This window comes from Saccopteryx leptura, chromosome 2 (assembly GCF_036850995.1).
Source record: "Saccopteryx leptura isolate mSacLep1 chromosome 2, mSacLep1_pri_phased_curated, whole genome shotgun sequence".
NCBI lineage: Eukaryota > Metazoa > Chordata > Mammalia > Chiroptera > Emballonuridae > Saccopteryx > Saccopteryx leptura.
The window spans coordinates 368,557,366-368,831,880 of NC_089504.1; the positions used below are offsets into that span (position 1 = coordinate 368,557,366).

Sequence of the window (274,515 nt, forward strand, 5' to 3'; positions counted from 1 at the left end):
AGCTGTAACAAGTGATATGACGTGCTTCTGGAGCCATGACGAGAGTATCCTGCATCACCGGAAGTAGTACTGTATGTGAGCGATGCGCGCTTTGCGGCGCCGCCATAACAGGATGAGGATGCATCCTGTGCTCCTCTCACTGACCACCAATGAAAGAGGTGCCCTTTCTGGAAGTGTGGTGGGGGCCGGATAAATGGCCTCAGGGGGCCACATGTGGCCCACGGGCCGTAGTTTGGGAACCCCTGCTCAATACTGTAGTCTTGAAAGCTCCCTACTTCTAAATGGCTCTGCTCTAAGTACCACGGGAGAGCTTGTTTGGCTGGTGTCCTGCTTCCCTTTGCTGGTATTGCTGTTTCCAGGGGAAATATTCACTTCAGATTTAAGGAGTGACTCAGCCCAGGGGTTAGGGTGGCTGTCCCTCAAAGTGTTTCACCCTGTGCCTCCTAGATTACACTATCTTCCTGCTACTCTGGTCCTCTCCCCGTCCCTCAGAACCCCAGGTGAGTGATTGTGAGAGAGGTTTTCTGCGCGGTCCCTTTAAGAAGAATCCTGGGTCTGAGATATCAGTCTCTTTCTCACAAACAGTATCCTGACTTGTTTCCAGCTAAATACTGTCCATATGCCTCTTCTAGGCTCTGGGGCTGCAAGCTGGGGCTTTGTTTCTGGGACTCAGGACCCTCCCCTCTCTGCTAAACTCACTTCCTGCCACGTGAGTCTCTCCAGGCTGCTGTTTGCTCCGGGGAACTGGGCAGCCCTCTCCACATTTCCGGTTTTCCTACCAGTCTCAATGTGGCTTCTTCAGTGTTCCTCGGTTGAAGAGTCCTCTTAGTTTAGTCCAAAGTTGGTTTGTCCAGATCAGGGGTCCCCAAACTTTTTACACAGGGGACCAGTTCACTGTCCCTCAGACCATTGGAGGGCCAGACTATAAAAAAAACCCAACTATGAACTAATCCCTATGCACACTGCTCATATCTTATTTTAAAGTAAAAAAAGAAAACGGGAACAAATACAATATTTAAAATAAAGAACAAGTAAATTTAAATCAACAAACTGACCAGTATTTCAATGGGAACTATGGGACCGCTTTTGGCTAATGAGATGGTCAATGTCCAGTTCCATATTTGTCACTGCTAGCTGTAACAAGTGATATGACGTGCTTCCGGAGCCGTGATGCATGCGGCCCACATCACCAGAGGAAGTAGTACTGTATGTGAGCAATGCCATGCTTTGCGGTGCCGCCACATACAGTACTCCAGGAGCACGGGATGTGGATGCACATCAGTGAGTCATCCTCTCACTGATCACCAATGAAAGAGGTGCCCCTTCTGGAAGTGTGGCGGGGGCCAGATGAATGGCTTCAGGGGCCGCATGCAGCCCGTGGGCTGTAGTTTGGGGACCCTTGGTCCAGATGATGGTTCTTAAAATTAAGTTGTAATCCACTTTGGTTCTGGGAGGTGGAAGTTGGTACGTCCGCCTACTTCATCACCATCTTGTCCTCAATTGGTTATTATTTTAAACCACTGAGTTTTGCAGTGATTTTTTACTCAATAAAAATTAATGAGCCTGACCAGGAGGTTGCGCAGTGGATAGAACATTGGACTGGAACATGGAGTACACAGGTTTGAAACCCCGAGGTCGCTGGCTTGAGCATGGGCTTATCTGATTTGAGCAAGTCTCACCAGCTTGAGCCCAAGGTTGATGGTTTGAGCAAGGGTCACTCAGTCTGCTGTAGCCCCCCAGTCAAGGCACATATGAGAAAGCAATCAATGAACAACTAAGGTGCCGCAACGAAGAATTGATGCTTCTCACCTCTCTCCCTTCCTGTCTGTTCCTATCTGTACCGCTCTCTGTCTTTGTCTCTGTCACACACACACACACACACACACACACACACACACACACACACGTGTGCACTCATGCACACACACACACAAAAGATTCATCTGCTTCATCTGCTATTGAAATCTGTTTACAGCCCTGGCCGGTTGGCTCAGCAGTAGAGCATCGGCCTGGTGTGCAGGAGTCCCAGGCTCGATTCCCAGCCAGGGCACACAGGAGAAGCACCCATGTGCTTCTCCACCCCTCCCCCTCTCCTTCCTCTCTGTCTCTCTCTTCCCCTCCCGCAGCCGAGGCTCCATTGGAGCAAAGATGGCCCGGGCGCTGAGGATGGCTCTGTGGCCTCTGCCTCAGGCACTAGAATGGCTCTGGATGCAACAGAGTGACGCCCCAGAGGGGCAGAACATCGCCCCCTAGTGGGCATGCCGGGTGGATCCCGGTCAGGCGCATGCGGGAGTCTGTCTGACTGCCTCCCCGTTTCCAGCTAAGGAAAAATGAAAAAAAAAAAAAAAGAAATCTGTTTACTGATATTTTTTTTTTAATAATTTTATTTTTTTAATGGGGCGACATCAATAAATCAGGATACATATATTCAAAGATAACAAGTCCAGGTTATCTTGTCATTCAATTATGTTGCATACCCATCACCCAAAGTCAGATTGTATTCTGTCACCTTCTATCTAGTTTTCTTTGTGCCCCTCCCCTCCCCCTTTCCCCCCTCCCCCCCGTAACCACCACACTCTTATCAATGTCTCTTAGTTTCACTTTTATGTCCCACCTACGTATGGAATAATGCAGTTCTTGGTTTTTTCTGATTTACTTATTTCGCTTCATATCATGTTATCAAGATCCCACCATTTTGCTGTAAATGATCCGATGTCATCATTTCTTATGGCTGAGTAGTATTCCATAGTGTATATGTGCCACATCTTCTTTATCCAGTCATCTATTGACGGGCTTTTTGGTTGTTTCCATGTCCTGGCCACTGTGAACAATGCTGCAATAAACATGGGGCTGCATGTGTCTTTACGTATCAATGTTTCTGAGTTTTGGGGGTATATACCCAGTAGAGGGATTGCTGGGTCATAAGGTAGTTCTATTTTCTGTTTACTGATATTTTGTTAAAGAATGTTAAATTGATGTTTATAAGTGATAGATTATGCCTCACGGCCAGGAGACAGGTGCCCATCCTGCTGTACATGGCTTTGGCCATGAAAGAAAGATAAAATTATCAAAAACATGGTGACCAAGCATTTGTGGACAGGAGTAGGAGTGATTGGAAGAGTTTCTTAAAATAGTGGCTGACACTAAGCCTCTCGTGTTTGGTATATTAACTATTGCTTCCATAGAAGTTAGAGTTTTCTAATTTCCCATTGACTTTCTCAAGCCCCTGCTTAATACAAGCCCTTGCCACTCTCACCAAATACCTCTTTTACTGTCCTCTCAGATATTTCTAAAAACTCCTGTGATTTCTTGTACTAATTTCTATCCAGTTTGCTTTCTCCTGGCCTTCCCTCAGAAGCTCTGCCAGAATACTTTGTTCCCTTTGCCAGAAATTTTAGAACTCTGACTTTAACCCAAGTATAACGTTAGAATTTAAGGGCAAGTAAAGATTGTCAGGGGGTGTCAGGTGGTAAAGATGACAGGTTCTAACAGAAAGCAGAAATGGGAGTTCTTGTGCCCAGTGTTTTACACTTTTCTGTTAGTAGAAACATTGACATGGGAGAATGCTTCTGTAGGTAGATCTACTGAGTTAAAGAAGTGAATGGGGTCTGAGTTTTGAGAAAATGTAAGATAATGTTGCCATTGGGTAGGGTAAAGGACAAAGTTTATTGAGACACGTGATTTAAAAACTTAGTTATTTTACTTCTTTTCAGGGTATTCTGTCCTGGTCCAATGATACATAAGGTTTTACAGTATCTATTAAATCATCAGGGTCATTACACCTGTCATTATTAGTGCAGCAAAACGTTTCCCTCAGGAGGTCATGGAATACCTGGAACATTCCTTCTTCACAACTTTCACAAGATACTGTTGTATAACGATATAAATATCTCCCTAAAGAGAAAGCAAATGTGATTACCTTGCTTCGTCTCACCATCTTCCTAATAGGCTTTTCTCCAACACCTTATCAGTTTTCTATGGTCTGGAATGAACTCAAGTCTGTGTCCGCATCTCATTTATGTCCCTTTAGACAAGATCAGGCAAAAGACATCTGCCTTGCACAGTTTCCACCTCTGTGTGTGGAGAATTTCACTTTTGCCATCTACTCCCAGGGTTTCTGTCTCTATCCACACCTTGACTCCAGGAATTGTAGGCAGCATCAATAATACTTTGTGTCTCTTTCTAAACCTCACTTACCTTTGTAACGATCACTAAAATAAAAGTGATCTGTGCGACAACTCCTATTACGTCTCATTGCATTGATCTTCCAGCAATTTTTCATTTTAGTGAGGCAGTTGGTTCCATTATAGACATCACATTTATTGCAAATTCGAATCCCTAAAGAAAGATAGTAAAGCTTTAAAGCAGATCTCCAGGGAAAGTGATTCTGCTTCAGAATCTCCCCCACCTGTAAACATTTATATTGAGGTGGTGCAAACCTCACAAAAATAAGTTGACACCCTTCCCAGATCTGCCAAGGGAATATAGGGAATATATATTCCTTTGATGGGGAACAGTTATAACCCTTCAAGGAGTCAAGGACACCCCCTACCCAAGGCTGAGGGCAGAAAGAAGACACTAGAGCAATGATTTAGGAGAGTGGAGTGGAGGCAGAGAGGGGAGAAAGACAATGTAGAAAGAACTCAAGAAGGTCCCCTCTCATCACAATATGACTTATCCAAGAATGGCAACCATACATTTTGTGGTCAGCACTCTGTCTCCTGTGAAAAGAAGAACAAACAATTCTCCATGAACAATTTTACAGCAACTCCAAGAATCAACTTTAGAAACCCCTTCCTCTCTCTCCATAATTCTCTCCCCACCCCTCACTGCCCCCTCCACAGGCCTTACCATCATCCATAAAGAGTACTGTGAATATGCCCAGCAGAAGCAACTGCAACATCCTGGGACCCATTTCTGAGAAGGTCTCAGTGGGAGGTTCCAACTTTATTTATTCCCATCATCTGCCCTCAGGCATCCCATCAGAATCACAAAATCATAAATTTCAGACCAAACCACCTGAATCCTCTCTATAACGTTCCCAGGAGAGGGTACGTACTGTCTGGGTTTGCATTCCTCTACTTGCTTAGAACTTAGGCTGCCCAGACACATTTCATTTTATTAGATCTATCATAAGGTAGTAATTAATGTTGGTGTAGAATCTCTCTGCCTGGTACTTCTTCACTTTGGTTATATGTCTATTTTTTGGTCTATGCACAGCATGACTCACTTCACATCCATGTGATATCCTTTCAGATATAACGAAGCTGAGGTCACCGAGCATCTGCGGGTTGCTCAGTCCCTTTCAGGTACCATAACCTTCAGCAATACTACCTCCTTTACAAACAAGGTCAGCAGATCAGAGGCCAGTTCTCTAGTTGTGGCTTCCCAGTGTAACACCATCTCTGAGGATGGATGAGATAGCCCCAGAAAGACAGGTGAGGGGCAGGGGGATGCTCTCAGCTTCAAGTTTCTTCATTACTTTCTTCAGAGGAGACAATGACCATAAATGATTACAGTAGGAGAGACTTATACTGAGTGTTATGGGAAGAAAGAGAAATATTTTGATTAGTCACTATAAAAAGGGTATAGAAGGGAAGGAGGGAGGGCTGGAAATGAGTTTATCCATCAGTTCCCTGCCTTCACCTCACTTCTTCCAAATGGTGCCATATATTTGTGCTGTCCATCTTTCATCTATTAAGTGATGGCTCACCAGGGAAGCTTTTCTCATATATATGTATAATGTATACAAAACTTCTTTGCTACACTTTCTATGTCCCTTTCCTGTTTTATTTTTCTCCAGAGTATTTAACCCAATTTTCATTCTATAGCTTTTCCTTATTGGTGTTTATTTTGTCTCTCAGCCCTCATAAGAACAAAATCCCCCATGAATGAGAGAGTTTCCCATATTGTGTTCACTGTTTTTTCCTCGGCACCTGGAATAACACCTTGCACATATCAAAAATAATCCAAAACACTTGATGAGAAAATGAGTAACATGGTTGCTATGAGAGACACCAAAGAACAATTCCACTATACTGGCAGCCCCTAATTGCAAGTTTGCAGGATGATATTTCTAGCCTTAACCTTGCAGTTAGTAGTCACTATGGGTGAGACGGGCAGTGGTGATGGCAGTTTCCCCTTTCATGGGGAGAGAGTGAGTGTGAAGCCATTTATCTGAATGGTTTCATTTCAGAGCCAGACACGTTACACCCAAGTGTGATTCCTCACGTAATCTTCACTTTGAGTGTACCCCCAGCACACCTGGCGTTGAAGCCCCAGTGTGCTACCTATCTGCTGTGGCTGCAGACAAGTTACTGGACTTCTCTAGATAAGCACAGGACTATCAGAGGTCTATCTCAGTGTTTTTCAATTGCCAGCCCACAGAATGGTCCATCAGAAATTTCATGCCAGTCCATGAGTTAACCACTTTGACATAGTGTGAATATAATAGATCCAATGATCCTAGTCAAATTCACTCATGCGAATTTCTGCCTTAGGAGTCCCTGAAATAATTCCTTAATTTTCACTGATGCCCAAGTGTGGAAAGGTTGAAAACCACTGGTCTATTTGATATAGCTGTCAGGACTTCATTAACTCACACCTGGTTTATGGTGAAGGGAACAAACATTAAGGCCCTACTTGGCATAAAACATCTTTGGGCATGTTATGCACTTGTTCTCTGAATTTTCTGAACTACCTCAGAGGTAAAAATAATAACTGACCTTGTCTTGTAGTTGAAGACCAGGGGTGCTTAGAATAAAAGTGTTTTTCCCTGGGGAACAAGGCATGCATCTGTCTGACTCAGTGGGTCACTATCTTTGCCCTATATATACCTTGCTGTTTCCTTCTCTTTACAACCAGGAGAAAGGTTCCAGGGCTGGAGCTATAGGACAGCTCTACCCTGAATCATCAGATAACAATGGGAGGAGAGGGAGAACAAAGAAGGAAAAGGCCATCTCTATTAAAAAGAAAAAAATCTCCCTCTGCCTGGCAAAGGCCACATTCATGAACAAGCTCGCACTAAAACTAGTGGGTCCTGCAGCCCGGCTACCTGGAAGGTATTCCCATAGGGACCACCTTTGGGAGTCTTACCTTTGGGGTGTGCGAGACATAGGCAGCAATCATGAATATTAGTCTCAGAGGGTTTGAGCTGAGAGCATCAGCTTATACCTCCAAGAAAAGAGCCCTTGCTGTGCCTGGGAAGATGCTGCTGTACCTTGCCCTGGGCAACCAGTGATGGAAATCTGGGTGTGAATCCCAAACTTTATGCAACCAGGGTCTTTCTCCTGTGTTTGTCCTGGTAGTTTTGAACAACATTATTCTCTGAATGAAAGTAACAGAAATTTTGGAAATATACCAAACTTATTAAGAAATAAATAAAATTCCCTTAATGCCCTCAAATCTGAGAAAAACAATGTGAATATTTTACCATACCTTCCCATTTATTATTTATTAATATTATTTCTATACACATATCAGATGTTTATGTTAATAAATGCTATCATAGTTGATATCATATAGGTTGGGGCAAAAGTAGGTTTACAGTGGTTCACATGAAAAATAATACAATTAATTAATAATAATACAAAAATAAACTCTGTGTTTCATATACTCACAACTGTAAATCTACGTTTGTCCACCCTGTGTATGTGATATTGTGATTTTTCATTGTGGAATGTGTGTCCTTAACACTGTACCTTTCTGTCCCTCCTAGAATTTGAAGTTCTTAATTGAGAGAACATTCAGGAGCTGCTCACCAGGTAACCCCTTTAAAAAGGCAAATACCTGAGTCTACCTTCCAGACTCAGCCAGAATCCTAAGCTAGCTTCTTAGTTCTCATTGGAAACAGGATCTTAGTGTGGGCCACAGGCAGACCTTGGACACCTGCGGCCATATCTCCCTCCCACAGGTAGAGGAGGATGTGTTGGCCACCTGCTCTTTCTTCCCACCTTTGTACCCGCACCTTCAAAACTAGGTTTCTAGCCCTCCCCTGAGGCCTTTTCTGGGGCCCAGAGTCTACATTTCCTGCCCACCAGCCCTGGTTCTTTCTTAAGGCCCATTCATTACTGCTGCTCTTTCCTAGATGGGGGTGATAGTACGTGCTGTCCTACTCTCATCCTGCCAGTGGCACAACTTGTACCCATCCCCTCTTGTTACAGAAAGAAGGGAAGGTAATGGATTTGAGGCCAAATTAGGCTCCTTTGTAGTAGCCCAAAGTTGGCTTTATGTTTCTTCTGAAGGAGGACAGTGAAAGGGCATGTGATACAGGGAAACATAAAATAAAAACAAAAATTTCCCCAAAGAAAGTTTCCTTTATTCAAAGATAGCCTCTTCAACCACTTCTGCCAACCCCAAACATAAGCCCAGGCCTTGCTGAGCAGGGAGGAGACCTGAGAGGGGTCATGTGGTCCCAGGCGAGAGGCGGGAGGAGACGGAGACTGGCTATTACAGGGCTCTGTCAGAGCCCCTCCAGGCAGGAGGAGGGAAGGTGTGGTGCAAGGACAGTCACATTTCTTCCCCATAACAGTTTCTCTTGCCTTGCTCCCTCGCCTGCAGGAGAAAGGGGGTCTGGCCATCAAGTTCTCCTGACACTTAACCTGTCTTGGTCCTAACCTCGCTCTAGCAGCCTGGATCAACCCCAGAACGTTACTCTGTGTCTGGGTCTAACCCCAGAAATCCTGACCCACCATTTCCCCTTCATATCCAACCTGAATCAGTCTCTTGACCTAGCCCCATGTACCCACCTTTAACTGTGCTCCCAACATTCTAGCCTTGGACAGTCTTGAAGGCACCATGTTACTAAATGTGTAAAATACAGGAGTTGAGCAAAGGAGCAACATAATCCATTGTCTTTTACTTTGTGTATAAGAATCAAGATAGAATTAAATTTCAGCACAATGTAAAGATGAAGGGACATTCTAATCCTATCTTCTCGGTGATCAGGTCAGGGATCATGTCCAACAGATGAGAAGAGCATGGAGTATGCATTCTGGGTCAGATATGGGTTCCAAGTCACCAGTTTTCATTAGTTCACCTCCTACCACATGCCCTGCTTGGAGCTTAGCTAATTTAACATGGTCAAAGGGGGATCAACTGTGAGAAGCCCAAGACTAACAGCAATTAACTTCTTCCCAAGGACTTCTCCAAAAGGTTTCTCCATGAACCCATCTCCCTGTGCTTTTCCCAGACTGAGTCTCAATCTCCGGGGAGAGGGCTCTGCCTTGAAGCCACTTTCTCATGCCTCGGTCCATCACTCCAGCTCTGGCCTTATAGTCTGTCCCTTTGATACAAACCCACCACACTTCAGAGTGATGAATACAGGGTGGAAGGCTCCTGCACGTCCTCCCCAAACAGCAGTTCCCGACCAATTCCCATGACTGCAGTCACAGCAAATGTTTGTCACATGCCCTTCCTATTACAGGCTGCTGGGACATGGGCCAGTACACAGGAGAAGACACCTGGAGATTATACTGTTCTCTAGTTGTAGCTTCTGTCTATTCTCGCCCACACACGAAAACCCATGAACAATGCCCACAAGATTTTACATTGACCTTAAGTTTACATAAATTTGCTTTTAAAGTACAACAGGAAGAATGTAGGCTGGCACCCCAAATATGGAGTTCTGTGCCAAGGTTGAACTAGGTGGGTGCTCAACTCCGGCTACCCAGTTAAACAGCTGTGTGACGGGGCTGAGTTAAGAACATGAAACACTGTTTCTCTAGCTTTCTGTGTGTTCAGAGCTCCTAGCCAGAATAGATGTCAAAGACTTCAGCCATCGGGAGCCACTCTCTGAGAAGGTCATGTGTGCAGAGAGGACAGCGGGCCGGGGCCTGCAGCTGAAGCTCCACTCAGGATGAGGAAGAACTTGGCAGTGGGGGTGGCTGTAAGAATGTTCTGATAAAGGTTAAAGGTTAACTGTCACCAGGGTTTAGATTTGGCTTGTGTGGTGGAGTGGGCAGGAAGATCAAGAACGGTTTCTTCCAGAATGATCTTTGAAGATGGAGGCTCAGGTTCCAAACAGGTTGGTTTCTCTCAGATGAGTGAGCAGCAAACAAATTAAGTGAGCTCTGATTCATTGAAAGAGGGTTAGGTCTGTTGCTCTACAAACCAGAGTAACAAAAGACTGAGCAATATTCAAAGGATTGTAGCCCTGGCCGGTTGGCTCAGTGGTAGAGCGTCAGCCTGGCGTGCGGGGGACCCGGGTTCGATTTCCGGCCAGGGCACATAGGAGAAGTGCCCACTTGCTTCTCCACCCCCCACCTTCCTCTCTGTCTCTCTCTTCCCCTCCCGCAGCCAAGGCTCCACTGGAGCAAAGATGGCCCGGGCGCTGGGGATGGCTCCTTGGCCCCTGCCCCAGAGTGGCTCTGGTCGGGGCAGAGCGACGCCCCGGAGGGGCAGAGCATCGCCCCCTGGTGGGCAGAGCGTGCCGGGTGGATCCCGGTCGGGCGCATGCGGGAGTCTGTCTGACTGTCTCTCCCCATTTCCAGCTTCAGAAAAATAAAAAAAAAAAAAAAAAAAAAAAAAAAAAGGATTGTATATATTCCTAAAAGTAACCCTACCAAATGTTATGAGTATGTTCTCCTTAATCTCCTTACCCATCTCCAGATTTCCCTTCTCTTCAGACTTTCTGGAAACCTCTGAATGCCTTTCTGGATGCTAAACTCCTAGACATGAGTAGTTTTCTTCTAGGAGAAGGCATAAAGGGGCTGGTTCAGAATTATTAGAAAAGACTATTCCTAGACCAAGCCTGAATGCTGAGTCAATTCTACCACCCCATCCCCAACCCCCGACACCACCTACCCTGCCACTTGACACCTTTGCTTCCTCAAACGCCTAACCCTGAGTTCTCTCATATCTTCCTATCTTGGGGAGAACAAAAATTCAACTCTTCAACTCTCTCCACAATGACTGAAAAAGACAAATCAAAGTCAAAGAATGACTGTTTACAAAGGGGCCTGCCTCTGGAGTGTTGTGATCATGGCATTTGTAGTCATGCCGTGTGCCACACACCGTCCTGGGCCTCGCTTAGGGATGCTGCTGTAGCCTCTGTGCTGTCTCCCTCTCTGTAGTTTCCTAACCTTTCCTTCTTGATTAAATATTTTCTAATTAATAACATGCCTCTTCCCCACTGAAACCAAGGTGCAGCAAGGGTGAGTAAGGTTAATGAGTTTCTTCTCTGCAGTTAAAAGAAAAAACTTCTGGACTACAAATTGTTTTTGTTATTACAAACAAACACATCCTTCCTTAAATGACAGAGGACTTTTCAGACTCACAACTGGGCCTATGTTGGACATGGAAAACTGCTAATGACCTGTTTTGAAGACCATACACAGAAGCATATCCCTCTCAGCAACATGACTGATCACCGCCAAAGCAAGCTGGTTTCTGACGTTGGAAGAAAAAGGCTGAACCAACTACAGTGTTGAATTTGCTGATAGCTCTGGATTGTTCAAATGATTCAAAAATCATTATCCATTTCATAATGTGAGTGGTAAGTTTGCAATTGTGATGTGAAAGCCCATGAAGAATTTTTGGAAAATCTAGGTAAGTTTGATAATAGAAAGAAATTGCTTGCCAGAGAAAATATTCAATATGGATGAAACCTCCCTAATCTGGAAATGAATGGCCTGAAAGGACTTTCATCCAAATGGAGCCCAAGTAAATGCCAGGATTTAAGGCTTTTCAGGACAGAATAACAGTCTTGAGGACAATGCCACAGGCTACAAGTTGAAAACCTGTGGACGCAGGGCCTTCAAGTATATCAATAAGCACACGCAGTCAGTGTCCTGCAAGAGCAGTGAGAAGTCATGGTCACTCAGCTCCTCTCCCAGATGTCCCCTGAATTGGTATGCCAGTGAAGTGAAGTACTATTTGGAGAATAATATATCTTTCAAGATTTTGCTTATTGTTGATAATGCTTCCAAACATCTGGAGATAAAAGCCCTCTTAACTTTCTGTCTGCTATTTTCTTGGGATGGGAACGTTAAATGGGGTGAAAATGACTAGAACAGAAATGATCAAATGGGCTTTAGGAGTTATGACATGTTTCTGCATATATTACTTGGAAATATGACTTGCCTTTTATTTAGTTTATACTTGGAGAAAATGTTAAAGGTAATAATTGCTCACATTACCAACTTGTCAAAGATCTCCAGTGAGATTAGAATAGTTACTGAAATGAGGTATTGTATTTTTTTTTTTTTTTGGAATTTTTCCGAAGTTGGAAATGGGGAGGCAGTCAGACAGACTCCCGCATGCGCCCGACCGGGATCCACCTGGCATGCCCACCAGGAGGCGATGCTCTGCCCATCTGGGTCATTGCTATGTTGCGACCAGAGCCATTCTAGTGCCTGAGGCAGAGGCCATAGAGCCATCCTCAGCGCCCAGGGCCAACTTTGCTCCAATGGAGCCTCAGTTGCGGGAGGGGAAGAGAGAGACAGAGAGGAAGGAGAGGGGGAGGGGTGGAGAAGCAGATGGGTGCTTCTCCTGTGTGCCCTGGCTGGGAATCGAACCCGGGACCCCTGCACGCCAGGCCAATGCTTTACCACTGAGCCAACTGGCCAGGGCCACATCTTCTTTATTTAATCCTCTATTGAAGGACACTTTGGTTGTTTCCATGTCTTGGCCACTGTGAATAATACTGAGATAAACATGGGTGCATGTGTCTTAGCATACCAATGTTTTTTAGTTTTTTGGGTAGATATCCAGTAGAGGGATTGCCGGGTCATATGGTAGCCCCATCTTAATTTTTTGAGGAACCACCATACTTTCTTCCATGATGGCTGTACTACTTTACATTCCCACCAGCAGTGAATGAGGATTCCTTTTTCTCCACAGCCTCTCCAACACCTATTATCTGACTTTGTTGGTAATAGCCAATCTAACAGGTGTGAGGTGGTATCTCATTGTAGTTTTGACTTGCATTTCTCTAATAGCTAGCAAAGATGAGCATCTTTTCATATATCTGTTGGCAATTTATGTCTTCTTGGGAGAAGTATCTGTTCAGGTCCTTGCTTGCTCCTTTTTTAATTGGATTGCTTGCTTGTTTGTTGCTGAGCTTTGTGAGTTCTTTATATATTTGGATATTAACCCCTTATCAGAGCTGTTGTTTGCAAATATCTCCCTTTGGTTGGCTGCCTTTTTGTTTGTCGTCGGTTTCTTTTACTGTGCAGAAGATTTTTAGTTTTACCTAGTCCCACTCATTTATTGTTGCCTTTACTCCCCTTGCCTTTGGGTCAAATTTATAAAATGTTCTCTCCAGCCAGAGTCCATAAGTTTTCTTCAACGTAATTTATGGTTTCTGTTACATGACAAATCTTAACGACTTTAGAGAGCTGCATTAAAAGTAATAGTAATAGTGATAATATTATAATCATTATTATTCTAATAGCTAACATTTACTCAGCACTTACCATATACCAGGCCTTAGTCTCATCACTTTACATATATAAATTAATTTACTGCTCATTATACCCTAGGGGGGAAGGTAGTACCTTTATTTCATTTAACTATTTCACTTACTGCAGCATCTTTGTTTTAATTTAAAAGGAATGCATACTCTTTGGAGCAAATCAAACAGTACAGCAGTGTAACAAGAACAAGGTCATGGTCTCCCCATGTCTGCTGCTGTGTCCTTCTCCATCTTTGCTCCATTTCCATACTCCTGGCATGACCAAAGTGGACAGTTTCATGCATACTCTGTCCTTTGCCAACACATGCAAGCATACATGGAAAAACTCTCTTAGAATTATCATCCACATTTTGTGTATAAGGAAAATGCAGCTCAAAGAGATTAAGTGGCTTCCCCAAGGTCACACAGCAGGCAAGTGGAGGAGCTGACTTTCAAGTTTAATTGCAAAGGCTGTGACCTTCTCCACTAGCCTATACTTCATTTACAAGTTTGTCAACTTTGAACAAAAAAAGTAATCATAATTATAACATTAAAAAATCAGTGCACAGAGAGATCCAAGATGGTGGTGGAGTAGGTAGAAGCTACTCCACTCACTACCTCTCTGGACCAAACTAAAATTACAACTAAAATATAGAACAATCAACTTGAATAACTAACCAAAGACTAGCTGAACAGACATCTTATAACCAAAGATTTACAGAAGCCACATCAAGACTGGTAAGAAGAGTGGAGACATGAAAAGGGATGACCCCACTCCCATGGGCTATGGCTGAGATTCTGGAGGGAGGGATACCTCAGCTGCAAATGTTCCCCCTGGGGAACATGAGGGTCTCAACCCCAAGCCGCTACCCAGAGCACCAGAGTCAGGAAGAGGAGCCCACATATCTGGTTGTGAAGATCCGTGGAGATTCTGCTAGAGATACAGGCATCCTCTTTTTTTTTTTTTTTTTTTTTTTGTATTTTTCTGAAGCTGGAAATGGGGAGAGACAGTCAGACAGACTCCCGCATGCGCCTGACCGGGATCCACACGGCACGCCCACCAGGGGCGAAGCTCTGCCCACCAGGGGGCGATGCTCTGCCCCTCCAGGGCGTCGCTCTGCCTCGACCAGAGCCACTCTAGCGCCTGGGGCAGAGGCCAAGGAGCCATCCCCAGCGCCCGGGCCATCTTTGCTCCAATGGAGCCTTGGCTGCGGGAGGGGAAGAGACAGAGAGGAAGGAGGGGGGGGGGTGGAGAAGCAAATGGGCGCTTCTCCTATGTGCCCTGGCCGGGAATCGTACCCAGGTCCCCCGCATGCCAGGCCGACGCTCTACCACTGAGCCAACTGGCCAGGACACACGCACCCTCTTAAAGGGCCAATACACATCACAGCCACTCACCCTAGGAGCAGACTAGACTTGCATAAGGAGAGACTGGGGTTTATGGTTCTGGGGAGAGAGGTCAAGGGACAGCTGCCTGGATCTCTGTGCTGAGTCCCTCTCCCACACCACAGACACTATCTTTCTTGGGTGGAGCACTCCCCTCCTTACAAGTATCAGTCTGGGGGAAGTCAAAAGCTCCAACCTCTGGACTCCCTGTTGCCCCTCCCCCTGCACAGCTCACACTGTGAAGTCAGCTGCCTGGAAGGAAGTATAGAGGTCCAGGCCAACTCAGGGCAGTGTCAGTGACTGAGTTGTGTGGCAATGAGATGGGGGTCACTCCTTCCTCCTTCCCTCAAGCCTGACAGGCAGTCCCACTTGGGAGACACCACTGGCTCCACCCTACTGAGCTCAGTCTCCCAGCAGAAGCTGGGTTAGATTGAGTTGTGTGGCTCTAGGACAGAGGACATTTTTCCCTCACATGCCCAATCAGCACTGAGCTCTTTCTTGACACAGCCAAATCTTAGTATGTTTAGGCCTGATTATTTCTGCTGGTCCTTACACTGATGATTTCCTAAGACCCCACCCCACCACAAAGGTCTGCAGGTACCTGGTGGGTGGCAGATAGACTTGGCATACACTGGAACTTATGCTGAGTGGCCTCAGACCCAGCAGCTAAGATAGATTTAAAAACTCAGGAGAGGGCCCTGGCTGGTTGGCTCAGTGGTAGAGCATCAGCCCAGCATATGGATGTCCTGGGTTCAATTCCCGGTCAGGGCACACAGAAGAAGCAACCATCTACTTCTCTACCCCTCCCCCTCTTGCTTTTCTCTCTCTCTCTCTCTCTTCCCACCCTGCAGCCATGGCTTGATTGGAGCAAGTTGGCCCAGGTGCTGAGGATGGCTCCATAGCCAGGCTCTAAGAAGAGCTCAGCTGCTGAGCAATGGAGCAACGCCCCAGATGGGCAGTGCATCACCCCCTAGTGGGCTCCCAGTTGGGGCACATGCAGGAGTCTGTCTCTGTCTCCGCGCCTCTCACTGAATAATAATAATAATAACAATAATAATAATAAAACAACTCAGGAGAGAAGAAAGAATCTGAAATATAGATTTTGAAATTATCTCACTTAAAATGTATGTTGAAAGGAATAAAAGTATTAGCCTCTCTATGGTGAAAAAGAAAAGGACCAATCCTTGGAGATCAGCAACAGATCAGCAGCAGAAGAGGTAGGATGAGAACCAGGACAGGGTAGTAGCATACCGTACAACAGTAGGCTGTCTTCTTTTCTCATTCTATACTTTCTACAGCAGCGGTTCTATAGGAATACCAACCACACTCTCACCCATTACTTAAAGTACCATCCACCCAATTTCCAAACTTGCATCTGACCTCCATGCTCAGATTTACAACTGCCTAATTTTATCTCTACTTGGATTTCTCAAGGGCATCTCAAAGTCAACACATCCAAAATCTAAATCTGCCACTCAAAATGTGGTATTCTTCTAGTATTCCCTATCCTAGAAAATGGTATTCAAATACAGAAACAAGAAAACTATGAGTAATCCATGACCTGTCTTTCTCTTACACATCAACCCCAGTTAATCCATTAATCCATATTCAAGTCATTATGGGTTTTATCCACTAAATGTCTATCTGTTCCTTTCTTGCTATGTCTTGCTATTTAGTATCCTAGTGTAAGCCACCAACATCTTCTACCTGCAATACTGCAACTGCCTCCCATTTGGACTTCACATATAATCTTGCCCTCCTCAAATCCATTCTGCTCAATGCTGTCAAAATAAAATTTTAAATGCAAACCTGAGTGGACAGGTTTCCAGTTTTCACCTGAGTTTTCAGTTCTTAGGATAAAATACCAAATATTTTGCCTGAGCCTACATGACCTACATGATTTGGCCCTTGCTTACCTTTCCAGTCTCATCTCTATCCTCTGTCTCCTTACTGGTCTTATTTCAATTTCTTGAATCTTCAAGCTTCTATCCCCATAGTATAGACCTTTGCATATACTTTTCTCTCTGCCTAGAAAACTACTCTAACCTTCATCTCTCCATTTCACATCCACCCCCTACTTACCCTTTAACTCTTGGTTCAGTGACATTATGTCAAATCTCCCCATTAGTAAATGTTTTCATTGAACCATTTGCCTCTCCTTAGTACTAAACACAGCTGTAATTTTACAGTAATTTGTGTTTGATCAATGTCAGTATCTCCTATTAGACTGGAAGCTTCAAAAGAGCAAGGATTGCATCTTTTTAGTCACTATCAAATCACCAAGGCACAGTATCTAACATAGGTAGTCAATACATATTTGCTGAATAAATTATCAAATACCTTCAAAGAAAAAAATGAAAAAAGAATGACGACTGAGCAAAACAATTGAAGTGGTCTACTAAGATGATGGGTGACCCCTGGGAGTACAATTTGAATATACTGATAAAGGCAGAATCCAGAACTCAGGGACTTAAGGAAATGAGCAGTGACAGGGAAGAGATTGGACAAAAAGGCTGACAGGAGGGCACAGCAGTGTCAGGGGAGAGTTGTTTTTATTTTGCTTTTCTTTATGCTTTTGTTGTTCCCCAGTTTTAGAAAAACATAAAGAGGGAAAAATTGAAAATCTCAGAGACAGGATTAATCAGCTAAGAGAGGACAACAGTTGAAGAGGTTTCAAAATGTCAACAAAGGGGTGAGGTAAGCAGACATATCATAAAAGAGTGATTAACTGAAGCATGGCATAACCAGTGGAAAGTAATATTTGAATGCATAAATAAAGATGTTGACGGGTTAATAAACCAGCTAGACCTAATCAGGGCAAGCATCTGGAAGTGAACTATGTTACAAAAAAATATATATATACTATATATATATTCCTTATATATAGTAAGGAAGCTGTTAAACCACATTACTTAGATACAATCAGCAAAATTCAAATTATGGGAAACTCCATAGGACCAACAATATGGTTCCTTCAACAAATAAGTTGCAAGGAAAAAAACAGAAGAAGAACTTACAGAATAAAAGAAAATTAAAAGATATACCAGCCAGTCACATGAGGATCCTGGTTAAAGATGCAAAGAAAAAAAAAAGGAGACAAGTGATATTAAGGAAATACATTAATATATTAGGTGTGATGATTGTACTGTGGATATACTTTTAAAAGGTCCTTTTTAATATCAGTTGAAATATCTATGATTCCAGATGCCTGATATTTACTTGAAAATAACACAAGAGGAAGTACATGAATAGTGATATTAAAGCAACAATGAGCTGATCATTGTTGGAGCTGGGCATTGACTTCATGCGGCTTCATTACATACAATTCTTTATATGTATGAAATTTTCCTCAATAAATTTTTTTAAAGAAGCAATTTGGTTTGCAAGAATAGGGTTTTCTTCCACATATAATTCTTTATATGTATGAAATTTTCCTCAAAAAAAATTTTTAAAGAAGCAATTTGGTTTGCAAGAATAGGGTTTTCTTCCATATATTGTATTTTAGATGGCTTTGGTTAAGGTTTCATGACCTGGGTCAGTGGACTTTGGGGAACCATGAAGATTATTAAGTCAGATCTAGGTAAAGTTGGAGGATGAAGTAATCTGCCAAAGATAAGGATTGAGCTGAACACAAGATACCACTTGAAATATAAGTTGTTATTAATTAAAGGTCTTCAAGGATCAAATTTTAACATAAAGCCTAACAAGAAACTAATGGGGAAAGTGGTAAGGAGTATGTTGAATAATAAAAGCAATAGGTAAGAAAACTGACTCTACTCTTGTTTCTAAAACAGACTAACTGGAGATTCAGTGCCAAAGAAAAAGTCCTAGGTATAAGATGACCCAACCGGAACCTGGGACAGTTCATGAGAAAAGAAAAGACTGTGTGCACTGAAGTAGTGTTGTTACTGGAGAGCGGAGATTTAGGGGCAAGGTCATTCAAATCCTCCTTAACTACTTTTGTCATTTTCCCCAACAAATCCAAAGTGCCTTAGAGGTACTGCAAAGGCTTTGGAACAAAGGAGAAAGAATAAGAGGCAATATGACGTAATTGGAGGGAAAGGGGCAAACATTATTTTCTCCTTATTAAATCCTGGATTTAAGAAAAAGCATGTATTAGCCAGCATCCGCCTATTTACCTGACGGCTTGGAGGACAAGTTGTTCAGGGCAGCACTTGGCTTTCAAGTTGTCGGGGGAGCTCTACTCTTCTTCTTTTCTATGTCTCATCCTCAGCAATCCCAAAGCATTACTAGATCTTTTTTCTCAGGTATATATAAATATTTTTAAAGAGTACGACTAAGTGTAGGGGAGCGTCCCGCAGAAACGCCGTAGTTAGCGGTCGTTCTACCAGGACCTGTTGGAGAGGAATGTTGGTGGGGCTGGAGACACAGCACTCGGTACGATCGGAGCGCCTGTTGGCCTTGGAAAGGCTTTCACGCGCGTCCCGCACAGAACCTGCGTGTCAGGCTCGGATGGACCGGCTGAAGTGCAGAGGCGGGATACGGGTTACGCCTAGAACCCTCCGGAGGTCCCCGACACACAGACGCACCAAGTCGGGAAGGGTGCAGACTGATTCCACGCGGTGGACAGAATGCTAAGGCCGCTTCTCCAAAGCCCAGCTACCTCGCCGTTAACAGAGGCTTGAGAGTTGTACCCCCTGCGTCGGGCCTGCCTGGAGACAAAACAACGGTTCCGAGTTCGCGCGCCGACACCGCGGGACTCGAACGTTCCCCAGTCCACGCCCTAAATCCGAACTTGTTCCTGTCCGAAAGGAAGCTCAAGATGAAATACAAGCCAATCAGAATGTAGATATGAAAGACGTCAACCCTCAGGACCAATAGGAGGGATGGAGGGCGGGGCTGAAGGTTTAAACCTCAGCGGCCAGGGCAGGGAGATCTCCGCGCGTGGGCGGGCAGTGCGCCTGCGCAAGTTGCGGGACCCCAACCGACACCTGAGGGACTGCAGGACCCGTGGCGAGTGGACCTCGGCGAGGCGGGTAAGCAAGAGAGGACCGGAGAGGTGGGGCGGGGCCGTGAAGGCTGCCCCACTGCTGGGAGAGGTTGAGACACGATACGCGGAGTTGATCTCTTTGCCCGGCGCCTGGGTAAGCAGCTTCCTCTGGTACGCGTTGCGGCGACGCGCCGGCTGGCCGGAGCCCCCGAAGTCCCCCTTGGCGGGGGCTTAACGAGGTGGAGCAGACAGAGGCCCTGGTCCGGGCGCGGGCGCAGCGAGGGAGCCGGCCTCCAGTGAGGCCGCGAGCATCACAGAGGGGCGACGCCCATCATGAACCAGGTCAGGGGTCGGGGACCTATGGCTCACGAGCCGGATGTGGCTTTTTTTTTTTTTTTTTGTATTTTTCTGAAGTTGGAAACGGGGAGGCAGTGAGACGGACTCCCGCATGCCCACCAGGGGGCGATGCTCTGTTGCAACCAGAGCCATTCTAGGGCCTGAGGCAGAGGCCACAGCGCCATCCTCAGCGCCCAGGCCAACTTTGCTCCAATGGAGCCTCGGCTGCGGGAAGGGAAGAGAGAGACAGAGAGGAAGGAGGGGGGGAGGGGTGGAGAAGCAGATGGGTGCTTCTCCTGTGTGCCCTGGCCGGAATCGAACCTGGGACTCCTGCACACTAAGCCGATGCTCTACCACTGAGCCAACCTGCCAGGGCCAAGATGTGGCTCTTTTGATGGCTGCATCTGGCTCGCAGACAAATCTTTAATTAAAAAGTAATGTTAAAAATATAAAACATTCTCATGTATTACAATCCATTCATTTCCTACTGCTCATGTTCATGGTTGTGGGTGGCTGGAGCCAATCACTGCTGTCCTCCGGGACAACACCAAATTTTTATTGGATAATGTGTAACGTACACGGGTCGTTGTATGGCTCTCACAGAATTACATTTTAAAATATGTGGTGTTCATGGCTCTCTCAGCCAAAAAGGTTCCCGACCCCTGAACCAGGTGCTGCCTGCTGTGGTCTTTGTGTAAAGGGACTAGAGGCTTCTCACCCCTTAGTCACACCATTTGTGAACTACTGGGTGTAACTTTGCGAGTTCTGATCCTGATGTATTAGGATGGAGTGTGAAATTCAACCCTACAGTCCTATCCTGGAATGAAAATAAGACTTTTTTGTCCTGATTATAAATATTACACAATCTCATTGTTTTTATAAGTAAATCAGGCAATATTAAGTACATATAAAGAAGAATGGAAGAAAATACTCGGAATTACATCAAATATAATGACAAAACAAAAAAAGAAACTTCACATGTGGTTTACCGCAGGTGTATTCATTATGAATATATATTTACATGATTATACTTATGTGTTTACTTTTTTATAATTGTATATTTTGAATGTAGTAAAATATATTTACTTAAAAAGAAGATTGTACCTTTGTTGGGCAAACAAGTGTGTTAACTTGCTTGCTTGTACTTTGCCTGATTGGTGCGAGCAAGGGGCAGCACCACATGTGTATAGGCTCTGTAAGGCTGCAGGTGCTTGCCCTCAAGGCGGCAGGTTGTCAATTGCAGAGGGCCTTTGGAGGGGGCGTTGTTTGCCAGAAAAGCCCCCCTCCTCCCGTGCCTGTTTTGCTTCTGAGTCCTGATAGAGAAGTGGTCTTCCCTGCCTGCTTGCTGGTCTGCCCTTTACAGACTGTAATAAACCAGAATGGCCCACCATGCCCTGCCTCCACAGTTCCTTGACCCTCTGCCTGAATCCAGTGTGAACCTGCATGGCCACAGCACCGGCCTTACAGCCTTAGTAATATTTAGAAACACATCTGTCAAGTATAGACATACATTATCATTTTTTTTTATTATTTATCTTTTACAGAGACAGAGAGTGAGTCAGAGAGAGGGACAGACAGGGACAGACAGACAGGAATGGAGAGAGATGAGAAGCATCAATCATTAGTTTTTCCATTGCGCGTTACAACACCTTAGTTGTTCATTGATTGCTTTCTCATATGTGCCTTGACCGTGGGCCTTCAGCAGACCGAGTAACCTCTTGCTTGAGCCAGCGACCTTGGGTCCAAGCTGATGAGCTTTGCTCAAACCAGGTGAGTCTGCACTCAAGCTGGCGACCTCGGGGTCTCGAACCTGGGTCCTTCCGCATCCCAGTCCGACGCTCTATCCACTGCGCCACCTCCTGGTCAGGCTACATTATCATTTTTAATGCAGCATGGTATTTCTTGCTATGGCTGTACCCTACCATGTATTATCTAACCAATTTCTTCATCATCATAGAATGGCATGGTAGTGGTTATCCGTAAGTCAGTTTGTTTGCATCCTAATCCAGTTTTTCTCCTTAGAATAATTCCTGGGGGCCTGACCAGGCGGTGACACAGTGGATAGAGCCTCGGACTGGGACACAGAGGACCCAGGTTTGAAACCCCGAGGCTGCTGGCTAGAGCGTGGGATCATAGATGTGACCCCATGGTCGCTGGCTTCTGCAAGGGGTCACTCGCTCTGCTGTAGCCCCCCGACCGCCAATAATGCACATATGAGAAACCTATCAATGAACAATTAAGGAGACACAATGAAAAATTGATGCTTTTCACCTCTCTCCCTTCCTGTCTTCCTCTGTCTCTGTCACAAAAAAAAAAAAATTCCTGGGAATGGATGATGGTTTAGAAATTATGGTACAATTTAAATTCTGATTCATGTCAAATTGCCCTCTAGAAAAACTGTATCACCCTACCCACATACAGAGTGTGAGGTTGCTCATTTCTCCACACACTGACCAGCACTGGGTATTGAAATATTTTACCAATCTAGAAAGCTATATTAATGCTTTTATTTACATTATTAATGAGATTAAACACCTTTTTCTGTTATTTCTTTGATAAATCATCTCTTTTCCTTATTTTGCTGGTTTGTGTGCACCTTTTTATTTATCATCTTTCTAAGAAGAATTTGAATTAGTGATTTTTTTAAGTGAGAGGAGGGGAGATAGACTCACACATGTGCCCCGATTGGGATCCACCCTACAAACCCCCGTTGCTCGAACCAACTGAGCTATCCTCATCACCCAGGGCCCACCCACGTTCGAACCACTGGCAATGAGAGGGGAAGAGAAACAGGGTGAGGGGAGAGGAAGAGAAGCAGATGGTTGCTTCTTATATGTATCCTGACCAGGGATCAAACCCAGGATGTCTGCACACTGGGCTGAGGCTCTATCCAGTGAGCCAACTGGCCAGGGTTGAATTAGTGATTTCAAACCTCTTACTAATATTTCCCCCAGTTTGTTGTCCTTTCCATTAGGGTTCTTTTTTTTGGGGGGGGGGGATTTTCTTTTGTTCTAATATTGTGGTTCTTGAAGGTGCATGTTTACATCCCTAGAAGCAGAGGAGTTTTAAATCTGCAGTCACCTCCCTGTAATGGTTAGAATTTAAGTACTGACTCAGCCTCCTCCTGACCCTCAAAATCCTCAACCTGGGACACCGAATCACTTAAGATTTTTGAAGAGAAGATACTGTTGGATATTTTGGTTAACACTGTTTGTAATTATTTAACAAAATATAAGGTGTTATAATCTCTATATAAAAGTTTCCTCCTAAGAGGATTATCAGGTTCTGTTTAATATAACTGAGTTACCTGTGGACCTTGCCTATATTGTAGGTTTTATTATTTGCAAACACCTAGCCTCTTATGTTAAAAAAAAAGAATGGGAATGTGTTTTAATTTATATGAAAATAACGTTAATCACTGTATAGCAGCAATTTTCAATGGTGTGGGGGGGGTGCGGACACGGCAACAGACACACTCCCGGGATCCACCCGGCATGTCCACTAGGGGGCGATGCTCCATTGCAACCAGAGCCATCCTCAGTGCTGAGGCCAACCTTGCTCCAGTGGAGCCTTGGCTGCAGGAGGGGAGAAGAGAGATAGAAAGGAGAGGGGGAAGGGTGGAGAAGCAGATGGGCGCTTCTCCTGTGTGCCCTGGCTGGAAATCAAACCCAGAACTTTCACATGCGAGGCTGATGCTCTACTGCTGAGCTAACTGGCCAGGGCCCACAAGAATTTTTAAAACAAGCAATACCTGACTGTTTAGTCAGAGGCGCAAACCTCTTTTCCCTTAGATTGTCTTTAAAAAAAAAAAAGACAACAGCTAACACAATAGCTGTCCGGTGTGAATAAAGCAAAATTATAACTTTTGTCAGATCAGCAAAAAATGTATTTTTTGGTGTGCCACAAAATTTTAGTGATTAGTTTATGTGTGCCATAAGATGAAAAAGGTTGAAAATCACTGCTGTATAGTATAGTATAGTATAGTATAGTATAGTATAGTATAGTATAGTATAGTATAGTATAGTATAGTATAGTAATCTCTGGCTTTAAAACTCCTCCTCGCCCAGAATCCTATTCCATTTTTGTCCCAACTTTATTCTCTGCTCTTTTTAGTAGGTATGTTTGCATGAACATTGAAATAGTGTGATACTTCTTATAAAGATCCATTTTGTTTATATATATTTATTGATATATAAAATATTTAAAGTGTAAAACCTATAAAATAATTTGTTCCATTCTGCAGTGAGGAAAGTAAAATCTAAGCCCTACTTTACTTCTAACATTTGTTTAGTCCCTACCATGGGTCAGATAATGCAGTTTTTACAAACATTATCTCACATAACTGAAGTAATTCTGCAAAGTTACATTTTGGGACTTCTCCCTTGCTTTTTCTGATTCTCCATTTTTTTCTATGCTAACTACCAAAAATAATGTCACTAAAAGCTTATTGTAGATTTAACAGTATAACCTAGTTAAACTTGAAAGCATTTACTTAAGACCTAAGACCCTGATCTTCTACTCTTTGTTTCTATAGACTCCAAAGGATGACTTTTTAGTTAGTGCTTTTTGTCCCATGTATCATGTCTTTAGAGTTGATATTTTAAAATGAGTGATTTTTATTTTTCAATAACAGTTGACATTCAATGTTATTTTATATTTCTTTCAGGTGTACAGCATAGAAGTTAGATAGTTAAATGATTTACAAAGTGATCCTCCTGATAATTCTAGTACGTACCTGGTACCATACATTGTTGTTATTATATATATATTATGTTATTATATATATATATAATAATATATATATAATATATAATTGACTATACTCCCTGTACACACCATCACTCTTGTAACAAATTTTTTAATCCCTTCACCTTTTTCACACATTTGCCCCACACCCTTCCCATCTTTCAACCCTTAGTTCTCTGCATCTAGGAGCCTGTTTCTGGTTTTTTTTCTTTAGTCTACATATAAGTGAAACCATGTAGTACTTGTCTCTCTTTGACTTACTCACTTAGCAGAATATCCTCCAGGTCTATCCATGCTGTCGCAAATAATATTTCATTCTTTTTTATGGCCTTAGACACATTTAAGATCTGCATCTCCATCTCCATTTCAGCTAGTTCCCATTTGTCCTACAATATTTAGCTTGGAAAGCTCTATAAAAGCTTTCCATAAACCACTAGGCCAGGGCTAGGTAAACTGTGCTTGTTTCTGTATGGCTTATGGGATAACAATACTTTTTACGTGTAAAAGGGTTGGGAGGGGAAAGAATGTGCAGCAGGGACCATGTGTAGCTCACACAGCACTAAACTGGTAAGCTTTGTGAGAGATGGTGTGCCTCATTCAGTTTGGTCACTGTCAGGTAGTACTGTGCCTGGTATTACACCACTTTATCAAATATTTGACTACATTTTAGTTTTTTAATTTGTCTTAGAAAATAAGACATCAGGCAGTGATCCTTCTGTGAATTCAGATGGGTAGTGAGCATCTCATTTGCTTTTTGAAAGGATTGCACAACAAATTAGATACTTGCAGGATTGGGCTTTAATAACATGAGGCACAGGTCTCCAGGTGTATGTAAATATATTTACATTTTACATTTGCTTTTTGCTTCTTCCTTCTCTTAATCCTTTTGGACAGGAATGAGAGAATGTTTGATCTCTTCAAGCATGAACTTCCTTAAATAGAGCCTATGATCTTTTTGGTCTTCTATATTTTTAAGAACTGATCATCTGAATTCTAAGACTTACTGCAGTAAATACTGTATTTCCTTTTTACCCACCTACCATTTACTAGTTGTTGCTCCCTAGATCTTGGTGAGTTTTCTGTGGTTAAATGATGTTTTTAATGTCTGTATCAACACAGACTCTCTTTGTTGGTTTCTCCAAAATAGGGGTTTCTTCCTGTACTGTGTCATTACATTCCCTTTTGGCTTTTGTTTCTGTCTCACTGAATAAACGTGGGTACTCGATGCGTCCCCTACGTACACAATGCTGGATCCGGGATTCCAATCCTTGGCACTTAGGACGATCCATTAGGGGCTTATATGTGCGCATTTTCACTCCTTCTACAAAGGCACTGGTCTGCTTTATAACAGAGGGCTTAACATTTCTCCATTCTATCTCTCCATCCGTCTTTGTTCCTATAACATGTACAATCAGTCATTACATGGATTATTTACCACAGTAGAATCACCTTAAACTTTTTATTTAATTCCCCCATAACCCTGTATCCCTTTGGTTCTGGCAAATAATTTTACCCATGGGTTTCCTTGTCATACCTGTCCCGTAGGGTACTGCAACAGAGTCGAGTCCTTGCAGCATACTATACAATACATGAGTCTTAACGGCTTGATTAGCCCATTGTTGTTGTAGGTGGGTAATATTGAACTCCTGAACCTCCTGGTCATATAGCCACTTGATATTTTCAAACTTACAGTCATACAAGACTAGAGGAAATTCTACAGCCATACTAGAGAGAGAGAAAACAGAGTATGAGAATACATAGCATCCATCCAACAGTTCTTGAAAATTAGGGTTTGTTGGATTAAAAGGAGGGAAAAAACTTTATGTCAATATTAAGTATGTAATAGCTAAGAAAATATAACACTATCCCTAACCTTGCACAACATTATGACTGAAAACAAACCAACCAACCCTAGGTCACCTGGTTAGGCTTGATCTCTCTTAGGGTAATACTCAATGGTAAAAGTAAAAAGGTCACCTAGAAGGGAGTTGACTTAGCTCCACCATATGGCTATAAAGTTAAAAACAGCTGGTGGTGCTTTTCCAAACTTGTTAATTTTGTGTAGTTTGAAGTAAAAACTTCCTTATAGATTTCATGGCTTGTTTTCAAAAGGAAAGTCAACTAACTATTCTTCCTACCTTTCCTACTTACTGTTTCAGAAACTGAAAATTAGGAAAAATTCCAAAGTACAGTATAGTATGACTATTCCATAATACAAAGCAAGCAAGATATAACATGAATAGTCTGAATGCCCATTTTTTAACTTTAGCGGAACCTAATTCCTCTCAACATAAATTCAAAGGGAAAAAAATGTAGAAATGAATGTGCTCTTCTTCACAGGGCCTGTTCCAAACACCTGCTTTGAACTACTGAGACAGAGAAGTGTGACAGGAAAATTCAGATACCAATCCCTCTTACATGTTCATAACATTCTACAACTTAGACTAACAGCTTCATGAAGATTCAGTGACTCAGTTATTCAGACAACTGTGGAGAAAGATATGTTAGAATATATTTTTAAATAATCTAAGAGCAATAGTGGTTTTTGTTTGTTTTAATTTACCTGTATTGAGGTTTCTGGGGATTTTTCTCTATGTTTAGCAGCTCATCGATAATCTCTGGCTTCTCCATTCCTTGGCCAACTAGAAAGAGGATAGCCATCATACAGCGGACTTGATGATAAAGAAACGCCTGGCCAGTCACTTCAAACTGACATAACTGGAAAGGTTCTTGCCATCTCTCTTCAGCCAGGCTCTGGCCCACTAGCTCTACTTGAGCAGACAGAATAGTCCTCTGAAAATTAATCACTCCATTGGCTACATCCATTTTACATAAATTCCTAAAATCATGTGTGCCAACATATTTCTGAGCTGCACAGTTCATGGTTACAATGTCTAAATCAGCACGAGGGAAAAAATAGCGGTAAGTCCGCTCAAGACAGCTGAACCTGGCACTGAAGCTAGGTTCCACAGGGGCCCAGGCTAGCACACGGATGTCTGGAGGGAGCACCCGATTGAGAATATGAGTATAACGGATCTCTCTAGCAGCATCAGTGGTTTCATCTTTTAAATTAAAATCCTCTGAATCCCTGCCCTTTGGAAAGTGAGAACGAAGGTCAAGAGAAATCACCTGTAGAATTAGAGAAAAATATTGTTAAGAGATACAAATAATCTGAATCCTCAGTATATACATCTAGACTATATTGATATTGCTGGCTTTGAGAAACAGTGTAGTGGCCCTTACCTGTCCAAAGGCACTAACTCCTTTGTCTGTCCGCCCACACCGGTGATAGTTGGATGTCTGTCTGCTTTCTACTAGTCGAGTCTTGGTTAGAGCCTCAAACAGTTTCTCTTCAATTGTATTGTTTGTGTTTTCCTGGCTGGCAAAGCCCTGGTATCCCCAGCCCAGATAGGCTATCTTTAGGGCTACATGTCTTCGACCATGAGCACTGAAATCAAATGCACGCTTAGCTTTTCCTGCTCCTGAAGAATTCTCTCTAACATTTGAGTCTTTAGTGTTGGCTTGTTCTTTTTTTAGTCTTTGTATCTCCTGCTCCAGTTCTTGTACTCTTCTTAGGAGTTTGTTAGTCTGGATTCTGTCTGTGTCATTTTCAGCCATGATAAGGCAACCCAGGAATAAATAAATCATATGTGTCCACACCTGAAAACAGACTGAAAACATACAACAACTTAAGTGCTGGTTACTTTGGTCATGTCAGTAGCTTTCAATTATGTTCAAATAATAGCTAAGATTTAATTTAATGCCTTAAGCAAACTTTTGCTTATGCCCAGGGATACAGGGATTATCTTAATTGTTACAGGTTGACCATCCAGATATTCTTTTCCATCCTATGTGGCCAATTCACAGGGGAAAAGGAAAGCAGCATCAAAAATACTCAGCTAGCATTGTTAAGGTTTAAATATTGAATAGTAAGAATTTAAGGCAAACAAGTGTAGATTTCATATCCCTACTGGTCATTAGCTAAGATGATTTAAGGACTGATATTAATGATTCTTTTCCCGTTAAAACATTTCCTTTTGACTTCTCATTACATTCAATTTTTCTAGTCAAGATCTGTTGATATGGTATATATACATCTATGTCTAGTGCTTCTCAGTGTCTCAAATACAATTAGTGGCTTGTATGTTCTATCATCTAATACTCAATTTTGTCTTAAAGGTGGTACAGTAGAAGCTACCCTGACTGAAGAAATTTGTCAATGATTATACTTTATATTGGAAGTAAATCCGAGTCAAGATTTTCCCACTTTAAGCAGTTCTGATGGCAGAAAGAAGGTAAGCAAGCATCATGATCCCATTTTTAAAGTCAAATTTAATGCATGTTCTGAAAGATCTCTGTACCTCTATCAGTTAGAAAGTTTAGTTGGGTAATGTAATTCAGATGTCAGTGTTGAAAGTTCTGGCATATTTCAGTTATCTGAGGATACCTGTACCACATCCTTAATCTTGGATTGGGAAAGCCATTTGTAAGTAAAACACTACAGAAACCTAGAAAACACAGAAAACCAAAAATGTAACTACCTAAAACTAAGTTTCTTCCAGCAAAAAATAAAGAAAAAATTAATGATGGTAAAAGGCTAACAACTTCCTTAATATTTTAAGTATTTCATAAATATATAAATCAGTTTTAATATAAAAACCAATAAGAGGCCCTGGCTGGTTGGCTCAGTGGTAGAGCGTCGGCCTGGTGTGCAGAAGTCCCGGGTTCGATTCCCCAGCCAGGGCACACAGGAGAAGCGCCCATCTGCTTCTCCACCCCTCCCCCTCTCCTTTCTCTCTGTCTCTCTCTTCCCCTCCCGCAGCTGAGGCTCCATTGGAGCAAAGATGGCCCGGGCGCTGGGGATGGCTCCTTGGCCTCTGCCCCAGGTGCTAGAGTGGCTCTGGTCGCGGCAGAGCGATGCGCTGGAGGGGCAGAGCGTCGCCCCCTGGTGGGCGTGCCAGGTGGATCCTGGTTGGGCGCATGCAGGAGTCTATCTGACTGTCGCTCCCGTTTCTAGCTTCGGAAAAATACAAAAAAAAAAAAAAACCCAATAAGAAAAAGTCCAACAACCTGTCAGGTTAGTGGGAAAGAATAAGCACTGCATAGAAAGAGGGGGGGAGAAAAGCTTATAATGTATGAAAAGGTGCTCAATTTTATTCCACTTAAATGCCAATTTATGAAAACCTTATTTATTTTTTACCAAGCCAACTGCAAAGATAGGAAGTTTGATCGTACACCACTTTGGAAGTGGGAGGGCGAAACAAGCTCTATAATTCACTATTAATACAACTTCTTTAGGGCCTGACCTGTGGTGGCGCAGTGGGTAAAGCGTCGACCTGGAAATGCTGAGGTCGCCGGTTCGAAACCCTGGGCTTGCCTGGTCAAGGCACATATGGGAGTTGATGCTTCCAGCTCCTCCCCCCGTCTCTCTCTCCTCTGTCTCTCTCTCTCCTCTCTAAAATGAATAAAAAAAAAAAAAATACAACCTCTTTAGAGGGCATGTGGTAACAGCCATCAAAATTGAGCACACACATTACCTTATGACCCACCTATTCCATTTTAGATATTTAACATACACATATGCTTGCACAAGTATGTAAAAATTTATAAGATACTCATAACATTATTTTTTAGTAACAAAAGTTTGTAAGCCTAAAATCAATCAATCATGGACTGGCTGAAAAATTATAGTACACATATACATTGGAATTCTATGCAACTTACTAACAGTGTAACCTTGTGCTAAATTATTTCATCTCTGTATGCTTAATCTTACTCATCTGTGAAAAGGAGATAATCAGAGTAACTATCCCACAGTTGTGAAGGTTACATGAATTAATGAGTATAAACCATATAGAATAATGCTGGATACATGAAGTGTCCCTCTAAGCACAAGTTACAAAATGTACATTAAACATTATGCCTCAAATCATGTAGCCTCAAGCTTTTCTTATGCCAGAACTCATTTATCCTGTCCTAGGAACTAATCAAAGTGGTACTAGGCAGTAGACAGTGAGAATGAGTAAGAAGTGTGGAAATGAAAGCAGGTAATAAATTCTCCAGAACTGAGTTAATGCCCCTCCAAATTTTTCCCAGACTATTTTATACTAATCTATTTTATTAATTATAGTAATGATTGCCTTAGCTATTCTTTCATTTCACTGCTATAAAATAATAGGAAGGGAATGAACAATGTATGAGCTGGGAATGTATTACTAGAAAACTGATCATTGTTTTCTCTTACAGAAGGTCCTACAATGTAGAGGAAGCAGTAAAGGAACTCATGGGACCTAGTGGACAAAAATGGGCCAATATGGATCCAGAAGAACGAATGTTAGCAGCTGCTATAGCTTTCACCCATATATATGCAGGGCAGGATGAGGGAGATAAAAGGAGAGAAGCCCAGTCTACCCAGTATGATCCCTACAGCAAAGCTTCAGTAACCCCAGGAAATCGACCTGCTCTTCCTGTGCACCTGCAGTACCCACATGCAAAAAATAGTGTCATTTCAGAAACAGTCTCTGAGGCCTCTCAAAGATTGCAAAAGCCAGTGATGAAGAGAAAGGTGCTGCGTAGGAAGCCAGATGGGGAAGTGTTAGTGACAGATGAGTCAATTATCAGTGAACCAGAGTCTAATACAGAAAATGACATGAATCTCTGGGATTCAAGACAAAGGTTGATGACCCTGCATTTCCAGAAAGACAAGGAATCCCCTGATGATATTTCAAAAAAATTAAATCTACCACATGAATACCACGGAACTTCTCAAGATCAGCTTATTTGCCATCTACAAATAGAAGGAATGGGCTTTCCAGCTTATGAACAAGACCTGATTGTTGCCTGCCGACCCAGGTCTTTTATTCTCCCAAGGTTGGACCAATTAAGCCGAAACCGAAGCAAGATAGACCGGGTAGCCCGCTATTTTGAGTACAAACGAGAATGGGACTCATTGAGATTACCCGGTGAAGATCATAGGAAGGAATTACGCTGGGGTGTCCGAGAGCAGATGCTTTGTCGAGCAGAACCCCAACCCAAGCCTCAGCACATATATGTTCCAAACAATTACCTAGTACCAACTGAGAAGAAAAGATCTGCCCTTCGTTGGGATATTCGTTGTGACCTTGCAAACGGTGTCATGCCCAAGAAGTTTCCCTTTCCTCCTCCTTCTTCTTAAGTCTTTTTGTTTAACCTGTCTCCTTTCAAGGGATTGTTTGGGATAACCTGGTACTTTATCTCTTTCCTTTTGTTTAAATAAAACAACTAACTTGAAAGCCTATTGTACATTATAGAGTAAGGACTTCACCCATCAGTGGTCTTTCCTAGGTATGTTATCACACTGGTATCAGATACCACTTAACTGCCTGTTTACCACTCAAATCCAGCAATGCAAGATAAGTCATGCCATAGAAAGAAAGGGAAAAAAAATCTTTCTTTCTACTTGTCAAATTAGTAAGCAAAGTCAGCTAGCACTATTTCTGTCCTATACTCATTACCTTTGGCTAATGCGAGTTGCTGTTTTTATTAGTGTGTTTTTAAAGTTGCTGGGCATTAAGCTTATCCATGAAAGAATTTTGGAAACTTGTGGACTTCCCTAATTTTTACTTAAGTACTTCCCAAAGTAAGGTGACTTCAAACCTGAGTTATGATTCTGCTTCCAATTGTACTCATCATTATACTCTCACAGCCTAAATGACGGCCAACCGGAAGCACCAAAACCTGTCCTTGACACACAGCCCTAAAGAAGAAAGGTAACAGCGTAGCTATCCTTCATTAGCAAGTCCATGTTAAATACTTTTTTTTTTATTTACTTTTTTTAGATTTTATTTATTCATTTTTATGAGAGAGAGAGGGAGAGATAGAGAACAGGGGGAGGAGCAGGAAGCATCAACTCCCATATGTGCCTTGACCAGGCAAGCCCAGAGATTTGAACCGGTGACCTCAGCATTCCAGGTCAACGCTTTATCCACTGCGCCACCACAGGTCAGGCCATGTTAAATACTTTTTAATAGATGCTCAACAAAAGCACTATATGACATAGGATTCTAGCCCAAGTTTACTTTCAAAATTATTTCAATATATTGTCCTCCAATTGTTACTTCTAGAATACCATGTGTTTTATAATTTGCCACTGAGGTTGCCTTAGAAATTATGCCTGTCACATGAAGGCTAGTCCCACCGCAACAGCACTTCAAACTGTTAACATCTGGAACCAGATGCAAACATAAATACCAAATGAATCTGGCCTATTTGGGTACAGACCAAAACAATTATGCTCACCTGAAATTGGATCTCCCTGTTCTTGATTCTAATCCAATGAGGAACATCAACAAACAAGGCTGTCGGTTTTAACATCTGAAGACGGAAGAGTGATAGCAGAGATGGTTTGCTCGTTCAAACTAAAACAGCTGTGACAAAATTGAATAAATTTGACCTATCTGCTAAAATACATTTCCTCTATATTTAAGCTACATCATTCATTCACCCAGTTCCACTGCTAAGTATTTATCAGGGAAATAATCAGTAACTCAACGATATAGGATATATCAACTACAAATTATAAAACAGTGAAGTGGTTAAATAGAACATTAGTCAGTGGGAAGCTAATGGAAAAATGCATATTAAATGAAACTAATAGGTTGGAAACTATGCAGTATGATCTCGGTCCTACACCCTTGCCCACACACAAAACATGGAAAGATCAAACAGTAGTAGGATTAAAGGTAGTTTTTATTTTCTTAATAACTACCTAGTTATTGTATTTTTTTAGTTGTATTTTTTAAATTTAAAAGCTACATGGCATTTTTACATGCAAATTACAGCAAAACACTCCAGTGTTTTACCTTCTTTATATCTCAAAGCCCATTATTACACATCAGAAAGTTTCCAAAGTGATTATCTATTGTAGTAACCCTTTTTAAACCAAAGAACCAGTCCAAAGGATTTAAGCGTGGTTAATAAGATTTATGGCAAAAAGTGGACGAGCCCAAGACTCCTGCGTCAGTGCAGTGCATTCTCCAGGACACCATACCCTTTTCAGGAAGGTTCCCAGGCTGACCGCGGACCCCTGGAAGGGGCCGCCAAATGACCACAAAGAGGGTATTCGTGCGTGTGCCGAGCATCGCCTGTTAACGCCGAAACAGCCGTCCTTAGTTTCATTTTTTTTTAAGTTAAAATTTAGTCTGGAAAATATTAGTAAGTAGTGGAGTAGTAAAAAAAAGTATTCTATAATAAAGTTTATTTTAAACAAATGAGGGAAGGAGGGGTAATACCCACAGGATCAGAAAACGAACCTATGATCACTAGCACTGGAAAACAATCCCCCAAACGATCTGAAAAATGTCGCCGGTTCCTCCCACCCCACAACTTACTGAGATCCCAACCCCTGGCATTTTTCACCGAGGCAACAGAGGTTTCACTCCACAGTCCAAGGGCCATCTAAATCGAATAAAAGCAACTCCTTTGGCTGCGAATTTTCGCCAGGAGCTCCAAGAAGCACTAAACACAAGCACGTGGTCTTAAGCAAGGTTCCACTCCGGAAACGGTCCGAGTACGAAATGGGGCACGGAGGAGAAACAGGTTCAAATATTTGTTCATTCGTCCGTTCCTCTTTGTAGAAACCATAAAACAGCCAATCACCAAACCCCACCCTTACCTTCTGGTGTTTGGCGGAGCGGCTATTCGCGAGACAGGAAGCTGTCACTTTGCGCCTCCGGGGCGCGCTCGGGGGACTCATGGGAGTTGTAGTCCAGCTTTGTAGGAAATGTAGTTCTAAGATAGGAATGTAGGCTTAACGTGTAAATCAGCCTAGTATTTTCCAGTCTGGCCACCGTTTCTCCACCTAAGGCCTGGCCTAGTAACAGAAATAAACATAAATTTCACTGCGCAAAAAATAATAGATAAGTAACTTTTCGAAGGTCTGCCACTCTTATACGAAAACTAAGATGAAAGAACCTGGCTTGATTTTATACCTGTTTAAGTTCATATAAAGTTACCTGTAATGCTGGTGGTTGAGGCCAGGCAGGTTCCCATTGAATTCCCGCAGACCGTAGAGGAACTGCGGGGCGGAAAGCGTCGGGCTATACCCATTCATTGGAGGCTGGCAAAGACAGGCGAACAAATATTAGAGCAAGGGAGCAGGGAAAAGCGCACCTTACCGTGTGGCGGAAGAATGATCTGGAAGAATCGCGTTGGAGGGAAAGCACCTGCAGCCTTACCTAGACCACTTACTTACACGTGGCGCTGCCATGCGCCCACGCACCAATCAGGCAAAGTGCTTGCAGCCGGTAAACCCGGAGCAAGCCTAACACAGCCATTTTCCCCACATTACCATTGTGAGACAAATAATAATAATTTACTACTAGAACCCGCATGTAAGAGCTGAAAAGGATTTTGATAATTTCAAAATAAATTGAGGAGCCTGCGGGTGGCTAACTGGCTTCAGCACCACGGAGAGAGCATAACTAGATTTTTGTAGAGTTTATTTTTTTCCAGAGACTGATCCAAATCTCAAAATTCCTGTTAGAAAAAGTGGAAAAGATCTGTTTCTGGACCTGGCCGGTTGGCTCCGCGGTAGAGCGTCGGCCTGGCGTGCGGGGGACCCGGGTTCGATTCCCGGCCAGGGCACATAGGAGAAGCGCCCATTTGCTTCTCCACCCCCGCCCTCCCTCCTTCCTCTCTGTCTCTCTCTTCCCCTCCCGCAGCCAAGGCTCCATTGGAGCAAAAGATGGCCTGGGCGCTGGGGATGGCTCCTTGGCCTCTGCCCCAGGCGCTAGAGTGGCTCTGGTCGCGGCAGAGTGACGCCCCGGAGGGGCAGAGCATCGCCCCCTGGTGGGCAGAGCGTCGCCCCTGGTGGGCGTGCCGGGTGGATCCCGGTCGGGCGCATGCGGAAGTCTGTCTGACTGTCTCCCCGTTTCCAGCTTCAGAAAAATACAAAAAAAAAAAAATCTGTTTCTTTTGTCCAAGTTCAGCAGTCAGTAGTAGAAGGAATCTATCCTATATTGTGCAGTCCAGGTAAGAGGTGGAGATTTTACTAAAAGAAACAGTTTTCTCAGTATTGCTTTAGCAAGGGACACTCATCAGAATTGGAATGAAAATAAGCCAGTCTGGGGGCATCACCGGCATTTAGAAATAGGGTCGAAAGTTAGAACCTGAACTTGACTGCCTCTTCGTATCTTTCGCGTCCGAATTCATTTGTCAGGTGAAACGTACCCATTTTGACTCTCCACTTTCTTAGCAATTCACAGCCTTTTTTATTTCTTGTCACGAAGAAGTGGAAATGTTGGGGGAAACGTGGGCTTGACAGCTTGAAGCGGGGCGGGGATCTAGCCTGACCCAGAGAACTACCTGGAGAGTGAGGGAGTAAGGGAGTAGAACTCAGGTCATTGAGAAGGTTGTTGCTGCGCAGAGCCCCGAGCCGCCGTTGCCGTATCATAAGTCAGCAGCGGGCAAATGGGCACTGCGACCACTTCCCCCGACCCCCAACAACCCTCCCGCTCCGCGGACAACCCCGCCTCCTCCCCCTCCTCCCCGGAGCTAGGCGCCTGCGCGCGGCGGCGGAGGTCCGGCTCGTGACCCCGCCCGCTGAGGAAGCCCATTGGCCGCCGCTACCCCACCTGCCTCGCAGAGCCGAACGCACGTGCTGGGGTCCGAGCAGCGAACACAGCCATGGCGTCGTTACTTTGGGAAAGTGACCCGGGGGCTGCAGAGAGCGATCACCTGGACAGCCACGTAATGGCCACCAACCTGGAGGGCAGAGGGCCAGGGGCTAGGACAGCACTCCCGGGGGGAAATTTGCGGGGCGGGGTGGTGAACGCAGGGGGGGGGGCGTTGGGCGGGGGGTTGGGGGAGTAGGGTGGCCAGTAGTGGAGGGGAGATGCCAAGGGGCAAGGACTTGAAAGAAGGCCCGGAAAAAGGAGACCTAGAGAGACAAGGCCTTTGGTTTATTTTATTTTATTTTTTGCATTTTTCTGAAGCTGGAAACAGGGAGGGACAGTCAGACAGACTCCCGCATGCGCCCAACCGGGATCCACCCGGCACGCCCACCAGGGGGCGATGCTTTGCCCATCCTGGGCGTCGCCATGTTGCGACCAGAGCCACTCTAGCGCCTGAGGCAGAGGCCACAGAGCCATCCCCAGCGCCCAGGCCATCTTTGCTCCAATGGAGCCTTGGCTGCGGGAGGGGAAGAGAGAGACAGAGAGGAAGGCGCCGAGGAGGAGTGGAGAAACAAATGGGCGCTTCTCCTGTGTGCCCTGGCCTGGAATCGATCCTTGGTCCTCTGCACGCTAGGCCGACGCTCTACCGCTGAGCCAACCGGCCAGGGCAAGACCTTTGGTTTAAATGGGCAAAATAAAGATATCTGGAAGTCCTGGAAGGGAAAGCAGCTGGTAGTCCCAATCAGACCCTGAGTTTTCTGCTTTGCCAATTTGACTATTAAGCCTCAGCTATCTTCCTTCCGTCTGTCTGTCCACCATTCTTTGATCATGTGTGATCCCAGCCCTCAGGGTACTGCCACATTTAGACTAGAGGCCTGTGAAGAGGAACTGCACATACAGGGGAACAGAAAGTCTTTTCCAGTTTTAGGATAATTTCATACAGGAACACTGTTCCTGAAAAGAATCTATTTATACCTAACATTGTAAAGAAAACAGTATTTGGGCGGTCTTTCCTGCATCTCTTCCAGCCCCTGTTAGGGGTAGCACTGGACTTCTTGACATTTTGCTTCCTAATGTTGGTTGAAATTTGTGTCTTTCAATAGTTTTCAAATCTCATCCATCCCCGGAAGAACCTTCCGGGCATTAAGAAGACTCCAGTTCCCAACCTAGGTAAGTGCTCTAGGTTAATGCAGATTGGCCTCAGATAAAGAACATTGTTTTCCTCATGTCTCCAGCGACTGAAATATATGTGGCTCTCTTCATTTAACATTCAGGGCCCTCCACTTCCCCAGTCTTTTTACCCGTTCCTCGGATGACCCTTCCTGTCAGTGCACGCTGTCAAGACAGCAAGAGAAACTGGGATAATACACTTTATATTTCTACTTAGCACTTATCTTTACGTTTATTGTTTCTCTTCCATCCTTTTAGGTAATTTTATTAACACAGAAGAAGATGATGAAGATGTAGGTAGGAGATGATTCACTTGCATGTATCTACTAGCATTATTTCAGTTAATCATGACTTTCATAATATGAATAATGTAATGTCAATTGGAGAACTGCCTTTGCTTCCTTTTTTTTATAAATAGTGAATATCAGGAGAAATAGTAAGTTAGGACTGGGGCATATTTATTTAGAAGAAGTTGAAATGGAATATGTAGGAATGGGTTTAGAATTTTCAGCTGGTGAGGGAAACATTAGGCCTGGTGATAGTGGATGTAGACTTGCTTGAAGCTAGATGTTGGTGTGAACAGCAGAGCATTAGAAACTGGGTCCATGCCTGACCTGTGGTGGCGCGGTGGATAAAGCATCGACCTGGAAATGCTGAGGTTGCTGGTTCAAAACCCTGGGCTTGCCTGGTCAAGGCACATATGGGAGTTGAAGCTTCCTGCTCCTCCCCCCCTTCTCTCTCTCTCTCTCTCTCTCTCTCCCTCCCCCCCCCTAAAAAATGAATAAATAAAAATAATTTAAAAAAAAAAAAAAGAAAGAAACTGGGTCCTCATGAAAAAGAGGAATTCTCAGTGCTATGTCATTCTTTCTGGAAACTTACATAGCAGAAAGATGAGAGTAGGAGCATTTGCTTGACATATACCACTGGATGGGAGGGAGCAACTTACTGTCATTTAGAAAGCTTGAATTTCTCCCTGCAATAATATCCCCTTTTATTCTTGCTTTTCTAGTGGATTTGGCAGCTAATTCACTCTTGAACAAGTTAATCCAACAGTCTTTAGTAGAATCCAGTCACCAAGTTGAAGTCTTACAAAAGGATCCCAGCTCTCCACTATACTCAGTGAAAACATTTGAAGAGCTGCGGCTGTGAGTGTTTTTACTCTTTTAGTGGGAGAAATGCTGGGAAGCATAGCACAGAACAAAGTGATCTGCTAATAATGAAACCATGAGAATCTCCTTTATGTTCTTATATTCAATATTAAAGTGAAATGTGTATGTTTTGCATGCAATTAAAATACAGCTCAAAGAGGAACACTCAGCTACCTGAATTGTTCAGCAAATTTAGAACATTTTTGATGGTGAAGTATTTAAATCTTTCTGTGCTAAGGGAAACAGCTACACCAGACACAGGCATATATTACTACTTTCCATACCAGAATACAGAGATGGGGACACTGATGACCCGTTTCCTGCCCCACACCCTTTAGATAAGTTACAAGCTTTTAACCTTTCTAATTATATTTAGTTTCAAATAGTATTAAAATGAATTCCTTTCTCAAATGGGTTTGCATTTCCTAGGGACTTATCAATTGGTATTAAAGAAGTGTATTTTACTGATGTGGACTTACATAAAGAGGAAAGGTCCAAAATTTCAATGTCCAGACATTTTCTAAATGGAAGGAGAAGCCTACCGATGATTAAAAGTTGGGGCTGCCAGTAATCTACCAATTAACCTGCCGATTAAGCACATCCAAAATATGCGTGTTATTGAAGGTGGAAATGTTCCAGCCCACTTCACTATCCTCTTTCTAACATCCATCATGAGACCCCAGGGAAGAAGTGTTTAAAAATACTGGCTCAGAAGGATGAGGTAATAGTGTCTTCTGCTCCTAGACCAGTGGTTCTCAACCTGTGGATCGCGACCCCAACGGGGTCGCCTAAAGCCATCAGAAAATACATAATGCATATCAGGTATTTACATTCCGAATCATAACTGTAGCAAAATTACAGTTATGAAGTAGCCACCAAAATTATTTTTTGGTTTGGGGTCACCGCAACATGAGGAACTGTATTGTGGGGTCACGGCATTAGAAAGGTTGAGAACCACTGTCCTAGACAGAATAAAATTTTTGTCTGCTCTGAAAATAGCTGTTAAACACCAGAGTTTTTCATTCATTAAGAAGAATTAAATAATAAGTCTCATGTAGTTTTCTGCTTATATGGAAAACTCTCCCTAGCAAATTGATATATCAGATGAGTTTTTCCTTTTTTCCTTGGTTCAACAGAAAGTTCAATGTTAGCTTTTATTACTGTTCTTATCCTAGGCTCATAGCATAGTTTATTATGTTAGGGGTACAATTTTACAGACATGATTGCGCATTAAAGTATAAATTATATATTTCTAAATATTACTTTTAAAGCTCAGTACAGAGTGGCTTAATTTAGAAGTGTACCTTTCAAGTTTGTATTTCTGAGGTTACTGAACAATCATGGGCTTTAAGTATTATTTTATATTTAGAAAATTAAATTTATTGGAGTGATATTGATCAATATGAGTATATAAGATTCAGGTAAACATTTCTATAACATTTGAACTGTTGATTGCGTTGTGTGCCCATCACCCAAGTCAAATCATTTTCCATCACAGTTTATTTGTCCCTCTTTACTCCCCTTTTCCCCACCTCCCTCCCCCTGGTAACCACTTCACTTTTATCTATTTCCATGAGTCTCATTTTTATATTCCACCTGTATGTGCAATCATGTAGTTCTTAGCTTTTTCTGATTTACTTATTTCACTCAGTATAAAGTTCTCAAGGTCCACCCATTTTGTCGTAAATGGCAATGTGTCATCATTTCTTATGGCTGAGTAGTATTCACATATATATGTACCATATCTTCTTTATGCAATACTCTATTGAAGGGCACTTTGGTTATTTCCATGTCTTGGCTACTGTGAATAATGCTGCGATGAACATGGGTGCATGTGTCTTTGTGTACCAATGTTTTTGAGGTTTTTGGGTATATACCCAGTAGAGGGATTGCTGGGTCATATAGTGGTTCTGGATTTAATTTTTGAGGAACCACCATACTGTTTTAAAAAGTGGCTGTACCAGTTTATATTCCCACCAGCAGTAAGTGAGGGTTCCTTTTCTCCACAGCCTCTCTAATACTTATTACCTGTCTTGTTGATAATAGCCAATCTAACAGGTGTGAAGTAGTATCTCATTGTAGTTTTGATTTCCATTTCTCTGACAGGTAGCAAAATGAGCGTCTTTTCATATATCTGTTGGCTGTTTGTATGCCTTCTTGGATAATTGTTTAATCTTCTTTTTTTTTTTTTTCTTTTTTTTTCTGACAGAAAGGAGGAGTTGCTAAAAGGGATCTATGCAATGGGATTTAACAGACCATCCAAAATCCAGGAGATGGCTCTCCCTATGATGCTGGCACATCCGTGAGTTTCCAGGGTAGTGGTGTTCCAACTTGGTGATTCTTAGTCTCTAATATTTAGTTTATGCCCAGTGGTCTCCTCTTTTCTCCAGGCCCCAGAACCTCATAGCCCAGAGCCAGTCTGGAACAGGAAAAACAGCTGCTTTTGTCTTGGCAATGCTAAGCAGAGTTAACGCCTCAGAACTGTTCCCACAGGTAAAGAAAGGCTGAGAGAGGGATGGGATAGCTTTCAATGCCATGATATTTTAATAACAAGTAATATTGCTACAATGATATGATATTTACAATAGCCATTCTTCTATAAAATTATGGGAAAAGTGTTGGGCAGAAATGTGGGACAGTGATTGAAAGCACAGGCTTTGTTGTTTGACTGGGTCCAATCCCAGCCTCGCTTCTTACTAGCAGAATGTCTTAGGCGAGGTAGTCAATCTCTGAATCTGCTTCCTTGTCTGTAAAGATAACGTAAAGGCATGGACTGTACTTGTTCTGTTCACCCTGAATCCTAACACCACGCACGGTGCCTGGCTTGTAGAATACTCATTAAACACTGAATAAGTGAATCAATGAATACTTGCTTCATAGGATTGTCATGCAGATGAAATGAAATAGTGTACATTTTTAGCACTGTGCTTGGTATGAAGTGAGCGTACATCTTAAAAAGCTGTAGAACTAGGCCCTGGCTGGTTGGCTCAGTGGTAGAGCATCGGCCTGGTGTGCAGGAGTCCCGGGTTCGATTCCCAGCCAGGTCACACAGGAGAAGTGCCCACCTGCTTCTCCACCCCTCCCCCTCTCCTTTCTCTCTGTCTCTCTCTTCCCCTCCCGCAGCCAAGGCTCCATTGGAGCAAAGTTGGCCCGGGTGCTGAGGATGGCTCCATGGCCTCTACCTCAGGTGCTAGAATGGCTCTGGTTGCAACATAGCAATGCCCCAGATGGGCAGAGCATCGCCCCCTAGTGGGCATGCCGGGTGGATCCCGGTCGAGCGCATGCGGGAGTCTGACTGCCGCCCTGTTTCCAACTTCAGAAAAATACAAAAAAAAAAAAAAAGGCTGTAGAACTAGAAGATCCTCCAACCTCACTCTTAACAGAGGAGGAAACTGAGGCTTGAAGATGGAAATGTCTCACAGAAGGTCACAGGTGTCAGAGAGTGACTGAGCAGGGATGGGATTGTCCTTGCCATGCTCCTATTGTAACTTCCACTCGCGGAAAACATTTGGCAATCACTCCTTTTCTCCAAACTAGACTCATTCATTCATTTGACAAGCTGAGTACCTAAGTATGCAGTGCACTCAGTGCAGTAGGGAAAACAAGGATTCTCTCAGGAAGCTTACACTCTGATCAACAAGACAAGCTGGGGATGTGAATAACTAAAGCAGGGGTCCCCAAACTACGGCCCGCAGGCCGCATGCGGCCCCCTGAGGCCATTTATCTGGCCCCCGCCACACTTCCGGAAGGGGCACCTCTTTCATTGGTGGTCAGTGAGCACAGCATTGCTCACGTACAGTACTACTTCCAGTGACACGGGACTTACGCTTCAAGGCTCCAGAAGTGCATCATATCACTTGTTACGACTAGCAGTGACAAATATGGATCCGGACATTGACTATCTCATTAGCCAAAAGCAGGCCTAGGCCCTGGCCGGTTGGCTCAGTGGTAGAGCGTCGGCCTGGCGTGCAGGAGTTCCGGGTTCGATTTCCAGCCAGGGCACACAGGAGAAGTGCCCATCTGCTTCTCCACCCCTCCCCCCTCCTTCCTTTCTGTCTCTCTCTTCCCCTCCTGCAGCCAAGGCTCCATTGGAGCAAAGTTTGCCCAGGCGCTGAGGATGGCTCTGTGGCCTCTGCCTCAGGCACTAGAATGGCTCTGGTTGTAACAGAGCAACGGCCCAGATGGGCAGAGCATTGCCCCCTGGTGGGCATGCCGGGTGGATCCCGGTCGGGCACATGCAGGAGTCTGTCTGACTGCCTCCCCGTTTCCAACTTCAGAAAAATACAAAAAAAAAAAAAAAAAAAAAGGCAGGCCCATAGTTCCCATTGAAATATTGGTCAGTTTGTTGATTTAAATTTACTTTTTCTTTATTTTAAATATTGTATTTGTTCCCATTTTGTTTTTTTACTTTAAAATAAGATATGTGCAGTGTGCATACCTAAGTATGCAGTGCACTCAGTGCAGTAGGGAAAACAAGGATTTGTTCATAGTTTTTTTTATAGTCCGGCCCTCCAACGGTCTGGGGGACAATGAACTGGCCCCCTGTGTAAAAAGTTTGAAGACCCCTGAACTAAAGCCAGACATAGAATGTTACCTGATTTATTAGACAAGTTCAGGGAAATTTCTATTTGGGGTTTGATATTATGAATTAAAATTTTTTATGAAAAGCTGCATTTGAGAAATGTGTGTGGAAACTATTTTTAACACTTTGGCTATGTTTGCCTTTCTTCTCTATCACTGAAGTATATATTAAATATCACCAGTTTCTTTCATCAACATCTTCATTCATCAGCAAGCACCATTTATAAACGGGGTGACAATAACAAGTGGAAGAGCTGGAGGGAATATCCTGCCCGGGATGGATCAGATCAACAGGGAGTGTTCTGGAAAGGCAGACTTCATAGCTGGCAGGAGGTGATGAGGGTCACACTCTGGCTGAAATTTGTCTTGTATTTCCCCGTTTTTGATTACCAACCTCTTTACATCCCATTCTTCCCCCACCAACAAAAGGGTGACCAGTCACCTGTGTGTCTTCATAACCCCTCTGAGAGGAGTATGCAAAGGGTATCAATTTTTCCTCCTTTAGCTCTCTTTCCCCTGCCAGGCTCAGCATTCACCAGGTCTATTAACTGCTAAGTTGTATTCAGTTTAAAATATTTTATTCAACTAGTCTCTCCAAGTTTACTTCTGTATTTCTCCCTGTACAAATTTTAATTGTATGTCAAATTTGCATAATAGTTTATACAAACCTTTCTCCTCCCCCTTCTTGCTATCTCACAGTGCCTCTGCCTGGCTCCAACATATGAATTGGCTCTGCAAACCGGCCGTGTGGTTGAACAGATGGGAGAATTCTGTGTGGATGTGCAAGTGATGTATGCCATTCGAGGGAATCCAAGTATGTGCCAGTAAGCCAGTCTTGGCTGATTTTTTAAATACTGACTCCACCTCTAACAAGCATATTATATAACTTCTCTGCTTTCTTATAATAAGAAACCTTAATAATAAGGACCCTTATTTCTACAATTCCCACATCGGGCAAGAGGATAGTCTTATATATCCTTTTCTCTGAAGCTCAGTAGTTGGTACAGAAAGCTTTTACTGTTTTTTTTTTATTAAAGTATTACATATATATAGCAGGGAAAAAATCTTTAAAACACAGATTAGGAGGTAAAAAGTGAAAGTTGTTCTTCCTTGCCCTCCAAAACTCTCCCTTCAAAGATAGTTACAGCTTTGTTATCAATCATTTGTTTTTTACTTTGTTTTCTTTTGTTTTGGAATTCATATGCTTACCAATGTACGTGTATGTATTTGTTTCCTTAGAGAGTTTACAAAAACGGGGGTATTTTTTCCTTAATATTCAGAAACATACATGTTTTGAGCATCTTTCCATGTTAGTACATAGAGCCCCACTTCATTCTTTTGACCAGCCGCATAATATGCCATCATTCATTTCATGTAACCCGTTGATAGACATTTTGGTGGTTTTCCATTGGGGAGGGTTTGGAGGGGTTTCACAGCTGTGCCAATATTTCTATAGGACAGTGGGATTGCTGCAGGGTGGCTATTAAAATGAATCAAATATGCAGATTATCATTACCATAAAACTAGAAACTCAGAAACTAATTTAAAATTAAAAACCATAGTGACCTTGGGGTTTGCACTTGGAGAGTCATCAGGACATGTTCTTGAGCTTAAGAGTGCTGTGTTGCATTGCCCTGCATGGTGGGTTGTTTGTGTCTGAAGGAGCCCTTCAAACCCTTTTCTCCCTAGTTCCCAGAAGCACTGACATCACCAAACAAATTATAATTGGCACTCCTGGGACTGTCCTGGATTGGTGTTTAAGGAAAAAACTAATTGATTTGACTAAGATTCGTGTGTTTGTCCTGGATGAGGCAGACGTGATGATCGACACACAAGGGTTCTCAGATCAAAGCATTCGGATTCAAAGGTAATCTTCACATATCATCCTTTCTTCCGGATCTTTGGATAAGAAATTTCATTTGCTGCTCCTACCTGTCTTTACTGCCAAATTCGCCACTTCTTTCACCTTTAAAACAATTTGGGTTTTCATTGTTTTCACAGGCTCACAGGCCTTTGGACTGCAGTAATTTTCACCTTCTTACCTGATAGCTTTCCTCTTTGCCCCACAGGCTTACAGATGAATCCATATAGTGGATTTTGCTCCAAAATTTGCCAATAATTTTTCTATTTTTGAAGCAAGATTCTAAAGAGAATTCTTGAAATCTGCTAGGGCTACTGTAAGGTTACAAAGGCTAGATAAGTGGTATAAAGAAGACAGTCACCTGGGATCAGGAGCCTACTAGTCTAGTCTCAAGTTTGCCTGTAATTTGTTAAATAAATTATGTTACTGTCCTAGGCCTCTCTCTTGGGATCACCTGAGAGGCTGAAAATTACTGATTACCAGCCTGAGATTTACTGAACCAGAACTTCTCGGAGTGCTTGACCAGTGGTGGTGCAGTAGATAGAGCATCCACCCAGAATGCTGAGGTCACTTGCTCAAAACCCCAAGATCACCAACTTGCCAGCTTGAGCATGGGGTCTGATTCCTGGTCAAGCCGTGTATGAGAAGCAATCAATGAGCAACTAAAGCAAAGCAACTGTGAGTTGATGCTTCTCTCTCGTGCGCGCTCTCTTTCAAAAAAAAAAAAAGCATTTATAAAAAAAGAATTTCTGGGAGTGAGCTTTAGAAATCTGTATCACTTTTTTATTGAATTTATTGTGGTGACATTGGTTAACATAATTATTAATATTACAGGTTTTAGGGGCCCAATTCTACAACACATCTCTGTACACCATATTGTGTGTTCACCCCCCCAAGTCAAGTCTTTGTTCATTACCTTTTATCCCCCCATCCCCTCCTCCACTTCCCTTACCCCCTCTGCAATCACCACAGTATTGTCCATTATTTTTAAAAGTATTTATATGCTTAGTGTTATAGTCAAATATTGAAAGATTGCAGTGAAAAACAGTAATCACCCTGTGCCCCATGCCCTAGAGAATACCTCTGTTGTGATATTACCATATTCCCCATGTATAAGACGATCCCATGTATAAGATGCATCTTAATTTGGGGGCCTGAAATTTAAAAAAATTGTATCACATAAAGTTATTGAACTCAAGTTTTATTTATCACAGAATTCATACTCATCATTGTCAAAACTCCCATTAGCTTGTCCTCATCTGTGTCTGATGACGAATCACTGTCTTCAACAATGAGCACAAAAACAAGCACAGAAAAGCAGGAAATGCAAGTAAAAAAACCTACAACCACTGTATAAGACACACCCAGTTTTTAGACCCCAAATTTTTTTTTAAAAAGTACATCATATACATGGGGAAATATGGTAACCTTCATGTCTTTAAATATGTTCATACTGCTATTTCTAGATGCATAGTCATTGTCTGCTTACTTCCCATTAGTGGAAGTAGGACTTTTCCTGTACCTTCTAACACTTCTCTATGATTATACTGGGAGTATGGTTCATTAACAGTAAGTATTGGTCTCATAATGACATTATATATACTGTTTCCTGCTGAGCAGTCTATTATTAAAATTATGTTTTTCTTGTACAGCTTTTCCCCCTAGAAATAGTAATTGCCTATTTTCACTTGTTTAGTTAGTATCACTGTGTAGGGATCTTTAATTTTTCTCTACCTATTTCATTATGTGTGTCATGTATCAATTATACTTCCAAATAGTCAAATACTATTTTTATTTTTTTTTATCTTTTAAATTTTAATTTTTGTGTTTACATAGATTCTAGTATCCCTCCAAATGCATGTGTTACCCTCCACATCTGCCTTCCCCGCTCCCTGCAACGTGTTACCCTCCACATCTCCCTTCCCCCCTCCCTGCAACGTTACCCTCCACATCTCCCTTCCCCCCTCCCTGCAATGTGTTACCCTTCACATCTCCCTTCCCCTCTCCCTGCAACGTGTTACCCTCCACATCTCCCTTCCCCCCTCCCTGCAACGTGTTACCCTCCACATCTCCCTTTCCCCCTCCCTGCAACGTGTTACCCTCCACATCTCCCTTCCCCCCCCTGCAACGTGTTACCCTCCACATCTCCCTTTCCCCCTCCCTGCAACGTGTTACCCTCCACATCTCCCTTTCCCCCTCCCTGCAACGTGTTACCCTCCACATCTCCCTTCCCCCCTCCCTGCAACGTGTTACCCTCCACATCTCCCTTCCCCCCTCCCTGCAATGCCCTCCCCCTTTCCCTCCAGTATTTGCTGTCCTGCTCTCCATAACATTGTGTTATGTGTGTATAATTTCACCAATCTCTTTCCCTTCTCTGATCCGATCCTATCATCCCCTTTGCCTCTGTCTGCTTTCCCTCTGGACCCTTTGATCCTGTCTCTGTCTCTATTCTGTTCCTCAGTTCACATTGTTCATTAGATTCCTCAAATGAGTGAGGTCATATGATATTTTTCTTTCTCTGCCTGGCTTATTTCACTTAACATAATAGTTTCCAGGTCCATCCATGTCGTCACAATAGGTAAGGTTTCCTTCTTTTTCAGGGCCCCATAGTGTACTATTGTGTATATGTATCACTGCTTTTTAATCCACTCATCCACTGATGGACACTTTGGCTGTTTCCAGATCTTAGCTATTGTGAACAATGCTGCCATAACATGAGGGTACATTTCTCCTTTTGAATCAGTGGTGTTCTTGGGATATATTCCTAAAAGGGGGATGGCTGAGTAAAAAGGCAGTTGGATTTTTAATTTTTTGAGGAATCTCCATACTGTTTCCACAGTGGTTGTACCAGTCTGCGTTCCCACCAGCATTGCAGAAGGGTTTCCTTTTTTTTTAACATGAAATTTATTTTAATTTATTGTGTTTACATAGATTCTAGTGTACCCCCGAATATATCCTCCCCTCCCCATGTTCCCCAGTACATTCCCCCTGTCCCCCTCCCTGCAGCACCCTCCCCCCTTCCCTCCAGGTTTTGCTTTTCTGCTCTTGTCCCATCCTATCATCCTATCATCCCCTTTCCATCTGTCCACTTTCCCTCTGGTCCCTTTTTTTTTTATATATATATTTTTCTGAAGCTGGAAACGGGGAGAGACAGTTAGACAGACTCCCACATGCGCCCGACCGGGATCTACCCGGCACGCCCACCAGGGGCAACGCTCTGCCCACCAGGGGCGACGCTGCCCACCAGGGGGCGATGCTCTGCCCCTCCAGGGCGTCGCTCTGTTGCAACCAGAGCCACTCTAGTGCCTGGGGCAGAGGCCAAGGAGCCATCCCCAGCGCCCGGGCCATCTTTGCTCCAATGGAGCCTCGCTGCGGGAGGGGAAGAGAGAGACAGAGAGGAAGGAGGGGGGGTGGAGAAGCAGATGGGCGCTTCTCCTGTGTGCCCTGGCCGGGAATCGAACCCGGGACTTCTGCATGCCAGGCCGACGCTCCACTGCTGAGCCAACCGGCCAGGGCCTTCCTCTGGTCCCTTTGATCCCACCTCTGTCTCTATTCCGCTCCTCAGTTCATATTGTTCGTCAGATTCCTCAAATGAGTGAGGTCATATGATATTTTTCTTTCTCTGCCTGGCTTATTTCACTTAACATAATAGTTTCCAGGTCCATCCATGTTGTCGCAAAAGGTAAGATTTCCTTCTTTTTCATGGCCCCATAGTATTCCATTCTGTATATATGTACCAAAGCTTTTTAATTCACTTGTCCACTGATGGACACTTGGGCTGTTTATAGATCTTTGCTATTGTAAACAATGCTGCCATAAACATGGGGGGTGCATTTCTTCTTTTGAATCATTGATGTATTGATGTGGTGTTCTTGGGATATATTTCTAAAAGTGGAATGGCTGGGTCAAAAGGCAGTTCCATTTTTAATTTTTTGAGGAATCTCCATACTGTTTTCCACAGTGGCTGTACCAGTCTGCATTCCCACTAGCAGTGCAGGAGGGTTCCCTTTTCTCCATATCCTCGCCAGCACTTATTATGTGTTGTTTTGTTGATGAGCGCCATTCTGACTGGTGTGAGGTGATAATCTCATGGTGGTTTTAATTTGCATTTCTCTAATGATTAGTGATGTTGAGCATTTTTTCATCTGCCTATTGGCCATCTGTATGCCCTCTTTGGAGAATTGTCTATTCATTTCTTTTACCCATTTTTTGATTTGATTATTTATCTTCCTGGTGTTGAGTTTTATAAGTTTTTTATGAATTTTGGTTATTAACCCCTTATCAGACGTATTGTCGAATATGTTCTGCCATTGTGTGGTTTGCCTTTTTATTTGGTTCATATTGTCTTTAGCTGTGCAAAAGCTTTTTAGTTTGATATAGTCCCATTTGTTTATTTTGTCCTTTATTTCCCTTGTGCGTGGAGATAAATCAGCAAATATATTTCTGTGAGAGATGTCGGAGAGCTTATTGCCTGTGTTTTCCTCTAGGATGCTAATGGTTTCATGACTTACATTTAAGTCTTTTATCCATTTTGAGTTTATTTTTGTGAATGGTGTAAATTGGTAGTCTAGTTTTATTTCTTTGCAGGTAGCTGTCCAATTTTCCCAACACCATTTGTTGAAGAGGCTGTCTTTACTCCATTGTATGCCCTTACCTCCTTTGTCAAATATCAATTGTCCATAAGGGTACGGGTTTATTTCTAGGTTCTCTGTTCTGTTCCATTGATCTATGTGCCTGTTCTTATGCCAGTACCAAGTTGTTTTGAGTACAATGGCTTTGTAGTATAACTTGACATCCTGAAGTGTGATACCACCCATTTTATTCTTCTTTTTCAAGATTACTGAGGCTATTCATTTTCTTTTTTGGTTCCATATGGATTTTTGGAATATTTGTTGTATATTTTTAAAGTATGTCATTGATATTTTAATAGGAATTGGATTGAATTTATAAATTGCTTTGGATAATGTGGACATTTTGATGATGTTTATTCTTCCTAACCATGAACACAGTATATGCTTCCACTTGTTTGTATCTTTCTTGATTTCTTTTATCAATGTTTTATAATTTTCTGAGTACAAATCTTTTACCTCCTTGGTTAAATTTACTCCTAGGTACTTTATTTTCTTTGTTACAATAGTGAATGGGATTGTTTTCTTAATTTCTCTTTCAGACAGATCATTGTTGGTTTATAAAAATGCCTCTGATTTCTGAATATTAATTTTATATCCTGACACCTTGCTAAATTCATTTATCAGGTCCAGTAGTTTTTTGACTGCGACTTTAGGGTTTCATATGTACTGTATCATATCATCAGCAAATAATGATAGTTTTACTTCTTCTTTTCCAATTTGGATGCCTTTTATTTCTTCTTGTCTGATTGCTGTGGCTAGGACTTCCAGAACTATATTGAATAAGAGTGTTGAAAGGGAGCACCCCTGCCTTGATCCTCATCTTAAGGGGATTGCTTTTAATTTTTGCCCATTGAGTATGATGTTGGCTGTGGGTTTCTCATAGATGGCTTTTATCATGTTGAGGTATGCTCCCTGTATTCCCACTTTGCTCAGAGTTTTGATCATAAATGGGTGCTGGATTTTATCAAATGCCTTTTCTGTATCTATTGATATTATCATATGGTTTTTGTCCTTTCTTTTGTTTATGTGATGAATCACATTGATTGATTTGTGAATATTGTATCAGCCTTGCCTCCCCAAAATAAATCCCACTTGATCATGATGTATGATTTTTTTTTTTTTATGTATTGCTGGACTGGTTTGCTAATATTTTATTGAGAACTTTAGCATCTAAATTCATCAGGGATATTGGCCTATAATTTTCTTTCTTTGTGTTATCTTTGCCTGGTTTTAGAATCAGAATTATGCTCACCTCATAAAAGGGGCTTGAAAGTCTTCCCTCCTCTTGAACTTTTTGAAATAGCTTGAGAAGGTTAGGAGATAGTTCTTCTTTGAATGGTTGGTAGAATTCGCCTGTGAAGCCATTTGGCCCAGGGCTTTTGTTTGTTGGGAGTTTTTTTAATAACTATTTCTATCTCATTTGTTGTAATTGGTCTGTTTAGGTTTTCTGATTCTTCCAGATTGATTTTTTGGAAGATTGTATGTTTCAAGGAATTTGTCCATTTCATCTAGATTGTCTATTTTTTTGGCATACAGTTCTTCATAGTATTTTCTTACAATCCTTTGTATTTCTGCTGTGTCAGTTATTACTTCTCCACTCTCACTTCTATTTTTATTTATTTGAGTCCTCTCTCTTTTTTTCTTGGTGAATCTGGTTAAAAATTCATTGATCTTGTTTACTTTTTCAAAGAACAAGCTCTTGGTTTCATTGGTCCTCTATATTGTTTTATTAGCCTCTATGTCATTTATTTCCGCTGATCTTTATTATTTCCTTTCTTCTACTTCCTCTGGGCTTTACTTGCTGTTCTTTTGCTAGTTCTTGTAGTTGCAGGATTAAGTTGTTTATTTGAGCTTTTTCTAGCTTCTTTTTTTTTTTTTTTTGTTCAAAAAGGTAAAGCCATTTTATTAAAAGACTGGGAGGGTGACAAACTTTTAGCAACATTGTATAAACACGTGTGAAATGCAGTTTGATTTCAGTAGTTTATTTTGGGGACAAAGCAGTGCGAGAGGCCAGTCACACTCCCCTACTCCCCGGGGCTCAGGCTGACCAAGGGGAGGCAACGTACAGACAGTATAATCGGAGTTCAACACTCAGGTCGTGTAAACGTGGTGAGTCAGCAGTAGCCCTCAGTGTCCGGGGCACCCACCCCTCACCCCAGGCCCCGGAGGCGGGCACCGCCCCCACCCCGCTGGTCCAGGCCCGGTGCCTCCATTTATGCAGCTCAACAGCCCCTCTCAGGCCACCTTTTCTAGCTTCTTGAGGTATGCCTGTAGTGCTATGAACTTTCCTCTCAGGACTGCTTTTGCTGTGTCCCGTAAATTTTGAGTTGTTGTATGCTCATTTTCATTTGTTTCAAGGAAATTTTTATTTCTTTCTTGATCTCATTGTTGACCCATTCGTTATTTAATAACATGCTGTTTAGTTTCCAAGTGTTTGAATGTTTTTCAGTGTTTCTATTGTAGTTGACTTCTAGTTTCATGCCATTGTGGTCAGAGAAGATGCTTGATATGATTTCAATCTTCTTTAGTTTGTTGAGGCTCGTTTTGTGCCCTAACATGTGGTCTATCCTAGAGAATGTACCATGAACACTTGAAAAGAATGTATATTCTGCTGCTTTAGGGTGAGAGGTTCTGAAGATATCTATTAAATCCAGTTGATCCGTGTCCCTTAATTTTGCAGTTTCTTTGTTAATTTCCTTTCTTTAGTATCGAATGATGTTAGTGGGGTATTGAAATCCCCTACTATTATAGTATTGTTGTTGATATCGCCCTTTATGTCCATCAAAGTCTGCTTTATCTATTTAGGTGCTCCTATATTAGATGCATAGATATTTATAATGGTTATATCTTCCTGTTGGATTGCTCCCTTTATCATTATGTAGTGTCCTTCTTTATCCCTTACTATAGTCTATGTTTTAAAGTCTATTTTGTCATATATAAGTATAGCTACCCCAGCTTTTTTTTTCATTTCCATCTACATGAAATATTTGTTTTCATCCTTTTACTTTCAGTCTGTGTATCTTTTTTTCTGAGGTGGCTCTCTGTTAACAGCATATGTATGAGTCCTGTTTTCTTAACCATGTAGCTACCCTATGTCTTTTGATTGGAGCATTTAATCCTTTTACATTTAAGGTTATTATTGATATGTAGTTGTTTATTGCCATTTTTTTCCTTTAAATCTACATTCCTCTTTTACTAGATTTTTTTCCTGCTTTGTTTTGTCTACAGCAGGCCCCTTATCATTTCTTGCAGCATTGATTTGGTTGTGATGAATTCCTTGAGTTTGTTTTGTTTTGTTTTGTCTGGAAAGTTTTGTATTTCTCCTTAAATTTTAAACGATAGCCCTGCTGGATAAAGAGCCTTGGTTGTAGGCTCTTGTTCTGCATTACTTTGAATATTTCTTGCCATTCCCTTCTGGCCTCAAGTGTGTCTGTTGAAAAGTTGGCTGTCATCCTTATGGGGGCTCCTTTGTAGGTGATTGACTGCTTTTCTCATGCTGCTTTTAGTATTCTTTCTTTATCTCTTAGCTTTGGTATTTTGATTATGATGTGTCTTGGTGTAGGTCTCTGGGTTCTTTTTTAATGGGGTTCTTTCTGCTTCTTGATCCTGTATGACTCTTTCCTGCACCAATTCAGGGAAATTTTTAGCTATATTGTCTTCAAACAGGTTCTTTCTCTTTTCCTTCAGGAACCTCTATTATACAGATGTTGTTTCTCTTCATGTTGTCTCAGAGCTCTCTTAGAGTTTCCTCAGACTTTTTGATCCTCTTTTCTTTTTGCTGTTCTGCTTCTGTGCTTTCACTTATCTTGTCCTCTAAGTCACTGATTCAATCCTCTGCTTCATCCAGCCTGCTTTTAATTCTTTCTAGTGTAGTCTTCATTTCTGGTACTGTGTTTGTCATTTCTGTCTGTTGTTTTTTTTATAATTTCAGTGTCCTTTTTGATGCTTACAATTTCTTTATTTAGGTGTTCATTAAGTCCATCCATTGTAGCTTTGAGATTCTTAAGCATCCTAACAATCATTATTTTAAACTCTGCATCTGGAATTTGATTACTTCCATTTCATCCAGATCTTTTTCTGGGGATTATTCTTGTTGATCCATATGGCTTATGTTCCTCTGTCTTCCCATTGTTTCTGTTTGTGGTTTGCAGGCTTGTTTGAGTTTGATATCCTTAACTAGTAGAGCCACTTTTCCATTTTCTATATTTTAACTGGGTCAAGTGTGAGTAGCCCTTCCTTAAGATGTCACTCTAACAAGGGTTGTTAGGTCCTGAACTGATGCCATCCATATCCGGCCTCTTAATGTGCCCTCCCTGGAACTTCTTGACCAGTGGGGGTCGCTGCCTGTAACTGGCCCTTATTATCTTTTTGAAGCAACAGGTGATCCAGATCCTGTGGCTGCCTCTGCTGAGCCCAGGTGCTGTTGTTAACATCTACTTAGGCTGGCTTTTATCTACTTTTGGCCTAGAGGATGTTAATTTAAGTGTTGCTTTCTGCTGCCACTTATTGGTGGCTACTTGTTGGGCTCGTACAGTAAAGCACGGATTAGGTAAGGTATTGGATGTGGCTTGCCTCTTACCCTCAGGTATTGTTCTATCTAACCTTATTTTTTATTTTATTTTATTTTATATTTTTCTTTCTTTTCAGCCCTAAGAAGGATGTGGCCACAGTAGTCCAATGGATGTGGCCTTTGTGTTCCTGAGGTTCAGTCTGTCCCCAAGCTCACCCCCACCATCGCTGCCTCCTCAGGCATTCAGGCACGGTGGTTGCTGGTGCTGGCCTGCTGCTGTGGTCACTGAGGCACCTTGCCTTTGTGGGTGGGACTGTGCACACCTGCCCAGTCTGCAAGCCTTCGCTGTCCCCAGCCTCTACCCCACCCCTGTGGGTGGGACTGCTTTCACAGGCCGGTATGCAAGCCTGGGTTGGTTCTCCAGCCTCCACCTCACTCCTGCAGGCGGAATTGCATTGACGCACTTGGGCCGCAGCCATGGCTGTCTCCTGGCTTCTGCCCCCACAGATGGGACCACACTTCAGCTTTCTGCCACCCACCCTCCAGCAAGTACTCAGCAGGGTGGGGATGGGGTGGTAGCTCAGAGCTCAGCACCCAATACTGTATCCCTGACAGGCTTCCTGCTTCTAAGTGACTCTGCTCTGAGTGTAGCAGAAGAGCTTCCATTTGGCTGGTGACCTGCTTCCCTTTGCTGGTATTGCTAGTTCCAGGAAAATTATTCACTTTAGATTTGGGTAGTGACTCAGCCCAGGGGTTAGGGTGACTGACCCTCACAGTACTTCTCCCTGTGACTCCAAGATTACACTCTCCTCCTGCCACTCCGGTCCTCTCAGCTATCCCCATCCCCTGGAGCCCTGGGAGAGTGGTTGTGAAAGAGGTTTTCTGAGTGATCCCTTTAAGATGAACCCTGGGTCTGAGAAGTCTGTCTCTTTCTCACAAACAGTATCCTGACTTGTTTCATAGCTAAATACTGACCATACGCCCCTTCTAGGCTCCAGAGCTGCAGGCTGGGCTTCGGTCCTGGCGCCCAGGACCCCCCCTCCAGTGAAACCCCACCACCATGCGAGTCCCTCCTGACCACTGCTCACTCACGGGAGCTGGGCAGCCCTCTTCATATTCCCATTCCTTCTACCAGTCTCAGTGTGGCTTCTTCGGTGTTCTTTGGTTATAGATTCCTCTTGGTTTAGCCAAAAGTCGGTTTTTCCAGATGATTGTTCTTAAAATTAAATTGTAATCCACTTTGGTTTTGGGAAGTGGTAATTGGAACGTCCACCTACTCCATCGCCATCTTGCTGCCTCCAAATACTATTTTTAAATCCATTGATTTCTTTTTTTCCTAAAGCTCTTCCAAACTCCCTCTCTGCGGTTTTAGTCTGGATTGGTTTCCCTCCAGACCTTCAGTACCTCTGTCCTTACAGGTCTTCCTGTCCTCACTGACCGTTTTGAATCTGCTGTTTTCTGGGTCCTTTTTCTTGGCTTCCTGTTGGTTCATGCAGTATGCTAAAGTATATTCTCTAATTGCTTCTTAATAAAGAATGTATAGGAAGTTCATTTTCTAGCTTCTGCCTATCTGAAAATGTCTTCGTTATTTCTGTAAATTTGATCTTTAGATTGATGATTTGACTGGATGCGATCTTCCATGTTGAAATGCATTCCCCTGTAAATTCAGAGACAATATTGAAAACATAAAAGGTTTCTTTAAATACTGTAATAAATACTCTAAATTTTCAGCGTTGTAGCTGAAAAGTTCAGTGCCATCCTGATCCTGAGGCTTCTGTGTGTGAGCTGGTTTCAGAGCCTTCCTTCTCCCTGGTATTCTGAAACTTGCTAGTGATGTGCTTTGTTGGAGGTCTGTTTTTATTCATTGTACTCAACACATAGTGCACTCTTTTCATTCCCAAAACTTGTGCCTGCCAGATATGGGAAAACTTATGTTGTTTCTTCCCTTACAGTGACCAGCTTTTTAGAGAGCCAATCTGGTACAGACGTAGCATACTCGATAGATGATAGATAGATAGATAGATAGATAGATAGATAGATGATAGATAGCTATAATAGAGGTAATCATAATTCTCACTTTAACATAAAAATATGAAAAATGTTTATTCAGAATTATATATTTGTTTTTCTGAAACATTACTGATACTATGTAAACAAAACAGTAAAACTAGTTAACAGTAGCAGTTATAGTAATCACTAATAGTAGAACTAACTAAATAAATATAACAATATTTTATAATGTTTCATCTCTGATAGAACAATTTATTTTAATCTTTAATCTTTTTAAACTTATTAGATGCCTAAATTTTGTAGGCTATGCTTCAGGTCTACCAGAAAGTTCTGTCCGTTTCTATCACAACAAGTTTTGACATGTAAGCACGTTTATTGGCGCATAAGTGCCTCTCTATTTTTATCACTTAATGTATACATACTGACATAGCAAATTAACTAAAACAAAGTTGATTCATGTTAGTCTTATGTGTGAAGCGATAGTGTACCCATGGCTACTGATAAAGTTCATTTATGCCACTGTATTTGATACAAATTTCAACAAGGAAGAAATGCTACAGAAGCATGTAGAAATTTATTGAAAGTGTTTGGTGAAGGTATAGTTTCTGATAGGACATGCAGAAGATGGTTTGAAAAATTCCAAACAGGTGATTTCGACCTTTCTGATAAGCCACGTTCTGGGTGACCATCTTTGATCGATGACGATGTTGTTAAGACCATGGTGGAGCAAGATCCTTTTCTGACAACATCAGAGATCGCAGAAAGGCTTAATTCAGCTCAGCAAACCATTTTGGACCATATTCGGAAGATAGGATTGGTGTGGAAATATTCAAGATAGGTGCCACATGAATTAAGTCAGAAGAATTTGGATGATCAAGTCGTCATATGCACATCTCTGCTTGCTCGGAACAAAATCGAGCCCTTCTTGAATTGGATGATAACTGTGGATGAAAAGTGGATTACCTACGAAAACATCGTAAGGAGAAGGGCATATTGTGAACCCGGAAAACCTAGCCCTTCCACCTCTAAACCAAATTTGACTCTGAATAAGAGAACATTGTTTATATGGTGGGACGTTCGAGGACGAATACATTATGAGCTTTTAAAACCGAACGAAAAGCTCAGTTCGGCGAAGTATTGTCAGCAACTGGATAATTTAAAGACAGCAGTCCAGGAAAAGAGGCCGGTGATGTTCAATAGGAAGAACATCATACTGCATCATGATAATGCCAGGCCACATGCTGCTTTGGGGACTCGTCAAAAAATTGCAGAACTAGGCTGGGAAATTCTGTCTCATTCACCATATTCCCCGGACTTAGCACCCTCCAACTATCATTTGTTTTTGTCCTTGCAAAATTTTTTGAAGGGCAAAAAATTCAAAAATGAAGAAGATATCAAACAAGCACTGGTTCAATTTTTTACATCAAAAGATAAAACATTTTTCAAAAATGGGATATACAAATTGCCCTCACGCTGGCAAGAAATCATTAATAATAATGGCAATTATATTATTTAATAAAGTTTATTGACAGTAAGAAAAATTTGTATTTTGTTTTATTCCAAAAACGGACAGAACTTTCCGGTAGATCCCGGAAATATATATATATTTTTTATTTATTTTTTTTGCGAGAGAGAAAGAGAAGGAAAGATAGGGAGAGAGACGAGAAGCATCAACTCATAGCTGCAGCACCTTAGTTGTTTATTTATTGATTTCTCATATGTGCCTTAACGAGGGGCTCCAGCTGAGCCAGTGACCCCTTGCTCAAGCCAATGACCTTGGGATCAAGCCAGCAACCTTGGGATTATTTCAGTGGTCCCATGCTCAAGCTGGTGACCCCATAACCAGTTGAGCCAGCTTTCAAGCTGGAAACCTGGGGTTTCAATCCTGAGACCTCAGCATCCCAAGTCGACGCGGCTATCCACTGCACCACCACCAAGCAGGCTCTATATTCTTAAGATGCCTAAATATAAAACTTTTTACAAGGAGAATGTAAATACAGTAGCACTAATTAAGCAAATACTACCTATATTCAGAAGTCATCAAACAGTTGTGGAGGAACAACATATAATATCGATTTTACTACATTCCTTTTCTCCATTCTCATCCTCAGTGTATTTCCAGATTGGGGAAAAAACATTATTTTTGTATTCCACTTTAAAGATAAAATTTTATGATAGGCTAACATTTTAAATCTTTCCAATAACCAGGAACAATAATAGTTATAGGCAGATGTCTAAGGAGGCCAACTTCTTCCATTTCTATACAGTTAAAACTTTTATTAAGTGCTTCTACAAGTTTTAATAGAAAAGTGACCAAAAACTTTGATAATGAATAGCTTGCCTGATCTGTGGTGGCGCAGCAGATAGAGCGTCAACCTCAGACGCTGAGGTTGCCGATTCAAAACCCTGGGCTTGCCTGGTCAAGGCACATACAGGAAGCAACTACTATGAGTTGATGGATTTCTCCCCCTTGTTCTCTCTCTCTTTCCTCTCTAAAAATCAATAAATAAAATTTTAGAAAGAAAAGCTCAATATCACAGGTAAGCAAATGATATACCTTTTTAGAAGTGTGTACAAAGTATGCAGAACATTAGCTGGTCATTTCTTTTTACTTTCTTTGATGAGAAGTTTATTAGATGGTGTGGAATCTGCCAGAATGTACATTTGCACTGCTGAACATACAGATGGTCAAAGACTAATTTATAGTTGCATACGATATCAATAGCCTTTTATATTGTCTGTTTTACTGAAACTTCACAGAAGTCCAGAAAATGTTTTGAACTCCCATTTTTCAAATCCACTTATCTAAAAGATACAGGAGGTATATATTTTTTGTTGCTGTGATTTGACATATCACTTGATACGACAGTTTACTTGCAACCTCTGAACCAGGTAATGTAACTTTACTCAGTTTCATGGAGATATCAATGGAAAGATGCGATAACACCTGTCCTCTTGTGTGGTGTGGCCCAACTAATTCAGCATCCCTTGTTTCCAGCTGAGCACTGGTGTGTTTAGAGGAGGCAAAAAGGACTTCTAATTTAGAAGTTTTGCCTATCTCATCCTATGCTTTTTATATCTTCTTCTTCACAAGCCTCATCCCAAATTGTTTTCTTCGTCTGGTGCAGACAGCTCTTTATTTGTTATTATTTCTTTCTTTTCTTTTCTTTTCTTTTTTTCTTTTTTTTTTTTTTGACAGAGAGAGGGATAGACAGACAGGAAGGGAGAGAGATGAGAAGCATCAATTCTTTTTCAACTAAGCACCTTAGTTGTTCATTGACTGCTTTCTCATAATGTGTGCCTTGATGGGGGAGGGGGAGGGGGGCTCCAGCAGAGGAGTGACCCCTTGCTCAAGCCATCAACCTTTGGGCTCAAGCCAGCGACCATGGGGTCATGTCTATGATCCCACGCTCAAGCCAGCAAACCCACGCTCAAGCCAGTGAGCCTGCGCTCAAGCCGGCGACCTTGGAGTTTTAAACCTGGGTCTGCTGCATCCCAGTTCGACGCTCCATCCACTGTGCCACTGCCTGGTCAGGCTTGTTATTATTATTTCTTTAACCCATTTGTATGTGTCCTTCCATCTGTCATTAGCCTTCTTTTTTTGTCCTGTCTGGATCATACTGGTGTTAGTCTCTTTCTTTTTCATGGCTTCCTATTCTTGCATTATGGATACAATGTGCTACTGTTGTCCCTCTGAGGATATCAGTTACAGTATTCAGAAATTCTTTATCTTCTCAACATTATCTCTAAATTCTCTAAGTTTACTCTTTGCTACGGTCTCGAGACCTTTTCTCCTCACATCTAGTGATGCATGCCAGCCTTGCGTGCTCCAAGAGGAGGAACTAAAGAGCTTGTGGATGGCTCTGCCTGTGTAGCAGGGCTTGTCACTTGGGAAGCTGCACTTTAGGATGATTGTCACCTAAAGCTGTTTAGGCCTATACTGTCCCTAATCCCCTTCCTGGGAGACAGACACTTTCTGTCTGGCATGCTGAGAGCCAGGCAGGGAACTGGGCAAGGACGGGCCCCTCCATTCAGCGTGTGTGTTTCACTTGACCCTACATTTTCACTGTGTGCTTCACTTCACCTTCTGCCGAGGCTGTTTTTCCCAGGTCTGGAACCTGCTCAGGGGGAATGTCTAGTCCTTGGCTTGCACATGCCCAGCTGCCTAACCTAAGGTAGTGTCCACCTGCTGCTCACACATATTTTCAGCCTATTTAAAACAATTGTGGACAAAGACCAGTCAAGACTCCCTTCTTGCTGTCCCTACTGATAAATTGGTATGTTTTTATATAATAGCAAATAAAAGATTCAGAACTCCAAGAAAAATTCAAGTCAGAAAGAGTTTTCTGTCCAAGAGAATAGTAAGTAATAATTAGAGCATTTATGTTGGTTGGTTATCCCTCGATTGGTCAGCTTTTTTGTTTGTTTGTTTAAAAAAGGTGAAATCATAGTACTGTGCGATAGAAATATATTGCAAGCCCCACATGTAATTTAAAATTTTCTATTAGACACATTAAAAAAGAAACAGGTAAAATTATGTTAGAATATATTTTATTTAACTCAATATATCAAAAATAGCATTTCAACAAGCAATCAATATTAAAATCATTCATGAAATAGTGAATAGTGTACATCCTTTTTTCATACTAAGAGTTCAAAATCCATTGTGTTCTGCAGAATGGCCCATGTTTCCTTTCCTTGTATAATTTGCATAAATGTTCGTTCTTAAATGAAATGGCATGGGCCCTGGGATATCTGTCCCATTGTCGTCTTTTTCCAAATGAAGGATTATGATACAGCAGGTGGCCAGAGGCCGCGCCATGCTCCTTCAGACTCTCCCTAGTGCCTTCCGCCAAGCCGCCGCCATTGGTGGTTCTTTCCCCGATACTCTGGTCTCTGGTGCCTGCAGCTCCCAGACCTCTCAGTGGCCCTTTCCAGCTTCAGTGCATTTTTCATGACCGTTTACAGCTGTAGCACTCATATAGTGGCTCCACCACTTTGTCATTTATTACATTTTCCCTCTTTCAAAAATATCTTGAAATGTCTTATCAACCAGTTTCGTCTATTCTGCATGTTTTTATGGATTCATATCTCTTCATCTCTTTAGAGTCATATTGGTGGGATGTGGGAAGCTGAGGGGGGTGCACATGTAGACTTGATCTGAAGTCTGTCAGATTATTATTTGAAAAGCTCCCAGATGACTCAGGCCCCAGGCTTAAAATAGTGTTTGGGAATCCCTAGACTATATAATCTCTCCCATTCCCTTTTAGTACTAACAGCTTATTTTCCTAAGTGCTCTGTCTTCTCAAGTGGTGGTTTCTCTCTAGTCCCTCTTTTGTTTTTAAAAATTAACTTTTTATTGATGTATAAAATATATACAGGCCCTGGCCAGGTAGCTCAGTGGGTTAGAGCATCGTCCAGATATGCCAAGGTTGTGAAGCTGATTCCTGGTCAGGACACATACAAGAAGCAACTGCTGAATGCATAAATAAGTGGAACAAGACATCAGCATTCTCTCTCTTTCATTCCCCCATCTCTCTCTCAAGTTAATAAGTAAAAACTTAAAAATATATATGAACAAAGAAACATATGAGTCATAGAAGTATAGCTGAGTGGCCCAGATCAAGAAATGGCACTTTGCCAGCACTCCAGAAGTTTCCATAGCCCTTTTCTGTCACTAGCACCTCTCTCCTTCCTAGGGTTAACCTGTGTTCTGACTGCTAACTCCATAGATGCATTTTGCCTGTTTGGGGCTTTCTATAAGATGAAGCCTGTATTCATTATGGGTTCACTTTACATTTTACATGCAGTAGCATTTGCCTTTTGCCCTCCTTTTTATTTATATGTGGGCTCTTCCCACGGCAGAGGAAGTCAGTTGAGGCTGCTCCTTCCCCTCCCAAGAGCTAGAACGCCCACCGTGGGAGGAGCAGCCTCCGCTTCTTCATCGCCATGGACCTGTGTGTGAGACCACTGCCGCAGGCAGCAAACAGACTCTCACTCTTGGCTCCATGATTCTGCTTCTAAAGAGAAAATTGGTATGGAAACATGAAACCCTCCTGTAAACGTGAACACACCTATAAATTGTGCTCCAGAGCCCCACATTCAGTGTACATATTTTTCTGAATTCTGGGTGGCACAGAGGAACAGGACATGTTACTCTGTGTGGAGGTGCCGTGGGTGGCAGGCACACCTGTGTGCTGACTGCTGGAGCAGGTGTGTGTGGAGCAGATGGCAGCAGGCGCAGAGCCTGGGAGCTGCCCCCACCACCGGCGAGTGGCACAGTTGACAGGAAGTAACAGCCTTCTTCCCATCCCTCTCACAGAGGTTTATCCCCCGAGTGCCAGATGCTCCTCTTCTCAGCGACCTTTGGGGATTCTGTGTGGCAGTTTGCGGAGCGAATCATCCCTGACTCCAATGTTATCAAGTTACGAAAAGAGGAGCTGACCCTGAACAACATCCGACAGTACTACGTGCTGTGTGGGAACAGACACGACAAGTACCAGGCTCTGTGCAACATTTATGGCGGCATCAGCATTGGCCAGGCCATCATCTTCTGCCAGGTAACTGCTGAGACGGTCCCTGCCTCGCCCGCCCCCGCTAGGACGGCAGCCTGCCGTGTGGCCAGGCACCACACTCAGCTCTTTCTGTACGTTAGGTAGTTTAATCTTCAGAGCAACTCTGAGTAGAAATGCTTTGTATTTTATGGATGAAACTTAGAACAATTAAGGGAATGGGACTTAGATATTTATGGTAGGTTTTTACAGGTAACCCTTTCATCAGGTTAAGAATGTTCTTGTCTATTCCTAACTTCCTGTGAGTAATGTAGCCACTTGGTTACTGTTAACATCACACTTATTTTATTTTCATGTTTATTTTTTGCTATCTGACATTTTTAGTGTTCATGTATCTGTTTTATTTCCTCTCTGCCACACGGGCACTCTGAGCGCCCTCACAGCAGGGCCCCCTCTGGCTCCCGTTCGCTCCCCTGCGCTCGGATGGCGCCCACCGAGCATGTGCGCAGCACTGAAAACACATTTGTAGAGTAAAGGAAAACTCTGCTCTGCCATGGACTAACCTTGGGCAAGTTGCTCATGCTTTTAAGCTTTGTTTTCTTTCAATTTTTAAAATGAAATTAGATAACTTCTCCATCTAAGTGTTGTGTGTAAAGATTTTAGCAACATGCCTAGCATGCATGGAGCACTGTTAAAGAGTGATGTTACTGTTATGTGCTCTCATTGTGTCAACACAGCACCAAGTGAGGTAAGTAGAGCACATTTTTTATCTGTTTCGTGGCCGAGAAGCCACAGCTCTGACAGGTGGAAAGGAGGTGGCCTTAGAGGTGCAGAATTCCACACCACTCTAGGGTCCTCTCATGCTTCCTTCTCAGCTCCCAACCTTGTGCTGGGTTTTGCTTTTTTCATGTAGACTCGTCAAAATGCCAAGTGGTTGACCGTGGAAATGATGCAGGATGGTCACCAAGTATCTTTGTTAAGCGGAGAGCTGACCGTGGATCAACGAGCTTCCATCATTCAGCGGTTTCGGGATGGGAAAGAGAAAGTTCTTATAACAACCAATGTCTGTGCTCGAGGTATGTGTGTGTGTGTGCGCGCGTGCATGTGTGTATTTAAAGTCAAGTTTGGGCACTGGCTGGTTTGCTCAGTGGATAGAGCGTTGGCCTGGTGTATGAACGTCCCAGGTTCAATTCCTGGTCAGGGCACACAGGAGAGGCGACCTTCTGCTTCTCTTCTCTTCCCTCTTCCCCTTCTCTCTGTCTTCCCCTCCTGCAGCCAGTGGCTCTAATGGTTCAAATGTTGGCCTGGGCACTGAAGATAGTTCGTTCGGTGTCAGCCTCAGGAGCTAAAAGTAGCTCATTTGATTTAAGCATCAGCCCCAGATGGGGGTTACCAAGTGGATCCCAGTCAGGGCACATGTGGGAGTCTGTCTCACGGTCTCCCCTCCTCTCACTTAAAAAAAAGTCAAGTTTGTTGAGGTATAATTTATATATGATAAAATTCATTCTTTTAAGTATGCAGTTCAATTTAGTATACAATGTAAAGTAGATAGTATACAATGAATTTTGACAAACATTTGTAGTCCTGTAACCATTACTATAATCAAGACATTGCCATCTCCCCTCAAACTGTGCTTCTTTGTAGTCAGTCTCTGCAACTACTGGCCCCTGGCAACTATAGATGAGATTTCTATCTCTATATTTTGTCTCTTTCAGATACCTTATAAATTTTGTGTGTGTGACAGGGAGAGAAATGGAGAGAGATGAGAAGCATCATCTTGTAGTTGCTTCACTTTAGGTGTTCGTTGATTGCTTCTCCTATGTGCCTTGATGGGGGGGGGGGTTCAAACCAAGCCAGTGACCCCTTGCACAAGCCAGTGACCTTGGGCTTCAAGCCAGCAACCTTTGGTCTCAAGCAGCAACCACTGGATCATTTCAATGATCCCACACTCAAACCTATGACACCGTGCTCAAGCTGGTGAGCCTGTGCTCAAGCCAGATGAATCCACCCCAAAGCCAGTGACCTCAGGGTTTTGAACCTGGGACCTCAGCATCCCAGGTCAATGCCCTAGTCACTGTGTCACCACCAGTCAGGCGATACCATATAAATTAAATCATATAATTTATGGTGTTTGTGTCTGACTTATTCCACTTGACATAATGCTTTTGAATTGATCAGTGCCATTACATTTATCAGTGGTTCATTCCTTGTTATTGCTGAGTAGTGGTCCATTGAATGGATGTACCACAAGTAATGCATCCATTTACCAGCTGGTGGTCATTTGGATGGTTTCCGCTTTGAAGCCACTTCTCATAAAGTTATAACATTCATATGTAGGTCTTGTGTAGACCTACATTTTCATTTCCCTTGGGTAAATACCTAGGACTAGGGTTTCTGGGTCCTGTGGTAAGTATTTGTATAGCTTTATAAGAAAATGCAAAAGTTGGGGTTTTTTCCAAAGTACCTGCACCATTTTTCATTTCCACATACGGTGAAGACAAGTTCCAGTTGCTCTGCACTCTTGTCAGCACTTGATGTCATCACCCTTTTTCATTTTAACCTTTCTAGTAGACATGTGTGGCATCTCAGGGCGTGTTCCTAATGACTAATGATGTTCCTCTCTGAGGTGTTTCTAATTTAAAAATTATTGACTATGGGGAAAAATGTTTGTACTTTTAAGAGAAGGGATTTCCTATTTTCTTCATCCTTCCTATATCCTTGCCTAGATGCCATCCTCAAACCCTATTTTATAATCCGGTTTTTTGTTTGTTTGTTTGTTTTTTGTATTTTTCTGAAGTTGGAAACAGAGAGGCAGTCAGACAGACTCCCGCATGTGCCCGACCGGGATCCACCTGGCATGCCCACCAGGGGGCGATGTTCTGCCCATCTGGGGTGTCGCTCTGTTGCAACCAGAGCCATTCTAGCGCCTGAGGCAGAGGCCACAGAGCCATCCTCAGCACCCGGGCAAACTTTGCTCCAATGGAGCCTTGGCTGCGGGAGGGGAAGAGAGATACAGAGAGGAAGGAGAGGGGGAGGGGTGGAGAAGCAGATGGGCGCCTCTCCTGTGTGCCCTGGCCGGGAATCGAACCCAGGACTCCTGCACGCCAGGCCGACACTCTACCACTGAGCCAGCTGGCCAAGGCCTATAATCCGTTTTTATTTCAGCAAATAGAACTGGGGACCTGCCCCAAGGACTGAGCTTGGCACTTTGGAAGAGTAGCCTGAGAAAGGATGAGGCCCTTGCCCCTCGGGAGCACAGTGCCCGGACTCTGGAACCTCTAGACCAGGGGTCCCCAAACTTTTTACACAGGAGGCCAGTTCACTGTCCCTCAAACTGATGGAGGCCCGGACTATAAAAAAAACTATGAACAAATCCCTATGCACACTGCACATATCTTATTTTAAAGTAAAAAAATGGGAACAAATACAATATTTAAAATAAAGAACAAGTAATTTTTTTTTTTTTTTTTCTGTATTTTTCTGAAGCTGGAAACGGGGAGAGACAGTCAGACAGACTCCCGCATGCGCCCGACCGGGATCCACCCAGCACGCCCACCAGGGGCGATGCTCTGCCCCTCCAGGGCGTTGCTCTGCCGTGACCAGAGCCACTCTAGCGCCTGGGGCAGAGGCCAAGGAGCCATCCCCAGCACCCGGGCCATCTTTGCTCTAATGGAGCCTTGGCTGCGGGAGGGGAAGAGAAAGACAGAGAGGAAGGAGGTAGGGGGGGGGTGGAGAAGCAAATGGGCGCTTCTCCTATGTGCCCTGGCCGGGAATCGAACCCGGGTCCCTCTCACGCCAGGCTGATGCTCTACCACTGAGCCAACCGGCCAGGGCCAAGAACAAGTAAATTTAAATCAACAAACTGACCAGTATTTCAGTGGGAACTATGCTGTTCTCACTGACCACCAATGAAAGAGGTGCCCCTTCCGGAAGTGCGGTGGGGCCAGATAAATGGCCTCAGGGGGCTGCATGCGGCCCACAGGCCGTAGTTTGGGGACCCCTGCTCTAGACCAGTGCTATCTGATAGGAATTTCTGTATTGATGGAAATAGCCTATTCTGTGTTGTCCAATTAGTAGCCACTAGCCACATATGGCTGGCTGTTGAGCACTTGAAATGTGGCTAGTGTGACTAAGGAGCTGAATTTTTCATTTGAATTAACTTAAATAGTCACGTGAGGCTAATGGTTATAGTTTGGATAGCACAACTGTGGACCCCAGAGGAAAGAAGGCACAGCGAACCCCAGGGTCCAAGCACACTGCAGGGAGGACAAGGCTGTGACCTGCCTGCCAGTGGCAGGGGTGGGCCACCAGGGGACCAAACAAATCTTGCTAAGAAATATTAGATATGGATGGTTTTGAAGGGAGGGTAGAATTAAGTTTGATGAGAATTTGCAGTTTGCTTGGGAAACGGCAAGATCACGTGCCTGGAGGTTGGGGTTTGTGTGTCAGGAGAGAATGAGGTGAGACTTCAATTGTTTGGAAGCCTTGAGCTATTTGTACTTTGTCCTGTGTAAATTGTCCTGAACACGGTACTCTGGACATGGCTATGGTGACCGTGGTGAGGGATTAGAGTGGGCAGAGAGAAAGAGGAAACCAGCCTGGAAATTGTAATGTTGAAGCAATGCTGGAAAGACCCGACTAGAATGATGGCCATGAACGGAGCAGAGTGACGTGATGTGACGGGTGAGAGGACACGGGGCTCAGAGTCCCGGCAGGCGCAGGCAGAAGGGAATGTGTGTGCTCTCGGGAAGAGCCTTCCTGTAGTGCACTCGCACACACATGCATACACGCTGTACGCAGTTAGACTTCTGTAAAGTTAGCTTCTGCTGAGCCTTATCAAGCACCACAGACATGCTGTGCAGACAGACTGCCTCACCTGAGTGCCCCTTTGACCATGTGAAACCAGGTCAGTGAAACAAGAATTTCCTCAGGCAGTGTGGTTGTTGAATAGCTGTCTCCTAAGGAAGACGCGCAGGACACTCCATCGTCTTTCCTCTTCTAGGTATCGATGTGAAGCAGGTCACGATCGTTGTGAACTTTGATCTCCCTCTGAACAAATTAGAGGAGCCAGACTATGAGACCTACCTTCATCGCATAGGGCGGACAGGACGCTTTGGGAAAAAAGGCCTCGCTTTCAACATGATCGAAGTAGATAAGCTGCCCCTGCTTATGAAGATCCAGGATCACTTTAGTAAGTAACATTGTTTGCAGCAGGAGCTGTGGGCCTGCTCACAGTGATAGCGACGATGCGTGTCGTGGACCTCCACCCAGAGCTGTGATAGGATGGGGACAGGAGGCTTCTGAATCACAGTGCCTGAGTTCCGACTGTGAGATAGTTGATTAATTTGCATGTGGTAGTTAAAATTTTTAAATCAAGTGGAATTAACATGAGCTCAGATTTTTGTGTTATTGATGATTCTGGGACCTGCCCTATAGAGAACCAACCTAAGTAAAGTAATAATGTCCTTGAAGATTATATTTTGTTTCCAGCTTCCTCTTTTATTTGCATTTTTTTCTGGCCCCACCCTACCAAAAAGGCAGTCCTAAATTGTGAGATCTGCTAGCCTCCTCCAGGCCCCATCTAAAGAAGGCAGCAGGTTCTGTTGGCCTGCTGGGGCGCCTGGACTGGCCGGTTGCACTCTGATGGAAACTCCAAGGGTGATGTGCCCTGAGACGTCCACTCTCAGATCACCCCGGGCTCCCAGCCCATGGATGTGGCTGGGGTGCAGGGGAAGAGGAACCCTTGTGGGACTCCAAATAGGTCTTTTACCTTTTAGGACACTGGTCCTTAACATTTGTGCGAGGCAGTGGACACTCTCCCCAGAGATATGCACATAGGCACATGTATGGAATTTAGAATATAATTTTAAAGGATTTGCAGACTGTAGCACATCTGGACCCTTCAGAAAAGTTGATTAAGCGCCCTGCATTAGAATAACTGTGGAAGGACTCAGGGAGGGGCTGCAGGGCGAGCCATTAAGATCCACTGTTGCTATGTAAGCTCCTGAAGACCCAGTCTTGGGAAGTGACCTCAGTGGAGGAGCCTTAGTCGCTCCCCCTGTTGCCGTCCTGCACCCCCACACACACACCCACGCACAGCACTCCTCCGGGGCTCAGTAGACCCTCCCTGCTCCTCCCGTGTGTTCTGGCCTTTTCTGACCCCACGGTGTCTAGACGTGTGCTCTTATTGTCTGGTACACACGATGCTGTGTCAGTGTCAGCGCTGATTTTGATGCCATCTCCTCTCATCCAGTCTGGAGAACGCCCCTTCCCATACGAGGTGTCACAGGAACATGTAGTCAAGGGCATCACTGTCTTCAAAAACCAGAGGTGGGAGGAATGGAGTGCCACGTGGGCCCCCGTGAGACTGGTCTCTCACTTGTTCTTTCAGACAGCAACATTAAGCAGCTCAACCCTGAAGACATAGATGAAATTGAAAAACTTGAATATTGAAGAAAGAGCTTTTATCATTTGTGAACTTTCCTAGTTTGTGTGAAAATTTCCCAGTGGGGTTTAAAGGTAATTTTTTATGTTGAGACTTTTTCAATGTGATATTGTTATGTATGCCAAAGTAATGTGGTAGCCTTAGATTTAAAGATCTGAAGTCTTTTTGAAACCAGATTGATGTGAAATACATTATACTTTTGAATAAAAAAGCAACATTATTTCTTATTCTAATCTTTTCATAGATAACCGTCTTTGTGGGGGGCTACTGGGATGTTTTTGAATTTAGTTCATAAAATCTGAGATCATGCCTCTTGTGTACACCTGGTGGTGCCACAAGGTGGCAGTAGAGCTTTACTGGTTTTGGCATCTGAGCTAGAGAGAGCGAGTGAGAAGCCTCGTCTCCAGTCCACAGCCCTCCCCGTCTCTCCTGCCCACCCCACCCCCACCCCCGCTGTGCTGCATGCTTGCTGCATTGAGATGTTGAAAGTACAACATTTTGGAAGAGAGAGCAATTGTTGCCCTTTCTTTTTCTTTTTTTTTTAATTTAGAAATTAAATGTATTAAAATTAAATTTGATCAATAAGAATACATAGGTTTCAGGTAAACATCTGCATAGCATTTGAACTTTTGATTATGTTGTGTACCCATCACGCAAAGTCAAATCATTTTCCGTCACCTTTTATTTGTCCCTCTTTACTCTCCTACCCGCTCCCCAGTTTTTGCTCTTTTGGTGTTTCAGCTGTCATACAGAATTTGAAGATATTTTTCTCCTTTGCTTCTTAACATCTTCAAATTAGAGAAGATTTAATCCATCATTAGTTATTTAATAGTCTCTGAAAATGTGGCTTTATCATAGGCATTTTTTAAAACAGACAGTGGCAGGGGCGGGGGCCTTATTTAAGTAGTAACGTTTCCGAGAGCTAACAGTTTTGCATTTAAGGACTGAAAGCTATACCTGAGAATCCTGGACGTTTTCCTGCAAGTCCTATGAGATGCTCTTTATATCTTACGTTTGCTACTAGGAAGTGAACCAGGGAGCTTGAGAACAGAGGGGGCTGGTGCCCCCCACCCAGGAAGCGGGGCCGGCCCTGCAGCCTCCACTGCAGCCTGGCCAGCTTCTCCACGGTCTGCCTCCAGGGGCTTCCAGGCATGTTCCTGTCATCTGACATGGGCGGTATTTCCACCGTTTCTCATTTGGTATATTCTACATGTTATCACCTTGCCTATGTTTTATCCTCATGAGCAGGGCTCAGAAATACATGAAAATCACCCAGCTTCCTCATTCCACAGCTATATTGTATACCTCTTATGCTAAACACCAGGGAAGAGATATAAACTATTACAGTCTGCTCAGAATTCAGGGTCTAATGGCAGAGACTCAAAATAAGTCAGCATTGCGACAGACTGTTAAAGGAGGGCTGTGCAGGTGGCTCGTGGAGTGCAGAGGAGGGACCCCTCCACACTCTGGGCCAGCTTCCCAGAGAAGAGGCTGTCTTTCACAAGAGAGAAGCATGATTGAAATAGTGTCTTCTCATCATGCGTGGGACCACAAGGCAGTGTTCCAGAGCCAGCTCCTGAGCAGGGCTACCTGGAGAACTTGGGGAAAACACAGAGGCTCCTTTCCCCATCCAGACACCAGCAGCTCTGTGAGGGCAGAGCCCAGAAATGCACACTTCTAAAACGGAGCTGTAAGCATGAGTGATACAGGAGCCGCTGTGGCAAAGCGGTCCCAAGACAGAGCCTGTAAAAGTGGAGCCGCCACCTCTGAACGTCCACATGGGTTCTCCTTCCTCTACATCTGCCTTCTTCTCGGGACTGCGATCCAACTCCTGTCCCCTTAGTTCCCACCCCAACCCAGTGCCCAGCACAGAATAGGTGCTCAATGAGTGTTCTTGTTGAGTAAATATTTCTCTGTCATTTCTTCATCCACCATCTTCCGTAAGGTTTTCCATTCTCATTTTGAACCCCAATTACATGGTGCTGGATGAATAAACATAGGGGGTGTGTCAAGACATTTCAGCTTTACCATGTTAGAACTGAGCTCAGTATTGGGGGTATCTGAGTAAAACTATGCACCTCCCTTTCCAGTTGAGATCTCTGTTAGAATCCCTACCAGTTACCCTCAGAAATGTCTTCAGTCATTTCTATGTGGCAACTGTTCCCACAGGGTCTGCAAACAATGGGCATTCTTCTACCTTGCCCTTTGCCCCTCTCCTCACACTCTTTTGTCCCGTGGCCTAGGAGGCGCAGAGCCCTGTGTACTGTGTACTTCAGCTGTCCCAACAGGGACTTTCCAGTTTGGTGTGCGGCCAGTCCAAAGACCATTCTGCAGGGCGCAGCCCCGTGCTCAGAACTGCAAGGGGTCATCATGTGTCTGCTCCTGGTTTGGTGAGGTCAGCTCTCAGTTGATGCCTGCCCAGGAAGACAGCAGTGGAGACGTGGAGCAGCCAGAGGACTTCGGCGCATCTGTGGGCTGGCTTCATCAGCTGTGTATTACTTGGCACTGAACGCTAAACCAAACCCATTAGGTTTGTCTTGGCCAGCTCAGCACTGTTAGCATATTGACATTCACGATTACGCAAAGCAGGGCTGTGATTTCCGTGGGAGCTGTGAGTGCGCACCTTGCCTGGGGCATGGCCCCTGTGTGATATTGGTGCTGGATCTACAGCAACTGTGAATAAAAGGAAAGGTGATGCGTTGGTCCTCGTCTGGTAGGAGTCGGACAGACCTTCTCAAGAGGCGTTACTGCTTTTGGTCATGAGAAAGTGTTGATCTGCCTCTGCGAAGCTTGGTCCCCATGAAAGCCGCTGGCAGTCTCTACACATGGGCTCGACAATGGAGAATCTTAGAGGATTGGGGATGAGGGGAGCAGTACTTTCAGGCCCTGGGGAGAGAGGCCACTTTTGGCCAGTCTTAGTTTTGCTCAGCGTCCCCTTTGATTCAAGGAAGGGCCCAGGTCAGAAAGAGAACCCACGTGGAGCTAGCACAGCTGTCGGAATGGAAGCTGAAGTGAGTCCGGAGCAGGGACCACTCCACAGGCCTGCCTGCACTGGCCCTCTGAGATCGGGGCCTATGTTCACACCCACCTGCTCTTGGGCAGACGGCCCGTGCCTACTGACTCGGAAGGCACTCAGGTCCCAGAGGGTGGGTACTTATTAGTTTTGCCAAGGAACTAACAGGAGAGCCAGATGGGTTCTCTTCGGTTGCACCCACCTCACTGCAGCCCCGCAGCACTTTGAGGGAACCATCATGTGTATTAAAGACCCTCCTAGCATCATACCCCATGGACTCAGATACCACAGCCTTGCTGTGTGCTGCAGGGAATACCAACTTTCTGCTCTGGGAAGAGGCCAAAGAGAACTCAGCCCAGAATTTCCTCTGCATTGTGTGACCAAGTGTCTGAGAGCGGGGTGAGAGCTCTTCCTCCTCCCGCAGGGTGGCCGCGCAATCCCTAGGCCCCAGCTAATGTTCTCGCATCCAGGGCCCACTGGCTCTCCCATTCCCCCTCTCTGAGGAGGGTGGACAGGTGAGGAGGGGGGACAGGCCAGGCTCTGGCCTACGGCAGGCTGTCAGAACCGTTGTCTCTAGACACTGCCCTCTTCCTCTTGTTTTCCCTACTGCTTTGTGTCCCAGCTCAGGATGCCGATACAAAACACCACAGACTGGACACTTAAACCACAGAGACTTACCTTCTCGTAGTTCTGGAGGCTGGGAGGTCCAAGATCAAGGCCCTCAGGGCTCAAAGACTCTCTTCTGCCCTGACACTGTGTCTTCACCAAGCAGAGACAGAGACATACTCCCTGGTGGCTGATCCCATAATCCCATATTCAGGTCCAGTGTCATGACCTAATCACCCCCCAAAGCCTCCCCTTCGAATACCATCACATTGAGAGGTGGTTAGGCCTTCAACATATACATTTGGGGTGGGGGAAAATATTGTGCTTCACTTGCCAAATAACTTTTTGCAGTCTATCATTTTAAAATTGGAGTGGAGTTGAAGCACCAGTCTCCTTTTTTTTTGAGAGAGAGAGATTCAGACAGAAAGGGAGATGAGAAGTACATATCAGCCTGACCTGTGGTGGCGCAGTGGATAAAGCGTCGACCTGGAAATGCTGAGGTCGCCGGTTCGAAACCCTGGGCTTGCCTGGTTAAGGCACATATGGGAGTTGATGCTTCCAGCTCCTCCCCCCCTTCTCTCTCTGTCTCTCTCTCCTCTCTCTCTCACTCTCTGTCTCTCTCTCTCCCTTTCTCTCTCCTTTCTAAAATGAATAAATAAAATTAAAAAAAAAAAAGAAGTACATATCAACTCATACATAGTTGCAGCACCTTAGTTGTTCATTGATTGCTTTCTCAATGTGCCTTGACCCAGGGACTCCAACCAAGCCAGTGACCCCTTACTCAAGCAGCACCTTGGGTTTCAAGCCAACAACCTTGGACTTCAAACCAGTGATCTTTCGGTTCAAGCCAGTGACCTTTGGAGCATGCTGATGGCAACTATCTGTAACATTTCTCTTTGGGAATTCCTCTTTGCCCATAATTGTTTTTCAATTCAGTAGAATAGCCTATGTAAAAAGTGGGTTTCTATATTTCTGTTTCTAGAATATATTTTTTATGAATGAGGGGAGTCTCTTATTTTGAGCTTTCTCTCTCTCTCTCTCTCTACATATATAATATATATAATATGTATATGTAGAGAGAGAGAGAGAGAAAGAAAACATGTCATAGACAGATAGATAGATAGATAGATAGATAGATAGATAGATAGATAGATAATCTCACTCCAGTCCCTTAGTTTGTGATCTGTTGCTTGAAATCCCATTTGGACCAAGAAGCCCTGCTTCATGAGGGCCAGAGGCACAACTAAGAAGGCAGAGCCTGAATGGGCTGCATTATGAGGTGGTGAGTTCCTCATCCATGGGAGTGTTCAGTCATCCAGGAGCATCTCTTAACACTTACTTGCAATGGATACTGTAGTTCTTGTTCTTGAATTAGCTGGGAGTTTGGAATAAAATGATCTCTGAGACTCAGCCCATTTTAAAACATCATATTTCTATGAGCCCACACATCAGAGCCACACTCATGGAAGAGCTTGAGCTTTGCACACAGGAAGTTCATTTTCCACAAATGAAAAGAAAATGGGATGGTTAACTCCTCATCGGACCCTCTTAATGTTTAGATTCACTGGCTTTTCCCCTATGTGATCATCTATTTATATTTATCTTCATTAACTTATGTAGAATATGGATATTTTTAATTTAATATGTTTATTATAAAAGTAATAGAACAACAAACACAGTGGAGGAAAAGTTATGAAAAATCTCACTTGATTACAACAGTTATTGTCTTGATATAGCCCTTTTCATCTTAATAGGAAATACTGTTTGTAAAAAGGACATGATATATTATTATGTCCTTTTATTTGAAACATTCAAGTGTTTTTTTCATGTTGCTGCTACATAGTCTTTAGAATTATTAAAAATAATAATTTACCAGATTATCCTATCAGGTAAATATAACACAATGCATTGTCTTTGTTGAACATTTATGTGTTGCTCGTTTTTTCAACATTATAATCATAAATAATGCTGCAACAAATCTTCTTGCCCATATTTTGAGTTATTTCTTAGAGTCACAGACATATAGTTTGAGTACTGGGTCAAAAAAAAAAGAAAGCCTGACCAAGTGATGGCTCAGTGGATAGAGCGTCAAACTGGGAAGCGGAGGACCCAGGTTCGAGACCCCGAGGTCACCAGCTTGAGCGCGGGTTCATCTGGTTTAAGCAAAGCTCACCAGCTTAGACCCAAGGTCGCTGGCTCGAGCAAGGGATTACTCCGTCTGCTGAAGGCCCATGGTCAAGGTACATATGAGAAAGCAATCAATGAACAACTAAGGCAGGGGTCTCAAACTTGCGCGGGCCGCATGCGGCCCGCCCACCAATTTTGTGCGGCCGCAGACTGGCCCGCAGACTAACCCACGAAGTTTGATTAGTCTGCGGGTCGCACAAAATTGGTGGGCGGGCCGCGAGTTTGAGACCCCTGAACTAAGGTGTTGCAACAAAAAACTAATGATTGATGCTTCTCATCTCTCTCCGTTCCTGTCTGTCCCTATCTATCCCTCTCTCTCTGTCTCTGTATAAATAAATAAAAATAAGGAGCATTTTGTGGCTTTTGATAGATAGTGCCGATTGCTTCCAAAGGCTCTAACTACACCAGTTTATACTCCCCACCAATTTCACCTCACCTGACTAGCAAGGGAAATTTTCATTTTAAAATTGCTTGGTAATTGGCCCTGGCTGGTTGGCTCAGTGGTAGAGCGTCGGCCTGGCATGCAGGAGTCACGGGTTCGATTCCCGGCCAGGGCACACAGGAGAAGCGCCCATCTGCTTCTCCACCCCTCCCCCTCTCCTTCTTCTCTGTCTCTCTCTTCCCCTCCCGCAGCCAAGGCTCCATTGGAGCAAAGTTTGCCCGGGCGCTGGGGATGGCTCTGTGGCCTCTGCCTCAGGCGCTAGAATGGCTCTGATTGCGGCAGAGTGATGCCCCAAGATGGGCAGAGCATCGCCCCCTGGTGGGTATGCTGGGTGGATCCCGGTCGAGTGCATGCGGGATTCTGTCTGACTGCCTCCCTGTTTCCAACTTCAGAAAAAAAAAAAAATTGCTTGGTAACTTCTGGTTTACATTTCTTTTGATACAAGCAAGATTGACTTCTTTTTTTGTATATGATTTATTGTTTAAAAACATCTGTGGAGCCTAATGTTTGGTGGTGGCATGGTGGATGGGGTGTCAGACTGGGATGTGGAGGACCCAGGTTTGAGACCCTGAGGTCGCCAGCTTGAGCGCGGGCTCATCTGGTTTGAGCAAGGCTCAGCTCACCAGCTTGAGCCCAAGGTCACTGGCTCAAGCAAGGGATCACTCGGTTTGCTGTAGCCCCCCGTCAAGGCACATATGAGAAAGCAATCAATGAACTGAAGAGCTGCAACAAAGAATTGATGTTTCTCATCTCTTTCCCTTCCTGTCTGTTTGTCCTTATCTGTCCCTCTCTCTGTCTCTGTCTCTGTCTCTGTCACAAAAACAAACAAAAAAATCTGTGGTGTGTTGTTTATTTATCTTATGAGATCTTAATGTTGTCTTTGTCAAGTTGTGTAAAATACATATGTAAACTAATTTTTCCAAATAAAAAAAAGATGATTAACTTTTTTACTGAAAATATGTTTTTTCATTTTGCCTTTTTTATTTATTATGGTTTTTACACACAAAATTATCTAATTTTTGTAGTAAAATATATCAATAATTTTGTGGGGTTTGTCTGCTAGTTTTGGAATGTTAACACTGCTTAACATATTCAATTTTATTCTTGGTACTGTGATTTTGTCTTTAAAAAGATATTTGACTTTAGTACATCTGAAATTTATTCTAGTGTGAGGTGCATCACATCGGTCACATTTTCCCTTTTAAAAAATGTTAATAAGCCCTGGCCAGTTGGCTCAGTGGTAGTGTTGGCCCAGCATGTGGATGTCCCAGGTTCGATTCCCGGTCAGGGCACACAGGAGAAGTGCCCATCTGCTTCTCCACCCTTCCTCTTCTCACTTTCTCTCTCTCTCTTTCTCTCTCTCTCTACCCTGCCTTCCTGTAGCCATGGCTTGATTGGAGTGAGTTGGCCCCGGGTGCTGAGAATGGCTCCATGGGCTTTGATTCAGGCGTTAAGAAGAGCTTGGTTGCTGGGCAATGGAGCAACACCCCAGATGGGCAGAGCATCACCCCCTAGAGGGCTTGCCGAGTGGATCCTGGTCAGGGTGCATGCAGGACTCTGTCTCTCTGCCTTCCCTACTCTCACTGAATAAAAAAATAAAATAAAATAAATTTTAAAAATGTTAATAATACCATTTATTGAAAAATATTTTTTTTCATTGTTTCTAATATCTCCTTTATCATATTAAATTTCTACACACTTATACACATATAATAGGATCCTGGGTACCTACTTAATTCTAGTTTAGTTTTCAGTATTAGTGTATGTAATATATACTAAAGCTTTGTTCCTCCTCTTGGCCACTTTAATTCTCTATTATTTTTTTAAAATATCATTACTAGTTTTATTTTCATTTTTTAATTAACTTAGATATATAGAGAGAAACATTGATTTGTCATTTCACTTATTTATGCCTGGTTGATTCCTGTATCTACCCTGACTGGAGATTGAACCCACAACCTTGGCATATGAGGACAATGCTCTAACCAACTGAGCTACCTGGCCAGGGCATTGCCAGTTTTATTTTTCAAAAATTAATTTCAGATCCATTTTATCAACTTTCAAAAAAAAAACCCTCTGGATTTTTATTTGACTACATTCATTTGACAGCAATAATTTATTCAGTCTGTATGTTAATTTGGGGGGAATTGATTTTTTTTACAATATTTAATCACATGGTAGGTCTTTCCTGCCTCAGAAAAGCCAGGAGGCAGGCTGGGAGCAAAGGCACCGCAGTGGGCACGGCTGGGCCAGGAGGCTGCGACTGCTGAGGGGGAGGTGTGGCAGGGGTCTAAGCTGGGTGTACCCGGTTGGGCCGCACATGCCCATGTGCTGACTCACCTACCAGAGTGAGGGGGAGTGCTGTCTCTTGGCAGGGTCAAGACATCTGGGCTCCAGCTCCACTTCGACTGTTACTAGCCCGGTCTGAGACAGGACAGAGTCAACCCACCAGCCACGGCCCCATCCACTGTGGTCCTTTTCCCCAAGGTCCCTTCAAGCTCTAAAATCCTCTTCACCTCTACTTCGTCTGGTGGAAACCCAAGTGCCGTTCCTGCCTCACCTCTAACGGACTTGGCGGCAGGGAGGTGGAGACCCGTCCTAGTCGATCCTGCTCTCTGCTGGTCCCAGCACCCAGCCCATGCCTCCCATCTCAGAGGTGTTCCATGCTCCTAGGAAGAGGGAAGGACAGAGGACCTGTGTGCCCCAGGTGGTGGAGGAGCTGTGTCTGGGCCAGTGTGTTTCAGAGCACCCCCTCCGGCTTCAGTGGGAACAGAAATTACCCAGCTTCAAGGGAACAGGCCTGGTAGCCCAGAGGCTCATACTTTGCAGACCATACTTTGAACAGTGCAGTGTTAGAGCACAGATTTAGTTAAGAATTCTTGGAGGAAAAAGGGGGAGGTAGGGACAGCAGGGTTCACTAGAATCCTGGTCACAATTATGCTTTAAAAGTATGTGAATAGACAAGAAACTTGGAGATGCAAAACCGTTTGATACATTATAGAGATAGTAAGATTGGTGGGTGACTTTCTTCTACATATTTGTTGCTTTACAGTGTTTGCAAAGAACAAACACTTTAAAGTAATCTCTTAGTGAAGAAAAAACAGACTCAGTTCTTCCTGCAGGCACACGCTGGCTGTGCCCCCACTCACTGACGTTCTCTGAGTGCCTCTGCAGTCTGGACGTTTTGCTCAGGCTGGGAAGTTGGCTAACAGCCGCTTGAGTTTGTGACCAGCGGCCCCACGCCTGATGCAGATACAGCCTTCAGAGATGTGAGAAAACCCCTTGATCCTCGATCCCCGTCCAGTTCACCCACAGCCAGACCAAATGACCAGGGACGCCCTCCACAACCACCAAAAGCACTAAGGAAAATCTCTGAGGTAAAAAGTTTGCCTCTCTTACTGGAAGAATTTTTATTAGGCCAAAGCGTTGACAATTTTGTCATTCCCAGAATCTGCTGACACCACCCCCTGGCCCCCACTCCCTGGGATTTTCAGTACTTTCCCCCCTGGTTTGCAGAGGGGAAACACTGTCTTGAACAGGCAGAAAGTTCTATCCAAGGTGTTTGGCAGTGACTCTGTACGCCAGGAAAGATTTATGTCTGTTCTCTGGCACTGCCTGGTGTGAGCTCACTTAAAACAACTGAATAAATGAGTTCATTTTATCCTGTCAAAATGGAACCGAGGGCGGCATGGTACCCAGCTGGGGTCCACGGGGACCCTGAGGCAATGTTCGTGTCTCCATCACTTGTGCTGAGCTCAGCTGTTTTTCTGTCTGTCTGAGGTCATTAAAACGAGGAGGGCAGGAGCAGAAAGACCTGTGGAATGAATGGTGTGATGGAAACAGCACTTGGAGTCTGGAGGGCTCGGCCAAAAGCTGGACCTACGGGCTCACTGAAAGGGGCCTCTCTCCCAGTGTTGTCTCTGCCGGCTAGGTGTCCTGTGCGCAAGAGTGAGACCAGCTGATCCAAACTGGCCTCTGCGAGTAGGGGCACTCTTCCAGGCATGTTTCTCCACAATCGTGGTCATAGAATATGTATTCTTTATATTTTGTCTTTCCTGCTGCCCCGCAGGAATGGTGTGGGCACCAGTGCACTGGAGCAGGGGGTGTTCAAGAGTGTCCTGGTTGGGTGTCACCTTTGTCATGGATTCTCAGTGTCCCCATGAACACAGAGCATATGAATGCCCCAGATGAAGCGCCACACAAATATTAAATCAGACCCAGCCTTCACAGTTTACTTAAGAGAGACAAGTGTGATGTCAACGAACCTCTTCATCAAGAAAAACACCCTGGGCCCTGGCCGGTTGGTTCAGCGGTAGAGCGTCGGCCTGGCGTGTGGGGGACCCGGGTTCGATTCCCGGCCAGGGCACATAGGAGAAGCGCCCATTTGCTTCTCCACCCCCACCCCTCCTTCCTCTCTGTCTCTCTCTTCCCCTCCCGCAGCCAAGGCTCCATTGGAGCAAAGGTGGCCCGGGCGCTGGGGATGGCTCCTTGGCCTCTGCCCCAGGCACTAGAGTGGCTCTGGTCGCGGCAGAGCGACGCCCCAGAGGGGCAGAGCATCGCCCCCTGGTGGGCAGAGCATCGCCCCTGGTGGGCGTGCCGGGTGGATCCCAGTCGGGCGCATGCGGGAGTCTGTCTGACTGTCTCTCCCCGTTTCCAGCTTCAGAAAAATACAAAAAAAAGAAAAAAGAAAAGAAAAACACCCTGAAATTTACATGAATGTATGGGGGTGTGAGCTTACCCTTAGTCAGAAATGCTGGATTGTTTCTGTGACTCCTCAAGTCTGAATTCAGAAGTGTTGGGAAAACCTAGTAAAGTAGCCAGTTTCCCATTGCTTAGAGCAGCATTGGCCAAGAGAACTTTCTGGAGTGATGGAAAAGTTCAACAATTACATTGTGCTTGGAGACAATTCTCCATGGGTCTCCTGCATTTCTGCACATTTTTGAAGCAGAGATACTGAATACCTTTTTTTTTTCTTTTTTTTTTTTTTTTTTTTTTTGCATTTTTCTGAAGCTGGAAACAGGGAGAGACAGTCAGACAGACTCCCGCATGCGCCCGACCGGGATCCACCCGGCACGCCCACCAGGGGCGATGCTCTGCCCACCAGGGGGCGATGCTCTGCCCATCCTGGGCGTCGCCATGTTGCGACCAGAGCCACTCTAGCGCCTGAGGCAGAGGCCACAGAGCCATCCCCAGCGCCCAGGCCATCTTTGCTCCAATGGAGCCTTGGCTGTGGGAGGGGAAGAGAGAGACAGAGAGGAAAGCATGGCGGAGGGGTGGAGAAGCAAATGGGCGCTTCTCCTATGTGCCCTGGCCGGGAATCGAACCTGGGTCCTCCGCACGCCAGGCCGACACTCTACCGCTGAGCCAACCGGCCAGGGCCCTGAATACCTTTTAATGACACTTTTCAAGGGTGTTTGTATAGCCAACAGTCTTGGGAGGTAGAGGTGGTGTCTTTCTACAGAGCAATAAACAGCCTGCCTCCTGCCCATTGTAAAAGATTCCAACTCCCTAAACTCGGTTCCTCTCTTGTATTGCACCACACTGCATGGGCGGGCATTATCTGGCCCTCTCCGTAATGGCCTGTGGGAACTGGAGTTGGGGAAACTAGAGCAAGAAAATGCTGACACTCTGGCTATTGATATCGCTACAGATAATAACACCCTTTGTCTCAGACCTGGGAGTCCCATGTCTTATGTCAGCATCCATGAAACTGGCAGATAGATTATTAGTTTACAACTAGAGTAAAAGATGAGATCTTTTGCATTTCTTACATGTTGTCCAACAAATGGTTATTGAGCATTTGATATGTGGCCAGTATAACTAAGAAATTGAATTTTTAGTTTTAGTTAATTTTTTTCCAGCTTCATTGAGGTACAATTGACAAATAAAATTGTATATATTTAAAGTATACAATGTGCCCTGGCCAGTTGTCTCAGCAGTAGAGCATCGGCCTGGTGGGTGGAAGTCCCAGGTTTGATTATTAGGCAGAACACACAGGAGAAGCAAGTATCTGCTTCTCCACCCCTCCCCCTTCCCTCTGTCTTTTCTCCTCCTGCATTCATTGCTTGAATGGTTCGAGCAAGTTGGCCCCAGGTGCTGAGGATGGCTCCATGGCCTCACCTTAGGCACTAAAAATAGCTCAGTTGCTGAGCAGTGGAGTAGCAGTCCCAGATAGGCAGAGCATCACCCGCTAGGGGGCTTGCCAGGTGGATCCTGGTTGAGGTGCATGTGGGAGCCTGTGTGTCTGCCTCCCCACTTCTCACTTAATAAAAAATAAAGTATACAATGTAATGATTTGATATCCATATACATGGTATTAACAGTCAAGGTATATACTTACCTTTTTTGGTGAGAACTTTTTAATAGCTACTTTCAGCAAATTTCAAGTTTACAACACATTAACCACAGTCACCATGCTGTACATTAGATCCTCAGAGCTTATTCATTTTACAACTGAAAGTTTATACATTTTAACCAGCTCCCCATTTCTGCCCCCCCTCATTCAGCCCCCAGCAACCACTGTTCTACTGTTTCTGTAAGTTTGACTTTTCTTTTTTAAGTTCCACTTATGAGTGATACCATACAGTATTTGATTTTTTTTGTCTGGCTTATTTCATTTAGCATAAAGCCCTCCAGTTTCATACATGTTGTTGCAAATGGCAGGATTTTATTTTTATGGACTAGTAATATTCCATTATATATTTATACCACATCTTGTTTATTCATTCATCTATTGATAGACATTTAGGTTGTTGCCATATCTTGGCTTTTGTGAATAATGCTCCAGTGAACACAGGAGGAGTGCAGCTATAGCTTCAAGATACTAATTCCATTTCGGTTGGATGCACAGCACAGTTGATACTAGAACAACAGAGGTTTGAACTGTGTGGATCCACTTATATGTGGATTTTTTTTCAATCGACCCTCGCAGTTCAAACCCACATTGTTTGAGGGTCAACTGGCTATTGGGAATCCATGCATGCAGAGGGCCAACTTAAGTTATATGTGGATTTTCGACTGTGCAGGCAGTCAGCAGCACCCTTTACCCATGTGTTGTTCAAGGGTCAACTCTATACCCAGAGGTGGGACTTATTTTTAAATAACCACGTGTCACTAGGGGTTACCATATTGGACCACATAGGTTAGATTGTTAAGGCATCAACCACGTGACCATTGGTCAGTGGTGCTGTTGAGGGAGATTAGAGTCTAGGTTGAGAGGGAGTTGAGACTTAAGTGAACTCTAAATTATTTTCAGTATTTGAGTTTTGGTGATTGTGTAGCTCTAGGAAGGATAGAGTTGTGGAGAGATGCTTTTATTACTATTATTATTATTATTGTTGTTGTTGTTGTTGTATTCAGAGAGGTTTCCTGGTATGGCTGAGAGATGAGAGGAAAGGGAAATTGAGGCTGAGTCTGGAGCTTGGGGATAGGGAGCTATTCCCACTGGAGGCTATGTCTTTTGGAAGAATCTTGGAGACTGGAGACAGGAGATATGTCCTGAGCAGATGGGCAGACCAGTGGCCCTTAAAGAATGTGCTCAACCCCGCCCATCCCCTCTCCCTCAGCTGGAGAATATCTCCCACCTGCCCCCAAGATAGCTAAAGACTCCTCTGGGCCCTTCGCAGCTCCCCACACCACCACCCCTCTTGCTTCCCAGCTCAGGACAATTTGATTGCTGGCTCAGGCCCTGCTGACAGGTCAGGTCATGTGTACCTAACCAGGAGGAACTGGGGTCTGAGGGATGATCAACAGGGCTTCTCATATCAGTAAGTTCTGGCAGAGTATTAGAGACGTCTGTGGGCCTTGGCTGGCAGTGCCAGAGCCTGTGGGGACCTGGTGTTTGGAGGAGGGAGGTTCAGATAGGGGAACACCAGGGCAGGAGTTTGAAGGTGCTTTGCCACCCAAAGTCTGACAAAGCCACAAAGCTTTGAGTTCAGTGCTGGGTCCTGCCTGAAACCCTTGGCTCTGAGGAGGTGGGAAGCACTCTGGAGTCGGAGGACTCGGGTTAGAGCCCAGGCAGGCCTGGATTACCCAACAGGTTTTTATTTACATTTACTGTTATTATTTCACAAACGCCACACAGATATCTCTGCAAGTTACTTTCTCACTTAACATCGTGACAATCCCTCTAATTTATCTCTTTTCTTAAATTAGGGTAAAATATACATAATGTAAACCTTACCATCTCAACCATTTTTAAGTGTATGGTTCAGTAGTGTTAAGTGTATTCCCCACTGCTGTGCAATCAGTCTCCAGAGCACTGTTCATCTTGCAAAACTGAAACTCTGTAGCCAACGCCTTCCACTTGCCCTCCAGCCCCAGCAGCCGGGGTTCTTTCTGCTTCTATGAGTGTGACTACTTTAGAAGTATCCCAAGTAGAATCATATAACATTTGTCTTTTTGTTGTTTAATTTTTTATACTTGCATGATATATGGTATATGGCTAAATGTGCATCATGCAACCATTACTAGTGTTTTTGCCACCACAAAAAAATGCTACAAATTATTTTGTATGTGTATTTTTGCATACTAGAATTTGCTACTTTTTTTCCCCCTGTAGGATAAATGACCAGAAATGCCATAGCTGGGTCAAAGGGATTCATACTCTTAGTTTTCATATATATTACACCTTCCATTTTCCCTCCGGCCCATTCCGGGCATAGACTTTTTCTCAAAAGTCTATGGTAATTCAGATATCCACCAGTTGTGATAAAAAGTGCTGTTTTTCCCACATTTGCTCCAGCTCTAGCTGTCATTACTCTTTAAGCTTTGCTATTCTGATAAATGAGAAGTAGGGCCACACTTTTAAAATCTGTATTTCCTTGACAATTAGTGAGGCTGAGCTTTCTGTAAACGCGTTGGCCATTTGCATTTCCTCTCCCATGAGTCACTGATTCATAGGTTTTGTCCATTTTTCTACCAGGTTATTTCTCTTTCTTATTGTCTGTAGCCACTTTTTGTGTATTACAGATGTTAATCCTTTATCAGTGGTATATACTGAAATGTTTTCTCCAGTCTATAATTTATCTTTTGACATTGTACATGCTATCTTTTATCCTTCTAAAATTTAAACATTTTATGTCTTTTTCTCCATAGCTTCTGGACTTTCTGTTTTGTTTAGAAAAATCTCCTCAAATCTAGGTTGTATAAATATTCTCCCAAATTTTAAATTAAATTATTTTAAATATTTAAATTGTTTTAAATATTTAAATTTAAATACATTTAAATTTTTCAGTTATTTAAAATTTAGTTGTAATAACTTGTGAGGTAGAGATTTAACCTTTCTCAGACAGATAACCAGCCATGACTATATAACTTGTTAAATAAAATTTGTTAAATTAACTGTCCTTTCCCTAACTAGCTTGAAATAACACTTTTATCATATATTAGACTACAATTCAATATACTGGAATGTGGTTTTGGACTCAGTTCTAACTATGTCCCATAGATTTATTTATCTTGTCCTTTATCCTTTACATATGATTTGATCACAGTGATTTATAGTTAGCTTTCCTTTTTTTTTCCTTTTTATTAAGTGAGAATGGGGAGATAGAGAGACAGACTCCCATATGCACCCCAACCAGGATTCACCCAACAAGTCCCCTACCCAGTGATGCTCTGCCCATCTGGGCCATTGCTCCATTGCTCAGCAACCAAGCTATTTTAGTGTCTGAGGAGCTGTCCTCAGCACCCAGGGCCAACTTGCTCAAACCATTCGAGTCATGGTTATGGGAGGGGAAGATAGAGAGAGAGAAGAAACAGGGGGTGGCAAAGCAGATGGGCCCTTTTCCTGTGTGCCCTAATCGAGAATCGAACCTAGGACATCCACACTCAAGGCTGATGCTCTACCACTGAGCCAACAGGCCAGGGCCTAATTAGCTTTCCTAAGGCTATTCTTACCTAAATATTTCTTCACTGCTGTTGTTTTTATCATTACTATGATAGACATTTTCTCCAGTCCTCAGAACGTGACAATGTCAGTAACTCAGCAAGAAAGGCCAGAGTAAGTTTGAGAAGGCCTTACCCCTATGCCCTTTCAGGAACCAGCCTAGGTAAAGGCCAGGCGATGATGTTAGATGAGCACATAATATATGTCTGGCACTGCTCTTTCCACTAGAGCTGGGCTGGAGGACAGTGACTGATACTCTAAGGTTCTTGCTGCTCAGCTCCAGGCCTGTCCTCTCTATACTGCTTTGTGATGCAGTGAACCCCATTTCAGCTCTGCCATCTGTTTCCTATTAGATTCTCCCAATAGGGTCCCCCAGAGGGAGGCTGCAGGCTAGAGGAGGAAGGGTAGACATGCTTTCTCCTGTCTGTCCCTTGTGCTTCTGCAGGCGAGCTGCACCACAGTCACAGCAGGCCCGTCCTGAGGCCGTGCTGGATCCGGTTTGCAGTTTATTCGACACTCGCAGCTTCATCGCCCACCACCCACTGCACCCCTGCCCCGGGACCCCAGCCCTAGCTGACAGGTCCCTTCTCCTCAGGGCTCTGATCTTCTTGCTTAGAGCCTTCTCCTGGGAGGTCTGGTCTCCAGGCTCTGCGCTCCTCAGAATGCTTGCAGCTGTCACCGCCCTCTTGCTCCTTTCCCTGAGCCCCGGGCATGGCAGCTGTTCCCACAGCAGCGTCCCCCACGATGCCTGGGCATGCTTTCATTACCTTCTATTCTTATTCAATGACTTTATACCTGGTTATCAGTCTTTACATTAAATTCTTATTATCAAATGCAGTAACTTGTGTGGTTTCCGTCTCTTGATCGGACCCAGATGGACACAGGTAACGAGACACTGTGGGGGCTGAGGGCTGCTTCTCTTGGCCACCCTGCAGAGAGCTCCCCTCCTTCCTCCATTCCCAGAAGTATTTGGCTGCTGGTTGCCAAGGAGACGGCTGACAATTTCCAGTTGCCAAGTCTCCCCCTGGAGCTCCACAGAGACATTCCAGAAACTCCCTACTCCTTCCCGCTCACCAGCCAGGGAACTGGGAGAACCTAGCCAGGCTGGGGGGCAGGGAGGGGGGTACAGGGGAAAGCACTGGGGAGAGAGAGGGAAGCAGACCAGGTGGGAAGATGGACAGAGACATGAGATTCCCTGGGGCCCAGCTTCCTCCACAGAGTTCAAGTGCCAGCCTGGCTCCTGTGAGCCCTGTGCTGACAGTCACCTACTGGGCCCAGCCGAGGCTAAGTTCTCCAACCAGACTCCCAACCACAGGGCACTGTCCTAACACTGTCGCTCTGCACATGGTAGAACCCCGCTGCTGGCCGGAGCAGGGAGGAGTCCGGTACCTGCACTGACGGGGACCTCAGCCCTGAGCATTCCTCTCACTGTAGTCGCACGCCACACACACACACACACACACACACACACACACACACACACACACACACGGAGCTACATGACACACACACACACACACACACACACACACACACACACACACACGGAGCTAGTGCCCGGCCGGAGCCTCAGGCTGACTCATAAAAATAACAACAGCAACACCGATCATAATAATAGCAGTGAGGTGGGTGTGACTGTTACTCCATAAAATTAGGTGTGTGTACCTGTTGCTTTATTTTCATTAAAATCAAAGTTAACTCTATTACTGAGGCCCCTGCCTCTCCTAGGGTCCCACCAGAATCTAGGAGGCTTAAGAGGCACAAAAACATGGAGAAGCTCCTGACCATGGGTCCATCATGGGTGCTGCTAACTTTCTCAAGGTTCTGGCCTTTGGGGGGTCACTCAACTTCTCTACCCCATGGAACATGGGCCTGACATTTTGAGATTCATCCTCTGCCAGGGACCCAATGACCTCTGACCTGTCTCCAAGCTCAAGGAAGTCTCTTCCTCTCCACTCTAACTGCCTCCCAAAGCACTCTCCTTCCTCCTTCCCGATGGAAACCGAGAACACCTAACACAACTCAATGAACTCAGACTATGACAAAGATAGAGCAATGGTAAGTCTGGTGTCGAGCGAGCTCTGCTTCCAGCCTGTCACACATCCTAGGCGATGATGCAGAACCAAACACCTGGCTAAAGCCTCCTCTGCTTTATTTTTGCAGAATTATTTTAAAGTAAACCAAAGATAGTATTCATCTCATCCCTCGATACTTTAGCATTCACTTTTGTAAAAATAGAAACATTGTCTTACATAATCACAAAATTCTTACCACACATAGAATTAACAATTTTGGAATATTATCTAATAAACAATTTGTCTCGGTTTAGAGGAAAAAACTGAGACACAGGTGGGTAACTTATTTGGTGTCACTTGGCAATAGAGCCAAGACCTGCACATGGACCTGGCATCCCTCCCACACCCTCCCCTCCCACACACACCCTTCCTTCCCACACCTACCATCCCCTCCTACACCCTCTCTCCCCTCCCACACCCACCCCTTCCACACCCTCCCCTACCACACACTTCCCTCCCACACCCACCCCTCCCACACACACCTTTTCTTCCCACACCCTCTCTCCCTTCCCACACCCATCTCTCCCCCACCCTCTCCTCCCATGCCCTCCCCTCCCACACACACCCTCCCTTCCCACACCCTCTCTCCCCTCCCACACCCACCCCTCCCCCACCCTCTCCTCCCACGCCCTCCCCTTCCACACACACCCTCCCTTCCCACACCCTCTCTCCCTTCCCCCACCCACCCCTCCCCCACCCTCTCCTCCCATGCCTTCCCCTCCCACACACATCCTCCCTTCCCACACCCTCTCTCCCCTCCCACACCCATCTCTCCCCCACCCTCTCCTCCCACGCCCTCCCGTCCCACACACACCCTCCCTTCCCACACCCTCTCTCCCCTCCCACACCCATCTCTCCCCCCACCCTCTCCTCCCACGCCCTCCCCTCCCACACACACCCTCCCTTCCCACACCCTCTCTCCCCTCCCACACCCATCTCTCCCCCACCCTCTCCTCCCACGCCCTTCCCTCCCACACACACCCTCCCTTCCCACACCCTCTCTCCCCTCCCACACCCACCCCTCCCCACCCTCTCCTCCCACGCCCTCCCCTCCCACACACACCCTCCCTTCCCACACCCTCTCTCCCCTCCCACACCCACCCCTCCCCACCCTCTCCTCCCACGCCCTCCCCTCCCACACACACCCTTCCTTCCCACACCCAACTCTCCCACACCCACCCCTCCCACACACACCTTTTCTTCCCATACCCTCTCTCCCTTCCCACACCCACCCCACCCCCACCCTCTCCTCCCACGCCCTTCCCTCCCACACACACCCTCCCTTCCCACACCCTCTCTCCCCTCCCACGCCCTCCCCTCCCACACACACCCTTCCTTCCCATACCCACCCTTCCCTCCCACACCCAACTCTCCCACACCCACCCCTCCCACACACACCTTTTCTTCCCACACCCACCCTTCCCTCCCACACCCTCCCTTCCCACACCTTCCCCTCCCATACCCACTTGTGTGCAGTAGGCGTTGCTCACTGTCCTCTCCTGCTCACCCACCCCGCTTGCTGGAACAGCAACCCTGAGAAGTCGCTGGGCTGGCATTACAGTCACACTTTTAACTGGTCAGGAAATGGAGGCCCAGTGGAGGGTCTTGCCCAGGGCCCCCAGAATGCTGTGGCAGATGGAAGGAGGGCAGTCAGCAAGCAGAGCTGGCTCAGAAGCTGGGACTCCTGCCCTGGGGCCCCAAGAGGGCTCAGCCTCCACCACCCTACCATGGCCCCAGCCTCCCAGCCTCCCCTCGCTTCCTTCCTCTCCTGATCTTCGGTCTCCCTTTCTTCATCCCTCCATCTAGGACCTCATTCATTTCCTCACTTCCACCAAAGAACAATTTACCAAGTGACTGAGCAGTGACCCTGCGGGGCCTGCTGGCCCTCTGCCCTCCTCCCTCACCACAGAGGAGCAAAAGCCATGCCGTCGGGACTGCTGAGCCTCTGGCCCATTTCCTCTCCAGCCCTCAGCTCATGTCCTCAGGGCTCCCAAGGGCCTGCAGTTGGCCTCCTACGAGGCTCCCGCGGACACACATGGAAAAGCCATTTGTTTCCTGGAGCATCCGCTTCCTCTGCTCCAGCCAGCTCTCCCTGTCTTCCTGCTCTGCCCCTCCAGAAGCCAGTGTTTCAGAGTAAGGACTCACGTGGTCACCGCAGGCTAGAGAGCTGGGTCAAACCCCACAGTACAAGAGGAGGGCCCTGCGGGTCACTCAGAGGAGCGGAGATGTGAGTGCAAGGCAGGATGAGGTTGGGACCAGAGTCACCTGGCCCCGTGTTTGACACAGTTGGATGCACTGCTCCCCATAGCCAGCAGAAGGTACCCAGAAATCTGGACCCTTGCTGCAGCCACACCACTACCTGGTCAAAAGACTCGGGGCTCTGGGAGGCTGCCATTCCCTCTCGGAGCCCTGAGGTCTGCCCTGCCTCCCCGTGGCCTGTGTGAGGGCAGCAGAGGGACTATGCCCGCGGCCGGGAAATAAATGTTAACTATAGTAGTTGGATAAATAGAATTCTAACATGGCATGTAACTGAGAAAGATTTTGAGACTTCCCATCAAAAGTCTCAAAACCTAGCATTCCCCTGGCCATCCTGGAGTGAACACAGCCTCAGATGGGTGGTGAGTGCCCAAAGGTGGGGCAACATGGGGCCTGGGAAGTCAGGCCACTGGGAAGGAGCGCAGAGAATCGAGCCCGCTTGTACAACGCTCTCACGGAGTGTTGAAAACAGCATACACGTGCCTGGCAGTAAACAGTAAGTCATCATTATTTAGGTAAAGAAGAGAAGGGCTGCACATGCTGGCTGAAATATGGGGTGCCTTTCATCTGGAAGAGGAACGTGAATAATTTCGTAAAGCTGCAGTCAAAGAACTTAACCCCAAGGGTAGGAGTGTTAGGCAAACACATTCCAGTTCACCCTAAACCAAAAGAAGTCGAGAATGCACACTTACCGAACATGGACTACATGCTAGGAGCCTACAAGTGCTTGGTGTGTGTGGTTGCATCCCCCGTCCAATCACCTGACGAGGTAGTTATTCAAGATGAACAGTGAGGGTCAGAGGGGCCGTGCAGCTGGTGCAGCGTCCAGCAATGCTGACTACTCTCCCAGGCCATGCAGCTGGTGCAGCGTCCAGCAATGCTGACCACTCTCCCAGGCCATGCAGCTGGTGCAGCGTCCAGCAATGCTGACCACTCTCCCAGGCCATGCAGCTGGTGCAGCGTCCAGCAATGCTGACCAACGGGAAAGGCTGAAGGGCCCTCTCTCCAGGGGTTTCCTGTGTCGCAAGGGGCATTACGTGGACCCATGCAGAGCCCGCAGCCTCGTTCTTTGTAACTTTACCTCCACTTACTCAAGAAACTAGATCATTAAGTCCATCCTTATAACCTTCTCTTTTCTGAGTTTAGCTGAGAGACCACTCAGGGTTGACCCCTCAATGCTCCGAATTCCACATCTTCTCTCCCTCTTTCCACGTTCTGACAAAGGAATGGATGCAGATGCTGATGTGAGTGAGCATCACTCCTGGGGAGCCAGGTAAGCTGTGGATGAAGGAGTTCATAGGACCGGAGCAGGACAGGAAGGTGAGAAGCACTGAGCATGCCCAAAGCAGAGTGCAGCGCCAGGCTGTCCGGGCTTGGCTGGCACTCCTTGGGAGAGAGGAAAGGGGAGAAGGGGTGGTGCCACCCTATGATACACAGCCCAGTGTCATGCACTTAGTAAATGCTCAGGACACTGTTCATTGAATTAATTGTTTACATTCTTCAGGTCAATAGATATAAGTAATTTTAATAGGCAGGTGCTATAAATATATATGCATAACCACATTTATTCTCTTTAAGAAAATGAAGAAACTGAAGCTCAGAGAGGATAAGTAACACACTAAGATCACACAACAATGAAGAGCAAAGCTATGTTCTGACCACTGTACTCTCTTGTCTCTCCTGGCCCCTGAGCGCCCATGGCAGCAGACAGGAGCCTTGGGCCAGTGCCCCTCTCCCAGCATGCTTCCTCTTCCCTCTCAGACTGGGGTGGCCACTCTGCCAGGCCACGCCAGGCTGCAGGACCAGGGATACACTCACTTCTCTGATGGTTATTGGTCAAACATGATTCTGGGTGTCTTGAAGATATTTCTGCACGAGGTTAACATCTGAATCTGTGAACCAAGTAAAGCAGATTGCCCCCACCCCATGCGGGTGGGCCCCATCCAATCAGTTGAAGGCCTGGATAGAACAAAAAGTCAACCTTCCCCCAAATAAGAGGTAACTCCTGCCTGACTGCTTTGAGCTAGGACATTGGTGTGTCCCCCTGCCTTTGAACTAGAACTGAAATCTCAGCTCTTCTTGGGTCTCAAGCCTACCAGCTTTCAAACTGGAACTTATGTTACCAACCCTCCAGGTCTCCAGCATGCCAACTGCAGATTGTGGAACTTGCTAGCCCTCCATAATCATGTGAGCAAGTCTGTATAATATGTCTCTTTCTGTAAATACACACATCACGTCAGGTTTGTTTGCCTGGAGACTCCTTCCTGATACAACTCCTCCCCTGACTCTCCCTTCCAAGGTCTCCCTTGCTAAGGGGACAGACAGAGTAGGCTGAGAAGCGCCTCCCAGGTCTGCTGTTACCCTGGTGGCAATGGGTAAGAAGGGGGCTAATTCTGCAAGCAGAAAAGATTAACTTCAGGGCCAGCACAAATGCTTGCTGCCAGCCAGAGTATCCTTTAAAGATTTTCCAATGTACCTGCTAAATTTTCACACTTGCTCTAGTGACAGGGCTGCTGCCCACCTGAGGTAGACAGCAATGTCAAGTCCCATTCTCTGCTCCCGAAGGAACATCTAATAGAGTACAGATGATATTCCCAGTTTAGGATGGGGAATCAAAATAGATAGGCCATATGGCCTGGATTGTATGATCAGTCAAACGTGTCAGCCCCACTTCATGGAAGCCTGATTCTCAGGAACCATCTGCCATTCTGCTTAAAGCCAAATGGGGGCCCTGGCTGGCTGGTTCAGCGGTAGAGCATCGGCCTGGTGGATGTCCTAGGTTTGATTCCTGGTCAGGGCACACACAGGAGAAGCAACCATTTGCTTCCCTACCTCTCTTACTTCTTTCTCTCTCTCTCTCTCTCTCTTTTTCTCCCGCAGCCATGGCTCAATTGGTTCAGGCACATTGGCCCCAGGCGCTGAAGATGGCTTCATTCTCAGCCTCAGGCACTAAAAGTAGCTCAGTTGCAAGCATGACCCCAGATGGGCAGAGCACCAGCCCCAGATGGGGGTTGCTGGGTGGATCCCAATTGGGGTGCATGTGGGAGTCTGTCTTTCTATCTCCCCTCTTCTCACTTGGAAAAAGAAAAAAAACACCCAAATGGGGCTCAAGACCCTAAAGAGAGCACAGAGGGTGTTTGGCCATGGTTTAAGTAAGAGTAAGACAGAGGTCTGTCCAGAGGTCTTAGGGCAAGTGAGAAGCTGATAATGCCACCGTGAACATCTCTGAGTACAGGAGGGGCCTGCCTGGCATTCAACTCTGAAATTTGTCCCTGCTAAGCCCCGATGAACCTGACACCAGGCATCAGATTTTAGTCTCACTAGGGTCTAGGATTCTCACCCTCCCCAACCTGCCACCAGAGGATGGAAAACTCTGACCTCATCTCAAGCTGTCAGTAGGACATCGAGAGAGAGGGAGAGCTGGGATGCAGAGAGGCCTGGTCAGGAAGAGGGTTCCAGCTCTGGGGTCCAGACATCATAGGTCAAATCCAGATTGGAGCCGGTGTGATGATGTACCAACTACGCGTGGTGCTGCTCCTGTGCACCCGTGCGTGTGTATGTGTGTGTGTGTGTGTGTGTGTGTGTGTGTGTGTGTGATCAAACACATAAAGTATATTAAAAAATGAATGTACAGCTTGATGAATTGTAACCCCTACTCAAGTCAAGAAATAAGACATTACTAACACCCAAGAACCCCTCATATGCTAACATAAGTTTTTTGATGTATATTCACAATAATCTTTACAAGAAATAAGATGTCATTATCCCCATTTCTCTGTGAAAACTCTAAAGCTTGAGAGGCTCAGAAATTTTCTAAAGCTCCACAGTTCCCCGGTCAGAGCCAAACTGGAGACATCTGATTGCAGAACCCCTCCCGCAGCTCCACCTGCTCCTAAGGGCAGCGGGGGAACCGAGGGAATGACAGCCATTGGAAGGTGTGTTTGAACCTCAGCGGCCCTGTGGCCGGCAGGGCTTCACACAGGCCTGCCAGGGGCAAGTGGTTGGACTGGATGAAGTTGGGGCCCTGTTTAGCTCTATCTCAGTGATCTCAAATTTCAGCAGATCATGATCTTGGGATCCTGCCCTAGGTGCTCCCCAGCCAGGTCATGCCTTCCGCCCTTCTGCATTATGGATGGAGTGGGTAAATAATTCACCTGCAATCAGGGCGGTGAGTGTAACAGGAGAGCAGGGGAAAAGGTGCTGGAATGGCTGAGGTTGGCTACCTGAGCCTGAACCGCATTCTTCGGGGGCTAGGCTTTGCTCTGGGGAGACAGAGCCCAAGATTCAGGCAGGCTCCATCTCAGACTGGCAGCCACCTAGAGAGATGGGCCATGGTGAGTCAGCAGGCTCTGCGTAGACCGCCTGGCCTCCTGCTGCTAACACCTTTCTGCCTTCTATACCTGCGGGCCTCAGGTGAGTGATACTCAAACCACCCCTTACAGTAGGCCATTCCCACTCATATCCCTACCTCCCATTATTTCTTCTCCTTTGCACTTGCACAGCCATTCAGTGAAGTCCATTAACTTCATTGACCTTGTTAGACACTAGCCAGCATGCACTGAGTGGTTGTGACCTGTCAGGTAGGGGAGGCAGGGCCAGAACAGAGCACCCTGCACGACCTTAAAAGCTGGGGGTTATTCTGAGAACCCCCACTGTCAGGTTGCAAGCATGGAAGTGACATGGTCGGATCTTGTTCCATAAATTTTCCTCAAAGACAGGTGGTCTTCAGGGCACTGACAGCTGTTAGGACTGGAAAGAGTCAGTTTCTGGATTCTTTTCCTTCTTCGTTAACTGAACATCAGAATTTTGCCTTTATCCCTTCCCTCCAACTCCATGCCTGTCTTCTCTTCTCTCTCTGGAGAAACCGATAGCAGTGGGGTCTCAGACTGGGCGTTAGGGCTCCACCGCAGCTCTACCACCGACTGTGTGGTTTTTGGACAAAGTAATTTCATGTTTCAGAGTCTGAGCGGATGCTATTATAACAATTAAGTTCAGTAGGTAATGATATGAAGAGTCCAGGACAGGGCCTTGCACTCAGCAAATGCGAGTTGGTGTGACTTATTCCTGTGGCTTGGTTTCCTCTTGAGCACTTATTTTAACATTTGCTGAGGCTGTCAGCACTTTATAGTAACCTGGCCACAAGGGACAGAACACTGTGCTTGGGCAGGTGCTGGGGTCGGCGCTAGACCTCGGCAGCCTCGCCCCATACTGATTATCTGATGTCTGGCTCGCTGATCGGCTGAAAACTCCATGGACGTCACCGTGGGGTGGCTCATTTGTCACTGTAATTCTGGAGCTTGGCACGAGGCAGGCACTTTATAATTTGAACAGTTGACAAATGAATAAATGCCGGATGGGCTGATGGCAGGCAGGCGTCGACTTCCTTTTGCTGAAGAGTCTGGAATCCCCTGGAATCCTTACACAGAGGTCTCCAGAGCTTGAATTGCCAGTGGCCCGAGGTGTCATCTGGCTGATCGTCAGATTGACTTCTGGATGCTTGTTAAAAATACAGATTGCTAGGTGCTGACACCCTGGAGAGTCTGACTCAGTATCTGGAATGAGTCCCAGGTATCTGCCTTTTTATCAAGCTTTCCAGATGGTCTGATGAGCCGTCAGGATGGGAACCTCCACTCTGGCCCGTTCCCTGACCCCAGTCGGGGATCCCCACCGCCCGGTCCTCCCACACAGCTGAGCGGGAAACTCAGAGGCTCCCCTAGAAACTGTGTCTGCACCCCCACTCCAGAAGGGCTCATGCTGTCTTATCAAACCTGCCTGGTCTGTCCCCACTGCAGAACAGAACCAGGCTCTGGGAAAGGAGGATGAGCAGGAGAACCCAGGGCAGCTCAGATGTCCTGTGTTGTCATTGTCCCCAGCGCAGCCTAACGAGGTGGTGGAGTCCATCCAGGGAGTGAGGGGTGGCTCTGTGGAGCTGGCCTGTGGCTCCCCGCCTGCCCCTTCAGTGGTCTTCTGGAGCTTCACCCCCCTGGGCTCACTGATCCCCCAGCCTGTGGCTGTCACCAATGGAGCAGAGTTCAAGGTGGAGGCCACAGCCTCGGCCCTGGGGGCCGTGAGCCTGCGGAACAGCAGCCTGGTGCTGAGGGAACTGCGAGAGGAGGCCCGCGGCCATTTCCTGTGCCAGGCCCTGCACGCGACTGGAGGCTGGCTGCACACCGCCTACTCCCACTTCAGTCTGGCTGTGCTGGGTGAGGTGCCAGCCGGGACCTCGGTTTGTGCTGCAGTGCACCCCTTTGCACCCCTTTGCATGTGCTCCAGTTGTCTTGTGCAGAGCGCAGGTGCTACAAGGCCTGCCTCCAGGGCATGAGGGAGCCTGTGGTGTTTGGGAACCCAGTGGGCAGGCCAGCACCCAGCTGTCAAGGGCTGGGCCTCTGGATTCAGCCAGGCATGGCCTGGGTTTGCAGTAACAAACATAGAGCCTCTTCTTTTTCTGGCCAGTGCCTGTGTCGAAGCCTCGGGTGCAGCTGAGTGAGCCATCCCCAGAGGAGGGGACAGCCGTGGTGGCCATGTGCACAGTGCGGGAGGGCACAGAGCCCATATTCTTTGCCTGGAAGCATCAGGCACCCCAAGGTCCCAGGGAGGCCCTGGTGGGGGTCACGGAGCAACTGCTCCAGCTGGACCCAGTCAATCGGACGCACTTGGGCTGGTACGTGTGCAGTGCCCACAACGCTGTCAACCAGCTGAGCAGCGATGGAGCCTTCCTGGATATCATCTGTGAGTCAGACTGGGGGTGGGGGAAGGTGGTCAGGGCTGGCACCCACCTACCCACCCATGCTCGGCCTCCTGACACAACTCAGGGCCCACAGGAGTGCTGCCTCAGCCTCGGGGCACTGCAGCCACTGGTGCCAAATGAACTCAAGGTCAAGTGGTTTTAACCTTCAAGGTCATGGGCCTCCCTTCCCAGGAAAATGTGCATAGATTGAGCCATCATTTTACCCACAGTTCAGGGGCACCCCAGAAAGTCTGTCTTGAGGTTAAACCTGAAGGACTCTCATGAAGGATTCTCAGGGGTCACTGAACCTGAGGCAGTAGGGAGGGGCACCGTGGGAAGAGAGGGCAGCAAGCTGGTCTCAAGAGGGGCTCTGAGAGCAAAGAACTGTTTCAGAATGTACGGAGAACTCCAAAACAGCCAGTGAGGAGGAAGAGTCAAGCTGTCTACAAAAGTAAACAAAAGATCAAAACAGTTATTTCTGTAAAGAGGAGAAAACACAAGGCTAATGACGTTCTGAAGGAAATCAGACGTGTGTGTGGAAGGTGAAGACTAGAACGTTCTAGAGCAGCACTGTCCAGTAGGTCAGCCGCCGGCGTGGCTTTGAGCTCCCGAGGTGTGACTTAGAGTATAAATAAAATGCACTTTATACTTTGAAGATTAGTGTAGAGAAAGAATATAAAATAGCTCATCAATAATTTTTGTAGTGATAATATACTGAAATGATAATATTCTGGCTGTGTTTGGTTAAATAAAAAATATTAAAATTATTAAAACCTGTTGATGTTTTTTGCTTGGTTCAGTTTGGTTCCTGGAAATTTTAAGCCCCTGTGGCTCACATGGATCTATTGGACAGTGCTGGCCTAGAGGATCTAAGGAGAAGGACTGAGGTGTTGTCTGTCCCGTCCGAGGTGGCCTATGGGGCTATAAATGGAGGACAGTGTAGGAGCTGGGCGAACGGTTCTTGGGAAAGATGTGGACGCAGAATGGAAGCAGCACGATACCTCGGCCCTCCCCGGAGCCAGGGAGAGAGAGGCCAGGGGAGAGAGGGAGGCGTGCCTGTGGCAGTGGGGAGGGCTGGCTGCTGGGATCATGCCAGGACACCTTCCCACCCTATGCTCTTCTCTCTCCAATCAGAGGGACCAACTGAACCAGTCCCCAGACACCCCTCAGTGCCAGGCGATGTGAGAGGGCTGGGTGACCTACTTCTCTTCTGACTACCCAACTCTTGCGCCTCTCCCTTTCCTCCGCCCACCCCACTGGTTCCTCAGGGAAGCCTCCATGAGTCACAGACACCCTCTGGGCTCCCAGAGGCTGGGGGCTAATTTCTACAGGCCCGATCTCGTACACTGGACTGTGGCCCCTGGACACTCTAGCATAGTGGGTGATATGCTTAGTTCACAATAAATTCATGGTTGTTGGGTGGGGAGTAAATTCAGCAATGTTTACAGGAGTGAACGAAGGACTAAAGACTGGGAGGTGTGACAGGACTTTCCTGCCCCCCCAGATGGTCCGGACAATCCTGTGATCAGCATGGAGCCACCAGGCTTCACAGAAGAGGGATTCTGGGCCAGTGAGAAGGAAGAAGTGACTCTGAGCTGCCTGGCTGCGTCCAATCCCCCCAGCCACTATGTGTGGCTCCGTGACCACACTCAGGTTCACGTTGGGCCTGCCTACACCATTGTCAGCGCCAGCCGCGCCCACACAGGCCTGTACACCTGCCTGGCCCACAACAGACGCCTGGACACCCACACACAGACTGCCATCCAGCTCACCATCCACTGTGAGTGCCCGGGCAGGGGTGCACCCTGGAGCCTCCTGTGCTCCGCAAACTGCAGATGCCCACGGGAAGTGGGGCAGGAGTTGGGGGGGCAGGTTTGGGGGAACAAATGGAGTTGTAGAGCAGGGGAAGAGGCTGAAAAACCATGGGAAGGGGCAGGAGAGGGACAGCCCCCTTCTGAGTGATTATTCCCATTGTCCCCAGGACTGAACTGAGGCACAGGGAGGGTGCAGGGAGGACAGTGAGGCAAAGTGCCCAGGGCAAAGACGAGAACAGGACATGGAAACACTTCCCTGCCGGGGGCTTCCAGGGGAGCCTCTGGGGCTGCCCAGCCCCCAGACCACTGCCCCTGGACCTGAGAGCTCAGCCTTTTGCTCATCAGCCCCTCAGAGGGGTCAGTCTTTGCCTGCTCACCCACTGCTCCCTACTTTCCCCACACTGGCAGTATGGCTTGGTCAGCCCCATCAGAGCCCACTTCTCCCCCAGATCCCCCCGAGGGGCAGCCCTCCTGTGCAGTGCTCCCCACCCCTAGGGCTGTGACTTTGGTCTGCACCTGGCCTGGGGGGCTTCCAGCTGCCCAGCTACAGTGGGAAGGGCCCCAGGGAACTGGCCCTGCTGCCTTTAGCAATGTCACCTGGAGTCACGAAGCCAGCCAGCTGCCCAACAGCAGCACGTTTGCCTGCACTGGCCAGCACCCAGCACTGCCGCAGCCCGCGCTCTGCAGGATCACGCTGTGTGAGTGGACTCGGGAGCGGCAGGGCTGACGTTCCAGGCAGAGGCGAGGGGGACAGGGAGAGAAGTAGGCCTGGGAGCTGGGGTGCAGCTCCAGACGCCAACTCTCAGACTGGCCATGAAACGAGGGGGAAGGCAGCCCCCAGCTCAGACCCTCCCTTCCGTCTCTGTTGGCACCCAGTTCTGGATCTCAGCCACACTGTGGCCTTTCTCCTTCACCAGGCTTGGAGCCCTGTGACACTCTTCTAACCGTCCCCCAGGCTCCGGGTCAGCAGGCTCTCGGGTCCTTATACTCTACTTGTACTACTCTGTTGCATGTTGGTCTTTGAATTGTGACTATAACTTTCTGTCCGCCTTGAGAACTCCTATCCATCTTCCAACACCAAGTTCAAACGTCATCCTGTTTTCAAGGTTTCTCCCTGGAGCTCAGGATAGCTGTCTCCCCACCTTTACCCCAGCATGCGTCAGATTATATAGCAGTCATTTGCTTAGTGTTTGTCCCCACTGCTTCTCTGGCACACGGTCAGCCTTCAATAAATGGCTAATGAAAAAATAAATGAGTTGGCTGAGTAAATGGAGGAATGGGTGAGTGAAGCAATCGTGAAGGAGGGAGGGTGGGGTGGGCTGCCCAGTCCCTCTCCCCCGAAGGGCCGTCCTGAGCCACTGACTCCTCACTCAGGGGAACCCCCCAGGAGCCCGGCTTGCTGGACCAGAGCCACACCTGGAGACCAGTTCATCACGCTGAGCTGCGAGTGGCCTGGAGGCGAGCCCCCTGCCCTGCTGAGCTGGCTAGACGGACAGCAGCAGCCTCTGGGCAGCGGCAGCTCCTCTGGGGCAGTGCACCTCCTGCAGGCCCAGGGAGGTCTGGCTGGCAGAGAGTTCACCTGCCAGGGCACCCACCCACTCAGGGTCCCTGCTGCCCGCTGCCGGCTGCAGCTGGGTGAGTGGGAGCTAGTGACGGGGTCTCGGGGCTGGGGTGGGAGGAGCAGCTCTTCGGAACTGGGATGAGGAGCTCTGGGGGGCAGCTGTGCTGGAACGCAGAGTGAGTCAAGAGACTGAGTCATCTCACCTTCCAGGGACTCAAGTTTTGTTGATCCATAAAACCAGGGGTTTTAGTCTAGGTCTGTGTTGTCCAATAAAAATTTAATGTGAGCCCAAAAGTTTCTAGAAGCCACATTAAAAAAAAAGCAGAAATAGGTGAAGCATTTTTATCGACTCAATATATTCTATATATAATCATTTCAATGTGTAACAGAAAATTATTAATGAGATATTTCATTGTTTTTTTTTCCTCCTGTCTTCAAAACCTGGTGTGTGTGCTGACCATTAGAGCACAGCTCAGGTGGACAGCCACATTCCAAGTGCTAAGCAGCCAATGTGGCTGGGGCTAGCACCCATCAAGCCAATGAGGAGTTCGACTGCCTGCCTCATTTGCATACATTTGCACGAGAGGTGCCTGATTATATTCCTGACTCAAATTAATGTTTCAGGTGTCAGTGGTCTTTACCTCTCTCACTCCCTCGGGTTCTCTCCGGTCAGGTTTCTTTCTGTCTTCTTCTGGCCCTGCCAGTCCCATTTATTGTCAACTCAAGAAAAAGAATTAAACATTGAAGTAAAAAATGTGAGAAAAGCAAGCAGAGGAGCCATTATATATCAATATAATAATTCTCACAAATTGCATTACATCTTAGTCTCAAGGCTTGGTGACCAGCCCGTTTTCAAGCGGTCTAAGCAATTCCTCAACCCGAAATATTTCCCTCCCTTATTCCTTAGTCTCAGGGCTGGAAGTAAGTTCCATCAGGGGCATATTGACACCTGGAACTCTGGGTCCTTAGGAGTCAGCCTGTAAAGACCGAGCACCTGCAATGGGCCCAGCCCTGTGCCAGGGCAGAGGTGGTGGCCACCCGGGAAAGGAGGCCCTGTGCCAGGTGCTGGGAGGGAGGAGCTTAATGCTGAGATGAATAAGGCGGTGGAGGAGGGTGAGCCTGCGGCTGGGTGAGGGGAGGGTGGAGGAGCACTGCTGATTTTGGAGCAGATTGGGATGGGAATCTGGCATAGAATGGAAGCCTGGAAGAGGAGGCAGATAGGCTCAACACAAGGTTCCCTGTCCACTCCACGGCCCCCATCTCCTCACTTTCCCCTCCCCTCCACTGCTGGCTAGACCTTACTCCCAGTCTTCTCTCTCTGTCCCTGCAGAAGCCCCACAGCTGGCAGTGGCTCCGTCCCAGGTGTCAGTGCTGGAGGGGAAAGAGGCCTGGCTGCGGTGTACCCTCCTGAGTGGCACTCCACCTGCCCGCCTCCTCTGGTTGGGACCCCAGCAACAGCGGTTGGAACCAGGCACTTCCGAATTCACGCTGCACCCTGAGGGTGCCCAGCTCCACCTCAGCATCAGAGGGGCAGACCCAGCTCGCCACAGGGGCACTTACCAGTGTGTGGCTCGCAACGCCATGGGCAACAGCAGTCGTAGCATCGTGCTGGAGGTCCTGCGTGAGTGGGGGTGCTGTGCCTTTGTATGGTTGGGGGGGGGCGGTGGTGGAAAACCTTCAGCCCCATATAGCCCTGGGATGTGGAAAGCACTGGAATTCCCATTCCAGAATTTGGACAGGTCAGCACTCTCAGACACCAGAAGGCCCTCAAAAACATGAACCTAGAGCCTGACGTGTGGTGGTGCAGTGGGTAAAGCGTTGACCTGGAAACGCTGAGGTCGCCAGTTCAAAACCCTGGGCTTGCCCAGTCAAGGCACCTATGGGAGTTGATGTTTCCTGCTCCTCCTCCCCCCTTTCTCTCTCTCTCTCTCTTCTCTAAAATGAATAAATAAAAATAATTTTTTAAAAACCTTGAACCTAGACAGACTATGCGAATGTGAATCCCATGTACTCTAGAAAACACATGGCAAACAGCTCCATGCGGTCCAATTCATCTCCCCTTCTGGCCTAGAAATAGAAGTCTGGGGTAACAGGCCAAAACCACAGACCAGTCAAGGGTACACATCCCAGTCCAGGGCCTTTCCCGCACCTCCTGCTCTCAACGAACCTGGAACAAACCTGAGCGTACCCTCAAACCCAGGGTATCCAGCTCCTCCTAACGTCACCATCAGCCGCCTGACCTACGGGAGACACCGCAGAGAGGTGCAGCTGCAATGGGCCATTGAAGGGCCCGGGAACCTCACGGGCTTCCTGGTGCAGCGGAGGGCCAGTGTGCCAGGCTCAGGAGCTGCAGCGTGGGAGACAGCAGCAGGTGACATCGAGCCAGAGAGCAGAACCAGGCGGCTGGGGGGCCTGGACCCGGGGGTGCTTTATGCCTTTCGCATCCTGGCTCTGAATCACCACACAGCTGGACATCCCTCTGATGGCAAGATACCAGGTGCTGAGGCTAGCCCCATGGCAGGCTCACCTTTCCCCCACAAAACTGAGCCCTGCGTCACCTTCCTCTTCACAGGGCATCCATGAAGCACATTCCTTTGTTTCCTTCCCCCTGAATCCCTCCATCCCCGTCTCTGTCCTCTCCTCCACCGCCTCAGCTGCTCTCTCCACTGCTGTCTTTCCCATCCCTCCCTGGGAGGCCTGGAGGCCTCAGGCCAAGGGGTAGGAGCCATAGTTTAGCTTGAATCAGAATAGGGAAGGGGGAGATTAAATAAGGATGGGAGCCCAGCTCTGTGCCTCGGTCTCATCTCCTGGGGCACACAGGCGGGCTCTGCTGCCTGCTGCTCTCTTCGTCCTGGGAATCCCTCATTTGTGGCATCCCTCCCTTTGCCCCAAGCTGCCAAGATAACCACTTGCTGCTTTCTGTGTCAAAGACAGGGGGCTTGGCCGGGGACGCAGACAAGAGTCAGGCACACAGAGCACCTCTTTCCTTGGGAGAGACCTGGTTCCGGGATGTTCCGGGTCCAGTCCTGCTCTGATCACCCACGGCAGCAGGGGTGGTGGGGGGACTGGAAGAGCAGGGTACCCCGTAAGCCACTGCTGCCTACCCCGTGCAACCAGTGCTCTCCCTCCTAGCGGACCCCCCCTTCAGCATCTACCCAGCAGTGCTGGGTGCAGCAGGCACAGGGATGGTGGTGGCAACGGTGGCCTCTATGCTGGTGTTTCAGTACGCTGCGCGGCACCCAGAGACTTTCCCCTGTGAGTGGGAAACTGAAGGGAGTGGTTGTTTGACCCTAGAATGTGGCCAGGTCTCCACCTATCACAGGGAGATGCAGGACCCCCTGGGCAGGGAATCTGGATTCTTCTGTGACATCTACTCAATGCAAGATGTCCGTCTGGCTCCCGCCCCAACCTCTGGCATCTGGGGCCCATCCTCTCTGGGTTTCCAGTCCCTGGGACAGAGCCTGAGGGGAAAAGAGGGGTGTTCTCCTATGACCTAGGCCATGTTGCTCAAGTAATGACTTTCCTTTTCTCTCTGCAGGCCTTGGTCAGTTGCTGGTTCCCATGTGAGTGTGGGACCCGTCATCCTGGGCTCAGGATTTTCCTCTAGCTGGAGAGGAAGGCTGGGAAAGTGTGGGTCACTCACTTCACTCCCCGCTTCACCCTCAGGGAGCAAGATCATCAACACAGGGATTCAAGGGAAGGCCCAGAGGCACAGGCAGGTAAGCACGATTAAATCCCAAAGGTGGCCTGAGGTAAGGAGAGCAGTCCTGAGTTCCAGGCATGATGCTCAGTCTCTCTTGTCCTCTAAGAACAATCTGGGACACCTCCAGGCATCCTCGCCTTTGTTCATGTCTGTTCTTCAGACACTGAAACACCAGCTGTAACTGCAGATTCAGGTCCTGCTCAAGAACCCACGGATGCTCCAGTAAGTGTCACCATCACAGTGACTGCAACACCGTGAGGCCCCAGAGGAAGATGCCACAGGGAGACAGGTAGGGGTTGGAAACATCCCCTCACATCAACTTGAAAGCAAGGTAGCTAAGACACCAGCTGCCCATCCCCACTTAATGCCCAGCCTTTAGAATGGGGAAAGGTTCAGCCGCACGGCCTCTAATGACTTGGTTAAGAGAAGTCCTGGCCCAGCTTGTGAGAGACAGAGGTGGAAGGATGAGGAAGTCACGAAGCTGGAGGACAAGCAGCTGGAGGACGAGCTGCGAGTCGAGGGCCAGACAATGGTGCTGTATGAGCAAGGGAGCTGCTTCCAGACTCCGTCCGTGACCCGGGCAATTCCTAAACAAATCACACGCCACACTCTCACTAGTAAAGAGTGCTTTCAACTGCAACTCCCACAGGGAAGGGGAGGCTCATTCTCTTTCATCTCTAAATCATTCTCTAAATCTCTTTAATCTTTGAACCCAGGCTCAGGTGGGCCCCAGGTTTTCCTGCTGGGAGGAAGCTAGGAGATGGGAGGCAAGATATGTAGGCATATGTTCCCGTCATTCAACTGTAGCAAGAGACGTGGGCTTCTAGTTCATTACTTTCCACACCTCAAAGCCCCTCCTCAAGGACTCAAGCTTCTCTAAGAGGACCAGCTTATCAGTCAGTAGCAGAGCCAGGGTCTTTGTCTCTCCTTTACCTATGGTGTAAGAGTATCACCAAGTCTGCAGAGGTCAAAGGAATGCAGTGGCTGGACTCCAGGAGTCTGTGCCAACCAGACAGAGCCAAGGTCCCGAGAGCAGCTCTTGCCACCAGGCCTGGGGGAGCTGGCTGGGAGGGACCCGGCTGTTCCAGTCACGCTCTGTCAGCCGCCAGCATGACTCACTGGCTCCGAGCGTGTGTGTCTGAAATCTGGGTGAAACACAAACGAAGCCTTGTTCAGCTGACTAGAAGAGTCAAGACCGGAGAAGCAGCAGCGCGAGAGACCGGAGACGGTCTTGCCAGGAGGAGTGGCGCCTGGAAGGAACGGAGGACAGGAACGGAAGTTGCTTCTTAGGTTCTCACAGACTCGGACTTTATTAGAAAAGGGGTTTCGGGTTCCCTTGGAGCTCTCAGGACTGGGGCTAAGGTTTAGGGAAGCCTTACTTAAATATGGGGAATAAGATATAACAAGGCCCCACCCTACACACAATTCCCTGTTGGCTTTCTGGTCAAAGCAGCCCAGACACATTGCTTTTTTTTTTTTAGGACAGTTAAATCCAAGCTGCTTCTTGAGAAGGCTAAATTCTACCCTGGAGCTCATGGCGATGCTGCTCTCACGTGATGTAAAAACTGACGATCTGAGAGCAGGGCCCTCATCCCATTGTCCTCCTGCTCCTTTCCCACTCTCCTCTCTTCCTTCCAAAGAAACACTGAGTTACCTAAGGGGTCTGCCTACTTCCACACAGTTAAAAAACCCATCTGTCCTAGATCCTGTTCCTTCAGGGCCTGGATCTCTGCAGTCAGCACAGAAAGGAGAACTCACTGGGCTCTTGGATGTGCATAAGGGGGTTTCCAGGGGAGGGCAGGTGGAGGTTCCAAAGAAATTCAGAGTAAGACACACCCGCCCCAAGCGAAAGCTTCATACACACAGGAAGTGCCCGAGCACCCCATCTTCATGCCACTCTACACGACAGCAGCATTCTCTTTAATAAAATTGTTATCAACCAAATAAAACCCGTCAAAACTACATCATTTAAAATATGTACAATTTCAAACATTATTACAACTTTAAGGAAAATAAAACATACTTTTCAATATGATACAGAAACATGCATCATCTCAAAGCCATTGCTTTAAAAGAGAGTGATACAGGTGAGTCCCGTTATAAAAGCAACGCTCCGCAGCGCCGGGGCAGGGATGAGGCTCCTGCTGGGAGCCGATGTGGAGGCTCTGGTCTTCACAAACTCATGCTGGAAACGCAGCCCACAGAGAAGTGTTTTAAAAGACCACTTTGAAAGGTTGAAAATGTTGCAATTTAACTTAAATCCTCTACACCCCTGGTTGGCAAACTGCGGTTCAGGAGCCACAGGCGGCTCTTTGGCCCCTCGAGTGTGGCTCTTCTACAAAATACCACATGTGGGCGCTACCTCGATAAGGAATGTACCTACCTATATAGTTTAAGTTTAAAAAATTTGGCTCTCAAAAGAAATTTCAGTCGTTGTACTGTTGATATTTGGCTCTGCTGACTAATGAATTTGCTGACTACTGCTGTACCATCAGACTGTCACCTAACACCAGATGATCAGTGCATCATTGAAAAAAGGGGCAAAAAAGGAGAAAGTGAAATGATATAATAGAAATGGGGTAAGTTTAACGCCGAAACAAAGAATCACAGAGAATTCTAGGGCAGAAAGGAACATAAAGGCCTGATCGACCACAGTATCTAAGCCAAGCGAAAATCCAATTCCAGCAGGGGTGGGGGTGGGGGTTCGAGAAATATGAATGCCGGGAGGACCGGGAAATATCACAGAGCTTGGCCCACGTGGGATAGAGGGCAGCCCCTTGAGTTGAGTCAGGGTGTTGGTGGCATCTCATAGCAGGGGCGGACTGGAGCGCGTGGACCTGGACTGGTCCCATTAAAGAGCAAGCCACAGTGCTTTTTGGAAAGCAGCATGGAAAACTGGAAGGGGCTCAGATTATGGCTCCACATCAGCTGGGTTCAAATTCAGGCTCTGCATCTCACTGTGAGACTGTGGACCTCAACACCGACTCTGCTGGCTTGTTGGGAGTGTGAGTAAGATGCAGTAACAAGCTCTGAGCCCAGTACCTGGTACACAGCAGTTACTGCACAAATGTTAGTGCCATCTTCTGCAGTGTACTATGTCCCTTGGTGAAGTGACATCTGGCAGAACTAGTTTTAGTCACTGTGTAGGGCAGGAAAGTTCAGAACAACTCATGGATAGGGAGAACTCAGAATTCCTACACATAAACGCAATTATACATATATTTATATTTATATTTATATATCTCAATATATAAAGGCATTTTTATAAATAAAATACATTAAAAGAAATAACACTTAAAACAGCGTTACTAATATAAATAAAGCAGTCCACAATGAGATTGCCCTAAAGGTAAAGTTTTCTTTTCCTGGTGGACAGACCCCATATTCAAACTCAATCTTTAAAAGCAGTTTATGACCTAGGCTCATGCTAATACACCTGTTTCCTGAATCAAAATGACTGCCCAAAAACATTTACTCCCGTACTCTACACTCGCTTTGTGACAGCATTGCTGTAACGTGACTGGCAAACACTGGGTATGTTTTCATACTGCGTCCTAGGACTTTGTCCTTGCTCGTCACAGAGGTCAGGGATGCAGCTATCCCCCTCCAAAGCTAATTGCTTTTATGCAATATGAAGAAATCCTGTATAGCACAGACATGGACACCTGGAATGGGCAATATGATGCAACAACATCCCCAAGACTTGACCACAAAATTATGTCCACTACATTCTACTTGAAGGCATCATTGCATAGTGACTAAGCTTCAAGAGCACATTTGACTAACAGTTCTAGTTTTAAAATACACAGAATATGTAAGGAGTACAAATGCACTTACATAGAAAGTTAATTAACATAGTATTCTAGTCTACTTCACTGTAATTTCTGGGAAACTGTAATTTTTATTTATTTATGCTGAAACTGCTGGACTCTTAAGAGAATCATTTCCAGTTTCCTTCCCCAAAGGGAGACATGATCCAAAAAGGAGGAATAATCCAGTGAAGCTGGACTTGTACTACTCAACACACATAATTTTGTGTTTTCGTGCTTTATTTTTATTTTTTAGATGTGGATAAGAAAAACCTTCCAAAAGCAGCTGCAGTGCCTTGTCTTTCAGAGGCCACATAACTGATTCCTGAGCTTTGCTAAGCATAACTTCAGATGCCTAACTATAACGACAGCATTCTGAAAAAAGTCAGGAAATTTCAAACCATACCTTCTTCACCCTCTGAATTAAGTCTTTCCTAACACTAATGTTTTCCGGTATCACCCACATTGGCCGTTAGAAAAGGACGGCTTTCTGGTGGTGTGGCGCTGTGAGCATAACCCTGTACCACTGAGAGCTTCTGCCAAGCACAGCTCCCTTGAAACCGTCCCCCTTCTTCTTAAAGCATAAATCTTTCTTTTAAAGTCTTATTTTGTTCCTACTCTTAGAAACAGTTAAAAAGAGGCCCATGGAGACCATTTTCTAAACAAATGCAATTTTAAAGCCACAGGACTTGAAGGCATTCTTCTCTCTGGCCTTGGTTCCCTTTCTGCAGACCACAGTAACCCAACGAGACATCAACCGTGTTGTCCACAACACTGTGCATGCTAAATGCCCAGAAAACTGAACACAGTGTAGGCCCATGCGCAGAGTGAATCAACAGGTCACCTGTCACTTTTGTGGAAGGCACTAATAAAATTCATAAAGCTCTGCTATTATAAACAGCAGGTTAAAACTGATTGTTTCAAAATGATCTCAGAAAGTCTGATAATACGACATTGAGAGACAGCAGACAGCTTTCCATCTGAAAACCTCAGCTGGCCTGTGCACTCCCCTCTTAGCTGACCCAGCCTCCAGGCTGGTGCCTTGCAGGAGGAGCTCTTACTGTCACTGAGGTTCGTGGAGAACATGAAATGCTCATGGAATGCTCTCAGATAATTAAAAACTATGCAAAGCTAGGTTTCTCCTATGGAGGGGGAAGGAAGAAACAGGGAGGGAAAATTTTAAGGCATAAATAATATAAAAGGACACACATTTTGAGATACATTCATATGACATTACTACTACAAAAATAAATAATGCTTTTTCTCTGATTTGAATTAACGTCCTTCACAGTCCATTCCCAGACCTGTGCAGACACCGGCTTGCAGTGGGAACTGACTAGGCGTGTGCAGATCCTCAGGTTTGCTGGGGTTGCTGGAGGACCCCTGAAGGGCTGTCTACAGGAATGCCAGGAGGAGACCATGCCGTACAGTCCTTAGAAGTAGGTGGTAAAGCAAGAGGATTTGAACTTAAAATTTTGTTCTCAGTTTCTGAATGGACACAGCTGTCTCCTGAAAAACACAAAGGTTTGGGGACACTGAAATCATAAAGGCTGATTCTTACAAAGCAGTCTACCACACATTACTTTGAACAATAAAGAAAGAATAACAAGTAAAAGTAGAACCTGGTTACATTCAGTTTGAATTTGAGGGAGACCAAATGTATAAAAGGTTTAACATAAAATTGAACTCTCATGAACATTACACAATTCACCTGAGTGATAAAGCAACTCCCTTAAAAGCCCCCAAATAGCCACCTTAAAGGAAGGCTATACCTCCAGAATCCACACAGACAAAAGCACCCCTGAACACAGGACGCATTCCTGAGTGCATCTACTGGTCAGGTGCAAACTGAGTCCAAGTCTTTTGGACTTATTGTCCCAAATATGGTGCGATTAACAGCCTGCGATAAAGAAGTTGAATAACAATTTCAAAACTTACCTAGCCCACTTTTATTGATGTATCCAGGCCCTCCCCCCCCCCCAGCCACCCAGTCTCTTAAGAAACATGTGAGTTGACCACAGTCAGAACACATCTGCAGGCCCTGGCCGGTTGGCTCAGCGGTAGAGCGTCGGCCTGGCGTGCGGGGGACCCGGGTTCGATTCCCAGCCAGGGCACATAGGAGAAGCGCCCATTTGCTTCTCCACCCCCCCCTCCTTCCTCTCTGTCTCTCTCTTCCCCTCCCGCAGCAGAGGCTCCATTGGAGCAAAGATGGCCCGGGCGCTGGGGATGGCTCCTTGGCCTCTGCCCCAGGCGCTAGAGTGGCTCTGGTCGCGGCAGAGCGACGCCCCCGGAGGGACAGAGCATTGCCCCCTGGTGGGCAGAGCTTCACCCCTGGTGGGCGTGCCGGGTGGATCCCGGTCGGGCGCATGCGGGAGTCTGTCTGACTGTCTCTCCCCGCTTCCAGCTTCAGAAAAATACAAAAAAAAAAAAAAAAAAGAACACATCTGCATCTTCCTCCCTTATCTTTAATGAATGCTGTCTGGAAACTTGGACTCTGTAGTGTCTCCCTGTACCTCTGCAGGACTCTGCTGCATCTTCTGTGCAATCGGAGCTTATCTCCCTCCTGTTGTCCTGACAGCAAGGATGCTGAGCAGGTCTTGGCACCACACCATCCTCGATGCTCTCTTCAGATGACTGGCCACAGTCAAGGGCTGTGGAAGCCGGACACACGGGCATCTTTGTGTGACTGAGGGGCTTCATTTCCAAACCATCCTGAGGACAAGGTGCTACCGCTGGGACCACAGGAAGAGGGTTGTTGCTGAAAGTGCCATTAGTTTTGGTGAAACACCTACAAAGAATAAACCAAAAGAAACAATTTTGTCTAGAGGGATCTATAATTAAAATACACTTATTCTAAAACATCATTTGGTATTTTATATCACAGATTCTTCAGAGACTGGTGCTTGAAAATAAACGTTTCACTATGATTTGATATATCAAGAACTCAAAAACACAGTTAAAAGTGGAATACAACAGGAGAATAAATCAAAAGACAAACCACATAACGATGAAACCTTATATAATAACCTATTCCCACATGCTTCCTTTGCCTTAGTCCACTGTCAAAAGTTGTTTCCTATTTCATAATTAACTGTCTCTGGAATACAGCACACAGAAGAAAAGGCAATAGTCACTGGAAGAAATGATGAGGGGGCAAAAGAGAAAAAAGAGAACATAAAGCTAAGAAACTGATGTCCACATAAGAGAAATGGCCTCATGAAAGCAAGGAAAACTCTATGTTCAAATCTTATAATAGGCTTCCTCTCATCGCTGGAAGAAACACTACAAGGATTAGGTATTCACAATCTAAGTTTTCTTTTATATTATCCTTCTTTGCAGAACTGTATTAGCCCTGAGCATTCATTTCAATTCTGCCATACTTTTATTTTCTGTTTTCACTTAAGACATGTTTTATTTTTCTTTCCATTCTTCAGACTGGGTAATTTCTATTGATCTTTTAGTTCATTTGCTCTTTCTTCTGTTGTCTCATAACTGATGTTAAGCCCATCCAATAAATTTTCTGTTCCCGTTATTATAGTTTTCAGCTTTGGAATTTCCATTTGGTATTTTTTTTTTTACTGTTTCTAATATTTCCCAGTTGAAATCTCCATATGTGAATTCAGTGTGTATATCTTCCTTTAAATCCTTGAACATCTTTTTAATAGCTGATTTAAAGTCATTATCTACTAACAGTGACATCTGAGTTATGTCAGGGTCTATTTTTATTGACATTTTTCCCCCTAGAGCAGTGGTTCTCAACCTTTCTAATGCTGTGACCCACAATACAGTTCCTCATGTTGCGGTGACCCCAAACCAAAAAATAATTTTGGTGGCTACTTCATAACTGTAATTTTGCTACAGTTATGATTCGGAATATAAATACCTGATATGCATTATGTATTTTCCTATGGCTTTAGGCGACCCCACCGGGGTCGCAACCCACAGGTTGAGAACTGCTGCCCTAGAGAAAGTATCACATTTTCCTATTTCTTTAGGTATATTAATTTTTTTGCTAGATTTTTCACTCTAAATTTCTAGTTATTTGTTGACCTTGAACTCCATCTTTTGACACCTTCTGTTTGGGTCCATGACCCAAGGCTAAAAAATGCTCTCAGAAAAGAAAAAATAAATGTCATCCATTGTCTTTCAATGTTATACTTAATTCAGTTGCTGCCCACTCTGGTTACTCTCCAATACTTTCAAAATGAAGAATTATGGCACAAGGAGCAGAGCCCATATGTTGTTCAGAGCATCATCAGCCTGATAATGAGATGAAATTCTTTCAGATTAAGATGTATCCGGTGGAGGACTTCGAGGCCTCCCTTCAGTTTATGCAGGAATGTGCACACTACTTCCTGGAGGTCAAAGACAAAGACATCAAGCTGGCTGGGCTTTTTGTTGAAGTTCTTGTCCCCATTGCTGCTGCTGCTAAAAATGAAGTCAATGTTCCCTGCCTTAGAAACTTTGTTGAAAGTCTGTATGATACCACTCTGGCACTTTCTTCTCGAAAGAAGCATTCTTTGGTTAGTAACTATGAGAAGAATTCCTGGGCTGGAAACTCTTTGAGGGTTGCAGGCATTCCACTGATAGGAGAATAACCTGCAGCTCCCTCAAAGAAAGGGAGCATTTCCAACCTCAAAGTTTGCACTTAATGATGAGCAGGATTAAATCATGGTCATGTAGGAGAAAAAAAAACAAAAAACCAAACACATTCTGATCATGCTATTTTATTCCACCAGTAACAGAGGCAGGAATCTCAGAAATGTATTGTTTATTTCTAAAATTGGGAATAAGAAAAGTTTAAAGAAGACATTTTATTTGACTTTGATTTAGGCAGGTGGGTAAGAAACACAAAGAACTGAACAGAGTATGCTGTAGATAGACAATATTATTGCAGGAATAAAGAAAAGAATTCTTTGGATTTCCATCCTTTAAACATGGGATGGTATGTTTCTGGGGCATATAAAAATCAGTAAAAGGAGGTCCATGCAACTGTTACTAACAGCTGTTTGTTCAAGTGACTGGAAATACCAAATGCTAAGCATGAAGAAAGATCTGGACCTGAAAGAAAATGAGATATCTGTCAGTTAACCAAATCCTTAATTTAAATAAGTCCAACTTTAAATCAAACAGAGAAATATACTCACTGCACTTTAGTGGAATTCAGATACCAGTCATCTGGAATGAAAGCAGAGTGGATCAGGCATTTGTTTGTACAGCATAATTTGAGTAGTTATGCAATAGGATTGTAATTTTAACCTTTAATAATATAGCAAAAATATATACCTGCTTCAACTAAAATCTATCATATCTCCCCATGTATAAAATGCACCATTTTTATGAAAAATTTGGGGTCTAAATACTGGTTGCATCTTATACAGTGGTTGTAGATTTTTTTACTTGTATTTCCTGCTTTTTTGTGCTTGTTTTCACACTCATTGTTGAAGATAGCAATTCATCATCAGATACAGATGAGAACAAGCTAATGCATGGGAGTTTTGACAGTGATGAAGAGTTCTATGAATTTTATGATGAATAAAACTTGAGTTCAATAACTTAATGTAATACTTTTTTTTCCCCAAATTTTGGGCCCCAACATTAAGGTGTGATTATACTTATACATGGGAGCGTCTTATACCTGGGGAAATACAGTAAGTCTTCCTATGTATGTCTTAAGTCGATATACAGTAAAGGAAGCACTTGTATAGAAGGACGTTTGTGGGAGTCAGAACCAGAGCACTGGGCTAGACGGATAATGATTCTGAGACAGTATTGCATTCCTTGTTTGTTCTGTTGTACATTTTGCTCAGCTCTGAATTTTAAATTTAGAGATCTGGAATGCTGGCAAGGGTGAGCACTAATCTTTTTACATCAATTTTTAAACATCCATGTTATCCGTCTCTTCCTTCTGGGTAATTTATCATTAGTCTCTCCACTGTCTCAATACCCAGAGAACCCAAATTTCCTCTGCAGGCATTCAATTCATGGGACTCCAGACTCTAAATAGGGTACTCATCCAAAATGTGGGCAAAGCCAGGGTGAAAAAAATACCTATCTGAATTCAAACTATTTCTAATGAGTATTAAAAGGATAAGTAATCTTATCTAGAAGAGCCCTTTATTCTAAAAAAACCAAAAAAACGTTTGCTAAATACCTTCAAAATGCTAGAAACTGTGGTAAACACTGAAAATACCATGGTAAAGACAGCAGGGTTCAGCTCCCAGTGTGGCAGAGGAGACCGAGAAGTAAACTGAAGGTTATAATCTGATGCAGTAAGTGTTACAGAAGAAGATCTGAAAGCCATTGCAAGCACTCAACTTGGAGATGAGTTATAGATATGTGTGGCTTCCCACATTACCAACTAGAGACTGGTGTATATTCTTCTATTTCAGACTCAACTGTCTTATAATCAAGGAAATTACACTAGTTAGCAATTTTGGAATTAGAGAGTAAGAAGGATTCCGATTTAAAAAAACCAGAAATATCTTTCTGGTCAGGGAAATCTATACGACAACCATGATTTCTTGGAAATAATTCTTAAAAACTAAATTTCTGGCTTCTGGCTATGACTGAATAGTTTTTGTTAGAACAACTCTCTTGCCAAGAACTACTAAAAAAGAAATTTTATTTTAAATCTGTAGAAGTCATCAAAGAGCTACCAAAGCACTTGAGTGGCTGAGACTGCAGAGAGAAGGTAAAGGCACTGTTAGGCATCACTTCCCTCCTGAGGCCCTGCCCACTCAGTGCACTAACACAGACCAGGAGCAGGAAGTGATAGGTAAGAAGCTGAGCAGAACTCTGGGCAATTTCATGGGGCTTAAGGGAGAAACTGGAATTCAGAGCCTGCCAAAGAGAAAAGACCCAGTAAGCACCCAACACTTTTAACTGGGATCCTCAAAAGGTTACATTGTAAAGATAATGGTGAGGCAGAAATAGGTTTTTACAAAGACTGAAACTCAGCATCAAATTAACTCAATTCTTGATTGGTTTCAAGTGATCCACCCTGTACGTAACTGCCTGCCAAAAGCAAAAGTAAATTCTTTCTACAGGAAGAAAACATTTTCCAGAGCCCCTATATGTTTTTATATACAATGTCCAGGATATAACAAAAAATGACCAGACATATCGGGTTACAGGAACAAAAGAAAAAATCTAGATAGCAAGATGGAGAATTTTTACAGAGAACCAGAATCTAATGGTGTTAATTCTGAATTACAACACTGAAGAGTAGAATATCTGAAATGAAGAACGCAGTGCATGGGGTTAAGAACAGGCGGGGCAAAGATGAAGAGAGGTTTGCTGAACATAAAAGCACAGAGTCAAAGGATAAAAAATATATAAAGAAGCTTAGAGATATATGAAGTATAGTGAAAAGCTTAAAACTATGTATAACTGGAGTCTCTCTGAGGGAGAGAAAGGAGACTGGGACAGAATCATATTGGGAGAGGTAAAGACTAAGAGTTTTCTAAAACTGCAGCCACAGATTCAAGAAGTCCTATGAACCTTAACTGGAATAAATACAAAGAAAATTACACTTCGAATGTGAATAATTAACCTGCCGGAAATACAAAGTGAAAATCATCACCAACCAGCAGATGATTTCTCAACAGAAACAATGGAAGCAATTAAAAAAATGACACATTTTTAAAGTCTAAAAAAAATAACTGACAACCTAGAATTCAATAAACAGTAATAAATATCCTTCAAAAAGGATGATGAATTAAAGACATTTTCAAACCAAAACCAGCACCCTAAGAGCTGCACTATAAGAAATACTAAAGAGAGTTCAAGTTGAAGGAAAAAGAGTAGCAGCAGACAGAAGGAAACATAGAAAGGAGTACCAACAAGAAAGGTACTGTCAGGCCTAACCATGAGGTAGCGCAGTGAACAGAGTGTCAGACTGGGATGCGGAGGACCCAGGTTCGAGACCCTGAGGTTGCCAGCTTGAGCGTGGGCTCATCTGGTTTGAGCAAAGCTCACCAGCTTGGACCCAAGGTCACTGGCTCGAGCAAGGGGTTACTCGGTCTGCTGAAGGCCCGCGGTCAAGGCACATATGAGAAAGCAATCAATGAACAACTAAGGTGTCGCAACAAAAAACTGATGATTGATGCTTCTCATCTCTCTCCATTCCTGTCTGTCCCTATCTATCCCTCTCTCTGACTCTCTGTCTCTGTAAAAAAGAAAAAAAAAAGAAAAAGAAAGGTACTGTCAGGAATTCTGAATAAATGCTGACTGCAAAAAACAGTTAAGTGTAATGTCTTGGAGGGTTTTAAATAACTGTAGGTTAAAACATATGACAAAACTAACACACACACAAAAAATGAAGAAAATGGACATGTTTTAAAGTATTATATTGTCTAGGAAGTGATAAAAATAATATATTAACATATATTAGACTCTAATTAAAGGCATAATGTCCAGCATCAACCACATAAGTGCCATACAACAGGACCTCAAAAATGCTAAGTGAATAATAAACACTAGACCATCAGACACTTTCTAAGTCCTTTCTCATAAACAAGCTTATTATTAGACAGCAACAATTAAGCTAATTCTTCAAAATAGTTTATAGCAGACCATATCTAATTCTAAGATAAGACACGCATATTATAGTGAGAATGAACTGACACACTTATCCTTTTAGGTTTCTGTATTACAATAGTGGGTGTCTCCAGCCTTGTTCAATATGGGTTCTGGTGTCTAGTTTCCTTACACCTACTGCTTTCACCATTGTCTGACTTCAATTTCAATCTCCCCAAGAACAGGCAATGACTGTTCAGTGTCAGAGAAAGCTCTCAGAACAGTGAGACATACAGCAAAGGCAGGCAGTTAATAAAATCCCCATGGTGATGTTATAAAACAAATTAAGTGAGCTCTGGCTTCATGTCCCACTTCTCGGCAAGAACATGGAAGTAATACAAAGGTGCCTGAAACCTAAAAGCAAAAAGTATCAGGTCAGAGAGCACAATTTCCATTTAAAAGAAGTAAAGTTAATCTGTAGGAAAAAAATACTTGCCAGAATTTGAAAAACCAGGGCAGTTCCCTAAAAACAAAATATTATAAATTAATAATTGGTTTATATAAATCTCACATGAATGAAATTTCATGATATAGCATAAAATAATAAAGACTTACCAATAATAAGATGCTTTAAATTCTTCTGTTTCTTTCTTTTTTAATCTTTTTCCTGCTCATTTCTTTAATTTAAAGCAAAGAATGAGATTTTTAAATGAAGTATAAGGGCAGACTAACAGTTTGAGCAGAGCCCTTTGTAAGAGCAACAGGGAAGGTGAATTATCTGGATGGGCAGGGCTGAAGAAATGGTCAAGACAGAAGGGCCAACTACTGCAATGAACACTAGTGCGCTGGTGCCATCACTTGGTGTTATGTGTTGGGAGAGAACATGTGAATAAATACAAATATGTTTGAAAAGAAATGACAGGTGTTCAGCAAGAGAAAAGCACGCTCTCCTACTACCTATTCTTTAGCATCTATTCTTCAGGTAAGGAAATCACAGCTGTGTTTACTTTTATTGTCAACTGTGTTGATAATGAGATCATAATCTGAGTTAGACTGTTAAAGTAATTATTATACACATCTCAACATAATAAACCAAACTAATTAAAAATTTTCAACTACACCAAATCCTAACTCATAATATCAGTAATTAACCACTTAGATAACCATATGTAAATAATTCAGGCACATTACTTGTAGTTCAATTCCAGAGGTCTTCTTGTGTCGACATAAAAATGGCTTTAACTTGGGGGTTACATGCTAAGAAATAAGCATAGAGAAATAGTCTATAAAAAAGAAATATAATACCTATCCTGAATAGAATTAGGTATATAACATATAAAACTAAACTTACTGATAAAGCTTAATGAAAATTTCTAAATCAATCAGATAATCACAAAAATAGTATCTTTGTATATGTAAACTTGAGACATCTACAAGTTGAGAAAGACAAGAGGACCAATGTCTATGTCTGCAAATATGTGAAATTCATTAAGATGCTCTTGCAATACATATTATAGTTTATACAATACAAAGATTTTATAATTTCACTATACTTAGGCGTTTCAAACAATGCTTCAGTTACAGCTATTATTGACTTAAAACTGGAATGAAAGCCTTCATTGAGTTGTCTCTGGCTCAATGAAACTACTTTTCTCAATTTTAAGTTTAAAAAGCATTGAGTAGCCTGACCAGTGGTGGCACAGCACCTAGCAGGTAGACCCAGGACACTGAGGTCCAGGGTTAGAAACCCTGAGATCACCGGCTTGAGCATGGGCTCATCCAGCTTGAGTGCAGGCTCACCAGCTTGAGCATGGGATTGTCGACATGATCCCTTGGTCGCTGGCTTGAGCCCAGAGGTCACTGGCTTGAGCCCAAGGTCACACTGGCTTGGCTGGAGCCCCTTATCCAAGGAACATATGAGGAGTAATCAATGAACAACTAAAGTGCTGCAACGAGTTGATGTTTCTCATCTCTCTCCCTTCCTGTCCCTGTCTCTCTTCTTTTGCATGTGTGCATGTGGCTTAAAAAAAAATTTGAGTAAACAGAACTCTGTGCATTTTGCCACAAACAAAAATCATACTGTTTTGCAAGAATACAGGGAGGTCTGGGACCTGTTGGTTTACCAAGATAGTAAACAGGAGAGATCTGTCTGACCAACCTGCAATATAGAAAAAAGACTATTATAGTGTCATAAAAATATTAAAATATTCTTTAATGCTCTGAATAGCACAGACTAAGAAATAAACTGGAATAGTAGCATAGGATTGATCTTGGAAAAATATGTTGCTTTAGTGTGTGACTAAACATATTTCGGATTTTCCAGTGAAACTATACAGCACCTCTAAAATATTTTCTGGAAGTACTGCATTTCTGATTACAGAGTTGAATATTTGTTAAGCATAATTACATACAGAAGTACTCTGATTAGATGATTATATGGATTTTGCATTGTTTCCTCTTTTGATAACCCCTGGAGGGTAAGGACTACACTACCCAAAAATCTCTTGGATGTCTGATACTTATTTTCAAGAACACGTTCTTAAGACTTCTGAAGCAGTCACACCTTGATAGTGGTTTAATATTCAGCTCACCTTTGCTGTTTCTTCTTATACTGTGTCTGTCGTTTTGCTGATGTAGCCCTTATCTGGGGGGAGATCATCAGTTGCTATGCAACAGAACCCTGATGACATTCCTCCAGGGCCTCGTGGCTGTCCACCATTCTCCTCGTACATAATTTGTTAGAAGCTGCAATGACCCCAGCCTCAGAATGGGAGTTTCTTTTGGGGAATTTGTTTATTGGTGACAATAAATGACTAAGTACTTTAATGAGCACAGCAAGCTTACACACACAATCTTACAAATAAAAAAACAAAAGTACTCTCCTAACCACCTGATTCCATGACAACAGACTCTCACTCTCCATATTGGAAGTAGGAGACATGTAATACCCCCCCCCAAAAAAGAAGGTACTGATCAATTTAATATGATAAATTAGACACAGTACTTTGATTTTTTTTCTTAGGGAATTAGGCAGACAACCATAGATGAAAGAGAAACCAAATACTAGGTTTTGTGTGATTGGTTCCTTTGTTCTGAAGTAGGTAAGTGATCTGGAATAGGAAAGGGACTGAATCCTAACAAACCAGCTTGCCAGAAGACAGAGCTCAGGTGTCCCAGACAAGGAATTGTTTTCATACTCAACAAACCAATTCAAGCCTGACCAGGTGGTGGCGCAGTGGATAGAGCATTGGACTGGGACACAGAGGGCCGAGGTATAAAACCCCGAGGTCGCTGGCTTGAGCGAGGGGTCACTCGGTCTGCTGTAAACCTCCCTCCCTCCATCAAGGCACATATGAGAAAGAAATCAATGAACTAAGGTGCCACAACAAATAACTGATGCTTCTCATCTCTCGCCCTTCCTGTCTGTCTCTATCTATCCCTTTCTCTGTTTCTGTCACAAAGAAACAAACAAAAACCTCAAAAGATCAAATGCTAGGCGTGAAAGAACTACCATCATAAAATGTTTTCATATTCATGTCTATACACTGTTTTTATGAGTATGAGTATATCTGACTTCAGTGGAAGTCTCATGCCAGTAAAAGTTCATTTCCAAACCCAACAACACAGACTTTATGATCATCTTTGTGTAAAAATTCTAAGATAGTTTGTAACAGTTGTGTTTGCTAGAGCACTATTCCCAATAGATTATTTCTCCTCTTGACTATCAGCTGTGTATAGCTTGTAGTTTTTCCCAGATGGATTATATGCATTTTCCAACCTGATTTTTACTTGGCTACTTCCTGCCTGTTTCCAATCTCTCCAGGACCCTTAATTTCTTGTTCCTCTTGGATGAGACCTCTCAGTTCATTTGTCTGTGAATTCCATCAGTGTCCTCTCTACTCTTTACAAATTATCAAGACTGATGGTAAACAGACCAGATTAATGTCAATCCCATCCCATTAAATTAGCCAAGCAACTGAAAAAACCCCATCTGATTACATATCCAGAAATGCACTATTGTCCTTTGAATTGAGATGAGAAAATAAGGGTAAAAAGCTTTTGATTCAATCAATTAAAATTTAATTGGTTTTAACTCTTGAAATACCCAAACTGCACAAGGATTTCTCAATTAAGTCTTTTAATTTATTGTGTTTACATCGATTCTAGTGTTGCCCCAATTGCATCCCCCCACCCCTGAATTCCCCTCAAAATATCCCTTGCCCCCCTCCCAACATCTACCTCCCCTCTTCCCTTCAGGTTTAATTCCGTTCCTCAGTTCACATTGTTCCTTGGATTCCTCAAATCAGTGAGGTCATATGATATTTTTCTTTCTCTGCCTGGCTTATTTCACTTAACATAATAGTTTCCAGGTCCATCCATGTTGTTGCAAAACGTAATATTTCCTTCTTTTTCATGGCCCCATAGTATTCCATTGTATATATGTACCAAGCTTTTTAATCTACTTGTCCACTGACAGACACTTGGGCTGTTTCCAGATCTTGGCTATTGTAAACAATGCTGCCATAAACATGGGGGTGGATTTCCTTTTTTGAATCGGTGATATGGTGTTCTTGGGATATATCCTAAAAGTGGGATGGCTGGGTCAAAAGGCAGTTCCATTTTTACTTTTTGGAGAAGTCTCCATACTGATTTCCACAGTGGCTGCACCAGTCTGCATTCCCACCAGCAGTGCAGGAGGGTTCCCTTTTCTCCACATCCTTGCCAGCACTTATTCTGTGTTGTTTTGTTGATGAGCGCCATTCTGACCGGTGTGAGGTGATCTCATTGTGGTTTTAATTTGCATTTCTCTAATGATTAGTGATGTTGAGCATTTTTTTCATCTGCCTATTGGCCATCTGTATGTCATCTTTGGAGAAGTGTCTATTCATTTCTTTTGCCCATTTTTTGATTGGATTGTCTTTCTGGTGTTGAGTTTTACAAGTTCTTTATTTTGGTTATTAACCTCTTATCAGATGTATTGTTGAATATGTTCTCCCATTGTGTGGTTTGTCTTTTTATTCTGTTCATATTATCTTTAGCTGTACAAAAACTTTTTAGTTTGATATAGTCCCATTTGTTTAACCTGTCTTTTATTTCACTTGCCTGTGGTGATAAATCAGCAAATATATTGCTGCGAGAGATGTCAGAGAGCTTACTGCCTATGTTTTCTTCTAAGATGCTTATGTTTTCATGCCTTACATTTAAGTCTTTAACCATTTTGAGTTTATTTTTGTAACTGGTGGGAGTCGGTGGACTAGTTTCCTTTTTTTGCAGGTAGCTGTACAATTTTCCCAACACCATTTGTTAAAGAGACTTTACTCCGTTGTATGTTCTTACCTCCTTTGTCAAATATCATTTGTCCATAAAGGTGTGGGTTTATTTCTGGGTTCCCTGTTCTATTCCATTGATCAATATGCCTGTTCTTATGCCAGTACCAAGCTGTTTTGAGTACAATTGGCTTGTAGTATAACTTGATATCAGGAAGTGAGATACCTCCCACTTTATTCTTTTTCAAGATTGCTGAGGTTATTGATGTTCTTTTTTGGTTCCATAAAGATTTTGGAATATATGTTCTTTGAATATGTCATTGGTATTTTAATTGGTATTGCATTGAATTTATAAATTGCTTTGGGTGGCATAGCCATTTTGATGATGTTTATCCTTCCTAACCATGAGCATGGTATATGCTTCCACTTGTTTGTATCTTCCTTGATTTCTTTTATCGATGTTTTATAATCTTCCGAGTATAAGTCTTTAACCTCCTGGTTAAATTTACTCCTAGGGGCCCTGGCCGGTTGGCTCAGTGGTAGAGCGTCAGCCTGGCGTGCGGGGGACCCGGGTTCGATTCCCGGCCAGGGCACATAGGAGAAGCGCCCATTTGCTTCTCCACCTCCCCCCTCCTTCCTCTCTGTCTCTCTCTTCCCTTCCCGCAGCGGAGGCTCCATTGGAGCAAAGATGGCCCGGGCACTGGGGATGGCTCCTTGGCCTCTGCCCCAGGCGCTAGAGTGGCTCTGGTCGCGGCAGAGCGACGCCCCGGAGGGGCAGAGCATCGCCCCCTGGTGGGCAGAGCGTCGCCCCTGGTGGGCGTGCCAGGTAGATCCCGGTCGGGCGCATGCGGGAGTCTGTCTGACTGTCTCTCCCCGTTTCCAGCTTCAGAAAAATACAAAAAAAAAAAAAGTAAAAAAAAAAAGTAAATTTACTCCTAGGTACTTTATTTTTTTTGTTGCAATAGTGAAAGGGATTGTTTCCTTAATTTCTCTTTCTGATAGTTCATTGTTGGTGTATAAAAATGCCTCTGATTTCTGTGTATTAATTTTATATCCTGCCACCTTGCTGAATTCATTTATCAGGTCCAGTAATTTTTTGACTGAGACTTTACAGTTTTCTATATACAGTATCATATCATCTGCAAATAATGATAGTTTTACTTCTTCGTTTCCAATTTGGATGCCTTTTATTTCTTCTTCTTGTCTGATTGCTGTAGCAAGGACTTTCATGTACTATATTGAATATATATTTCTCCTTCAATTTTAAATGATAGCCTTGCTGGATAAATTAGTCTTGGTTGTAGGCTCTTGTTCTACATTACTTTGAATATTTATTGCCATTCCCTTCTGGCCTCAAGTGTTTCTGTTGAGAAGTTGGATGTCATCCTTATGGGGGCTCCTTTGTAGGTGATAGTCTTTTTTTTCTAGCAGCTTTTAATATTTTCTCTTTATCTCTTAGCTTTGGTATTTTAATTATGATGTGTCTTGGTGTGGATTCCTTTGGGTTTCTCTTGAATGGAATTCTCTGTGCTTCTTGAACTTGTGCAATGTTTTCCTGCATCAGTTTTGGGAAGTTTTCAGCCATGATTTGATTGAACAAGGTTTCTATCCCTTGTTCTTTCTCTTCTTCTTCAGGAACCCCTATGATGTGGATGTTATTTCTCTTCATGTTGTCACAGAGCTCTCTTAAAGTTTCCTCAGACTTTTTGAGTCTCTTTTCTTTTTGCTGCTCTGCTTCCGTGCCTTCATTTATCTTGTCCTCTAACTTGCTGATTCAATCCTCAGCTTCATCCATCCTGCTTTTAATTCCTTCCATTGTGGTCTTCATTTCTGATATTGTATTTGTCATTTCTGACTGATTCTTTTTTATTTTTACAATGTCCTTTTTTATATTTGCTATCTCTTTATTTAAGGGCTAGTTAGGTCCATCTATTGCTGTTCTAAAATAAGAGCATCCTAGCAATCATTATTTTAAATTCTGCATCTGATAATTTGTTTATATCTGACTCATTCAAGTCCTTTCCTGGGGATTTCTCTTGATTTATTTGGGTTGCATTTCTCTGCCTTCCCATTTTGTCTGTGTATAAGAAGGGAGTGATCACAGGAGTCCAATGGGTGTGGCCTCTGTGTTCCCTAGGTGTGGTCTGTCTGCAGGCCCGCTACCCCCTCTGCTGCTGCCTCAGGCGTTCAGGTATGGGTGTTGCTGTCGCCGGCCTGCTGCAGCAGTCACTGTGGTTTCCGCCTCTCCTCCATGGGCGGGGCTGTGTTCACATGCCAGGGCTGCTAGCCCTGTTGGCCTTGGCCTTCGCCCGGCATGCTCTGGTGGGGCTGCACGCTGTGCCGGGGCCGCAAGCCTTGGCACCGCAGTAAGGGCCACGCTCCTATGCTCAGCTGTAGCTCTCTGCCAGTTCTTGGGCTTTCACCTTGACCCTGCAGGTGGGATTGCAGGCAGGACTGCTCTTGCTTACCTGGCCCACAGCCGGGTTGGACTGCTTTCGTGTGCCCCTTCTGCCCACGCCAGGCAAGACTGAGCTCACGCCAGGCCTCAGTCGTGGCTGGCCTGTCTTCCACCCCCACCAATAGGACTATGCTTCAGCGTCCAGCTGCCGTGCACCGTCCGGCGAGCCCTCAGCAGTGTGGGTGGGTGCGCTGCAGCTCAGACCCTAGCACTCAATACTATATTCCTGATGGCTCCCTCCTTCTAAGCAACTCTGCTCTGCGTGCCATGGAAGAGCTTGTTTGGCTGGTGTCCTGCTTCCCTTTACTGGTATTGCTGGGTCCAGAGGAAATATTCACTTTAGATTTGGGGAGTGATTCAACCCAAGGGTTAGGGTGACTGTCCCTCAAAGTGTTTCTCCCTGTGCCCCCTAGATTACTCTCTCTTCCTGCTACTCTGGTCCTCTCATCTCTCCCCGTACTCCCGAGTCTCAGGTGAGTGGTTGTTAAAGAGGTTTTCTGCATGATCCCTTTAAGAAGAATCCTGGGTCTGAGAAATCTCTTTCTCACAAACAGTATCCTAGCTTGTTTTGCAGCTAAATACTGTCCATATGCCTTTTGTAGTCTCTGGAGTTTTGGTCCTGGGGCCCAGGACCCTCTCCTCTCAGCTAAACTCACTTCCTGCCATGCAAGTCCCTCCGAGCTGCGGTTTGCACCCTGGGAGCTGGGCAGCCCTTTCCGTGTTTCTGCTTTTCCTACCAGTCTCAGTGTAGCTTCTTCAGTGTTCCTTGGTTAAAGAGTCCTCTTAGTTTAGTCCAAAGTTGGTTTTTCCAGATGATGGTTCTTAAAATTAAGTTGTAATCCACTTTGGTTCTGAGAGGTAGAAGTTGGTACGTCCACCTACTCCATTGCCATCTTGCCACCTCCGGTACCCTGGATCTTTGTTCTTCATTTCATTGGTGTCTTTGCTCAAGCTGGCCTTTCAATTAAATTTTAAGTGTAGGGACTGGATCCCTGAAAAGCTTATGGGGTATACTTCCTTCTAGCTGCTCCTAGCAAGCATTATATATTACTCTTAATATCTGAAAAGAGTTCAAATTGACTTGAACACAGTGAGGCAGTCATTTATAATGTGCCACAAAAACCCGAGTCAAATAAAACTCCACAGATTGCTACAATGCACACTCTCTCTTACCTGCTCTGAAGGGTTACGTCACTATTCCAGCCTAGACGACAATGCCCAAGTTTTCTCTCCAGATAGTTTATTACTAAAACAAAGGGATAAAGGGATCTAAGGCTGGCAGTGACTTGTTTCTTAAATGTCGACTCCAAAAAATGCATTTAAGTGTAAACTCAAGAGGGCAGAGAAGAATGTGGAGGAGCCAGGTACAGTGCAGGTAAGATTCCATATGGAGAAGGCCATAGCAAGACTTCTCCAGTTCTTAGGCACCTGTGGACTAGGAGAGCTACTCTGGGTCAAGGTGAGTTTAATGAGGTATGATGGGGGTCAAGCAGGATGACTCCCAAAAATGTGCTAAGGGATAAACAGTCTCTCTTCATTTCCTACAGCATTTTCTAGCTCAGCAACTGCATTGTTACCTGGAGACCATCCTTGACACTTCCTTCTCAACCTGCCTCATCAACCAGTTACTTATATCATTTATTTATTTATTTATTTATTTATTTATTTATTTATTTATTTATTTATTTATTTTTGTATTTTTTGAAGTGAGAAGCGGGGAGGCAGAGACAGACTCCCACATGCACCTGACCAGGATCCACCAGCATGCCCACCAGGGGATGACTGTCTGCCCATCTGGGCCATTGCTCCTTTGCAACCAGAGCCATTCTAGCATCTGAGGCGGAGGCCATGGAGCCATCCTCAGTGCCCAGGTCAACTTTGCTTTAATGGAACCTTGGCTGCGGGAGGGGAAAGAGAGATAGAAAGGAAGAGGAGGGAAAAAAGTGGAGAAGCAGATGGGTGCTTCTCCTATGTGCCCTGGTTGGGAATTGAACTTGGGACTTCCACACGCTGGGCCAACACTCTACCACTGAGCCAATCAGCCAGGGCTTATCCTTTTTTTAATTGCATCTCCCAAATCTCTCAAACCCACTGACTCCTCTCCTTATTTACTGCAACTATCCCAGTGCACAAGTTCTCATCTGGACTACTACAATCGCCATCTAACTGGTTCTCTGTATCCACTTCTCTTGCCTCATCCATTTATTTTCCAAACTGTCCATAGTGTTCTATCACAATGTTGTCCTACTTAAAATCCTCCACTGATTTGCTGTGGTTCTGTGTTCTCTGATATCACTTCAACCTCTGGCCCCTTTACGTACTAGGGTCCTGCAAATTAGCCTCCTCAAGCTCTGTGAGGATTTTAGAATTCTGCTTCAGAGATTTTGCATAGGTGGTACCTTACCTTTGCCTGGGAAGCCTTAAACCTATCTCCTCCTTTACCTAGTTTTAATTTTTTTCAGAAGTTCAGAGCAAAATGTCACTTGCTTAAGGAGGTCTTTCCTTTCTAAGACATTCTTTACTTTTCCGTTGAAACATCCAGTTTTAATTATATATTCATGCTATGATTTACTGATGTGATTTTTAAAAAGTATGTCTCTTCATCACACAAGCTCAATGCAGCAAGGGCAATACGTGTGTTGCTTACTACTATATCCCCAGGACCTAGCCTGGTGTGTGTCCCACTAAAGAACTTCAATAAATGGCCTGACCGTTTAATGTGGCACAGTGGAAAGAGCATCAATCTGGGATGCTGAGGTCCCAGGTTCAAAACCCCAAGGTTGCCAGCTTGAGCGGGGGCTCATCTGGCTTGAATGTAGGCTCACCAGCTTGAGCATGGGGTTGCCGACTTGAGCACAGGATCACAGACATGACCCCATGCCCGCTGGCTTGAGCCCAAGGTCACTGGCTCATCTAGAGCCACCCCCCCCCCCAGGTCAAGGCACATATGAGAAAGCAATCAATTAACAACTGAGTTGCCACAATGAAGAGTTGATGCTTCTTATCTCTTCTCCTGTCTGTCCCTTTCTCTCTCTCTTGCAAAAAAAAATAACTTCAATAATTGTTTGTTGAGTGAATAAACAAATGAATCTTCTTTTTCCTTTTCACTCTCCTTATTTTATCACACCTCTTTCCTTGTCTCTCTGAAGATATATCTTGGCAGTAAGCAAAAAATAGTAAAAGATAAGACACACACTATTATGAAAACAGTATCTAATCACTTCAAATACTTAAGAAATAAAGCACATAAATATCTTAGAGTCAAATTTATTGTCTCCCTTGGTGATTCCATCCATTCTGAAGTTCTATCACTTTGATACAAATGACTCCTGAATATATATCATAGCTTCAGTCTGCCCTGAACACATGACCAGCATTCCCATCTGTCTCCTTGGCTTAGATAACCACTAGTAAGTACTTGAAAAGCTAAATGCCCCAAACCAAATTCATCACCTTTCCTCAACATATCATTGTATTAAGTTTCTCATTCTGTGACTATTATCATGGCAATTACCAGATCATCCATGTTTTAAACTTTGTTCATTTCGAACTTTCTTTCTCAATCCCTGTCAATCAGTGGCCAAGTTTTAAAGATTCCAGCTCTATAATCACTCGTCTCTGCCTTTTTGCCTCCAGTCCTTGCATAGAGGCTAAAGTCTTCATTATAGAAATGTTGGTCTCCTGCCTCCTGTCCCACCTGTGTACTGCTACCATTAATCAAGCCTAAACACCCGAGTGGATTAGTCCCCTTCTGAAAGGCCTTCAAAAGAATTACGATGCTACTAGCCCAGTGTTTCTCAACATTTATCCCACATCTTACACCTCTTCTGATTAACGTAAAATTCTCATATCCCTCTGTACTTTATATTACAGAGACAACAGAGATTATTTCCATTCTTTAAATATAAAACTACAAGGTTCAATGAGCTTCTTCAAACTCCACTCACTAGATTTCAAGCCCACTATCAGATTATGGGCTCTCTCAGAATAACCTGGTAGGTACTCAATAAATGTTTATCAAATAAACGACTAAACCCTAACTAACACTCAGGGTCATCTGTGATATCAACTCAGTCCAACTTCCCAGTATTATATCCTGCTACTTGCTGTTCACCAGCCAAACTACTCCAGTGGTTTTCAAAGCCTGGTCCCAGGACCAGCAGCAATAGCAGCAGTCACTGGGAACTCCTTAGAAAGCAAATTCTCAGGCCTGGCTCTAGACTTACGGAATCAGAAACTCTCAGAACAGAGCCTTGTAATTTGTGTTTTCACCAGTACCCCAAGTGATTCCAGTATACACTCAAGTTTGATAACCACTGAATTAGACTATTTACCCTTCTGTAAACATCCTTCCTACTTTCATGACTTCTTGCAGTTCCTTCTGCCTGAAAACATCTCTAAACCTATTTCAGTACCTGGCAAGGACTCAGTGCTTTTTCTGACTGAATAGCCAAAAACTCCGAAATGCCTACTTGACAGCCCTCACGTAACTTAACTGAAATTATGCCTCTCCTTGTATACACACTATTTTAGTTGGGACTAGAGAATGCAAATTCATTCTTAGTAATAATGTTGCTATTCTAAAAGTGTAAACTGATTAACATTGAGCATATTTTGGGAATAAATCATATATCATCTACCTCTCAACATTTGAAGATTACAAATTTTTCCATTTTGGGGGATCCTGAGAAGAGATACCTGTTTAAACTTCAAAGTTAAAAAAAGTCAAAGGCTTTGAATTTAACCATTTTAATTTTCCAGAACTGAAGGTAGATATTTTATTAATATTTATCTAGCCTGTTAGTAAATGCCCAATCACATAATGGCCCTTGGGAACCAGAAGAGGCACCAGTTAACCTTGGAGGCGATGCAGGCAAGCAAAGATGTGCCCTGAACAGGTGCACCCTTATTTAGGAAGAAGATTTAAGCCAGGGAGAAAGAGAAGCTGGTTTTTTAAGGCTGAAGAGAATTCATCCTGTTTCCCCTTCCAAAAAAAGGAAAACCCCAAACATGAAATGTAAGAAGTCACCAATTTGAAAATTAATAGAAATATAATTGACCGATGTCTTAAAGGGAAAAACCATGTATAATAAGAAACCCATATACTATACACACTCTCATAACCACGTACAAATGGTCATGAATGCAAAATGATAAAGGTTATTTAAATTTTTTAAGAAAATGAGATGTACTGTTGGTTCTAGGATGATACCTCATCATAATGACATGATTAGCAGATTACTCAAATTTGTAATCAGAGTACGCTGCAGGTGACTTTTCATTGCCTAGGACAATTTTCCATCTTTCAAAGAAGGAAAAAAGCATAGGGTAGATTATACAACTTCCCCAAGATCACAGATTTAAGCAGTCGCAGGGCCTGCATCTACTTATCCTTAGACTCTGATAATATCATTCTAAAAGCTACACTGAATCAAGACCTGCTGATGGCCACAAGAACTACAAAGGAAAACGTTTATGTGTTTAGGCAACATCATTTGTTTTCATTAAGCCATCTGATTACTCACCAGGTGTATGAAATATCTCTACCAGTTCTAAGCATCTTACTAACAAATTAGATAAAGCTGATGACAAGGCTCAGGACAAAAATATGGCTCCAATGTTACGGACATTTTAACATTTAGCAAGAGGCATAGAGAAATTAAAAATGTAACAAGCAAATCTTAGTACACAAAATAGAAAGACCATTCTTGCTAATATATAAACCCTAAAATGTTTTTTTATATCTCCAGGAAGCTTTTTGTTCCACAACTCTCAAAACACATGCTGAAACAGTGGGCTTTTACTTCTGTGGTTGACCAGATCCTCCTTCCAGTTCTGGTTTTGGTCACTTCCAGACAAACACTTTGTTGTTAATTCATTTTAAAAATATGGTCAAACCCCATTTCAATAATGAAATAGCCAAACTCCAGTCCACACTCCCATTTTTTTTCACACTCCCATTATTTTACACACTACTGATAAGTTTTAAATTGCAGAGTTTTAGAGATTGGAAAAACTCTGAGACCATGTAAACCGATACCATCATTATGTAAAAGAAGGAACTAAAATTTCTGACAGACACAACATTATTACAACAAAAAATTTGATAATCGTTGAATTTCAGAGATAGCACAAAAGCTTTCTAAATATTTTGTCATAATTTTTTTTTTTTTTTTGGTATTTTTTTTTTCTGAAGCTGGAAACAGGGAGAGACAGTCAGACAGACTCCCGCATGCGCCCGACCGGGATCCACCCGGCACGCCCACCAGGGGTGACGCTCTGCCCACCAGGGGGCGATGCTCTGCCCCTCCGGGCCGTCGCTCTGCCGAGACCAGAGCCACTCTAGCGCCTGGGGCAGAGGCCAAGGAACCATCCCCAGCGCCCGGGCCATCTTTGCTCCAATGGAGCCTTGGCTGCGGGAGGGGAAGAGAGAGACAGAGAGGAAGGAGGGGCGGGGGGTAGAGAAGCAAATGGGCGCTTCTCCTATGTGCCCTGGCCGGTAATCGAACCCGGGTCCCCCACACGCCAGGCCCACGCTCTACCGCTGAACCAACTGGCCAGGGCTTATTTTGTCATAATTTAAACACATTACATATGTTTTGTTTGAAATATTGTTATACATTTTACTTTTAATATTTTTAAAAAAGAAAATGAAAAGCAAGACTTTACTACTTAATTATCTTAAGGTTTTAAGAATTAAAAAAAAATACACTGAATAATCTTTTAAGAAAATTTCAGTGATAGAACTATGAAAAAACATTGTTATACCAGAGAGGTTTTCCCCTAATAATCAAACATGCTCTCATTCATAACATCGAGTAGAAAACATCCTGTAATATGGAACAGAAAATCCCAGGTGAGAAAAGGTAGAGTCTGTACCCAGAGAATGACTCTAATGTAAAGATTTCAGAAACATCAAACCTTTTAATACCTTAGAAACAAAGTCTTAATAGTGTCAATATTGCTAAAGAAACCAAAGCACAGAAAGATAGAAACTGTAAAGCAGGGGAAAAAGATTAGCAATAGCCCCCTTACTGAGAAATTTATATCTTAGGTAAAATCTGAAAAACCTTTTTCACTAAAAGGAGTCCTACTTCTATTCACAACAACCTGTGCAAATACATATCAACATACCTATTGTTGTTCCAACAGTTTCGACAGGTAACACACTCCACTGGGTCAGTCTGAGGTAATGCGGTGTACACTCCGCCACCCTGGTCAGGAAGGAAGCACAGGGGAGAAAGAGGAGAGGGCTAAAGGCACCATAGATCACTACCCAAATACTCACAAATATGACCGCCATGCCAGTAATAAATGGATACACGGTGTATGTTAGCTTACTCCCTAAGCAATGTTATGCTTATCATTATCATTATTTACCTGTATTCACAAATGAGTTCTGCACAATATTAAAACTGTACTCTAGAAACTTAACTGCCATGTTTTTCCATGTATTTTTGTACTGAAAGGAGGCAAATAAATGGAGAAGGTTAGTCACTTCCCTTTAGTGCTTCAAACCTAATGGGCCCAAAATACACTTTACATCATAATCTCCTACTCATTTTACTTTTCTAGCAGTCACGGAAGGATTTATGTGATGCCAGTTTCAGACACAGAGTGGAAATGTCTGAATGATGTCATAAGATAAACCCATCTTCATTTTCCTATAATTATTTCGATTAGGTCTGTTCACTTGACTACACTAAGTTTTAAAACATGTTATATTTTTCCAGATGGAGTAGATTCTCTGCCAGCAGTGACTTGGAGGGGAGTGTTAATATTTTGATGTTGCTTTTGGCGGAAACTGCCCAGTAATTAAGAAAAATGCCCAGATTAACACATACCTCATTGTAAAATGTTCACTTGACATACACAATGGCAAGAGTTCTTAAAAACTAAAGTTAAGAATTGAACCAGCCTCATGGTCAGAATCAAAGTTCTGCTTTCAGATGAAAAACAGCACAGCTGAATTTGATAAGGGTGGGAGAGGGTGTCACACCGCACACAAACTCAAAGCATGCCTCCAAGGTTAGGAAAAGTTCAGGCAATTGTTTTTCCCAGAATACTTTCCATTTCCATTCATCTCATACCAACTGCCAGAATCTAAGCAAACCAAAAATACTAAAAATTTTTCTTAACATTCCTGATCCAACTAGCAACAGGAATTTTAAAGAAAACATTCAAAGAATATTCCTAGGTTATATTCAGCCCATGGGGGTAAATTTAAAAGCTTCAGAAAATCAACTTAACAATCTACTGGGTAATGTACGTACTTATTTGAATCACTAACCATATTAAACTTAATTGATGATTTTTATGATGACCATCATTTTTTAAATTTCCAGATTTCCTCCCAACCAGAAGAGAATAAGGAAACTAATCAGTTAAAATCACAGGTAACCTCTAAAATCTTTACACCTAATGGGGTGACTATTACTTAAACAGCAATTCCTGCTCTGGCCGGATAGCTCAGTTGGTTGGAGCATCATCTGGAGATGCAGAGGTTGCTAGTTCAATTCTCAGTCAGGGCACAAACAGGAACATATTGTTTTTGTCTGTCTGTCTCCCTTCCTCTCCCTCTAAAATCAATAAATTTTTAAAAAATCTTAAAAAAATAATTTATTGTTCAAAAAACCAAAGTACTATGTTCAAATATTAAAGTAAACATTTGACTTATTTTTCTTCTTATGGAAACAGCATGTGCTATTCAGACGTTCACACTCCCTCCTTCAGTTTCTTGGACAATGTTAGCAGTTTGGGCTAGAAATGGTGACAAAAAAAGTTTAGAAAGTCTGAATATAAGCCATGTCTTTCCATACAAAATAATGAAATCATTATTCTTTTTTGGTAATGAGATGCAGTTAAAAGCAAATTAAATATTTTTCCTAGAACATACTAAAGCTAGGTAGGTCACATGAAAGCCATCAGATCTCTAGCTTTAAGACACAAATACATATTATTATTCTGTTCTCCAAATATCTAACAAATCTTTATTAAAGTCAAAGATAAAGTAAACTTCAAATTTTAGCATATTGTGGGTTATAGCAAATTTATCTGCAATGAAGACAATGACAATATTTAAATCTGATCAACTAAAATTACCTATTTGGTTGAAAAATAATGGAGATGCATATCCAAACCATGTAATAAGTCACACTGCCTGGTGCAGAGAACCTCTTTAACCAAAATAAATCTAAAATAAGCTACTCATTCTGTTCCCATTTCTAAAGTTAAATATATCAGTAATTGTTCCTGATTTAAAGTGGTTTTAAAGGTTTATCACCTCCTGTGGCTAAGAATATTAACACTGTAAAACTCAAAAGCCTTACAAGCAACAACACACATTGGGCAAGACAAACAGAAGAAACTCGCAATGTGTCAGAAGTCGGTCTGGTGGCCTGCAGATGGCCTGCACAGTGATTTCAAAAACTGGAGTTGCCAGTATGTAAAAAAATCTGGCCATTTCACCTCTACTTACAGATAGAAAAGCAGAAAATCCGGTCACATTGGGTCCTGCATGACAATAGCAGAAGCTGAATTATAGCCACTTCTCTGAGACAGCATATGTGCTGTTTGCTGCTGCCTGCAAGGACTGAGACTCATTCCCAGCCTGCGTCACTGTGTCAGAACTGCCTGACTCCTCTAGCAAATAAATCAAATTCAAAGTATCCGGTCCAGTCTTCACCCAGTGGTATTTTCATCTTGTCTCAAAATGACTTTGTCTATTTGCTACATGTTCTACTTTCAGTGCTAAATCATTAAAATATATAAACCAAATTGATGAGTATATCTATTACCTGCTAACAGAAATCTTACAAACATTACTCTGGATCAAAGGGTTGCCAGGTATACATACTAATTCCATTCCAGTTAACCAGTGAGGTTCCTATATTGGAAAATGCCTGCATAACCACCCTGCTTTTGTACCTTGGCACTGTGGGGCACAGGGACAGTTTCATTTATTATTGGGTCTCTTACATTCACTAGATGACGAGGATGTTCAAAATCCACATGTGTCCTGGTTAGAGAGCTTGCGTGCCCAGCGTAAAGCCCTCCATTTAAGCTCCCATTCACAATTCCACCGACTCCATTAGGAACCTTATGGTGAAGATGGGAGCACCCATTGCTGAGACCTCCATTGCTTATGAAGCTTCCATGAACATTTCCATTTATCCGGTTTGTGCCAGGCAGAGTGGTGTACTCCACCATCTGCCCATTAATATCTGAACCTTGGTAGAGATATCCCGGTGGGTCATATTCTATTAAGAAAGAACAAAGAAAAAAAACTGAAAGGGATAATCTTCTTGCTTACGAAGTTTTATTACACACTAAAATAAAACATTCTAAAAGTGCTCAGTGAAAGCCTACTTGTCAGATATGCTTTAATAATGTTACTGCTATTTCCTTTACCATGTAGAGGTATCTAGGAACTCTTGAGTTATGACTCTATTAATGAGAAGAAAAATTAACCAGAAAGCAATTACTCAAAAGAGAATTAATAAATTGTGCAAGCTGAAATTATCAAACTACTGCAACACTAAGTGTTACAACTGCCATAAACTTCTTTCAAAGTGCTGAAAGAAATTGTATAAAACAATCACAAAAGGTAGGCTATTTCAAATAGTAGTAAATAACACTTTTAAGGAAAAGGATGGAGTTGTGTATACATTTTTTTTTTGTATTTTTCTGAAGCTAGAAACGGGGAGAGACAGTCAGACTCCCGCATGCGCCCGACTGGGATCCACCCGGCATGCCCACCAGGGGTGACGCTCTGCCCACCAGGGGGTGATGCTCTGCCCCTCCGGGGCGTCGCTCTGTCGAGACCAGAGCCACTCTAGCGCCTGGGGCAGAGGCCAAGGAGCCATCCCCAGCGCCCAGGCCATCTTTGCTCCAATGGAGCCTTTAGCACTGAAAGTAGAACATGTAGCAAATAGACAAAGTCATTTTGAGACAAGATGAAAATACCACTGGGTGAAGACTGGTATTAGAGCATGTGAATTTGTGTCATTCAGGGACAGTGACTCAGAAGTTTGCACTACTTTCCTTTCCATGGTGCCTTTTCCGTCCCTGTCAACCAGGTCCAGTGTGAAGGTGTTACTGTGGTCGCCAGGCTCAGGTCCAGCACCCGGCCTCCGCAGCGTCTGCCGGCGCCAAGCCAGCTGTTCCCTGGGAGACTGGTGTGGCTTTGGCTTTGTTGCTTGTTTCTACTGGGCAATTTAATCTGTTGCTCCACTTACTTTGGTTGACAGCTGGAACAACTGTAAAGTCACCTCCTCGGAATGAAGAGTAGCTAATGTGTGCTATGTCATGACACTAATACACAGAACTGTTAGAAATCAGTATTTATTCTATATTTTTCTACCCATCTTTTTCAGAAAAGAGGAGGCAATATTTAGGAAAAACTCACTCTGTACAGTATTCTGCTGGCGGTTCTTCCACAGGCACATGGCAATAAAAACCATGAGGATGAGGACCATCACGCCCAGTACACAGCCCACGATCAGGTACAGCATGTCACTGCTTCGGGCAGGGCTGGTCGCAGGCCCCGCGTTGCCTCCACTGCCCGCAGAATTGGGAGGGGTACTCAAGTCTTTGACAGGATACTCAGAAGCTCCAGGAACACGTTTCACTAGATGAAATATAAAGGAAAACATGATGTCAGAGTGAACACAGACTATGAAATGGTTTACTCTCTGAAGGAGGTCTGGTTGGGAATGTAAGCCAGTCTGTTTACACTTGTTACTGAGATGATCTGACCACCAATGATTCACAGAGGGCTCAAAAGTTTCAAAATCTGATGTGCCAAAGTTTGAGTCCACAAATTCTAAAGAAAACATATCATCAGAGAAACATATGCACTTGTCTAACCCAAACAACTCCCAAAGACTTGAAATAAAAGTATTTTCAATTTATGGATGAGACAAAGACTCCTTCCTATCTAATTACTTTGAGCTGAATAAGACTCTGAATTACAAACTTTATGCCTGTACCATGTGATTAATGTTAGAAGATATGACTTTGGACTATTAGAACAATTACAGACAACCTCAAAAACCTTGCATATAAATATTACGCATTCCAAAACCAAAAACTTTTGGAGTTCACATTTGCAGTACTTTTACCTAGTTCATTGATATGAAAGTGGTAACAAAAGCTAACAACAGATGAGACTCAAGCTCCATTTTTCTCTGTCCCCAAATAACATGTTTTTCATGCTTTAAATATCGTGGGAAAGCAGTTCAACACGGTGGCTGACAGGTCTCTGGGAGCAGACTGCCAGCTCTATCCCTGCTCCACCCCTATCCACAGCTGGATGACCTTAACCTCCAAGAACCAGCTTCTGCGTGTGGAAGCGAGGATAAGAAGAGCTCCCGCACAGGCTGTGACGAAGAGTAAACATGGTAGTCCATGTAAAGCACCTAGCGGTGAGCCTTGAACATGGCAGTGTTCAATGTTGTTATAGTTGTTACTTAGTAGACTATATTTCATGCTATGACACCTCAAAACCCATATGGACAGAGTGGTCTCTTAAAAAATTTACTTCAACATTATATTAGGGTTCAATTTTCTGGTAACTTGAACTACAGACCAGAGCTGGGAATTGTAAAGGAGAGGCCAGCTTTCAAAGGAAAGAGCTCTCCATCTCAGGAAGCTAGATGGATGCACTGAAAGAAGACATGGCACAGTGTGTTGGATTAAACAATTCTCAGATCCCTGCCAACTCCAAAGAAAACAAAAAAGTTTCTGAGGCAAAATGGATGTTAGAAATTATACATTAAAGATCACGATTACTCCCAGAGCAGTCCTTCAGGTTTACACTCTTCATCTACCCTTCATTCATTCATTATTCTACCCAGCCGGAAGGTCTGGTTGCAGTTAAACATGCATGTGGTACAGGTGAGTAAGACAGACCCATTAACACCAATAAGAGACAACTCAGAATGTGAAATAAGAAAGGTAACACAAAAAACATAAAGATATTGGCAAACACACACACGTGCACCAAAGGACTGAAAAAAAATCCTGACAGTCTATGATATTTGAGGGTAGTGGGTCTTCAGCACCTATCACTTCTGAAAACCTTCCTGAATTACTACACAAAACAAACATTGTTCATAAGAAACTTGAGGCCCTGGCCGGTTGGCTCACTGGTAGAGTGTCGCCTGGCGTGCAGGAGTCCCAGGTTCGATTCCCAGCCAGGGCACACAGGAGAAGCGCCCATCTGCATCTCTGCCCTTCCCCCTTCCGTTCTCTCTCTCTTCCCCTCATGCAGCCAGTAGCTTGACTGGTTTGAGCATTGGCCCCAGGTGCTGAGGATATAGCTCAGCCAGTCCCAGCATGTCAGCCTCAGGTACTGAGGATAGCTCAGTTGATTTGAGCATCAGCCTCAGACCGGGGTTGCCGAGTGGATCCCAGTTAGGGCAAATGTGGGAGTGTCACACTATCTCCCCTTCTCTCACTAAGATGGAAAGAAAAGGAAAAGGAAAGAAAAAGAAAAAGGAAAGGGGAAGGGGAAGGGGAAGGAAAAAACTTGAGTCATTTATTTGAAAGGTAAGGGGGCTTCTCCACCTGCCCCCTTCCCCTCCTGCAGCCATGGTTTGAATGGTTTGGGCAAGTGGGCCCCAGGAGCTAAGGATGGCTCCATGGCCTCGCCTCAGGCACTAAAATAGCTGGGTTGCTGAGCAACAGATCAGCAGCCCCAGATGGGCTGAGCATCGCTAGGTAGGGGGCTTGCGGGCTGGATCCCAGTTGGGGCATATGTGGGAGTCTGTCTCTGCCTCCCTGCCGCTACTTAATAAAGGATAAAAAAAGAAAGAAAAGATGATTTTGTATATAATATACTCTATTTAAATAGGCTAGGAGCTGTGTAATACCTTTTAGAAAGTCATTCAACATGAACATTTCAAAGAAGTTTTTTTTCATTTTGTACTGATCTGAAAGTCTGTAGGTAGGACCTTTTGTATTTCCCAGCAGAGTCAATTTCTGAGGTCTACTATTACAGACACAGCTACAGTATGCTACTACTTAAGCAACATTTACTACATAGGTACCTTTTGTTTTGTGTGGCTAGATTCCTAAATATTTTGGGGACAGAAAGGATACATTTCACTGTTATCTGATTTTTCTCCAAGTATTACATCATTTTACAAACAAATAAATACCCATTAACACATCAGAATCTTATTCAAAAAGGTGCTTAAATATGTGCTAACCAAATAAAATTCAAGGTAAAGTCTAAAAGTCTATATATGTATATGTTTAAATGTTGATTTAATGTGTGGGGTTTGCAGCAGAAAGACACATGATTTAGAATTAAAAGATGGAACTTGGCTTTTTTTTTTTTCTTCTGAAGTTGGAAACAGGGAGGGAGGCAGACAGACTCCCGCATGCGCCTGACTGGGATCCACCAGGCATGCCCACCAGGGGGTGATGCTCTGCCCATCTGGGGCATTGCTCTGTTGCAACCAGAGCCATTCCAGCGCCTGAGGCAGAGGCCACAGAGCCATCCTCAGTGCCTGGGCCAACTTTGCTCCAGTGGAGCCTTGGCTGCAGGAGGGGAAGAGAGAGACAGAGAGGAAGGAGAGGGGGAGGGGTGGAGAAGCAGATGGGCGCTTCTCCTGTGTGCCCTGGCCGGGAATCGAACCCGGGACTCCTGCACGCCAGGCCGACGCTCTACCACTGAGCCAACCGGCCAGGGCTGAACTTGGCTTTTTAATTCAAAGTTTTTGATTCTCAGTTTCCTCATATTAAAACAGGGGTAATAAAATCACTGGTAGCAGATGCTAAGGGCTGCACAGCCCCTTCACCAGTCTCCTCCCCTCTGCTGGTAGGCCCCCAATTTTGTGCAAGTGTCCACTGAACCCCATAGAGCCCTGGAGTAGATCCTGATCCATCATCCACCTCAAGAATGACCGGGGGGCCTGTGACTGAGTTCTGGCCAACGAGACATTATGGGGAGATCTATTGGGGATCTCTGGAAGTTCTCCCTGGCTCTTAAAAATAGAGGAAAAATGTCTCCTTTTCTGTCAGATTAATTGGGACTGAACAGGAGTGCTTCTGAGTTGTAAATATCCACATTAGCTATTTCTGTTACATCTTCCATTTCTAAAGATGGTAACATTGCAGTTAATATCTGTATGTAGGCAGACTGAGAATTTCAATGTAGAATTAGAAACTGCTAATTCTGAACTGAACTACTATACTTAATTAACCAAGCAGTGTTATACATATCTGTCATTCCAGAAACCACTTTACACATATGTTGCTTTTATCCTTAAAATTTTCACACATTTTGTTTCATATGTTTTGTTTACTATTCCAATTCTCTTGGCAATCTCACAAATTGGTCAGCAAATATTTCTGTTCTCTTAATGGAGAAAGAGAGAAGGGCAATGACCTATTACTCAGAGTGGCAGAGATATTAATAAATGTGATTGATGCTTATGTAAACCATTTTTAGACAAGTGTTCAGTCAATATATTATACTTCCTGTTTGAACAGTCTAAACGTATGCACCCAGAAAAAGGTCCAGCACAGAAGTCTCCTTAGGTGAATATATCAATAGAGGAATAACCCAGAGTTTGGAATTCTAGCTCTGTGCAGGGAAAAAGCACAGTTCTCACCTGCCTTACCTTTAGTCTCACAGATCATTACGTTACTGAAGTCGCTCTCTCCTCCTTCGTTGAAGCACTGCATTTTAATATCATAGGAGGTTTCTGGTTGCAGATGCCCAATCATGTGCCATTGCTTTGAACCTAGAAAGGAAAATAAAAGATAAGCTTCACATATCATACAATCCAACTGATACAGTCAATATAATTACTTAATAAATGAGATTGGAGCAATATCCATTACCACATAGTCAGTCTGTGCAAGAAAAATGTATTTAATATAAGTATTATAGTAATGCACCACAAATATAATAAATTGCATTTCTATTACATGGCATGAAAAAATGATAAACTCAAAGCTGTATCTGTGTGCTGGTAGTAATACTTTGTTTCATTATTGTTACTGATGAGTTACTGATGAGTCTTTCATAAAATATACGTTAATTTTATACACAGGTTAAAAAACCCCTCAACTCCTTTGATCCTCTATTTTACCCAGCAAGATAATCTTCTCTGTCTACCCACCAGGAAACAATACTACATGTGAAATCAGCAAATGGTATCTTTTCCAGAACAAGTTACTATTTACAAGACAGGCCTTAGCAAAACTCCCAATTCCATTGTAATGAAAGTGGCAGGAATTGACATATGCCCAGATGCCTGAATAAATGGTTGAGAATAATCAAAAAGCAAATTCACCACAGGAAACTCCTGGCTATTGCTCCATTTCTTTTCTTTTGGGTCAAGGTCTCCAAACCACACAAGTATCTCAAATAGAACAATTCTGCTGTCCATGGCACCAGCCAACATTTCATTTAGAAACACTCCTGAACTGAACATGCCAGTATAAATTACATTTTTACTTCTATGGACCTGTGACAAACTTTATTCTGCCAAGTTTAATTAACTCTTCAAGCACCTTTAATCCCTCTTAGAAAATATCTCTTCAAACTGTTTCCACTGTTTCTTAGAAACTCAACTATACTACCAACTGATTTAAGAATTAACTAAAGGGGGAAAAAAACCCCACACATACAAAGTCGAATCTACTTGGCTGATGGGAGCGATAGCACCAGGTTCCTTTCTAATTCAATACAGAGAAAAATATTTCAATCTGGAAGCATAACCCCTTCCCAAGGTCACCAATACAAAATTCCTCATTCAGAAACACCCATATTTTATAAGATGAAGAAGCTGTTTGTTTTAGGATCAAGGGGCTCTGAAAGCCTCAATAAGTGAGGAAATCTATGCCTCATTTATAAATATAAAGAGAACCTTAAAAGAAACCTGACTCAAAATCTGGTTGAGACTAGAATAGATCTATTTCTAAATTCTAAAATCTTCCTAAAAACCTCAACATTTTTCCCCTACCCTAATACCCTAATGTCTTTCCTAGCCCAGTCCTACACCTACCTAACAATAAACACTTTGAACACTTACTACCCTAGATTTGACATTTTCCTTTCAGGGGAGTAATAAAAATGGAATTAAATGAAGCTTCTGATATGTTACTAATAAGAGAAAACAGTTAAAATAATGGGTTAACACTCCATTATTCTGTTAATTATTCCAATAGCTAAAATGATAGGGAATATATGCACAGAGAAAGAGTTTTTACTGATTGCTCAATAAGACAACTAACTGCATTATTGGGTCTGAAATCAACAGGCAATTTATTCCTCAAAGGATATTTTACAAAAGGTGAAAAGCCCAAAGCTCAGACTTAAAGATCAACTGATTACTCTGATTTATCTGGACTCAACTTTATAAGATAAAAATATCCAGCAAAATAGCACTACTATGCCAGAAACACCTCCAGTTTATCTGAATGTGGAACTTAATTCAGAAATAGGATAACAATGCAACTGTGTTCTTACTGTATTCTTTAAAATGTGAGTTTCAAATACTTTTCAAAAGCTTAAAAAATTTTGAGTCAATATACACAAGTAATCTAAAACTTTACTTTAAAGACAGCTTTACGTACAAAGGATAAACACTTTTGTTCCTTGGTTTGGGAGAAGAGGCCAATAGTTCCTAACTGCCACAAAAAGAATTTAAAATGCATAAACTTGAAAATAAGAAATAAGCAAATTACACAGCACAGTGAAGCCCACTTAAACATCTAATTGCTCCATCTATTACATTTATAAACAAGTTCTCTGTGAACCATAAGGCAAAACGCACATTCACAGACCTACTACTAGATACAAAAGCTCCTTTTAAGTAATTTCTCAGTTCCACACTCAATATTCACATCACACAAGCTTGTAAAAGTTCAAAGATTTAACTACAGAATATAGTTCAAAACTGTTTACCAGTGGATATTTCTAGAAAGAAGAACTAGGAAGGGTGGGGAAAACAGTGAGAGAGACAAAGAGTTAGGAGGGATGTTCATTTTATTTATATTTGCCTTGTTTTAAACTATTTTATAACAAATGTTTAACCTCTGTCAAAAGACTTTAAAAATAAAAATCTGACAAGCCCACTCTCCTAACCCAGCTAGACTAAAATGAAGATCTAGCTTGGACTAAAATGTACAACGTTCACTAACAATTCTTTCCATTCCTTTTTAAATAGCCCTTCTATGAAGTAAAATGTGCATGAGGAAGTACCCATTACTGTACATCTCACAAAAAGCTACTAACTGCACGTGGCCAATGCCGCGGTCCAGGACGAGCACCCTCCTAGCACCGAAAGGCCCTCCACTTGCTCCATCCGTCGGTCACTCCCCCTCAAGGCTACCACTACCTTGACTTCACAGAATCCTTTTGCTACCAACAAATATCTTTCTACATTTGTCCAATTCTTTATGTTTAAAGCAAATTTCAGTGACTAATTGCTTTTCTACTTTTCCAGATTAAGAAAAGAGAAAACAAGGCCCTGGCCTGCTGGCTCAATGGGAGAGGGTTGGCAGGGCATATGGAAGTCCCGGGTTCAATTCTGGTCAGGGCACACAGGAGATGCTACCATCTGCTTCTCCACCCCTCCCTCTCCCCTTTCTCTCTATCTCTTTCTTCCCCTCCCACAGCTGCAGCCACGGCTAGGTTGGAGCAAGTTGGCCTCAGGTACCAATATAGCTCAGTTACAGAGCAATAGAGCAATAGCCCCTGACCCCGACTGGCCGAGCATGGCCAGGTGGGGGGCCTGCCAGGTAGATCCTGGTCGGGGCACATGCGGGGAGTCTGTCACTCACTCTGCTTCTCACTTAAGAAAAAACTTAAAATAAATAAATAAATAAACTATTTCATTAAACAGATATTTACTGAGTGTCTATTATGTGCCAGGTACTAAAATTCAGATGATAAAGTTCTCATTATATTACAAAAGTAATTCCATTAGGTAAACATTAAGAGGAGGAATGCTACAATATTTAAAGAAAAGTGATATGTATAGCATATTTTAAAGTAATTTATTGTAACACTACTTATAACAAAAACTATATACAGTATCGTATGTCAAGAAGTCATATGAAAGTAAGCCTGGCCTAAGGCAATTTTATGACATGGTCCATTAGGACACTAATATTTCAAAGAATCAGAATTTGGGAGTGAAAAAAGACCTTGAAAGAAGCCTTTTTCCCACAGCAAGAATCACTTCCAAGGAACTGAGAGCCCCTCCAAAACTAGGGAGTTTATCATTTTACGAGAATCTATGTTAGAAATGCTGTGTTAGAGAGTTCTTCCTCTATTCTCTTTCCTTTTAACTGCCCCTCCCCGAGTGACTGAGTTCCACATCCAGTCCTTAAATATCTGAAGACAGCTATCCTGATACTTGTTAGTCATCTTTTTTCCAGCCTTATCATCCCAGATATTCCATATTCTTTTTGGACTCCATTCATTCATTCAATAAATACTAACCACTTCATCACTGGATGGACGGGGGATACAGTTTTGGGATAAAGGGCCCATTACCCATATAAGGTTAACATTTAGTAGGGGGACAAACTCTTTTTTAGTGAGAGGAGGGGAGATAGTGAGACAGACTCCCGTGTGTACTCCAACCAGGATCTACCTGGCATCCCCCATCTAGGATTGATGCTCAAATCAATCGAGCTATTTTTAGTGCCTGAGGCCAATATTCAGAACAACCATGCTATCCTCTGTGCCAGGGGCCGATGCTAAAACCAATTGAGCCACTGGCTACAAGAGGGGAAGAGAGAGAGAAAGGGGAGAGGGAGGGGGAGAGAAGCAGATGGTCCCTTCTCTTACATGCCCTGACCGGGGATTGAACCTAGGATGTCCACATGCTGGGCCGATGCTTCAAGGGGGACAAACTTCAAGCAAATAATTTCATATACATACACATACACACACACCTATGATCAATTTCTATGAAATATACATAAAGGATGCAACTAGAAGTTAAGTGGGAGGAGGTGATCTGAAGAAGAAACATTAAAGCACACAACAGAGAAAAGCAGAGTACCTAGATAAAGCCTTGGAAGAAGAGCAAAATAGGGAGCAGGAACTACCACATGCCAAGGTCCTGAGGCAAGAAAGATCTAGGTGCACACAAGGAAACTGAAAGAAAGCCAGTGTGTGACAGAAGACACAGTGAGACAGGAGGGGTGTGTGAGCCATGGCTGAAGGTGCAGGCAGGGGCCAGCCAGATCACGTGGTGTCTTCAGACCACAAGCAAAGTTCTGAACTACAGTTTAAATGCAGAACAAAGGCAGTTTCACCACCCTTCACCATCTTGGCTGTTTCTCCTCTACCTACATTCCAATTTCTCAGCATCTCTAAAAGTGGATAATATACTTGAGATGTGATCTTTCGAGCACAGACTTCAATGGCACTGTTGACTGAGACATTATTTTTAAAAATAAAGCTAGATTCGATCCCAGGTTTCAGCACCAAAAAAAACAAAACACAAACAAACAAAAATAAAGCTAGAAGTTGCAATTGATTTTTATACACAGGTTACTATTCACTTAAACAAAACAAAAACTATTTTCAAATGAACTACTGACTAATCCATCTCCCCCACACTTTCGTAACTGACAGTTTTCACAATCAAAATGTAAGCTACTATATACATTAAGTTGAAAAATTATCTTTCGTCGGGAAAAACTCAAAGTAATAGTACATATTACCATTTCACTTTTTTACTCTGCTAGCCTGGGATGATGTTTTTCATATATTTATAAACCCACTCCCTCCAAACTCCTTTACTGGGACCCCAGCTTACCAGTGGGTCTTACCTTCTACAATGTCCCGCTTGTAATCACTGTCATTGTCGCTATCTGTTGGCCGGTAATAAATATAAAATCCTTGAATGGGAGTATTATTGTTAATTGATGGAATGTACTGAAAAATAGAAGCAAAAACTTGTCTAAGACAAAAATAAACTTAATTTTCAAACTCATTAAGATTTATTTGCATGGCAGTATTTCTCTAGATTCATTCTGTAAACATCCTTGATGGCCATTTTAAATTTAATTCAAAGGTATTCAAAGGTATTAAGGGCATTTAGCTTACTGCACGGCTAACCAAAAATAAAGCAATGTACTTCAAAAGGTTCAAATGCATAAAAGTACAATTGGTTCAGAATGAATAAATCATGAAATGGCAATTAAGTTAACACCTGGATGACAGCTGAGGTAATAATTTTACTTTTAACACTGCCCCGTTTATAATGAGTGCTTTTAGACAAATATCTGTGCCCTTCAATTTCCTCACTTAAAAGTTCAAAAATTTGCTGTGCATTGTATTGCATCATGAGAATATTAAATTGTTAACATGGCCAAACCAGAAAATCTTCTCATTAGAAACAACATGCTGCTCACCGTCCACTTCAGCACAATCTGAGTATCGCTGACGGCTTCTGTATGCACAATGTGAGGTCCAGTTACTGGGCGGTTAGAGTAACGACTGGGGAACCCAGCCACCTGATAAGGACGAGATGCCGAGCTCCGAAAACTCTCACCATAATGGTTAACAGCAATGACCCTAAATTTGTATGTTGAACCTTTTGAGGAGAGAAAAAAAAAACCCAAATTGAAAAAGCTGTAATAAGTGAACTGAAGGTACAATACTCAAAATACAACAGTTGTGCTGTAACAGTAACATACTCTAAAGCTTATATAGAAAGTAGATCTCAACAAATATATTTCAACCCAACTGGTAGTAGGTTGTTCAATCATATGGTGTTCAAAATTCTAAGATCTAAATACCAGGCATCCCGGCCACATACCAGGGCCTAGCTCAAGGTTCCAGGGCCAGGAAGCTCCTGGCTGTAAACCAGCGGGGACTCCAGCTGACTGGTATGAAGGGCACCTGCAGTCCTGGCCATGCCTCTGAAAGGACGGGTGCCACCCACCCGGTCTCATTCACTCTGAGCTCTAGTTCAAAAGGCACCAGGGACATATGAGCAAGAATGGAATTGTATGACTTTGAGGAGAGGGCTCGAGGGGCAGCTTTCTTCCAAACAGAAGTATTGGCAGACGCCACTGTTACTTTGCTGAGCCCTCCCCTACAGGTGCAGGTGGCCCCATATCTAATTCTCCACCAACCTGGCTAACACAGTTCATCCACCTTGTTGATTTCTCGAGACCCTACCCCACACAACTTGCGGACCCACCCAAAGTATTTCCAGTGGCTTTTCCATCCAAAGGCCTGTACTGGCTCATGTTGCAAACTTTCCTAAAATCTCTCAAAGGTTCACAAATCCCAAGCAAGCAGCATCTGGCCTCAGCATACCTTGTACCTCTTGCTAAGATGGCCCATGCCCAGCACTAGAGGCAGCTGGACTTGGTTCACAGCTTGGCCTCTCTCAGGCACCTCTAAGCCCAGTAGCTATCTGAAGATTGCTCTGTAGCTCATGCTGAGAGGCCTGGGGCAGGGCACAAGCGCCATCTAACCTTGACCTGCACCTTCCGGGGGACCCCAGAGCCAGAGCACCTGATGGGCAGCTTCAGATCACACCAGAGCATTCGGTGATGCATTCAAGGGGCAAACTCAGCAGGAACAAGAGACCTGCTGAAGTTCTGCTTCATGGGGTTGGCCCCTGCACAGCAGCTCCTCTGCTGTAGCTGCAGCAGGTCCTCATAGCTGATCAGCCTATAGCAATCAAGGATCAACTACAACAGGAGGGTACACACAGCCCACATGGGGGAGGGTCCACCTGGAACAACTGGCTTGAGTGACCAAGGAGGCTGTGCCACTGGCCTTATAGGACACCTACTATATAAGGCCACTCGTATCAAGACTGAGAAACATAGCAGATCTACCTAATACATAGAAACACATACAAAAAGGCAGCCAAAATGAGGGGGGAAAAAAGAAACCTGTCTCAGATGAAAGAACAGTGAAAATATCCAGAAAAACAACTAACTTAGAATTTCAACAGCATAAAAAAGGACATAGAAATGATTTTAAAAAAAAGAACCAGTCAGAAAAACAGAATGCAATACCTGAAATGAAGACTAGATTACAGAGAATCAATGTCAGATTATGTGAAACCAGATTATGTAATCACCAATTTGTAAGACAAATAGAAAACTCCCAATCAGAGCAGCAAAGAAAAAAAATTTTTTTAATGATAGTTTAAGGGAACTTCGCGAAAACATGAAGCGTGACAACATACGTATCATAGAAGAAGAGGGCAAGGTTTTGAGAAACTATCTGAAGAAATAATGACTAAGGACTTCCCTAACCTGGTAAAGAAAAAAGACACACAAGTCCAGGAAGCACAGAAACTCTGAAATAAGATGAATCCAAAGAGGCCTACAATAAGATGCATCATAATTAAAAAGCCAAAGATTAAAGACAATCAGAGAATCTTAAAAGCAGCAAGAGAAAAGGAGTTAGTTGTCTACAAAGAAATACCATAGGCTGTCAGTTGATTTTTCAACAGAAACTTCACAGGCCAGAAGGGACTGGCAAGAAATATTCAAAGTGATTAAAAGCAAGGACCTACAACCAAGACTACTCTACCCAGCAAAGCTATCATTTAGAATCAAAGTACAGATGAAGCACTTCAAAGAAAAAAAACTAAAGGAGTTCAGCAATACAAGATCAATATTGTAAGAAATGTTAAAGGGTCTTTTTTAAGAGAATGAAGAAAAAAAGATCAAAAGTATAAATAATAAAGTGGCAATAAATACATACCTATCAACATTTAATTTAATCCTTTGAGTAGTAAGAATGCTCATGTATGTCCTCATGCCTCCTGACCATCCAGAATACGATCATACATGTATGTCTTTAAACTTAGATCTGGAATATGTATGTTCTTCTGTTTTCATAAATTGGTTATCAAACAGACATGATTTTAAGTTAATAAAACTGGAACTAATTTTATTTTTTGAAAAAAACAACTCACTCCTGGGGATCAGAGAGCATGGAAAAAACTCACTACTCAAAGGGTCAAATGTAAATTAATTAAATGCTTTAATCACAAGACATGGTGGCTAAACGGATAACAAAATAAGACCTTTATATATGCTGTCTACAAAAGACTCACTTCAGATCGAAAGACATACATAGACTAAAAGTAAAGAGACGAAAAAGGTATTTCATGAAAAATGGAAACAAAGAAACAAAAATCTGGAATAGCAATACTTATACTGGACAAAATAGACCTTAAAACAAAGGTTATAACAGGAAACAAAGAAGGACCCAGCAATTCCACTTCTGGGCAGTTAGCCAAAGAAACCCCAAGCACTAAATTGCAAATACATGCATATATTCATTGCAGCATTGCAGCATTCATTTACAATAATGAAGATATGAATTTAAATGTCCAGTAAAAAATGAATGGATAAAAGAAGTGGTTCATATATACAGTGGAATATGACTCCTCCATAAAAAAGAATGAAATCTTGTCAACAGAGACAACATGGATGGACCTATAGGATACTGTGCTGAGTGAATTAAGTCAGACAGAGAAAGACAAATATCATGATTTCACTTATCTGTGGAACCTAATAAACAAAATAAACAAATAAGAGGAATAGATACAGACTCACTGATACAGAGAACAATTTGACGTTGCCAGATGGGATGAAGGTTGGGAGGATGAGGGAAAAAGGTGAAGGGATGAAGAACTAAAAATTGGTAGTCATAGAGCAGTCATGGGGATATGAAGTACAGCAGAGGGAATCTAGTCAATAATACTGGAATAAGTACATATGGTGTCAGATGGGTACTAGATTTATCCAGATGATCACTCTGTAAGTTATATAAATGTCGAAGTACTGGGTTGTACACCTGAAATTAACATATTGTCTGTTTACTGTAATTGAAAAATAAAAAGATTATTTTAAAAAGAACCTGCCACTTTCTCCCAACCACACCTACACAATGTTCTTAGGTTCTTATGTTGGCTGTTTAGACAAACAGGGATTTACTACTAAAGTACACTTGAAAGTCCATAAACAAAACTGGTCATGAAACCTAAACAGGTAAAATAAAATGTATCTTTTTTTATGCTTTAATTTTTTTCTGTAGCCTCATGATATTTGGGGGCAGGGACAGTCCTCTGCTGAAATAAAACCTACAGAAAAAAGTGTAAGGTTTTGTATCATTTCCCTAAGACTAAGCACTAAATTATAACTATGCTGAGATGCATCAGCAGATCCAACAACTGCCGTCAAGTAACATGCAAATTTCCTCTTAAAATATTCATTCATACTGAATTACATACACACATAAAGATGTCACCACAACAACACTGTTTCTACTCATTTTCAGTTAAAAATAATCTAAAATCCAGAAATAAAGAATTGGTCAAGTACATTATGGTATATTTATATGGTAGGTACATATGTAGTTATTAAAATTTGAGTTTTTGAAGAATTTTTAATGATATAATATGGGGAAAATGAAGTCACAAAACAAAGTTTATGGCATGATCCTAGTTTGTATTTAAAAAAGGAAAAAGACTAAAGAGAGATATACCCAAATATAAACAATGGTTATCCCTGGATAGGTGGGTTTCAGGTGACTTACTTCTTTATATTTTCAAATTTGTATATGTTTGCATTACTTTAACGATTAAAACTGTATGGTTATTAAAAATATGCATCTAAAGTTAGCATGGATGGTAGAAAACAAAAACATTTGAATATCACTACCTGGCTCTAGACTACGAACTTCCACAGAGAGTTTGGAAGGAGGGATATCTTCAGCTGCAACCAGCCAATCACTAGTCCTCATCCGTTTATATTCAACCTTGAAAGCAGTGATTGGAGAACCCCCGTTGGCCCGAGGGATCCAAGTGACATAGACAGATGTCTCTGATGCAGTGGAGATGGTAGGACGATCAGGGGCCTCTGGAACTAAAAACGGAAACATGCAGTTCAAAACCCCACGGTGTTAAGAGACCAGAATAACTCAATAAACTAAAAGGGATAAGTGCCAAATATCATTTAATTAAAGGTTCTTCAAACTTGGCCAGAGTTAATAATCTGACTAATTTCCTGTCCTCTGTTAAAAGGCAATAAAATAGCCAAATACAGGGGAAAAGGAAGGAAAGTAAAAATAGCCTATGAGTATGATAATTATGACCATGCTAATTTGAATTCATAGCTAAAACAGTGTATATATGTAATTATTACTGGGTGTTTCAAGTCTGATTGTGGTTATAATTTATAGAGAACTTTCAAAATTATGTATAATTTTATTTAAAAGTTTTTTTTATTCATCCAAGCTATATAAAACACATTTAGCAAACTACAGATTATTATATTAGCTGTTAACTATCCTGTCTTAACACACCTCAAGAGAAAAGGACTCTAATCCAGCCTGACCAGGTGGTGGCGCAGTGGATAGAGCGTCGGACTGGGATGCGGAAGGACCCAGGTTCGAGACCTCGAGGTCGCCAGCTTGAGCGCGGGCTCATCTGGCTGTGGCGCAGTGGATAGAGCGTCGGACTGGGATGCGGAAGGACCCAGGTTCGAGACCTCGAGGTCGCCAGCTTGAGCGCGGGCTCATCTGGCTTGAGCAAAGAGCTCACCAGCTTGGACCCAAGGTCGCTGGCTCCAGCAAGGGGTTGCTCGGTCTGCTGAAGGCCCGCGGTCAGGGCACATGTGGGAAAGCAATCAATGAACAACTGAGAAGTCGCAATGCGCAATGAGAAACTGATGATTGATGCTTCTCATCTCTCTCCATTCCTGTCTGTCTGTCCCTGTCTATCTCTGCCTCTGTTAAAAAAAAAAAAAAAAAAAAAAAAGGACTCTAATCCAAAAACAGACACAACCTGTAAACAGATAAAATTTGACTAATGAAATCAATACTTATAATAACGCAGAGAGGAGGCTGCTCAGGATGAAAGCAGAAAGACAGGATATGAAGTCAAAGAAAAGTGCTACAAGAAAGCATGATCCACATGACCATCCCCATGAACCCACAGAAAAAGGGGGTCAGAGAGCTAATGTCCAACAGTTTTCAGTTCGAACTGCCAAGGGGAGGGTATGTCCTAACCCACAGATTAGACAGTCTAGATTCAGTGGCAGGTGGAAACATCAGCCTTTTTTTTTTTTTTTTTTTTTTGCATTTTTCTGAAGCTGGAAACAGGGAGAGACAGTCAGACAGACTCCGGCATGCGCCCGACCGGGATCCACCCGGTACGCCCACCAGGGGCGACGCTCTGCCCACCAGGGGGCGATGCTCTGCCCATCCTGGGCGTCGCCATGTTGCGACCAGAGCCACTCTAGAGCCTCAGGCAGAGGCCACAGAGCCATCCCCAGCGCCCGGGCCATCTTTGCTCCAATGGAGCCTTGGCTGCAGGAGGGGAAGAGAGAGACAGAGAGGAAGGTGCGGCGGAGGGGTGAAGAAGCAAATGGGCGCTTCTCCTGTGTGCCCTGGCCAGGAATCGAACCCGGGTCCTCCGCATGCTAGGCCGACGCTCTACCGCTGAGCCAACCGGCCAGGGCACATCAGCCATTTTAAACCAGGCACCTAACTCTTCTCACTGATCAAACAATTGTATGGTCCTAATTGGCTTCCCACTTCGTTTCTACAAGGAAAGAATGCTGACAGAAACAACCTGGTCTGTATAAGTTACTATACAAATTACATATTGCCACTCATCTGTGAATTTTGTAAAAGTAAGCTAGTCCTCAAGAGAGCAGCTCTCTTCTGAAATGGTAAGAACAAAGTTTCTGGAGCCGCAACAAGAAGGACTCACTCAGGGCCATGGTTGCATTACTTAGCTGAAGTCGCCAAGGAAGCCCTGTCTCTGTCTAGCCTGCACCCCGCTGCTCAATTCCTGTCTCCACACCTCTTCAACCCAGATACAAATACATAATCAAAGTAATGCTGCATATGGTACTTGCATGGAGAAAATGGTGGCATTTTGAAAACCAATTGCTTAATGGATAAAAAGAGGAATATATTCAAAGCAGGAACCTTTGAGTGATACTTACTGTATTCCTTTCAAGTCAGAAAGCAATGGAAATAGAATGAACAGAACTGTTAGCAAATCTCTTTAAATATTACATAACCACACAGCTTCCTTATGTTGCTCATATGGGGTTAAAACTCATCATAGAACGAACACCAGAGTTTGAACAGAAAAAGAAAATTATTAGGGAAAAAAATCTCTACAGAGAAGAATATCTTCAATAGCTAAAAGAAATAGCATGTGACATTAAAGAATAAAAGAAGAAACACTGCATTTGGAGCTAAGAACACCCCTGAGTTTGAATAGCAGGTCTTCTAGTTTCTGGATGATCTCAGGCAAGCTGCATAACAGTCTTGAGTCTCAGTTTCCTATTTTGTAAAACAGATATGCTACCTTGTTCATAGTGTTGGTATGACGAGTAAAAAAATCACTCCTTACGGTTATCTCTGCTTGGATAACTCCACACTCATGACTTCCAGAACTGAATCCATAATCTTCACCTAAAAATTCTTCTTACCTACCTTGATAAATGGGCCCTAGCTGCCCACACCCAAGCCCAAGTCACCATATTTCTCCCTTATTCAATGTAGATTTGATTGCATTGGTCTGTCATCTCTGTCCTCCCTATCCATTCCCACCATCACTATCCTCATTAGTTCACTAGCCTCATCTTTTGCCATTCCTCCTTTTTCCCCTCTTTAAAATGCTTTAGGGTTCTTTACAGCTTTTAGGGAAAGCTTAAAATTTGAAGTACATTATACAAGGCACCCACCGGCTTCCCCCACTCTGGAATCAATTCTCCACAGCAACCAGTCACACTAATAAAGTCTCTAGCCTTGAAATCTCTAAATGAAATAGAACACATCATTCATCTGTCTCTTTGCACAAAGAGCTGCCTTTGCCTAGAACCTCTTTCTCTGTCTCTTCATCCAGCTACAGCCCTGTCTTTGGGGCTTAGGTAAGGGAGGCTCTCTTTCCACCACTTGGCCTCCTCTTTATCGAAAAGGTGATACAGATACTTCTCTTGTGGTAAACTGTTGAATCTCAGACATAATCAATCAAAATCACTGGTATTAGTTAATCTGTCCATATTGCCCACTACGTTGTTACAGTTTAGTTCTCTGTATCCTCTTGTAAACTTCTTACAGGTAAAACTTGCTTTCTCTCTGCTGCCCCAGCACTGAGTACAGTGTCCACCACTGTAACAGTAGAATTGTTATCTGTGACATTTAAATACTAAAAAAAATATTTTGAAGATTTTACTGCTACAATACTAAAAAACCATAAGATTGACAAGATATAGCAATAAAAATGAGTGTGACTTATAATCATTCAATTTAAAAAAACACCCAAGTCTTATGATAAGTACCACCATATATTTTGATAAGTCATCAAAAAATGAAGTTAGGCTTTCAGAGTTCAAAATATAAACTTGGTTTACTTGCCAGGTAAGAGACAGAAAAATCCTTTTTGTGAATTATAAAAACTTAGTGCCAGATGTTTTGAATCTGAGTGTATTATCTTAAATACCAATCATGACACTAGGTTACCAATATCAGAATATTACAGGACATTTAAGAAAATGGTTGAAATAGGACCTAGAACCACATGGTAGGATATAATCTGAATAATAAGCAAATACCCTGTCCCACTCCACCCCCCAACCACATGGTAGGATATAATCTGAATAATAAACAAACACCCTATCCCACTCTGCTTCTCAAATAATCTGAAATAGATCAGTTACAGCTGAAAACAAACAAAAGAGTAACATGAAGAGTCTTCTCTTTACCTCCACTGTGCCTGGAAGAGTCTGTCAGGACCACTCCGAAGTGGTCTGCAGCCTCTGAAACCACGGGGTGCTTCGGAACTCCCACTGGTGGAGAGGACGCCTGAGCGTTTTTTGATGAGGTCATCTTTTCTAGAAAGGTTAAAAAACATATACTGTAACATAAGCTTCTGTGTTTATGTAAAGTAAGAAAAGATACCACGAAATTCAATTGGCACACAGATGTAAATATATGAACTTATCTGTTACAGTGTCTAAATTTAAGACCTACATTGTAAATACTGAGCTACCCTGAGGCATTGTCTTTAAAAATTATCTTTTTTCTAGCACCTCAAAGGGAAAACTAAAATGTGTCTTTCTTCACTGGCTGACTTTACACAAAGAAAATTTACACATAGAAAAAAACTACACACAAAAACATCAAATGACTAGGGTAAATGTTTTCAAACTATTTGTCCATTTTTTCTTTTTATTGTACATACTTAATTCATTATTAAAGAGCTTCTGTTAAGTTTCTTTACAGGAAAACTGTCATGTTAAGTTTTAAAATTTCAAGAGGCAAAATGTGAAATTGGGGGATTCTTTTAAAACTGAAATACATGCTTATTATTCATTATTTATAGGTCAGACTCTATAAACTAAGGACTAAATATAAATGAACTCAAAATACATTTCAAATAAGAAATACTCATTATTTTTCTAGCCAGTCTCAGTAATTAGATGAAAGGATCTTTTTCAAAAGCAAATTAATAATTTTTTCTCTATCATCATACCTCCTCTTATTATTGGACTATAATAAAACACTCTTCCACTCAATCCCCACCTCCACTCACTGAAGTCTTCTTGATCATTTATGGCCAAGCTCTGATAGCATCGTTTACATCAAGCCTACCCTCACAAGCTACCCATAGAAAGAATATACTTTCTCTGTACACCACTGACATTTTCTCTCTAAGTCTTTCCTAGGACTCGTCATATTCTGATCTCTGTCTACACCCTTGCCCTCCTCCTTATCCTGCAGCCAGAACTGTTCCTCAAAACATACAGCAGATTGTGTCATAACTCTGCTCAAAGTCTCGCAATGCTCTCAGTTCACTCAAAGTCAGTGTCAACAAGGTGCTGTGTGATTTGGCCACTGTCACCTCCCTGAGTGATCTCCTCACTTACTTTGCTCCCATCACAGCGGCCCCCTCAGTGTTCCAAGGGTACATCAAGCACACCCCACTCCAGGGCCTCTGCACTTGCTGGTCTCACTTCTGGGATTTTCTTTCCCCAGATAGCCACATGGCTTTCCACATGGCCTTCTTAACGTTCTGCTCTGCTGTCGACTGTTCACTGAAGACTTCTCTGACCACCTGCCTGAACTGTGACAACTGCTACCCCATACACTTCCTATATTCATCCCCTAATTTATTTTTCTTGTAAACATTCACAATTTTCTAATATACTTATAGTTGAAGGATAAGTCTCTCTAAACTAGAATGTAAACTCCATGACAGCAAGGAGTTTGTCTATTTTGTTTATTGCCGGCACATAGAAGGCATTCAGTAAATATTAGCTGAACTGAAATTTTGGTATTTATGCATATGTCTTACCTTTCTTAGCAAAGGAGAAGCTCCATGAGGATGGAGGTTGTCCTGATCACCTATGTCAGGGGTCGGGAACCTTTCTGGCTGAGAGAGCCATGAACGCCACATATTTTAAAATATAATTCCATGAGAGCCATACAACAACCCGTGTACATTATGCATTATCCAAAAAAGTTTGGTGGTGTCCTAGACTCCTAGGACCTAGAGGACAGCTATGATTGGCTCCAGTCACCCGCAACCATGAACATGAGCGGTAGGAAATGAATGGATTATAATACATGAGAATGTTTTATATTTTTAACATTATTATCTTTTTATTAAAGATTTGTCTGCGAGCCAGATGCAGCCATCAAAAGAGCCACATCGGCCCTGGCCGGTTGGCTCAGTGGTAGAGCGTCGGCCTGGCGTGCAGAAGTCCCAGGTTCGATTCCTGGCCAGGGCACACAGGAGAGGCGCCCATCTGCTTCTCCACCCCTCCCCCTCTCCTTCCTCTCTGTCTCTCTCTTCCCCTCCCACAGCCGAGGCTCCATTGGAGCAAAGATGGCCCGGGCGCTGGGGATGGCTCCTTGGCCTCTGCCCCAGGCGCTGGAGTGGCTCTAGTCGCAACAGAGCGACGCCCCAGAGTGGCAGAGCATCGCCCCCTGGTGGGCATGCTGGGTGGATCCCAGTCGGGCACATGGGGGAGTCTGTCTGACTGTCTCTCCCCGTTTCTAGCTTCAGAAAAATACAAAAAAAAAAAAGAGCCACATCTGGCTCGCGAGCCATAGGTTCCCGACCCCTGACCCATGTTCTCCCTGCATCCCCTACCCTAAGGCCTTACATATCAAAAGCTCTCAAAATATTTGTGGAATAATAGGTGTAATGGAGTAACACAACCATCCAATGTGGCCCAAAAAGGTACCATAATAGGCTCATTTAATGAATTTATACATAAGGCTTTCTACTACCCAAAAGAATACTTACTAATAAAGTGACATCAAGACAGCCAGCCACTCCTCTTATGAAACATTATACACACCTTTGCTAGTTCGGAAGGTAAGCATGGCAGGCTGTCCTTCACCTGCTGCATTTCTTGCTACCATCAACACTTCATAGAGACTAGATGGCTCCAGCTCCGTTAAATGGAGCTCATTCTCACTTCCCGGGACTCGAACTGTATGCCAGCTCCCCACTACTCCAACACCATCGTCCAGCTACTCAAGAGAAAATAGGCCATAAAAAAGGCAATAAAGGGTAGAAAAAAGCTTCCATTACTCATATTTAATAAAAACTAGAAGTCATTCAATTCCAGGTGAATTCTGAGAAGTAATATACCACTTTAAATAAAAGAGACACAATAGTTCTTCATTTTAAGGAATTTAAGGAGACCTGCAGCAAGAACTTAGGAATTCTCATCGTAAGTAAAGACTCCTGGCTCTGCTGCTTACCACTAACTTACGGCCTCAAGCCATAATAGCTCCCAAAGTTTGTTCCCTTTACTTGCAATAGAAACAATACTCCTTTCTTACTGAACTGGTGGGAGAATAAATTAGTATATAATAATGTATATTAATGATAATATATAATATACATAATAAATATGATAAATTAGTATATACATTTGTGTATATATGGATTATATATTTCTAGCATTCTTGCTTCATGTGCTGACCCTGTTCAATATGTGCTGGATGAAATAAATTTAAAACAGATCCAATCCATTGTGTCTACATGAAAGAAGCATGGGACATTATATGGAAGTTTTCATGTGGATAAGAAACCAGTGAAATTTCCTTCATCTAGAATCATCAGGTTAGAAAGAGTAATTAGGCCTTGGCTGGTTGGCTCAGCGGTAGAGCATCGACCTGGCATGTGGAAGTCCCATGTTCCATTCCCAGTCAAGGCACACAGGAGAAGCGACCATCTGCTTCTCTCCCTCTCCCCCCTTCTGCCTTCTCTCTCTCTCTCTTTCTCTTCTGCAGCCATGGATCAGTTGGAGCAAGCTGGCCCCAGGCACTGAGGATGACTCCATGGCCTTACCTCAGGCACTAAAATAGCTCAGTTGCTGAGCAACAGAGCAACGGCCCCAAATGGGCAGAGTATAGCCTCAGATGGGCAGAATATTGCCACATAGGGGGCTTGCCGGGTGGATTCTGGTCAGGGCACATGCAGTAGTCTGTCTCTCTGCCTCCCTACTTCTCACTTAATTAAAAAAAAACCCAGTTAATAAACTTTCAAATATCATGATGTTAATTTTTCCGGGTATTTAATATATTATTAAATGATGGATACCAAAATGTCTGGAACAAAAACAATGACTTTTAAATATGAGTTCATCTCTTCCCATTTCATTCACCTGCTACTCTCATTAAACGGAGCAGATTTGTTTCATTTTGCTTTAATACAAGCCTCTGGAGGGAAAATATCTCAAAAATCAACAGAGGTAGGATCAAAGTCTACCGCAATAAATAACCAAACAATGTAAGAGTCTAATACAATTAAGAAAACAACTTAAAATGCAAACAACTGTCAGATTATACCAGAGGACTTTGTTCAATAAGTTATTTTCCTAAGAAAATGCTTTGTTTGGTAAATAAATTGCATATTACTATGATAGAGAGAGGGGAATGACTTTTTAAAAAGTGGTTAATAGACTGCCCTGGCCAGAGAGCTCGGCTGGTTTGAGCATTATCCTGAAGCGCAGATATTGCTGGTTCAATTCCCAGTCAGGGCACATACAGGAACACATCTATGTTCCTGTCCCTCCCCCCTTCATTCTTCTCTCACTAAAGTCAATAAATAAAAAATTTTTAAGTGGTTAAAAAAGCTTTATACCCAGGGGGTTAAAGTGGTTGATAAAAAATATTGAGAAGTTATTACAGGGGTCAGGAAACTTTTTTGGCTGAGAGAGCCATGAACGCCACATATTTTAAAATGTAATTTTGTGAGAGCCATACAATGACCCATGTACGTTACGCATTATCCAATAAAAATTTGGTGTTGTCACCTGACCAGGCAGTGGTGCAGTCAATAGAGCATCGAACTGGGATGCTGAGGACCCAGGTTTGAGGCCCCGAGGTCGCCAGCTTGAGTGTAGGCTTATCTGGTTTGAGCAAAAGCTCACCAGCTTGGATCCAAGGTCGCTGGCTCGAGCAAGGGGTTACTTGGTCTGCTGAAGGCCCGCAACCAAGGCACATATGAGAAAGCAATCAATGAACAACTAAGCTGTTGCAATGCGCAACGAAAAACTAATGATTGATGCTTCTCATCTCTCCGTTCCTGTCTGTCTGTCCCTGTCTATCCCTCTCTCTGACTCTGTCTCTGTAAAAAAAAAAAAATTGGTGTTGTTCCAGAGGACAGCTGTGATTGGCTCCAGCCACCTGCAACCATGAACATGGGTGGTAGGAAATGAATGGATTGTAATACATGAGAATGTTTTATATTTTTAACATTATTATTTTTTTTATTAAATATTTGTCTGCGAGCCAGATGCAGCCATCAAAAGAGCCACATCTGGCTCACGAGCCATAGGTTCCCAACCCCTGAGTTACTGGGTTCTCAGAATCCCAATTGGGAGAAAATTGTTTATACATCATTCTTACACTTTTATAAGCTGGTAAATCTAGCTTGAATATTTCTCCCAAATTCACCCTCCTGGAACATCTTGTTTTCTTTCCTGACACTCCCCCAAAGTAAAAGATAGTGTCTATGCTATATGCACAGTATTATGGTGTGACAAAAGATGATAACTAAGACATTACCTTTCGATACTTCACAAAATAGGCATTGATGGGCAGCCCGCCATCCTTCCCCGCCCTCCAGGCCAGGGTGTAGGTGTCTGGCGTGTGGGTCTGGGGAGGGCTCAGGATGATGGGCGCATCTGGGACTGAGGTACCACTAGCGTTTTTCTCTGATGGTGATTCCACCGCACTGGAATGTTCCTTCACTGGAAATGAGCTCAACAATCCAGTTTTTAAACCATCTCTTTTATCATTCTGAGTGGCATCAGAAGATGTGACTATTCCTGCTTTTGTATTTGTTTCAAAAGGAACTGCAGGAAAAGGTAGGTGGGGAGAGAGAGAAAGAAAGAGGAGAAAGCTTAAAGAAATGTATTATTTCAGTATCTTCTATAAGTCATCTAACTCCTACCCACTAATTCAATCTCAGTCCTAGAAGTTAAAGTGGGTAACATTTCAATGTATAATTCATGGAAACAACGATCTCTTATTCATGAAGGAGCAAATTAATTGTGTGAACAATCTGGCCCTGGCCGGTTGGCTCAGCGGTAGAGCGTCGGCCTGGCGTGCGGGGGACCTGGGTTCGATTCCCGGCCAGGGCACACAGAGAAGCGCCCATTTGCTTCTCCACCCCTCTGCCGCGCTTTCCTCTCTGTCTCTCTCTTCCCCTCCCGCAGCCAAGGCTCCATTGGAGCAAAGATGGCCCGGGCGCTGGGGATGGCTCCTTGGCCTCTGCCCCAGGCGCTAGAGTGGCTCTGGTCGCGGCAGAGCGATGCCCCGGAGGGGCAGACATCGTCCCCTGGTGGGCAGAGCGTTGCCCCTGGTGGGCGTGCCGGGTGGATCCCAGTCGGGCGCATGCGGGAATCTGTCTGACTGTCTCTCCCCGTTTCCAGCTTCAGAAAAATACAAAAAAAAACCAAAAAAACAATCAGTTATATGACTCAGTTTAGTGGTTTAGAAGATGCTATTTCCTTCTTGCTCTACACTAGCATTCCCTTCCCCTCTTTTAAAAAAACAATTTGCTAGCTTAACCTCAGGTTTTAAGTGGAAAACATGGAGCTTTAATTCTAGTTGGTAAATGAAACACAAGGAGCTGCATTACCTTGGGGACAAGGAAATGGTCAGATGTTAGTGTATGGCCTACTGGGTAGCTAGTCTCCAAAGATACCTTTCATTCTTCACACCCCTGGGCAGTTCCCTCCCAGCTGAATGCGGACAGTCCTTGTGACTGGCTTTAACCAACGGGAGAGACAAGTGAGGCTGTGTCCTCCCAGGCATGAGCGTTAAGGCCTGGCACCTCTAGTTTTGTGCTGCCACATAGAGATGTCCAAGCCAGCCCTGTGGCAAGACTAACTACATGGAGAAAGACAGACAGAAAAGTTGGGGATGGTTCCGCCTCTCATGAAGGTGCCACTCATGTGAGTGAAGCCACTTTGAATGTCCCAGCCCTGGTACCCTCTGATTACAATGGTGCAAGAGACTGTTAGTAAGGCCAGCAGCATCTGGGTTCCCACGAAACTGTCAGAGATGACAAAGGGGCTGCTGTTCTGAGTCATGAATCTTTGGGGGAAGTTAGTCAGCAACAGATAACGAACATACCTATTGCACACATGGAAAACAATCTACATTCAAGAAGAGGGAAGGGCCTGACCAGGCGGTGGTGCAGTGAATAGAGCGTCGGACTGGGAGGCGGAGAACCCAAGTTCGAGACCCCGAGGTCGCCAGCTTGAGTGCAGGCTCATCTGGTTTGAGCAAAAGCTCACCAGCTTGGACCCAAGGTCGCTGGCTCGAGCAAGGGGTTACTTGGTCTGCTGAAGGCCCACGGTCAAGGCACATGTGAGAAAGCAATCAATGAACAACTAAGGTGTCAAAACAAAAAACTGATCATCGATGCTTCTCATCTCTCTCCGTTCCTGTCTATCTGTCCCTATCTACCCCTCTCTCTGACTCAATCTCTGTCCCTGTATTTGAAAAAAAAAAGGGGGGGGGGGGGAGGCTGACCAGGCAGTGGTGCAGTGGATAGAGCATCGACCTGGGATACTGAGGAACCAGGTTTGAAAACCTGAGGTCACCAGCTTGAGTGCAGGCTCACCAGCTTGAGCACGAGGTCACTGGCTTGAGTGTGGGATCACAGACATGACCCATGGTTGCTGGCTTGAGCAAAGGATCAGTGGCTTTGCTGGAGCCCCCCCCGCCCCGGGTCAAGGCACATATGAAAAAGCAGTCAATGAACTACTAAAGTGCTGCAAAGAAGAACTGATGCTTCTCATCTCTTTCCCTTCCTGTCTGTCCGTCCCTATCTGTCTCTCTCTCTCTAGCTTTAAAAAAAAAGGGGGGGGGGGCTGACCTGTGGTGGCGCAGTGGATAAAGCATCGACCTGGAAATGCTGAGGTCACCGGTTCGAAAACCTGGGCTTGCCTGGTCAAGGCACATATGGGAGTTGATGCTTCCTGTTCCTCCCCCCCTTCTCTCTCTGTCTCTCTCCTTTCTAAAAATGAATAAATAAAAATAAAAATAAAATTTAAAAAAAAAGCGGGGGGGAGACATGAAACAAACCAGCAAAGAAAAAAGAATTTACTTATTTCCAAATAAGCCCTGTATCTGGACAAAATTGAAGGTTTGAAAAACTGCCAATCTAAAGAAAGATCAAATTTCACACAGCCTTGATACTCACTACTAGAAGCAAGCAGAATACACAGAGGAAGGTAAAAATCATTTACTTGTGCTGAAATAGCAGGTTGCATATATCAAAAAATTACTGAGCACATATTATGCACCAAGCATTGTGCCTAGATATTAATAAACATAATTTCATTTAATTCTCAAAACAACATTCTCAGATAGTGATACTCCCACTTGGCAGATGAAACGAGGGTTCTGAGAGAGTGACAACAGCTGGCAGAAGAATGTTATTAGTACGGCTATGAAAAAGCGAGAGAGCAATGAAACTTCAGGACTGACAGCCTGGGTTCTCTAACATGCTAGTAATACTGATTTTAAAAAGTCTTCTTTTTTGACTACTTTTGTAGAGAAAAGGAACGCCGGAAACAATGTTAGGGTTTCTTTCCCACAACAAAGTCAGATTTCTGGTAAAGGGAGGGGGTGGTATTAGGAGAACTTCTGCAATTTAGTAGAGAAGCAACAAAAAACAGGACTAAGAGTGTAAGGTCAGTTCTCTGTTGGTTTAAAAGAGAAAAAAGGTGTCCCAGAAGCATCCTCCATCAAAGAAAACAAGAAGCTAGTGAAAAAATAATATAGAAGAAAACTAATTAAGTTCACTGAGACTCAAAATATTGTTCCTGGAACAGCCATGTTTATCTAGTGAGTCAGAATGTGGGCTGATGTTAAGGGTGGGACCCAGAGCCTGCTAATGCAGAGATGGACTTGAGCATGCGGGGGTAATTAGCGGAGGCTTGGGTGGTGGATAAGAGTCTTATCGGTAGTAGTTTCATGGACCCTCTGGGCAGGTTTACCACTGGGAAGTGGGATTTGGCTATAGAAGAGTTTAAATGCCACATGCCTCAGTTTATACAGAGGCATGAGAAAACATTTATGCTACAGCCTGCGTCTCAAAATTCTACTGTTATTCAGAATGCAAAGAGACTTTTCCATAACCTTTAAAGAGGGTTCAATGACTCTCCGTTTACTATTCCCAGTAATATAATCCCTGCGCTCAGGAGATTCTAGATACAATTTATAAAGTCTTAACAGTAATTTTCAAAACTTTTTTCACATATATTACTTCATTTCTCTTCAAAACAACTCTGTAACATAGAGAGTTCTTTTGAATTGGAAAAGAGATTGATAAAACTCTGACTTTTGAAATATAACTATGGCAATGAACTGAATGTCTTTTGAGTTGAAACTAATCAAACATGGAATATAACTATATCTGTCAAAATTGTTCCCACTGTGACCACTGATAGCAGCAACCCTCATCCAAAAGTATGTAGGTAAGCCAGGCTGACTTCCATTATAGTATTGAAGAGTTACAACTCACTCTACAAATATTTGCACAACCTGTACCTCAAAACCCAAGGTCTCTAGAAAGAAAAAAACTTGGGTTATTCGTGGGCAGTCATCTTTCTATTTGACCTTGCCTACTCCCCTTTTCACAATAAACAGAGGGAGTGGCTGTCAGTATGCTGGACTTGAACAAGGCTCAGATTTCTGTGGAAAGAAGCAGACTGCTATATACTGTTCTGGATATTAATAAACTCAGCTGGACCTTAATAATTACTAGAGAACGCGTCAAAGAGGCAATGCTGGATCACTCAGATACGATGTAGGTGATGTAGTTACTACACATAAAAATAGCATTTATCAAAGCATAAAACCCTGAAGTAGAGAGGTTCAAGGTCTATAGAGAGCTAATCTAAACAGGTAGTTTATGTATCTTCTAAGGGCTTCAGGTCACATTTAAAGTAAGGCATTTAGACAAAATATCTAGTTTCCTCAGCTATGACTATGGCCTCTACAGCTCCTGCTACCCTACAGTGACATAGAATAATCACTTCAGCTACATGCTACCCAAGCAGCACCTGCATCATACCTCTCTTACAGTTAACAACTTTGTGTAGAGTTAGATATAGAACTTAGCAAACAGATATTCAGTAACAATTTCTTCCTTCCTTAATCACCACATGGATAACTGTAATTTAATAATACCTAGATAATAACAACTAACCTAATACTTAGTATTTATTGAAGGATTTCTGTTGCCAGACCCCATTCTAAGCACTTGACCTATATTGGTTCCTTGAATACTCATATCAACTCTACAGGTATAGTGGGGCACCTTCACTGTTCTGCAGACGAGGAAATAAGCACGGAGTAGTTCAGTAACTTGTCCCAGGGTCCAAAGCCCCCAAGTGGCAGAGCCAGGATTCTACCACAACCTGTAACCTTAAACTTTGTAACATCCCCACCTGTGGCATTCATGGAGTAAGTAGCTCAAGAGTCTAAATTGAGTCCCTGGCTTCCTCTTCTTCTCTATCTCCAGCCCCACCCAGAGCTAGGGTCCTTGTGTGCATGCAAATGCAAAGACCAGTGCACACATCCACCCCGTCTACTTCGCTATCACTCCTCTGCAAAAGACCACCCCTTGGCCACTCCTCTGGTTTAAGGGTATCTGCACAGTGCTGATGTGGCCCACACTCCAGAGGATGAGCCAGGAAAAAGACCTGTGTGGGATCAGACTATAAACTAATTAAAGCAGGTAATTCTGAACCCCTAAATCTGTTGTATAGGAGGAGGAACATGGGCGCCTGTCTCCAGGTAAGCAGCCACTTGACCCCATGGACTCTTTGACCTGTGGGACCCGAGGACCCAGGCAGAAGAGCTCTGTACCAAGCCCTCTAAAGGCGAGGCCCAGGGCAGGAACCTCAGCTGCCAAGGGTAAGGAAGCACTGCTCTATGATGTTCTTATTCTCACATGACAAACACAGTGACAGTCTCCACTCAACTGACTACTTGCTGGGAATACTGTTCTGAATACCTACTGATGTAAGGTTTGAATTTGAATTAAGTCAAATTTGAATTAATTTTAATAATATTGATATTCTATTACTAGCACTCCAAAAACTATATGTTTTTAAGTCATCACCACAAAAACATCAGTAAAATATAAAGAACTAATGTTACATACCCCATCAGGAACATAAGTATATGAGATGGGAGTACACACGCAGGCACTGTTTGACAGTACCACGATGCTCCTCTCTATGAAAGCCAACTCTTAGACTGTGGCTACTCTACTTAGTAAGGGGTTACCTTAAAAATGTCTGCAATGGGCCCTGGCCGGTTGGCTCAGCGGTAGAGCGTCGGCCTGGCGTGCGGGGGACCCGGGCTCGATTCCCGGCCAGGGCACATAGGAGAAGCGCCCATTTGCTTCTCCACCCCCACCCCCCTCCTTCCTCTCTGTCTTTCTCTTCCCCTCCCGCAGCCAAGGCTCCATTGGAGCATTGGAGCAAAGATGGCCCGGGCGCTGGGGATGGCTCCTTGGCCTCTGCCCCAGGCGCTAGAGTGGCTCTGGTCGCGGCAGAGCAACGCCCCGGAGGGGCAGAGCATTGCCCCCTGGTGGGCAGAGCGTCGCCCCTGGTGGGCGTACCGGATGGATCCCGGTCGGGCGCATGCGGGAGTCTGTCTGACTGTCTCTCCCCGTTTCCAGCTCCAGAAAAAAAAAAAAAGAAAAAAAAATGTCTGCAATGACATTTTCAGCAGCTTAGAAAATCAAAAGTATTAATCACAAAAAGGTGTCCGTGGGTGTCCAGAATGTGCCACCCCAAGATATGCCTCTGTGGGATGCAGAATGTTTTGAACTAAAGGCCACTTTAGCTGTGTGCTCAAGAGAAACTTCTGCACCCCACCTTAACTATGTAGAAGAATTTGAATCACAGGTCTTGCCCATAAGAAACTAGCAGGGACAATTTTTGACGTATCTATAGAAAGGGCAAACTTCTCTTTACTAAAGACCTGCTCTTCCTATCATTTTGCAACGACGTTTTGAACTCCCCAAAGCACCTTCCCTCATCCCTGATTCCAATGTCTTATATACCCATTTCCTTTCTCTCTCTGAACCTCTCCTGCATGTGGGGTCTCTGACTCTCTCATATATATGGGTTCCCATACATATATATATATATATATCATATAAATGGGGTTATTTTCTCTTGCTAATCTGTCTTGTGTGTATTTGATCATTAGAACAGCCAGAACCACCTTCAGGGTGCAAATTTATTCCTCTCCCACAGCTCATACCCTTCCCGAAAGCTTTTATATGACAACTACAAGCTTAGCAAAACACATCAGAACTGAAGACCAAAGTTCGTCCGGTTCATGTTAGGATCAAACACCAAAAACTATCATTCTATATATCACTATCATTGGGAAAAGATATATCTCAAGAGATTGCTGGATTCATTAAAATAATACTTGAAAGCACTTTATTCTCTATTATCAAACAAAACTATTCACCTGGAAAAAAAATACTAATGGCAACTCACCAACTGTGAGGATAGCTTCAGACTGCGTGGTGCCATGTTCATTTGTAGCTTCACAAGTGTATTTCCCAGCATGCTCCTGGGTGACGGCCTGGATATACAGTGAGCTTGTGCCAGCTCGGGACATGACAAGGTGAACAGGCTCCGGGTCAAAGCCACTAGGTCTGAGTAAGTGTGATTTTCGGGATTTAGATCTGAGGACTTGAGACGGATGGCTGGTTATCAATCCATGCCTATCATACCAACGGATGACTGGAACTGGCACTCCAGTGGCATTACAGGACAAAGTAACAAAGTCTCCGTCTACCACTTTTGTACTTGCTGGTGCTGTAATTATAACTGGCTTGAGTCCACCATCTGTTAAAAAAGTCATTCACATACAGAAAAATCTAAGAATATTACAGTATCTACAATACAAAATAATTTCATTCTATTGTGTAAATGCTCTCAATGTCATGTGAAAGTAGCAGTCAGAAACATCTTTTACACATGCATTTCTAAACAGCTGTACATGCAGAACAGTGTGAAGAACACAATTGCTCACTGAGGCAAGAGTGTTCACAATGTCTCACACAAGTAGTGATAGATTCATGATAGAAAGGATTAGAACAAAGGCAACCCCCTCCTCTTTAGTTCTCTTCTCAACTTGCACCAAGGAACTCTGTCAATAGAAAGTAGGGTTTCTCATAGTTGTGGGCCCTAGACATTTCCTAAGCAGATTTTCTGTTCTTCAGAAAGAAAGGAATGTATATAATCTGTTGAGGGTTCCCGTAGGTATCCTACACACATTTGACCACTATAAATATAGAACATGGGACGTCAAAACCTCAGACTTGAACATGAAAGAGGTGTAAAGGAGTAAAAAACGAAATGAAAATAGCCAATTCCTGGGGGTTGGGGGTGGAAAATCTGATTATAGAAAGCCTGGGAAAAACCCTGTTCTAAAAGTTGATAAACATACTTACCATATACATGAACATTTTTGTTTCTAAAACTGGCACAACTCTTTGCTTTTGGTCCCAGGTATTCTCTGGGGCTATGATTAAGTATACCTACAGTGGAATACTGATGACAAATGACATTTTCTCCAGCATATCCTTCTCTTTATCTAGTCCTACTTCCTACATTTGACAAACCAAGCTACACTTGGTACTATCAGACTTGTGAATGTTGTCACTTTGTGAAAGGCTACATCACTAGTCACAACCTGCACTTCCCTGAGTACTAATGACACTGAACATCTTTTCACATGCGTATGTGTCATATTTTTCCTCCTTTGTAAAATGTCTTTTGTCCATTTTTCTATTGGATCATTTATCTTTCTTATAATGGTTCAGAGTTCTTTGTATGTATCATATACTGCTCTTTTGTTAGTTATATGTTACTAGTGTCTTTCCCTGTAAGAGATAATCTTAGTTTATCTCTTTTCTTTTCTTTTTTTTTTTTTTGTATTTTTGTATTTTTCTGAAGTTGGAAACAGGGAGGCAGTCAGATAGACTCCCACATGCACCCAGCCGGATCCACCCGGCACGCCCACCAGGGGGCGATGCTCTGCCCATCCCGGGCGTCACTCTGTTGCAACCAGAGCCATTCTAGCGCCTGAGGCAGAGGCCATAGAGCCATCCTCAGTGCCTGGGCCAACTTTGCTCCAATGGAGCCTTGGCTGCAGGAGGGGAAGAGAGAGACAGAGAGGAAGAAGAGGGGGAGGGGTGGAGAAGCAGATGGGCGCTTCTCCTGTGTGCCCTGGACGGGAATTGAACCTGGGACTCCTGCACGCCAGGCCAACGCTCTACCACTGAGCCAACTGGCCAAGGCCTATCTCTTTTCATTATTAATGGTATCTTTTAATAACTAGGATGGCTTAATTTCTATAGTCATATCAATCTTTTTTTTAAATTAGCCTTTAAAATCTTGTTTAAAAGTTTTACCCATATAATATAGGTCTTCTCCTAAATTTTCTTCAAAAACTTTGCCATTTTGCCTTTCTATGTAGGTCCTTAGCACACTGGGAATTTGTCTTTGTATACAATGAGTTAGAAACTTTCTTCATTTTCTCCACTTTGAAAAACAATTATTTCACATCAATACTTGACATAAATAATCTCCCCTTGGTGATCTACAATGCTACTTAAGTCAAGTCCTTAAGTACCAATGTCTTTTGATGATCTGTCTTATTCTAAGAGTCTATTTTTCTGTTCTTTATTTTAAAATTTTATTTATTCATTTTTAGAGAGGAGAGAGAGAGGGAGAGAGAGAAACAGAGAGGGGGGGGAGGAGCTGGAAGCATCAACTCCCATATGTGCCTTGACCAGGCAAGCCCAGGGTTTCGAACCGGCGACCTCAGCATTTCCAGGTCGACACTTTTATCCACTGCGCCACCACAGGTCAGGCTATTTTTCTGTTCTTGTACCAACATAACATTGTCTTAATTACCACAGATTTTTGTATATGTTCTAATATCTGAGTGTCTCATCTATTCTTAAGCCTTTAAGATATAAATTATAGAATCAGTTGTCAAGGTCCTCAAAATATTCTGATAGAATTTTAATTGAAATGGTAAGACTACAGAGATTGTGAAAAGATCTGACAACTGTGTAACATCGAATTTTGGTATCTGTGAACTGGTACATCTTTCTGTGTACTTGGGTCTTTTAAAGGTGACTTTTAATAGTATTTTGTTCATTGCTGTTTGTAATAAATTTATGTGTCAATGTGACTGGCCTGACAGATGTCCAAGTATCTGGGTGTGTTTGTGAAGGTGTTCCTAGAAAAGATTAGCATTTGAATTGATGAACTGATTATAGCAGATGGCCCTCTCCAATGTGGGTGGGCATCATCCTATCTGTGAGGGCCCAGCAGAACAAAATTGCAGAGGAAGGACAATCTCTCTCTCTCTCTCTCTCTGCTTGAGTCGAGCCATCCACCTTCTCTGTCCTCAGACAATGGACATTAGTGCTTTTATGTTCCAGCTTTCAGACTGCATCAACTTACACCATCATCACCCCCCCACACACACACATACACACACTGAATTACACCATCAGCTTTCCTTCTCCAGTTTTCAGACAGCAGACTATGGGACCTCACAACTTCCATAACTGTGTGAGTCAATTCCAACAGTCAATCTCCTCTTTCGTATATCTCAGACACCCTATTGTTCCTCTGAAAAAACCTGGCTAACACACCAGTGTGTAGAAAGACAACTAATTTTTCTTTATTGGTCTTCATCCAGCCACCTCGCTATATGCTCTTATTTCTAATAATTTGCCAGCAAACTAGTCAAGATTCTCAATGTTGATAATCATAAGAGCTGTAAGTAAATAACAATTTGATTTCTTTCTTATCCTTATATATATAATTTTTTTGATTTTTTTATTCTGTGCTGGTTAAAATATCCAGTATTATGGTAAATAAAACAAATTTTAAAGGGAATGCCTCTAACACTTCACCATTAAAAGTGATTCTCCAATTTGTTACTCTTTATCAAGTTTAAAAAATTCCATTCTATTTCTATTTTTCTAAGAGTGTCTAATATAAACACTGAATTATGTCAAATGTTTTTCTGCTTTGACTGAGATCATCACATTGTTTTTCTCCTTTACTAGATAAATAGAATGAATGACACTTAAATTTTAATTGATTCCTGGAATAACTCCTTGGTTGAGCTGCATTTCCTTTTCTATATACTGATGGCTGGCTAATATAATATATATTTTATATAGATTTCTGCATCTGTGTTCATAAGTGAGATTGGCCTTTGGTTTTCTTTTCTCATTCCATTCTTTGGTGATTTGGGAATCAAAATCATATCATCTGGATAGTTCTCAGTTTTTCCTTTTTTCTGGAAGAGTTTGTATAATGTATGGAATGGTCGGTTACTTTCTATTTAAGTCAGCTTTACTAAGTTGCAGTTTTCCTAAGAATTTGTCCATTTCTGTCTACCTTTGTAAATTATTGGCATAAAATTTATCACAGTTTTATTATTTTAATCTCTATAAGACTTGTACTTTTTACTCCTAATAGTTTATTTGTATTTTGCCAGATTCATTTCCATTTTATTAGACTTTACAAAGACCAACTTTTATCCTTACAGGCATACCTCGGAGGTACCATATTTTCCCATGTATAAGACGCACCTTAATTTTGGGCCCGAAATTTGAAAAAATACATATTACATAAAGTTACTGAACTCAAGTTTTATTCATCATAAAATTCATACAACTCCTCATCACTGTCAAAACTCCCATCCATTAGCTGGTGTGTCTGATGACGAATCATTGTCTTCAACAATGAGCACAAAAACAAGTGCAAAAAAGCGGGAAATGCAAGTTAAAAAATCTACAACCACTGTATATAAGACGCACCCAGTTTTTAGACCCCAAATTTTTCGTAACAGGGTGCGTCTTATACCTGGGGAAATACAGCACTGCAGGTTCTGTCCTACACTGCCGAAACCATAAAGTGAGTATGTAGCAATCTTTTTGTTGGTGGGGGTCTTGCCTTCCACTAGCAAAAAGCACCCCATCCGGAGAGCAGGCAGCGCTGTGCAGCAGAGTGAGGTGTGCCTGTACCGATGTTTCTATTTAACCTTCATTTTCTATTTACTTGCTTTCTGCCTCTATCTTTATCTCCTTTCTTCTGCTTTCTCTAAATCTATTCTAGTATTTCATTTAGTTCTCTAATTTCCAATTTGACTGGTTTTCTTTTATAAGCATTTGGGCTATAAATTACCTTCTAAGATCCAATTTTGCTATATCGCATACAATCTGATCTGTGGCATTTTCATTATCATTCAAAGTATTTTAAATTTCCTTATAATAGTCTTAACCCAGTTACGGAGATGTATAATCTTAAATTTCCAAATATATGCTGATCAAAAATTATTTTTTACTTTTAACTTCTAAGGTAATTGCACCAAGGTCAGAACTGGTCTGTATCATACTGATTATTTGACATTTGAAATATCTGTAACTTGTAAATAAAAGATTAATTTCTCTAATATATAAAGAACTCCTCTCAATCAATAAGAAAAGAAACCAATCTAATTTTTAAAGTGGATAAAAGACAATGAACAGTCAATACATAGTTCAAATGGCTCAAAAACAAATGAAAAGATGTCCAACTTCATTTATAATAAAAATGAAGAGGCAATTTTTAAAAATCTATCAGATTGAAAAGATTTAAAAAAAGTATTGACAACCCTGGCTTAGTGAAGATATGAGGAAATGTGGAGCTACACACGGCTGGTGGGAATGCAAACTGGCAACAGTTTTAAAGAGCAACTCTGATAGTGACCAAAAGTACTAATGCATGTATGCTTTTATGCAGCAAGTTCATTTCTAGGACTTCATTCACACAACTGCAAAATCTATGAAGAAGGACATTTATTATATAACTCCTATTAGAGCAAAAGATCAGTAACAGCCATCAAAAGGTACTAGTCAAATCATTACAAGCATACCATGGAATACAAATAAACAACCATTTTTAAAAAGGAATAAAAATACTATTTAATATGCCATATGGGAAGATAGCCAATATATAAGTGAAAATTTCAAGGTAAAAAATCCTACCACCATTTATGTAAAAATTAAAAAGATAGATGCTGTTATTTAATGTACATACATTGTGTGTGACATAACAAGGATAGTCTTTTAAAAACTGATAAAACTCATTAAGTTCTAACGAGAAACCTGGCTAGCTGGGAATAGGAGTATGAAACTTTTAGCATATACCTTTTAAACTATAAAGTATCTGTTGAAAAATATACTCTTAAAAATTTTAATGAGCTTGATTAAATAAGGCTGCTCCTTCGTGGAAATACCTCTCTGCAACTAGAAAGGATCAGGGAAGGTGAAGACAGTTCTGGTATGATGATAGGATCATTCCCTTTAGTTAAATTTTAACCATAGGCCCTGGGCGGTTGGCTCAGTGGTAGAGCGTCGGCCTGGCGTGCGGGAGACCCAGGTTCGATTCCCGGCCAGGGCACATAGGAGAAGCGCCCATTTGCTTCTCCACCCAACCCCTCCTTCCTCTCTGTCTCTCTCTTCCCCTCCCGCAGCCAGGGCTCCACTGGAGCAAAGATGGCCCGGGCGCTGGGGATGGCTCCTTGGCCTCTGCCCCAGGCGCTAGAGTGGCTCTGGTCGCGGCAGAGCAACGCCCCGGAGGGGCAGAGCATTGCCCCCTGGTGGGCAGAGCGTCGCCCCTGGTGGGCATGCCAGGTGGATCCCGGTCGGGCGCATGCGGGAGTCTGTCTGACTGTCTCCCCATTTCCAGCTTCAGAAAAATACAAAAAAAAAAAAAATTTAACCATAACAAAAGCCTATACGTAAAGTAAAATTTTCTATAATTAATTACATAACCTAAAGACTACCTTTTTCAGGCTCAGTGGTAGAGTGTCGGCCCAGCATGTGGATGTCCCAGATTTGATTCCCGGTCAGGGCACACAGGAGAAGTGCCCATCTGCTTCTCCACCTCTCCCCCTCTCGCTTCTCTCTCTCTCTCTCTCTCTCTCAGCCATGGTTTGATTGGTTCAAGCGCATCGGCCCCAGGCACTAAGGATGGCTCCACAGAGCCTCTGCCTCAGGTGCTAAAAATATGTTGGTTGCAAGCATGGCATCAACAGGGGTTGAACCCAGGTGGATCCCGGTCAGAGTATTTGTAGGAGTCTGTCTCTGTGGCTCCCCTCCTCTCACTTGGAAAAAGAAGAAAGAAAAAAAAAAAGACTACCTTTTTCAATTTCAAGTCTCCCAGTAGACTGCATAAATCCAATCCCATTATCTGCTACACACTGATACAGCCCAGAGTCTTCCATGGTAACACCACTGATTTTCAATCCATTTTCTGCAGTTAGATGTCGTGGGGAAGGCTGAATAAGCTGTGCATTATGAAACCAGGTACGGTTGGGAGATGGGTTCCCACGAACCTCACAAGTAAATTGGACTGTGGCACCCAGAGACACTGTCTGATCCTGCAGTCCTTTAGAAATTGAGGCATGTTCTGAAAACAAAACATAAATTATCACACAAGTCATATAAAATCTCTCTACCAATAACTAGTTAAAACTAAATTGTATTGTTTACTCACATTCTCCCATCTGCTGTGCTCAAAAAAATAATTAGAAATGTATTTTAACTTTCCTTTAATAGGATAAACCATATGTTACTAATATGTTATAATCTCTTTATAGATCTCTCCACCCACTTAACTCCCTCAACAGACACACAAATACACACACACACACAAGGAATTTCTAATTTGGGGCTTCTCTTAGCATTAGTTTCAGGTGATCTGTTTGAAATAAAATAATAGTTTCCCTGGATATCACAATAAACAAGAGCCAAAACAAAAAACTTTTCTTCAGAAGTGAAATTCCTTTTATGATCAATTCTGCTTTGAGGTTAGATGTGTACTGGACAAAAAAAAAAAAAAGCCCTTTAATATCTGTCAAGTGAGTTTTTACCTAAACAAAGTAAATCATTTATCAACATTTGTTAACATATGCCCAAATTAAATGATTATAAATATCAATCTAGTCCTAATGATCATTAAACTTTAAAGCCCATTTGTCAATACTTAGATTAATTCCAGTGTATTTACATCGGCCATTGATGCAATTAAATATGTGCAGATTTATAAAACTATATTGACTATGAAACAACTTATTATTTAGTTTTGGGGGTTTTCATGAAAACCTGCTTTGATAAAGGAAAACGTTTTCTGCTACTACACGATAATGAGGTAGGCAGCGGAAGGAATATTCAGATAAGAGTAGATACAGAATTGTAGGTGAAAATACTGCAGACTTTATGAGCCAGATACAGTGAAAGCATTCCAAAAGGGAAAATAAATTGAAATGGAATTTCTTTCTGAGATGACATTTTCTAGTCAGTTACTTTGCCTTACTTAGTTACTACCACTGGATACTACACCTGAGAACAGCCCAGAATCTTCCATCCTACTGAGGTCTAGTCTCTTTCCTCCATGTCCCTAGGAACAAGCTCTATACTATGTAACCAGGTTGGGGTGAGGTTCCCAAGAACATCCCAGGTGAAATGTTCTGACAACTCCCAGAAATACGGCCTAATTCAGCAGTCCATTAGGAAAATGAAGCTTGTTCTGTCTACTGGTGTAGATAATCTCTTAATACTCCTCATTTCATTTACAGTTCACAAATAGATCTTCCATTCAAATATCAGTTATATCAGGAAAGTAGCCTGACTGGAAAAAATTTACTAAGTAACACCTTACCAAGCACTTGAACCACGTAAGTCACATGTTTTACTTCTCCAGACTTGCTTCCCACCATACAGGAATAGTTTCCAGCATCCACCGGGTCAATGCTATCTGTGGCAAGATGCGAGTACAACTTCCTCCAGTTGCTTCCCGCCACAGCATCCTGGCCGTCCTTCAGCCAGTGCACTTGAGAAGCTGGGACCCCACTCACCACACACTCCAGGGTGATAGGGCTATGAGAAAGGACAGCTAAGGCCTGTGAAAGGGTCGGGTGCAGAATGTGAAAATCATCTGAAGAAGGGCCTGGAAAAAGAAAACAACAAAAAATTATTAACAATCTCCTCCTCAGTAAATCTGTGAGCTTTCCTACCTTCCAATTTATTCTTCTTTACATTACAAGGTCCTATTTGGTAGTTAAATCATTTTTCAGGTGAGAACTAAAAGAGTTTGTGATCCTTTGGGGCTACTTCTGAATTAGCAATTTAGAAATGCAGAATTCTCAACAAGGACAAGAACCACTACTTCATTAAGCTTTGGCTATTGGTGCTACCTCAACTGTACTACCATAATCCAAATATCTGGTAGGAGGCCCTGGCTGGGTAGTTCTGTTGATTAGAGCATCATCCCTATGTTGCAGGTTCAATCCCGGTCAGGACACATATAAGAAGCAACCAATGACTGCACAACAAAGTAGAACAAATCAATACTTTTCTCTCTCTAAAACAAATGACTAAATAAATAGATCAAACTTAAAAATCAGGTATGAAAGAGGACAGATATATACATTTTCATAACTCAGCCACAAACTTGATCACCATTCATATCAAGTTATATTTTCTCTAAAACTTATTTTCATATGAGCAAAGGGCAAAGTTCTCCACATGTTCTCCACTCTACTATCCTCTTGACCGAAATTCTCCTCTAACGTATCGTTTGATTTTCAGAAAACATATACAGTACTATTCTATAACACATTTATGTGTTTATATTTTTGTAAGGCTCTCTTATGATAAACGAACACAATCTAAGAGCAATATGAACTTCCATTTCCCCGCTCTTTAGGAGCACTGCTTTCGAGGACTCTCCTAGTTACCATTATTCTCCCAAATACTTACGACTCACAAGAAGCTTTCGGCCAATGGGTTCGACTTTTAATTCATGTGTGACAGGATTAAAAGCTGCACATTTATATGACCCCTTGTCCTCTAAGGAAACATTCAAAATCTGAAGATTTCCTGATGGAAGGATTAAGTAATTCTCTGAGGAAGGAAGGGAATATAGTGAGGCATATCACTTTACAAACGACAGCAATTAAGACTAGTCAATTTTTTTTTTTTCTGTATTTTTCTGAAGCCAGAAACGGGGAGAGACAGTCAGACAGACTCCCGCATGCACCCGACCGGGATCTACCCGGCATGCCCACCAGGGAGCAATGCTCTGCCCATCCGGGGCGTCACTCTGTCTCGACCAGAGCCACTCTAGCGCCTAGGGCAGAGGCCAAGGAGCCATCCCCAGCGCCCGGGCCATCTTTTGCTCCAATGGAGCCTCGGCTGTGGGAGGGGAAGAGAGAGACAGAGAGGAAGGAGAGGGGGAGGGGTGAGAAGCAAATGGGCGCTTCTCCTGTGTGCCCTGGCCGGGAATCGAACCCGGGACTTCCGCACGCCAGGCCGACGCTCTACCACTGAGCCAACCGGCCAGGGCCAACAGTAGGTTCTTTAATGAGCATTTGACCTGTAGGTGCCACTGGCTTTTCATAAAAACTCTCACCTGTAGAATGTCTCAGCCATTTCCCCCGGATTTTATAGCGCACCTGAGCTTTGGGGTTGCTCTCTGGTACCTTGCAGTCAATGAAGCCAGCACTTTTTTCTTCTGCTGTAATAACATGCTTTATTGAAGAATCAAAATCACCAAGAACTAAAATAAATAAATAGATAAATAAATGTAAGTTTGAACCATCTTTCCCAAAGGAAATTCAAAAATTAGAAACAACATCCATAACACAGCTGTTTGTGGCAGCTGATCCCGTTCCACAGGGTAGCTGATCTTTTCACCACAAACAGCAGTTTGGGTAGAGGCACAAGGCTAATGCTGGGGCTGAATCATGGTACCCTTTCCCAGAGGACCATGTGAAAAGCAAACTGCTCTTAAAACAGTAGGGAGAACTAGAAAAGATAACTGCTCCCATTTTGTCAAGATAAGTCCTTTTCAGTGCAGCCAGCCCCTCATCAAAACCGACGTTCCCCACGCATCCTTCTCTTTGTAGCTCCTCACAGTCAATAGAATGGCTTATGAGCATGAATCTAGGGCACTGAGAAACAAAGCTGTGTATCACTAGAATTTTCTGACTATACTAAGTTGGTCTCAAGTCCCCTCAGTTTAAGTTTACAACAGATGGAGTTTGCCCGGAAGGGCTCTGTTATCTCCAAGCGGAAGGCATTCAGCAGCCCGCTAGGAATGCAGCCCTCCAGTGTGTGTCTTGGAGCTGTCCATGGGTCACAGCTCTACAAAAACATTTACTCTTCTCAGTTATGACAAACTCACTACTCCTGGGGAATCCAGATTTGTTCTGTAAATAGGGGTGCCCTTACAAAGACGTTTTCCATTACTGGAAGCCATCACCGTTTGAAAGGCAGATGGCTCATTCTTACTAAGAAAACCATGAATTCCAGATTTCCCTAAGTTTAATACTCAACATTCCTTTCTTTACAGTCAGTTATTATTTTCCTGTTTCTCTAGCCTGGTTTCAATTAAATAAATTAAAATCACTCAGTAATCAGGCAAATAAAACAATTAGATGTGAAAGAAAGATAAAGAACTGCATAAAATAACCGAGTGTTAAAGTAGACAATAGATTTTTTGTTAGTTGCTCATATTAAGGGCTTTTAAATACAAAGAAATTCAGTATTCGCTTTAGAAAACTGTCCTGTGTAAAAAATCACTTCCATAGCCTTGTTCCAGAGGAAGACAACTAGGCGAGGCTCACAGTGGTTCAAGTACATTTCCCAAAGTTAAACACACAGCAAGAGTCAAGGCTAGGACCAAGAGTCAAGGCTAGGACAAGAACGCCTGTGTGTCTGTCTGCAAAACCCATGCTCTTCCCACTATTCAAAAATGCAAGTACTAACAGTACTGTCAGGAGAAATCATAAATAACAGCGACAAAATTAAACTCACCGGCAATGGATACTGTTGCAGGGCCACTCACAACTGCACCGACGCTATTGTTGGCAACGCACTGGTAGTAACCCAAAAGGGAGGGGTTCAGAGAAAGAATAGTCAAAGTCCCCTGATGAATCTTAATCTGTTCCACGTTTCTATCCAATCTTTTTCCATTACGCAACCATGTGATACGAGCAGTCACAGGTTTAGCAGAACAATGCAGAACTACAGGTCCACCAAGTTTCTGGACAGCAGACAGTGGCTCAGAAATAAAATAAGGTGCCAAATCTACAAGAGAACATTCCCCGTGTGCAAAGGAAGAGGAAAAGGTGAAAGAAAGCACATTAAATACATTTCATCTCAATCTTTGTAACTACAGGCAATTCCTTACTTTATGCATATATGTTATGGTTCTTAACACTTTTACAAGTTCTAGGAAGTCTTTAAAGCCCATTTTTGGAAGGAAAAAAGGCAACATGTTAACCTATCACTTAATAATTAGGGTAAAATAGAGAAGAATTTTTTTTTTTTTTTTAAATTTACTTGTTTTTTTTTATTTTAAATGTTGTATTTGTTCCCGTTTTTTCTTTTTTTTTTTTTAATTATTTTTATTTATTTATTCATTTGAGAGAGAGAGAGAGAGAGAGAGAGAGAAGGGGGGAGGAGCAGGAAGCAGCTTTGACTCCCATATGTGCCTTGACCGGGCAAGCCCAAGGTTTTGAACCGGCAACCTCAGCATTCCAGGTCAATGCTTTATCCACTGTGCCACCACAGGTCAGGCGAGAAGAATTCTTATGATATAAATGAGAAATGGCAAATTGCTCATTTAAGGAAGTAGCTTTTAAGAAATGAAAGTTAACAATCTGAAGAGGTAGAGATGACTTTCAAACTAAAAAGGATTCTCTCCATATTACCAACAGGATTTGACTTTGTAGAGCACATTATTTTATAAATAAGGCTATAGTACTTCTTTACCACTTCCCTTTAATACAAAATAATATTCAACTTTTAAGAAAACAAAAATAGAAAGTTAGAAAGCCACACTGAATACCAAGTCTATTCTTTTTTTGATAGAAGGCTAAATAGCATATCAACCTTATAATTTTTATTTGGTGTGTGGAATAGCTTCACTTGTTATGTCTATTCCTCCAGAAACTTGGGGGGGGATTCTTGCACTTGACTATCAAAACAGAGAGAGCCCTCTCTTTACCCAAAAAAGAGGGCAGTGGATAGTAATGCTGTTATTTTAGCAGAGTAAAATACTTTTTTAAAAAAATCAATAAATTATTGACTCTACTTTCGCAGGATATTTGTTCAGAAATGAAGATTAAGGAAACGCCTTTCTTGACTAAATCTGAGGATATTGTTTAGCAAATAGAAAATAATGTAATAAAACCACTAAATCAATTTTTCCTTACTAAATTTAATATAATTGTACAGTGTATTTAATAGAGGAAAATAAATATTATTTAATGAATATATATCAATGCACTTGTGTCTAACATATAAATCTTCACAAAAATCTGAAAGGAAACACACCATTATTAGGCTCAGGCTTACCATACAACATTTAACAATGAACACATCTATGCTTTTCAGTAACCCAGAGTTAGATAATAAATTAGACAAGGTCATAAGAGACCTGGGATTTGAATCAAATTCTCTCACTCTAAGTCGAATACTCTTACACACTGATTCTAAAATTTCTTCTTGGTGGTATGTAGTCAGCATTTTATTCCTGTTATAATTTTCAAATTCAGAAATTTGAAATGCATCTTCTTACTGAAAAAGGCACAATTGAGAAGTGTTTATTTTTAAGGCAACAAAAGGAATAAATGACAAGGACAACAAAAGGAAGGCCTGTTAAAAGATCGTTAAACTGCTAAATTAATCCAAGTTTTTAAATCATTCAACTGGTCAAACAAATTTTACATGTCTTTCGAAACCACTAGCACCAGCAAAACACTGAAATTGGGTTTAAGATTAAGATGAGGAAAAGCTTGGGCTAAAACACTAGCATTCTTCCACTCTTACCTGAACTCACAGAAGAGCACAGGGGCAAAAGAACAGCATACAGCAGTGTCTGTAGGGGTCCGGGATCCGGATGCATAGCGCCAGATTACAAAAGCGAGCAGGACAGATTTCCAGAGCAAAATCAGGCCTTGGCTCACTGAAAGACATGCAAAGAAGAAAAAAGAAAATCTAAACCAGAAAAGCAGTTAAATTCATTAATCTGAATAGTCAATAAAGTTGTGAGCATGATCCGTATCTTCCCAAGTCACAAACAAATCTTAGACATTAATGTCTCACAAAATTAGGGGATATTTTATCACTTCATATTCATTTTGAAATATCCCCCAATTTTTGTGAGCAGTGTATAATAGCTATGATTTACACAGATCTCAGTGTGTGCTACACACCATTTCAGTGTTTTTAATATAAGTTCATCTTCACTACAGCCTGTTGAGATAGGAACTACTGTTTTTCTTTCACATATGGAGCCAGGCTCATGGATTATTCAAACAGAGGACACCAAGTGCAAGCCTACGCTGGGACGCAGCCTACTGAGCATGTCTGCAAAACATGCAAAGACCATGTTAGAGAGAGTAGGATGAGCCAGGACAAAGGCATGGAGGAGAGCTGGTCCAGAGCCTGCCCAGCTTTAAAAGCTATGGTCAAGATTTTGGGATTGGGTGAAAAAAGGTGAAAAAGATTAAGAAGTATAAATTGGCCCTGGCCAGTCAGTTCAGTTGGTTACAGTGTCATCTCAAACCAATAAGGTTACAGGTTCGATCCCGAGTCAGGGCACACACAGGAAGCAACCAAAGAATGCATGACTGAGTAAAGCAACAAATGAATGCTTCCCTTTCCCCACCCCTCTCTCTATCTCTCATAAAATCAATAAATAAATAAGAAATTAATCCCTGGCCAGATAGCTCAGTTGGTTGGAGCACTGTCCCAAAGCACAGAGGTTGCTGGTTTGATCCTTGGTCAGGACACATACAGGAACAGCTCAATGTTCCTTTCTTTGTCTCTCTCTCCCTGCCTCTTTCTCTCTAAAAGAAAAAAAAGTAAAAATTGCTAATTATAAAGTTATGGGTTTGAAATATGCAGCATAGGAAATATAGTAAAAAATATTGTAGTAACTAGGTGTGCTCTCAGGTGGGTACTAGACTTACTAGGGCGATTGATCACTTCGTAAGACATGTAAGTGTCTAATCACTGTGTTGCATAACTGAAACTAATATATCGTATGTCAACTGTAATTGAAAAATATATCATAAAAAATTTTGGAATTTATTCTCAATACAATGGGAAGCCCTTAGAAGACTTAAACAAGGGGAATGATGAGATCTCATTTATGCTTTAAAAAGTCCTGGCTGGTATGGACTAGACCAGGCATGGCCAACATACGACCCGCAGGCCGGATCCAGCCCGCGTAATGAGTTTATGCGGCCTGTGATTAAATTTTTAATATTCTCCACTACTTTAAAATCTCAGCTACTCAGAAGCGGAAGCATCTTTGATTATTGGAAATCGAGATATTTAAGAAGATAGTGATACACGGAAAAGAATTGCACATGACTAATCTAGGGTTAACTTCCAATAATTGGTCAAATGGATTAGCGATACTTCATTTTTTGAAAAAATTCCATTATAAAGATTTACAACTTTTGTACTCATCTGTACTCGATATGAACTGTTTGACGTTTAGCGGTGGCAATGTGAAACCCACATACTTTTAGGAGGAGTTTGCCAGTGCGCACCCAAGGTCAAACAATTCGTTATTTTTATGGTCAAGTGTGCTGCTGAATCAAGTGGCATTGTAGCATAGACAATAGCTGCAGCTGATAACTGAAAACGTGTCCAGGCTGTTTGTAAAACAAAATAATTGTTTTATTTGCAATATAACCCCTTCAAGCTCATTCTATTAATTAAATATTGTTTCAACTGCGATACAGTTTGAATATTTATACGGTATATAATTATATTTTTATTAAAATATATTTTTATTAAAATAATATTGTATATTAAAATTTTTTTCACTCACATTTATTCATAAACAAATTATATCATAAAATTTTGTTTACTTAAACGAATCATTTTTGTATTTAACATTTTTAAATTTTAATATTTCATCCGGCCCATGAAAAAAGTTTTCTTTCTAATCTAGCCCGGGGGCAGAAACTGTTGGCCACGCCGGGACTAGACTAAAGTGGGGCAGAGATGGAAGAGGGAGACCAAGTAGAGTAATGCAGTCACTTAGAAGAGATAGGAACGTGGTGGGGCAACTGTGGAGGTGGTGAAAAGTTACAAGGTTCTGAACATATTCTTAAGACAGAACCAACAAAATTTGCTGAAGGCTTGAATATAAGCCTGAGATAGATAAAGATGTGTGCCAAAGATAATTTAGTTTTGGTTTAACAGAACAAATAGTAGCTCTGTTTACTGAAAAGGGGAAGACCAGAGAGAGGGAGATGATAAAGAGGGCGTTAGTTAACAGTGCTGTTCCCGCCAAGTGGAATCCGAGTTATCTACATGTTAGGCATCCCAGGACTGCTGTCGATCGACAATTACATAAAGGAGTCTAGAGCTGTGGAGGAAGTCAGAGCTGACAACGTACATGTTACACCTATAACAGCCATGGCACTGTATAAGCTCTAAGGAAAATGAGAAGAGAGAGACCAGGTGGGACATGCCAACCTTCAGAGACTAACTAGGAGAGAAGAAAGATACAATGGAGACTGAGAAGTCATCAGTGAAATTGGAGAAATCTAGAAGAATGCCGTATCCAGGGGGAAAATATTTCTAGAAGAGTCATTAACTCTCTCAACACTGCTGAGAAGTAGAGTAGGATGAGACACATGGGAAAGGGATGATGGATCTCACTGGTGACAGTGACAAGAATGGTTTCAATGGAGAAGGAACAAAAGACTGACAGTGGGTTCACAATAGAATGGGAAGGGAGGAAATGAAGCAAGCAGACACAGAAAACTCCATGAGTTTTTCTATAAAAGGCCAGCAGAAAAATAGGGAGAACTGATAGAGGTCAAGGGAAGGTTTGCTTTTGTGGGGGGTTTCTAATACAGAGATAGTATAGCAATTTAAGCAAAGCTAAAAATGCTTACTTCTCTATGCCAGGAACTCCAAAATCTACAAGTAGCAAATTCAACTTTCTCCCAATTGTAGACTGTTCCCAGGCTGCCTTTATAATTTTTTCTTCCTACCCTCTTTTTAAAAATGGAAGAGGGCATTTTGGTACCAGTCATGGAAAGAAGGAGCCATCTGTGTGAAAATATTTTTTGGTTTATTTTAGTTCTCACTAGGTTTAAGGGTAAGAGCTGACACACTACTGCTAAGCAGTCAAGACAAAGTAAACATTCAAATAACTTGTTAACAGGAGCCACTTTCCTGAGAGAATGAGGACAAGTAGGAATGTTTCTTCCTTTTGCCAAGTCTTTCCTCAACTATTTATTTATTGAAAAGCAGTGAAAAAATTCCTGAGTCAACTTTAACCCTAGCACATGATCACTGAGTTACTTCACAGCTGTCCTTCAAAATTTCACAGCTCATTACTGCTACCAATCTATTAGCACAAGGAACATCCTTTATTAACTCTACCTTTCTATTAGGTAATCATAACATGATATCATTTAATTTTTTTTAATTTCAGTTGACGTATCTCATGTTTCAGGTATACAACACAGTGATCACACATTATATAACTTATTAAGTAATCACCCCAATAAATCTAGTACCCATCTGACACCATACATAGTTATTACAATATTACTGACTGTATTCCCTGTGTTGTACTTTACATCTCCATGACTATTCTGTTATTACCGATCTGTACTTCTTAATTCCTTCACCTTTTTCACCCTTCCTCTCACCCTTCTTCCATCTGGCAACTGTCAAAATGTTCTCTGTAGGGCCCTGGCCGGTTGACTCAGCGGTAGAGCGTCGGCCTAGCGTGCGGAGGACCCGGGTTCGATTCCCGGCCAGGGCACACAGGAGAAGCGCCCATTTGCTTCTCCACCCCTCCGCCGCGCTTTCCTCTCTGTCTCTCTCTTCCCCTCCCGCAGCCAGGGCTCCGTTGGAGCAGGAATGGCCCGGGTGCTGGGGATGGCTCTGTGGCCTCTGCCTGAGGCTCTAGAGTGGCTCTGGTCGCAACATGGCGACGCCCAGGATGGGCAGAGCATCGCCCCCTGGTGGGCAGAGCGTCGCCCCATGGTGGGCGTGCCGGGTGGATCCCGGTCGGGCGCATGCGGGAGTCTGTCTGACTGTCTCTCCCTGTTTCCAGCTTCAGAAAAATGAAAAAAAAAAAAAAATGTTCTCTGTATCTATAAGCCTGTTTCTGTTCTGCTTATTTTGTTTTTTTAGATTTCACATATAAGTGAAATCATCTGGCATTTGTCTTTGTCTTGTTTCACTCAGCATAACACCCTCTATGTCTATCCATGTTTTTGCAGATGGCAAGAGTTCATTCTTTTTTATTGCCGAGTCATATTCCACTGTATATATGCACCACTTCTTTATCCATTCATCTCCTGATAGACACTTGGGTTTCTTCCATAGACTTTAAATAATGTTGCAATAAATATATGGTATGTACATCTTTTCATTTAGTATTTTGGGTTTCTTCAGATAAATGCCCATAAGTGAGATTACTTGGTCCTTCCTTCGTCTCTGGTTGTAGCCCTGTTTTAGACTATTTTGTCTGGTATAAGCCTTGCCTCTCCCAGCTTTGTGTGTGTGCATGTGTGTCCCTTTTCATGAAATATCTTTTTCTGTTCCTTTCTTTTCAGTCTGTGTGTGTCTTTCAATCTAAAGCGAATATAAGGTGACCAATCGTCCTCCTCTAGGGAAGACAGTCTTTCTTTTGTAAGTTCCATCCTCCCTCGAAAAGTGTCCTCCTACATGTCCTCCTTTTTGATACTGGAAGACTAATCTATAAATGTCCGTATTCAATCGATGCAGAATCGATCTACTGCGTGTGATGTGACGTATTTGTATTTGACATGACATGATTGCAAACATAAGCAATCATTAGATGCATCAGCTTCCTGTTGTAAAGAAACAAATTTTTTTAAAGCTTCAAATTATTCTGAAGATGAAAAACAGTTGGCTGCAATGGAGGGAACATTTGCATTTCATAACCATAAATCACAAAGTTTTCGTAGAATGGATTGTACAACTAAATTATTGGAAAAGTTTCACAATGCAAAATTTTCATGTGCCAGGACATTTCAAAATGCGAGGCTATTTTGAAATCAATATTTAAAAATTACTGTGACAAAATACTTACAGAGGACTTGGAAACTGCAGCATTTATAACAATTTTATCTGATGCATCAAATCATAATGAAATTAGGCCCTGGCCGGTTGGCTCAGTGGTAGAGCGTCGGCCTGGCGTACAGGAGTCCCGGGTTCAATTCCCAGCCAGGGCACACAGGAGAAGCACCCATCTGCTTCTCCACCCCTCCCCCTCTCCTTCCTCTCTGTCTCTCTCTTCCCCTCCCGCAGCCAAGGCTCCAGTGGAGCAAAGTTGGCCCGGGCACTGAGGATGGCTCTGTGGCCTCTGCCTCAGGTGCTAGAATGGCTCTGGATGCAACAGAGCAACGCCCCAGATGGGCAGAGCATCGCCCCCTGGTGGGCATGCCGGGTGGATCCCGATCGGTCGCATGCGGGAGTCTGCCTGCCTCCCCGTTTCCAACTTCAGAAAAACACACACACACACAAAAAAAATCATAATGAAATTAAATTGTACCCAGTAGTAAGATATTTTAATGTTGCCAAGGGCATTCAAGTAAAATTTTTAAATTTAGAATCCATTGAGGGCGAAACTTCTAAAATTTTGTCAAACCATCTATACAGAGTAATAAATGAAAACAATTTGAAATCCAAAGTTGTTGCGCTAACGGCTGATAATACAAATACAAATTTTGGTGGGCAAAGATGCAAAGGGGTGAATACTGTGTATGTAAAATTACAAGTTACTCCAAAATAAAATACTAGGAATTGGTTGTAATGCACATATTTTGTCAAATGCAATCAACACAGCATCATGTGCCATGCCAATTGATGTAGAATAACTACAATTTATTTGCATTTTAGTCGTTTTACCATTTGTGTTGCTACTTTAAAACAATTTTGTGAAGAAGCAAATGTTAAATACAAAAAATTTTTAGGATATTCAAAAGTTAGATGGTTTGCTCTAACACCTGCTATAGAGTATGTTCTACAATTATTTGAGCCTCTCTGTTCATATTTTTAAAGTTTAGACAAATGTCCTAAAATCCTGGAATCAGTTTTCTTTTGTTTTTTTACAGAGTGTCAGAGAGAGGGATAGATAGAAACAGAGACAGAAACGGAGAGAGATGAGAAGCATCAATCTTTAGTTTTTTGTTGTGACACCTTAGTTATTCATTGATTACTTTCTCATATGTGCCTTGACCATGGGGCTACAGCAGACCGAGTAACCCCTTGCTCAAGTCAGTGACCTTGGGTCCAAGCTGGTGAGCCTTGCTCAAACCAGATGAGCCCGCGCTCAAGCTGGTGACCTCGGGGTCTCGAACCTGGGTCCTCCGCATCCCAGTCCGACGCTCTATCCTCTGCGCCACTGCCTGGTCAGGCGGAATCGTTTTTCAATAATAAAATATCTGAGATATTAATGTATTTTGTACATAATCAAGCATCTATTTTTCACAAAATGATTCAAAAGATTGAAGGTAAACACATTTCAGCTACGGAAGTTAGTTTTATTTTGAATGACTTTATCCTTCAATATAAATCTCATTTTGAAGAAAATTTTTTCTTAAATTATAAAAAGAAAATTGTCAGACTTAGAGGAATCAAATCCAGGCATAACTGAAAAGTTTATCAAGAAGTGCAAAATTTTTATGTTTTCAATATATTGAAGAATGGTCTGAAACAAACATCACGGGAAATAACAGTTTTCAATGGAGTTTTTTTTTTACTTCATCACAAGTATATTGGACAGATATTGAATCTTGTCTTGAGTTTTTATCTAAAGATATGCCAGACATCAAAATGGACAACTGTCTCTTTGAAGAAATTAGACGACTAAATGTATATTTAAATTCTGAAAAATTAATACAATGGGAAAATGAACACGTCGAAACTGATAAAAGATGGGTGGAAATACTCAGCCATTTCAAAAATGAACATATTCCATGTGAAAATTATTTATTCTTGTTCAATTTACACTGTGCTTCCCTGGAACCAATGCAGCAGTTGAAAGAGTTTTTTCAATTGCTAATGATTTTTGGACAGTGAGAAATCAAGATTGAATGTTGATACTCTAGCAGCTGCAGCACTTGCTGTAAAATTCAATATGAAGGATATTTCTTGTTCAGGTATTTCCAATATATTGTTACAAAATGATACATTGACAAAAAAATATTCATTCAATGGAAAAGTACTCATTTATTATCTAAATGAGTACTTTTTCTTACAATTATTAAAAATTAATAGGCATGTAAGTGTAATTACAATAGAAAATATTACAAATGTTTTTATTATGCACTTATAGTGTATTATTGTTGCAATGAATAAGATGTTTCTTTTATTTACAATATTGTTTTCTTCTATTTATTTTTGTCCTCTTTTTCATTGTAAAAAAGTTGGTCACCTTAATAATAGCATATACCTGTATAAGGATCTTATTTTGTTACCCAATCAACCACCATGTCTTTTGAGTGGAGCCTTTAATCAATTTGCATTTAAAGTAACTGTTGATAGTTATGTTTTCATTATTTTATTACTCATATGTCTTTTATCATTTTTCTTCTTAAAAAAGACCCTTTAGCCAAGCGCAGTGTCGTGTGCCTGTAATCCCAGCTACTCAGGAGGCTGAGACAGGATTAATTGAGCCCCTGAGTTCTGGGCTGTAGTGTGCTATGCCGACTGGGTGGACTGGGTGTCTGCACTAAGTTCGGCATCAATATGGTGACCTCCTGGGAGTGGGGATCACCAGGTTGCCTCAGGAGGGGTAAACTGGCCCAGGTCAGAAAAAAGATCCTTTTAACATTTTTTGTAATACTAGTTTGGTAATGATGAACTCCTTTATCCTTTTCTTGTCTGAAAAGCTCTTTATCTGATTTTCAATTCTTTGAGATACCAGCTGACAGTCTCATGGGAGCTCCCTTGTAGATAACTGTTTTTCTCTTGCTGCTTTTAAGATTCTTTCATTGTCTTTAATCTTTGGCATTTTAATTATGATGTGTCTTGGTGTGGGCCTCTTTGGGTTTATTTTGTTTGGGTCTCTCTGTACTTTCTGGACTTGTATGGCTCTTTCATTCATCAGGTTATGGACATTTTCTGTCCTTATTTTTTTAAATGTTTCAATTCCTTTCTCTCTTCTCTTTCCAGCACTCCCATGAGGCAAATGTTAATACACTTGGAATTGTCCCAGAGGCTCTTTAAACTATCCTCAGTTTTTTGGATTTTTTCTTTTTCCATTCTGATTGGGTGTTTTCTGCTTCCACACCTTCCAATTCACTAACTTGATCCTCTGCTTCATCTACTCTACTGTTGATTCCCTGTAATGTTTTCTCCATTTCAATTATTGCATTCTTCACTTCTGACTGGTTCTTTTTATATGTTTTCTAACTCCATTTTTATGTTTCCTATCTCTTTATTAAAGTTCTCCACAAGAGCACTGAGCACCCCTATCACCGGTGTTTTGAACTCTACATCTGGTCAAATGCTTGCCTCCATTTCATTTAGTTCTTTTTCTGGAGTTTTGTTCTGTTCAGTAATTTGAGACATGTTTCTGTCTTCTCATTCTGACAGTCTCCCTGTGTTAGTTTATATATATTAGGTAGAGCTGCTATATCTCCCAGTGTTATGGAGTGGCCTTATATAGTAGTTGTCCTGTAGGGCCCAGTGGCAGAGCCTTCACAGTTAACTAATCTGGGCACTCCAAATGCACCCCCTGCTTGGGCTGTGGGTATTGTCCTGTTGTAGCTGAACCTTGATTGCTGTTGGCATGTAAATGGGAGGCATTTAGTCCCAGGCCAATGGGCTGAGAGGACTAGCTGTGACTACAATGGAGGGGTTGCTGGGTATGGGCCAAACCCACAGAGCAGGTCTTACTTCATATCAATGCCCAGTAAGTCTACCCCCTAGGTAGTGCTCTGCTGTGATCTGAAGCTGGCCACCAGGTTCACTAGCTTTTGGGCCTCCCGGAAGGTGCAGCCCAAGAACAGCTATCGCTTGTGCCTTGCCCGGAAATGAGCTACATAGCAATCTGCAGATGGCTACAACTTGTGCTGGGAATGGAGGTGCCCAGGAGATGCCAAGCTGTGAACCAAAGCTGACTACCACCAGTGCTGAGCCTGGGGCGACTTAGCAAGAGGCTAGATGCTGCTTATTTGGGGCTTTTGAACCTTTGGGAGGTTTTAGGAAAGTCTGAAGCATGAGCCAAGACAGGCTGTTTGTATGGAAAAGCCACTGGAAGCAGCTTTGGTAGGCCCACAAGTTGGATGGTTCCAGGTCTCAGAGAATCACCAGGGCAGAGCAAAAAGTGTGAGCCAGGTTGATGGAGTCTCAGACATGGTGCCCGCCTGCCAGCTCTGGGCAGGGGGAAGGTTCATCAAAGAAACAACAGCCTCTACCAGCACTTCTGCCTGGAGAAAGCTGGCCCTTCAGCCCTCAACGTGAAGCCAGATAATTCAGTTCCTCCCTGTATGTCTCCTGAGCCTTTTGAGTTGCTGTTTTAGCACTGGAGCTCAGAGCATGAGAGTCTGAATGAGTCTGTGTTGGCCCTTTAAGAGTAATAATTCCTGCTGGTTTTTACAGCTAGAAGTTATGGGGATTTCTCTTCCTGGCACTAGAACCCTGGGCTGAGGGCCCTGGTGTGGGTCTGGGACCGCTTGTCCTCAGGGAAAACCTCTACAGTTGAGAGACCCCTGTGGATTTTTAACTTCCACCAGCCCGTTCCACATCTCTGCCTCTGCTACCAGTCCCCATGTGATTTCTTCTTTATATCCTTGGTTACAGGACCTCTATTCAGCTAGATTTCAGGTGGTTCTCAGTGATGGTTGCTCTGTAATTCTGATGTAATTGTGAAAGGCCCCAAGTTCTGCATTTACCTATCAGCCATCTTAACAAGAATTCCAACATGCTATCTACTGATTTTGGAGGTTATGACCGTAATAGTCATTTACTAAATATTTGTTGACTTGGTTTATGCTCATCCATGACAAGCTTGCTCAGTTTTGTCAGAGAATTGATAATGAGAGCAAGGTCCTGGGTTCTATTGCTATATGGGTCAGGGAACTTGAATTTTTATTCAACAGCCACCTAGGTCCAACCTACCAAATAAATATCACTAACCACAAGGGGGGTTAGATGATGTATAAATCAGGGTATATCATTAGCACTACTGGAAAATTGCTCAATGCTATGTAATTTTTTTTTAAGTCCATTTCTTTTTTTTTTTAATTTATTTATTCATTTTTAGAGAGGAGAGGGAGAGACAGAGAGAGAGAGAGGAGAGACAGAGAGAGAGAAGGGGGGAGGAGCTGGAAGCATCAACTCCCATATGTGCTTTGACCAGGCAAGCCCAGGGTTTCGAACCGGCGACCTCAGCATTTCCAGGTTGACGCTTTATCCACTGCGCCACCACAGGTCAGGCTGCTATGTAATTTTTTAAAGTATTCTTTATCAAAAAAGGAAACTCAGTAATATTACTGTTGATGCTATTTACTAGCAAGTCATTGAAAAACCTATATATATAAACACCTATATATAAAATATAAAAATGTATAGAATAAACTTTATATATTTATAACATATATAAGTATATATGTCCTACATTGCTCCACCACATGAACATTTCATTTGGCCAAGCTACCACAACTGAACAAGGCTCCTGTCACTTTCTAATACACAGACCAGTGGCCTTAACGTGTCTGTCGCCTTTTTCACCATAAAAATGTACCTAGGCAGGAAAATAACAGCACTAAGTTCCTCTGCATAAAAGTCATCCCATCTTCCTCTTAGCCCCTTTTCTGATTAGGAAGGACTGCCCAGCAGAGAAAGGGTCCATGATGAGCACACCCCAGTCCCCTCCACCACTCACCACTTTGAAACATAACTTGCTATTTGATCTCTGTTCTAGTGCTTAAAACATTCAAATGTTCTCATGCAAAAATTCAAAACAGAACTGATTTCAATCATCAGATGGAACAGAATTTTTATTTAAATCACAGTCATGTTTTTAGATTTCAGTGTTTTTCTCACTCAGAATTTTTTTTAAGGCACCCAATGTGGTTAACATAACACCAATTGATATTTCCAACAAAATATTCAAGTTTTTTCATATATTCTACAATGAGTATATTACTTTTACAAGTAGAAAGTTGTTAGCATGTTTCTACAAATACTGACAAAAAACACATTCAATATAGAAAATGTGGAATGCATAAATCAAAAAGAAAGTAAACATGACAATTCCATCACCTAAAGATAACATCAATATTTTGATGCTTTTCCTTCTAATCCTTCCCATGTGTATACTTACATAATTGAGATCATAACATATACGCAAGTTTTAAATCCTGCTTTACTCATTTATCTAATGATTATTTTTACTTATAAAATTTACAAACATAATTTGTAATAGTTATAAGATAATTTATTGAATGTACTTTAATTTACTTAGTCATTCCCTTTTGGATAGGTAGGCTTCGTTTTTATATATGTGTGTATATATGTATATATATTTACTATTACAGTGTTGCTATGGATATCTTTGTCCATTAATCTTTAACCACTCTATTTCCTTAGGGTAGATTTTTTTTTAAGTGGAATTACTGGGTCAAGAGTACAAACATTTTTAAGACCATATATAGTCAAACTGTTTTCCAAAACAGAAAAAGACAGCAACAATATGCAACCCTATCCCCGACAACCACCATCAGCATGGGGGTGGGAAGGACTCCCACTCATCAGCATATGCTTGAGATCCTCACACTCTGCTAAGCAGAGTGAATATAAAACATGAATTTGAGGCCCTGGCTGGTTGGCTCAGCAGTAGAGCGTCGGCCTGGTGTGCGGGGGACCCGGGTTCGATTCCCCGCCAGGGCACATAGGAGAAGCGACCATTTGCTTCTCCACCCCCCCCCTCCTCTCTGTCTCTCTCTTCCCCTCCCGTAGCCAAGGCTCCATTAGAGCAAAGATGGCCTGGGCACTGGGAATGGCTCCTTGGCCTCTGCCCCAGGCGCTAGAGTGGCTCTGGTCACCGCAGAGTGACGCCCCAGAGGGGCAGAGCATCACCCCTGGTGGGCAGAGCTTCACCCCCTGGTAGGCAGAGCATTGCCCCTGGTGGGCGTGCCGGGTGGATCCCAGTCAGGCGCATACGGGAGTCTGTCTGACTGTCTCTCCCCGTTTCCAGCTTCAGAAAAATACAAAAAAAAAAAACACATGAATTTGAGGATTAATTTGATCAGTCATAAAGCAACATTCATTGACTAATATAGCTAGGCTTTTTCTAAGAATATGCTAAATTTACATAAAAGTAAAACAAAAGGAGTGAAAGGGTCGGTAGGGTATGTGCCATGTTTACCAAACAGTGGCAATCCAAATAATCAATTACCAAAAAAAAATGTGGATACAAAAATCTCTGCTTTTTACCCAAAATTTTTGTAAAGGAGGATAAGGGGTCACTGTTATACTGTGTGATTTTAATTTATAACATGTATTTCTCTAGTGTACATAAAAACTGATGACATTTTTGGCAATATTTGCTGGCATTCAAAATAGTAAATTACCATTTATTTCAAACTTTTTTCTCCCTTCCTTAATGCTTTTGTCCATAAAGCACATACACATCTCTAGTTCCCTAAACTACTGGAGGTAGTAAAATAACTCAAGGGGTTGGATTTAGATTGGTTCAGTTTTGCCTTATTGTTGAACTATGGCAATGACCCTATTAACTCCCCATGTGAAAAACAGAATTGTTATGGCTTATCCAGCTCACTGGTCTCAGAGACATTAACATGACCATAAGGAAGTTGTTCTTCCATATCTTCGGAGAAAGTTAACAGCCAACATAATTCCATTATTGTCACTGCAGTTCTGACTGGCTGGTTCAAGTGTCTGAGAAGATGCTTAGTGGTCACTTTGCTTACAAGAAAGTAGCTGGTAGTACAGTCTCCCAGAAAAAAAGACTAGGGCACAAAAACATAAAAACAAAATAGAACAGCCAAGTGTAGCACCCCATTAAACCTACAAACAGGGGACAACTTCTTTACTCCATGACGTAAAAATTTTTGGAGGGCTCCCTACTTTTTTGCACTTTTATGCCACCCCAGGCTCAGCATTTCTGTTGGCAAAGGGGAGCTAAAGGTAAGAAGAAAGGAAATACTTTCCCAACATTTACTTAACTTATTGTTCAGGTGGTGAACTTAATGCTTTTATAACCCCTCTTCAACATGCTGCCAGAATAATCCTTTGGGAGAAGTCTTTCCTGAATTTCTAGATTTGATTCCTTTGTTTTTGAACCAATGCCTTTGCTTTCCTAAGGATGATCAAAGTTTTCTCTTTCTCTGAATTATCCCCTCCTTATACTCCTATATCAAACTTTCTTAAGTTTTCTTTCAGGCTTAGGGAATAACTGATTAATTTGTGAACAAAAATTTGGCCTTAGGGTTGGTATTGTTCTTCAAAATAGAAACTTTGCCTTTTTCTTATTTATTTTTTTCTTTTTTTTTGCCAGAGACACAGGAAGGGAGAGAGATGGGAAGCATCAACTCTTAGTTGTGTCACTTTAGTTGCTCACTGGTTGCTTGGTGGAGGGCTCCAGACAAGCCAGTGACCCCTTGCTCAAGTCAGCAACCCTGGGCTCAAGCCAGAGAGCTTGGGCTCAAGTCGGTGACCATGAGATTATGTCGATAATCTCATGCTCAAGCTGGTAGCCCCACACTCAAACTAGTAAGCCTGTGCTCAAGCTGACGACCTCAGGGTTTCAAACCTGGGACCTCAGCATCCCAGGTCGGCACTTTATCCACTGTGCCACCGTGGGTCAGGTGAAAATATAAACTTCTTTAAGTTAGTTTTCTTTTATAAACGTTATCTTATTCTAAATAAAACAGTAAATTTCCTTTAAAAGAAATGATCCTTATTTCCAAACAATCTATTTAAAAACATACTATTTCTCAACTGTTGAAAAAAAATGAGTTTTCTATAGTAACCAAACAAAAAAGAAAACATGCCTACTTAAAAACTTTTGATTGGCCCTGGCCGGTTGGCTCAGCGGTAGAGCATCGACCTGGCGTGCGGGGGACCTGGGTTTGATTCCCGGCCAGGGCACATAGGAGAAGCGCCCATTTGCTTCTCCACCCCCACCCCCTCCTTCCTCTCTGTCTCTCTCTTTCCCTCCCGCAGCCGAGGCTCCATTGGAGCAAGGATGTCCCAGGCGCAGGGGATGGCTCCTTGGCCTCTGCCCCAGGCACTAGACTGGCTCTGGTTGCGGCAGAGCAACGCCCCGGAGGGGCAGAGCATCGCCCCCTGGTGGGCAGAGCATCGCCCCTGGTGGGCGTGCCAGGTGGATCCCAGTCGGGTGCATGCGGGAGTCTGTCTGACTGTCTCTCCCCGTTTCCAGCTTCAGAAAAATACAAAAAGAAAAAAAAAACAAAAACAAAAAAAAAACCTTTTGATTAAGTATTAATTATCAAAATTTCAATTAGGGAGGTCAAACATGCAATGCATTTTTTTTTAACCCACTGAACTACCTTGACCTTAATCATATCCAACTTTAAATCTGTCAAAGTTTTCTTGATTCTGAATATTTTAACTTAGTGAAGCTACTATTTCCTGCAAATTTCTCCAAGAAACTTAATTTTCCCAGGAAATATTCAACCAATTATTTCTACACATAGGGCATCAACTTTGGGCAGGATCCTATGAGGGGTACAAAGATAAGGAAGATAAAGAAGTCGTAATTCCTGAAGTTGATGCTACTGCAGCCTAATTGAGAAAAGAGGATGAGAATATAATTAACTTAGGAATAAAGAAAGTGTCATAAGTGAAAAGAGGAAAAAAGTATTGAAGACTTAAAAGCAGAGAAATTCTTTTATTCTACACACTGTCCTCAGTGCATGCCTACTATGCGTCAGGCACTGAGCTGTGCTGGGAGCTCAGCCACAAACAAACCAGACAGGACATCTGCCTCCCTGAGACTTAGATGTGAGGAAAGATGACAAACACAATTATCTAACAGAACTAAACTTTTTGCCGTAAGGGCTCCTGCAAAATAATTCCACTTTCTGGATGGCTCCTTTTTATTCAGTATAACAACTGTTTCAAACAGAAACTAAAAAGTGATACTTTGATATTACAGCTTTGGGTGAAGATACACCCACCAGTTTACATGACACCATGGTATCTGATCAGAAAATATGGAAGACTGTGAATGGCTTGCCGTATCTGGATGAACCCAAAACATGGTACTTTGTGTATAGATACCATGTGAGGAAATTGAGCATTTTCCCTAATCTTCTGTGTGAAGTGTGTGCATACCATTTCCACCAGTTGTGAATCACGCCCAATGTTTAGCTTTTATTTTGCCATAAAGGTGTTGTTGTTCTGTACTGTAGCTTTGTTTTTAAGTGCAATGTGAATGCACGATAACTACCTGCCTTAAAGGGACTTCCTGTCTGAAAGTCCATTTCCTGCCTCTCCACCACCTTCAATGATTTCTCACCAGCCTCCCTTACCAGTCACCACCACCAAGTCTTCTTTCTCCTTTGCTGAACACAGTAAATTCACTGCAATATATTTAGAAACAAACTGCATTTATTTACTTTCAAAATATTGTTTATCACCTTTACGAATCTGTTCTCATCACTTAGTTGGTTTTCTATCTGTGAAACTTTCACATTCTTGGGTTGGAATGAAACACACTATGACTTCCTACCACCAAAATCCATGAAATGATTTTTTGTTAAGAGGTAATGCTTTTAGGAAATAAAGGTTTTCAGGAATTAAAGTAGTTAAGTGAGAGAGGGATAGGTGAGCAACACAATAAGGCAAGCACAGGTGCTACAGGAAAAAGAGAAGAGTCACTTAACCTAGATTTAGAGGAATGAAGACTTCCCAGAGGAAACATTTTGGTGAATCAAATGGTTAAGTCTGGGGGACTCGGTAGAGGGAGGGATGAAAAGCAAGGGCAGGGAGTATTCCAAGCAGAAGAAGTATGTGCAGAATTAGCGGTGGAGAGCAAGGAAGTATGGGCTGGAAGGTAGAAGAAAGAACAGGAGCATAGTAAGTAGTGAGAGAGTGAGTGAAAGCTTAAATATAAAGAACATTATAAATCAGGTTATAGGGTTTGGTTTTCTGTCCTCAGGGAATATTAATAACTTTAAGCAGGCAAGGGACAGGATCAGACTTGTGCCTTCCAAAAATCATTTATGCTACAATGTGGAGAACGGCTAGAGGGAGAGAGGTTAGAAAGTTGTGGGGAAAAGGATGGGAAACTGTAATAGAGAAATATCAGCAGATACGTTTAAAAGATTAAAAAATATTTTCTAAGGCATGGACATATTTAAAAGATATTTGCCTAGCTTGTGGTGGCGCAATGGACAGAGTGTTGACTTGGAATGCTGAGTGCGAAGACCTGGGTTTGCCAGGTCAAGCACATTCGACAAGCAACAAGCAAGCAATGAACAACTAAAGTGAAGGAATATGAGTCGATACTTCTTGCTCCCTACCCCCGCTGTAAAATCAATAACTTAAAAAAAAATTTTTTTTAATTTTTAGAGAGGCAGGGAAAGAGAGATATGAACATCAAGCCATTCCTATATGTGCCCTGACCAGGGATCAAACCAGCAACCTCTACACTTCAGGATGACATTCCACCAACCGAGCTATCAGCCCAGTTCGCAATTTTTTTAATTTGTTGATTGGTTTTTAGAGAGACAGAGAGAGGAGGGGAGAGGGAAGAGAAACATTCATTGGTTGCTTCCTGTGTGTGCCCTGACCAGGGATAGAACCCACAATCTTGTCATTCTGGGACAACACTAACCAACTGAGCAACCAGCCAGGACCACTAAAATAAAATCTTTAATTTAAAAAAAGATATTTAAGAGGTAGAACTGATGGAACTTGGCTAGTGAATGACCTGGGCTAGAAAAGCATGTTATCTGACATCTTTCAATCCATTATCTGTCCACTCCTCTGTTTCCCCACTGCTTTTCCATAAATAAAGGAATTAAGGCTGCTGTCCAGATTTCTGACTTGGACGAGTGAATAACGTGTGTTTCCTAAGACAGGAAATATATGAGAAGCAGCCAGGTTTTCCATGCTTTGTTTTGATGTTTTGAGTGTGGTCAGGAATGGAGAGAGTGTATCCTCAGGAGCAGAGCTAGTGAGTCGGGTTGGACATAGTGCAACTCTAAGACGAACATCTAATAGGAGAACAGAAAGAAGCCTGAATAGCTGCAGAGATTTGGGACCAAACAGCAGACAGACAGAACTGACACTCTCTAACTGAGGAGGAGACCTCAGGCTAAATCCTAAAAAAAAAAACACATTTGAAGGGGTAGCAATTCCTCATTCAAAATAATTGACATATCAATACTACTAAAATATATTTTAAAAAATCAAACACAAAAGGAAAAGACAAAAAATAATATTCTGGAGATGAAATCAAGACTTTTTAAAAATGAGTTTCAAAATGTCATTGCATTCCTTACATTTATCTTTCAAAAGTACCACAGTTTAGGGTATTCAGACACATTCCTTAACTGCTGACTCCTTCGTGATCATGAAAGTCTTTGATCAGAGACAGTCTTCATGCTGTCCACATGGGGCCTTGAAAAATGAGAGTTACAGCTGGCATCCATCCTTCAGTGATTTGACTGGAGGAGAGGGAGGGGAGGAGGAGGGCAAAAGGAGGAGGAGAGCAGAGGAAAGGAGAAGAGAGGCAAAGAAAGTGCTACCATAAATCTAGTTGCAGCAAATACACCATCCAATACTTAGCATATTAATCTCGGGGTTACTCCCAGTTCTTTCAGAAACAGAAGAATCCCTTAGAGAGGTCCTGTGCAGCTGACGCGCTGCATCCCCTTACATACTGCACATAACTCAAGGCAGGAGGCGCCAATGCAGAAGCAGAGCTGCAGGACACCACACCCCCAGGCCCACGCCAATCACCTGCCGTACTCTTCTTCCCAGAACGCAGAGCCCTCAGGATGAAATGCAGCTCTCCACAGCACCTACTCGATGAGCACTTAACGATTGTGCAATCATTCAGATCAACTTCTTAAAAAATGTTGACACCTACAGATTTCACAAACACCCCCCCTTCCGGCTCTGGGAGTCTCAATCGGGTCAGTCAAGCAGATGAACTGATCCTGCTGCTGCAAAAGCACCTCCCTTCACTGTGGAGTGTCAAAGTGGAGAAGAAAATGGAAGTGACTGGGAGTTATGGCACCAAAACGGCCAAATGAGCAGAGAAATAATCAACTCCACATGAGCCACTTCAGCTCCAACACAATGAAGGGCCTAGGACTAACCCCAGGAAAGGTCACGGAGATCAAAGGTCACAAGCAGAAAAAAGCAACAGTGAAGGGCTGCCAGCTGCAGTAGGAGTCAATGTGGTCCTAATTACACACCAGGAAAGAAGGAGTCTGGCGGGAGCCGAATTAGGTTCCATTCACAGTATCTGTATGTTTAATGAAAGCGTCAAGTGTTCCTGTTCCACTATTTCAAGGAGATTATTTCCTTCCACTTCTAGAGCACAGAAAACCAAGAATTGTGGAGATAAGATCATTCTGGCACCTACAGCGAGTCATACAGAAGCATTACAAATATTTCAAAGCACAGCTGCTCACAAACATAAAATTCCAAAAAGTGATTTGAGAGTAATTATTAAAGACAAAATATGGCAAGTTTCAAGGGGATTACTTTGTAAGCACCACAGAGTCAACACTTGCCACAAATCCAACACTCAGCAGATTTTCCAGTCTGTCATTGGAGTTGGTTTCATGGGAAAAAATAAGTTATGGTAACCACAAAACAAATGCTAAAAGCAAAATTTTTAAGTTTGCTAAGAACTAGCTAAATGAGCATACATATAAAGACCCAGACAGACATTTAACTAAACTTCTCCAATGGAGAATGAAAAGAAGGAATATGAAAATATGTGAAAGAGAGCTCTAGATAAGTATTAGGTTATAAAATTAAAACTGTTGTTAATAGGTCCAGTGCTTTGCTTAGACCTTACCAAATGAAACACATTTTCCCTGGCAGTTACAAAAGACTCAGTCTTGCGGGGTTTGGTTTAGATTTTGTTTTAATAAGAAGAAAATGAAACTTCAAGGAGAAATTCATTTCCATAAAGTATATTCTAATATACAGTCAAACATTTAGGAAAAAGCAAAATAAGAAAAAGTTAGAAATTTAAGAAGAAAATCTCTGCTGAGTAAATGCTGGTTGAGCAGTCGACCCTGTCACCGTGACTTTGTTACTTGCTGAATTATAAATTTCCTAGAGACCTGGAACATAGTGATACTAATTTCCAAGTACCTAATTCCATCTTTAAACTTGGCTGCATAAAAGTAATTGAAAGATTATAGATTTAAAGGAGTTCCTTCTTTGCCCAAATTGGTGATGGGTATTAGGTCTGACACCACTTCTCAAGCTGCATTGATAACGAGACTCCAAGCACATTTATAAACTGACATACAATCAACCACAGATTACTATATAGTCAGTATGAAATGTCAGTATGTAATCATCACAAATGGACTGATAACTTTCAAGATAAGTAAAAACACACATTGGCCTGTATGATGAAACTTTGCATACCAGAAAACTATGATAGCCAGTTAAAATAAAAATGATAAGATACAATGTCCTGATAAACTAGAAAATAGAAAAACAAATCAATTAAGATCACAGTATCTTTGTAAACAGCACAATATAGCATAAAGTTTAAGTTCAACTGGGAGAGCCAGAGAAGCAGTTCTAGCCTTAGGTCTAAGCCTGTCTCCCAGAAATGAAACAAAGTTCGCTGGAACAACTCTGCTGGGTGGCATACGTACACAACCGCAGCTGCTGCATTGTGTGTGACATTACACGGGACCATGGTAAACAGGGTGTCCAAAAGAAATAATTCAAAGAAAGACACACTGGTAGTAAAACCATAGCAGCCGATAGACCCAACCTAGAAGAGGTTCATTATTCCAGTGAAGTTCCTCTGTGCAAAACTTTTCTGAAAATCCTTTAATTATTTTCAGTGTCAATGTATAAACCAGGCATGAAAGTCATTCTCATTGTGTTATCATAACACCTGATTTTAACCCCAAATAGTTAGTCTTACAGCCAACATTACCACCAAATTTGTTCATTAATGGCTATTTCCAAAAAAATCAAGAATAATAAAAAATTTTAAATGCTGTAAAATAATCCCAAAAGAACTCCAAATTTCTTGGCACAACAGCAGCAACCTGAGATTAACCATACAGCGCTCCAGGTAAAAAAAAACTTCCGGAAAGACAGTTTTCATTTAGATACACAAGTCCTGGTATATTTCCTAAATTTTTCATATGACACTATCCTGGTGTTTCCTATGTACAAAACATTAGCTATACATTACATCTGCAAAATCCACTTTCATATGTTGATACATCGACACACCCTTGTAGCCAGATTCTTCTTTTAAGGACCTGTCATCATTGGCTTCCATGCACAATATGAGGGAATTTCGTTTTGTTTTTGGTGAGATTTAGAAGAGTTATAACTTTATTCTTTACATAATGTCATAAAATGTGGGTCTTAGAATTATAAGAATGCTGTGGGTTGGATCCTTTGCTTAATTTTCAAAGTCTCTTTTTTCAACTCATTTTCTGAGCTAGATTATGAGTACAGCTGGAATCTGCAGCCTAATAACACAACATGCAGTTAGTTTCTCATGAACTTATACACAAAAATGTATTGAGTACTTACTCAAGGTAGTAGGGCAAGGCGTAGGGGTAAAGTAAAATAAAACAAGAAAATAGAGACCTTGACTTCATTTCCTAAATCTCTGACACCTTTAATTCTTGGAATACATATATGTAATAGAATTTTAAATATTTTTGCGGTACAAAAATGTTTCAAAAAGTGACAGGGATCCTGCCTGATGAAACGGTAGTGCAGTGGATAGAGCATCAACTTGGGATGTTGAGGACCCAGGTTTGAAACCCCGAGGTTGCTGGCTTGAGCGCAGGTTCACTAGCTTGAGCGTGGGATCACAGACATGACCCCATAGTGGCTGGCCTGAGCCAAAAGATTGCTGACTTGAGCAAGGGGTCACTGGCTCAGCTGGAGCCCCCAGTCAAGGCACATATGAGAAGCAATCAATGAACAACTAAAGTGATGCAATTACAAGTTTATGCTTCTCATCTTTCTCCCTTCCTGTCTGTCTCTGTATCTCTCTCTCAAAAAAAAAAAGTGACAAAGATCCTAATTTTTTAAATATTTTAAAACATTATGTTTAAATATATATAATAATTAAATGTTTAAAATATATTTTTACACATTAATAGTTGGTGGTCCAAATATTTTTGACATGGTTGTGTGTGTGTGTGTGTGTGTGTGTGTGTGTGTCCTAGGTAGAATATTTACTAATTTAGTGTGGCTCAAGGTTCATCTGCAAGGGTAAATAAAAACTCCACAATTTTTTTCCAATTTTCAGTCCTCTGACAAACATTTTACAAGTGCTGTGTTTAAATGAAGGGAAAAAAAACTTCAAAGCTTGTATGCACCTCTTACCTAGTTTGGGCTCATCTTTGGCAGACTCCAGAAAAATGACTGCACTTAATAAAAGAGGAAGGCGGAGGTGAGACTCAACAAAGGTATCCAAAATAAACAAAATTTCAGCTCTAAAAATTAGGTCAAAAGCATCCAGTTCAGCACTTCAGTTTGCAAGCAACAAAAAAGTGTCTGTGTTCAGTCAAAAAAAAAACACAAAAAAAAACCCTCAAGTTGAAAAGAAACAAAAATTGGAGACAAGTTACAATTTTATTGTGAGAATCTGGAGAAGCAGCCCCTTTACTTCATATTCAGGCACAGAAATTGCAGAAATTTCTCTAGCAAACTTTCTTACTTTGTGAAAGCTACAGTCAAATTATCTGCAGGATACTCACAGATTTCTGGAAGCACTGTTAGAAACACAAAACAATAGAAAAGATCAGTCTTCTCAGTATTTATCATAAAAAAAAGAACCATTGCTTATAAAGAAAACAGCATTACCAATTTGAAAACTAGGTATCAGGCTTTCCAAGAATGTATATTTAAAACATTTTGTACCTGCACATAATCATCTCCTTTTTCTCTCCCTAACTTCCCTGACACTGTGGCAGGTGTGGTTATTCCAAACCACCAGACATTATTTTGTTTACCTGAATTACTCTTTGCTTGAACGGTCTTGGAATGCAAATAACACATACTACTAATTAAAATAACCAACAGCAGTACTAATAAGACATCTAAAAAGCAGCTATCATATGTAGAGACTCTAGATGCTCACCTCCTGATCTCAGCATATGGGACAATAAAGATGCATTTAAACTAAGTGAGGCATTTCCATTTCTGCTGGAGAAGATGAAAACCCAACTTAAGTCTGTGGCAACGAGAGAACTCTACATGATACAGACACATCATAAATCTTACAGATGGAGATACATCTAATATGAGAAACAGTAAAGAAGCTATACCCAAATGTGGATATCTGTAGACTAATAATTCATTAAATTTAATCTACAGCAATGGTTTTCAAACTTTTAGATTTCAATTACCAGTAATATTTTAAAAAGCTACACACCTGTTAGATCCACATGAAATAACCAACAATTTGCCAAGTAAGATTATTAACACCAACAAAATAAGAACTGCCATCTACTATCATTGTTTCATTAGTACAGAGGAAAACAGTAGTCAAAAAATTATTTCAGAATAAATTTAGCTTTAGGAAACCAATCACTACATGTCTTTGGTTGATGGTTTGTCATTTTACTCCAGACAACTATAAAATCTTCATTATAAGTCATGCTAATTTAAGATCAATGTTGAGAAACAACTAAAGACCTAAATTTTTACTGTCTTAAATCAAATTATAACAATTCTATATCAACATTTGGTTATAAAATAGGTTAAATCATGTGTCCCCTAATGGAGCATTAAACACAGATATCCCGTGGCCTTTTTCATCTTGAATGTCAACCAACAAATCTCGCTAAACCAGTACTTTCGCTCTTATATTAACGGGTTTCTGCCACTCAAAAAGACCCAACTGGACTGACTGCTGGTGGCACAGCACATAGTGTGTTGACCTGGGATGCTGAAGTCCCTGGTTCGAAACCGTGAGGTTGCCAGCTTGAACATGGGCTCACCAGCTAAGCGCAGGGTCAGTGGCTTGAGCATGGAATCATCAACATGATTCCCTGGTCACTGGCTTTAGCCCAATGCCACTGGCTAGGCTGGAGCTCCCTGGTCAAGGCATGTATGAGAAGCAATGAACAACTGAAGTGACACAACAATGAGCTACTTCTCATCTCTCTCCCTTCCTGTGTGTCCATCTGTTCCTCACAAATAAATAAACAAACAAACAAGACCCAACTGGACCTAGAGTGCCATCCTTACTCCATTATGAACATCCCCCTCCAAGAGGACAAACTTTTAGACCAGGGGTCCCCAAACTTTTTACACAGGGGGCCAGTTCACTGTCCCTCAGACCGTTGGAGGGCCGGACTATAAAAAAAACTATGAACAAATCCCTATGCACACTGCACATATCTTATTTTAAAGTAAAAAAACAAAATGGGAACAAATACAATATTTAAAATAAAGAACAAGTAAATTTAAATCAACAAACTGACCAGTATTTCAATGGGAACTATGGGTTTGCTTTTGGCTAATGAGATGGTCAATGTGCTCCTCTTAATGACCACCAATGAAAGAGGTGCTTCTTCCAGAAGTGCGGCGGGGGCCAGATAAATGGCCTCAGGGGGCCGCATGCGGCCCGCGGGCCGTAGTTTGGGCACCCCTGTTTTAGACCTTGCTAGTAAACTAGTGTTTCAGAGGCAGGAACCTTATCATTTATATCCCTACATTCAACTCAAAAAAACCACCATTGCCCCTTGCTCTCTGCAAACTGCCCACAAACTTCATGTTCTAAAACTTCTTTCCTTCTTCAGCAATACTCTTGATTTTTGTTTTAATCTGATTTCCCCTAGGTAAAAACTGTAGCCATGAAGGGGAAGTGCAGGATTTGATTTTACCTAACCCATTATACTGTAAAAAACAACTAAGCTAGATACTTAGAAATCACATATATGTTTAAAAAAAAATCTCAACCAGACCTGGATCAACCTCCAGTTTGTGGGAAGAGAAGGAAATCATGTCTATTTTGTACAGCAAGCACCTGACAAGTATCTTGCACAAGATGAGCGCTTAATAATAGTTGATAAATGAAGAGATGTACACTGAGATAAACCCAGTGTTTCCTAGAATTCATGAAGTTACTCAACAAACTGTTAATTAAATAAGTCTAAAAACATTCTAGTCAAAAGTAAAATTATAAAGAATGATCTAACATTATACTGGGGAACAAAATTTTTATTGCATCCACAAAAACACCTGTTCTTACCTAATTCGAGTGTGCTGATCTCAAATCTGATACTAATTTTTCTCTGTAAGCTACACTTTTTTTTGCAATTCAAGATTTTATGTTTTCACCTTATTGTAAAAATTTCAACATTTAGTTTAACATAATGAAGTAGAATGTCTTCTCAGGTATCATCTTTGTGAAAATATAATAATTTATATAATCCAGTAAATACACTAATACACTGCAAGATATGATTGCATCAGAATTTGTCTACAATTTCAAAATAGAACATATTAAAACACTTATTTTAATCATAAAATTTGCTCAAAACTTATTTAAATTCTATTCAGGCAAAAATTTGCGTTTGTAGCTCTTGCGTTTGTGTACTTGTTGACGACAATCTCATTTGATGCTCCAGCAGTAGTCTGCTCATCACTAACAGCTCCAAGATTTTCAAGAAATTTATTGAGGTGACTGTTCAGGAAGTGAATCTTAACGCTCATGTTACATCCAATGTCGCGGAAAGCCAACAGCATCCTTTGAACCAGAAGTTCATAGTTTTCTACTTTATTGTTGCCAAGGAAGTTCTTTGTAACTGCCACGCTGTTTCTCCTCCTTATTCATCTTCCTGGCAAATTCTTCATCACATATGAGGGTTCGAATTTGAGGTCCGTCGAATACACCTGCTTTTATCTTCTTAGAAGACAAGGCAGGAAAAGCAGAAATATGTTGAAAGCATTCACTTTCTCTATTCAAATCCTGAACAAACTGCTTCATTAAGCCAAGTTTGATGTGAAGTGGGGGAAAAATGATCCTGTCTCGATTAACTACAGGTTCATTCACAATATTATGCATGCCTACTTCCAGAGCTTCACGTTTTGGCCACTCCTTCTGTGTCCAGTGTTTCTCCCGAGCTTGGCTGTCCCACAAACACAGAAAGCAAGGATACTTCGTGAAACCTCTCTGTTGCCCTAGCAGGATATTTACCACTTTAAGATCCACACAAATGATCCAGTTATGCTCCTCATACTTCAGAAAGTCGAGGACAATTTTTATGTCATTCTTACTAAGTCATTCAATTCGGGTTGGCTAAACTGCTGAGGGTTTAATGACTGCTTGGCATCAGAAGAAGACCCTTGAGATTCTACAACCATTTCCTCATGCATCTTATCAAAATACACGTGATCACCATGTTCACTTTCTTCATCCTTAGAAGAAACAAAACCATTGAAAACTGGAACTGGGAGTGTCTCAGAATGTGGGATAGGTCATATTGCTGACGGAATATTAGGATATGCGATCATATGCCATTTTTTCTTGCTGATACCCTTTGTATGGATCAGACAGAAATAACAGTCACTGCTGTGGTCCTTAGGTTCACGCCAAACCGTGGGAATGCCAAAAGACATTCCTTTGCGTTTTCCTTTTGTCCAGTCACAAAGCATTTCCTCACAATTATGACACACAATATGAGAAACCCAATTCTTGTCTTGATCACCAAGGGGAACTTGAAATTAGGCAATATATACACGTGTCATGATGAAATATTGCATGTTTGACGTTGAAGTGTGTAACAGCCACATATATGTGTCTGTTAACAGAAGGTGTCAGGACTATTCTTACATTTACACCTACTCAAAGAAGCCATGAGTCAATCTTAAAACAAACTAAGAGGATGTTTTTATAACAATTTTTTACATTTAAAAACAACTACAATTATGTAAAAGTGATATTTATAAAACATTAATTGCCTTGTGGTTATGTTCAGTCCAAGAGTCATTGCCCTTTAACTCCAATTTAAAAAACTAATGCATGCCATTAACTGTAACAAAAAGAAATTAAAATTGCATAAAAACTAGAGCATGCACCAAAAAACGGATTTCAGATTTGGAATCGGCAATGCAGAAATATATAGAAACAGTTCTAAAACCTCATGCAACAGAAAATGAAAAAAATTTGTTCCCCAGTGAAAAGAGCTGTTTAAAAGAATCATCACTAATGCTTATAACATATTCACTAAATTTATTTGGTCTTCTATGGAAGGTAACAGCCATATTTACTTATTTTTTGTCAATTTTTAAAAAATCAATAACTAATAATTATATGGTATACATATAAGTAATAAAAGCAAATGACTATCAAAATGCAGGATGCAATATTACAGAAAAGCCACAGGCTAAAGAGAAAAAGATACTAGAGATAACACCAGAAGTGCTATTATTTTGCTCAGAAATAGAAACTCGCCCTGGCCAATTGGCTCAGTGGTAGAGCATTGGCCTGGCATGCAGGAGTCCCGGGTTCAATTCTGGCCAGGGCACACAGGAGAGGCGCCCATCTGCTTCTCCACCCCTCCCCCTCTCCTTCCTCTCTGTCTCTCTCTTCCCCTCCTGCAGCCAAGTCTCCACTGGAGCAAAGTTGGCCCGGGCGCTGAGGATGGCTCTGTGGCCTCTGCCTCAGGCGCTAGAATGGCTCTGGTTGCAACAGAGCGACGCCCGGGATGGGCAGAGCATCGCCCCTTGGTGGGCATGCTGGGTGGATCCCGGTTGGGCGCATGCGGGAGTCTGTCTGACTGCCTTCTCGTTTCCAACTTCAGAAAAATAGAAAAAAAAAAAAAAGAAATAGAAACTCAGTAGTTGGCAAAACAGTCATCATGATCTTAATCATACAGGCATAGGACCACTAGTGGGTAAATTAGGGTTATTCTAAAGATCTGCAGCTAAAACGAATAATGTAGACTCCCTTCAGATACTCATGACAAGAGATCAGCAATCAAATATCAGGTTTTTAATGTTAATATCCAAAATTTATAAAGAATTTCTAAAACTCAACACCAAAAGAAAATACAATTTAAAATGGGCAATGAACCTGAATAAAACATTTCTCCAAAGATATACAGATTGCCAATAGACATATGGAAAAGCCCAATATCACTAATCATCAGAGAAACAAAAAACCACAATGAGATATCACCTCACACCTGTCAGAATGGCTATCATCAATAAACATCAAAGAAGTGCTGATGAGGGTGTGGCGAAAAGGGAACTCTCCTACACTGCTTGGTGGGAATGCAGATTGGTGCAGCCACTGTGGAAAACTGAATGGTGTTATCTCAAAAATTTTTAAATGAACCACCTTATGACTCAGCAATTCCACTTCTGGGAATATATCTGAAGAAACTCAAAACATTAATTTGAAAAATTATATGCACCCTTATGTTCATTGCAGCATTATTTACAATAGCCAAGATTTGGAAGCAGCCCTAGTGCCCATCAGTAGATGAGTGGGTAAAAAAGCTGTGGTACGCCTGACCAGGCGGCGGCACAGTGGATAGAGCACCAGCCTGAATACTAAGGACACAGGTTTGAAACACTGAGGTCACCAACTTGAGTACAGGCTCTCCAGCTTGAGTGTGGGATCACCGACATGAGCATGGGATCATAGACATGACCCCATGGTTGCTGGCTTGAGGCCCAAGGTCACTGACTTGAAACCCAAGGTTGCTGACTTGAGCCTGGGGTCACGGGCTCAGCTGGAGCCTCCTGGTCAAGGCTCATATGAGAAAACAATCAATGTACAACTAAGGTACTGCAACGAAGAACTGATGCTTCTCATCTCTCTCCCTTCTTGTCTGTCCCTATCTATCCCACTCTTTCTCTCTCACTTAAAAAAAAAAATGCTGCGGTACATCTATACAATGGAATACTACTCAGCCATGAAAAAAGGAAACTTACCCTCTGCAACAGCACGGATGGACCTGAGTGCTAAGTGAAATAATCCGGTCAGGGATAAACAAATACCACACAATTTCACTTACATGTGGAGTCTAATGAAACAAAATAAACTAACAAACAAAACAGAAACAGATGCACAGATACAGAGAACAGATGGATAGTTCTCAGAGGGGTAGGTTAGGGGAGATGGATGACAAGGGTGATGGGACTAAGCAAAAAAGAAAATAAATCTTATAGACACAGATATCAATATGGTTGATTACCAGAGGGAAAGGGGAGGTGGGGGTAGGTAGGAGAGGGTAAAGGGGAATAAATGGTGATGGAAGGACTTGGGGTGGTGAACACACAGTACAATATACAGATGATGCATTATAGAATTGTACCCCTGAAACCTAGATAATTTTAACCAATTATACTCCAATAAACTCAATTTTAAAAAAATTAAGACTTTTTTATTGTATAAGTCATGTTTTCCACATGATATGAACTTTTATATCATCAAAATCATGTAGTAGCAAGCTATATTAAAACAAAATTGTACCACATAATGTTATTAAGTGGGAAAATAGTCTCTAGGAGGAATTTTAAATATCCATAAAGACTATTGGTCAATTTAACTGGTAAATAGTTTTACAAATTTCTTTAAAACCATCAAATCATCTGTCCCATCTCTTGCCAACACTTTTTCTTTTTTAAGTCTTGAATCTGGTAAATAAATAAGAAAAATCAAGTATATTTTTTAAGGGATCCGCCACATTGCTAATTTAGTGTATTAAATTAGTGTATTACATGAGGTAAATCAGTCATTGCCTGTCAGTATCAGGCAATATATATCTGCTAAATATTTTGCATAAATAAACAAGTTCATCTTTACAATAAATATTCATAAAATTAAAACCTTAAAATAGTATACGAGTAATTAAACCAGAGCACCCAGAGAAAGACTCAAATGTTTTTAATCAGTAGATCTCAGTGATCTCTCTGCTTCTACACAAGATAGTAACGACACACCCCTGGGGTGATCACGGGTCACTTGAAAATGATGTGGAGGCAGGACTCCACACGCAGTATGAGAAACTGTGCCAAGTAACTCTGTGCTGCACTCCGCCCTTGCCTCTTGCTTCCACTAAGCAGAGAATAACTGGTTTGTGTGGAAATACATATATATTTATGCCTCTTACCAAACATCTGCCTTATGAGATTATTCCAAAGAGTAATAATAACTACCAATTATTAAGATATGAGTTTAAGATTTTGCTTTATCTTTACATATTATGTAAATGTAATAATAAATATAAAAAGATGTTTATATTACCGATCCTCACAATCTTAAAGATAGATATTACTTCTTACTCTACAAATGAGTCAACAGAAGTGCAGACAGCTCTAATGGCCTCCCAAAGAGAACACAGCTAATAAAGGACAGCGGGGAAATCTGAACACACGGTAATCCCCATTCTGTACACAACTTTCTAAATAAAAGGCCTTTTTCAGGTGTGTTTTTATGTCCATTTACTTCAGTGTGACTTCCACAGCCACTTCTCATTCTGAAAAGATCCTCAAACCTACCAGATTTTTGTTCTTTTTCTCTATTGAGTCTGCAGATAGATTTTTGGAAGTGTGAAAATATTTTTTTAAGAATTTTAATATTTCTGCATTAAAACTCAATTATTGTGAGCTTACTCCAAACCATCAGCCAGACATTGAAGACATGCCACAGATTTCAGTGCCTAACCTGCACTTGTGGTTGTGGGTCATATCTACAACATACGAAGGTCTAATGATGCTACAGAGAACACTGCACAAAGTTTTAAAACAGGTAAAAAGAAAAGTAGAGATGTGAATGTTCTAGCTCATGGCAGCATGAGCGTGCCAAATGTGAAAAGCATGCAACACAGCAGATGGTGTAACACAACATCAAGAACACATGTATTGCAAAGATCCCACATTATTATGGTTCATCAACAGTAAGTCAGTATTAATGCATACATAACATTTCCTTGCATGGTTTTAATTTTTCAGTATTATATATCTGGGTGTACATCTAAAGAGATTGGCCCACAAAATATTGGACCAATAGTTAAAAACAAGTTCATTATTAAAAAGGAAAAATGTTAGTCATGCTTAAAATCAAAAGAACCAAATCAAATAGACAAGAGAAATATAAAATAAGGAAAAGTAACTTCCTACTATTAAATTCAACACTGACAATCTAAAATTATTATTAGAAGTTTGCATCTAGTTTATTTTGTACATAAATGAAAAGTCACACATTATTCGTTTGAGTGCTAACTCCCTTTCAGCAAAATACAAGACATTATCATCTCAGGTAAGACATCACGTCAATTAAACAAAACTATTTCCTCGATCACGCATATTTGCAAATCTGGGCTGAGAATGGGATTGGGGCGATAGGAGGACAAGAATTATAGTCTCAAATACAGGATTCACATTCCCCAAAATCAAAAAGGTTAAACAAATCTTGTAAATGCTGTCCAACTCCACAGCCACCAAGAACATTATCATAAGAACACTATAAAAAATGCAATAATACCACCAAGCTTTCTCCTCTACTTTATAGGCCCCACGTGCAATATCTTACAAGTCTGTGCGTTTGTAGAGCTGTGGTACAATGTTTTCTCCTGTAGAGATGTTCAGTATCACCACAAAATTTACCACACTGTCTTGAAACCTGGGTTGCAGTCATAAAAATACAATAATTAGGTCAATCTCAAAGGATGGAATTCTCAGCCCCTACCTTAAAAAAAAAACTTTTAAAACAAGAAAACAAAGACAAGCATCTACTTCCTGAAGCATTATTATTATCACTGCAGACAACAGCAGAAGGAAACTAAAGGTTGAAGAGGCAACGGGGCAATGGTCAGCTGAGAGCTGGCGGGGGGGGGGGGGGGGGGGTGATAGACCATTGCTTGCCATGTTCTAGTTCCACAACTCCTGGCTCCAGCTCTTTGCATCCCCTCCGCTGCTCTCAATCTCCCAGAGTCACTGGAAAGGGGCCTTATTCCTACTCTGGCCAGTTAGAAACAAAATAGGGAAGTGGCAGGCGTGGGGCTGGCAGTGTGCATAACCAACCCATCTCCAAGTCAGATATTTGCATGTGATGATACCACATCTGTTCTACAGGGGTGTGCAAAGCAGAGTTAATAAAGCTATTGTAATCATCATAACCTGCATGTCTTCTTCCATACGAACACCTGTAAACCTACTTTTGCCCACTCTGTATTTCTGGGGGAGGGGATTTGTTTGTTGTTTCTTTTTAAGTGAGAAAAGGGGAGATAAGAGACTCCCTTATGCACCCCAACTAGGATTCACCTGGCAACCCCCATCTGAAGCCAGTGGTTGGACCAGCAGAGCTATCCTCAGTTACTGGGGTTGGGGCTTGAACCAACTGAGCCACTGGTTGCAAGAGGGGAAGATGGAGCAAAGAGGGAGAAAAGCAGATGGTCACTTCTCATGTGTACCCTGACTGGGAATGGAACCCAGGATTTCCACATGCCGGGCCAACACTCTATCCACTGAGCCAACCTGCCAGGGCCTGTATTTGTTTTTGAAACAACTTGGGGATGGGACTTTCCTAGTGGTCTTTAATGCTACCCATCCCAGTTAAGTGTTTATCTGCTCTAACCATATGTAAGCCCCACCCTCGCTGCCGCACAGTAAGAAATTTGAAAGAATGAACACAAGAATCAGGGTTATTTAAGTAAACACATAAAAATTCTAGAAAGCCCTAGGATTTCCCATAGATAACAACACTTTTACTTTTGGTAGGAAGTTATCAACAGATAAAGTTAGCAGTGTTCCAACAACAGTTATCTCTTGCTTTTAAGAACATGTCCGTAAGGAGAGGTAGGAAGTACATCTCTTATAAACTAAGTTTTATTTTCCTGATATTAACCTAAAGTATATTTATATTGAGTTTGGAGACAAAAGGAAGATCTCAAAGTAACAAAATTGAAATTTGGGGAAAACAAGTTTAAGACGGTGTTTAGTTGTTTGGGGAGATGAGAACTCGTACAAAAGTTCACCATTAGCTATTACATACAGCAGTCAACCTCATCTCTCTTTGCTAGGAGCCATGTCCTAACCAACCTGAGAGAAAAAAAAAATCAATTCTGGCTTATTCCCACATTTATAGTTCTTCCAAAGTTTAATCCCTAGCCATCTTATTCAAGAGTCTCTTAATTCAGCTGCATCAGAGAGCAGCAACAATATGAACAGCAACTGCTCACCTTCAAGAAGCACCTTCCTAATTGAAAGACAAGATAACCTGGACTTGTTGATCTTTGAATATATGTATCCTGATTTATTGATGTCGCCCCACTATAAAAATAAAATTATTAAAAAAAAAAAAAAAAAAAAGCACCTTCCAAGCGCCACTCTATTTGTCAAGACCAAATGAGATGATCCACCAGCCCAATGAGTTACCATCCCCCTCATACAGATGTGGAAACTAAAAGGCAGAAAAGGTGCATGGAGTCTGAGTTTGACCTCAGCCACTCTAACTCCAGAGCTTACCTTCATCTAATACCCAGGTTAACAAAATTCCATTTATAGAAAACTAATTCATTCTCAATTCAATCACTTCATCAATCAGGAAATTCCATATGCTAAATCTATTTCAAATGAGGAAAGGGTAGTCTTCCAGTCCTATACCCATTTCTACTAAGCCTCATATGAATAATAATAAAAAAAAAGAAATGGTCTTCATTAGCTGGACTCAGCCCTATATTTACACTATGATTTAAAATGTTGCCAAGAACATCTGGCACATTCCAGTCATACAAAGTATCAATCTGTGAGAACGATAGGGAACAAATAATATAGTAAAGTAGTCAGTGGTAACATTCAACGGCCCAGAAATGCTATTACAATTTCATACAATGGTATGAAAATGATATCATTTTCATACAGTTAGAAAGCACGAAGTAAAAGCCAAGGACTTCCAAATAACTCAATTTCATTAGAGAACGAAGAAGAAAATTCTTTATAGGTTAAAAATGTTACTATATTTTAAATGTTACTAAGTATAGAACATCAAAGAAAACCAAGTTAAGATATTAAAATATGAAACAAATCTCTAAATTTTCAAAAATTTAATCACATAAAAACCAAATTACCTGCTGACATAGAACTATTATTCTCAAGCCATTTAATTGTAACCTAAAGAACAATATACAAATTAATACATTGTAATCACTATAGATAAACTATTACAGACTTGGTTTATACTTGGCAATTAGAGATCTGAACAAGTATTCATTCTTGTTCACTTTTTCTGCTTTCAAATAAAAAAAAAAAAAACTTACAGACAAGGCTCATCAATCATGAAGAGGGCCTGGTTCTGATATTATACGAGCTCTGTCAACCTTAATCAAATTGCCTGCCAGATCGTAGATAAGTAATGATTTGCTTAGGTTTAGCAAGGCCAGAGTTTTCCTTCTGTCGTATATACATCTCTGGAGTGAAAATAAACAGCCTCACACCTCTTACTGGGCGCTGGGCTCTGTTGCTATTACAGCTCAGTCTTCACTCCAACAAAAGCAGAGGATCAAAACTTGCCTTTTAAAAATATCTATTTTTCTTTCCTTCCTTCTCAATCTGGCCACCAAAATGGCCATGAAACCATTTTTAAACCATTTCATTAAACAATTAACAACTGTATTAATCTACACTGAAATAACAAATTAGTTATCATTAAATGCTTTAAAATTGGCATTTGTTTTGTTTTATCCAACATTATGAAGTGATATAAAATAAGAGAAATAGCTAACAATTGACAAAAGAAACAATAAAAGAACCACTTAAAATTGCAAAACTGTATTCATTTTCTAACACTTCCAAAAATAAAAAAATAGATTATGTTTTGACATCATCTGTCATGTTTCGGATACAGACGTATTATGGAACAACTGTTAAGGCAAAAAGTATATCAATTTAGATTTTATATTCAGACACAAATGTAAAATGAGATTTCTTTTTAAAAGCCACCTTTGCTATTTTTCTTACTTTACATATAACTGGAAAGGGATATCAGACTTCATTTTCAGCTAGAATATTCTGTTAAAGAATTTGGAGACCGGCCCTGGCCGGTTGGCTCAGCGGTAGAGCGTCGGCCTAGCGTGCGGAGGACCCGGGGTTCGATTCCCGGCCAGGGCACATAGGAGAAGCGCCCATTTGCTTCTCCACCCCTCCGCCGCGCTTTCCTCTCTGTCTCTCTCTTCCCCTCCCGCAGCCAAGGCTCCATTGGAGCAAAAGATGGCCCGGGCGCTGGGCATGGCTCTGTGGCCTCTGCCTCAGGCGCTAAAGTGGCTCTCGTCGCAACATGGCGACGCCCAGGATGGGCAGAGCACCGCCCCCTGGGGGGCAGAGCACCGCCCCTGGTGGGCGTGCCGGGTGGATCCCGGTCGGGCGCATGCGGGAGTCTGTCTGACTGTCTCTCCCTGTTTCCAGCTTCAGAAAAATGAAAAAAAAAAAAAAAAAAAAAAAAAAAAAAAAGAATTTGGAGACATCCAAGTACCTGCTGCAAAGAAATATGTTATAAAGCAAAGATTCCTGTGGCCAGGAAAAATATGAAATGACCTCTTTAGAGGAAAGAGCTTTAAAATACAAGACAACTAGGGGGTCAATCGTGACTTAGGCAAAATTCACTTCAGTATCTTCCATTAGGTCAAGGGAATCTAGAATGAAGCTGTAGTTTACAAATGTCAAAGACAAAAAAACCTTACAATTTAACTATCTTATTCTATTTCTAAGCACAAACGTGCATTATAGCCGAAATTAGGTTTTAAAAGACTACAGTTTCAAATAGCCTCCTTTTCCAATCCTAAAGAGATTTTAAACATTACCTAACTTTAAACTGCATTAAAACTCGTACTAATGCTCAATCACTTATCACCTTCACGATTTCCATTTTCATGGTAGTTTTACTATCTCATACATTTATGGTAAATACCAAAAGGGAAAAAAAGAAAAAAAATCCCTGTAAAACAAACTGCAAGGTACACAAGCTCTATAAAAGCTATTTAATAAAAATGATCATGGCCCTGGCCAGTTTGCTCAGTGGATCGAGCATTGGCCCAGCGTGCAGACATCCAGTTCGATCTCTGGTCAGAGCACACGTGAGAAGCAACCATTAGCTTCTCTTCCCCTCCTTCTCCCCCTTCTTTATCTCTTCCTCTCCTTCTCCCCCTTCTCTCTCTCTTCCCCTCTTACAGCCAGTGGCTTGACTGGAACATGGGCCCCTGAAGCTGAGGATAGCTTGGTTGGTCTGAGCATAAGCCTCAGGCGCTGAGGATAGCTTGGTTGATTTGAGTGTTGGCCTCAGAAAGAGGTTTGGTTGCCAGGTAGATCCCAGCCAGGGCACATGCAGGAATCTATCTCCCCTCCTCCTCAGAAAGAGAGAGGTGGGGAGGGGAGGGGAGGAAAGAAGGGAGGGAGGGAGGGAGGGAGGGAGGGAGGGAGGAGAGAGGGGAGGAAGAGAAGGAGGGAGGGAGGGAGGGTAATAAAAATGATCACCATCAGAAACAGAGGAGAAAATTATTCTGTATATGGAATAAAAGAAGCACGAGACAGGAGATGTAATGAAACCCACAGGCACTCCTCAGTAAGGACTAAGTGAGCACAGGGAGTGTCACGGCTCCTCCATGCCTATCCAAGGACCGGGACAGGGCACTCCTTTCCCAACCCTCTGCAGGTACCATCCTGTAAATCTGAAAGGCACCCAAACAGACATGAGCCCTGCTCTGCAAAAACAGTAAGTATTTCACTCCCTTCTCACCGCAGTATTTAATAAATTGCCCAAGGATACCAGCAGTACAGTCACTTCAGGTACTGGTATCAGACACAAAAGACACTAGTACTTCCCAGTGAATTAGAAAGAACTCTTACAAGTAAATGGGGACTTTGCCCACTAAATGTCACATGAAAGACTATTTTTCCTGAAAACTCACATTTCAACACAAAAAGGGAAAAAAATCCTTAAATGCAGAAACAAAAAAATTCAAGACTCAGGTTCTCATTCTTGGTTGCCGAAGGTCTCAGGAGTTTGATATGTAGTGCCTGTAAACTTGATTGCATAATCAGCTGAGAGCTGCAACCACAGCTAAGTAAGTATTCTATACCTATGTCTAACTAGGTAAGAATACACAAATCTAATCAAATATTAAAGTCTTTGTTCTACAGAGCTAATCATTTCCTTACCTTTTCCCTAATCTACCTAGCTGGAAGAGAAATCCCAAAGTAAAACACTGGCAGTTTTTCTTTAAAATGTCTACCGTTGTTTTCACGTGGGGTGCGACAAAGCCTGGATTTACAAGGTCCATATTTAGAAACCCACTCTGGGAGTTAGCTACAAGACTCCTGCTAACAGCAGTTAGATGTATCATATGTAGTCAAATCCCTGAGCTAAAATTTATTTGATGCCACAAAACACTGATATCAAATCTCTGTATAAGCTATACTGTATGATTAAAAACCCCACTGTGGCTGCTGTCATAACTGTGAAATTACTCTAACCACTACGACGACAGCTCTTTTAAAATGCATCCTGAAATACAAAAGAAATAACAAATAATGAAAAGTGTGTTTGCTAGCCTAATAGGAGACCACAGTTAGCAATTCTTTATTTTTCTTTTTGTGACAGAGACAGAGAGAGACAGAGAAAGGGACAGATAGAGACAGACAGAAAGGGCGAGAGATGAGAAGCATTTCTTTGTTGAGGCACCTTAGTTGTTGATTGCTTTCTCATATGTGCCTTGACCGGGGGCTACAGCAGAGCAAGTGACCCCTTGCTCAAGCCAGCAACCCTAGGCTTAAGCTAGCAACCTTGAGCTCAAGCCAGTAACCTTGGTTGTCAAGCCAGCGACCTTTGGGCTCAAGCTAGAAACCATGGGGTCATGTCTATGACCCCACACTCAAGCCAGCGACCCCGCACTCAAGCTGGTGAGCCCATGCTCAAGCCAGGGACCTCAGGGTTTCAAACCTGGGTCCTCTGCATCCCAGTCTGATGCTCTATCCACTGCACTACCACCTGCTCAGGCAGCAATCCATCTTTTTTTTTTTTTTTTTTTTAAAGATTTTATTTATTCATTTTAGAGATGAGAGAGACAGAGGAGAGAGAGACAGAGAGAGAGAAGGGGGTAGGAGCTGGAAGCATCAACTTCCATATGTGCCTTGACCAGGCAAGCCCAGGGTTTCGAACCGGCAACCTCAGCATTTCCAGGTAGACGCTTTATCCACTGCGCCACCACAGGTCAGGCGGCAGCAATCCATCTTATAGTCACTCAAAATCAGCCTCAGTTCACCATGGAATAAAACAACTTTAAAATGCATGGTGAAAACTGTATGAAAGACCTATACAAGATCTACAATCAAAATATGAGTACTACAATTTCTTTTAAAAGACAGATCCAACTAAAATACAAAATAATTTAAAACATGATGACCAGAGCTTGGAATCAGATACTCAGGATAAAGTTTGATCTGTTTTTGTTGTAACCTCAGAAAGGACTCAACCATAAAAAATAAGTATGCCCAATTTTCAATAAGTAGGAAATAAAAAAATCAGTTAAGAGATCAGAACTTTCTAATCAGATTATGACTTGAAAATATGTTCTTAAGCAGAAATATATATTTAGAATTAGATTTAAAATAATTCTTCTTACTGAAGAACAAAACTTGCCATTTCATTTTGGATGAACACCCAAGACTTAATGGAAGAAACAATCAAATGACCGTGCTTAAGAAGGTGATTGCAGTACACAACATGATAGTAAGAATTCAGTGTGTGGTGCTACTCAGAAGTTTAGTAATCTGTTAAGAAGTATAAAAATACCTTCTCAGTATTCAGTAGTCCCAGAATCTGCTGGAACTACTGCTCAGATGTGTGGGCACCAAAATGAAATCCTGGTATATGAGTTATTTAGTCATGCTAACATCTAAAAATCTAATTTCAAAGCAACAGTGAATAGAGATTTGATTGGTAATACAATGTTATTTTACCAGTGTTTGTAAAGAGGAATAAATAGCACTTTTCCTACAAAACTGTACTGTCACATTCATAATTGCATTCAGACATTCACCCTCCATGCCATCTTATAAGCCGATCATCAAACTTTTTCAATATATTGCAAGCTATGTAATACCAAGCCAAATAATGAAGTTTAACTCTGTTTTACAGATAAGGGTTCTTCATCTTTACTCTTATACTCTCAGAGCCAACGATCTGAGAGGAACAGTTTAAATTACTAAAACAGAGGGATGTCATAAACAGTCGCCTACTCCAGCTGAAACTGTTCACTCGCTTCCGTGTTGTTATTTTGTTATACACCCACTCTAAGGCCAAAACCAGGAAAATAAGTCAAACTAAACGGGCAAGAAAAATGTCTTATCCCTAGCTTATGCTGTTATTTTTCTTTTTATTGGAATAAAAGAAGCTACCAAGTTCTGATGTCACTACAGTAATTTTATGGCCTGATAAAAGTAGTATTTTATCCATTAAACATTCGTCCCTGTTGCCAGTTTTACCTCCAACCAGGCAGTGTGTACGACTACTCACTGAACAGATATCAAATTATAGTAAAATAGAGAATACTAATTACTTTTACTCTGATATCATAGAAAGCCAGTAACTGTCAGAAATTTCCCTGGCAAGAACCAGAAGCCAAAATGTACTTAGTCCCTATACATCCAGAACTCCTATAATACTGAGTGTTTGAAAACAAACACACAAAACATGACATCAGCACTCTAAAAAAAATTTAAATTTCCCAGAGCAAAAATACACATTTTAAAAATATAAAATTGTTGAAATATTAGACAAGCATATCAGTAATAATGTGATGGCCTAGTAACCTCAACAGTTAACTTTCTTTTTTTTATGTATAGCTTTCTTTAATATCCATTATTTGAAGCTGTGGTATACCTAAACTTGACATGGAGAGTCACTGATTTTACTGGATTTTTAAGAAAAAAACTGCTTGTTGAAATCATCCATGGCGTCTAGGGCAGACGGTTCAGCATCTTGCTACTCAGTGTGGCCTACCCAGTCATTAACATTGTCAGAAACTTGTTAGAAAGGGAGAATCCTGGAACTCACCCTAGATCTACCAAATCAGCATCTGCATTTTAACATTTCTCAAGAAACTTAAAGGCCCTGAAAGTTTGAGAAGCAGTACTTCAGCACTAATACCTTATCAGGCACAGTGCAAGGAGGGATGATCCCACATAGGGGAGATCACATGTCTGTCCTTAAGAGTAAGATAAGGCCCAGACAGACACAATACTCATCTGCAGGGGACAAAGCAAGGTGTATTCAAGGCAGGAATGCACAGTAGCTGATGATGGCACAAGCACCAGGTAGGTAAGGAGCCCTGAATGTCCGTTCAAAGACCTGCGCTTTAATGAGTAACTCAGGGCCTTTGGAGAAGTTGGGTTTAAGAGCAGTTACATGATCAGATTTATGCTTTTTAGGAAGATCGTTACTCTGGCAAAATGTAGAAAAAATGGATGACTTGGAAGAAAACCCAAGAAGATGAGGTAGTAGCAGTTTAAAGCAGGAGTTACCATTGTTTTATCTCACATTTTGAATCTCCTCTCATCCCTCTCCCAAATTTTGAAAGCTTTCTTCTAGGTTACAAGGAGGGTACAGAGGGTTTTATGTGTGTACATATATAAATATAAAATAGTAACAACTCAGTATATTTTTTGGCTTTATAAAATAGAGAAAATATTTCAGTGATTTGGGATTCTGTACTCCTTTCAATCATTCTATATACCAATTATTAACAAACTATTAACATATACTGACAGATACAAAATGTATACACAGATTAAATAACAATCATTCCCAGTATATACAGTGTGTCCGTAAAGTTATGGTGCACTTTTGACCAGTCACAGGAAAGCAACAAAAGACGATAGAAATGTGAAATCTGCACCAAATAAAAGGAAAACTCTCCCAGTTTCATACCTATTCAGTGCAGTTCAATGTGGGCTCACACACAGATTTTTTAGGGCTCCTTAGGTAGCTATCCCGTATAGCCTCTACAGACTCGTCACTGACTGGTGGCCTACCAGAATGGGGTTTCTCCACCAAACTGCCAGTTTCCTTCAACTGCTTATCTCACCAAGTAATGTTATTCCTATGTGGTGGTGCTTCGTTATAAACATGCCGATATTCACGTTGCACTTTGGTCACGGATTCGAATTTAGCAAGCCACAGAACACACTGAACTATCCTCTGTATCATCCACATCTCGACTGGCCTAGCCATGGGCTGCTCCGCTGTATACACGGTGTTACATCATCATCTGCACATGCGTACATGCTGCCACATCATCCTTCAGAAACTGGGAGGGTTTTCCTTTTATTTGGTGCAGATTTCACATTTCTATCGTCTTTTGTTGCTTTCCTGTGACTGGTCAAAAGTGCACCATGACTTTACGGACACACTGTAGTTTCATTGCTTGGATAAATCACTGATATAGGCCTTTCTAGCTCTTGAAATTGAAGTGTAGAAAAGTCTGGATAGAGGAAACAAGATAGACGAGAGGTACATTTAGTAATTTTTACTTAATGTATAATTTGCTATACGGTGAATAAATAACTGGGCCAACAGATGGCTTCAAATAAATTCTCAGATGTGTACCTATACAGAAAGAGTCAAATACTACAGTTGTAAATAAAGTATTACTGTTTTGACCAATATACTTAGAATAGTGTAAAAAGATTCTTTGATATTTACTTATCAGTGAAAAACCAGAGTTACATTCAAGTGAAAGAGCTGGCAAGCAGAAGCAGTCCTCAACTTTGTACTGGGGTTGGTTTCAGAAAACATTTCTATCCAGTGGCTATTTGGAACTTCCTAAAGCACTTTCTTCCTCCAATATTATGTGGTGGTTATGAGACTCCATAAAGCTCTTCTCATAGAGTCTTAGTATTGCACAGGCCCTACCAGTCATGTGCAGAACATGTCTAGTAATAAGGAGCTCAGCCACTTCAAAAGAGTATTTTCTATTCTGAGGCAGCTCTATTTGTCAGACAGTTCTTCCTTCTTCTGAAACAAAATCTGCATCTTTTGAGTGCCCCTATGGAACAAAAGATGCATCATATATCACTGTTCCAACTCTCCCCACCCTCATTGAAATCTTGGCCACTGGTGGTCTGATGTAAGAAGAAAAGGGGACAACTTACCCCTCAAGTACAGGGGAACCCATCCCTGCACATGGTTGCATGTGAAGAATGACCTGTGTCAGGAGCTATGAATAATAGATTTAATAAAATCACAACTGATGAAAATACAATGTCTCCTGGGAGAGAAGCAGCTTGTGCTCAAACAGAACATCGCCAAGAACAGAAATATTAGTGACCTCAACCACGACTCCTCCAAAATTTAAAAGACACAAAAACTCTGACTCATCAACATCATCTTGTATGCTTGTTTCACTGTTTGGGAAATAACTTTTATTTGGCATATTAGGAAATTCCAACACTACAAACAGAAATTCTAAACATAAAGGCACAACCTGACAGCAACTGTTAAGGTTATCACTGATATAAGTGAGCAGTCCTGTTCTTTAAACTTTTCCCATAGTATCACAACATTTTAGCCCCATTTTCTTCAATTTTTGGTGATTTTTTTCAAAATAATGCTGTGGCTTTCATTTTCTTCTAAAAGAATATTATACTAATGCTGGGGTAATGATCACTTCTGTACAATTCTAAGTATTGATTACAGCATTAAAGCCTAGAAATGAAGGACATAGGATAACTTAGATGGTCCTTTTCTGTTTTGAGGCTCCCCCATTCTCCTCTAATAACAAAAAAATAAAATAAACACAGTTATCAAAGAATTTGATTTATGGTTCGTAACTGTAGGTTATTATATTACCTTCAATCCATTTCTATGTATAACAATAAGGTCACGGTTATTTTTCCAAGCTAGCCACTTGAATATGATTTGCTAATAGTTTAGGAAGAAGTGTTATTTTTCCTCCAATGGCCATGTATCCAATGTGCCAATAAAATGAACTACTAGAATTTCAAAAGATGATACAATAATTTAAAATACATGTATTACAACCATACACAATAACAAAAGAATCTCAGACATAATGAGCAGTGCAAGAAACCAGATATAAAAGAGTACGTACTGTATGAGTCCATTTTTATAAAGTTCGAGAAATGCAAAACTAATCTATGATGAAAACTAATCTATAGTCAGAACGGTCGTGGCTTGCTGGGGTTAGTGGAATTGTCCAGGAAGGGGCACCAGGTTCTACAATGGTTACCACAGGTATGTGTATCTGTAAAACTTCATCTACCTGTTCACTTAGTGTACATTACATGTAGGCTGTGTACATTTTCATATTATACCTCTATTGGAAAAAGTGTAACACATTGTTTCCAAGTGCCTTTCAAGTTTCAAATGCAAAATTAAGATAACTGTAGCACACTAAAACTATTAGTAATAGTGTGGGCAGTTACATGTGCCCACACTATTACTAACTTCTGAGAATTCCTCCTTACTTAGGACCTCAGAAAAATCACTTCTGGATCAAAGTAATAGACTAATATAATACAGGAGAAATCACTAAATATACAGCAGTTAACATTCACAGAGGTTTTACAATATGCCAAGTGCTTTACTTCCATTATCTCTTGTAATCTCCACAACGGTGAAAGAGATACTATTGTTATTATCCCTGTTTTGTAGAGCAGAAAACCAAGGCTTAGGTCAAGATCACTATGCAAGCTCACGAATAAAGAGGTGAGCCAGTCTGTAACAAGCATAGCAGAGGAGCAAGCTAAATGTCAACTTCTTAATTGTTTGTATGAGGCTAATATAAAAATAAGATCAAACACACAGTTCCAAGCTACAAAATGAGCATAATGTATAATCTCAGTTCAATAATACAACCTGTATTTTTTTCACTCAAGTAAGGTGTAGTAAGCAAGTTCAAAGTTCCTTAATTCTGATTAAAGATACACACATCACTGGCTCTCAAGAATTGAAGTCCCTGCTCACATTCCAACTGCTATGTAGAAAAAAAAATGTTCATTGGGGTAGTTTGTTTTATTATCTGTGACCATCAAAATGCATCACACATAAGAGCAAATGAACGACTATCAACCAAGATAGGCACAATGCTAACTTTAATGTTCACTCCCATTCATTCAACAGTCCTTTCAATTTGGCGACACTAGTAGAAGGCATGCCCAGGATTAAGTGGAAAAGAAATTAAACATATTGTCTAAAAGACTTCTTTATATTCTAAACACTGTATTGTAAGGAAAATCTGTTAGGACTACATATGATATACAACATGATTTTAATCAGGAACAAAATGTCAAATTAACCATCAAATAAGCTACTGAAGTCTTCTGCATTACTTGAAATCTACAAGCACTGGACTTCAGATTCATGTTTACCTCTTCTCAAAAAATGAAAATCAATTAACTACACCATCCAAGATTCAGAACTGCTCTTCCTTGAAAAGGACACAATAATAAACAAACGAGGCTAACATTTTGAAAAATGGATCCAGAAATTATTTGCATTAGGGGGAGCAGGGGCAGAGGGAAGAAGATAAATTAATAGCACTAAAAAACTTTGCTCCAAAATGTTTAGAGTATTTTTAGTAGTTATATTTTCATTTACTTGTGGCTGCTAGCAAATCTGCAATTCCTTTTAAAATAGTAAAAATCAGAATTCTTAAAAAGACGATAGAAGAGAACACACCCCAAATGAATTTAAATTCTGTAATATAACAAAAACACAATAAAATCATATAAAAACAAAAAAGCAAACTAAAATATGCCTATTCAAACAAGCATTTCACCTCTGCAAAACGATTTGCTTCGCATTAAAGTCAGATTTAGCTCTGTTTAAAAAGTTATGGAAACAATACATCTGCCCTTACAGGCAAAATGAAACTGTAACACAAATTTTACGTATTTATCAACAGATCATTCAGAGAAAACTTACCAAATCTATAACATGTATATGCCTGTGCTTCAGAAGGAAAGCAGAGAAGTGACTTTCTGTACTTAACCGTGGTGTTCACTTCAGTGCTAAAAACACACCACTACAGTCCTGCTGTAGGAAAAGTCGCGACCAGCAATCTGCTTTTGGGTTGGGCTCTTCTCTTATGAGATAAGCTGTTAAGTCATGCCTTGATTTTAGATCTGCTAACATATGGAGACTTCTAATGCAGTCTCTCTCTGCCCCCCTCGCTTCACTCCCCCCTCATTCTGATCCACTCCCTCTTGCACACACACACATACACACATACAAAAAAGGCACTGCAGGGCAGAAATTCCTCAGGTGCTCGCTAATGGAATTCCCAGGGTCTTGGAGCCGCTTCGGGGATCAAGAGATCTCACAGCCCCTGCTGGGGTAAGGAGCAGCGAGTCTGTTCCATTTAATCAAATACAGAATGAATTTTCAGCTCTATTCACTCGCTTGTCTCCAGGGCTCTCAAAAGGCACCAGGCAGCTAGAATCACACACATGTGGCTCTTTTAGGCAAGTATAATTAGTTTGATTTTAAAAAGCCACATTAATAATATCACCTCAGGACCATTATTCAGGGGACAGATGACAATGATACTGTATGTTTTAAGCCTGACAATGGGGAAAGAGTACAAACAATGAGGGAAAACTTGAAGGATTAAAAAAAAAAAAAACCAACAAACCAGTTTTTCATTTAATTGTAATCCAATATTTTTAGAGACATTAAGTACATTCCATACACTTAATTTTAATTGAAAAGAATCAAGTAAAGCCCTCCTCCCTATTCTCTTGAAAGCAAATTAGTACCACATATACAAAAATTTATAAATGAAATGTTTATAAATAAATGAAATGTTTACACACAATATAAATTTAAATGAAAACATCCTCTAATTCAATCCAAGTTCACAAAATTTCTTGGGAAAAACCACCAATCAAAGCTGTAAATCAGGTCCTTCAAAACAATCTATTTAGCAATCAGACTTCAAGTTCCCTTTCAAATCTAATTAGTTGCTATTAAGTAGTAAGATCATCTATCTAAATACTACCTGGTAGACAACTCATCTACTCTTCTGATGTGTTGTCTCACCTACACTTCTACAGAGTACAAATGCTAATAACAAGGAGAGCTAATGTAATTATTATAAATAATAAATTTTTAATTAGTTTTGTAATTTCCTATTCCCAGCCTGATTTCACTAGAACAATGCTGAATTCTTGAAATAATTTCCCCAAGATTTTACTTAGAAACAATCACCAAATTTTAGTCTAAATGTTTGCAAAAGAAACATTTCTAGAGAAGGAAATTTTTACTTCAACTTTTATTTTGACAAAACCATAAATGAAATCATCTAGATAGTCATGATAGCATAAAGGCAAAGTGGAAAAATAAAAGGAAAGCATGAGAACTAGTCAACAAATTTTACCTGATCTCTTCAGAGCTGTGTGACAGAACTGCCCATTCCTACACAAAGCTTTCTTCATCTATATATATACCTTGAAGATGGGGTGAGGGTCCTATCTTAAAGTTAGCTTAATTCCTTCCACGCAAAATCAAATCACCTACAAAGAAGGCAAGGAGTAGGACTGAAGTTCAACCCAAACCTATACAGGCTAGATTAGTGTGCTCCAAGTCTTAAGGGCTCTTTGTACCTCCCCACTTGAGAGCAGAGCTGTTTAAATACTTTTCAGAGAAGAGGAGGTTGGTGAGACCCATAGCAATCAATCAAAGCATCCCAAGTGAGTTACTACACCAACACAGTACCTCTAGTAACTGATTTTCCTGGTTGACTACACTATTTAAACAAAGACAGATTTCCCAAATACTATATCCCAGTTTTTACATGAAAGTTAAACTACATTTTTAAACTTCTAATCTAATTAGTTGCTATTAAGTGGTAGGATCATCTAAATACTACCTGGTGGACAACTCATCTACTCTTCTGATGTGTTGTCTCACCTACACTTGAACAAAGTAAAAATGCTAGTAACAAAACGATAGCTGATGTAATTGTTATAAAAAAAAACAAATTTTTTATTCATTACTTTAAACTTTCTATCCCTAGGTGGATTTTTTTTTTATAAAAATATAAACGTTTCTGCTCTATACACTGCCAAACACACACTCAGGGCAGGTCTTCACAAAATAAAACAGGTTTTCACTCCATTCTTCTTGTATAACTTAAAGTTTGAGGCAGTTTATTTCAACATGTGCATAACAGAAACTATAGTATTTGGTGCCTCTCTGGGTTCCTAAGAATGCTTTCTAGTTAAGCACTAATTTAAAGTTTACAGAAAAATTTGAAGTTCCTTTCATCTTGTCCTAAGACTTGAACTACCACCCACCCAATCTCAGCTAAAATAGACTACTCAAAAAATAAGCTCTAAAATGTAATAAAATGTTTAGAATTATACTAAGAACAAACCCATTTCATTTCCTGCCCTCTCCCACCTCTTCCTCCCAGACATTGTCCATTAGGCAACGCCAAGTGTCAGCTGAGAGGCTAAGGGTTATGGTTAGTGAGATGCTGAGGGTTATGGTTATCAGTGAAGCATGCAATCAGAATTGGCCTCTTTCATCTTTACTGGCCATTGGACTGAGAATAAATCTCATGTTACCTTTCAGTCCAATCTTCTGTTTCTTAAGGTGTCTGACTTAGGGCACAGAGGCTGCATTTCTGTTAATGAGGTTTTCTGAATTCTAGAGATCGGCTGGAAAGCACCTGCCACCCTCTGTGGTCCCGGCCAGGAAAGACAAGCATTCAGGAGAAGGGCTGCTTTTGGAGAGACTTCCACCTGACTTGGTGGGATTAGAAGGAACAATGAAGGGAAGACAGAGTCCCTCTACCCTCCTCTGTGATTTATGACTTCAATTCCTAGATGTGGACAGAAAGCAACAAAGGTCTGGAAGCGCAGGCTGAAATAAATAGCGAGTTGCAATGTATTCAGAAATGATAATGCAACCCACAGAAAGCTTACGGAGAAGGAAAATGAACTCCCTGGGGCTGGGAAGTCAGGGCGACTGTGACGGGAGAAAAGGATACATTGTGCAGGACGTTTCTCCTGCTCACCCCACATAAATCACCGTCCCGCAGGCGCCCTGCTGGTGGAAGCTGAGGGGCGGGGACCCCGCTCCCTGGGGACGTGCGGGCGCCCTAGTTCTCAGCCAGGCTCGTCCCACCTGCCCGGCACGTCCCTGTCACTGACACCCCGCCCTCCACCGAGGGGCGGCCCAGCGTTCTCGAACTCCGCCCGAGCCCCGGACCCCGCGCCCCCGGCCCGCCTGCTGCCCGCCGCAACCGCCCGTCCCCCGACCCCGCAGCGGGACCACCCCGCACCTCTCGGCGGGCCGGCGAAGCCCCCACACCTCTTGCGGCAGCCGGCTCCCAGAGCCGCCCCAGGTCATCCCGCGCGGGCGGCTACAGCGGCGACAGCGATCCGAGCGGCCTCCACGCGCCGGGCGGGGGCGGAGCGGGGGCGCGGGTCCCCGCAGTCCTTGCGCCGAGCCGCGTACCAGGGATTGAGGGGAGGGGGCGGGGCGGAGTCACGGGGCGCGCCCCCGCAGCCGCGCCTGCCCGCCCAGGGCTAGGCGCGCGGGCGCGTACCCAGCAGCGCGGGAACGCGGCACGAGGCGGCCCCGCCCCGCCGAAGGGTGCGCACGCAGCTGCCAGATCGATGGCGGGGTCGGGACATACCAATTTGTAGGGGGGGGGACACCATGTGCAGGACCGTCTCCAGTCGCCTTCCTGCTTGTCTGCAAGAACGCCACTTTATAAAATCATAGTAATTCCCTGCTTTGGTTTAGGGAAGGTGAGGAGAAGCTGTGTCAGCAACTCTTGGAGAGTGCCCCGAGGCCTGCACTCATTCTTCCCTCCCCTTCACTTCCCCGGAGAGGCGGTGCTCCTAGCCGTCCACAAGGGCCTCACATCCCCCGGTGCCCCGCCCAGGCCCCGCCCAGGCTCCGCTCTGGCCCCGCCCCTAAGTTGTGAAGGCGCTCACGACCTGTCAGGTTTTTCGCCTCTTACCTGGTATCTGTTTCTTGGAGCTAGCTTCCCGCCGCTATGTTTCCTTCGCCTTTTCACAACACGCCATGTTTCGTTTCTTCCGCAGTTTCACCTGGTTCCCCAGCCCACGCTTCTACATTCACAGCCACGCCAGCAGGCAACAAAACTTATGCTGGGAAAGAGGCTCTGTCCTGGTAAAACGAGCGTGGCCTGCGACCCCAGAGTCTAACCAACTTGTGCTTAGACCTGCCCCAAGTTATTTGATCTCACTGAACTTCAATTATTCAAACAGAAAAAGGAAAAAATAATTTCTATTTAAAAGGTTGTCGTGCAGCATAAATATGGTGTTGGGAGGGGTGCAATAATACCTTTCTCCCCACTTTCTAAGTTCTACCTAGGCTAATACATGTAACAGACAGATTAACCGGAGAAAATATGCAAAGTTTATTAGGGGTGTACATGCAGGGGTGCCATGAGATACGAGACCCAAAGACACCTTGGGCAATTGAGGTTTACATGCCATTTCAGACAAAGAGTGGGTGTGGGGAGGGGGCAGGAGTCTGTTATTTCAAAAGGAAAGCAGGTAATGCACAGATGGACAACGTGTGGTAAATGATTTCTGAGTAATCTTGAACAATGAGATACAGAAGGAAGTTCAATAAACAGGCTTTGCTAGATTTTGCATTTGCCACATTTAATTGCTAGGTGCTAAGATGAATCTGCCAAGGTGACTTTACTAAGGTTCCCTTCCTGAAGCAGGTTTTTCTATCTGAATTCCTTAAGGCAAGAAGACAGAATGTCAAAAGTTCTGAGTTCCTTTTACTGTTCTCTTACTAACCAGCTTAAAATCAACATCTCCAAAGCTATATATTGGGGTGCAAAACTTTGGTCCCTGTGGGGCAGCTGTGTTAGGCTTGCTCATGCGGTTACCAGCTGCAAGCACTTTGCCTGGTTGGTACGTGGGTGTGTAGCAGCCCTACCTGTGTATGGCCTATATAAGGCTATGGGTGCTTATGCTTGAGAGAGATTGGGGATTGGGGATTACGGGGTGCCTGCCTGCCACTGTGAGGGGCCATTTTGCTGTTTGTTTGCCTGAGAGGCAGTTTCCCCTACCTGTGTACTTGTCCACCGTTGAGACTTTATTATTATTATTATTATTGTATTTTTCCAAAGTTGGAAGCGGGGAGGCAGTTAGACTCCCACATGCGTGGGAGCAGGATCCACCCAGCATGCCCACCAGGGGGCGATACTCTGCCCATCTGGGGCCATTCTAGTGCCTGAGGCGGAGGCCATGGAACCATCCACCAGGCCAACTTTGCTCCAATGGAGCCTTGGCTGAGGGAAGGGAAGAGAGAGAGAAAGAGAGAGAGAGGAAGGAGAGGGGAAGGGGTGGAGAAGCAGATGGGCACTTCTCCTGTATGCCCTGACTGGGAATCGAACCTGTGACTTCCACATGCCAGGCTGACATACTACCGCTGAGTCAACCAGCCAAGACCTATGAGACTTTATTAAACGGAATGGCCCAACCCTTTCCAGCTCTGCAGTTTCTCTCTGTCTACCGGAATTCAATGTGGACCTACCTGGCCTCGGCCACCGGCATTACAGTTCCCCTCAATACTTAATGTTAAGTGCCTGCCACTGAGTGGCCATTCAAGGACTGTACTTATTTACAATAATTATTATTATTGGCAGTTAGCTCATCTTTTAAATCAACATCCTTACTTACTATTAGTTTAACTACAAAAGGGACCCTAATGATACCTGAAATTCAGAAACACTCAGTACTGGACTTCAGGGGAAATATGGTGTTGGGAAAATAGCTGTGTTAGGCTTGCTCAACTGGCTTACCAGCTGCAAGCACTTTGCTTGATTAGTATGTGAGCACATGGCAGCGACACATGTGTATAGGCTATGTGTAATGCTGTTGGCCAAGGCCAGGCAGGTCCACATTGGATTCAAGCAGATGGTAGAAAAATTGCAGAGCCAGAAAGGGTTGGGCCATTCCATTTAATAAACTCTACAACGGACAAGCACACAGGCAGGGGAAACCGCCCTTCAGGCAAACAGCAAAAATGGCCCCTCACAGTGGTGGACAGGCAATCCATGCATCCATAATCCCCAATCTCTCTTGAGCACAAGAACCCATAGCTTTATAGAGGCCATACACACGTGGTGCAGCCACATACTCATGTACCAATCAGGAAAAGTGCTTGCAGCTGGTAACCCCGCAAGCAAGCGTAACACAGCTGCCCCACACTATGTAAGGCTATATACAGTGTGTCCATAAAGTCATGGTGCACTTTTGACCAGTCACAGGAAAGCAACAAGAGACAATAGAAATGTGAATTCTGCACCAAATAAAAGGAAAACTCCCAGTTTCATACCTATTCAGTGCAGTTCGATGTAGGCTCACACACAGATTTTTTAGGGCTCCTTAGGTAGTTATCCCTTATAGCCTCACAGACTCATCACTGACTGATAGCCTACCACAGGGGCCCCCAAACTATGGTCTGTGGGCCGCATGCAGCCCCCTGAGGCCATTTATCCAGCCCCCACTGCACTTCCGGAAGGGGCACCTCTTTCATTGGTGGTCAGTGAGAGGAGTACATTGACCATCTCATAGCCAAAAGCAGGCCCATAGTTCCCATTAAAATACTGGTCAGTTTGTTGATTTAAATTTACTTGTTCTTTATTTTAAATATTGTATTTGTTCCCATTTTGTTTTTTACTTTAAAAAAAAATATGTGCAGAGCCTGACCTGTGGTGGCGCAGTGGATAAAGCGTCGACATGGAAATGCTGAGGTTGCCAGTTCAAAACCCTAGGCTTGCCTGGTCAAGGCACATATGGGAGTTGATACTTCCTGCTCCTCCCCCTTCTCTCTCTCTGTCTCTCTCTCTCTTCTCTCTCTCTTTCTCCCTCTCTCTCTCCTTTCTAAAATGAATAAATAAAATAAAATAAAAATAAGATATGTGCAGTGTGCATAGGGATTTGTTCATAGTTTTTTTTATAGTCCGGCCCTTCAACGGTCTGAGGGACAGTGAACTGGTCCCCTGTGTAAAATGTTTGGGGACCCCTGACCTACCAGAACGGGGTTTCTCCACCAAACTGCCAGTTTCCTTCAACTACTTATCCCACCAAGTAATGTTATTCCTATGTGGTGGCGCTTCGTTATAAACGCACCGATATTCATGTTGCACTTTGGTCACGGATTCAAATTTAGCGAGCCACCGAACACACTGAACTATCCTCTGTACCGTCCACATCTCGACTGGCCTAGCCGTGGGCTGCTCTGCTGTATACATGGTGTTACATCATCATCTGCACATGCTGCCACATCATTCTACAGAAACTGGGAGGGTTTTTCTTTTATTTGGTGCAGATTTCACATTTCTATCATCTTTTGTTGCTTTCCTGTGACCGGTCAAAAGTGCACCATGACTTTACGGACACACTGTAGGTGTTTGCGCTCAGTGTGGATTGCAGATTGCAGATGGTGGACTGCCTGCCCACTGCTATGAGGGGCCTGAGAAGTTTTCCCTGCCTGTTTGTTCGTCCACCATTGTGAGACTTTATTAAATGGTAATTGCCCAATGCTTTGCAGCTCCGCAGTTTCTCTACCATATGTTCAAATCCAATGTGGACCTTCCTGGCCTCGGTCACCAGCATTACATATGACCTTTACCTTTTTACTTGATTTTCAAACACAAAAAACAGTGCTTTGAAAGTGTGATAGTGTTCAAACACATTACCTTTCTGCTTTAGCTAGAAGCAGGGTCTTGGTAAAAGCCATAGGTCCTAAGAAAGTCAGTATAGGAGGGAGAAAATGAACTTAATTCTAGTTTGTTCTCCATTGTGTTCATGTGGTACTTATTCAAACCAAGAATCTATGTTCTTAACAAGGTATAGTAAGTGATTTTTCATTCCGCAAATAAGATATCCTATAAACATTGATGGTTTCACTAAAATGAGAGATTTGTGTGAATAGAATGACAATCTATAAGAATCCTAACTGTCCCCTACCACAGTAGCAGCACTGCAGACCCTACCAGATTCCTCTCTTAAGGCCCCATTGACTCTGGGTACTCCCAATCTCACAACACCATATGAATATCACTATGCTTATTGTTTATAATCAAACATGAGAAATAATCATGATGTTTGTTGATACCAATTATTCCCTTTCTGCCTTGTTTATAAAGTGAAAAAAATAATTTCAGGTAAATAAGTTTTCATTAATAAGTCACTTATTTGTTCAATGTTTACTGTAAAAGTATTTGTTGAGTACCTACTCTATGCCACTGCTGAACAAAAAGATACATAGAGAAATATCGTACAGGCCCAAGCTTAAAGAGCCCACAGTCTAATTGTGATACAGACACACAAATGGGTAAGTACATTGAGACATCTGCAAAATCAGTGGGGAGGTGGGAGGCATGGGAGCTCAAAGGCAGTGTTGCTAATCCGGTCTGGAGTCTTAGGGTTAGGAAAAGCAGCTTGTCAATAAAGTCTTCCCAAGCCCTGGCCAGTTGGCTCAGTGGTAGAGCATTGGCCCAGCATGGGGAAGTCCCGGGTTCAATTTCCAGTCAGAGCACACAAGAGAATGCCCATCTGCTTCTCCACTCTCCCCCTCTCCTTTCTCTCTATCTCTTTATTCCCTTCCCACAGCCAAGGAGCCATTGGAGCAAAGCTGGCCCGGTTGCTGAGAACGGCTCCATGGCCTTTGCCTCAGGCGCTAAAATGGCTCCAGTTGCAACAGAGCAATGCCCCAGATGGGCAGAGCATTGCCCCCTGGTGGGCATGCTGGGTGGATCCCGGTCGGGCGCATGCAGGAGTCTGACTGCCTTCCCGCTTCTAATTTCAAAAAATACCATAAAAAAAAGTCTTCCCAAAAGAAGTGACCTACAAATATCAAATATAGCCTTAATGGATTGTAGGAGTTGGCCAAGTATAGGTGAAGGAGTGGAAGTTCTAGACAAAAAGGACATTATGAATAAAGACACGGAGGCAAGAAACAACAAGGCAGTTCTGAGGAGCTGCAAGCTTTCCTTTATGGTTAAAGTATAAGGGGCCAGGTAGGGGTTGGTAAATAAAGGCACTTCAGAAGGAAACTGAGCCAGATCACAATTGGTCACGTGTGTCATGCCATGAAGCCAGGCTTTTTCTTGTAGGCGATGGGGAGCCAATGCAGAGTTTTAAATGTAAGCATCTTTATGTCAGATTTGTGCTTAGTAGGATCATCTAGCAGCAGTAATGAAGATAGAATTGAGGGAGACGACCCTGAGGTAAAAAAATTTGTAAGCTTCTGAAACAGTCCTGGAAGTCTAGTTGGATCAAGAGACTGAACTAGGACAACAATAGTAAGGGCAGAGAAGAAAGGGGAAATCCCAGAAACAAGAGACAGTTGACTTGGAAACTGATTGCATTTGAAGTTAAAGAAGAAAGAGGACTTGCCTGATCAGGCAGTGGTGCAGTGGGTAGAGCATCTGCCTGGGACACTGAGGACCCGGGTTCGAAACCCCGAGGTCACCGGGTAGAGCACGGGCTCATCTGGAACCCACTCCCCCCACCCACTCAAGACACATGTGAGTAAGCAATCAATGTACAACTAAGGTGCCACAACAATGAGTTAATGCTTCTTATTTCTCTCCCTTCCTTCTGTTTGTTCCTGTCTCTCTCTCTAAAAAAAAATGGAAGAAGAAAGAGGACTCAAAGATGACATCAGCCCTCTAGTTTGAAGGGATGGTGGTCACACTTTCTACCCTTATATTACCTGGGAAGAGAGTAATGCTCTGCAGAAGATACAGGTCTTAAGGGAACAATGATGTTTTCAATTCTGAACCTTTTGAATTTGAGGTGCTTGTGGAACCTCCAAGTACTGATGTCCACTAGATAGATGAGTCCAAGCTTAAAATATGGATTTGAAAATTCATCAGCATAGAGTAGTACTTGTACTCCAAAATTATAAGTGATTCCTCAGGAAACATATGGAACTCTAGAAAGCTGTGGCCAAGAATGTATCTCTAAAATGCCAATAACAAAACTCAATTGTCCTAATGAATTTGGAAGGAAGTTGTTTACCGAACTCAAGATGTGGGACTTGAAAGGGATGCTGGAGGAAGGTGGTGAGAGTTTGGAATAGTCACTAGGAAAAATGCACTTTGGAATTTGAAAATCAATCACAGGACTGATGAGTGGCACTGAGAATATAGCTGAGGTTAGAGATCAGAGATTTGTAATAATGTAATCTACAGGATTACAAGATCTTCTCCATAAAAATTTAACCACTCAAGTGTAAAAGAAAAAATGTAACACTGATCCAAATTGAGAGTTTTGCTAGGAGATGTGCAAGAAGGAGAATAAGGCATCATAAAATAATCATCAATCATAGAATCCGGGCTGTGCATTGGAAAAGAATGATAGACTGGACTAAAGTGACAGATTAAAGAAAAGGACTGTTTATCAGGTTAAAAATCAGTGGTTATAGTATTGATGAGTGAAAAAGCCAAGAAACTTCTGGTTATGATCATGTCCAAAGTGAAACAGTTCCAGGTAACAATTAGGCATGCCAAAGAATGCTGGTGGGTGAAATGGAGTAGAGATTTAAGGTCAGCAGAATTTATGGGATCAGGGGACACGGGCTTGAGAGATGGGCAGACACTGAAGGGACGGAGAGAATGTTGAAAGAAAAACCATGAGCCAAGTGCCACATCCCCGTAACCAGGTGGGAAAGATGATAGATGCTAAGTGACAAGGAATGTATGTTTAATGAATTTTAGCCCTGAATTGGTGCTTTTATAATACCAAATATATGTTAAAATTGGTTCTCCAAATCTGACCCTCCCTCAAATGACTCAGTCAAGTTACTTAAACTTTTAGAGTTTTTATTTCATCCTTTGTAAAATAATGACCCTATTACTTATAGAGGTGATAACATGACCTATGCTCATAGGGCTCTGGGAGAATTAATTGAGATGATACATAGGCAGCACTTAATACAGCACTTGGTATATTGCAAATACTAAGTAAAAAGTTAGATATAATAATAATTAATTCTCATATAATACTTGCTGTTTGCCAACTATTATTTTAAGCTGTAGTCTCACACTCCAGATGGGAAAACTAAGGCCCACAAGTGAGGTGTCTTGCCTGAAAAGGATCATCCAACTACTCAGTGTCAGAGCTGGTGTTCAAACCCATGTAGTCTGGCTCTAAAAGCTAGAATCTTAATTACTATACATTAATGTCTCCGCACAATAAAAATATTTATTTTTATTAATATCACTTCAAATAAATGTATCCATTAAAAATTTTATTGAGCACCTTTTAGGTATAAATTACTAAACTGAAAAGGTATAAGAAAATACCTGGATCCAACACATCTGTGGGCCTTCTAAGGATCCCTTGGTATTGCCCGTCTCTAGAACCCTCAGCTACCACAACAGCCCACTCAGTTGGGATCTGGCTTCCCCGGCACCTGCTTAGAGGGCCAAGTGACCAGACCCAAAAGTGCAGGTGTGTCTCCCCCTTGAATGTGAGAAGGGCATGGGAGGAGCACAACAAATAGATTCCTCCTCCTCTTCTCTATCCAGTGGCCTGTCCTGAGGCATGGTTTTCGAATACATCTCATCTGGAGACATCCCTCATGGCTAAGCAAGAGCACTTGTTGAGTGAACATCTGCATCTCTTGTGACTTGTCAAAAAGCAGCAGCCAGCATGGTAACATGTCACCTCCCATTCATTTTCCCAACTTTTCTTATCTTCTGTCCCCTTTCCCTCCCTCTCACTTAAGATTGACTTAATTGCCTCTATCTCAGTTCACTAGAAAGTCTCTGAACACAAGGAGTTTATATAAAACTTTAGAAGAATTAGGCCTATGTCTATATAAAATAAGTAACAATAAAAATGACTATTTGACAAATACCAAATACAACAGAGCACTGCTCTAGGTCTCAGCCTGAATATTATTAACTACCTGATTTTGTATTTTCCATGCTTCAGTTTCCTCATGTATAAAATGAGACAGTGATACCTGTGTTACACTTTCATACATTGATAGTGAGAATAAAAATTGATACAACCTCCAGGAAAGAAAATTTGCAAAAATTATCAAAATTAAGCATGCTTTTACCCATTGGTCCAGTAGTCCCAGCCTTTAAATTTATCCTACAGATAATCTTTTTTTTTTCTTTTTTTTTTTTTTACAGTAACAGAGAGAGGGTCAGAGAGAGGGATAGATAGGGAAAGACAGACAGGAACGGAGAGAGATGAGAAGCATCAATCATTAGTTTTTCGTTGTGACACCTTAGTTGATCATTGATTGCTTTCTCATATGTGCCTTGACCGCGAGCCTTCAGCAGACTGAGTAACCCCTTGCTCTAGCCAGTGACCTTGGGTCCAAGCTGGTGAGCTTTTGCTCAAACCAGATGAGCCCGCGCTCAAGCTGACAACCTCAGGGTCTCAAACCTGGGTCCTCCGCATCCCAGTCCGACGCTCTATCCACTGCACCACCGCCTGGTCAGGCCCTACAGATAATCTTATAGTCATGAAATGTTGGATATAAAAGTCCATTCACTGCAACACTGTTTATGACAATTAAAACTAACTCAGGTGTCCACAAAATGGAATACTATGCAATTGAAAAAAGAAACAGGACACTCTCAAAGAACTGCTATAGAAAATACTGTAGGATCCTGACCGGTGGTGGCACAGTGGATAGAATATCAACCTGGGATGTTGTCACCTTGAGCCTGGGTCACTGACTTGATTGTGGGATCACTGACATGATTCCATGGTCACTGGATTGAGCCCAAGGTCGCTGGCTTCAGCAAGGGGTCACTGGCTCAGCTGCAGCCGCCTGTTCACATATGAGAAGCACTCAATGAATAACTCAAGTGACGCAACTATAAGTTGATGCTTCTCACCTCTGTCCCTTCCTCTCTCTCTCTCTCTCTCTCTCACACACACACACACACACACACACACACACACACACACACACACACAAAAGAAAGAGAAGAAAAAGAAAATACTGTAGGATATATTGTCAAATGAACAGAGAAAGATGAGGATGCAGAATGGTATATATAGTGTTATGTTCTATTTTCTAAGATGAAGACATTAAAACAAATTCATATTTGCTGCTCTTTTGCACAAAGAACTATGGAAAGGATCCAAAGAATAACTTTAAAAATGTTTGCTTTTTATGGATGGCAGATAATAGGATTTGACAGGAACAGAGATAAGAATAAATTTTAGATTTTTGAGCCATGTAAATGGTTACTTACTTGAAACAAACAAAATGAAAAGTAAAATGAAACTAATACCCACCTTTTAAGGCTTAAATGCGATAATATGAGTAAATTCCTAGCACATTCCTAGCATTTGTGACATAGCAGGGTATCAATAAATGATAACTATGTAAATAACTTCCAGAGATCCAAAATAGCAACAGAGTAGGTGAATGCTGTTACACTCACTTCCTCCTAGGACCAAATTGGAATTACAACAAAATTTAAGAACAATCATCTGACTCTGGCCAGTTGACTCAGTAAGTAGAGAGTTGGCCCAAATTGCGGATGTCCTGGGATCAATCCTCTGTCAGGGCATATATGAGAAGCAACCATATGTTTTTATTCTCCTCCCTCTCCCCCTTCCCTCTCTCTACCCCTCTTTCAGCCAGTGGCTCAGTTGATCTGAGTGTTGGCCCTGGGCACTGAGGATGGTTCAATTGATTCAAGCATTAGCCCCAGACAGTGTTTGCCAGGTGGATTACAGTCAGGATTCATGCAAGAGTTTATCTCCTTCTCAAAAAAAAAAAGCAAAAAGCAATCATCCTGAATAAACAACTCAAGACTAAATGAAGAGGAGTATTATAATCAAGGATTCACAGAAGAAGCCACATTGAGACTGGTAGGAGGGAGAGAGAGAGAGATTCCCCTGATAAGTGTGGGGCCTATACCCCAAGCCAGGTTCCCCAGCCCAGAGCACCAAAGCTGGGAAGAGGCATCCACAAAGCTATCATCTGTGAAAAGCAGTGAGGTTTCTGTCTGCCAGAAAGAGATGAAGAGTCCATAGAAACACAGGCACTCCCATAAAGGGCCAATGCACAAAATATTGTTCACCGCCATTTACCCTGGGCTGTGGTGAAGGGAAGGCTGAGTGGACTAGAGTCGCATAAGGCGAGTCTGGAGTTTATGGTTCTGGGGAAAGATATGGTAGGGGGGCAGCCACCAGGATACCTGTGCTGAGTCATTCTCCAATTTGTAGTCACCATCTTTCTTGGGTGGAACACTCCCATCCATACAGCATCAGCCGGGGAGAAAGCAATTGCCCCACCCTCTGGACTCCCTCTCCCCTCCCTGAAGAGATTAGGCCCTGCTAAGGAGTCAGTGGCCAGGGAGTAGAGTTCTGGAAAGACTTAGGAGTTGACAGTGACTTGGTTGTCTGGCTTTGAGGCAAGGGCCATTCTCCCCACTTTTTTGTGAATCTAACTGGTGCTTCCCCTTAAAAGGAGATTCAATATAACTGTCCTCTTGGCTGTTTGCAGACCCACGCTAGTGACTCCAGAGGCCCCACCCACAAAAATCCTAGAGGTTCAGCTCCGCTGAAGTCAGGGCAAAATCCCAGACACACTAAGACTTGCGGCTGTGGGGTGGGGGCCACAACAACCACCTTCCTTGAAGCCTGACTGGCACCTCCTTCTCAGAGGAGATCAACTAGGCCCACCTTCCTGACATCATCAGAGGCTCTTTCAGTGACTAACAGGCAGCCATCAGGTGAAGGCACCTGGAGGCAGATCTCAAGAGTGCTTTGGGACTTTTGCTGATCTGCCACCAGCATGGTGCTCAAAAAAGCCAGCTTTGGTGTGCACCTTGGTCCTTCCCACTTGCACCTAAGCCCAGCAGAGGCAGTCACAAACTGTGGACCACTTGTATCTCCAACACAGGTGGCTGAAGACCCCTCACAGGCAGTGTCTTACATTAGCCAGTACCAACTTCCCTCCAAAGAGGCCCAGAACCAACACACCCAGTGGCCAGCTTCAGACAACACCAGAACAAGACCAAATTACCTTCACAAACAGCATATCCAATGGGAGAGCTCATCAGGTACCAAACTCAGTTGAGGCAAATGCCACTTCCTGTGGTCAGCACCTGCACAGCAGCTTTCATGCATTGGTCAATGTAGAGCCTCACAGTCAGCCAGCCTGAAAGTCAATCCCACACACAACAAGCCAATAGCAGTCAAGGTTCAGTTACAACAGGAGAGCCCATAGAATCAACAGACATTCCTGGAACACCCAGCTCAGATGATTAAGGAGACTGTGCCACTGCATCTAACAGAACATCTACTACATAAGGCCACACCACAAAACAAACAAAGAGAGACAGCCAAAATGGGGAGGAAAAGAAATAGACCCCAAATAACAGAATAGGAGAAATCTCCAGAAAAAGAGCTAAATTAAATGGAGACAAGCAATGTATCAGGTATAAAATACAAAGTAATGATTACACAAATTGTTAAGGAACAAAGTAGGAACTTGAACAAAAAGATAGCAAGCATTAAAAAAAAAAAAGACATAGAATCCATAAAAAGGAACCAGTAAGAAATGATTAATACAATGTGTGACATCAAGAATACTCTAGAAGCCTGACCAGGCGGTGGCGCAGTGGATAGAGCGTCGGACTGGGATGCGGAGGACCCAGGTTCGAGACCCCGAGGCTGCCAGCTTGAGCACGAGCTCATCTGGTTTGAGCAAAAGCTCACCAGCTTGAACCCAAGGTCACTGGCTCAAGCAAGGGGTTGCTCAGTCTGCTGAAGGCCCGTGGTCGAGGCACGTATGAGAGAGCAATCAATGAACAACTAAGGTGTTGCAATGCGCAATGAAAAACTAATGATTGATGCTTCTCATCTCTCTCCGTTCCTGTCTGTCTGTCCCTGTCTATCCCTCTTTCTGACTCACTATCTCTGTAAAAAATAAATTAATTAATTAAATTGAAAAAAAAAAAAGAATACTCTAGAAGGAATAAAACGGTAAGTTGTATGAAGCAGAAGATCAAATCAGTGATTTGGAAGACAAGGTAGAAAAACACCCAGTCAGAGCAGTAAAAATAAAAAAGAATTTTTAAAAATCAGGATAGTTTAAGGGACCGTTGGGACAAAATGAAGTATTACAACATCTGTATCATAGGGATATGAGAAAGAGAAGAAAGAGAATAAGGGATTGAGGACCATTTAAAAAAATAATGACTGAAATTTTCCCTAACCTGGTGAAGGAAAAAGTCACACAAGTCCAGGAAATGCAGAAAGTCCCAAACAAGATGGACTCAAAGAGGCCCACACCAAGACACATCATAATTAAAATGGGAAAAGTTAAACACAAAGAGAGAATCTTAAAAGCAGCAAGAGAAAAGCAGTTAGCTACTTACAATAAAGCTTTCATAAGACTGTCAGCTGATTTCTCAACAGAAACATTTCAGGCCAGAAGGGGTTGGCACAAAACAGTCAAGGTGATGAAAAGCAAGGACCTAAAACCAAGACTGCTTTACCCAACAATATCATTTGAAATTGAAGGAGAAATAAAGAGCTCCCCAGACAAGAAAAGCTAAAAGAGTTTGTGACCACCAAACCAGTATTACAAAAATGTTAAGGACCGGCTTTAAGAACAAGAAGAAAACACACAGAGGAACATAGTTAAAAGAATAAAATGGCAATAAATACATACCTATCAATAATCACTTTAAATGTAAATGGCTTATGCTCCAATCAAAAAACACAGGTAGGCCTTACCAGGCGGTGGCGCAGTGGATAGAGCATCAGACTGGGATGCGGAAGACCCAGGTTCGAGACCTCAAACTCACCAGTTTGAGCGTGGGCTCATCCGGTTTGAGCAAAAGCTCACCAGCTTGAGCCCAAGGTCGCTGGCTTGAGCAAGGAGTCACTCGGTCTGCTGAAGGCCCGCAGTCAAGGCACATATGAGAAAGCAATCAATGAACAACTAAGATGTTGCAACGCGCAACGAAAAACTAATAATTGATGCTTCTCATCTCTCTGTTCCTGTCTTTCTGTCCCTGTCCATCCCTCCCTCTGACTCTCTCTCTCTGTCTCTGTTAAAAAAAAAAAAACAAACACAGGTAGCTGAATGCATAAGAAAGCAAGACCCATATATATGCCCTATACAAGAGACCTTCCTCAGAATGAAAGATACACACAGACTAAAAGTAAAGGGCCCTGGCCGGTTGGCTCAGCGGTAGAGCGTCGGCCTAGCGTGCAGAGGACCCGGGTTCGATTCTCGGCCAGGGCACATAGGAGAAGCGCCCATTTGCTTCTCCACCCCTCCGCCGCGCTTTCCTCTCTGTCTCTCTCTTCCCCTCCCGCAGCCAAGGCTCCACTGGAGCAAAGATGGCCCGGGCACTGGGGATGGCTCTGTGGCCTCTGCCCCAGGCGCTAGAGTGGCTCTGGTCGCAACATGGCGACGCCCAGGATGGGCAGAGCATCGCCCCCTGGTGGGCAGAGCGTCGCCCCATGGTGGGCGTGCCGGGTGGATCCCGGTCGGGCGCATGCGGGAGTCTGTCTGACTGTCTCTCCCTGTTTCCAGCTTCAGAAAAACGCAAAAAAAAAAAAAAAAAAAAGTAAAGGGATATTTCTTGCAAATAAAAATGAAGAGAAAAGCTGAGGTAGCAATACTTATATCAGACAAAATAGATTTTAAAACAAAGTCTATAGTAAAAAAATAAAGAAAAATCTACATAATGATAAAAGGAGCAATCCAACAACAGTATATAACCCTGGAAACATTTACATACCCAATGTAGGAGCACCTATATATGTAAAGCAAATTTTGATGGACATCAAGGGAGGGATTGACAGCAATACAGTAATAGTAGGAGATTTTTTTTGCATTTTTCCGAAGCTGGAAACGGGGAGGCAGTCAGACAGACTCCCGCATGCGCCCGACCAGGATCCACCTGGCATGCCCACCAGGGAGTGATGCTGCCCCTCTGGGGCGTCATTCTGTTGCATCCAGAGCCATTCTAGCACCTGAGGCAGAGACCACAGAGCCATCCTCAGTGCCCGGGCCATCTTTGCTCCAATGGAGCCTCGGCTGCGGGAGGGGAAGAGAGAGACAGAGAGGAAAGAGAGGGGGAGGGGTGGAGAAGCAAATGGGCGCCTCTCCTGTGTGCCCTGGCCGGGAATCGAACCTGGGACTCCTGCACGCCAGGCCGACGCTCTACCACTGAACCAACCGGCCAGGGCCAATAGTAGGAGATTTTAACACCCTATCGACATCAATAGAGAGCTCTTTCAGACAGAAAATTAAAAAAGAAGTGGTGGCCTGAAATGACACATTAGATCAGCTGGATTTAATTGATATCTTCAGAGCATTTCACCCTACACAGCAGAATATATATTCTTTTCAAGTACACATGGAACATTTTCTAGGATAGACCACATGGTTAGAACACAAAACAAGTCTCAATAAAATTAAGAAGATTGAAATTATATCAAACATCTTCTCTAACCACAATGGTGTGAAACTAGAAATCAATCACAAGAAAAATAAATAAATAAAGAAAAAACACACAAAGATATGGACGCTAAATAACATTATTAAACAGTGAATGTGTTAACAATGAGATCAAGGAATGAATCAAAAGATAACTTGAAACAAATGAAAATGAGATCCCAACATCCTAAAAATCTATGGGACACAGCAAAAGCAGTCCTAAGAGGGAAATTCATAGCGTTATAAACCTACCTCAAGAAACAAACAAAAAAATCTAAAGTGAATTCAAATTTTACACTTAAAGGAATTTGTAAAAAGAACAACAAACAAAGCCCAAATTGAGTAGAAAGAAGAAAGTAATAAAGATCAGAGCAGAAATAAATGAAAGAGTCTAATTAATAATCAAACTATACTATAGGCCATAGTGATCAAAATAGCATGGTACTGGCATAAAAACAAACACATAAATCAGTGGAACAGAATAGAGAACCCAGAAATCAACCCATGCCTATACGGTCAATTAATATTTGACAAAGGAGCCAAGAACATATAACTGGGTAAAGACAGTCTATTTCATAAATGGTGTTGGGAAAATTGATAGATACATGCAAAAAACTGAAGCTAGACTACCTTCTTACACCATATACAAGAATAAAATCAAAACAGATTAAAGGCTTAAATATTAGACTTGAAACCATAAAAATTCTAGAAAAAAACATAGGCATTAAAATATCGGATATTTCTCATAGCAATATATTTTCTGGCCCTGATCATGGCTCAGTGGATACAGCATCAACCCAAAGTATGGAAGTCCCATGTTTGATTCCCAGTCAGGGCACACAGGAGAAGCAACTTTCTGCTTTTCCCCCTTACCCCTTCTCTTCCTCATCCCCTCTTGCAGCCAATGGCTTAGTTGGTTCAAGTGTGGCCCTGGGTGCTGAGGATAGCTCCATTGGAGTGCATCAGCCTCAGGCGCTAAAAATTGCTTGGTACTCAAGTATTGGCCCAAGATAGGGTTACTGGGTGGATCCCAGTCAGAATGTATCATGTGGGAGTTTGCCTCGCTATCTCTCCCCCTGTCACCTTTTTTTTCTCTTTCTGATATATCTCCTCAGGCAAGGGAAACAAAAGAAAAATAAACAAATGAAACTACATTAAACTAAAAAGTTTTTGCACAGCTAAGGAAACCATCAACAAGATGAAAAGACAGCTCACTGAATGGGAGAACATATTCACTGATACATCTGATAAGGGATTAATGTCCAAAATTTATAAAGAACTCATATAGCTCAACACCAAAAAGAAAAATAATTTAAAAAATGGGCAAAGAATCTGAATAGACACTTTTATAAAGAGGATATACACATGGCCAATAGACATATGAAAAGATGCTCAACATCACTAATCATCAGAGAAATGCAAATTAAAACTACAATGAGCTATCATCTGTGGCCAGCTGGCTCAGTGGATAGAGCGTCAGCCCAGTGTGTGGACATCTCAAGTTTAATCCCCTGTCAGGGCACACATGAGAAGGGACCACCTGCTTCTCTTCCCCTCTCTTTCCCCCTTCTCTTTTTCTTCCTCTCTCGCAGCCAGTGGCTTGGGCAGGTCCAAGTGTCGGCCTCAGGCACTGAGGATAGCTCAGTTGATTTGAATATCAGCCCAAGATAGGAGTTGCCAGGTGGATCCTAATCAGGGTGCAAACAGGAGACTGTCTCTCTATCTGCCGTCCTCTCACTAAAATAAATAACCACAATGAATTATCACCTCACACCTGTCAGAATGTCTATCATTTAGTGGGAATGCAGGTTGGCACAGCCACTGTGGAAAGCAATATAGAGTTACCTCAAGAATTAAAAATGGAACTGCCTTATGACCCAGGAATTCCACTTCTGAGAATTTATCGAAAGAAACACAAATTCAAAAGAATACATGCACCCCTGTGTTCACTGCAGAGTTATTTACAGTAGCCAAAATTTGGAAGCAGTCCAAGTGCTCATCAGTAGATGAGTGGATAAAAAAGCTGTGGTACATTTATCCTATGGAATAATATGCAGCCATAAAAAAGAAGGAAATCTCACCTTTTGCAACAACATCAGTGGACCTGGAGAGCATTATGCTAAGTGACATAAGGCCAGTCAGAGAAAGACAAGTACCACATGATTTCACTCCTGTGTGGAATCTAATGAACAAAATAATCTAACAAGCAAAATAGAGACAGACTCATACATGGAGAGCAAGGCTGACAGCTGTCAAGGGTGGAGGCTCAGTGAGGGAGTGGAGAGATTGAGAAAAAAAGGACAAAAAAGAGCCAGTGTGATGATTATCCCGGGGTGGAATGTGCGGTGGAGGAGGGTACTGGTGAGATAAATGGTGACGAACAAAGACTTGACATGAGGTGGTGGACACACAATATGGTGTACAGAGATGTGCTGTAGAATTGGGCACTTGAAACCGGTATAATTATGTTAACCAGTGTCACCCCAATACATTCAATAAAAATAAGCAATTTTGAAAAATAATATAATAAAGCTAGAAAAGATATAATAACTTCCAACTGGAGTGGAGGTATGAAGGCGTCAAGAAGAAAGGAGAACTTAACCTCACCCTGAAGGCTGGGGAAGGTTCAGAGAGAAGTAGAGAAAAGAGTGGGAGGGACAATGCAAGCAGAGTTTTGAAGGCAGCATTGCAGGTGGAATGCTCTGGACAGCCACTGGCCCATGGGATCAGAGCAAAGGGTTTCGTGCAGAACAGTGAAGTTAGTCTTATAGGGCTACATGAGGGGGGTTTGAATTGTCAATAAGAACTTGGTACTTCATTTTTGGGGTCATAATAATGATAATCTTTATATTTGTATTGTATCTTACTGTCTGGATTTGATACCAACGCAAACGGATGTTATGAGCCTCTAAAACATTGTTGGGCTAGTGTTGAGAAGTGTTTCTGCTAGCAACAAACAGCAAGGGTGGTCAGAGAGAATTATCAGCAAGCTGGCACAGCATACTGAGTGTTTTCCAACTAAACAGTGATTTCACATGTTTTGCTTTTGGTCATGGCATTGGATTTTATTGATATTATTTACATAAGAAAAAATCAATTTAAACTGAAGAAGGGAAGAGAAAGTGACCATCTAAAAGTCAATTGGTGGTTTAGTGTCTTTCTTTTTACTCTCTGCTAAACGTTCCAAAGTTCAAAACAACAATTACCCCCACAATAACTTGAACCCAGAGGGCTAAATAATTAACAGAAGTCATATGTCTACATTTGGATGATTTCCAAATTTATACAACAAAGTTCCCATCAAATATGCAGGAAGTTCTGATTATTTCTGATGTAATTTGATATTGACATGTTATTAAATGACCTGACTCTCCCCAGGCATTTGGAATTTTACATCTAATGACCGTAGGATAACTTTCCTCGCAAGGCCAGAAGGTTGATAATAACAGTTTCCCTCTGCAAGATTAATTTTCTTCAAGAAGAAATTCCAATAGGTTGACTGTATTCTCACTGTCTTGTCCATTTCCTGAATTGTGTGCAAGAGGATTTCACGGAGGGGGAGATTTCTATGGCCTGTTTTTATGCTGAACTGGCTAAGCTCCGGAGATGAACTGCCTAAACCCATTACACACAGATCACCTAACTCTGTGACTGGGTTTGTGTTGCTAGATTAATTTACCCACACTCCAGGTCAGGAGAAAATGACTTTAAACATCTTCTTTGCACTAGCAAAGAATGTGGAGATCATTTTACAGGAAAGATAGGTCTGTAATGGAAGCCAGCACGGAACCGATATGGATGTCACTTTCCCTGTCATTCAGGAGCCCTGTCTGAGACATGAAAGAAAACTAAAGGCCTGAAAGAGAATGATGAGGAGTTGGGGATATTTACAAAGGGCAGCAGCTAATGAATGAGTAATTTGAGGCTGGATGGTCTCATTGAAAAAACATTGAAGTGAGGATTGGGAACCCTGTCTGGTATAATTTATTCCTAGATCCCTCATTCTCCTGTTGTCTGTTGTGTGAACTTGGGCCAATCACCTAGTCTTTATGACAGAATTCCCCTTCTTCCTTGGAGAGGAAAAATGAGTGAGAGTGCGCCAAGGTCTCTAAGCGACTGACATTGTTAGCGCAAATTCTGGCAACTTTCCCAGCTCTAGCATGGGTTGGAATAAAAATTTTTGTCATGGTGTCTTCTTAGCTGTTGCTTGAAGGATTTTGTTTTAAGTCCTGAGGACATCTAACATCTATCTAATCTAAGGCAGCTCTGACCAGACTAGCCTGTGGAGGTACTGGAGGTCTTTGGTATGAACCTAATGTCCATGAGGTATATGAACTTGGGTGAGTTTCCTCATCAGCAAAACAAGTATAAATATCACATAGGCTGCCAGGTTGTGTTGAGAATTTAAGGTGTATAAGGCTCCTTGCATAGTGGCTGACAAAGCAGGCATGCCACAGCTGATCATTCTGATCATTCATCAGCTTGGTTTAGACAACTGCCATTCCTGATCAATTGTGAATAGCTCTCATATCAGCAGTAAAGGATGTTATGGAAATTAACTTGCAATTTGGACAAATGACTTACCATGCTTTGTGTATCAGTTTTCTCATCTGTGAAACAGTAATAATAGTAGCTATTGTCTATGACTATTGTAGGATAAGTGAAATCATGCATGTGAAGAACTTAGCCCAGAGACAAGGACATAATCAATAATAAAAATTAATAATATTATTTTTTATCACCACCATCATCACCAGGGTAAAAATTATTGTGAGCAACTACCATGCTACATGAGCAATGAAAGACTGGTGCACATGACTTATTGGTTTGTGTTATAATCTTTCACATATTAGTAATAAGGATAATACTTGCTCTACATATTGATATTTATCCATAAATGCCACAAATTTAGAAGACTGTTCTGAGGATTAGGTAAACTGGGCATGTGGTAAGTATAATATTGTAGTTATTAATAAACACTTAAAATAAGCACATCCATAGATAAAAAGACAAATCTAATGAATCATTATCCTTAGTCTTGCTTTTACACTACCTGTTTTCTCTTCACTAGTTAAAAGTATTTATAAAGAGTATTGGTGCTGACACCCCTGAGACAACGGTTCTGGGAGTTCTGTGTTGTCTCCAGTGTCATGCCCTGTGCTAGTCACCATGCTTCCCAGTTTTCCCTCTCTGGGTCCCCATCCTCTCCCCTTGACCTCATCCTTCACCAGCTCATTGAACTGCCTGCTCCCCAGTTACTGTCTGTCCAGTCCTGGGGATTCTGGGAACGAAATTCCTGGGAGAAATGGAAACTCTTTGTTCCTCACTCTGTATTGATATCTCAGCCCTGTCACGTTCAGGGCCAAGCAGGGAGAGGATGCCATGAGAAGAGGCCCTGGAACTCTGGCATCTTGGGGCAGAGGTAAGAGCCTAGAGGAGCTGGTGACTTGCACCTTGTGCTCCTCTCCTCACAGCAGTTTTGGATGAGGCTTTCACATTCACATTTATGTAGGAAAAGGAGAAGAAACAAGTGGAGAGAGAGCACCTGGGAGCCAGATACCTGATTGAAGGAAGTTTACACAGGTGGCAGGGATGAAAGGCTATTTAAGTTGGGTGCCATTTCCCTTTCCCTCCCAATCCACCCTCTCTGGAGCCACTGCATTGTTACAGAGTCGATACTCAGTGTTCTTGCCTTCTTAAGAGCATCAGGGAAGCTGGTTAACAAGGTAGGTGCAGTGAAGAGACAGAGGTTTTCCTCCCTGTTTCCTGTAGCAGAAGATGTAAACAGGCTGTGGACTTTTCAGTATGTTTTCAGGCTACCAAGGCTTCAGTGAACTAGTTCAATAGGCGAACATGTCAGTCACTGGACACAGCTGTCCCAGGAGGTCATTCTCCAGGAGCAGGCTTCCAGGATTCTAGGGGTCTGCAGCAGACCCCTAGAGAGAAATTTTGAATTTGGGGACCTTCCGTCTCCTCTGTCTTTCAGATTGCAGCACACATTGGGCTCTTGTCCAGCCTACATTTAAGGCTGAAGGGGAGCAGAGTTTGCCACCCCAAAATATACCACATTGGATATTGACTATTTTAGGCTGGTTAATTTTAAGAAGCGGCAGACTTAGGAGAAGCTGTGGAAACCACGTAGCCGGCACCCTTTATTAAGGATGTTGACATTTGGTTTTTTTGTTTGTTTTTTAATTTTTATTTATTCATTTTAGAGAGGAGGAAGGGAGGGAAGGAGAGAGAGAGAGAGAGGGAGAGAGAGAGAGAGAAAGTGGGGAGGAGCAGGAAGCATCAACTCCCATATATGCCTTGACCAGACAAGTGCAGGGTTTTGAACCGGCAACCTCAGTGTTCCCAGGTCGATGCTTTATCCACTGCACCACCAGAGGTCAGGCAGATGTTGACATTTGTAAGGGAGCATCCACTGTGAGCATTTGTCCCTCTCTGACCCAGCCCTGCCATCACTATCAGTGGAGAAGTCATGGACTTAAATGTGTAATAATCTTACCCTTACGTACTGTGCTTTTCCTGGTCACTCCCCAGAACTGACTCTCCATCTACCGTCTTTTGTCCATAGCTGCAGGTGGTATTTTAATAGTAGCTTCTGCCCTGATGGCAAGTTACTCAGTGTTCCTGGGTCTCTAGCATGTATACAGTAGTTATATATGTTATATACGTATCAGGCTTTAATTTGTTTTTCTCTTGCTAATCTGTCTCTGTTAATTTGATTATGAGTCCAGTCAGAAGAACCTTGAGGAGGAGAGAGTAGTTTTTCTTCCCCAAACAGACCCAGTGCATTTTCTCTGCTTGCCCTAAAGCCTGACATCTCCCTGTTGGCAGCAATGCTTTCGCGGCTGAGATTAGCAACCCCCTCCACCTGTGTGAAGGGTCCCAGACTGGGAGGGGGCATGAGAAGCCCTGCATTGCATGCCCCCTCATCCTCCTCAGGCCCCCACCCACATGTGGAACACCTCTTTCCCACTCCTCTGGTGTATTCATTTCAGATTCGTCCAAGCTCGATACTGAGCCAGTCATTGAGTCCAGCTTCTCTTGGGCCCTTTACAAGGGGCTTCTGCCTTGATTAAAACACTCTGCCTGAGAAGATACTGTGCTTAACAGTCTTTACAAATGCCCAAGGAAAGGCCAGTGGGGCCTTTCCATAGAGGGAAGGAATGACTTAAGACTGAAATAAAGCAAACCAACATAAAATGTCCGAATATAAACCACAGAACCAACTAACAAGATACTGGGTCAGAGACAACAGACCAAAACTGTAAGTCCTGCAGCCAAAGCATGCACAGATGAAAGAACTTTGACCACCAGCTGCACCCAGAACCAAAGTCTTGCCACCCACAGTTCCCCGACAGAACCAAAGTACTGGGACATAAACAGAACTTGAACAGGAAATCCTTTCAGAAGCCAAGGGTGCATTGTCCAGTAAGATATGGTGTTGACACCTCTTTACCATAAATGGCCAAGTTCCAAAATCCTCCCATTAAACTCTGCCCTACCGGCACTTCTGCGTCCCTGTTCCTCCTAACCTCTAAAAGCTCTTGACCCAGTCTAGCAAGCAAGATGGATTTGAGGCGCTATTAGGTCTGCCATGTTCTCAGCTGGTGCCTTCTTGATTAATAAACCTTTTCTTACTGCAAACTCTGATGTTTTGAGTTTGGGCCTTTCAAAGAGTCAGGCACATGGACTTTGGGCTGATAACAAGAACTAGGGACATTTTTCCAGAATGAGATAATTTTATTTTTCACTAACCATCAGGAACCATGACTTTGAGGATTCCAAGTGCCTTTTGAAGCTCATAGGTCCAGTCCTTTGCCTCCATGCACGAGGATCATTTAGAAACAGCTTTCTCCTCTCAGCAAGGCCCTTGTTGACCATTCTTTCTCAGAGGTCAGTGTCTTATACTCCTGATCACAAGGCATGCAATGTGGAGAGCCCCTTCCAGACTGAGAAGACTGGCTTTATCATCTTCTAACATGAGAAATATTTTAGGACCTCTTTAAGATGCTCAGCCCATCTGGATTCTGTGAGCCCTGAGGTCTGTCTGCAATGGGCAGTCACCAGTAAGATGGTCATTCTCTGGCTTCTCTTTCTAGCAACATTAGCAATCAGAGTTTGGAGCGGTAGCCTTGTGTTTTTTCTCTAGAGCCTGAGGCTGACCTTGTGATGGCTCAGAGGTACTAAACTTAACAAGCACTTGGAAAAATGAGCGAAAGGCACAAGGGAGTGGAATAAATCACCATCCCTCTTCTTCCCTCTTTTCTTCTACTTTTCTCTCTACCTTTGAACACTGAAATTGTCAGAGCTCTTGATTTTAAACAGTTTGCTGATTTTTAAGTATGATGAATTTATTCAGTGACATTTACTAAACACCTACAGGACATTGTCAAGCAAAATGAAGTGTCTCCATACTTCTTTGTGTTTGCCTCCTATTTTGCTGCATTCCAGAGAAGGTCAGTATATACCTTCCCATCATTTTGTTAAATAGCCAAAGACCAGGCAAGTCTGCAAAAGCTTATCAAGCTTTTTCTATTTGTTCATCACTAGCTTGGTAGCTGTGAAGGAATAAAACAGCACCTATGCCCTTGAGACACCTTAGAATTTTGGTCAGGTAAAATACACACATGTAGGAGTCCCTATTAAGTGCCAGGCACAGAGTTCTAAGCACTTTCTTTAGCACTTATTTAACGTTCCTGTGAGATAGGCATTTTTATTCCTACTTTACATGAGGATGATGAAACCAAGGCTCAGAAGGGCTGAGCAACCTGCCCAAGAGGACACAGCTAGAGAGGATGGAGCTGGGTTTAAACCTGAGCAGGTGAGCTTCAGAATCCACACTTAACCCCTATGCTATGCAGCCTTTCAGATGTGTCTCCACAATAAAGAGAAAGCCATGCAGAGCAGCAGTGTATAAACACACACTCATTTTGTTATGGTGCAGACCGAGGTTATGGGTTTAAAGAGCAAGGCAGAAATGGTTCTGGGGAAAAGACTCACAGAAAGAGCTGGGCTGCACTGTTCCAAGGCCCATAGGAGACACTGTTCACATGAAGAATGAGGGGGGCAGCCTGGACACCCAAAGAGCAGCTAAGCTAAGAAATAGGGTGGGGGCGTTGCCTGATTTAAGAATAAGAAAAATAAGAAAGTTTCTCTCTACAAAACGATGGTGATAATGAGGATTTGAACAATGCCTTGCATGTAGTAAGCTCAGCATAAGCATTAGCTACACTATTATTACTGCTCTTGGATGAACTTTCACTGCAAGACTGGCTAGAGTTGGGCAGAGGGGAGTCTGACATGTTATGGTGTCTTAGGTTAGTGACTGAAACCAACACTGAAAACCTTTGTTCCTGGCAAAGCAACCCCACACTCTCATTTCAAAACCACTTATTAATTCTGCAATGGAAAAAACAGGGCTGGCCCTTAGGGACCTCACTGTAAGGGTCTGAGACTTGGGCCACACTCTTACTAAATCTGCTGGCAGAAGAGCGTCAGGCCACCCAGCCCCACCTGGACATGGAAGGCACTTAAATGGGTGATCTCACTGGGTCCCTGTTAACCAAGGAGAGGGCGAGTCTGTGACCTATAAAGAGTCTCCTCTGCGTCGCAAACCACGGGCGTTTTTGTGGATTGTTCTTTGTTCAGAAAAAGCCAGAACCATTTTGAGAAGTCTGCATAATGTTAGAGCTGTCACTTCTTAAGTAATGTAACCCTGTCTGTTACCCAGCAGATCGGCAAGGCAAAGCAAGGTATACGTCTCCATGAGTCAGGGTTTATTTAATATTCACAACCCTGGCAGTTTTTTGACTGATGAAAATGTTTTTTGCAAACAGAGCCCAGTCCTGTTTTTCTCCACGCTCGTTCCCCTGCCAAGTTTGGAGTGAGAGGCTGGCAGAGGCAGCCCTGAACTAGTAGGGCTAGTGAGATACTATCTGCGTCTCCTTGTAACACAAAACATTTATTTTGCAGCGGGTGAACACAAAATTGAAAAGGGTCCAAGATTTCTGGTAGCAAGAGGCTTGATCTTTCCCTTGCCGGGCTGGCTGGTTTGTTGACTTTCTGCCTTTTGTAACCCCCACAGCAGAGCACAGGCTCCACATGAGACATATGCCATTATGAAGGCAGCCCTAGAAGCACCGAACCACCCCCACCTCCGCCCCAGAAGCTAGAAGAGCTGCCTAGGCAGTGAGAGGATAAGCAGCCTCCAGCAAATGAGACTGACTCTGGTGGGAAGAGTCGGATTTGGTGATGCCATCCTCATTCTGGCCTCTACCCTCTAGGTGTTTGTTGGGGGACCAAAGTCCCCAAGTACAGACTCAGCTTGAGGCCCACACAACAGCCTCTGTGGACACATTTGCCGAGGGTCTGACTTCCATGCAGTAAGACAATTACATCTCCAGGTCTGTGACCACTGAGGAAGTGTCAGGGCAGACCTTGTTCCTGGCTATACTAGCTTTAGACCTTAGGGAAATCCTGGCTCTCACAAGATATATGCCCTGAGCAATATCTGCAAAATAGGAATAACAATAGTATCTATCCTCTAGGCTTTTGTGAGAATTAGAACAGTAAGTTCAATGCAAGTGTTATGACTATATGACTATTATTGTCAAAAGTGGGTATTAGTTCCCTCTTCACACCTCAGGAGTCACTGACACATTACCTGCTCTCAGCTGCTTGCTATGCTCAAGGCTGGGCCCAGATGCCTCTTACAAGGCTCCCTCTTCATGAAGCCTCCCCCTCCTTCCACACCAGAGCTGGCTTTGGGCTGTCTCTGAAGTGCCTGGGATTTATAACCAATTTATTTGGTTCTCCTTCTTGCATGGGGCTCCTAGCACCAGCCTGGACCACTCAGACTCAGTCTGTTTGTTCAATTATTTAAAACACAGTTAGTGCCCACACTCTTCCTTTTGAGAAAAGAGAAATACAGATAAAAATCCTTACAAACACTGTGAAAATATTAAATGGAAAATTCCAGAAAGAAACACTTTATTTTTTTTATTATTTTTCTGAAGCTGGAAACAGGGAGAGACAGTCAGACAGACTCCCGCATGCGCCCGACCAGGATCCACCCGGCACGCCCACCATGGGGCGAAGCTCTGCCCACTAGGGGGCGATGCTCTGCCCATCCTGGGCGTCGCCATGTTGCGACAAGAGCCACTCTAGCGCCTGAGGCAGAGGCCACAGAGCCATCCCCAGCGCCCGGGACATCTTTGCTCCAATGGAGCCTTGGCTGTGGGAGGGGAAGAGAGAGACAGAGAGGAAAGCGCGGCGGAGGGGTGGAGAAGCAAATGGGCGCTTCTCCTGTGTGCCCTGGCCGGGAATCGAACCCGGGTCCTCCGCACGCTAGGCCGACGCTCTACCGCTGAGCCAACCGGCCAGGGCAGAAAGAAACACTTTATAAGTTTTAAACTGTGCAGTGTTCTGAGTATTGTGTTGAAATCTTGCCCTATCCTGCTCCGTCCCATCCAGGATGTGCCCCATCCCTCTGTCCAGTGTCTCCACATTGTACATGCTCCCCACCCAACAGTCACTTAGGAGCCATCTCAGTCATCAGATGGACTGTCACAGTGGTGTCACAGTGCATGTGTTCAAGTCACCCTATGGTTGCCTGATGACACGTCTGTGTCATTCACCTCACCTCATCTCATCACGTCATCCCAAGAGGAAGGGTGAGTAGAGGACAATAAGATATTTTGAGAGAGAGTTCTTATTCATATAACTTTGATTCCAGTATGTTGTTATAAATGTTCTATTGGATTACTTGTTATTGCTGTTAATCTCTTACTGTGCCTAGTTTATAAATTAAACTTTATCATGAGTACATATGTATAGGAAAAAAACATCAGTAAAGGTTTGATACTATCCATGGTTTCAGGCATCCACTGAGGATGTTGGAGATAAGGCGAGACTACTGTACCATAAGGAGTTGGCCCCAGAGGTGATTTACAACCAGAAGATGTGTCATCTCACTTATTTTTCATGTAGCTCTGGTTTATTGAGTGCTGCTTACATCCGTTTCTCAATCTGAGCACAGCTGATCTTTTGGACCAGATGAGTCTTTGTTGGGGGCTGTCCTGTGCAGTGTGGGATGTTCAGCATCACCCCTGGCCACTCCCCACCTCAGGGTAAGGTTATCAGATTTAGCAAATAAAATATAAAGATATACAGTATTTTATCTGGCAGGCAGCCTTACTATGAGTACACATCACTCCAGGTCAAGAACCACTGGGCTAGGTGCCAGGCTTGTGCCTGGTGAGTTCCCATCCATTGACCCACATGATGTAAGGTCATTATTAGGCAACCCATTCCAAAGATGAATAAACTGAGTCTTGAGGAGGGAAACTGAGTCTCAGCCACAGTCACCCAGCTATGACTGATCTCAGTGCTCCTTCCACAGTCACCCAGCTATGACTGATCTCAGTGCTCCTTCCACAGTCACCCAGCTATGACTGATCTCAGTGCTCCTTCCACAGCCACCCAGCTATGACTGATCTCAGTGCTCCTTCTATAGTCACCCAGCTATGACTGATCTCAGTGCTCCTTCCACAGCCACCCAGCTATGACTGATCTCAGTGCTCCTTCACAGTCACCCAGCTATGACTGATTTCAGTGCTCCTTCCACAGTCACCCAGCTATGACTGATCTCAGTGCTCCTTCCACAGCCACCCAGCTATGACTGATCTCAGTGCTCCTTCACAGTCACCCAGCTATGACTGATCTCAGTGCTCCTTCCACAGTCACCCAGCTATGACTGATCTCAGTGCTCCTTCACAGTCACCCAGCTATGACTGATCTCAGTGCTCCTTCCACAGTCACCCAGCTATGACTGATCTCAGTGCTCCTTCACAGTCACCCAGCTATGACTGATCTCAGTGCTCCTTCACAGTCACCCAGCTATGACTGATCTCAGTGCTCCTTCCACAGTCACCCAGCTATGACTGATTTCAGTGCTCCTTCACAGTCACCCAGCTATGACTGATCTCAGTGCTCCTTCACAGTCACCCAGCTATGACTGATCTCAGTGCTCCTTCCACAGCCACCCAGCTATGACTGATCTCAGTGCTCCTTCCATAGCCACCCAGCTATGACTGATCTCAGTGCTCCTTCCACAGCCACCCAGCTATGACTGATCTCAGTGCTCCTTCCACAGCCACCCAGCTATGACTGATCTCAGTGCTCCTTCACAGTCACCCAGCTATGACTGATCTCAGTGCTCCTTCACAGTCACCCAGCTATGACTGATCTCAGTGCTCCTTCCACAGTCACCCAGCTATGACTGATCTCAGTGCTCCTTCACAGTCACCCAGCTATGACTGATCTCAGTGCTCCTTCCACAGCCACCCAGCTATGACTGATCTCAGTGCTCCTTCACAGTCACCCAGCTATGACTGATCTCAGTGCTCCTTCACAGTCACCCAGCTATGACTGATCTCAGTGCTCCTTCTATAGTCACCCAGCTATGACTGATCTCAGTGCTCCTTCCATAGCCACCCAGCTATGACTGATTTCAGTGCTCCTTCCACAGCCACCCAGCTATGACTGATCTCAGTGCTCCTTCACAGTCACCCAGCTATGACTGATCTCAGTGCTCCTTCCACAGCCACCCAGCTATGACTGATCTCAGTGCTCCTTCACAGTCACCCAGCTATGACTGATCTCAGTGCTCCTTCACAGTCACCCAGCTATGACTGATCTCAGTGCTCCTTCCACAGTCACCCAGCTATGACTGATCTCAGTGCTCCTTCCATAGCCACCCAGCTATGACTGATCTCAGTGCTCCTTCCTCAGTCACCCAGCTATGACTGATCTCAGTGCTCCTTCCATAGCCACCCAGCTATGACTGATCTCAGTGCTCCTTCCACAGTCACCCAGCTATGACTGATCTCAGTGCTCCTTCCATAGCCACCCAGCTATGACTGATCTCAGTGCTCCTTCCACAGTCACCCAGCTATGACTGATCTCAGTGCTCCTTCCATAGCCACCCAGCTATGACTGATCTCAGTGCTCCTTCCACAGTCACCCAGCTATGACTGATCTCAGTGCTCCTTCACAGTCACCCAGCTATGACTGATCTCAGTGCTCCTTCCACAGTCACCCAGCTATGACTGATCTCAGTGCTCCTTCCACAGTCACCCAGCTATGACTGATCTCAGTGCTCCTTCCATAGCCACCCAGCTATGACTGATCTCAGTGCTCCTTCACAGTCACCCAGCTATGACTGATCTCAGTGCTCCTTCCACAGTCACCCAGCTATGACTGATCTCAATGCTCCTTCCACAGTCACCCAGCTATGACTGATCTCAGTGCTCCTTCTATAGCCACCCAGCTATGACTGATCTCAGTGCTCCTTCACAGTCACCCAGCTATGACTGATTTCAGTGCTCCTTCCACAGTCACCCAGCTATGACTGATCTCAGTGCTCCTTCCACAGCCACCCAGCTATGACTGATCTCAGTGCTCCTTCCACAGTCACCCAGCTATGACTGATCTCAGTGCTCCTTCCACAGTCACCCAGCTATGACTGATCTCAGTGCTCCTTCCACAGTCACCCAGCTATGACTGATCTCAGTGCTCCTTCACAGTCACCCAGCTATGACTGATCTCAGTGCTCCTTCACAGTCACCCAGCTATGACTGATCTCAGTGCTCCTTCACAGTCACCCAGCTATGACTGATCTCAGTGCTCCTTCTATAGTCACCCAGCTATGACTGATTTCAGTGCTCCTTCCACAGTCACCCAGCTATGACTGATCTCAGTGCTCCTTCCACAGTCACCCAGCTATGACTGATCTCAGTGCTCCTTCACAGTCACCCAGCTATGACTGATCTCAGTGCTCCTTCCATAGCCACCCAGCTATGACTGATCTCAGTGCTCCTTCCACAGTCACCCAGCTATGACTGATCTCAGTGCTCCTTCCACAGCCACCCAGCTATGACTGATCTCAGTGCTCCTTCCACAGTCACCCAGCTATGACTGATCTCAGTGCTCCTTCACAGTCACCCAGCTATGACTGATCTCAGTGCTCCTTCCACAGTCACCCAGCTATGACTGATCTCAGTGCTCCTTCACAGTCACCCAGCTATGACTGATCTCAGTGCTCCTTCACAGTCACCCAGCTATGACTGATCTCAGTGCTCCTTCACAGTCACCCAGCTATGACTGATCTCAGTGCTCCTTCCACAGCCACCCAGCTATGACTGATCTCAGTGCTCCTTCACAGTCACCCAGCTATGACTGATCTCAGTGCTCCTTCCATAGCCACCCAGCTATGACTGATCTCAGTGCTCCTTCACAGTCACCCAGCTATGACTGATTTCAGTGCTCCTTCCACAGTCACCCAGCTATGACTGATCTCAGTGCTCCTTCCACAGCCACCCAGCTATGACTGATCTCAGTGCTCCTTCACAGTCACCCAGCTATGACTGATCTCAGTGCTCCTTCACAGTCACCCAGCTATGACTGATCTCAGTGCTCCTTCTATAGTCACCCAGCTATGACTGATCTCAGTGCTCCTTCACAGTCACCCAGCTATGACTGATCTCAGTGCTCCTTCTATAGTCACCCACCTATGACTGATCTCAGTGCTCCTTCCACAGTCACCCAGCTATGACTGATCTCAGTGCTCCTTCCACAGTCACCCAGCTATGACTGATCTCAGTGCTCCTTCACAGTCACCCAGCTATGACTGATCTCAGTGCTCCTTCACAGTCACCCAGCTATGACTGATCTCAGTGCTCCTTCCACAGTCACCCAGCTATGACTGATCTCAGTGCTCCTTCCACAGTCACCCAGCTATGACTGATCTCAGTGCTCCTTCACAGTCACCCAGCTATGACTGATCTCAGTGCTCCTTCACAGTCACCCAGCTATGACTGATCTCAGTGCTCCTTCACAGTCACCCAGCTATGACTGATCTCAGTGCTCCTTCACAGTCACCCAGCTATGACTGATCTCAGTGCTCCTTCCACAGCCACCCAGCTATGACTGATCTCAGTGCTCCTTCACAGTCACCCAGCTATGACTGATCTCAGTGCTCCTTCCATAGCCACCCAGCTATGACTGATCTCAGTGCTCCTTCCATAGCCACCCAGCTATGACTGATCTCAGTGCTCCTTCCACAGTCACCCAGCTATGACTGATTTCAGTGCTCCTTCCACAGCCACCCAGCTATGACTGATCTCAGTGCTCCTTCCACAGCCACCCAGCTATGACTGATCTCAGTGCTCCTTCCACAGTCACCCAGCTATGACTGATTTCAGTGCTCCTTCCACAGCAGCTGACAGAGGAAGCTCGCCCTCCTGTAGCACCTTCCATGTCTATGGACATTCAGGAGCCCCATTTCCACCCCTTTCCAATCTTTCTGTGTCAGTGCTCTGGTAACTGGGACACAGATTGTTTCAAGGGCCAAACTAGACAATGTCCCACAAACTTCTCCACCCTACACAGCTCTGAAAGTGTCTGGGAGAGAAGGCACGGGGCGGGGGGGGGGGGGGGAGCAGCAGGGGGCGCAGGGTCCCAGCCTCCCGCAGCTCTGAGCCAAGGCCTGGAGAGACAAAAGGCAGCGCTGGGCCACGGGGATTATTCTTTGGCTCCATCACCAGCTCAATGGGGCATTCTGGATCCCTGCCCTCCAATGTTCAGGGCCTTCCTAACAGACCTCAGCTGTTGCCCAAAGCCCTTACCTCACCCAAGAGGGCTCTATTTGCATGAGAATGCCCTCTTTGGGCGAATTATTGCTTAATTAAAGAACAGCAATTGCTTTAATTAGCATGTCTCCTTGCTCCCTGGTACTTTCATAGATTCAAATGAGCTCCTCATTAGGTACTGGCACTTGGACAAATCTGGGGCCTCTGACTGCAAAGGGAGGCTCCCAAGGCTGGCGGCCCCAGCCAGGACTTCAGTGACAGGGAGGCCCAGCCCTGCCAAGAGCACAACCCGGGCTTTGTGGGGAGAACGACTGATAGGGCTCAGGCCAGTACAATGTCAGGGCCCACCTCCCGGCACGGAGGGGAGTGCCAGGCCCGGTGGTGGCATGAGCAGGCTTCTCTTTACCCTGCTTGTCCCTTTGAGCTGCACTTCTCTTCTCAGCTCTGTTGACCTTAGCAGGAGCTGCCTTATACCACTATTCCCTCCTCGCACAGGGTTCTGAGATACTTTCTATCACGAGAACCCATCTCTCTCTCTCTTTCTCCTTCTCTCTCTCTCACACACACACCTGAGTGTGTTTTAATCTCAGTGCACCTCAGATTCCTCACTTCCAGTTTTGAGGTGCGGTTTTTTTCTTTTGACTGGTGTAAAGCCAGTATCCACAGCAACCATCACAGCCACCTGGCCCATGCAGGTTTGCATTGGATTCGGACAGTCGGTAAAGAAACAACGGAGCCAAAAACTGATGGGCCATTATCTTTAATCCTAGCTTGTACCTGGCGGGCAAGTAAAAAATACACACTGGGCTCCAAAACCCACTCACATTCAGTGCTCACAAAGCTACTGACTTATCCGAGTTTCCTAGAATCAAAGGTTTCTAGCTCACCAGACTTATTCACCTCTGTTCCCCATCTCCTTCCTCCTCCCTGCACAAACTCTGCACTAACTAACTTCTCCTTTAGCACTCCGCCATCTTGGCTGCTTCTCCTAGCCTTCTCCACGTGGCCTCTCTCTGCTCTCTCCTCTAATGCTAATCACAGTAACCAAGGGAGCAAGCTCCCGGTCTGCCTCCATTTTATAGTGTAGAAATCAAAACCTTTAATCCAATATACAAAATAGGGAAGTCTCTAATACAAAGTCACTTATCTGAGGCATGATGGGAATGCACCACTCCACATCAAAAAGGGTGGAAAGGCTTAGTCCTAAAACCAAGCCCCAGGCTACAAGGATCCTGCCTGCCCACAGCCCGCCCCCAACACACATTAATATCACCTGGGCAACAGGCTTCCATGTGGGCAGGCCATCTTTAACAAAGTGAGCATAATATATTTTATCTGTCCAACAACTGGTGTTGTAGAGGGTACCAAATAAAACAAAACAAAAACAGAGAAGAAACATCTGCCCTGAAGGTTTTCTTCCCTGAGATCTAGAACGCTCTCCAGGGACTACTCTGCCTACAGTCCCTGAGTAAGATTTCCAGAGACAGACTAATGGGGATTCTTGTGCCACAGCTCAGCCTCCCCTTATTATTACTAAAATATAAGTGATCCTGTAGGCTGCTGGACAGCCACTTTCTATTAAAGTACAAGTAATGTCAGCCTAAGTACACTTGGATATTTCTCTTGAACTTTTCCAGAATAACTTCTTGTTGGGCAGATAAAATATATTATGCTCACTTTGTTAAAGATGGCGCTGCCCACATGGAAGCCCTTCGCCCAGGTAATATTAATGTGTGTTGGGGGCAGGCTGTGGGCAGGCAGGATCCTTGTAGCCTGGGGCTTGGTTTTAGGACTAAGCCTTTCCCACCCTTTTTATGTGGGGTGGTACAATCCCATCATGCCCAGATAAGTGGCTTTGTATTAGAGCGGTGTTTCCCAACATGGGGCCCACACCCCACAGGGGGACAATTCGATAGTTAAGGGGGGCAATTTGAAAATGGACTCGACACGACTTTAACTCTTTCGCCCCGGGGCATTTAAATGCAATGCTAGATAGCGGTGCCAAATTTAACAAAAAATGCAATTCTTAAATAATTGCGGTAAATAATTATTAAGTATAATTTCGTTTGACGAGACCAAAATATCAACTGGGTGATTGGCGTCGTCAAGTAAACTTCATCCTGGGTTCACTGCGGAGCGTGCCATCTGCCGTCTGCCACAGGGAACCCCGGACGTTTTAAAAACTTGCTAAACAACGCAGTTATTGTCACCTAATTGGCCCATCGCAACTTCTGTAGTGTTTCACATCATTCAGTTGGTGTTAATTTGAAATAAGTGTCAGTCAAAACTGTTGTAAAAGCTCGTTGATTTAATAAATATACATATATATATTGTATAGATATAATTGGTAAGTATTTGATTTTATTTTTATCAATATTAAACTCTTTATTAAGTACTTCTTGCATCGGGGCTAGAAAGCACTAATATTTTATAAATATTATTGGGGCTATAATAGTGCATGCACGACAATTTTAATTTTAGAAGCATAGCTTTCCAGAAAATTTTGTCAAGTGGAAAAAATATAGATACCTTTTGATCTGCGGTGGTAGTGTAGTAAATGTGTTATATACATTTAAATAAATATGAATTTTTAGTATACGTTTACTCTATGTCACATTGAATATATTTTAATATTAGTTTTTAATTGATCTTATTTTTATTTCTTATAGCCCATAGTAAAATGAGTGGTGCAAGCAAGAAAAAAAACTCGTCAATATTCGGAGGAATATTTAAAATTTGGGTTCATACCCACTGTTCACAATGAGCGGATTCCTTTTTGTCTTTTATGCCAGCAATGCTTGACCAACAAATCAATGAAACAAGGTCGTCTTGAGGCGCATTTGAAGGCGAAACATAGTGCTCATATTAATTCAGATTTGAGTTACTTTAAAACTTTAAAGAAAATTTTTGAAAAAAGAACAATATTAAAGTCTCTATTTACTGCTCATACTTCAACTAATAATCGTGTTCTTGAGGCTAGTTATCAAATTTCTTTATTCACCACTAAAACTGGAGAAAATCACACTATAGGAGAGAATTTAATAAAACCGTCAATATCAGCATTTCTTAAAACGGTTCTTGAAAAAGATGACAAAGATGTAAAAGCTATGCCACTCAGTGACAATACTGTTAGCAGAAGAATAGGCGAAATGAGTGAGGATATTGAAAAACAACTTATTGAAAAGCTGAAAACAAGAAAATTCTCCTTGCAAATGGATGAATCAACTTTGAGAGACAGTGAGGCAGTATTGATAACTTACATAAGATATATTGATAAAGGACATTTTGCTGAAGAAATGTTGTTCTGTAAAAGATTAGAAAGCACCACTACCTTCAAAGATATATATAATAAGCTAAAAAACTACTTAGATGTCAATGATATACCAATGAAAAATATAACATCTTGTGCTGCAGATGGTGCTCCCAATATGATGGGCAAGAAAAATGGCTGCTTAAAAGTGATGAAAGATGCGAATCCAGAAGTGATTCTTGTGTATTGTGTTATTCATAGGGAAAACTTGGTAGCTAAAAACATCTCGCCTGTTCTGAATGAAGTATTACATACAGTAATAAAGTGTGTTAATGCTATTAAAGCTAGTGCCAAATATGAGTGTCTTTTCAAGCTATTTTGTGAAGAACAAAATGAAGACCATGTGAGACTTTTACTTCATACTGAAGTAAGATGGCTATCTAAAGGAAACTGTTTGAAAAGATTTATGGAACTGTTTGATACTCTTAGTGATTTTTTAAGCGACAAACCTGAAATGAAGTATCTGTTAACAATAGATGGTAAAGCATTTGTGAGTTATTTAGCCAATATCTTTGAAAAACTAAATATATTAAATAAGCAACTTCAAGGAACAAATAAAACTCTTGTCGATGCAAAAGCAAAGATATTTGGTTTCATTACCAATATTGAGTTATGTCAGAAACACATTAACAACAAAAACTTTAAACAGTTTCATTGGCTCCAAAAATGTGAAGTAACTGATACCGCTTTACTTGTTATTGTCAATCATTTGAATATTCTATCGGCTGATTTAAAAGAAAGATTTTCTGATTTAAAACAAATTGATTCCCAACATGGATGATGCAGCCAATGTTAGTGGATTTGTCTGATATATCAAATATGCAATATCAAGAAGAACTCGCAGAATTGCAAAATGATGAGTCAGTTAAAGCTTTATTTAATATCAAAGGAGCGATGGCATGGCTTTGTGAGGAAACAGAAATCAAATACCCAAATTTAACCAAATGTGCAAGAAAACTATTGCTACCATTTCCATCTTCATTTTTAGCTGAATGTGGATTTAGTGCAGTAAATGATTTACTGGTAAAAAAAAGAAATCAGCTGGATATAACACAATGTGGAGACTTGAGACTAAAGCTAACCAAATTGGAACCTAATATAAAATCTCTGTGCAGCAAGCATCAAGCGCAAGGATCACACTAAATTAAAATAATAAATTAATATAGAAAAATCTGTATTAAAATTATTTGGAATTTAAATTTCTGTTTTTCATTATATGTTTTGAAATTTTACTTACTGTGTTTTGTTAACAATTTCATAGTGACTTCTTCCTAGAACCTATCATTTATGTTTATTAAGTAAACAAATCAATTTTTTAATGTTAAAAATTATGTATGTTACATAGGGAGGGGGGACATAAAAATTTTAGAAAGGTTAAGGTGGGGCATGGCACAAAAAAGGTTTGGAAACACTGTGAGACTTCCCTATTTTTGTATATGGGATTAAAGGTTTTGATTTCTACACTATAAAATGGAGGCAGAACAGAATCTTGCTCTCAGTTCCTGGGATTATTAGCATTAGAAAGGAGAGAGCAGAGAGGAGAGCAGAGAAAGGCCATGTGGAGGAGGCCAGGAGAAGTAGCCAAGATGGTGGAGTGTTGAGTGAGAAGCCAGTTTGTGCAGAGTTTGTGCAGGGAGGAGGAAGGAGATGGGGAAAAGAGATGAGTAAGTCTGGTGAGCTAGAAACCTTTGATTCTAGGAAACTCGGATAAGTCAGTAGCTTTGTGAGCACTGAATGTGAGTGGGTTTTGGAGCCCAGTGTGTGTTTTCACTTGCCCGCCGGGTGCAAGCTAGGATTAAAGATGAATGGTCCATCAGTCTGTAAGGCCAGGAGCTGCCATCGTGGCCATTCACATGCAGGTTCGCATTGGATTCGGACAGTTGGTAAAGAAACAATGGAGCCAAAAACTGGTGGGCCATAGTCTTTAATTCTAACTTGCACCTGGCGGGCAAGTAAAAACACACACTGGGCTCCAAAACCCACTCACATTCAGTGCTCACAAAGCCACTGACTTATCTGAGTTTCCTAGAATCAAAGGTTTCTAGCTCACCAGCCTTATTCTCCTCAGTTCCCCATCTCCTTCCTTATCCCAGATACAAACTCTGCACCAACTCTCTTCTCACTCAGCACTCCGCCATCTTGGCTGCTTCTCCTGGCCTCCTCCACGTGGCCTCCTTCTGCTCTCTGCTCTGCTCCCTCTGCTCTCTCATGTTAATCATCCCAGGAACCAAGAGAGTAAGCTCCTGTTCTGCCCCCATTTTATAGTGTAGATCCATAACCTTTAATCCAATATACAAAATAGGGAAGTCTCTCCTACAAAGTCACTTCTCTGAGGCATGATTGGATTGTACTGCCCCACATCAAAAAGGGTGGGAAAGGCTTAATCCCAAAACCAAGCCCCAGGCTACAACGATCCTGCCTGCCCCCAACACACATTAATATCACCTGGGCAAAGGTATCCACGTGGGTAGCTTTATCTTTAACAAAGTGAGCATAATATATTTTATCTGCCCAACAAGTCTTTGGCTCCATTGTTTCTTTACCGACTATCTGAATCCAATGCGAACCTGCTTGGGCCAGGTGGCTGTGATGGTAGCCCTGGCTACTGGCTTTACACTTCTCTAGAATAAGGACAATAACCTCCCCTCCATTAAAAAAATCTATTTTGGGCCCTGTCCAGTTGGTTCAGTGGTAGAGCGTCGGCCTGGCGTGCAGAGGTCTCTGGTTCGATTCCCGGCCAGGGCACACAGGAGAAGCGCCCATCTGCTTCTCCACCCCTCCCCCTCTCCTTCCTCTCTGTCTCTCTCTTCCCCTCCCGCAGCCAAGGCTCCATTGGAGCAAAGATGGCCCGGGCGCTGGGGATGGCTTCTTGGCCTCTGCCCCAGGCGCTAGAGTGGCTCTGGTCGCTACAGAGCGACGCCCCGGAGGGGCAGAGCGTCGCCCCCTGGTGGGCGTGCCGGGTGGATCCCAGTCAGGCACATGCGGGAGTCTGTCTGACTGTCTATCCCCGTTTCCAGCTTCAGAAAAATACAAAAAAAAAAAAATCTCTTTTGCCCGGATGTCAGTGTACCTACAATCAGTTGGCCTTCATCCTCTTTCCAACATCACACACCCCACATGTACCCTCTCCACCCCCAAGGCTTGCATCTGTAATATTCTATTGCAAATAAAGGTAGAGTACACATGGAAAAAGTGAGAAGGCAGAAAGAGCCCTAGATTTGCATGCAGGAGACTTGGCTTCAGCGTAGTTAGTATCCAGAGCAGAAACATCCCTTTCACCCATTTTCCGGGTGAATGGCCAGGGGCCACCATCATGGCCATTCACACGCAGGTTCTCATTGAATTTAGGCAGACAGTAAAGAAATGGCAGAGTCGGAGGATGCTGGGCCATTCTGTTTATTGGTGTAAGGCCAGGAACCGCCATCGTGGCCATTCACATGCAGGTTCCCATTGGATTCGGGCAGACGATAAAGAAATGGCGGAGTCAGAGGATGGGGGGCCATCCTATTTATTGGTGTCTCACCAAGACAGGCAAACCACAAAAGAAGACAAGGGAAAAGCAGAAAACCAGCTCTTCCCATCAAGGGCAAGGGATCAGGGAAGCCCCTGCAATTGTGATAGCAGGAACTGTGTGTCCAAGCTTCTGGTCTGTCCCACTTTATAGTGTAGAAAACCAAAATCCCTTAATCCAATATACAAACAAGGAAGTCTCTGATACAAAGTCACTTATCCAAGGCATAATTGGATTCCTCATGAGAGTGCACCACCCAGATCATACAATCAGTCAAGGATGTGGGGAAAAGCTTAGCCCCAAAACCAAACCTTAGGCTACAACGACCTGGCCCGCTTATAGCCTGTCCCCCACACCCAATATAAGTCACAAGCGAGCAAACATATATATCATATTTACAAACCTATTTGACCAACAATTGGTGTCTCACCAAGACAGGCAAGCCACAAGAGAAGCCAAGGGAAAAGCAGAAAACCTGCTTTTTCCATAGAGGGCAAGGGATCAGGGGGGGCCCTGCAAAGCTAATAGCAGGAACCAAAAGAGAAAGCCCCTACTCTGTCTCATTTTATAGTGTAGAAAATTAAAGCCTTTAAGCCAATATACAGATAAGGAAGTCTCTGATACAAAGCCACTTATCTGAGGCATAAATGGGATTCCTCATAAGAGTGCACTACCCCCTAGCATGCAACAGTCAGGGTGTGGGGAAAAGCTTAGTTTTGAGAAGACCTTAGTATTAGAAGGGAGGGAAAGGATTAGTCTTAAAACTAAGCCTTAGGCTATAATGACTTTGCCAGTTTACAGCCTGTCCCCCACACCCAAAACGAGCAAACATATACATCATATTTACAAACTTATTTGACCAACACCAGGGCTGTCAAAAACAGCGAGAATAGCTCCAGGCCACAGCCACCCCTCCACCAGCCAAACTCAGCCGCCCTCCAAATGAGGGCTTCTCCCACCACAGCCTGGCCAGCACACATCCAGGCTTTCAGCCACGTCTATCCCACTAGTCTCCATGCCTCCCTGTGAGCAGGCGTGGGATGCCCCCAACTTCAGAGTCCCACCTTTGCCTGTGTGGCAGGAGAGTTCAGAGGCAGGAGGAGGTCACTGAGAGCTGATTTGAGGACTCTGGCTGGACAGAGATGGAGGAGAGGAGGGCCAGCATGAGGTGGGGGTGTCTGGGGAGAAAGGGACTCACCCTCCAATCATCTTGTGGAGAGAGTAACAACAAATCAGAGGTAAATCCACTTCCTGGCAGGAAGCAGAGCCTGAAACCAGATGAAGCCACAGCAGTTCAAAGGGAGAGTGACACCCAGACAAGAGAGCAGCTCTTAATCCCCATAGAAAGGAGAATGAAGAGCGCAGGCCCAGGAAGGAGACCGCGGGCTTTGTTGAACGGAGATTGAAAACACAGTCCTATTGAGAGGCTGGGACTTTGAGACACAGACCCCAAGGGGCAGTTGCCGAGTTGAAGACAGCCAAAGGCTGCCTGCTTTCACCCTTCAGTTCTGGGCTTGGCAGTAATGAGGCAAAGGGCCAAGACTTTTAACTAGTGAGGTCAGAAAGGTTTCCTTATTAGACAAACAGTGGGAGGAGCAGGAGGGGGGTGTAGATGCATTTGAGTCTAAGCTTGGAACCCTGAACTTCCAGAAGAGGCTGGGCCAGAGGCAGGGCTTTCACACCCAGCCCCTCAGGCCAGCCCCTGGACCCTGCTCCTCCCTCCCATCTCCATTCCTGCCCTTTTACCATTTTACTATAGCCTGAAGGGGAGTTGAAAGTGTCAAGTGGGCCAGGAGAGGCAGATGGGGGTGGGTCTGCCCTGAAGCTAGTTTTTGACCTGTAGGTCAGCACCCAAGATAAAGTCTGCCTGGGGAGGGTTGGCCCTTAGCCAGTGGGCGAATAGGCCTGAGGGAGGGAGGGGTCCCTCTCTCCTGGGGGGCAGTGGAACATGTTGGTGTACAGTGCACAGCTGCTGTGGCCTGGGTTCTGGGGTCTGCAGCCCGCACCCAGCTGATCATCCTCTAAAGCTGTTTGTCAGCCTGTACTCTGCAGAGACAGAATGTTTAGGAAGTAATGCCCAGGGGCCAGTGGTTTATGAGGGTGCCACATCCTCCCACCCACACCTCTCAACCAGAGCAGCTTCTTGTTATGGACATGATGTATATATATCTTCCCTGTAAGATTTCTGTTGAAGAAATTGTCACAGAGTCTAGAAGGTTTGAAAAGCCCTGCCCTGTGGGGTAAGATGGCCCCAGTAGAGATTCGTGCATCTCTGTTTTCAGAACAATATCTGCATAGCTGGTGTATGGCCAGTTGCCGTGGCCACCATCACAGCCGCCTGACCCATGCAGGTTCACACTGGATTCGGACAGACGGTAATGAAACAACGGAGTCAAGAACTGGTGGGCCATCATCTTTAATCCTAGCTTGCACAGGCAGGCAAGTAAAAACACACACTGGGCTCCAAAACCCCCTCATTCAGTGCTTATAAAGCTACTGACTTATCCGAGTTCCTACAATCAAAGGTTTCTAGCTCACCAGTCTTATTGATCTCTGTTCCCCCATCTTGGCTGCTTCTCCTAGCCTCCTCCACATGGCCTTTCTCTGCTCTCCTCTCTAATGCTAATCTCAGGAAGAGAGCGAGCAAGCTCCCGGTCTGCCCCACTTTATAGTGCAGAAATCAAAACCTTTAATCCAATATACAAAATAGGGAAGTCTCTATGTTGGGCAGATAAAATGTATTATGCTCACTTTGTTAAAGATTACACTGCCCACGAGGAGGCCGTCGCCCAGGTGATATTAATGTGTGTTGGGGTGGGCTAAAGGCAGGCAGAATCCTTGTAGCCTGGGGCTTGGTTTTGGGATTGGGCCTTTCCTACCCTTTTTGATGTGGGGTGGTACAATCCAATCATGCCTCAGAGAAGTGACTTTGTAGTGGGGACTTCCCTATTTTGTATATTGGATTAAGGGTTATGAATCTACACTATAAAATGGGGGCAGAACAGGAGCTTATGCTCTTGGTTCCTGAGATTATCATTAGAGGAGAGAGAAGAGCAGAGAGCAGAAGGAGGCCACGTGGAGGAGGCCAGGAGAAGCAGCCAAGATGGCGGAGTGCTGAGTGAGAAGAGAGTTGGTGCAGAGTTTGTATCTGGGATAAGGAAGGAGATGGGGAACTGAGGAGAATAAGGCTGGTGAGCTAGAAACCTTTGATTCTAGGAAACTCGGATAAGTCAGTGGCTTTGTGAGCACTGAATGTGAATGGGTTTTGGAGCCCAGTGTGTGTTTTTACTTGCCCGCCAGGTGCAAGTTAGAATTAAAGACTATGGCCCACCAGTTTTTGGCTCCATTGTTTCTTTACCGACTGTCCGAATCCAATGCGAACCTGCATGGGCCAGGCGGCTGTGATAGTTGCCCTGGCCGTGGCTTCTGGCTTTACACTCTACTACAAAGTCACTGTAAAACCAGAAGCCAGGGCCACCATCACAGCAGCCCGGCCCATGCAGGTTCGCATTGGATTCGGACAGTCGGTAAAGAAACAACGGAGCCAAAAACAGATGGGCATTATCTTTAATCCTAGCTTGCACCCGGCAGGCAAGTAAAAAATACACACTGGGCTCCAAAACCCACTCACATTCAGTGCTCACAAAGTTACTGACTTATCTGAGTTTCCTAGAATCAAAGGTTTCTAGCTCACCAGACTTATTCACCTCTGTTCCCCATCTCCTTCCTCCTCCCTGCACAAACTCTGCACAAACTGGCTTCTCACTCAACACTCCACCATCTTGGCTGCTTCTCCTGGCCTCCTCCACGTGGCCTTCTTCTGCTCTCTGCTCTGCTCTCTCCTCTAATGATAATCTCAGGGACCAAGTGAGCAAGCTCCTGTTCTGCCCCGATTTTATAGTATAGAAATCCAAACCTTTAATCCAATATACAAAATAGGGAAGTCTCTAATACAAAATCACTTATCTGGGGCATAATGGGATTGTACCACCCCACATCAAAAAGGGTGGGAAAGGCTTAGTCCTAAAACCAAGCCCGAGGCTACAAGGATCCTGCCTGCCCACAACCCGCCCCCAACACACATTAATATTAATCACGCCCGTCCCAAGCAATCACCTGGGCAACGGGCTTCCATGTGGGCAGCTCCATCTTTAACAAAGTGAGCATAATATATTTATATTTTATCTGCCCAACAGCTGGCATCCAAATGAAATTCATTAGATGAATGCTTATTAAATACCTTATTTATTTATATTGTGGGGGTCCATGGCACCTGCCATGTGCCACCCTGGCATGCAGATTAAACAGTTGAAGCCCAACAACCTCAGGAAGAGTTTTTACCTTCCTCTTATCCACCTAAAAAGATTCAAATAGGAAAAGCTGCTTCAGGAAGGAAACCTTAACACATTAGCAATTACAAATTAAGTGTTGCACTGAGAAGATTCAAACAAAACCTGATTTATTTGTGTCCCATTGTTTCTGAATAACCCTGAAAGAATTTGTTTACCAAATTTGCTTTCATCCATCTGTGAATTAATTGCCTACTTCCCTGTCAGTCCAAAATAACATTTTGTCTCTCTGTCTTTGGATTTTTCATGCTTATGTGAATTTGCCCTGTGCATGTATTAAAATTTGATTTTTTCTCTTGTTAATCTGCTCCTGTATATCATTTGAATTGTTCTACCAGCCAGAACTAACAGGCTAAGGGGAAATATTTTCCGACCCTGACAATATGTCCACTAGTTCCACAGAAAATTTGAGGCACCTTACAAAGAGATGGATATAATAAAATAGAGCTAAATATAAATGGGCATAAATTATCAGAGAAACATACATAAACTGGAATCAAGACTAGGAAAGAGAAGTGTGTATATGCAGGTGACAAAATTCTATATATTACATATTCTATGCAATAAAAATATTGTGCATAAGATTATTCCTCTCCTCCAACATTTGTATTCAGAATTACTGTCTGTTCCTCTTCAGTACCAAGCTTTGTGACCAGGTCACACCTGCCTCCCTCTCTCTTACTTTGGGATTATTTTTGGGAGACCCCTTAGTCCTTCATACAAATAGGCTTGCCTCACCAGTTTGCCAAATTTGCTTAGACACGTCTCACATTGTGATGGTAGACAGTTTACACCAAAACCAAAACCCCTGCTTCAAAAAGGTAAAAATTTAAACGTTTGGATGAATAAATAAAATTTGTATTCTTTAGATAATCTTTTGTAAACATCACTTTTGGTAGATGCAGATAGTTTAATACTATACTACTATACTCCATAAGGAGATCTAGAATGCTGATATTCTTTGTTGAAAAATAAGAATAGATGCATAAGTTTGGAAACCAGTTTAACAGGTGATGATTTTGATATTGCTTTTAAAGTATCTAAGACTCTCACCTGTGTAGAAGACACAGAGGAAGGCTAAAGGGGTACCCACAAATAGATAGCATTTTTCCCAAGAAACTGATCTCATTTTATTATAGTCCATGAACAAGTAGTCCATTAATTTCCTGAAGTTCTACACTACAGAGTGCTTTCCCACCTTTCCCCCAAAACATCTTTTATGGCAAAGGTATGTGTACTGGGGTCTTCATTATTTAGTTTTTCTGACTGAGTCGCTGTAGTTTCTGAGACGACATAGGAAAGAAACAAAATGTCATCCTAACATGAAAATATTCTCTAATGAATGAATCACTTACAAAATCAGCCTCTGTTTGAACCCTAGCTTTCCTCTCTACATCCCCCACCTGCGTCCACGTCACTGCCTGTCGGTCTGAGTGACAGACACGGGCATTGCCTGCAAAGAGTGCAAAGGTGAGGGCAAGCCTTGCCCCAAACGCAGGGTTTCATCAAGGCAATAAAAGTGGTGTTAGATAACTACTGAAACTCATGCAAAGCCCTTAGAAAATGACAGGTCACTAACAATTGCTGAGAAAATTAACAAAATTGTTGATTTGATAGGTGCTCTGAAAGAGATTTAACTCCACTGGTGGACCTTTTGCAAGCATAACCTTCTTTCCAAGCATGCTGTGAAAGTCAAAGGTAAAGGAAGATGAGGTGTCATGACAAAACCCTTCCCAAAACTTAAATCATCATTTGTCCTTGAAATACTATATGGTTACAATTATAACCTAAATTTTGCTAAATGTAGGGTAAAATAAAATTTATTTCATAGTTAAATTTTTCAATATAAAATTCAAATTTACACTTTTTCTTTCTAGTATTTACTCTGAAATATTTGGTCCTCAATGAAGTGGATTTACTTTATTTTATTCTTTTTTAATCTTTTTATTTTTTTTTAAAGTGACAGAGAGAGAGAGAGTCAAAGAGAGGGATAGATAGGGACAGACAGACAGGAACAGAGAGAGATGAGAAGCATCAATCATCAGTTTTCCGTTATGGCACTTGAGTTGTTCATTGATTGCTTTCTCATATGTGCCTTAACCGTGGGCCTTCAGCAGATCAAGTAACCCCTTGCTCAAGCCAGTGACCTTGGGTCCAAGCTGGTGAGCTTTGCTCAAACCAGATGAGCTTGCGTTCAAGCTGGCAACCTCGGGGTCTTGAACCTGGGTCCTCCGCATCCCAGTCCAATGCTCTATCCACTGTGCCACCACCTGGTCTGGTGAAGTGGATTTACTTTAGGTAAATTTTTTCCCGAACCAATTTCCTCTAACAAAAAGAAATTTTTGTATAGCTTGAGGAATCTGAGACAAGTACCTGAAATAGCATATCATTTGTATGAAAGTCCTTAAAATTTTCACATTTTATCTTAAAATTTCAATGAAGCTTCTTTTTTTTTTAAGAGGCCAGAAGAGAGACAGAAACATTGATCTGTTCCTGTGTGTGCCTTGACTGGGGATCAAACCAGCAACCTCTACACTTCAGGACGATGCTCCAACCAACAAAGCTATCCTACCAGGGCTTAATTTTATATTGATTGATCGATTTTTCTTTTTAAGAGAGACAGAGAGAGGAAGGAAGAGAGAGGGGAGAGGAAGGGAAGCTTCATTTGCTGTTCTACTCAGTCATTCATTCATTGGTTGCTCCCATGTGTGCCCTGACCAGGCATTGAACCTGCAACCTTGTCTTTTCAGGTGATGCTCTCAATGAAGTATTTTTTATGCTCCAGGATATACTTTATAATTTTTTATACTCTATAATATAAAATGTAAGTAATTATCTTGCACTTTGCACTAGAAGTCTTGAATAAAAAGGATATTTCTAGAAAATGAGCCATATCTATGCTATGGCCTGTGGCACATTACATATTTCCCTCAGGATATGTAAACTCTATTTGAAAAGCCTTGCCAGAAAGAGTGATCAAAATTTAATGTCCAGAGGGGAATGTTGCCAGTCAACTACTATACCTAGCTATAGAAAAATCTCAAAAATGCTCCCTTAGAATATCTACCTTGGAGCAATGCTCTGATCACTCTATGATGAAAATTAATTATAAATGTACTCTAAATTGCTACATTGATTAACCTGATAGATGGGATTATCCTATGTGACCCAATTCAACTTTGGAGCATAATTAGGCACCAGGACCCCTAGTCCCCAGAGTAGACTTCTAGGTCATGTCAAACAGAAGACACACCACATCTCCATTTAGAGAACTTTCTCCTCTTCTTTTGAAAGTCAGAGTATCCATCTATAGGTAATCCTAGACCACATTATTAGGGTGCGCATTTTTTTCTTTTTTTTCTTTTTTGGTATTTTTTCTGAAGCTGGAAACGGGGAGAGATAGTCAGACAGACTCCCGCATGCGCCCGACCGGGATCCACCCAGCATGCCCACCAGGGGCGATGCTCTGCCCACCAGGGGGCGATGCTCTGCCCCTCCGGGGCGTCACTCTGCCATGACCAGAGCCACTCTAGCGCCTGGGGCAGAGGCCAAGGAGCCATCCCCAGCACCCGGGCCATCTTTGCTCCAATGGAGCCTTGGCTGCGGGAGGGGAAGAGAGAGACAGAGAGGAAGGAGGGGGTGGGGGTGGAGAAGCAAATGGGTGCTTCTCCTATGTGCCCTGGCCGGGAATCGAACCCGGGTCTCCCACACGCCAGGCCGACGCTCTACCGCTGAGCCAACTGGCCAGGGCCGGGTGCGCATTTTTTCTTTCTTTTTTTTTTTTTTAAATATTTTATTTATTAATTTTTAGAGAGAGAGGAGTGAGAGAGAGAGGGGGGGGAGGAGCAGGAAGCATCAACTCCCATATGTGCCTTGACCAGGCAAGCCCAAGGTTTTGAACCGGCAACCTCAATGTTCCAGGTCGATGCTTTATCCCACTGCGCCACCACAGGTCAGGCCGGGTGCGCATTTTTTAAATGTAATATTTAAAAGGTGAGGGAGGACGAAAAAGAAAAAGGAATCAGAACAGTGTTCTGGTTTAGAAGTTGTTTTTTGCACGGATTCCCATGGACTTTGACCCTTGGGGTGGTACTGAAATGCAGGTTTTACATGAACATCAACAACTAGGGCTCTACATTGTTCTTATGTGGTCCATTTCCAGTCCACAGGGTCAAGGCTGATGAAAGGCTAGTGAAAAATCTCCGAGGGCCTGGTATTGGCTTTGACAGATTCTTTTACAACCAGAGAGAAAATCAGTGATCAATATGGAATGGTTGTGCTTGAGAATCCCAATTGCTTCCCCATGTAAAATACTGGCCCAGGAGACAAAAAACTGCAATTTACTAAGAAGAAAGTGTGCACAGTTTGATTATATACAATTTATTTTACTTTATTTTTATAACAGAAAGGATCCATATCATTAAATGCTACAAAAAAAAAAAAAGTTAGGTGAAAGCTGAAAAGAACCTGTATGGTCTCCCTTCAGTTAGAGGAGGTATCTAAGCCTTGGACACTCATATGGGAGCCAAACCTTGAACCGCCATCCAATTCTCTCCAACACCTGTCTGAGACCATTGGTACTTAAAGAAGACAGGCTAAGGGTCATTCACTGCTACTATAAAACTAATCCAGGACTCAAGTTTAAGGTGATCTGATTTAATGGCAAGGGAATTAGCTTTACAGTGATTGAA

General features: G+C 42.9%; 5 protein-coding genes across 20 annotated transcripts; 3 read left to right on the forward strand and 2 right to left on the reverse strand.

Annotated features, from left to right (window-relative positions):
* The first annotated feature begins 19,669 nt into the window (after positions 1–19,669).
* Positions 19,670–32,083, forward strand: HYLS1 (HYLS1 centriolar and ciliogenesis associated). Of its 2 annotated transcripts, none has more exons than XM_066365158.1 (3): positions 19,670–19,776; positions 28,992–29,107; positions 31,059–32,083. In XM_066365158.1, exons 2-3 carry the CDS (start codon positions 29,094–29,096, stop codon positions 31,984–31,986), a joined length of 942 nt encoding a protein of 313 aa, XP_066221255.1. In that variant the 5' UTR covers positions 19,670–19,776; positions 28,992–29,093; the 3' UTR covers positions 31,987–32,083. The 2 variants fall into 2 exon arrangements, with proteins under 2 accessions (XP_066221255.1, XP_066221256.1); XM_066365159.1 differs by lacking the exon at positions 19,670–19,776 and adding an exon at positions 19,788–19,884.
* On the reverse strand, positions 25,593–34,457 carry PUS3 (pseudouridine synthase 3). 7 transcript variants are annotated; one of them, XM_066365151.1, is made up of 6 exons: positions 34,181–34,457; positions 33,090–33,164; positions 28,056–28,472; positions 27,376–27,941; positions 26,347–26,537; positions 25,593–26,208 (listed from the first exon to the last, which is right to left on the reverse strand). In XM_066365151.1, the coding sequence occupies exons 1-6, from the start codon at positions 34,199–34,201 to the stop codon at positions 25,898–25,900; spliced, it is 1,581 nt and encodes a 526-aa protein (XP_066221248.1). In that variant the 5' UTR covers positions 34,202–34,457; the 3' UTR covers positions 25,593–25,897. The 7 variants fall into 7 exon arrangements, with proteins under 7 accessions (XP_066221248.1, XP_066221251.1, XP_066221254.1 ...); XM_066365154.1 differs by having other exon boundaries at positions 33,090–33,217; XM_066365157.1 differs by lacking the exon at positions 34,181–34,457 and adding an exon at positions 30,119–30,267 and having other exon boundaries at positions 33,090–33,170.
* Positions 34,458–36,453: 1,996 nt separating this feature from the next.
* Positions 36,454–69,538, forward strand: DDX25 (DEAD-box helicase 25). The gene is made up of 12 exons (XM_066366476.1): positions 36,454–36,539; positions 37,567–37,633; positions 37,892–37,930; positions 38,643–38,778; positions 40,991–41,083; positions 41,172–41,274; positions 44,062–44,176; positions 45,052–45,229; positions 62,697–62,934; positions 63,800–63,962; positions 67,889–68,077; positions 69,278–69,538. Exons 1-12 carry the CDS (start codon positions 36,477–36,479, stop codon positions 69,337–69,339), a joined length of 1,446 nt encoding a protein of 481 aa, XP_066222573.1. The 5' UTR covers positions 36,454–36,476; the 3' UTR covers positions 69,340–69,538.
* Positions 69,539–94,130: 24,592 nt separating this feature from the next.
* VSIG10L2 (V-set and immunoglobulin domain containing 10 like 2) lies at positions 94,131–103,862 on the forward strand. The gene is made up of 12 exons (XM_066367976.1): positions 94,131–94,212; positions 95,592–96,002; positions 96,253–96,528; positions 98,031–98,306; positions 98,790–99,038; positions 99,715–99,975; positions 101,232–101,522; positions 102,102–102,398; positions 103,034–103,156; positions 103,440–103,464; positions 103,568–103,620; positions 103,765–103,862. The coding sequence occupies exons 1-12, from the start codon at positions 94,131–94,133 to the stop codon at positions 103,860–103,862; spliced, it is 2,442 nt and encodes an 813-aa protein (XP_066224073.1).
* Positions 103,863–107,158: 3,296 nt separating this feature from the next.
* CDON (cell adhesion associated, oncogene regulated) lies at positions 107,159–227,058 on the reverse strand. 9 transcript variants are annotated; one of them, XM_066365162.1, is made up of 21 exons: positions 226,856–227,057; positions 182,232–182,388; positions 179,137–179,272; positions 177,118–177,390; positions 175,712–175,858; positions 175,060–175,203; positions 173,960–174,247; positions 172,439–172,708; positions 165,713–166,066; positions 158,733–159,022; positions 156,011–156,185; positions 153,407–153,535; positions 149,345–149,548; positions 145,055–145,236; positions 144,470–144,575; positions 139,291–139,413; positions 135,066–135,287; positions 133,637–133,917; positions 130,793–130,872; positions 109,927–110,201; positions 107,159–108,922 (listed from the first exon to the last, which is right to left on the reverse strand). In XM_066365162.1, exons 3-21 carry the CDS (start codon positions 179,210–179,212, stop codon positions 108,768–108,770), a joined length of 3,774 nt encoding a protein of 1,257 aa, XP_066221259.1. In that variant the 5' UTR covers positions 179,213–179,272; positions 182,232–182,388; positions 226,856–227,057; the 3' UTR covers positions 107,159–108,767. The 9 variants fall into 9 exon arrangements, with proteins under 9 accessions (XP_066221259.1, XP_066221258.1, XP_066221257.1 ...); XM_066365161.1 differs by lacking the exon at positions 182,232–182,388; XM_066365160.1 differs by lacking the exon at positions 182,232–182,388 and having other exon boundaries at positions 226,827–227,057.
* Between the last annotated feature and the right edge of the window lie 47,457 nt (positions 227,059–274,515).

Excerpts from the sequence above, each read along its gene's own strand:
- PUS3 (XM_066365150.1), bottom strand. The coding sequence starts at position 33,136 with ATGTTCCTCATTGGATTAGAATCAAGAACAGGGAGATCCAATTTCAG. Across the intron at positions 30,268-33,089 it reads ACAGGGAGATCCAATTTCAG|AGAGGAGAGAGAGAGACAGA; the intron begins GTGAGCATAATT and ends TATTCATTTTAG. Across the intron at positions 27,942-28,055 it reads GAGTTAGTGCCTTTGGACAG|GTGATTTCTCTTGACCTTCG; the intron begins GTAAGGGCCACT and ends CTAATTCTACAG.
- DDX25 (XM_066366476.1), top strand. The coding sequence starts at position 36,477 with ATGGCGTCGTTACTTTGGGAAAGTGACCCGGGGGCTGCAGAGAGCGAT. Across the intron at positions 38,779-40,990 it reads ACATTTGAAGAGCTGCGGCT|AAAGGAGGAGTTGCTAAAAG; the intron begins GTGAGTGTTTTT and ends TTTTTCTGACAG. Across the intron at positions 68,078-69,277 it reads GAAGATCCAGGATCACTTTA|ACAGCAACATTAAGCAGCTC; the intron begins GTAAGTAACATT and ends TTGTTCTTTCAG.
- VSIG10L2 (XM_066367976.1), top strand. The coding sequence starts at position 94,131 with ATGGTGAGTCAGCAGGCTCTGCGTAGACCGCCTGGCCTCCTGCTGCTA. Across the intron at positions 96,529-98,030 it reads AGCCTTCCTGGATATCATCT|ATGGTCCGGACAATCCTGTG; the intron begins GTGAGTCAGACT and ends CTGCCCCCCCAG. Across the intron at positions 101,523-102,101 it reads CATCGTGCTGGAGGTCCTGC|GGTATCCAGCTCCTCCTAAC; the intron begins GTGAGTGGGGGT and ends CCTCAAACCCAG.
- CDON (XM_066365161.1), bottom strand. The coding sequence starts at position 179,212 with ATGCATCCGGATCCCGGACCCCTACAGACACTGCTGTATGCTGTTCTT. Across the intron at positions 172,709-173,959 it reads TTACGTGGTTCAAGTGCTTG|AACATGCCTCAATTTCTAAA; the intron begins GTAAGGTGTTAC and ends TTTTGTTTTCAG. Across the intron at positions 166,067-172,438 it reads GAGACTTGAAATTGAAAAAG|ATGGTGGACTCAAGCCAGTT; the intron begins GTAGTCTTTTTT and ends CTTTTTTAACAG.